Source organism: Dendrobates tinctorius, unplaced genomic scaffold (assembly GCF_039654945.1).
Source record: "Dendrobates tinctorius isolate UK_male_01 unplaced genomic scaffold, ASM3965494v1 ptg000375l, whole genome shotgun sequence".
In the NCBI taxonomy this organism is placed as follows: Eukaryota; Metazoa; Chordata; class Amphibia; order Anura; family Dendrobatidae; genus Dendrobates; species Dendrobates tinctorius.
Window position 1 is genome coordinate 618,030 of NW_027362041.1, and position 288,358 is coordinate 906,387.

The window sequence follows — 288,358 nt, forward strand, 5'->3', positions numbered from 1 at the left end:
TGCAACCAGGGAAAACCCAGAACAATAGTATCAAGCAAATTATGCAACACCAAAAATGTGCAATTTTCTTGGTGGTCTGGGGCGACCCGCATTATCACCTGGGTCCAAAACTGAGGTTTATTCTTCGCCAAAGGAGTAGAATCATAGAATCATAGAATCATAGAATCATAGAATCGTAGAGTTGGAAGGGACCTCCTGGGCCATCTGGTCCAACCCCCTGCTCAAAGCAGGATTCGCTAAATCATCCCAGTCAGATGTCTGTCCAGCCTCTGTTTGAAGACTTCCATTGAAGGAGAACTCACCACTTCTCGTGGCAGCCTGTTCCACTCATTGATCACTCTAACTGTCAAAAAGTTTTTTCTAATATCTAATCTGTGTCTCCTCCCATTCAGTTTCATCACATTGCTTCTAGTCTTTCCTTGTGCAAATGAGAATAAAGTTGATCCTTCTACAATGTGACAGCCCTTTAGATATTTGTAGACAGCTATTAAGTCTCCTCTCAGTCTTCTCTTTTGCAAACTAAACATTCCCAAATCCTGCAACCTTTCCTCATAAGACAGGGTTTGCAGACCCTTCACCATTCTGGTCGCTCTTTTCTGAACTTGCTCCAGTTTGTTGATGTCTTTTTTAAAATGTGGTGCCCAAAACTGGACACAATATTCCAGATGAGGTCTGACCAAAGAGGAGTAGAGGGAAATAATGACTTCACGTGATCTAGACTGTATGCTTCTGTTAATACATCCTAGAATTGCATTTGCCTTTTTTGCTGCTGCATCACACTGTTGACTCATATTCAGTCTGTGATCTATTAGTATACCCAAGTCTTTTTCACATGTGCTGTCACTTAGCCCTATTCCTCCCATTCTATATATGCTTTTTTCATTTTTATTGCCCAGATGTAGTACTTTGCATTTCTCCCTGTTAAAAACCATTCTGTTAGTTGCTGCCCACTTCTCCAGTTTATTTAAATCTTTTTGAATCCTCTCTCTCTCTTCTCTAGTATTAGCTATCCCTCCTAGCTTTGTGTCATCAGCAAATTTAATCAGTTTACCCTCAATTCCTTCATCTAAATCGTTGATAAAGATGTTGAACAATACAGGGCCCAGGACAGAGCCCTGTGGTACCCCACTTGAGACATTCTTCCAACTGGATGTGCAGCCATTTACGACCACTCAGACTTTGTCAAATGCTTTGCTGAAGTCAAGATATACTATATCTACAGCATTTCCTTGATCCACCCAATCAGTAATACCGTCATAGAAGGAAATTAAATTAGTCTGACATGACTTATTAGTTACAAACCCATGCTGACTCTGTTTAATCACTTCATTCTTATCCAGGTATTGACATACATGTTGTTTAATAATTTGTTCAAAGATCTTTCCTGGTATAGAAGTCAGACTCACCGGCCTATAGTTGCCTGGGTCCACCTTCTTCCCCTTTTTGAAGATAGGAACAACATTTGCTCTTCTCCAGTCTTCTGGCACTTCTCCTGTTCTCCAAGAATTTTCAAAGATTATGGAGAGGGGTTCAAAAATTTCTTCTGCTATCTCCTTCAGTACTCTGGGGTGTAATTCATCTGGACCTGGAGACTTGAATTCATTTAGGTTAGCTAAGTGTTTCCTCACTATCTTTCTGTTTATAGATATCCTGGATTCTTCTATTCCCTTAATAGGACAGTGAATAACAGTTGATGTTACATTTCCTTTCTGAGAGAAAACAGATGCAAAATAGGAATTTAAAAGTTCGGCCTTCTCAACATCCTGTCTTACCATTTCATCATTTTCATCCTGTAAAAATCCTATAGCATCTTTGACTTTTCTTTTACTTTTGACATATCCCCAAAATCCTTTATTATTGCTTTTGACATCTCTTGCAAGCCTCAATTCATTTTCAGCTTTAATAATCTGATTTGTGCCCTGCAGGTTCTGCAGACAGCACTATATTCTTCTTTAGATATGCCTCCCTCTTTCCATTTTATAAACATTTTTTTCTTCCTTTTTAGCATGTACTTAAGTTCTGTGTTCATCCATCCTGGTTTCCGTAAATGCTTCCTATTCTTCCCTCTTTTCGGAATTGTTAACAACTGTGCTTTGAGAATTTCATTTTTCAAGATTTCCCATCCTTCCTGGACATTTTTGTCTTTAAGGATATCCAGCCATTGGATCCCTCCAATTCTCTTTCTGAATCCCTTAAAATCTGCCTTTCTGAAATCTAACCTTGACGTCTGAGTCTTCACAGGTCTTCCGCCTCTAGTTATCCAAAATTCTAAAATAGCATGGTCGCTACCTCCTAGGGTCCCAGCCACTTTTACCTCCTCAACCATTTCCTCCCTGTTTATAAGGATTAGATCCAAGGTAGCAGTTCCCCTAGTTTTCTCCCCTACCTTTTGGAAGATAAAGTTGTCAGCAAGAGAGGATAAGAATTTCCTTGACCTGTTAGTTTTGCCTGAGAGAGATTCCCAACAAATGTCTGGATAGTTGAAATCTCCCATGACAACTATGTCATATTTTTTGGAGAACTTGGCCATTTGATGCATAAAGAGTTCATCCATATCTTCAGCTTGCACAGGCGGCCTGTAGTAAATGCCTACAATGGTGTCCTTTCCATTGTTCTGTCCTTGTATTCTTACCCAAACAGTTTCCACAGAACTCCCAGTCTCTGAAGCTTCAATCTCTGTGCAGATATACGCGTTTCTAACATATAATGCGACACCCCCTCCTCGTTTATCAAGTCTGTTTCTTGCAAATAAGTTGTATCCTTCTAGTCTTGTATTCCAATCATGTGTATTGTCCCACCAAGTTTCAGTGATTCCAATGACATCATATTTCTTTTCCTGTGTTAGTAGTTCCAATTCTCCTTGTTTGTTGCCCATGCTTTGTGCATTAGTATAGAAACATTTTAGTTTGTGATTGGTTTCTCTTTCTCCAATATTTTTATTAATTAGATTCTTTCTTCTTTGTTCTTCCTTTCCACTTCTAATAGCAAAGTTCTCAATAGCATTTGTCAGGTGTATGGCTTTTTCTGGTCTTTTGCTTCCCTTCCCACGTTGTTCTAGTTTAAAGCTCTCCTTACAAGTGTAGCAAGGCGACTTCCAAATACCTGCTTTCCAGTCTTCCTAAGGTGCACCCCATCTCTAGCAAGTAGTCAATCGTATAAGTAGTTCACTCCGTGATCCAGAAATCCAAATCGTTGCTGATGGCACCATCAACGTAGCCAGTTGTTCACCTGCAGAATCTTATTCCACCGCCTTGTTCCATGGCCATCCACTGGGAGGATGGAAGAGAAGACCACCTGCACTCCCAGTTCTTTCACTTTCTTGCCTAAGTATTCAAAGTCTCTGCAGATGGTTTCCAGGTCGTTTCTTGCGGTGTCATTTGTCCCCACATGTAGTAGCAGGAATGGGTAGTCATCTGTAGGTCTGAAGAGTCCTGATATCCTGTCAGACACATCTTTAATTTTTGCACCTGGAAGACAGCACATTTCTCTTGAAGTTATATCCGGTCTGCAGATAGCGGCCTCTGTTCCTCTCAACAGGGAATCCCCCATGACCACCACTCTCCGTTTCTTCTTCACAACATTTTTCTTTCTCCATCCAGGAGGACTCTGAAGGCGTACAAGGTTTCTGTTTGTTGGCAAAGTCTTATCCTGATGTATTTCTTCATCGTTTTCCTGCGTGAGAGCCTGGTACTGGTTTCTGAGCAGTATGGGTGCTGACTGCCTCCTGATCCTCCTGCTTCTCTGGGTCACATGTCTCCATTCCTCTGTTTCTTCAGGTGCACTTCGAATTTCTTCTCTTTCTGTAACACGAAGAGATAATTCTGCTCTGTCCAAGAACTCTTCACCTTCCTTAATGATCTTCAATGTAGCTAACCTCTCTTCGAGATTTTGCAACTTTTCCTCCAACAGGGTCACAAGCTTGCATTTGTGGCATGTGAAGTTTGGCTTTTCCACTGGTAAAAGTAGCATCAATACCCCTCAAAGGAATAGGCGTCTGCAGAGGTGTCATAGGAAAACCACAACGATTAGCAAAATCCAAGTCCATTAGATTCAAGGCCGTTCCTGAATTCACAAAAGCCTTCGTGGAAAATGTGGATAAGGAGCAGATCAGAGTAATTGCCAAAGGATCTTAGGTTGTATACTGCCCACAGCAAATGTGTGTGCAAAACGTTTCTCTCGTTTAGGGCAGACAGAAATAACATGAGAGACATCTCCACAGAAAAAACACAGCTTATTATGCCTTCTAAACTCCTGACGTTGCGCCCTAGACAAAACTCCATCACATTGCATAGGTTCAGACATTTGTTCAAAATGTGGCAGCGCCTCCTGTGTAGTCTTGGGTTCACGTAAACGTCGATCAACTTGAATGGCTAATGACATAGAATCGTCAAGACCAGAGGGAGCAGGAAATCCCACCATAGTATCTTTTAAAGTCTCAGACAAACCCTTCCGAAAGAGAGCTGCCAATGTAGTAAGGACCGCCCACTTTTGGAATTTCTGACAGTATAACTCTGCAGGGTCCTGACCCTGGTTCAATGCTAGTAGCGCTCTCTCAGCTTGATCAATAGCATTAGGTTCATCATATAACAACCCCAAGGCTTGAAAAAATGCATCCACATTACTCAAAACAGGATCTTCAGGTGTCAAAGAAAACGCCCAATCCTGGGGATCGCCGCGCAGCAAGGAGATGACAATTTTAACCTGCTGCGCAGAGTTCCCCGATGAGTTAGGCTTCAAGGCAAGAAATAATTTACAATTATTCTTAAAATTCAAAAATTTAGACCGATCCCCAGAAAACACATCAGGAGCAGGGATCCTTGGTTCAACAGCATGTGAATGAGTGAGATAGGCGGAAATTCCCCGCACTTCAGCAGCGAGCTGCTCCACAGGATCAGACAATTGCTTAAAGAAAAAGAAAATAAAAAAAGAATCCTCCTACGGCCCCAGAAAAAAAAAGAGGAGAAAATATACATACAAAAAAAAAAAATTCTGACACTTTTTTTTTTTTTACAATTCTTTCCTGCTTTAGAGTACCCTAGAATCTGCGGTATGGCTGGTGATTCTGTTTGATTCTGTTATGAATGCGTCACCGAGGAGGCAGAGGCGTAGCTAGAGCTTTTGCCGCCCGGAGCTGTTCCCGAATTTGGCGCCCCCACCGGGCGGTGAATGGCTCAGCTCCGCCTCCTCTGCCCCTGGCCGCAGTATAAGTTACACTTACACAGGCTGCCTGCTGTGTGTGTGACACTGACGAAGGAAGCCGCCCGCAGGGAGAGCTCAGCAGCTGACTGAGCATGGAGGGAGGCTGGGGAGAGGCAGAGCGTCCTCCTCCCAAATGGTGAGTGACCCACCTGCGCCTCGGCCGCCTCCACGCTTCTCTCCCACAGCACAGAGAGGAGGAATTTCTGCTCCTGCAGTGCTGCGCCGCCCCCACACACGTGCCGCCTGGGGCGGCCCGCCCCCCCCGCACCTCCCTTCCTACGCCACTGCGAGGAGGAAAAAACAAAAAGCAAGCTAAGCCCAGAAAACCCGGAGAGGTTGGTAACTAGCGGATTGCAGACCCCTGATCCTATCCACAACAACTAGCAGTAGCCGTGGAGCGTGCCTACGGTGGTCCTAGACGCCTCGTCACGGTCGGAGAACTAAATAAGCCTAAAGAAAGAAAGGGAAAATGTAAACTGCCCCAGAGCAGACCCCAAAGCAATAGACATCCCCCAACATGTATTGTCGGTGAAACAAGATGAAAACACAGACACAGATAGAAAGATAGGTTGAGCAAACGATGGAGCCCTCACTAACTAGAAAGGACAGGAAAGAAAAGCTGCTGTCTGCAATCACGCAAAAAACCCTGCCAAAAAAAAGTCCAACATGTCTGATAGAAAAAGGCCCTGAAGTCGCTAGACTTCAAATCACTATATCAGCACTCAGGTATATTCTGAAGACAGAGCAAAAGAGATCAACTGATCAGAGACAAAATGGGGATTCAGCCCAGTCCCAGCCAGGGCTGGCTGAACACAAAAACTAAGTAAACCAGACAAAAACTCATATGAACAATAGAAGAGAAAACTTAGCTTTAGGAAGGCAGGAACCAAACTGGAAACCAGAAGCCACAATCAGGAAAATCACCAGCAAGAAACTAGGGAGTCAGCTGCCTTAAATCCAATCAGAAACTCCTGATGTCCAATCGCAGTCCTCTTCCTCAGGTGGCTGGTCTGTGCCATTTAGATCAGCTTCATTACCTCCCTTCATCAACAGAGGGAGTCCAGATAGAGAACTCACTACTCCTCTGTCAGCACAGCCAGCTCCATAACCCTCACTAGAAGCCAGAGGCAAACCCGAAAATGAGCTCACAACAGACCTCAAACTTGTCCGAAGACAAGTCTGATGTTCTGGTAGATTCAAGGAAGGAATTTTTCCCTGAGGAAGAAGTTTTTAACTTTGAAACGCGTAGGGAAATAAATGTATTAACTATACAACTTGTGAGGAGTGATGGTCTGGTAGTGCACGTTTAATCCATAAAAATTCCTTCCTTGAATCTGAAGATTTATGGCCACGGCGTGGTCATTTGGATGTGCAGCAAGCTGACCTTGTTCCTTTATGCCTGTTACTCTCCTGCAGAGGGTGAGTATAAACCATTGACTTATATCTGTGTTTTCTCGGGTAAGACCCTATTGCGCTCTTTTTCTTTCAGTTTCTAATGTTCTGGTAGATGACACGGAGAACCAGGACAAGTGAACAGGCTTAAGGAGAGATAGCCAAGTGTGGTGGAATGGCCAGACGGTAGGCCACAGAGCTGATCTGCTCGAGGACCTTGAAGGGGCCAATGTAGCGCGGTGCGAACTTAGCGGGCTCTACCCGCAGCCTGATGTTTCAGGTGGAGAGCCACACCAAGTCGCCAGGGGCAAAAGTCGGAGCAGGGTGCCGGTGTGCGTCAGCGGAGGTCCTCATTCTCTCCTTGGAAGCCTGGATAGCATCCTGGGTGCGATCCCAAATGTCGCATGCCTCCACCGCCCAGTCTGCCACCATGGAGTCGGTGGATGACACGGGCATGTGCACAGGGACGCGCGGATGCTGACCGTAATTTAGGAGGAATGGGGTCTGACCGGTGGAGTCGGCCACAGCATTGTTCAAAGCGAACTCTGCCCACGGCAGCAAGGATGCCCAGTCGTCCTGCCTGGCCGAGACAAAATGTCGAAGATATGTGATCAGGGTCTGGTTGGCTCTCTCTACCAACCCGTTCATCTCGGGATGATAGGCCGAGGAGAGATTCAGCTCAATGCTGAGCAGGGAACAAAGCTCTCTCCAAACCCGGGACGCAAACTGAGGACCCCGGTCACTGACAATCTTGTCCGGCATGCCATGCAGGCGGAAAATGTGCTTAATGAACAACGCTGCCAGGCCCCGCGCAGAAGGTAACCGGGAGAGAGGTACCAAGTGCACCATCTTAGAGAAATGGTCGGTGACAACCCAAATGACCGTGCTGCCACTGGACTTGGGTAGCCCCACCACAAAGTCCATACCGACCATCTCCCAGGGCCTGTCCGCTACCGGCAGAGGAAAAAGAAGCCCAGCGGGCCGCTGCCGAGAGGACCTATTCTGGGCGCAAGAGACACACTCCTGAATATAATCCCTGATGTCATGGGCCATATGCGGCCACCAGTACGTCCTCGCCAAAAGCTCAGAGGTCCGTTTTGTCCCTAAATGTCCACCCACCCCGGACGAATGAGCCCAAGAGAGGACCTCCGGTCGCAGATGGGCAGAGACAAATGTCTTGCCCGGAGGTACTGACTCAAGGGCAACCGGAGCCACAGTCCTCAGGCTCTCGGATGGGACGATCAGCCGAGGCTCCTCCTCCTCTTCCTCCGATGACACCACGGAGCGGGAGAGAGTATCGGCCCGGACGTTCTTCTCCCCGGAGAGAAAATGGAGGGTGAAGTGGAACCGGGAAAAGAACAAAGACCATCTGGCCTGGCGAGAGTTTAGCCGCTGGGCTGTTTGCAAATAGACCAAGTTTTTGTGGTCGGTGAACACCTGGAAAGGGTGGCAAGCACCCTCCAGGAGGTGTCTCCGCTCCGAGAAAGCCAACTTCATCGCTAGCAACTCCCTGTCTCGGATGGCATAATTCCTCTCCGCCGGTGTGAAGGTCTTGGAGAAAAAGAAGCATGGGTGCTTCCGACCTTGCGTGTCCTTCTGAAACAGGACCGCTCCAGCACCGACGGAAGAGGCATCCACTTCCAGAATGAAGGGCTTATCTACATCGGGGCGATATAGAATGGGAGCGCTAGCGAAATGGGACTTATTTGAGAAGGCCTTGGAGACCGGTTCCGACCACAACTTGGGATTTGTACCCTTCTTGGTGAGGGCTACCAAGGGTGCTAGCAAAGTCGAGAAGTGGGGGATGAATTGGCGATAATTTATGAACCCCATAAAGCGATGCACCACTTTGAGAGAATGAGGTTCCTGCCAATCCATCACCGCCTGTAGCTTGGCAGGATCCATGGCCAATCCCCGGGCGGAGATGATATAGCCCAGGAAAGGCAAGGACACCTGCTCAAACACACACTTCTCCAACTTGGCATAGAGGGAGTTTGCCCGCAGGCGATTGAAAACTCTGCAAACATCTCTCCCGTGGGAGTCAATATCTGGAGAGTAGATGAGAATATCATCCAGATAGACTACAACCGAGGTGGTAAGCATATCCTGGAAGATATTGTTCACAAAGTCTTGGAAGAAGGCCGGGGCATTACAGAGGCCGAAGGGCATCACCAGGTATTCATAGTGCCCATCCCTGGTGTTAAATGCCATCTTCCATTCGTCCCCATCACGGATGCGAATCAGGTTGTAAGCCCCCCGCAGATCAAGTTTGGAAAACACCCTCACTCCCCGTAGCCTATCAAACAGCTCTGATATCAGGTGCAGAGGATACTTATTCTTAACGGTGATGGCGTTAAGACCCCTGTAATCAATGCAAGGACGTAGTTCCCCACTCTTCTTCTGGACAAAGAAGAATCCCGCCCCCGCTGGTGACACTGACTTGCCAGAATCTGACTTGCCAGATTCTCCCAGATTCTCCTCTTGCCAGATTCTCCCTGATGTATTGAGACATGGCCTCTGTCTCCGGGAGAGATAAGGGATAGACTCGACCCCGGGGAGGCTCAGCACCAGGCAAGAGGTCAATAAGACAGTCATAGGGGCGATGCGGTGGAAGGGTCTCCGCCACCTTTTTGGAGAACACGTCCGCATACTGTCGATAGTGTTTGGGGAGCGAGGAGAGATCAGCGGGAACCTCGGTGGAGGCAACCTGAACACACTCCCTCAGACATCTACCCTCACATGATTTACTCCACCCAATAATCCTCCCTGAGGACCACTCTATATGGGGGGAGTGGTACCGCAGCCAGGGGACCCCTAGAAGTACCTGGTCAATACCCTCGGGCATGACGAGGAGGGATATCGTCTCCTGATGAGATGGAGCCACTGAGAGTAACAAGGGGACGATCTGGTGGGTTATCTGTGAGGGTAGAGTGGCGCCGTTCACCTCTCTGACGGTGACTGGTGTAGACATCATAACCAGGGGTATAGCGTGCCGTTGAGCGAAGGCTGACGACATAAAATTGCCCTCTGCCCCGGAATCCACGCAAACCTCCACTGCCAGAGAGGAAGAATCAAACTCAAGTGTCCCCTTAAAGGACAGCTTGGAGGAAAACGTCACTGATTCTAGTGCGCCGCCTCCTACGGCCACTAGGCGTGAGCGTTCTCCCAGCTGCTGTGGGCACCGGTTGGCAAGGTGACCAGACTGCCGGCAAACATGACAGCTCACAGGAGCTCGAGCGTACCGGGGCCTGGATCCCTCACGGGAAGCCCCCTGACGCTCGGACGCCCGATCGGAAGATTCCAGAGGTTTAGTAAAACTAGGTGCCAACCTAAACCTCTGCCTACACTGGTCCCGCTCCAACCTTCGCTCGGCGAAGCGAAGGTCAATACGGGTGGAGACAGTGATAAGCTCCTGCAGTGTAGCGGGAATCTCCCTGGCGGCCAGAGCGTCCTTCACATGGCCAGCCAAATCTCTCCAGAATGCCGGAATGAGGACCTTATCTGGCCACTCTAACTCTGAGGCCAGCGTCCGGAACTGGATGGCAAAGTGGCTGACCATGGACGAGCCCTGTGACAATGCCAGCAGCCGGAGCGCGGTGTCATGGGTGACTCGTGGTCCCAGGAAGACCTGCTTCAGAGTGTCCAAGAAGAGCGAGACACTCTGCACCACATGATCACCACGCTCCCACAGCGATGTGGCCCACTCCAAAGCCCTGCCCGACAAGAGGGAAATAATAAATCCCACGTTAGCCCGCTCAGAGGGGAATTGAGCGGCCAGCAGCTCCAGCTGTATAGAGCACTGGCTTATGAAACCCCTACAAGAAGCACTATCACCCGAGAACTTCTCGGGCAGCGGGAGGCGGGACAAAGTCGGGGCAGGGATGGCTGTGGTCACACAGGAGACAGCCTCTGTGGCTGCCTGGACAGCGAACGCAGTAACATCCACAGCTGAGGCTGAACGCTCGAGAGCCGCCAACCTGCCCTGCAGCTGCCGGATGTACTGCAGCAGTCGCTGTTCATCCGCCATTACTAGCAGACCCTGGCGCTAGGATAATGTTAGGGCTGGCGAAACGCACCAAATTATAAAATAGTAGGTGCGTTCGCAGCCCAGAGTCCACCGTGCAGAGGTGGTACACTGCTGCTAAGTAATGGCGGAAGAATTAAGCGGTGTGAAACCAGTCACACGTGGGTTACATCACCCAATGTGAACAGGGGCGAACTCTGTTAATGCACAGAGCCGCACAACCGCTGAACGTAAATGCCAGAGCCTGTTAAGCTCACAGAGCCCGGCCAAAAGAGCACACAGTGTCCGGCCACAGAACTCTACCCCAAGGACACGGGGTTAGAGTCCTTCTAGGCCCACTGAACGCGCGGCGTCGCTGCCGTGAACGCCGCTATAGACGCTGGCTATGGACACGTGCACTGAGGCGTGCCGAGTCCCTGGTGAGGACTGATGCCTGACTCAACCTCTGTCCTACCTACGCCTAAGCCTGGGCGCTAGCAGGCTAGGCTGCACAACACATGCGTACCAAGGGTAGGGGTTTCTTAATGAGTCATTCACCAGAGACATTCATGCGTGCATACATCACTCACTCCACATAGTCTGTAAATACAGTCTAATCCTAGCGCATAGCCGAGCGGCCATGCAAACCTTTTATAGCCAAGAGCGTCTGGGACCTTCCTGGCTTCTCGGATGGGCCAATCTGAACAGGAGCAGGACCTGAGCACGTGACCTTTGATCTCCAATGGGAGATCACTCCACGGGCATGCTCAGTGGCCCGACATGGGGACTTAGTCCCTGGAGAATCTCGCTGCTGAGCAGCATGTATTGTCATAGCTGCACCAGAGGTGGCGGCAGCAAGCAAAACCCACGGAGCTGGTCTGGGCAGAGCGCCTGGACCGACGAGTTTGCTGAGCAACCTCCTCTGCGGCTGGAGAGGAATGGGAGACCGCTGGAAGTAAGGCTCAGGATTCTCGCTGTGCAGCTGTGGGGAGGAGTACTCCCAGGCAGTGACCGGGCAGGTACCCAGGGGACCGACATCAGGGTTCCTGAGGGAACAATACTGGGAGGACAGTAAAGGGAGAGACTTGACTGAAGTTGTCAGGGGGCGGGGCAAGGATAAAAGGAGCAGGGGCGCGCTGAAGTGGCAGTTGGGAGAGAGTGTGACAGGAGGCAGGAAGCCGGGTGTGTTATGAATAGGTCACCGAGGAGAAAAAAGCAAAACAAGTTAAGTCACAGAAAACCAGAGAGGTTGGTATCTATGCAGATTGCAGATCCCTGATCCTACCACACAACTAGCAGCAGCTGTGGAGCGTACCTACGATGATCCTAGACGCCTCGTCATGGCCGGAGAACTAAATAAGCCTAAAGCAAGAAAAGGGGAAAACTAACTGCCCCAGAGCAGACCCCAAAGGAAAGACAGCCCCCCACATGTATTGACGGTGAAACAAGATGAAAGCACAAACACAGGCAGGAAAATAGGCTGAGCAAACGATGGGGCCCAAACTAACTAGAAAGGGAAAGACACTGTCTGCAACCTGCAAAAAACCCTACAAAAATAATGTCCAACACTTCTGATAGCAAAATTAACCCTGAAGTCACTAGACTTCTCCCACTATATCAGCACTCTGAAATATTCTGAGACAGAGCAAAAAGAGGCCAAACTAGTAAGGGACAAAAAGCAAATTGGCAAATACAGATAAATAAGAGTGGAAATTCAGCACAGCCCCCAGCCGGGGCTGGCTGACCACACAAAAAACTGAATAGACCAACAAAATCAAGTGTGAACATTAGCAGAAAAACTTAGCTTTAGATGACTGGAACAGAGGTGAAAACCAAGAGCTGACAAGCCAGAAGGAATCACCAGCAACTGAATAGGGCGTCGGCTGTCTTAAATCCAATCTGAGATTCCTGAGGTCCAATCGTCATCCTCATTCTCAGGTGGCAGATCTCCACCGATCAAATCAGCCTCTCTACCTCCTGTTACCACCAGAGGGAGTCTGGAAGGAGAACTGGTGAACCAGAGAATGAACTCACAACACGGGTGACTTGGAGGGACACTGACAGGAGCCTGTGAGAATACTGCGCACTCACCAACAAGGGAGACGTGAGAGACTTTTACCGGAGGCCACTTCCCGCCCCCGTTCGCAGAGACACGCCCACCGCCCCCGCCTTTGTGAGACTGATCCCTTACCTCAGGTCGCGGCTGTGACTAGAAGTAAAACGGCCACAGAGGCCTGGACTCTGCCCCCCGGCCTTCTCCCACCGCGGCGACCCTGTCATCACCGGCCTCAGGGGACACCGCTTCGTCCTAGGCGACATTATAGGCCCATTTCCCGGCTGTGGAGGGACCCTTATCAGAGGACAGCTACTGGTCATTTGGGGAACTGCGTCATTACTGCGCCCCACCTACATCGTTTCTTCAGGGCCTGTTGCGCCCCACCGACATCGTTTCTTCAGGGCCTGCTGAGCCCCCCGGCATCGTTCCTTCAGGGCCTGTTGCGCCCCACCGTCATCGCTTTTTCAGGGCCTGTTGCGCCCCACCGACATCGTTTCTTCAGGGCCTGCTGCGCCCCACCGGCATCGTTCCTTCAGGGCCTGTTGCGCCCCACCATCATCGTTTCTTCAGGGTCTGTTGTGCCCCACAGGCATCGTTTCTTCAGGGCCTGTTGCGCCCCACCGCCATCGTTTCTTCAGGGCCTGTCGAGCCCAAATCTTCCCGGGATATCGAGGCGTCAAGAGAGCCGCATCAACGATCTCTAAGCGGCCGCATCTGCGATCCCGAGTGACGCAAGGAAGGATAAGTGCACTATAGCCATAAGTACTATAGTTTGGCCACGTTTCGGCTTTCTACACCCGGACTAGCCGGGGTACTCCCAGTTTCCTTAGCAAAGTATTGTTTATTTTATTGAGTCCCTGCGAGTACAGATTTGTGTTTACCCCTTTCTGCCTGTTCAGCATAGCCCTAGGGGCTCCAATTTATAAAAGTTGATTATACAAGTTATACCATCTCGTGTCTCGTCACTGCATCCTGAGAATCTGCTGGTCACTACACAGCGACAGAAATTCGATGCCTATCACTTCTCTTCTCTCTCTACACAGCCCCAATTGGACAAACCATCAGCAGATTTGGCTTTCAGTACCATCTTTATGCTGATGACAGACAACTATATACATCTTCCCCTGACCTTACCCCCGCTGTACTACAGAACGCCAGTGACTGTCTGTCCGCAGTCTCCAACATCATGTCCGCTCTCTATCTGAAACTCAACCTCTGAAAAACTGAACTTCTTCTGCTCCCACTGTCTACTAACTTCCCTAAATCTGACATTTCCCTCTCCGTGGGCGGCACCATAATAACACCCCGGCAGCAGGCGCACTGTCTGGGTGTTATGTTTGACACCAATCTCTACTTCACATCCCATATACAATCTCTTGCCACTGACACCTAAAGAACTTCTCTAGAATCCACCGCTTTCTCACCATGGAAACAATAAAAACCCTCATTGTAGCATTGATCCACTCCCGCCTGGACTACTGCAATGCTCTATTAATTGGCCTCCCCGTTACTCGACTATCCCCTCTCCAGTCCATCCTTAATGCAGCGGCCAGGGTCATCCATCTGGCTAATCGGTACTCGGACGCGTCCGCTCTTCGCCATTCCTTACATTGGCTGCCCATTCATTATTGGATCCAATTCAAAGTACTTGTTCTCACCCACAAAGCTCTCCACAGTGCAGCACCCCCCTACATCTCCTCCATCATTCCTGACTATCGGCCTAACCAACTGCTGTTCTCTGCAAACGACTTTCGACTAACCTCTGTACTAATCCGCACCTCCCCCTCCCGACTCCAAGACTTTTCCCACGCTGCGACAATCCTTTGGAATGCTCTACCCCAAGAAAATAGGAGTATCCACAATTTGCATAGTTTCAGGCGCTCCCTCAAAACACATTTGTTTAGAGCGGCCTATCACGTTCACTAATCAAGGTCATTCTATATGTAAGTGTGTGTGTGTAGCCCATTCACTATCTCCATCCATCCCTCAAGATGGCTGGACCATCATTGTAAATACACCATTGTAAATACACACCTGTACTCTGTATCTCCCCTACCTCATTGTAGATTGTAAGCTCTCACAAGCAGGGTAGTCTTATTTTGCTTTCATTATTGTATTGTTAATGTTGTTACTTATGACTTGTGTTTTGAAACTGTTAAGCTGTAAAGCGCTGCGGAATATGTTGGCACTATATAAAGATTATTATTAAACATCCCAAGGAGCACTGTGCAAGCGATCATATTGAAATGGAAGGAGTATTGTTATGAATGAGTCACCGTAGGAGGCAAAAACAGAAATACTAGCTAAGTCCAGAAAACCAGAGAAGTTGGCAGCTATCGGATTGCAGACCCCTGAACCTAACAACAACTAGCAGTAGCCGTGGGGGGTTCCTACGGTGCCCTAGACCCCTCGATCACAGCCGGAGAACTACATAGCCTAAAGACAGAAAGGGAAATCTAAACTGCCCCAGAGCAGACCCCAAAGCAATAGGCAGCCCCCAACATATGACGGTGAAGCAAGATGAAAAAACACACACAGATAGAAAGAAAAGGCTGAGCAAATGATGGGGCCCAAGCTAACTAAATAGGACAGGATAGAAAAGCTGCTGTCTGCAATCCGCCAAAACCCTCTCAAAACAAGAGCCAACAGACTGATAGGGAGAAAAGCCCTGAAGATGCTAGGCTTCATAAAGACTATATGAGTACTCAGGTATTTTCTGAAGACAGAGCAAAAAGGAGTTCAGCTCACCCAGCAGGGAAAGGCAGAAATCCAGAAAAACAAGGCAAAACAAAACCAAAACACAAATGCAAAAAGCAGAGCAGAAAACTTAGCTTTTGAGGAGCAGGAATCAGACTGGTCTCCAAGAATCCCTCAGAGAAATCACCCACAAGGCACAAGGGCGTCGGCTGCCTTATATCCAGTCAGCAATTCCAGTCACCCAGTCATCATCATTCTGCTCAGGTGCTTTGTAATCAGCCTCACTACCTTCCTTCACCAGAAGAGGGAGTTCATCAGACCTCAATGGTGAAGGGGAAAATGAACTCACAACAGAGTATCATACCACTGCAAATCTACCAAGACCCGGCCGCCCCTCTAAACTTTCGTCTCAAACAAGGAGAAGACTGATCAGAGATGCAGCCAAGAGGCCCATGATCACTCTGGATGAACTGCAGAGATCTACAGCTGAGGTGGGACAGTCTATGTAAGAAAAAGTCCTACTGAGAGCTGGAAGAGTTGGGAAAAAGGTCGTAGACGATCTCTTATCAAGCTGAGGTTGAAGAAAAATTCAGAGATACATGGCAAAACAGATACAGAATAACAGAGGAGTTGGAATATGCGGGCAAAAACAGGAATGCAGACAGGCAGAGATTCGCTAGGAAGTCTGGCGATGATAAGGCCCCGTGTGAGACTATGGGTACCTTTTTATACCTGATACAAAGACTTCTGCATTTTGCCGCAGAAGGGCATCCATAGTATAATTTTAAGGCGTTCATATGGTAATCCACAGAAATAGGTATTTTAGAATATAATGATATATAATATGACATTTTTAATTAACTTTTCGTTACACAACATTAAAAACCCATAGAAGTCATTATTATGTATGGCTATTGCCTTCCATCTCATCATTGTCTCCAATCTATGTCCATATATTCTTACATCCTGACATTCTAATTACTTTACTTTTCGCTACCACACTATCACGTATAAGCATATTGACCATATATTTGGTGACCTATGGCCCTATTGATTGATCCAATCTTCCTCTATGCACGTCTGCTGAGGTTGCTAGGAGACATGATCTCATCTTGCCATCCTCCATTTATTAGTTCTTTTGTAAAAGTAGATTCTTTTGTAACTTTTGTAATTCTGACAAAATGGCTGCCTCGCTCAATCATGGCCGTTCAGTATATCATGGCTAACCATTCTCTTACAGTCTGTCCATAGGACAGCAATCAGTTATACACTGCACAAATCTGGCCTTTATGGAAGAGTGGCAAGAAGAAAGCCATTTCTCAAAGATATCCATAAAAAGTGTTAACGTTTGCAACAAGCCACCTGGGAGACACACCAAACATGTGGAGGAAGGTGCTCTGGTCAGATGAAACCAAAATCTAACTTTTTGGCAACAATGCCAAATGATATGTTTGACATAAAGGCAACACAGCTCATCACCCTGAACACACCATCTCTATTATCAAACATGGTGGTGGCAGCATCATGGTTTGCGCATGCTTTTCTTCAGCAGGGACAGGGAAGATGGTTAAAATTGATGGGATGATGGATGGAGCCAAATACAGGACCATTCTTGAAGAAAATCTGTTGGAGTCTGCAAAAGACCTGAGACTGGGACGGAGATTTGTCATCCAACAAGACAATGATCCCAAACATAAAGCAAAATCTGCAATGGAATGGTTCACAAATAAACGTATCCAGGTGTTAGAATGGCCAAGTCAAAATCCAGACATGAATCCAATCAAGAATCTGTGGAAGGAGCTGAAAACTGCTGTTCACAAACGATCTCCATCCAACCTCACTGAGCTCGAGCTGTTTGCCAAGGAAGAATGGGCGAGAATTTCAGTCTCTCGATGTACAAAACTGATAGAGACATACCCCAAGCGACTGCAGCTGTAATCGCAGCAAAAGTGGCGCAACAAAGTATTAAGTTACAGGGGCCAAATAATATTGCACGCCCCACTTTTCAGTTTTTGAATTTCCACAAAAATTTAAAATAACCAATAAATTTCGTTCAACTTCACAACTGTGTCCCACTTGTTGGTTCTTCACCAAAAATTTACATTTGGTATCTTTATGTTTGAAGCATGATATGTGGGAAAAGGTTGAAAAGTTCCAGGGGGCCGAAAACTTTCGCAAGGCACTGTAGATAATGTGTATATCTGTGTATATGTGCAGCATATTCATTCACTGCTAAAAAATAATATCGGGAACACTAAAATACCACATTCTAGATATCTCTGAATGAAATATTCCAGTTGCAAATTTTTATTCATTGCATAGTGGAATGTGTTCAGAACAATAAAACATAACAATTATCAATGTAAATCAAAATGAATATCCCATGGAGGTCTGGATTTGGAATGATACTCAAAATCAAAGTGGAATATCAAATTACAGGCTGATCCAACTTCAGTGGAAATACCTCATGACAAGGAAAAGATGCTCAGTATTGTGTGTGGCCTCCATGTGCCTGTATGACCTCCCTACTGTACAACGCCTGGGCATGCTCTTAATGAGATGGCGGATGGTCTCCTGGGGGTTCTCCTCCCAGACCTGGACTAAAGGATCCACCAACTCCTGGACAGTCTGTGGTGCAACGTGACGTTAGTGGATGGAGTGAGACATGTCCCAGATGTTCTCAATCGCATTCAGGTCTAGGGAATGGGCGGGCCAGTCCATAGCTTCAATGCTTTCATCTTGCAGGAACTGCTGACACAACCAAGCCACATGAGGTCTGGCAGTGTCCTGCATTAGGAGGAACCCAGGGCCAACTGTACCAGCATAAGTCTCACAAGAGGTCTGAGGATCTCATCTCTGTACCTAATGGCAGTCAGGCTACCTCTGGCAAGCACATGGAGGGCTGTGCGGCCCTCCTAACAAATGCCACCCCACACCATTACAGTCCCAGTGCCAAACCAGTCATGCTGAAGGAAGTTGCAGGCAGATCGGTCTCCATGGCGTCTCCAGACTGTCACATGTGCTCAGTGTGAACCTGCTTTCATCTGTGAAGAGCACAGGGCGCCAGTGGCGAATGTGTCAATCCTGGTGTTCTGTGGCAAATGCCAAGCGTCCTGCATGGTGTTGGGCTGTGAGCACATCCCCCATCTGTGGATGTTGGGCCCTCAGACCATCCTCATGGAGTCGGATTCTAACCATTTGTGCAGATACATGCACATTTGTAGCCTGCTGGAGGTCATTTTGCAAGGCTCTGGCAATGCTCCTCCTTGCACAAAGGCGGAGGTAGCGGTCCTGCTGCTGGGTTGTTGCCCTCCTACGGCCCTCTCGTCTCCTGATGTAATGGCCTGTCTCCTGGTAGCGCCTCCAGCCTCTGGACGCTACGCTGACAGACACAGCAAACCTTCTTTTCTCTCAGAATGGAAATGTAACATCAACTGTTATTCACTGTCCTATTAAGGGAATAGAAGAATCCAGGATATCTATAAACAGAAAGATAGTGAGGAAACACTTAGCTAACCTAAATGTATTCAAGTCTCCAGGTCCAGATGAATTACACCCCAGAGTACTGAAGGAGATAGCAGAAGAAATTTTTGAACCCCTCTCCATAATCTTTGAAAATTCTTGGAGAACAGGAGAAGTGCCAGAAGACTGGAGAAGAGCAAATGTTGTTCCTATCTTCAAAAAGGGGAAGAAGGTGGACCCAGGCAACTATAGGCCGGTGAGTCTGACTTCTATACCAGGAAAGATCTTTGAACAAATTATTAAACAACATGTATGTCAATACCTGGATAAGAATGAAGTGATTAAACAGAGTCAGCATGGGTTTGTAACTAATAAGTCATGTCAGACTAATTTAATTTCCTTCTATGATGGTATTACTGATTGGGTGGATCAAGGAAATGCTGTAGATATAGTATATCTTGACTTCAGCAAAGCATTTGACAAAGTCTCTCATACAATCCTTATTGAAAAAATGACTAAGTATGGAATGGACAAGGCAACTGTTAGGTGGATTCATAACTGGCTTAGTGATCGGACCCAAAGAGTGGTCGTAAATGGCTGCACATCCAGTTGGAAGAATGTCTCAAGTGGGGTACCACAGGGCTCTGTCCTGGGCCCTGTATTGTTCAACATCTTTATCAACGATTTAGATGAAGGAATTGAGGGTAAACTGATTAAATTTGCTGATGACACAAAGCTAGGAGGGATAGCTAATACTAGAGAAGAGAGAGAGAGGATTCAAAAAAATTTAAATAAACTGGAGAAGTGGGCAGCAACTAACAGAATGGTTTTTAACAGGGAGAAATGCAAAGTACTACATCTGGGCAATAAAAATGAAAAAAGCATATATAGAATGGGAGGAATAGGGCTAAGTGACAGCACATGTGAAAAAGACTTGGGTATACTAATAGATCACAGACTGAATATGAGTCAACAGTGTGATGCAGCAGCAAAAAAGGCAAATGCAATTCTAGGATGTATTAACAGAAGCATACAGTCTAGATCACGTGAAGTAATTATTTCCCTCTACTCCTCTTTGGTCAGACCTCATCTGGAATATTGTGTCCAATTTTGGGCACCACATTTTAAAAAAGACATCAACAAACTGGAGCAAGTTCAGAAAAGAGCGACCAGAATGGTGACCGGTCTGCAAACCCTGTCTTATGAGGAAAGGTTGCAGGATTTGGGAATGTTTAGTTTGCAAAAGAGAAGACTGAGAGGAGACTTAATAGCTGTCTACAAATATCTAAAGGGCTGTCACATTGTAGAAGGATCAACTTTATTCTCATTTGCACAAGGAAAGACAAGAAGCAATGGGATGAAGCTGAATGGGAGGAGACACAGATTAGATATTAGAAAAAACTTTTTGACAGTTAGAGTGATCAATGAGTGGAACAGGCTGCCACGAGAAGTGGTGAGTTCTCCTTCAATGGAAGTCTTCAAACAGAGGCTGGACAGACATCTAACTGGGATGATTTAGCGAATCCTGCTTTGAGCAGGGGGTTGGACCAGATGGCCCAGGAGGTCCCTTCCAACTCTACGATTCTATGATTCTTGCCACAGCTCGCATTGCCTGGATGAGCTGCACTACCTGAGCCACTTATGTGGGTTGTAGAGTCTGTCTCAAGCTACCACGAGTGTGAAAGCACAACCAACATTCAAAAGTGACCAAAACATCAGCCAGAAAGTATTGGTACAGAGATGTGGTCTGTGGTCCCCACTTGCAGAACCACTCCTTTATTGAGGTTGTCTTGATAAGTGCCAATAATTTCCATCTGTTGTCTATTCCATTTGCATAACAGCATGTGAAATTGATTGTCAATCAGTGTTGCTTCCTAAGTGGACAGTTTGATTTCACAGAAGTTTGATTTACTTGGAGTTTTATTCTGTTGTTTAAGTGTTCCCTTTAATTTATTGAGCAGTGTATAATTCTGTAAATGTACCAAACCATAAGGCCTCATACTCACTTGGGAGAGACTCGCACGATTCTCTCGCATGAAAAGCTGGCACTGCCGCTGGCACTCGGACCAGAGAGTGTGGCTACATGTATTTCTATGCATCTGCAGGCTCCGGTCCGAGTGCCGGCGGCACTGCCAGGTTTTCACGAGAACGGGAGTATGAGCCCTAATAAGGATCAGCAGTTTGTCTAATGCCTGTGTTTTACATTAGGGCCTGTTCACACTTTCTTTCCTGAGCCCGTTGAGTACTGTCTGAATCCTGTATATGGAGTTCAAATGAATTCCACGTTTTGTTTTTTTTTCAGAACGTGTCAGTCTGTTCCAACAGCCACAGAAAAATGGACACTTTTATACCAAAAACAAACCGACCCTAAGGGTCTCGGTGGATGCTACGCACTTGAGCAGCGTCCAACCCGCAGCATCCAGATGTTACAGCATAGTGGGTGGGATTTCAAGAAATTCTATGTCCACTACACATGCACCGATGCCCGCGGATCACCTGCGGAGATGGACATGTGGCGACCGCAACATGTCCATTTATCTTGCGGAGATGTGAGCCTATACAATGTATTGGATGCGGTGAATCTGCACGGTTCAGTGATTAGAGGATTCACCTGTGTCCAATAGACAGCAGCGGACATGTGTTGCATCCAAAGCGCTGCCAATTCCTGATCGTGTGCACCTGCCCTTAGAAAACAAATCAGTCAATTTCACAAAAAAAAAAACAAAACAAAAAAAAAGGAATTCATTTGAACTCTGCTGGTGCCAGTGCAGTCTGTGGCCCCATCGGGGATTTATGAGAATCCTATTCTTGGGTTATTCAGGCAGAAGCGCAGTGTGAACAGGGCTTAATATATTGCTGTGAGGAATAGTGCAGTATACTATACTATTCCGCGCTGTCCCAGTGCCGCGGTCAGACACAGAAGACACTTTTTTATCTTTTTAATAAATCTGTTGATGTCGTTTTTCAGCGTTTTTTTTTCTCTATTCAAATGAATGGGACACAAAAATGCAAGTGAAAACATTTGTAGATCAATCCGCAGCAAAAAATGGTGCGGTGTGAACAGACACTACAGGTGTTTTCTGAGAATGTAAAAATTAGTATGAAATTATAAATTTCCCCCACGGCTCCAGCACTGAGGCTCCAGGGGTCTCCGCCAGTCTTAGCACTGGGTTGCAGCCATCTTGTGGCTCCGGGGGTCTCCGCCAGTCTTAGCACTGGGCTGCACCCATCTTGGGGGTCTCCGCCAGTCTTAGCACTGGGCTGCAGCCATCTTGGGGGTCTCCGCCAGTCTTAGCACTGGGCTGCAGCCATGTGGTGGCTCCAGGGGTCTCCGCCAGTTTTAGCACTGGGTTGCAGCCATCTTGTGGCTCCGGGGGTCTCCGCCAGTCTTAGCACTGGGCTGCAGCCATCTTGTGGCATCGGGGGTCTCCGCCAGTCTTAGCACTGGGCTGCAGCCATCTTGTGGCACCGGGGGGAACCGCCAGTCTTAGCACTGGGCTGCAGTCATCTTGTGGCTCCGGGGGGAACCGCCAGTCTTAGCACTGGGCTGCAGCTATCTTGGGGGTCTCCGCCAGTCTTAGCACTGGGCTGCAGCCATCTTGGGGGTCTCCACCAGTCTTAGCACTGGGCTGCACCCATCTTAGGGGTCTCCACCAGTCTTAGCACTGGGCTGCAGCCATCTTGGGGGTCTCCGCCAGTCTAAGCACTGGGCTGCAGCCATCTTGGGGGTCTCCGCCAGTCTTAGCACTGGGCTGCAGCCATCTTGGGGGTCTCCGCCAGTCTTAGCACTGGGCTGCAGCCATCTTGGGGGTCTCCGCCAGTCTTAGCACTGGGCTGCAGCCATCTTGGGGGTCTCCGCCAGTCTTAGCACTGGGCTGCAGCCATCTTGGGGGTCTCCGCCAGTCTTAGCACTGGGCTGCAGCCATCTTGGGGGTCTCCGCCAGTCTTAGCACTGGGCTGCAGCCATCTTGGGGGTCTCCGCCAGTCTTAGCACTGCGCTGCAGCCATCTTGGGGGTCTCCGCCAGTCTTAGCACTGGGCTGCAGCCATCTTGGGGGTCTCCGCCAGTCTTAGCACTGGGCTGCAGCCATCTTGGGGGTCTCCGCAAGTCTTAGCACTCGGCTGCAGCTACCTTGGGGGTCTCCGCCAGTCTTAGCACTGGGCTGCAGCCATCTTGTGGCTCCGGAGGTCTCCACCAGTCTTAGCACTGGGCTGCAGCCATACTGTGGCTCCGGGGGTCTCCGCCATTCTTAGCACTGGGCTGCAGCCATCTTGTGGCTCCGGAGGGTCTCCGCCAGTCTTAGCACTGGGCTGTAGCCATCTTGTGGCTCCGGGGGTCTCCGCCAGTCTTAGCACTGGGCTGCAGCCATCTTGTGGCTCCGGGGGTCTCCGCCAGTCTTAGCACTGGGCTGCAGTCATCTTGGGGGTCTCCGCCAGTCTTAGCACTGGGCTGCAGCCATCCTGTGGCTCGGGGGTCTCCGCAAGTCTTAGCACTGGGCTGCAGCCATCTTATGGCTCCGGGGGTCTCCGCCATTCTTAGCACTGGGCTGCAGCCATCTTGTGGCTCCAGGTGTCTCCGCCATTCTTAGCACTGGGCTGCAGCCATCTTGGGGGTCTCCGCCAGTCTTAGCACTGGGCTGCAGCCATCTTGGGGGTTTCGGCCAGTCTTAGCACTGGGCTGCAGCCATCTTGGGGGTCTCCGCCAGTCTTACCACAGGGCTGCAGTCATCTTGGGGGTCTCCGCCAGTCTTACCACAGGGCTACAGCCATCCTGTGGCTCCGGGGGTCTACGCCAGTCTTAGCACAGGGCTGCAGCCATCTTGGGGGTCTCCGCCAGTCTTAGCACTGGGCTGCAGCCATCTTGTGGGTCTCCGCCAGTCTTAGCACTGGGCTGCAGCCATCCTGTGGCTCCGGGGGACTCCGCCAGTCTTAGCACTGGGCTGCAGCCATCTTGGGGTCTCCGCCAGTCTTAGCACTGGCCTGCAGCCATCCTGTGGCTCCGGGGGTCTCCGCCATTCTTAGCACTGGGCTGCAGCCATCTTGGGGGTCTCCGCCAGTCTTAGCACTGGGCTGCAGCCATCTTGTGGGTCTCCGCAAGTCTTAGCATTGGGCTGCAGCCATCTTGGGGTCTCCGCCAGTCTTAGCACTGGGCTGCAGCCATCCTGTGGCTCCGGGGTTCTCCGCCAGTCTTAGCACTGGGCTGCAGCCACCTTTGGGGTCTCCGTCAGTCTTAGCACTGGGCTGCAGTCATCCTGTGGCTCCGGGGGTCTCCGCCAGTCTTAGCACTGGGCTGCAGCCATCTTGTAGCTCCGGGGTTCTCCGCCAGTCTTAGCACAGGGCTGCAGCCACCTTGGGGGTCTCCGCAAGTCTTAGCACTCGGCTGCAGCTACCTTGGGGGTCTCCGCCAGTCTTAGCACTGGGCTGCAGCCATCTTGTGGCTCCGGGGGTCTCCACCAGTCTTAGCACTGGGCTGCAGCCATACTGTGGCTCCGGGGGTCTCCGCCATTCTTAGCACTGGGCTGCAGCCATCTTGTGGCTCCGGAGGGTCTCCGCCAGTCTTAGCACTGGGCTGTAGCCATCTTGTGGCTCCGGGTTGTCTCCGCCAGTCTTAGCACTGGGCTGCAGCCGTCTTGTGGCTCCGGGGGGTCTCCGCCAAGTCTTATCACTGGGCTGCAGTCATCTTGTGGCTCCGGGGGTCTCCGCCAGTCTTAGCACTGGGCTGCAGCCATCTTGTGGCTCCGGGGGTCTCCGCCAGTCTTAGCACTGGGCTGCAGTCATCTTGGGGGTCTCCGCCAGTCTTAGCACTGGGCTGCAGCCATCCTGTGGTTCGGGGGTCTCCGCAAGTCTTAGCACTGGGCTGCAGCCATCTTGTGGCTCCAGGTGTCTCCGCCATTCTTAGCACTGGGCTGCAGCCATCTTGGGGGTCTCCGCCAGTCTTAGCACTGGGCTGCAGCCATCTTGGGGGTTTCGGCCAGTCTTAGCACTGGGCTGCAGCCATCTTGGGGGTCTCCGCCAGTCTTACCACAGGGCTGCAGTCATCTTGGGGGTCTCCGCCAGTCTTACCACAGGGCTACAGCCATCCTGTGGCTACGGGGGTCTACGCCAGTCTTAGCACTGGGCTGCAGCCATCTTGGGGGTCTCCGCCAGTCTTAACACTGGGCTGCAGCCATCTTGTGGGTCTCCGCAAGTCTTAGCACTGGGCTGCAGCCATCTTGGGGTCTCCGCCAGTCTTAGCACTGGGCTGCAGCCATCCTGTGGCTCCGGGGTTCTCCGCCAGTCTTAGCACTGGGCTGCAGCCACCTTGGGGGTCTCCGCCAGTCTTAGCACTGGGCTGCAGCCATCTTGTGGGTCTCCGCAAGTCTTAGCACTGGGCTGCAGCCATCTTGGGGTCTCCGCCAGTCTTAGCACTGGGCTGCAGCCATCTTGGGGTCTCCGCCAGTCTTAGCACTAGGCTGCAGCCATCCTGTGGCTCCGGGGGTCTCCGCCAGTCTTAGCACTGGGCTGCAGCCATCCTGTGGCTCCGGGGTTCTCTGCCAGTCTTAGCACTGGGCTGCAGCCACCTTGGGGGTCTCCGCCAGTCTTAGCACTGGGCTGCAGCCACCTTGGGGGTCTCCGCCAGTCTTAGCACTGGGCTGCAGCCATCTTGTGGGTCTCCGCAAGTCTTAGCACTGGGCTGCAGCCATCTTGGGGTCTCCGCCAGTCTTAGCACTGGGCTGCAGCCATCTTGGGGTCTCCGCCAGTCTTAGCACTGGGCTGCAGCCATCCTGTGGCTCCGGGGGTCTCCGCCAGTCTTAGCACTGGGCTGCAGCCATCTTGGGCGTCTCCTCCAGTCTTAGCACTGGGCTGCAGCCATCTTGGGGTCTCCGCCAGTCTTAGCACTGGGCTGCAGCCATCTTGGGGTCTCCGCCAGTCTTAGCACTGGGCTGCAGCCATCTTGGGCGTCTCCGCCAGTCTTAGCACTGGGCTGCAGCCATCTTGGGCGTCTCCGCCAGTCTTAGCACTGGGCTGCAGCCATCTTGGGCGTCTCCGCCAGTCTTAGCACTGGGCTGCAGCCATTTTGGGCGTCTCCGCCAGTCTTAGCACTGGGCTGCAGCCATCTTGGGCGTCTCCGCCAGTCTTAGCACTGGGCTGCAGCCACCTTGGGGGTCTCCGCCAGTCTTAGCACTGGGCTGCAGCCATCTTGTGGGTCTCCGCCAGTCTTAGCACTGGGCTGCAGCCATCTTGGGCGTCTCCGCCAGTCTTAGCACTGGGCTGCAGCCACCTTGGGGGTCTCCGCCAGTCTTAGCACTGGGCTGCAGCCATCTTGGGCGTCTCCGACAGTCTTAGCACTGGGCTGCAGCCATCTTGGGCGTCTCCGCCAGTCTTAGCACTGGGCTGCAGCCATTTTGGGCGTCTCCGCCAGTCTTAGCACTGGGCTGCAGCCATCTTGGGCGTCTCCGCCAGTCTTAGCACTGGGCTGCAGCCACCTTGGGGGTCTCCGCCAGTCTTAGCACTGGGCTGCAGCCATCTTGTGGGTCTCCGCCAGTCTTAGCACTGGGCTGCAGCCATCTTGGGCGTCTCCGCCAGTCTTAGCACTGGGCTGCAGCCACCTTGGGGGTCTCCGCCAGTCTTAGCACTGGGCTGCAGCCATCTTGGGCGTCTCCGACAGTCTTAGCACTGGGCTGCAGCCATCTTGTGGCTCCAGGGGTCTCTCCACCAATCTAATCTAATCTCCCATTACGCCACTCTAATTTTCTTAGTGACGGCCCAGATTTACCATTCACGGAAAGACACACCCATCACGTGCCTCACGCATTAACTACTTGGGCACCGGAACTGCTCATGTACCCTGAGCGCTTTATGTCCAGACACCAAAAAGTTAGATGTGCGCAGAAGTGACGAGCGTCCCGCTTCCGGCGGAAGTCACGTGACCGTGTGCCCATCTTCTGGCGGAAGTCATACGATCGTGTGTCTTTCCTGGCGGAGGTGACGTCCTCATGTTTCACTCCTGGCGGAAGTGTCCGAGTGCAGTTGACGTAGCTGAGTATGGAGGAGGAGAGTCTGGAAGCCCGGATCAGTAAGTGCGGGTCTGGGGGCTGCGGTCACAGGACAGAGGCTGCAGATTGTGCGCGGCGCCCCCTCAGCGCTCACAACAACTTCATCAACTCGATTATGACATCACTGAGCCATGTATTGAGAAATCCAGTACAGAGCCAGGGAAGAGGACGAGTCTGGGTCACGATAGGACAGAGCCAGGGAAGAGGACGAGTCTGTGTCACGATAGGACAGAGCCAGGGGAGAGGACGTGTCTGGGTCACGATAGGACAGTAATAGGGAAGATGACGGGTCTGAGTCACGATAGGACAGTGATAGGGAAGATGACGGGTCTGGGTCACGATAGGACAGTGACAGGGAAGATGACGGGTCTGGGTCACGATAGGACAGTAATAGGGAAGATGACGGGTCTGAGTCACGATAGGACAGTGATAGGGAAGATGACGGGTCTGAGTCACGATAGGACAGTGATAGGGAAGATGACGGGTCTGTGTCACGATAGGACAGAGCCAGGGAAGAGGACGAGTCTGGGTCACGATAGGACAGTAATAGGGAAGATGACGGGTCTGAGTCACGATAGGACAGTGATAGGGAAGATGACGGGTCTGGGTCACGATAGGACAGTAATAGGGAAGATGACGGGTCTGGGTCACGATAGGACAGTAATAGGGAAGATGACAGGTCTGAGTCACGATAGGACAGTGATAGGGAAGATGACGGGTCTGAGTCACGATAGGACAGTGATAGGGAAGACGACGGGTCTGGGTCACGATAGGACAGTGACAGGGAAGATGACGAGTCTGGGTCACGATAGGACAGTGACAGGGAAGATGACGGGTCTGGGTCACGATAGGACAGTGACAGGGAAGATGACGAGTCTGTGTCACGATAGGACAGTGACAGGGAAGATGACGGACCTGGGTCACGATAGGACAGTGACAGGGAAGATGACGGGTCTGAGTCACGATAGGACAGTGATAGGGAAGATGACGGGTCTGGGTCACGATAGGACAGTGACAGGGAAGATGATGGGTCTGAGTCACGATAGGACAGTGATAGGGAAGATGACGGGTCTGGGTCACGATAGGACAGTGACAGGGAAGATGACGAGTCTGGGTCACGATAGGACAGTGATAGGGAAGATGACGAGTCTGGGTCACGATAGGACAGTGATAGGGAAGATGACGGGTCTGGGTCTCGATAGGACAGTGACAGGGAAGATGATGGGTCTGGGTCACGATAGGACAGTGACAGGGAAGATGACGGGTCTGGGTCACGATAGGAAAGTGACAGGGAAGATGACGGGTCTTGGTCACGATAGGACAGTGACAGGGAAGATGAGGGGTCTGTGTCACGATAGGACAGTGACAGGGAAGATGAGGGGTCTGGGTCACGATAGGACAGTGACAGGGAAGATGACGGGTCTGGGTGACGATTGGACAGTGATAGGGAAGATGATGGGTCTGGGTCATGATAGGACAGTGACAGGGAAGATGACGGGTCTGGGTCACGATAGGACAGGGAAGATGACGGGTCTGGGTCACGATAGGACCGTGACAGGGAAGATGACGAGCCTGGGTCACGATAGGAAAGTGACAGGGAAGATGACGAGTCTGGGTCACGATAGGAAAGTGACAGGGAAGATGACGAGTCTTGGTCACGATAGGACCGTGACAGGGAAGATGACGAGTCTGGGTCACGATAGGAAAGTGACAGGGAAGATGACGAGTCTTGGTCACGATAGGACAGAGCCAGGGAAGATGACGAGTCTGGGTCACGATAGTATAGTGACAGGGAAGATGACGAGTCTGGGTCACGATAATACAGTGACAGGGAAGATGACGAGTCTGGGTCACGATAGGACAGTGACGGAAGATGACGAGTCTGGGTCACGATAGCACAGTACAATGGTAGGGAAGATGACGGGTCTGCGTCACTATAGGACAGTGACGGGAAAGATGACGGGTCTGCGTCACAATAGGACAGTGACGGAGAAGGTGACAAGGCTGCGTCACGATAGGACAGTGACGGAGAAGGTGACGAGGCTACGTCACGATAGGACAGTGACGGGGAAGGTGACGAGGCTGCATCACGATAGGACAGTGACTGGGAAGGTGGCGAGGCTGCGTCACGATAGGACAGTGACGGGGAAGGTGGCGAGGCTGCGTCACGATAGGACAGTGACGGGGAAGGTGACGAGGCTGCGTCACGATAGGACAGTGACGGGGAAGGTGACGAGGCTGCGTCACGATTGGACAGTGACGGGCAAGGTGACGAGGCTGTGTCAAGATAGGACGGTGTTGGGGAAGATGATGGGACTGGGTCACGATAGGACAGTGATGGGGAAGATGATGGGACTGGGTCACGATAGGACAGTGATGGGGAAGATGATGGGACTGGGTCACGATAGGACAGTGATGGGGAAGATGACGGGACTGGGTCACAATAGGATGGTGACGAGGCTGCGTCACGATAGAATCATAGAATCGTAGAGTTGGAAGGGACCTCCTGGGCCATCTGGGCCAACCCCCTGCTCAAAGCAGGATTCGCTAAATCATCCCAGTCAGATGTCTGTCCAGCCTCTGTCTAGACTTCTATTGGAGGAGAACTCACCACTTCTCGTGGCAGCCTGTTTCACTCTAACTGTCAAAAAGTTTTTTCTAATATCTAATCTGTGTCTCCTCCCATTCAGTTTCATCCCATTGCTTCTAGTCTTTCCTTGTACAATCTAATATATAAAGCTCAAGTGTGTGTATGTATGTATGTGTGTATGTCCGGGATTGGCATCCGCACCGTCGCAGCTACAGCCACAAAATTTGGCAGTCACACGTCTGCACCCCGATAGCGTCCTAGGCTATGTTGTGAGGTGAAATTTTAACCCCGCGCGTTCCAATTCACCAAACAATTTTGCCTCTATCTACATAATGGGGAAAAAGTGTGTGTATCAAGCCCCGCCCCTCATTATGATGTCATAATGGTTGCCATGGCGACACTGATGTCATCATAGGTTGCAAGCCCCGCCGCTCATTATGATGTCATAATGGTTGACTATGGGATGGAGGATGTGTGATGGGTATATGGGCACTGGACTATGGGATGGAGGATATGTATGACGGGTATATGGGCACGGGACTATGGGATGGTGGATATGTATGATGGGTATATGGGCATGGGACTATGGGATGGAGGATATGTATGATGGGTATATGGGCATGGGACTATGAGATGAAGGATGTGTATGATGGGTATATGGGCATGGGACTATGGGATGGAGGATGTGTGATGGGTATATGGGCACGGGACTATGGGATGGCGGATATGTATGATGCTTATATGGGCATGGGCCTATGGGATTGTGGATATGTATATGGGCACGGGACTAAGGGATGGAGGATAATTCACAAAAGAAACATAAGCCAGCTCACCAGGTATCCACCGCAGACCTCGGAACTCCGTCTGGACTGACGTGAAACCAATTAGAGAAAGCGATTAGTTCCAGCTGCGTGTAAAATTCTTCTTTATTCCATCATTTAAAATATAACATCTTCATAGGTATATGCCACAACCTCGGACACGGCAACGCGTTTCGATCTATAAGATCTTTGTCAGAGCCATAAAGACACACTGCTCTCACCTGCATTATATATTACATTTTATCCAATGGCATTCATAGAATACTGTCACGTGACAATTTAACCCTTAAAATAAAATTCCCAATTTATATATACAAATAAATAAAAACATGTTGTGAAAAAAGAAAAAAGCTTACTTATATTATTAACAATAATGAAGCATTAGGTCATTACGTTTGTTCAGACCATTCGGAGATCGGGTGTTGAGATGATAAATCCAAAAAGCCTCTCTGGTTAGCAGGCATCGCTTGGAATCTCCACCACGAAAAGGAATTTTAACCTGTTCTATTCCTTGCACTTGGAAACTAGAGGTATTTCGAGCATGGCATGTGATGAAATGCTGGGACACAGCTGATAAATTACGATTCATATTATTCATATTGTAAATGTCATATAGATGTTCTCTGATGCGTACCTTCATTTTTCTAGAGGTGCAACCTATATATGACAATTTACATATTGTACAATCTATTTTATAAATCACATTAGTTGAATTACAGTTTATATATTGTTTTATATTGTATTGTATTGTGTCCCCAGCATTAGAGAAATTTTTAGTGATATTTGCATATCTACATGTTTTACATATATTGATTCCACATCTAAAAAAACCATTGCAGGTTAGCCAAGTTTTATCCAATTTTTTATTATTAAGAAAGAATAAATTGGGTGATAATTTGTCCCCCAGTGTGGGAGCTCTTCTCGATACTATATTTATACCTGGCGCTAAAATTTCTGCTAGTTTGGTGTCCTCATATAGAATAGGTAAATATTTATTAATAATTCTTTTAATGTGTGGAAATTGACGACTAAACTGGAAACAAATATATGGTTTTTTACCAATCATTGACTCATTTGCATTTGTATTAGTAGAGATCATTTCACTGCGATTTTTCTTTTCTGTTATTCGTTGCGCTCGGTTTAAAGACCAGTCTGGGTACATACGATTTTTTAATTTTTTCCTAACATGTTCCAATTCGCTATCTAGATTTTTTTCTTCACTGCAGTTACGTTTAACCCTAGTAAATTCCCCCACTGGTATCGCTTTGAGGGTATGTTTGTTATGGCCACTAGTGGCATGTAGGATAGTATTCCCACTATAGGGTTTATGGTGCGTTTTAGTAGCGATAATTTCACCTTTGACACCTACTAAATCCAAATCCAGAAAGGATATATGGTCCCTATCATGTTTGTATGTAAATTTAATATTATATTGATTGGAATTTAAATATTGTATAAAGTGTGGTATGGTAGATACATCTCCAACCCAAATAATTAGGGTATCATCGATACCCTAGTCATGCAAACCTAGTCATGTCTTGCTGGGAATATGAATATATTTTTTCTGGTTCAAATCCTTTTTTATAGTCAATTGATGTGGTATGGTAGATATATCGATGATACCCTAATTATTTGGGGTGGAGATGTATCTACCATACCACACTTTATACAATATTTAAATTCCAATCAATATAATATTAAATTTACATACAAACATGATAGGGACCATATATCCTTTCTGGATTTGGATTTAGTAGGTGTCAAAGGTGAAATTATCGCTACTAAAACGCACCATAAACCCTATAGTGGGAATACTATCCTACATGCCACTAGTGGCCATAACAAACATACCCTCAAAGCGATACCAGTGAGGGAATTTACTAGGGTTAAACGTAACTGCAGTGAAGAAAAAAATCTAGATAGCGAATTGGAACATGTTAGGAAAAAATTAAAAAATCGTATGTACCCAGACTGGTCTTTAAACCGAGCGCAACGAATAACAGAAAAGAAAAATCGCAGTGAAATGATCTCTACTAATACAAATGCAAATGAGTCAATGATTGGTAAAAAACCATATATTTGTTTCCAGTTTAGTCGTCAATTTCCACACATTAAAAGAATTATTAATAAATATTTACCTATTCTATATGAGGACACCAAACTAGCAGAAATTTTAGCGCCAGGTATAAATATAGTATCGAGAAGAGCTCCCACACTAGGGGACAAATTATCACCCAATTTATTCTTTCTTAATAATAAAAAATTGGATAAAACTTGGCTAACCTGCAATGGTTTTTTTAGATGTGGATTCAATAAATGTAAAACATGTAGATATGCAAATATCACTAAAAATTTCTCTAATGCTGGGGACACAATACAATACAATATAAAACAATATATAAACTGTAATTCAACTAATGTGATTTATAAAATAGATTGTACAATATGTAAATTGTCATACAGTGCCTACAAGTAGTATTCAACCCCCTGCAGATTTAGCAGGTTTGATAAGATGCAAATAAGTTAGAGCCTTCAAACTTCACACAAGAGCAGGATTTATTAACAGATGCATAAATCTTACAAACCAAAAAGTTATGTTGCTCATTTAAATTTTAATACATTTTAAACATACAAGTGTGGGTCAATTATTATTCAACCCCTAGGTTTAATATTTTGTGGAATAACCCTTGTTTGCAATTACAGCTAATAATCGTCTTTTATAAAACCTGATCAGGCCGGCACAGGTCTCTGGAGTTATCTTGGCCCACTCCTCCATGCAGATCTTCTCCAAGTTATCTAGGTTCTTTGGGTGTCTCATGTGGACTTTAATCTTGAGCTCCTTCCACAAGTTTTCAATTGGGTTAAGGTCAGGAGACTGACTAGGCCACTCCAGCACCTTGATTTTTTGCCTCTTGAACCAGGCCTTGGTTTTCTTGGCTGTGTGCTTTGGGTCGTTGTCTTGTTGAAAGATGAAATGACGACCCATCTTAAGATCCTTGATGGAGGAGCGGAGGTTCTTGGCCAAAATCTCCAGGTAGGCCGTGCTATCCATCTTCCCATGGATGCGGACCAGATGGCCAGGCCCCTTGGCTGAGAAACAGCCCCACAGCATGATGCTGCCACCACCATGCTTGACTGTAGGGATGGTATTCTTGGGGTCGTATGCAGTGCCATCCAGTCTCCAAACGTCACGTGTGTGGTTGGCACCAAAGATCTCGATCTTGGTCTCATCAGACCAGAGAACCTTGAACCAGTCTGTCTCAGAGTCCTCCAAGTGATCATGAGCAAACTGTAGACGAGCCTTGACATGACGCTTTGAAAGTAAAGGTACCTTACGGGCTCGTCTGGAACGGAGACCATTGCGGTGGAGTACGTTACTTATGGTATTGACTGAAACCAATATCCCCACTGCCATGAGATCTTCCCGGAGCTCCTTCCTTGTTGTCCTTGGGTTAGCCTTGACTCTTCGGACAAGCCTGGCCTCGGCACGGGAGGAAACTTTCAAAGGCTGTCCAGGCCGTGGAAGGCTAACAGTAGTTCCATAAGCCTTCCACTTCCGGATGATGCTCCCAACAGTGGAGACAGGTAGGCCCAACTCCTTGGAAAGGGTTTTGTACCCCTTGCCAGCCTTGTGACCCTCCACGATCTTGTCTCTGATGGCCTTGGAATGCTCCTTTGTCTTTCCCATGTTGACCATGTATGAGTGCTGTTCACAAGTTTGGGGAGGGTCTTAAATAGTCAGAAAAGGCTGGAAAAAGAGATAATTAATCCAAACATGTGAAGCTCATTGTTCTTTGTGCCTGAAATACTTCTTAATACTTTAGGGGAACCAAACAGAATTCTGGTGGTTTGAGGGGTTGAATAATAAATGACCCTCTGAATAAACTTTTCACAATTTAAAAAAAAATTAAACAAAGAAATAACATTCTTTTTTGCTGCAGTGCATTTCACACTTCCAGATCTACAGTCCAAATGTCACAATGCCAAGTTAATTCCGAATGTGTAAACCTGCTAAATCTGCAGGGGGTTGAATACTACTTGTAGGCACTGTATATAGGTTGCACCTCTAGAAAAATGAAGGTGCGCATCAGAGAACATCTATATGACATTTACAATATGAATAATATGAATCGTAATTTATCAGCTGTGTCCCAGCATTTCATCACATGCCATGCTCGAAATACCTCTAGTTTCCAAGTGCAAGGAATAGAACAGGTTAAAATTCCTTTTCGTGGTGGAGATTCCAAGCGATGCCTGCTAACCAGAGAGGCTTTTTGGATTTATCATCTCAACACCCGATCTCCGAATGGTCTGAACAAACGTAATGACCTAATGCTTCATTATTGTTAATAATATAAGTAAGCTTTTTTCTTTTTTCACAACATGTTTTTATTTATTTGTATATATAAATTGGGAATTTTATTTTAAGGGTTAAATTGTCACGTGACAGTATTCTATGAATGCCATTGGATAAAATGTAATATATAATGCAGGTGAGAGCAGTGTGTCTTTATGGCTCTGACAAAGATCTTATAGATCGAAACGCGTTGCCGTGTCCGTGGTTGTGGCATATACCTATGAAGATGTTATATTTTAAATGATGGAATAAAGAAGAATTTTACACGCAGCTGGAACTAATCGCTTTCTCTAAATGGAGGATAATTATAATTTGCTATAACTAACCAAAGTTAGTTACTATGCCCGGGCAGCGCCGGGCTCTTCAGCTAGTTGAGAATAAAGATAATCCTTCTTCAATGTGACAGCCCTTGAGATATTTGTAGACAGCTATTAAGTCTCCTCTCAGTCTTCTCTTCTGCAAGCTAAACATTCTCAAATCCTGCAACCTTTCCTCATAAGACAGGGTTTGCAGACCGGTCACCATTCTGGTCGCTCTTTTCTGAACTTGCTCCAGTTTGTTGATGTTTTTTTTTAAATGTGGCGCCCAAAACTGGACACAGTATCCAGGTGAGGTCTGACCAAAGAGGAGTAGAGGGCAATAATGACTTCATGTGATCTAGACTGTATGCTTCTGTTAATACATCCTAGAATTGCATTTGCCTTTTTTGCTGCTGCATCACACTGTTGACTCATATTCATTCTGTGATCTATTAGTATTCCCAAGTCTTTTTCACATGTGCTGTTGCTTATCCCTATTCCTCCCATTCTGTATATGCTTTTTTCATTTTTATTGCCCAGATGTAGTACTTTGCATTTCTCCCTGTTAAAAACCATTCTGTTAGTTGCTGCCCACTAATCCAGTTTATTTATATCTTTTTGAATCCTCTCACTCTCTTCTCTAGTATTAGCTATCCCTCCTAGCTTTGTGTCATCAGCAAATTTAATCAGTTTACCCTCAATTCCTTCATCTAAATCGTTGATAAAGATGTTGAACAATACAGGGCCCAGGACAGAGCCCTGTGGTACCCCACTTGAGACATTCTTCCATCTGGATGTGCATCCATTTACGACCAGTCTTTGGGTCCGATCACTAAGCCAGTTATGAATCCACCTTACAGTTGCCTTGTCTATTCCATACTTAGACATTTTTTCAATAAGGATTGTTGACGGGGAAGGTGACGAGGCTGCGTCACGATAGGACAGTACAGTGATGGGGAACACAATATTCTCAACAATATCCTCAATCCTGTGGACTAGTGCTGGTTCTCAATAGAAGACATTGCCCCATACACGTCAGTGGTGTTCAGTAATGATATACAGAAAATACAGTACCTTGAAAGTCTTAATTACCCTTGAACTTTTCCACATTTTTTTTTTTTACTTTACACCCACAAACTTAACAGTATGTTATTGGGATTTTCTGTGACACCAACAAGTATTTGTAACGTATAAAGGAAATGATACATGATTTTCTAATTATTTTAAAAGTATGAATACTGTGAGTTGCATTTTTATATTTAACCCACTTGAGGCACTACTTTGTAGGACCACCTTTCTCTGCAATTCCTGTTGCAGTCTTTGGTGTCTGTCTCGCCAAGCTTTGCACTTTTAGAGGTGACATTTTGCCCCTTCTCCTTTGCACACTCGCTCTCTCTCAGTGAGATTGGATGGAGACGTCTGTGATCAGCAATTTTCACTTTTTGTCGCAGATTCTCTGGGATTTGGGTCTGGACTGTGACTGGGCTATTAACACACATGACTATGCTCTGATCTAAGCCTTCCATTGTAGTTCTGAAAGGATGTTGTCACAACTCTGTTGCTGGGTTTTCCGGGACAAGGGGATCTTTCCCTGTACCTAACGCTAGGGACGCCCCTGCTCGCCCTGTTCCCCGGATTACTTCTGATTGTGTAGATATTGGGGGCTCGTACCTTGCCACACTAGCGTTCTCGGGCGCAGCGCAGGGCTGCTAAGCCCCGCCCCTGGCCGCGCCCCCTCCGGTCAGTACCTCCTCTGATCGCATGACGCTGCATGCGATCAGTGTACACAGTGTACTGTGTTGCATTTTTGTGCGCTGGACACAGCGCCAGCAAAATCATACCAGCGCACGGTCAGTGCACGACCAGCGTACCTAACGCTAAATAAAGGGTACCCTGATCGCATACAGCGTCATGCGATCAGAGGAGGAACTGACCAGAGGGGGCGCAGCCGGGGGCGGGGCTTAGTGGTTGCCCTGTGCTGCACCCGAGAACGCTAGCGTGAAACTAGCCTTAGCTCCTGACTCCATCCTCAGTCTGTACCACTCCCCCACCCAGTGCACCGTAATACACCAACCAGATTAATCAAGTGATACGAATAGAGGTAACAAAAATACCAAGCATACAAATATACTCACACAGGCAACAAAGTAATATACCAGGGAGTGGTGGATGGGGTTAAACCAAAGTAGGAGAAGAAAGGGAATTATCTCACGCTCAAAACCTAGCAAGAGTCAGATAAACCCATCAAAAGCTGCCTTCTATAATAACCAGCAACCTCCAGACATGCAGCATAAGCCAACTTTGACAATGTGTGCTTGCCAGGACTTACCATATTTTTCAGACTATAAGACGCAATTTTTGCACCCCAAAAATTGTGAGGAAAATGGGAGGGGGGTGTCTTATTGTGCGAACTTAGTCTTACCGGGGGGTTGCAGCAGTGGTGTGGTGGTCCGGTGTCCACGGAGAGCAGAGCCGGGTGATTCACGGGTTTCTCGGTGGCGGCGGCCATCTTCCTGAGGCCGCGCGTGTGCAGATTGAGTTTTCTGTTTCCCAGGGCTTCTGAATGGCCACGGGAAGCTGCACGTGCGCAGATTGAGATCGCGGCGGCCATTTTCCTAAAGCCGAGTTCACAGATTGAGATCTCGGCTTTAGGAAAATGTTAGCCGCCATCTCCATCTGCGCACGCGCTACCTCCTGCAGCCATTTTCCTGAAGCCCCGGGAAGCAGAGTACTCAATCTGCGCACGTGCGGTCTCGGGAAGATGGCCGCGGCCACCGAGAAACCCGTGATTAACCTGGATCTGCTTGCCTTGGACATCGGGCCATGGCATTACCACACCTGAGGAAGGGACCTTGCTCAGGTGCACGTCGTACCGCCCACCGTGCCTCAGCATCACCGCACCCCTGCCGCCGCCACACCACTGCCGTAATCCCCTCGTGGACACCAGGCCGCGGCGTCACCCACCTTAGTAGGAAGTGACCCTGCTAAGGTGCACTCCCTACCGCCGACACCGGACCGGACCACCCTGAGGAAGGGACCATGCCTTCTGTGATTCTGCTGTACCACCGCCAGCCCTCAGGTAAGATATCTTAACCCTTTAATGACCGTCAATACGTCTTTTAACTGACTTGAGATATAAGAGACTACCATCCCCATACAAGAAACAATCCAGCAGCTGTCGGCTGTACACTATAGCTCACAACTTGCTGCATCAGCCACGATCAGTGATGTCACCGTCCATATCTGTTTAACCACTTAGATGCTGCTGCCAATACTGACTACTTCATATTAATATGTAAAAGAGTGTGGCTTCTCCCTCTCTATCCCTATTGGCACCCTGAGATCATGATTGTGTGGTCCTGATGTTTGCCATGGCAATTCACTAGCAAATAGCGGCCTTAGAGTCTGCCGACTATAGCAACATGTTCAAATGTCAGTGACAATTAGGTGGTGATTATCAACTTTTTCATTCCTATCATGCCACTTTGTATTCATTCCTGAAAAACACCTGAAGGGTTAATAATCTGTCTGATAGCAGTTTTCAGTATGTCACGAGTTGTTGTTTTTAAAATGGTTTAACTTTGGGGGGTTTCCAAATATATAGGACCCCTAAAGTCACTTCAAACCTGGATAGGTCCCTAAAAGAAATAATTTTGTAAATTTCCTTGAAAAAATGAAAAATTGCTGCTACATTTTTAAGCCTCCTAAAATGCTAACAAAATAAAGTACAATTTTACAAATGGTGCTTATGTAGAGCCAACATGTGGGAATTATTATTTATTAATTTTTGCTATGGTATGACTATCTGAATTAAAGGGATAATCATTCAAATTTTGAAAATTGATATTTTTTTACATTTGTCACATGTCTGATATTTTTTTTATAATTAAACACAAAACATATCAACCTAAATTTACCATTATCATAAAGTATAATGTGTCACGAAAAAACAATCTCAAAATCACTGGAATTTGTTGAATCGTCCCAGAGTTATGACCACATAAAGTGACACTGGTCAGATTTTTAAAATTTCTCTGTCACTAACGGGTTAAATTCGGACAATAAGACGGACACCCATCTTATAAAAATCTTTTTTTTTTTTTCTATTTTCACCCCAAAATTTGGTGTGCGTCTTATGGTCCGGTACGTCTTATAGTCTGAAAAATACAGTTTATATTGTAGAAGGGAGTGGCTAACAGTGCACAACTGAGAGCCTTCATGCTCCAGGACCTCTCAACAGAGCAGATTAACTTCTGCAATTCCAAAAGAAACTTGCACCATTTCATAAGAATGTGAAGTGTTTCTAATCAGTGCAGAAGTAGGAGAAGTCAGACACTGTGGCCTAAAAATCGACAACTATATTGTCATCCATACAGTTGAATGTTTAATTTTTCGTGGTATGTAAACCTCCCAAAAAATTCAGCATTTTTTTCTGGATTCAGTTAGGTAGCCATACAGTTTAACATGCTCTCTGTAACGTTACGGTGGTTTTAAAAAAAAAAAAAAGTAACGCTTGTCCTGCTGTAGTTGACAAAATTTTTTTGATTCACTAAAAAAAAGGTTTCAATTAATAAAGGGAACTTGGTTTCCAAAGCCCTAGTAATTAGAAATTGCGCACTGAAAGGGATGGAGGAAGTGGAAGTGCTGATGGTGTACAAATACGTGGAGAACTTGGGGCTCGTGTGACTACGCCTGTGCTGGAACGGAAGAATCACAACCTTGCACGACACATCTTCCTGTCCCACTTTATACGGAGGCACTGGACACCGCTTTTGAAGATATACCAGTTTGAACATGTGGTCAATTGGATAGCAGATAATGTTTCCAGCATGCTTGGCTGCACCACCCAGTAATTCCACACAGTAAACAGTCTGATCAATTGATCCTCATCCTGATTCTTCCTCCCACCAGGAGCTGAGTCCCAGGATACCAATGATCCCACACTAAGACACTCCAATGAACTCTTTACAACATCATTTCTTGATTGTGACCTCCCACTCTGCATGTTCTAAGAGGGACAGGAGGAGATTTTGTGTAGTGATGCACAAAATTTAGAGCAGCCATGGTCACAAGAAGATGAAGTGGGGAACAGCAAATTTTATCTTAGGAAGAAGATGATGATGAGACACAGTTGACGATAAGTCTTGTTAAGTGACCAAGTCAGGAGGATGAGGAGCTGCGTGGAAGACGAGGGGAAGGGATCGGCAGCACTGAAACGGGCAAGAAAAGGTGGTGAGGTGACCAGAGGGAGAAGGCGGGCAGCTGTTCTGCAGAGTCCTACACTCTTGAGTTTCTCCATCAAAGAATTGGGTATTCCCCAGACTGGGCCTTTTTTAAAGAGAGTTCTGAGACAAAAAAATGTTAATTTGCAATCTATGCCATGCCAAGATTAACGTGCCTGACCACAAATGATCATGCACATGTCATCTACGCACCTGACTCAGTTGGCAGAATGCCTGGGTCCATGATTGGTGCCAGTGGGTGATACCATTGCCTCTTCCCCTGTGCTAGGGGCTTCCCAATCCTCTATCCGTGACATTGGAACAGATGCCTCTCGCTCTTCACCTGCCCTTGCACATTCTGAGGCACCATCATCAGGCACTTCCAAAAACTTGTCCCAGCACAGCATTTAGATGTCCCTAAATCATGCCTTGGAACGAAAAATAAATCTCCCAGCCACCTACCCGCAGGCCCAAACACTAAACGGGCATATTTCCAGGCTGCTTGCCGTGGAAATATTGCTGTTTAGACTTGTAGACACAAAGGATTTCCACTGACACATGTTGTTACTCCCTCAGTACTCGCTCCTCAGCCAACCCCAATTTCTCTCGGTGTGACGTCCCCACCTTGTACTAGCACATGTCCAGGAACATCTAACGTGCCCTTTCTAAGAAAGTCCTTTCTGCGAGCTGAACGAGCCGAGAAGACATTGTAGACAATCTTCCTTTGAACCAGAGGCTGAAATTCATTCAAAGTAACCCAATGGGGCAGTTCTCAGAAGGTAGACAGGCAGAGCACTCAAACACCTGCAGGGGAAGAGTCCTGAGGAGAGAATGTGTATATTCCCAGTGCCTTCTGGGATAAGTGAAGAGTCTCCGCGAGCTCAAAGAACACTGGATTTTGGCTGTTGCAACTGAAAGGAGGACATCGGTAAACCGCGTGCCTACCAGGGCGCAAATTTTGGCACATTTTATCACCACTTTGATATCTCTTTAACAATAAGGATATAGAAGAGGCCAGGAGCCATTTGGTGAGCTGCATTTCTTGCTACATGTTCACAGACTTACCAGTGGAAAGCCAAACTTCACATGCCAGAAATGCAAGCTTGTGTTGGAGGAAAAGTAGCAAAAGACAGAGCAGAATTATCTCTTTATGTTAGACCTGTTTCACACATCCGTTTGCGTCCATCAGTCAAAATCCGCCATTTTGCAAAAAAAAAAACGGATCCGCCATTTTTCTTGACGGATCCGTTTTTTCCCCCATTGAGTTGCATTACCGGCGGATCTTGACGGATGGCCATCCGTTGGATCCGTTTTTTTCGCTGATCCGCCAAAATTTTGACATCCGCTGACATGCCCGAACGGACCATGCAACGTTTTTTCGGGCGGCCGGATCCGCATTTGTCACTGCGCCTGCCCGAAAGACTTCACTCAGCCGCAAATTTAACCCTAAACTCTGTTCTGGCGGCTGAAAAATTCTCTCTCTCTATCTCAGCGGTTCCTTTAAAATTCTTCCTTTGACGGATCCGTTAAAATAATGGTCCGGTGCCAAACTTTGTGGTCAAGTACAGGAACGGATCCGTTATCCGCCATTTTAGCGGATTTTGACGGACCAAAAAAACTGATGTGTGAAACAGGCCTTACAGAAAGAGAAGAAATTCGAAGTGCACCTGAAGAAACAGAGGAATGGAAACGTGACCCAGAGAAGCATGAGGATCAGCAGTCAGCACCCATACTGCTCAGGAACCAGTATCAGGCAGGAGAACGATGAAGAAATACATCAGGATAAGACATTACCCCCAAACAGCAACCTTGTACGCCTTCAGAATACCTGGAAACAATCTGCAGTGACTTTGAAAGCTTAGGTAAGAAAGTGAAAGAACTGGGAGCGCAGGTGTCACGATCTGGTTCAGGTTGGAGCCAGTGTTATTGCAACCACTAGAGGGAGCAGGGCAGGAAGAGTAGTCAGGTGAAGCCGAAAGTCAGTACACCGGTTAAGCAATACTTGAGTAATGGAGCAGGCAGATAACGAAGTCAGAGGAAAAGCCAGAAGTCGGTACACGGGATCAGCGAAGCTTAGCAGATGGAGCAGGCGGGTAGCGAAGTCAGAGGAAAAGCCAGAAGTCGGTACACGGGATCAGCGATGTTCATATATAGAGGAGCAGCAGCAGGAGAAGGAGCTTGACTACAGGCTGGAAGCACAATAATCACGCAATGAGGAAGTGTACTGGCTGAGGTTATATAGGGTGGGCAATTAGCAATCAATGGGCCAATTAGGAGAGCACCGGGTGGAGCTGATCAAGAACAAGAATCACTGGTATCTGGTTTCGCATGGAATCTTCCAAGCAGCCGCATAGCTCAGATGGCTGAGCTGCTGACCAGCAGACAAGAGGTTCCAGGTTCGATTCCTGACAGTACTCCCCTCCTTCCAGGATGGCCTCTGGACATCTCAGAGGCTGGTTTATCTGGATACCTCTGATGGAAGATTCTTGTTAGCCTAGAAGCATGAACATTTTCCTCCGGTTCCCATGAGTTTTCTTCTGGTCCATAACCCTTCCATTGCACAAGATACTGCAGGTTACCTCTGATTCTCCTAGAGTCCAGAATCTTTTCCACAATAAATTCTTCCTCGCCATGGACCCTTTCAGGTGGAGGAGGAGGCTGAGTTCTTCCTGGAAATGGATTTTCACAGAATGGTTTGAGCAAAGATACATGAAACACTGGGTGAATCTTAAGACTGCTGGGAAGTTCCAACCGGAAAGCAACTTTGTTAATTTGTGCAGCAATTTGGAAGGGTCCTATGAATTTTTGTCCCAATTTAGAAGATGGCACGTGTGTTTTTAGTGGATAACCAAACCTTGTCACCCACGTGCAGATTAGGAGGTTCTCTGCGGTGTTTATTTGCTGCTTTTTTATAGTCTTCTTGGGCCTTTTGCAAAATCTCAATTAATTTTTCCTGAGATTCCTTTAATCTGTTGAGTCGGCTAGCAACAGCAAGGGTTGAAGTTTCAAAAGGAAGATTAGGAATACATACTGGATGCAAGCCATAGTTAGCATAAAAAGGACTTAGGGCTGTAGAGCTGTGTTTAGCGTTGTTATAGGCAAATTCCGCTGTTGGTAAATAGTCCACCCAGTCATCTTGAAGATATGAAATGAAGCAGCGGAGGTATTGCTCGAGAGTCTGGTTCGTCCTCTCCGTCTGGCCATTTGATTGCGGATGGAAAGACGTAGAAAGATTCACAGTGACTCCCAGGGCTGTACAGAAGCATTTCCAGAATTTCGATGTGAATTGCACCCCTCTGTCGGAGACTACATTATCAGGAGTCCCATGCAGCTTAAAAACCTCTTTGATCATTAACTCAGCAGTTTGTTCCGCAGTAGGAATTTTCATTGTTGGGATGAAATGGGCCATCTTTGTGAGTCGGTCTACCACAACGAGAATCACAGTCATCTTTTTCGATGGAGGTAGATCCACGATGAAATCCATTGAGATTGATCCCCAAGGTCTGGATGGAACTGGAAGAAGTTGTAGAAGTCCTAAAGGAGAGGAACGTGGTGTCTTGTTACGTGCACATGTTACACAGGAGGACACATATTTTTTTCACATCCCTTCTACAATTAGGCCACCAAAAGGAACGAAGTAGTAGTTCTTGGGTTTTCATGACTCCGGGGTGTCCTGCAAGTTTAGAATCATGGACTAATTTGAGGACTGCGAGTCTCACCGATTCTGGGATATAAACCCTGTGGTTCAGCATCCAAAATCCCTTCTTGAAAAAAAGATTGACATCTTTAGGAGGATGGTTAAGAAAGGGGTCGTTGTGGTAGCCATTTTTAATCTGAGCAAAAAAAACTTTAGAGCCCAATATTCCCAAAAAATTTTTGGGGCCCAGAATAGTACTGTCAGTATTAGAACTCTCCTGAGGTTCAGAACCAATCCTGGACAGGGCGTCAGCTTTGCCATTTCTCGAACCAGGTCGATAGGAAATTACAAAATTAAATCTTGAGAAAAACAAGGCCCACCGTGCCTGTCTTGCAGACAGTCTTCTTGCTGTGCGTAAAAACTCTAGATTTTTGTGGTCAGTGAGGACGGTCACCGGATGATTGGCACCTTCCAGAAGATGTCTCCACTCGGAGAAGGCGACTTTTATGGCTAAAAGTTCTTTATTTCCAATGTCGTAGTTCTTTTCCGCCGGTGACATGGTATGAGAAAGAAATGCGCATGGATGAAGCTGCATCTTATCTCCAACTCGCTGAGACAAAATGGCTCCCACTGCAGAATCCGAGGCATCCACTTCAACAACAAATGGCAGTTCCGGATTAGGATGGACTAGTAGTGGTGCGGAAGTAAAAAGAGTTTTTAATTTGTCAAAAGCCTCCTGTGCCTCTGTAGACCAAAAAAAAGCTTGGGTTTTCTTGGTTAGCAAGGTGATTGGCAGAATAATTTTCGAAAAGTTTTTAATGAATCTTCTGTAGAAGTTGGCGAAGCCAATGAAGCGCTGAACGTCTTTCAAATTCTTTGGGGGTGGCCAATCCACCACTGCACTGATTTTACCAGGATCCATACTCAGACCTTCTGGGGAAATGATATATCCTAAAAATTGGATCGTGGGTTGTTCGAATTCGCATTTCTCAAATTTTATGTAGAGATGATTCTCCTGTAGACGTTCCAAGACTAATTGGACTTGCCTGCGATGCTCCTCCAAGGTATCTGAAAATATAAGAATGTCATCGAGGTAAACAACGACAAATTGATCCAAAAAATCTCGAAACACATCATTAATGAAGTGCTGGAAGGTGGCTGGGGCGTTGCTAAGGCCGAACGGCATCACTAGGTACTCAAAATGTCCGTATCTTGTTCTGAAGGCGGTTTTCCACTCATCTCCATGGCGAATCCATATGAGGTTGTAGGCCCCCCTCAGGTCCAGTTTAGTAAAAATTTTAGCGGAGCGGAGTCTTTCTAATAACTCTGGAATTAACAGAAGTGGGTAGCGATTTTTTACGGTAATTTTATTAATTTCCCTGTAATCAATACATGGCCGCAGAGTTGAGTCTTTCTTTTCTACAAAGAATAAGGGTGCCCCAGCTGGAGATGTAGAAGGTCGGATGAAGCCTTTCTCTAAGTTTTCATTCAGATACTCTCTCAGTACCTTCAGTTCCGGTTCAGAGAGATTATAAATTCGCCCGAATGGAATAGTTGTTCCAGGAATCAGTTCGATGGGGCAGTCATACGGACGATGAGGAGGCAATTGATCAGCTTTTTTCTTGCTGCAGACATCAGAAAATTGTTGGTATTGTGGTGGTAGTTTGTCTTCCTTCGCATGAGAAATCTCAGATACTTGGATTTGTTTGGGAACAGGTGGACCACTATGGCAATTGTTCTTACAGTATTCTGAAGGGAAGGCAATGGTCCTTGAAGCCCAGTTGATAGAGGGGTTATGAGTTGAGAACCAGGGACCTCCTAGGATAACAGGAAATTTTGGAGAAGAAATCAGATGGAAACTGACAGTTTCGTGATGCTCAGGTTCCATACAAATCTCAAGTTCAATCGTCTCATGAGTAACAGGTCCAGAAGATAAGGGTGATCCGTCCACCGTTTCCATTTCAATTGGTATGGATTTAGTTCTGCTTGAAATATTATTATCCAATGTGAATTTTAAGTCCATAAAATTCCCTCCTGCTCCAGAATCTAACAAAGCCGAACATCGTATTGTTTGGTTGCCCATTATGACCCGAATGGGAATGACAAAATGAGACGATGATGCACACCTCTTGTTTTCCTCCTGCGTTACAGACGAAATCTTCTGCATACTAGGATACGGCTGTTGGGAGAGGTCTGTATCGCTTGCAGTCATGTCGCTTATGAAGGCTATAGTACTTTTATTAGGACAATTAATGGCGAAATGACCTGAGCCCCCACAATAGAGACATAAATTTTCAGCCCGTCGCCTCTGCTTTTCTTGTGCTGAGAGCGGTTATCGAATAACATCGATTTGCATCGGTTCAGACACACTTTGCGTCTTTTGTTCATGGTTAGACGAAGAAAAAGAGAAGGCAGGGTTATTTTCCAGTACTCGAAGTCTCTCCTTTCTCCGCTCGGTGAGTCTCTGGTCTATTCGAACACATAGGTGAATAAAGTCTTCCAACTGATCAGGGGTTTCGCCCCTGGCAAGCTCATCCTTTACTGACTCTGATAATCCTCGTCGAAACTGACTTCTCTGGGCCGCTGAGTTCCATGTGGTGTCGGCCACCCAGCGACGGAACTCTGATGTATATTCAGCGACCGAGCGTCGTCCTTGGCGTAAATTATGTAATTTGGTTTCTGCTGTGGCACAACGGTTTGGGTCATCAAAAACTTGATTCATAGCTGTGATGAAGGAATCTAAGTTATTAAGGATGTCATAGTTCTTTTCCACATATGGTGAGGCCCATGCAAGAGCTTCATCAGTCAGGAGATTAATCAGAAAAAATACTTTCTTCCTATCGTTGATAAATGGAGCAGGTTGCATTTGGAAGTATATCCGGCATTGGTTGAGGAATCCTCGGTACTGCTGACGATCCCCACTAAATTTTGCAGGCAGCGGCATTCGTGCGTTTGATTCTGGGCTTGAATTGCGCATGTCAAGAAGTTGCCTTTGTAGTTCAATTATTTCCTTTTGTTGGCCTGATACTACTGTTTGTAGTTTAGAATATTTTTCTTGGTAAGTGGTGCAAAAACTTTGAAGTTCAGAAACTTGTTTTGTCAGGGTGGCTACAACGGACTCCATTTTGGCGCGTGATTATTCTGTCACGATCTGGTTCAGGTTGGAGCCAGTGTTATTGCAACCACTAGAGGGAGCAGGGCAGGAAGAGTAGTCAGGTGAAGCCGAAAGTCAGTACACCGGTTAAGCAATACTTGAGTAATGGAGCAGGCAGATAACGAAGTCAGAGGAAAAGCCAGAAGTCGGTACACGGGATCAGCGATGCTTAGCAGATGGAGCAGGCGGGTAGCGAAGTCAGAGGAAAAGCCAGAAGTCGGTACACGGGATCAGCGATGTTCATATATAGAGGAGCAGCAGCAGGAGAAGGTGCTTGACTACAGGCTGGAAGCACAATAATCACGCAATGAGGAAGTGTACTGACTGAGGTTATATAGGGTGGGCAATTAGCAATCAATGGGCCAATTAGGAGAGCACCGGGTGGAGCTGATCAAGAACAAGAATCACTGGTATCTGGTTTCGCATGGGATCTTCCAAGCATCCGCATAGCTCAGATGGCTGAGCTGCTGACCAGCAGACAAGAGGTTCCAGGTTCGATTCCTGACAGCAGGTGGTCTTCTCTTCCATCCTCCCGGTGGATGGCCATGGAACAAGGAGGTGGAATAAGATTCTGCAGGTGAACAACTGGCAACGTCGATGGTGCCGTAAGCAAGAATTTCTGGATCACGGAGTGAATTACCTATACGATAGACTGCTTGCTAGAGATGGGGTGCACCTTACGAAGACTGGAAAACATGTATTTGGAAGTCACCTTGCTACACTCATCAGGAGAGCTTTATACTAGAACAATGTGGGAAGGGAAGCAAAAGGCCAGAAAAAGCCATACACCTGACAAATGCTATTGAGAACTCTATTAGAAGTGGAAAGAACAAAGACAAAAGAATCTAAATAATAAAAATATTGAAGAAAGAGAAACCAATCACAAACTAAAATGTTTCTATACTAATGCACAAAGCATGGGCAACAAACAAGGAGAATTGGAACTACTAACGCAGGAAAAGAAATGTCACTTGAATCACTGAAACTTGGTGGGACAATACACATGATTGGAATACAAGACTAGAAGGATACAACTTATTTGCAAGAAACAGACTTAATAAACGAGGAGGAGGTGTCGCATTGTATGTTAGAAACGCGTATATCTGCACAGAGATCCAAGCTTCAGAGACTGGGAGTTCTGTGGAAACTGTTTGGGTAAGAAAACAAGGACAGAACAATGGAAAGGACACCATTGTATGCATTTACCACAGGCCGCCTGTGCAAGCTGAAGATATAGATGAATTCTTTATGCATCAAATGGCCAAGTTCTCCAAAAAATATGATAGTTGGATTTCAATTATCTAGACATTTGTTGGGAATCTCTCTCAGGCAGAACTAACAGGTCAAGGAAATTCTTATCCTCTCTTGCTGACAACTTTAAGGTAGGGGAGAAAACAAGGGGATCTGCTACCTTGGCTCTAATCCTTATAAACAACGAGGAAATGGTTGAGGAGGTAAGAGTGGCTGGGACCCTAGGAGGTAGCGACCATGCTATTTTAGAATTTTGGATAATTAGAGGAAGAAGACCGGTGAAGACTCAGATGTCAAGGTTAGATTTCAGAAAGACAGATTTGAAGGGACTCAGAAAGAGAATTAAAAAAGAAAAACTGAAATCACATGGTCATAAGTATTCAGACCTTTGCTCAGACACTCATATTTAGGTCACATGCTGTCCTTTCCTTGTGATCCTACTTGAGATGGTTCTACGCCTTCATTGGAGTCTAGCTGTGTTTAATTAAACTGATAGGACTTGATTTGGAAAGGCACACATCTGCCTATATAAGACCTCACAGCTCACAGTGCATGTCAGACCAAATGAGAATCATGAGGTCAAAGGAACTGGCCAAGGAGCTCAGAGACAGAATTGTGGCAATGCACAGATCTGGCAATGGTTACAAAAGAATTTCTGCAGTACTCAATGTTCATAAGAGCACAGTGGCCTCCATAATCCTTAAATGAAAGAAGTTTGGGACGACCAGAAGTTTTCCTAGACCTGGCCGTCCAGCCAATCTGAGCAATTGTTGGCGAAGAGCCTTGGTGATAGAGGTAAAGAAGAACCCCAAAATCACTGTAGCTGAGCTCCTCAGATGCAGTAGGGAGATGGGAGAAAGTTCCGCAAAGTCAACTATCTGTCACGCGGGGCTTAGTTCAACTCAGGCTGAAACACCCGGGGCCCCTGTGATGTCCCTTTAACTAGGGGAAACCCTGTCTGTCCCTCAACCCAGGGTTTTTGCTGAAGGTGCAAATGCCTGAGCCTCCACCCTTTCCTTATCTCCTGCTCAGCCCTAAGCTTAACCCTCCATCCTCCACCCAGTGAGGAGACAAACCACCAAAGCCCCAAACAATAAAGACAGACAGGGAGAACTTAAACTGCACCGCGCCGCAAACACACAGGACTATACAGTAATGTGAACAGGGCACAACAAAACACAAATATGGGAAGGCGAGAAGGTAACAATGGATCATACGACACCAGATATGAATCTCTCTCTCTCTCTATCTCTCCAACACCTCCACTCCAGACCGGAACCACTTGGTATGAAACACAAGCTATAATCGGCGACGCCCATAGGCCAGCACGACTATTTAAAGACCGTGGGCGTGACCAAACATCCAACCTGATCTTCAGCTAGATTAACCCCCGATAGCCTGAGAAACTCAAGCCGGCGCCACTGAGGCTATAGTGGACGGATGTGGAACTACCTCTGCCTGCCGGACGCTGTGGTGTGAATAGTGTCCGACATGACCCTATCACTGCAGCCCTCCATCTGTCGGGCCTTTATTGCAGTGGCCGAAGGAAGCATCTACTCAGTGCCAGACATATCAAAGCCTGCATAGAGTTTGCTTAAAAATAACACATGAAGGACTCAGACTGAGAAATAAGATTCTCTGGTCTGATGAGACGAAGATAGACCTTTTTGGTGCTAATTCTAAGTGGTATGTATGGAGAAAGCCAGGTACTGCTCATCAGCTGCCCAATACAATCCTTAGGCTATGTGCACACGTTGAGGATTCTGCTGCAGATCCTCAGTGTGTCTGGCCCTGCGGGTCCGCAGCAGTTCCTGCTGCGTTGTACAGTACCTTTGTTTTCAATGGTCACACCAAAAACGCTGTGCACATGCTGCGGATTTTTCTGGGCAGTTTGCTGCGGGTTACAATCTGCAGCATGTCAATTCTTTGTGCAGAATCCACTGCGGTTTCACACCTTATCCATTGTGAGGTGTAAAACTGCAGGGCTAAACCGCAGGTTAATCCGCAGGTAAACTGCAGGACTTATGACCTGCAGATTTTTACAAATCCGCGGGGAAAAATCTGCAGCTCTCCAAACTGTGTGCACATAGCCTCACAGGATCTGTTTATACCAAGGAAGGTGACGGTCACAAGGGGGCATTCAAAATATAAGAAGATTCTTTACTGTTAGGGCAGTGAGAATTTGGAATTCCTTGCCTGAGGAGGTGGTAATAGCGAACTCAGTCGAGGAATTCAAGAGAGGCCTGGATGTCTTCCTGGAGCGTAACAATATTGTATCTTTCAGTTATTAGGTTCTTTAGAAGGACGTAGATCTGGGGATTTATTCTGACGGAATATAGTCTGAACTAGATGGACAAATGTCTTTTTTCAGCCTTGCTAACTATGTTACTTTGTAACAGTGAAACATGGTGGTGGCAGCATCATGCTATGGGGGTGTTTTTCAGCTGCAGGTACAGGACGACTGGTTGCAATTGATGGAAACATGAATGCGGCTTAGTACAGAGAGATCCTGGATGAAAACCTCTTCCAGAGTGCTCTGGACTTCAGATATTTGGCTGAAGGTTCACCTTAAAAACAAGACAATGACCCTAAGCACACAGCTAAAATAACAAAGGAGTGACTTCAGAACAACTCTGTGACCATTCTTGACTGGCCCAGTCAGAGCCCTGACCTAAACTGAATTGAGCATCTCTTGAGAGACCTGAAAATGGCTGTCCACCAACATTCATCATCCAACCGGACGGAACTGGAGAGGATCTGCAAGGAAGAATGGCAGAGGATCCCCAAATCCAGGTGTGAAAACCTTGATGCATCATTCCTTTTGCTGCCGCACTTCATGTCCTCAGAACTCCAAACCCCTATCCTTGGAGACTTCAACATCCACATTAACAGCCCCACTTCCACATTTGCATCCCAGCTTCTATCACTTACCACTTCTCTCGGCCTCACGACTCTCAACCTCTGAAACACACTAAGACTGTAACACCCTTGACCGGGTCTGTGTCTGGCTCTGTTTAATCTTCTACCTAGATAACTCACCACTTTTCCACTCTGACCACAACATTGTCTCGACTTCACGCTAACAAATCCTCGCCAACCCCAGCACACTCCTACCTACCACACATTCAGAAATCTACAAGCCATTAACCCTCATACGCTTTCAGACTCTCCATTCATCACTGTCAACAATCTCTCTTTCCTGTCCTTATCTGGCAGTACATCACTACAATGACACTCTTAGAAGCACCCTTGATCAAGTAGCTCCCCTCACCCTCAGAACCTCCAAACACAGAGTGAAACAGCCCTGGCTCACATCACAAACTCTTATTTCTCCAGCGATGCTCTATGAGTGCTGAAAGCTTATGGAGGAAAACTCGCACACCAGAAGACTTCATCCACTTCAAATTTATGTTAAGAACCTATAACGCTGCCCTTCACCTCGCCAAGCAGACCTACCTTCCTACTTTGAGCAGGGGGTTCCTACTTTGAGCAGGGGGTTGGTCCAGATGGCCCAGGATGTCCCTTCCAACCCTACGATTCTATGATTCTACCTCACCACCCTGATCTCACCATCCAACAACCGCAATAAACATTTTGACACCTTTCACTCCCTCCTCAGGCCGAAAGCACAAGCCGATATCACAGACATTTGTGCTGATGACCTGGCCTCCCACTTTATAGAGAAAATAGATAATATCTGTCAGGAAATCTACTCCCAACCACAAAGTGCTGTGACTCCCACCCCTTCCTGCATCTCCCCTGGCTCACTCTCCACATTTCATCCCATCACAGAAGTCGTCTCCAGGCACCTCTCTTCTGACTACATGCACTACTGACCCCATTCCCTCACATCTCCAGTCGTCACAGCTCGCCTAACTACAATCTTGTATCTCTTCCTCTCCTCTGGCATTTTCCCATCCTCCTTCAAACACACTATCTGTCATGTCGGACGCTGTTCACACCACAGCGTCCGGCAGGCAGAGGTAGTTCCACCTCCAGCCACTATAGCCTCAGTGGCGCCGGCTTGATCTTCAGGCTCTCGGGGGTTAATCCTGCTGGAGACCAGGTTGGAAGGTTAGTCACGCCCACGGTCTTTAAATAGTCATACTGGCATATGGGCGTCGCCGATTATAGCTTGTGTTTTCATACCAAGTGGTTCCGGTCTGGAGTGGAGGTGTTGCAGAGAGAGAGATTCGTATCTGGTGTCGTATGATCCGTCGTTATCCTTTCTCCTTCCCATATTTGTGTTTAGTTGTGCCCTGTTCACATTACTGTATATTCCTGTGTGTGTGCGGCGCAGTGCAGTTTAAGTTCTCCCTGTCTGTCTTATTTGTGTGGGAGCTTTGGTGGTGTGTCTCCTCACTGGGTGGAGGGTGGAGGGTTAAGTGCAGGGCTGAGCAGGAGATAAGGAAAGGGTGGTGGCTCAGGCATTTGCACCTTCAGCAAAAACCCTGGGTTGAGGGTCAGACAGGGTTTCCCCTAGTGAAAGGGACACCACAGGGGCCCCGGGTATTTCTGCCTTAGGTGTCCTAAGCCCCGCGTGACATAATCGGCCCACATTTTTTCAGGAGTCCATGGATCCCATGGATTCCATAACCCGCCAGTTGGCGGCGCTGTCCTTACAGGTCTCCGAGTTGAAAGGGGCAGTTCAGCAGCAGGGCCTGGTAGTAGCAAAGGTGCAAACGGCATCTGCAGGTATCGGTGCAGAGCCGAAGTTTCCGCTGCCAGAACGATTTTCAGGCAATCGCAGCAAATTTGTCGTATTTCGGGAGGCCTGCAAATTATACTTCCGCATGCGGCCAATCTCCTCAGGTAATGAGGCCCAGCGAGTAGGGCTGGTGTTGTCATTACTGAGTGGTGACCCCCAAGCATGGGCATTTTCCTTACCAGCTGACTCTGCTACATTTCATTCGGTCGATAATGTTTTTTCTGCCCTCGGGCTCATTTACGATGACCCTGACCGACTGGCTCTAGCGGAATCTAAAATCTGCGCCCTCCGCCAGGGGGAGCGCTTGGCAGAGGACTATTGTTCGGAATTTCGCCGCTGGGCTGTAGACACACAGTGGAATGACCCAGCACTGCGGAGCCAGTTTATTCATGGGGTATCAGGGAGGGTGAAACAAGCCCTCCTGATGTATGAGACTCCGGCATTGTTGGAGTCTGCCATGAGTTTGGTGGTACGTATTGATCGCCGTTTTCGCCAGGGGGCACAGGAGACGCTACCTCTGGGGGAAAGCAGAGGTGCAAGTGTGGTTGAAGTAGATGAGTCCACTGAACCTATGCAGATTGCTGGCGTGGCACAGGTTAAGCGTCGCGTTCCGGGATTCCGGAAGCCCGGAGCATGTTTCTACTGTGGTAAAAGAGGTCATTATGTTAACGTTTGCCCGGTACTACCTAAGAGGGTCACATCGGCGGAAAACTGTTAAGCTCAGAGGGTATGGAGGAGACCCAACTGAGCATATGCATATCCTCCATGATGGTATCTCAATGTATGCTCCCTGCCAAGGTTATTATCGCCGGCAGAGAGCTACCTATATCAGTGTTTGTGGATAGCGGTTCCGCTACCAATCTCATAGATGAGGAGTTTGCACACACCGCCGGGTTTAAGATCGAAAAACTTCCTCACCCCATACAGGTGGTGACCATTAATGCTGTTCCCCTCCCTCAAGGGGAGATTACTGAGTTTGTGGCAGAGGTAAAACTCCACATTGGGGTCCTACATTCTGAGTCGGTTACATGTAGGGTCCTCCGTAATCTCCCAGCTCAAATGGTCCTGGGTTTTCCATGGCTGTCCAGGCACAACCCGGTAATTGATTGGAAAACTCAGGACATAGTGCAATGGAGTGGTTTCTGCCAAGACAATTGCTTGGCCACATGTGTGTCCGCCGTGACGCCCAGCCTGCCGGAGGCTTTGCAGGATTTCGCGGATGTTTTCTCTGAGAAGGGTTGCTCAGAACTGCCTCCACATAGAGCCTATGACTGCGATTAGGTTAAAACCCGGGGCCAAATTACCTAAGGCCAGGATGTTTAATATTTCTGGTCCTGAGAGGCAAGCTCTGAAAGACTACATCGCGGAGAGTCTGAGCAAAGGACACATCCGGCCTTCGTCCTCGCCTGTAGTCGCGGGGTTTTTCTTCATTAAGAAGAAAGATGGGGGGTTACGCCCGTGTCTGGATTTCCGAGAGTTAAACCAGATTACTATCCGTGATCCCTACCCAATGCCGTTGATCCCGGATTTGTTCAACCAGGTAGCGGGGGCGAAATGTTTTTCCAAGCTGGACCTCAGGGGGGCGTATAACCTCATAAGGGTCCGTCAGGGGGATGAGTGGAAGACGGCGTTTAACACTCCTGAGGGTCATTTTGAGAGTCTGGTTATGCCGTTTGGGTTGACCACCGCGCCTGCCGTTTTCCAACATTTTATTAATGATGTATTTGCTCATGTCCTGGGGAGATTTGTGATTGTATACCTGGATGATATCCTCATTTATTCTAGCGATCGGGACACTCATTTGGAGCATGTTAGGCAGGTGTTACAGTTGCTCCGGGAGAACCAGCTCTATGCTAAGCTGGAAAAATGTTTATTTTTTGTCCAGGAGTTGCCCTTTTTGGGATATATTGTGTCCGCAGCCGGTTTTAAAATGGACACCGCTAAGGTGCAAGCGGTGCTGCAATGGGAGAGGCCGGAGAGTCTGAAAGCACTCCAGCGGTTCCTTGGGTTTGCGAATTATTATAGGAAATTTATAAAACACTTTTCGACTGTCGCCAAACCGCTCACGGACATGACAAAAAAGGGTGCCGATCTGGCCTGAGGTGGCTATACGTGCATTTGAGCGTCTGAAGAATAGTTTTGCTTCAGCCCCCATTCTGGTGCAACCAGACGTGTCTAAACCTTTTGTGGTAGAGGTTGATGCGTCGGAGGTGGGAGTGGGGGCAGTACTGTCTCAAGGCTCGTCCTTGAGCGAGATGCATCCATGCGCCTACTTCTCCAAGAAGCTGTCGCCGGCCGAACGGAATTATGATATCAGCAACAGGGAGTTGTTGGCCATCAAACTGGCTTTTGAGGAATGGCGACACTTCTTGGAGGGGGCGGCTCACCAGGTCACAGTTATCACCGACCATAAGAATCTGCTCTATCTGGAGTTGGCCAAGCGTCTGTCTCCTAGGCAGGCTCGCTGGGCATTGTTTTTTACTCGTTTCAATTTTCTTGTGACGTACCGTCCCGGGGCTAAAAACACCAAGGCGGATGCTTTGTCTAGGTGTTTTCCGGGGGGAGAACCTCGGGAAGAGCCGGTACCCATCCTCCAGAAAGGGGTAGTGGTCTCGGCTCTCATGACGGAGGTAGAGGCGGAGATTGCCGAGGCCCAAGAGGAGGTACCACCAGGACTTCCCACCAACAAATCATTTGTACCCCTGCATCTTCGGCTTAAGGTGTTGAAGGAACACCACGATTCGGTACTGGCTGGTCATCCAGGGTTGAAGGGCACCTTAGAGCTGGTATCGCGTCGTTTCTGGTGGCCCAAAATCCGGCAGGACGTGGTCTCGTACGTGGCAGCTTGCATCACGTGCGCTAGGGCTAAGTCACCCCGAACCCGTCCTGCTGGCACGCTACAGCCTCTGGGGGTACCCAATAGGCCATGGACAGAAATCTCCATGGATTTTATCACTGACTTGCCAGCCTCGGCAGGGAACACGGTCATCCTGGTGGTGGTTGACCGTTTTTCAAAGATGGCGCATTTTGTGGCGTTGTCTTCTTTGCCCAATGCTAAGACGTTGGCTCAGGTATTTGTGAAGGAGGTGGTCAGACTCCACGGAGTACCATCTGACATAGTATCTGATAGGGGTACGCAATTTGTGGCGAGGTTTTGGAAAGCTTTTTGCTCAAGGTTGGGGATCAAGTTGTCACATTCATCGGCGTTTCATCCACAGTCTAATGGACAAACTGAGCGCATGAACCAAAATCTAGAACAGTATTTACGATGTTTTGTGTCCGACAACCAGGAGGAGTGGTCTACTTTCCTTCCTCTGGCCGAATTCGCGTTAAATAATCACCGCCAAGAGTCATCAGGAGAGTCTCCATTCTTTTGTGTGTACGGTCAACATCCTCAGTTTTGTACCTTACGTCAGGGTGACTCCGGGGGTGTCCCGGAGGAGGATCAGCTAGGAGCCCAATTGTCATCAGTCTGGAGGCGGGTGAAACAGCGTTTGTTGAGCATGAGTGCCAGGTACAAACGGGTGGCTGACAGTAGACGCGTGCCAGGTCCGGACCTGTGTGTGGGTGAATGGGTGTGGTTAGCTACGAAGAACATAAAACTCAAAATTCCATCTTTAAAACTGGGTCCAAGGTTTATTGGTCCCTTTAGGATTTCTGCCATCATTAACCCAGTGGCTTATCGGTTGGAACTTCCTGCGGTGTACAAAATACATAACGTTTTTCACAGGGCTTTATTGAAAAAGGTGGTAGGCTTGGTGGACACGACGCCGATGCCACCTCCAGTCATGGTGGATGGCGATTTAGAGTTCGAGGTCGCCAAGGTAGTGGACTCTCGAGTAGTACGCCGTACTCTTCAGTATTTGGTGCACTGGCGGGGGTATGGTCCGGAGGAGAGGTCTTGGGTTCCAGCCTCAGACATACATGCGGATCGGCTGGTCAGTTCTTTTCACCGTCGTCATCCGGACAAGCCGGGTCCTATGAGTCTTGAGGGCCCTGGGGTCCCTCGTAGAAGACGGGGTACTGTCATGTCGGACGCTGTTCACACCACAGCGTCCGGCAGGCAGAGGTAGTTCCACCTCCGTCCACTATAGCCTCAGTGGCGCCGGCTTGATCTTCAGGCTCTCGGGGGTTAATCCTGCTGGAGACCAGGTTGGAAGGTTAGTCACGCCCACGGTCTTTAAATAGTCATACTGGCATATGGGCGTCGCCGATTATAGCTTGTGTTTTCATACCAAGTGGTTCCGGTCTGGAGTGGAGGTGTTGCAGAGAGAGAGATTCGTATCTGGTGTCGTATGATCCGTCGTTATCCTTTCTCCTTCCCATATTTGTGTTTAGTTGTGCCCTGTTCACATTACTGTATATTCCTGTGTGTGTGCGGCGCAGTGCAGTTTAAGTTCTCCCTGTCTGTTTTATTTGTGTGGGAGCTTTGGTGGTGTGTCTCCTCACTGGGTGGAGGGTGGAGGGTTAAGTGCAGGGCTGAGCAGGAGATAAGGAAAGGGTGGTGGCTCAGGCATTTGCACCTTCAGCAAAAACCCTGGGTTGAGGGTCAGACAGGGTTTCCCCTAGTGAAAGGGACACCACAGGGGCCCCGGGTATTTCTGCCTTAGTTGTCCTAAGCCCCGCGTGACACTATCATTACTCTATTATTAAAGAAACCCTCTCTCGACCCATCCTGCACAAACAACTACAGACCAGTCTCAAATCTCCCCTTCATCTCTAAATTCTTGGAGCGCCTGGTCTACTCCCGCCTTACCCGTTACCTCTCCACTCCCTCCCTCCTAGACTCTTCACAGTCTTACATTTGACAGAAACTGCACTCATCAAAGTAACCAATGACCTTCTGACAACAAAATGTAACGGTGACCACTCTCTGCTCTTTCTTCTTGACCTTTTTACAGCTTTCGACACTGTTGACCACCATCTTCTACTCCCATAGATATGGATATATAGATGTATACAGCTCTGGCAAAAATTAAGAGACCACTGCACAATGTTCAGTTTGTCTGATTTTTCTCTTTATATTTTTGATCAAAATGTAAATTTCTCTTTTATTCTATAAACTACTGACAACATGTCTTCGAATTTCCAAGAAATAAATTTTGTATTTATTTTCAGAAAATGAGAAATGGTCAAAAGAATAAAAAAATGCAGAGTGCTTGTAGACCTCAAATAATGCTAAGAAAACAAGTTCATAATCATTTAGAAACAACAATACTAATGTTTTAACTCTGGAAGAGATCAGAAATCAATATTTGGTGGAATACCCATGATTTTTAAACACATCTTCCATGCGTGTTAGCATGCTTTCCACCAGCATGCCAAGACGCATGGAAGACGAGGGATATCTCTCTCTCTCTAGATCTCTCTCTCTCTCTCTAGATCTCTCTAGATTTCTCTCTCTAGATCTCTCTCTCGAGATCGTTTCTCTTCGGCCAGAGACCGGGGCAGGAGTGCGGCCCGAATCGTGCATGCGCATAGCGCGATCCAGCGCCATTTTACTGAAGACACATTTGCAGTGTGTCTTCAGCAATATGGCGCCGGACAGCGCTATGGGCATGCGCGTACTCCGGTGCCAGACTCCTCCCCCGGTCACCAGCAGAACGTGACAGCGCTGGAGCACAAGAAAGAAGGGTGAGTATGAATGTTTTTTTTTTTTTATGTATGTGTGCAGTTTAATAGGGGTGAGGGGAACCATACATATTAGGATAAGGGGGGTGAGGGGACCATGCATACCAGGAAAGGGGGGAGAGGGGACCATGCATACCAGGATAAGGGGGGTGAGAGGACCATGCATATCAGGATTGGGGGGTGAGAGGACCATGCATACCAGGATAAGGGGGGTGAGAGGACCATGCATACCAGGATAAGGGGGGAGAGAGGACCATGCATACCAGGATAAGGGGGGGTGAGAGGACCATGCATATCAGGATTGGGGGGTGAGAGGACCATGCATACCAGGATAAGGGGGGGTGAGAGGACCATGCATATCAGGATTGGGGGGTGAGAGGACCATGCATACCAGGATAAGGGGGGGTGAGAGGACTATGCATATCAGGATTGGGGGGGTGAGAGGACCATGCATACCAGGATAAGGGGGGTGAGAGGACCATGCATATCAGGATTGGGGGGTGAGAGGACCATGCATACCAGGATAAAAGGGGTGAGAGGACCATGCATATCAGGATTGGGGGGTGAGGACCATGCATACCAGGATAAGGGGGGGTGAGGGGACCATGCATAACAAGAAAGGGGGGAGAGGGGACCATGCATACCAGGATAAGGGGGGTGAGAGGACCATGCATATCAGGATTGGGGGGTGAGAGGACCATGCATACCATGAAAGGGGGGTGAAGGAACCATGCATACCACGAAAGGGGGGTGAGGGGACCATGCATACCACGAAAGGGGGTGAGAGGACCATGCATACCAGGATAAAAGGGGTGAGAGGACCATGCATATCAGGATTGGGGGGTGAGGACCATGCATACCAGGATAAGGGGGGTGAGGGGACCATGCATAACAAGAAAGGGGGGAGAGGGGACCATGCATACCAGGATAAGGGGGGTGAGAGGACCATGCATATCAGGATTGGGGGGTGAGAGGACCATGCATACCAGGATAAGGGGGGTGAGAGGACCATGCATATCAGGATTGGGGGGTGAGAGGACCATGCATACCAGGATAAGGGGGGTGAGAGGACCATGCATATCAGGATTGGGGGGTGAGAGGACCATGCATACCAGAATAGGGGAGTGAGGGGACCATGCATACCATGAAAGGGGGGTGAAGGAACCATGCATACCACGAAAGGGGGGTGAGGGGACCATGCATACCACGAAAGGGGGGTGAGGGGACCATGCATACCACGAAAGGGGGGTGAGGGGACCATGCATACCACGAAAGGGGGGTGAGGGGACCATGCATACCACGAAAGGAGGGTGAGGGGACCATGCATACCACGAAAGGAGGGTGAGGGGACCATGCATACCACGAAAAGGGGGTTGAGAACACCATGCATACCAGGAAATGGGGGTGAGGGGACCATGCATTCCAGGAAAGGGGGGTGAGGGGACCATGCATACCAGGAAAGGGGGGCCATGTATACCAGGATTGTGGGGTGAGGGGTAGCATGTATACTAGGATGGTGAGGTGAGAGCACCATACATACCAGGGGACCATGCATACCAGGATTGGGGGGTGAGAAGACCATGCATACCAGGATGGGGGGGTGAGAGGACCATGCATACCAGGATGGGGGGGTGAGAGGACCATGCATACCAGGATAGGTGGGGTGAGGGGACCATGCATACCAGGAAAAGGGGGGTGAGGGGACCATGCATACCAGGAAAAGGGGGGTGAGGGGACCATGCATACCAGGAAAAGGGGGGTGAGGGGACCATGCATACCAGGAAAGGGGGGTGAGGGGGCCATGCATACCACGAAAGGGGGGTGAGGGGGCCATGCATTCCAGGAAAGGGGGGTGAGGGGGCCATGCATACCACGAAAGGGGGGTGAGGGGGCCATGCATACCACAAAAGGGGGGTGAGGGGCCATGCATACCAGGAAAGGGGGTGAGGGGGCCATGCATACCACGAAAGGGGGGTGAGGGGGCCATGCATTCCAGGAAAGGGGGGTGAGGGGACCATGCATTACAGGAAAGGGGGGTGAGGGGACCATGCATTACAGGAAAGGGGGGTGAGGGGACCATGCATTACAGGAAAGGGGGGTGAGGGGACCATGCATACCAGGAAAGGGGGGTGAGGGGGACCATGTATACCAGGAAAGGGGGGTGAGGGGGACCATGTATACTAGGATAGGGGGGTGAGAGCACCATGCATACCAGGAAAGGGGGGTGAGGGGGACCATGTATACTAGGATAGGGGGGGTGAGAGCACCATGCATACCAGGATAAGGGGGGGTGAGAGGACTATGCATATCAGGATTGGGGGGGTGAGAGGACCATGCATACCAGGATAAGGGGGGTGAGAGGACCATGCATATCAGGATTGGGGGGTGAGAGGACCATGCATACCAGGATAAAAGGGGTGAGAGGACCATGCATATCAGGATAAGGGGGGTGAGGGGACCATGCATAACAAGAAAGGGGGGAGAGGGGACCATGCATACCAGGATAAGGGGGGTGAGAGGACCATGCATATCAGGATTGGGGGGTGAGAGGACCATGCATACCATGAAAGGGGGGTGAAGGAACCATGCATACCACGAAAGGGGGGTGAGGGGACCATGCATACCACGAAAGGGGGTGAGAGGACCATGCATACCAGGATAAAAGGGGTGAGAGGACCATGCATATCAGGATTGGGGGGTGAGGACCATGCATACCAGGATAAGGGGGGTGAGGGGACCATGCATAACAAGAAAGGGGGGAGAGGGGACCATGCATACCAGGATAAGGGGGGTGAGAGGACCATGCATATCAGGATTGGGGGGTGAGAGGACCATGCATACCAGGATAAGGGGGGTGAGAGGACCATGCATATCAGGATTGGGGGGTGAGAGGACCATGCATACCAGGATAAGGGGGGTGAGAGGACCATGCATATCAGGATTGGGGGGTGAGAGGACCATGCATACCAGAATAGGGGAGTGAGGGGACCATGCATACCATGAAAGGGGGGTGAAGGAACCATGCATACCACGAAAGGGGGGTGAGGGGACCATGCATACCACGAAAGGGGGGTGAGGGGACCATGCATACCAGGAAAGGGGGGTGAGGGGACCATGCATACCACGAAAGGAGGGTGAGGGGACCATGCATACCACGAAAGGAGGGTGAGGGGACCATGCATACCACGAAAAGGGGGTTGAGAACACCATGCATACCAGGAAATGGGGGTGAGGGGACCATGCATTCCAGGAAAGGGGGGTGAGGGGACCATGCATACCAGGAAAGGGGGGCCATGTATACCAGGATTGTGGGGTGAGGGGTAGCATGTATACTAGGATGGTGAGGTGAGAGCACCATACATACCAGGGGACCATGCATACCAGGATTGGGGGGTGAGAAGACCATGCATACCAGGATGGGGGGGTGAGAGGACCATGCATACCAGGATGGGGGGGGTGAGAGGACCATGCATACCAGGATAGGTGGGGTGAGGGGACCATGCATACCAGGAAAAGGGGGGTGAGGGGACCATGCATACCAGGAAAAGGGGGGTGAGGGGACCATGCATACCAGGAAAAGGGGGGTGAGGGGACCATGCATGCCACGAAAGGGGGGTGAGGGGGCCATGCATGCCACGAAAGGGGGGTGAGGGGGCCATGCATGCCACGAAAGGGGGGTGAGGGGGCCATGCATGCCACGAAAGGGGGGTGAGGGGGCCATGCATGCCACGAAAGGGGGGTGAGGGGGCCATGCATGCCACGAAAGGGGGGTGAGGGGGCCATGCATGCCACGAAAGGGGGGTGAGGGGGCCATGCATACCACGAAAGGGGGGTGAGGGGGCCATGCATTCCAGGAAAGGGGGGTGAGGGGGCCATGCATACCACGAAAGGGGGGTGAGGGGGCCATGCATACCACGAAAGGGGGGTGAGGGGGCCATGCATACCACGAAAGGGGGGTGAGGGGGCCATGCATACCACAAAAGGGGGGTGAGGGGCCATGCATACCAGGAAAGGGGGTGAGGGGGCCATGCATACCACGAAAGGGGGGTGAGGGGGCCATGCATTCCAGGAAAGGGGGGTGAGGGGACCATGCATTACAGGAAAGGGGGGTGAGGGGACCATGCATTACAGGAAAGGGGGGTGAGGGGACCATGCATTACAGGAAAGGGGGGTGAGGGGACCATGCATACCAGGAAAGGGGGGTGAGGGGGACCATGTATACCAGGAAAGGGGGGTGAGGGGGACCATGTATACTAGGATAGGGGGGTGAGAGCACCATGCATACCAGGAAAGGGGGGTGAGGGGGACCATGTATACTAGGATAGGGGGGGTGAGAGCACCATGCATACCAGGATAGGGGGGTGAGGGGACCATGCAAACCATGATTGAGGGGTAGCATGCATACCAGAATTGGGTGAGGGGACCATGCATGCTAGGATTGGGGGGGTGAGAAGACCATGCATACCTGGATGGGGGGGTGAGAGGACCATGCACACCAGGATAGGGGGTGAGGGGACCATGCATACCAGGAAAAGGGGAGTGAGGGGACCATGCATACCGGGATAGGGGGGTGAGGGGTACCATGCATACCAGGATAGGGATGAAGGATGCCATGCGTACCAGGATAGGAGAGGGGCAGCACATACCAGGATGGGAGACCATATACCAATAAAAAATGCTCACCACCCGGACGTAGAACGGGTTCATAGCGCTTTTTTCGTGCTGAAAACGCTTCCTCGGCTTACACATGAGTCAATGTCCCAGATAGCTAGCGGGGATGGGGGAAGCTGCAGAAGCCAGCGGCTATCAAATCATACTAACCCCACTCCTGACGCGGTCACTGCTCGTTCTCCCTGCATCTTTTGTCCCGGTGAGGCAGCATCTTTCTGTGTTCAGCGGTCACGTGGTACCGCTCATTAAAGTAATGAATATGCCCTCCCATAGGCGTGGAGCGCATATTCATTACTTTAATGAGTGATACCACGTGACCGCTGAACATAGAAAAAGCTGCCTCGCCGCATGGGACAGTGGGGCTGGAGCATGTGCGTGGCAGGGGACAGTGGGGCTGGAGCATGTGCGTGGCAGGGGACAGTGGGGCTGGAGCATGTGCGTGGCAGGGGACAGTGGGGCTGGAGCATGTGCGTGGCGGGGGACAGTGGGGCTGGAGCATGTGCGTGGCGGGGGACAGTGGGGCTGGAGCATGTGCGTGGCGGGGGACAGTGGGGCTGGAGCATGTGCGTGGCAGGGGACAGTGGGGCTGGAGCATGTGCGTTGCAGGGGACAGTGGGGCTGGAGCATGTGCGTGGCAGGGGACAGGGGCTGGAGCATGTGTGTGGCAGGGGACAGTGTGGCTGGAGCATGTGCGTGGCAGGGGACAGTGCAGCAGGAGCATGTATGTGGCAGGAGACTGGCTGGAGCATGTATGTGGCAGGGGACAGTGTGGCTGGAACATGTATGTGGCAGGGGACAGTGGGGCTGGAGCATGTGCGTGGCAGGGGACAATGCGGCAGGAGCATGTGTGTGGCTGGAGCATGTATGTGGCAGGAGACAGTGGAGCTGGAGCATGTGCGGGGCAGGGGACAGTGGGGCTGGAGCATGTGCGTGGCAGGGGACAGTGGGGCTGGAGCATGTGCGTGGCGGGGGACAGTGGGGCTGGAGCATGTGCGTGGCGGGGGACAGTGGGGCTGGAGCATGTGCGTTGCAGGGGACAGTGGGGCTGGAGCATGTGCGTGGCAGGGGACAGTGGGGCTGGAGCATGTGCGTGGCAGGGGACAGTGTGGCTGGAGCATGTGCGTGGCAGGGGACAGTGCAGCAGGAGCATGTATGTGGCAGGAGACTGGCTGGAGCATGTATGTGGCAGGGGACAGTGTGGCTGGAGCATGTATGTGGCAGGGGACAGTGTGGCTGGAGCATGTATGTGGCAGGGGACAGTGGGGCTGGAGCATGTATGTGGCAGGGGACAGTGGGGCTGGAGCATGTGCGTGGCAGGGGACATTGGAGCTGGAGCATGTGCGGGGCAGGGGACATTGGAGCTGGAGCATGTGCGGGGCAGGGGACAGTGGGGCTGGAGCATGTATGTGGCAGGAGACAGTGGAGCTGGAGCATGTATGTGGCAGGAGACAGTGGGGCTGGAGCATGTATGTGGCAGGAGACAGTGGAGCTGGAGCATGTATGTGGCAGGAGACAGTGGGGCTGGAGCATGTATGTGGCAGGAGACAGTGGAGCTGGAGCATGTATGTGGCAGGAGACAGTGGAGCTGGAGCATGTATGTGGCAGGAGACAGTGGAGCTGGAGCATGTATGTGGCAGGAGACAGTGGAGCTGGAGCATGTATGTGGCAGGAGACAGTGGAGCTGGAGCATGTATGTGGCAGGAGACAGTGGAGCTGGAGCATGTATGTCGCAGGAGACAGTGGAGCTGGAGCCTGTGCGGGGCAGGGGACAGTGGAGCTGGAGCATGTATGTCGCAGGAGACCGTGGAGCTGGAGCATGTGTGGGGCAGGAGATAGTGGGGCTTGGATGGAGCATGTGTGTGGCAGGAGACCTTGTTGCTGCTGTCTTCACCTGTGGAATGGGAGTGCGTGGTGCGCTAATTCCGTCCAGAATGCATGTCCAGAAGCAGACACTGGCCATTGTCTGGATGTAATTCTTCAATGCAAGTGCCGCAGAATTCAGTAGTGAACGCTGCTTGTACATTTTTGCAGTGTAAGAAGGAATTTAATTTTCTGGTCAGACTTTTATGTTGCACTCCTAACGTGGTAGTTGGTGCTTCAGAGGAAAAAAGTCCAGTAGTTAACCTCAAGAACTCAATGATAGCCATCCATGGTAAAAGTAAAGTATATACAGTGGGGAAAAAAAGTATTTAGTCAATCAGCAATAGTACAAGTTCCACCACTTAAAAAGATGAGAGGCGTCTGTCATTTACATCATAGGTAGACCTCAACTATGGGAGACAAACTGAGAAAAAAAAATCCAGAAAATCACATTGTCTGTTTTTTTTTAATTTTATTTGCATATTATGGTGGAAAATAAGTATTTGGTCAGAAACAAGCAATCAAGATTTCTGGCTCTCACAGACCTGTAACTTCTTCTTTAAGAGTCTCCTCTTTCCTCCACTCATTACCTGTAGTAATGGCAACTGTTTAAACTTGTTATCAGTATAAAAAGACACCTGTGCACACCCTCAAACAGTCTGACTCCAAACTCCACTATGGTGAAGACCAAAGAGCTGTCAAAGGACACCAGAAACAAAATTGTAGCCCTGCACCAGGCTGGGAAGACTGAATCTGCAATAGCCAACCAGCTTGGAGTGAAGAAATCAACTGTGGGAGCAATAATTAGAAAATGGAAGACATACAAGACCACTGATAATCTCCCTCGATCTGGTGCTCCACGCAAAATCCCACCCCGTGGGGTCAGAATGATCACAAGAACGGTGAGCAAAAATCCCAGAACCACGCGGGGGGACCTAGTGAATGAACTGCAGAGAGCTGGGACCAATGTAACAAGGCCTACCATAAGTAACACACTACGCCACCATGGACTCAGATCCTGCAGTGCCAGACGTGTCCCACTGCTTAAGCCTGTACATGTCCGGGCCCGTCTGAAGTTTGCTAGAGAGCATTTGGATGATCCAGAGGAGTTTTGGGAGAATGTCCTATGGTCTGATGAAACCAAACTGGAACTGTTTGGTAGAAACACAACTTGTCGTGTTTGGAGGAAAAAGAATACTGAGTTGCATCCATCAAACACCATACCTACTGTAAAGCATGGTGGTGGAAACATCATGCTTTGGGGCTGTTTCTCTGCAAAGGGGCCAGGACGACTGATCCGGGTACATGAAAGAATGAATGGGGCCATGTATCGTGAGATTTTGAGTGCAAACCTCCTTCCATCAGCAAGGGCATTGATGATGAAACGTGGCTGGGTCTTTCAACATGACAATGATCCAAAGCACACCGCCAGGGCAACGAAGGAGTGGCTTCGTAAGAAGCATTTCAAGGTCCTGGAGTGGCCTAGCCAGTCTCCAGATCTCAACCCTATAGAAAACCTTTGGAGGGAGTTGAAAATCCATGTTGCCAAGCGAAAAGCCAAAAACATCACTGCTCTAGAGGAGATCTGCATGGAGGAATGGGCCAACATACCAACAACAGTGTGTGGCAACCTTGTGAAGACTTACAGAAAACGTTTGACCTCTGTCATTGCCAACAAAGGATATATCACAAAGTATTGAGATTAAATTTTGTTTCTGACCAAATACTTATTTTCCACCATAATATGCAAATAAAATGAAAAAAAAACAGACAATGTGATTTTCTGGATTTTTTTTTCTCTGTTTGTCTCCCATAGTTGAGGTCTACCTATGATGTAAATTACAGACGCCTCTCATCTTTTTAAGTGGTGGAACTTGCACTATTGCTGACTGACTAAATACTTTTTTTCCCCACTGTATACCGTATTTTTCGGATTATAAAACGCTCTGGATCATAAACCGCACCCATAAACTTTGAGGAGAAAAATAGGGTATTTTTTTTTTTAATAAAATGGTGTTGCTTCTTATAATTCATGCGTCTTAGTGCTTACCAGGGGTTGTGGCTGTGGTGAAGCGGGGTCTCTGCAGGCCGCAGGCTGTTATGAGGGGGTGTCCGATGTGCAGTGCGCCGCTGCAGGTGTCCAGTGCCTGGGGGGGGGTGTCCGCACTGAAATCTCATCTCACGAGATCTTGATGCCGAGATCTCCATCTGCGCATGTGCGGCCACCCTCAGCGGCCATTTTCCTGGAGTCCACTGCACAGGAAACCACGGAACTGTGGGGGCTCTGGCTTTACAAAATGTCGCCGGAGACGCCCACAGCAGCACCTCGCACCCCAGCAGCACCTCCGAGCACCCCCTCATGCCAGCCTGCAGCAACGGTACCGGTAAGGTATATACGCATTATAAGACACACCCCCATTTCCCCCCCCAAATTTGGAGGAATAAGTGCGTCTTATAATCCGTAAAATACGGTATTTAGGGAATCCACAACCAACTATGAAAAACAGAAAAGAGTTATCCCATCGTTTCTGTCTTTTTCAAGAGTTTTCTTTATGACAAAGATATAAACAAAAACAAAATATAAATAAAAACATAATTACACTACGGTTGCTTATACTCACACAAATTTTAAAAATTAAACTATTCATAACTATAACTGCCCATACTTGGCGTTAGAAAAATAAAATAAAAAATTAACAAGTCTTTATTGTTACAAATAACAAGGACAATGGGTGTGAATTCACCTGAAACAAAAAGGGAGGGGGAGGGGAATGAACACAGGTAAATACCGTGAATAATTGCAAGGTAGTCATGTGTTCAATGAGAAAATATATGTATCTCTAGCAATTGCTCAGAGAAAGGAAAAAAATATTTGTAATTTATGAATTATTATTGTTTATTTATATAGGACCATTGTTTCCATGGTGCTGTACATGAGAAGGGGTTACATACAAATAACAGATATTCCTTACAGTAAACAAATTAACAATCACAGACTGATACAGAGGAGAGAGGACCCTGCCCTTTCGGGCTTACATGCTACAGGATGGTGGGGAAGGAGAAAGTAGGTTGGTGGGTTGCAGCAGTTCCGGTGTTGGTTGAGGTGATATCACCGGTAGTGGTGAGAGAGAAGGAGGTAGCGGGGTCATTGCAGGCTGTAGGCTTTCTTGAATAGGTGGGTTTTCAGGTTCCCTCTGAAGGATCCAAATGTGGTTGATAGTCGGATATGTTGGGGCAAAGAATTCCAGAGAATAGGGGCTATTCGGGAGAAGTCTTGGAAGCGGTTGGGTGAGGAGCGAATAAGTGTGGTGGAGAGAAGGAGGTCTTGGGAGGAGCGGAGATTACGTGAGGGAAGTTATCGGGAGTTTAGTTCAGAGACATATGGGGGAGACAGGTTATAGATGGCCTTGTAGGTCAGTATTAGTAATTTGAACTGGATACGCTGAGGGAATTGGAGCCAGTGAAGAGATTTGCAGAGGGGAGAAGCGGAGGAGTAGCGAGGAGAGAGATGAATTAGTCGGGCGGCAGAGTTAAGGATGGACTGGAGAGGTGCGAGGGTGTTAGCAGGGAGACCACAGAAAAGGATGTTGCAGTAGTCGAGGCGGGAGATGAGGGCATGCACAAGCATTTTAGTAGATTGAGGGTTGAGGAAAGGACGGATTCTGGAAATATTTTTGAGCTGGAGGCGACAGGAGATAGAAAGAGCTTGGATGTGCGGTTTGAAGGACAGGGCAGAGTCAAAGGTTACTCCGAGGCAGCGGACTTCTGGTACGGGGGAAAGTGTGATGTCATTAATTGTTATAGCTAGGTCGGGTTAGGAAGATCTGTGAGATGGAGGAAAGGTGATGAGTTCATATTTGTCTACATTGAGTTTCAGGAAGCGAGAGGAGAAGGAGGATATGGCTGATAGACACTCTGGGATTCTGGACAGCAGAGAGGTGACATCTGGGCCAGAGAGGTAGATCTGAGTATCATCGGCATAAAGGTGGTAGTGGAATCCGTGGGACTTTATGAGTTGCCCCAGACCAAGTGTATAGATTGAGAAGAGTAGGGGTCCTGTGGTGGTGAGGTTGGAGAGGAGATGGGATGGGGTCTAGTGCACAGGTTGTGAGGTGCGATTTGGATAAGAGACGATTAAACTCCCCTTCAGTGATGTTGGAAAGTGAGGTTATGGGGTTTGGGCATTGGTCTGGTATACAAAGGGGTTGTGGTGGTTGAGTGATGAAGACTTGCCTTGTTTGGTCAATCTTGTTTTTGAAGTGTGTGGCAAAGTCCTCGGCAGAGATGAGGGAGGTTGGAGGAGGCAGTGGTGGGCGGAGGAGGGAGTTAAAAGTTTTGAATATCTGTTTTGGGTTGTAAGGTAGGGAAGATACGATGGTTGTGAAGTAGGCCTGTTTAGCAGAGGTGAGGGCAGATTTGAAATCGAGTGTTGCCTGTTTGAATGTGGTGAAGTCATCTTGCGAATTTGTTTTCTTCCAGCACCGCTCTGCAATCCTGGACACTTGCTGGAGCTTTTTAGTGGTGTTATTGTGCCAGGGTTGTCTGTTGATACGTCGCATTCTGCCATGAACGAGAGGGGCAACCGCGTCAATAGCTGATGCGAGAGTGGCATTGTAGAAAGCAGTGGCACCGTCTGTGTCATGGAGTGAGGATATGGGTGCCAGTGGTAGAATAGAGTCAGAGAACGCGTGGGTGTCTAGGTGTGCAAGGTTTCTGCGGAGGTGTGCGTGTTGCTGTACATGGGTGCCAGGTGAGGACAGGGATGAGAAAGTGAGTAGATGATGGTCAGATAGAGGGGAGGTGGTGAAGTTAGAAAGAGAGCAGAGACGGGTGAAGACCAGGTCTAATGTGTGTCCATCTGTGTGGGTGGCTGAGGTGGACCACTGAGAAAGTCCAAAGGATGAGGTAAGGGACAGGAGTTTGGAGGCTGCTGACTGAAGGGTATCAGTGGGGATGTTGAAGTCACCCATGATGATAGTGGGAGTGTTAGTTGAAAGAAAATGAAGAAGCCAGGTAGAGAATTGGTCAATGAAGGCAGTGGTCGGGCCTGGAGGTCGGTATATGACGGCCACTTGGAGGTTGAAGGGAGAGTAGATGCGGACAGAGTGGACTTCAAAAGAGGGGAGGATTAAGGAGGGAAGAGGTGGGATTGGGTTGAAGGTGCAGTTGGAAGAAACGAGAAGACCCACTCCTCCACCGTGTCTGTTGACAGGGCGTAGAGTGTGGGTAAAGTGGAGGCCGCCGTAACACAGCGCAGCAGGGGAGGCAGTGTCAGAGGGTGTCAGCCATGTTTCTGTGAGGCCGAGGAAGGCAAGATTGTGAGAGAGAAAGAGGTCATGAATCACATGGAGCTTATTGCATATGGAGCGGGCATTCCAAAGTGCTCCCGAGAGAGGGAGCAGGGGGTTGGGTGTCAATGGCTCAGGTTTTAAGTTGGAAAGATTGCGGTAGTTCTTATTAGATAGGGAGCGGTATGTCAAATATACGAGAAAATCCATAATTCACAGTGAGGGAAGAGGTCTGTTTTTCATTGTCAGCTGTGTATTCCCTAAATAAATTATATATACTTTACTACTTTTACCATGGATGGCTATCATTGAGTGCTTGAGGTTACCTATAACTAAGAAGGAATTTAAACAGCAGGCAAAATGCTGCTGCGATCCCAAGCACTCGTTCCCTGGGAATCTGTCCTGGGGCCGAAGACATTATCGTCCCTCGCCTTCCGTTTTAGAGTTACAAGCACCACCGTTAAGGTTGTCTATCCTAGGAAATTCATTATATACATGACTCTGATGCTCTCCCAGTACACCCTAGCGATTCCTGGTGCCGGCTTGTTTCCTCTTATTTTTTTCATTGTATATTACAGTATCACAATACTTCAGCCGTTTTTTCTGGAATTCAATTTAATGTTCATTTCCTTTCTTCAGACCGGGCGACAAACCCGCTGAACAAGGAGCAGGAGTGGGAAGATGTTCAAGCCTTTTGTGATCAACTTAACCGAGACCTGGAAGGGTTAATATCAACATATCATTATATATCAACTTTGTCATTTCTAGATTCATATAATTTTTTCCATTCTGCTTGATATTAAAATGATCCCAACTTGAGAATGTGAGGGTGGTGACGATATACAGCAGAGGGGGCTCATCAGGGTGGTGATGATATACAGCAGACAGGACTCGGCAGGTGGTGGTGTTATGCAGCAGTCAGGACTCAGCGGGTGGTGATATACAGCAGTCGGGACTCGGCGGGTGGTGGTGTTATGCAGCAGTCAGGACTCGGCGGGTGGTGGTGATATACAGCAGACAGGACTCGGCGGGTGTTGGTGTTATGCAGCAGTCAGGACTTGGCGGGTGGTGGTGTTATACAGCAGACAGGACTCGGCGGGTGGTGGTGTTATACAGCAGACAGGACTCGGCGGGTGGTGGTGTTATACAGCAGACAGGACTCGGCGGGTGGTGGTGTTATGCAGCAGTCAGGACTCAGCGGGTGATGGTGATATACAGCAGTCAGGACTCGGCAGGTGGTGGTGCTATGCAGCAGTCAGGACTCGGCAGGTGGTGGTGCTATGCAGCAGACAGGACTTGGCGGGTGGTGGTGATATGCAGCAGACAGGACTCGGCGGGTGGTGTTATACAGCAGACACAGGACTCGGCAGGTGGTGGTGATATACAGCAGTCAGGACTCGGCGGGTGGTGGTGTTATGCAGCAGTCAGGACTCTGTGGGTGGTGGCGTTATGCAGCAGTCAGGACTCAGCGGGTGATGTTATGCAGCAGTCAGGACTCGACGGGTGGTGGTGATATACAGCAATCAGGACTTGGCGGGTGGTGGTGTTATGCAGCAGACAGGACTCGGCAGGTGGTGGTGATATACAGCAGTCATGACTCGGCGGGTGGTGGTGTTATGCAGCAGTCAGGACTCGGCGGGTGGTGGTGATATACAGCAATCAGGACTTGGCGGGTGGTGGTGTTATGCAGCAGACAGGACTCGGCGGGTGGTGGTGGTATGCAGCAGACAGGACTCTGCAGGTGGTGGTGATATACAGCAGTCAGGACTCGGCGGGTGGTGTTATGCAGCAGACAGGACTCGGCGGGTGGTGGTGTTATGCAGCAGACAGGACTCGGCGGGTGGTGGTGATATACAGCAGTCAGGACTCGGCGGGTGGTGGTGATATACAGTAGTCAGGACTCGGCGGGTGGTGGTGATATACAGCAGTCAGGACTCGGCGGGTGGTGGTGTTATACAGCAGTCAGGACTCGGCGGGTGGTGGTGTTATACAGCAGTCAGGACTCGGCGGGTGGTGGTGTTATACAGCAGTCAGGACTCGGCGGGTGGTGGTGATATACAGCAGTCAGGACTCGGCGGGTGGTGGTGTTATACAGCAGTCAGGACTCGGAGGGTGGTGGTGTTATACAGCAGTCAGGACTCGGCGGGTGGTGGTGTCATACAGCAGTCAGGACTCAGCGGGTGGTGTTATGCAGGAGACAGGAGTTGGCGGGTGGTGGTGATATACAGCAGTCAGGACTCGGCGAGTGGTGGTGATATACAGCAGTCAGGACTCGGCGGGTGGTGGTGTTATACAGCAGTCAGGACTCAGCGGGTGGTGTTATGCAGCAGACAGGACTCGGTGGGTGGTGGTGATATACAGCAGTCAGGACTCAGCGGGTGATGTTATGCAGGAGACAGGACTCGGCGGGTGGTGGTGATATACAGCAGTCAGGACTCGGCGAGTGGTGGTGATATACAGCAGTCAGGACTCGGCGGGTGGTGGTGTTATACAGCAGTCAGGACTCAGCGGGTGGTGTTATGCAGCAGACAGGACTCGGTGGGTGGTGGTGATATACAGCAGTCAGGACTCAGCGAGTGGTGGTGTTATACAGCAGTCAGGACTCGGCGGGTGGTAGTGATATACAGCAGACATGACTCGGCGGGTGGTGGTGATATACAGCAGTCAGGACTCGGCGGGTGGTGGTGTTATACAGCAGTCAGGACTCGGCGGGTGTTGGTGATATACAGCAGTCAGGACTCGGCGGGTGTTGGTGATATACAGCAGTCAGGACTCGGCGGGTGTTGGTGATATACAGCAGTCAGGACTCGGCGGGTGTTGGTGATATACAGCAGTCAGGACTCGGCGGGTGGTGGTGATATACAGCAGTCAGGACTCGGCAGGTGGTGGTGTTATACAGCAGTCAGGACTCGGCGGGTGGTGTTATGCAGCAGACAGGACTCGACGGGTGGTGGTGATATACAGCAGTCAGGACTCAGCGGGTGGTGTTATGCAGCAGACAGGACTCGGCGGGTGGTGGTGATATACAGCAGTCAGGACTCGGCGAGTGGTGGTGTTATACAGCAGCCAGGACTCGGCAGGTGGTGTTATGGAGCAGACAGGACTCGGCGGGTGGTGATGATATACAGCAGTCAAGACTCGGCGGGTGGTGATGATATACAGCAGTAAGGACTCAGTGGGTGGTGTTATGCAGCAGTCAGGACTCGGCAGGTGGTGGTGCTATGCAGCAGTCAGGACTCGGCAGGTGGTGGTGCTATGCAGCAGACAGGACTTGGCGGGTGGTAGTGATATGCAGCAGACAGGACTCGGCGGGTGGTGTTATACAGCAGACACAGGACTCGGCAGGTGGTGGTGATATACAGCAGTCAGGACTCGGCGGGTGGTGATGTTATGCAGCAGTCAGAACTCTGTGGGTGGTGGCGTTATGCAGCAGTCAGGACTCAGCGGGTGATGTTATGCAGCAGTCAGGACTCGACGGGTGGTGGTGATATACAGCAATCAGGACTTGGCGGGTGGTGGTGTTATGCAGCAGACAGGACTCGGCAGGTAGTGGTGATATACAGCAGTCATGACTCGGCGGGTGGTGGTGTTATGCAGCAGTCAGGACTCGGCGGGTGGTGGTGATATACAGCAATCAGGACTTGGCGGGTGGTGGTGTTATGCAGCAGACAGGACTCGGCGGGTGGTGGTGGTATGCAGCAGACAGGACTCTGCAGGTGGTGGTGATATACAGCAGTCAGGACTCGGCGGGTGGTGGTGATATACAGCAGTCAGGACTCGGCGGGTGGTGGTGTTATACAGCAGTCAGGACTCGGCGGGTGGTGGTGTTATACAGCAGTCAGGACTCGGCGGGTGGTGGTGTTATACAGAAGTCAGGACTCGGCGGGTGGTGGTGATATACAGCAGTCAGGACTCGGCGGGTGGTGGTGTTATACAGCAGTCAGGACTCGGAGGGTGGTGGTGTTATACAGCAGTCAGGACTCGGCGGGTGGTGGTGTTATACAGCAGTCAGGACTCGGCGGGTGGTGGTGATATACAGCAGTCAGGACTCGGCGGGTGGTGGTGTCATACAGCAGTCAGGACTCAGCGGGTGGTGTTATGCAGGAGACAGGACTCGGCGGGTGGTGGTGATATACAGCAGTCAGGACTCGACGAGTGGTGGTGATATACAGCAGTCAGGACTCGGCGGGTGGTGGTGTTATACAGCAGTCAGGACTCGGCGGGTGGTGGTGTTATACAGCAGTCAGGACTCGGCGGGTGGTGGTGATATACAGCAGTCAGGACTCGGCAGGTGGTGGTGTTATGCAGCAGACAGGACCCCCTGGAGCAGTAGCGGCGATGCTGTGACATAAATGGTGGCAGTCTTGGTTAGGTCTTGCGGTGTCTTTCTTACATTTTGTCCCCTAGGGCTGTATAGTAATTAGCATCTTTTCTTTGTTGATAGGCCGCAGCTGGCAACGCGACTTTTGGCTCACAAAATACAGTCACCTCAAGAATGGGAAGCGATGCAGGCGCTGACGGTGAGGAGCGACGAATAACACTTCTGATTATTGAAGACTTCTGTCTGTCAGCGAGTGCCGACCTGACGAGTTAATGTGTCCATGTGTTACAGGGTCATTACTATCCATATTGTCTGCGTCTTTTCTAATCAACATATCCTGTTAGGCTATGTTCACATGTTGCGTTTTTTTATGCAAATTATAAGCTGCATTTGGAAAACTGCTGTGTTTTTGAAAACTGCAGCATGTCACTTCTTTCAGCGTTTTTTCAACCATAGAAAGTAGTGGGTATATGCAAAAAAAAAACGATCTTGGTGCAGAAAACTCAGCTACAACAGGCACTAATTTGTATCAGCATGCACAAGAGGCTAGTGTACTCGAAACGCAGAAAAATCTGCTTTTTTTAAGCAGTGTGAACATAGCCTTAGGAGACCTGTAAGTAAAAGCCATTCTAGTAATGGAGAATTGACCGATCTCACAGCGTTGGATCCCAATCCAGCTGTCCATGGAGAAGAGAGCTCGGAGCCACAGATTCAGAGGGTGGCAGCGCACTCCTGGTATATGATTGTGCCCCCAGACCATCTCCAGTCTGTAGCGGAGTGTTTCCCAAACTCCAGTCCTCTCAACCTCCCCCAGACGTCACGTTTTCAGGATTTCCTTGGTATTTTGCAGATGATGGAATTATTGTCAAGGCATCAGAAATTGCCCCAGGTTCTCACACCTGCGCAACGATAAGGAATTACCGAAACACATGACGTTTGTGGGGCTGCTAGGACTGGAGGCAGTAACACATGCCCGGTAGGTAGTTGTGCCCCCGGGCCGTCATCAGTCTGTGCTGCATCTGGAAGGGTGCATGCTTTGAATATTTTTACTATATTTCGTTTTTACTATATTTCGGTGCAGTAGTAGAATTCCTGTATTGTCTGATGTCATGTAGGAGAGCGAAGACTTCTTGGCTGTATATGATCCCATCCACACCCCTATCTGGCAGCTTCCTGTGTATGACCCTGCCCACACCCCTTACTTGCAGCTTCCTGTGTATGACCCCTCCCACACCCCTGACTGGCAGCTTCCTGTGTATGACACTGCCCACACCCCTGACTGGCAGCTTCCTGTGTATGACTTTGACCACACCTCTGACTGGCAGTTTCCTGTGTATGACTTTGCCCACACCCCTGACTGGCAGCTTCCTGTGTATGACTCCGCCCACACCCCTGACTGGCAGCTTCCTGTGTATGACTCCGCCCACACCCCTGACTGGCAGCTTCCTGTGTATGACTCCGCCCACACCCCTGACTGGCAGCTTCCTGTGTATGACTCCGCCCATACCCCTGACTGGCAGCTTCCTGTGTATGAGTCTGCCCACATCCCCAACTAGCAGCTTTCTGTGTATGACTATGTCCATATACCTGACTGGCAGCTTCCTGCGTATGACTCCGCCCACATCCCTGACTGGCAGTTTCCTCTGTATGACCCTGCCCACACCGCTTACTGGCAGCTTCCTGTCTATGACCCCTCCCACACCCCTGACTGGCAGCTTCCTGTGTATGACTGCCCACACCATGACTGGCAGCTTCCTGTGTATGTCTGCACACACCCCTGACTGGCAGCTTCCTGTGTATGACTCTGCCCACACCCTTGACTGGCAGCTTCCTGTGTATGACTGCCCACACCCTTGACTGGCAGCTTCCTGTGTATGACCCTGACCACACCCCTGACTGGCAGCTTCCTGTGTATGACCCTGACCACACCCCTGACTGGCAGCTTCCTGTGTATGATCCTGACCACACCCCTGACTGGCAGTTTCCTGTGTATGATTTTGACCACACCCCTGACTGTCAGCTTCCTGTGTATGACTCCGCCCACACCCCTGACTGGCAGCTTCCTGTGTATGACTCCGCCCACTCCCCTGACTGGCAGCTTCCTGTGTATGACTCCGCCCATACCCCTGACTGGCAGCTTCCTGTGTATGACTCCGCCCACTCCCCTGACTGGCAGCTTCCTGTGTATGACTCTGCCCACACCCCTGACTGGCAGCTTCCTGTGTATGACCCCGCCCACACCCCTGACTGGCAGCTTCCTGTGTACACTATACATTACCAGCAAGCTGCCAATCAATGGTTAGGACGGGGTTAGCCTGACTGGCCTTCACATGAGACCTTGTCCTCTTGTGATAATCTCCTGTTGATAAATGTATGTACACAAAATTCCAATAATAGAAAATAATCCCTCGCACTGTCCCATCAGCAGAATAAAAAGTTACTAGTTACTAGAATTTTGCAATATTCTGAGGTTATTTTTTAATCACTTTATTTTAGAAAAAAATATTAATAGTGATGTCAAACACGCAATCAGAGCGACATGAGCAAGCATGTTTCTCAGTAATTTTACTGCACATTGAACACTGTAAAAACAAATCCCCCAAAAACAAGTAAAATGAATGGGGATATTCAAAACTACAATTTGTACTATAAAAAAAACAAGCTCTTAGACTTAATTAACCAACAGGCCAGACTGCATATCAAATATAAGGGTTGGGGGTCACTTGGGTAATAGTGATCACAAATTAATAAGTTTTCATGTATCCTTAAATAAGATGTGTAGTACAGGGGTTACAAGGACACTAAACTTCAGGAAGGCAAATTTCCAACAGATGAGAGATGATCTTGGTGCAATTAACTGGGACGATATCCTGAGACATAAAAATACACAAAGAAAATGGGAGACGTTTATTATCATCCTGAATAGCCGCAGTGCACAATATATACCGTATGGGAATAAACCTGTGAGAAATAGGAGGAGACCACTAGAAAGCAGAGAATTACAGCAAGTAGGTAGTGATGAGGCATTAACTAAATACAGAAGATTACATAAATTCTGTAAAAAGCAAATCAAGTCAGCAAAGATTGAGACAGAGAGACTCATTGCCAGAGAAAGTAAAAATAATCCCAAAATATTCTATACTACATAAATAGAAGCTAAAAAAAAGATAGTGTTGGCCCCCTTAATAATAGTCTGGGTGAAATGGTGGATAAGGAAAAAGCCAATATGCTAAATGACTTTATTTCAACAGTATTTACACAAAAAAATCCCATGACGGATAACATGATCAGTGATAATAATTCTCCATTAAATGTCACCTGCTTAACCCAGCAGGAAGTACGGCGGCGTCTAAAAATCACTAAAGGTGATAAATCCCCGTGCCCGGATGTGATACACCCCCGAGTACTGCAGGAATTAAGCACAGTCATAGACCATTATTCTTAATCTTTATCGATTCCATAATAACAGGGTCTGCACCACAGGACTGGCGTACAGCAAATGTGGGGCCAATATTCAAAAAGGGGACAAAAACTGAACTTGGAAATTATAGGCCAGTAAGTTTAACCTCAACTGTGGGTAAAATCCTGGAGGGTTTTCTAAGAGATACTATACTGGAGTATCTGAAGAAGAATAACCTCATGACCCAATATCAACATGGGTTTACGAGGGACCGTTCCTGTCAGACTAATCTGATAAGCTTTTATGAAGAGGTAAGTTCAGGACTGGACCAAGGGAATGCAGTGGACGTGGTGTACATGGACTTTTCAAAAGCTTTTGCAACGGTGCCACACAAAAGGTTGATACACAAAATGAGAACAATGGGGATAGGGGAAAATATGTGTAAGTGGGTTAAGAGCTGGCTCAGGGATAGGAAACAAAGGGTGGTTATTAATGGAGCACACTCGGACTGGGTCACGGTTAGCAGTGGGGTACCACAGGGGTCAGTTTTGGGCCCGCTTTTTAGCATATTTATTAATGACCTTGTAGGGGGAATAGAGAGTAGAATTTCAATATTTGCAGATAACACTAAACTCTGCAGGGTAATCAATACAGAGGAGGACAATTTTATATTACAGGAGGATTTATGTAAACTATAAGCTTGGGCTGATAAATGGCAAATGAGCTGTAATGGAGATAAATGTAAGGTCATGCACTTGGGTTGAACAAATAAGATGTATAATTAAGTGCTTAATTGTAAAACACAGGGCAAAACTGTCACTGAAAAAGACCTGGGTGTATGGGTGGACGAAAAGCTCACATTTAGTGGCCAGTGTCAGGCAGCTGCTGCAAAGGCAAATAAAATAATGGGATGCATTAAAAGAGGCATAGATGCTCATGAGGAGAAAATAATTTTACCTCTATATGTCATTAGTGCGACCACATAGGGCGTTGATCCAGGGAGCTAGTCTGATTGCCGTATGTGGAGTCGGGAAGGCTAGACTAGAAAAGGGATCTAATATTGAGCCAACATCGGTCTAGAAAAGGGATCTAATATCGAACCATATATCGATCTCGAAAAGGGATCTAATATCAAGCCAAGTATCGGTATAGAAAAGGGATCGAATATCATGCGTAACGTTATATTCATTAATTATGTGAGAATGACAAACTGATCGAGAATTAGATTGTGAACCTCAAAGGGGACAGCGATGCTACTGTCTTCATTGTGCTGTAGAATTAATGCTGTATATAAGTGAGGAAAATCAATAGGGTTAGGGTAAACCCTTACCACTGAGCCACCCCTGCCCTATATATAGTTCAGTGATAATCACTGAGCCACACTGTCGCATATGTTAGATAACTGTTATGCTCTCCAGCTTCCTAAATGTACAAACGTCATTTTACATACATTGTTCCAAATGACGACTTATCAATCAACTAATCAAATAGCTTACTGCAGCAGATCCGTCCCCGTGTATCGGAATTGATAAAATATTGAGGTGAGGAGGCCGAGCCCAACCACCACTGAGGAAAACACACAAGTACAAGATGTTCAGTGCTCAGTGACACAGTTGGGGTGAGGAGGCAGAGCCCGACCAATACTGAGGAAGATTCAGAAGTACAAGGTGTTCAGAGACGGCCAAGGTGAGGAGGCCGAGCCCAACCACAACTGATAATAACACAGAAATACGAGGTGTTTGTTGCTCAGACACAGCCAAGGTGAGGAGGCCGAGCCCAACCACAACTGAGGAACACATAGAAATACAAGGTGTTCGGTGCTCAGACACAGCCGAGGTGAGGAGGCCGAGCCTGTGCAACACACAGAAGCACAAGGTGTTCAGTTTTCAGACACAGCCGAGGTGAGGAAGCCGAGCCCAACCACAACTGAGGAACACACAGAAATACAAGGTGTTCGGTGCTCAGACACAGCCAAGGTGAGGAGGCCGGGCCCGACCACAACCGAGGAACACACAAAAATACAAGGTGTTCTGGGCTCAGACACAGCCGAGGTGAGGAGGCCGAGCCTGTGCAACACACAGAAGCACAAGGTGTTCAGTTTTCAGACAGCTGAGGTGAGGAAGCCGAGCCCAACCACAACTGAGGAACACACAGGAAAAAAAAGGTGTTCGGTGCTCAGACACAGCCGAGGTGAGGAGGCCAAGCCCATCCACAACTGAGGAACACACAGAAAAAAAGGTGTTCGGTGCTCAGACACAGCCGAGGTGAGGAGGCCAAGCCCAACCACAACTGAGGAACACACAGGAAAAAAAAGGTGTTCGGTGCTCAGACACAGCCGAGGTGAGGAGGCCAAGCCCAACCACAACTGAGGAACACACAAATACAAGGTGTTCGGGGCTCAGACACAGCCGAGGTGAGGAGGCCAAGCCCAACCACAACTGAGGAACACACAAATACAAGGTGTTCGGGGCTCAGACACAGCCGAGGTGAGGAGGCTGAGCCTGTGCAACACACAGAAGCACAAGGTGTTCAGTTTTCAGACACAGCCGAGGTGAGGAAGCCGAGCCCAACCACAACTGAGGAATACACAGAAATACAAGGTGTTCGGTGCTCAGACACAGCCGAGGTGAGGAGACTGAACCCGACCACCACTGAGGAATACAAAGAAATAAAAGGTGTTCGGTACTCAGACACAGCTGAGGTGAGGAGGATGAGCCCAACCACAGAGTAACATAGTTTTGAAGGCTGAAGGAAGACCTTATGTCCATCTAGTTCAGCCTATTTTTAGTGCAGCTGTTCTGCATTGTTGATCCTGGGGAAGGCAAAAAACCCACAGAGTAGAAGCCAATTTTCTCCATAGGGAAAAAAAATTCCTTCCCCTGAGCTGGGTCAACCATCTACCTATAATATTCTGTTATTCGTAACCTTCTATACTGTTACTCACAAGAAAAGCATCCATTCCTTTCTTAAATTCATTAAGTGAGTTGGCCATCACCACTTCCTCAGGAAGAGAATTCCAGAGCCTCACTGCTCTTACCGTGAAGAACCCTCTTCTATGCTGGTGCAAAAATTGTCTTTCCTCCAAACGAAGAGTATGCCTCCTTATTCTTGTCACAGTCCTTGGTACAAACAGTTCATTGGAGAGATCTCTGTATTGCCCTCTGATATACTTGTACATATATATTAAGTCTCCCCTAAGTCTTCTCTTTTCTAGAGTAAATAGACCTAATTTTGATAACCTTTCTGGGTATTGTAGTAAACCAGCTCCATTTATCATTTTAGTAGCCCGCCTTTAAACCCTTTCAAGTTCGGTAATGTCTTTCTTGAGCACCGGCGTCCAAAATTGCACACAATCCTCCAAGTGTGGTCTGACGAGTGATTTGTACAGAAGGATAATTATGTTTTCATCTCGTGTCCCCTGACCTCTTCTAATGCATCCCATGACCCTATTTGCTTTGGTGGCAGCTGCCTGACACTGGGCACTTCAATTTAGCTTCTTATTGACTAAGATGCCTAAGTCTTTTTCCATGTCTGATTTCCCCAGCAGTTTCCCATTTAGTAAGTAATTGTAGCATCCGTTTCTCCTTCCCATGTGCATAACCTTACACTTATCTGTGTTGAACCTCATTTGCCATTTTTCAGCCCAATTTTCCAATTTACTCAAATCTGTCTGTAGTTGCAAACTGTCCTCCTTTGTGTTAACTACCTTACATAGTTTTGTATCATCTGCAAATACTGATATTTTACTGTGTAAGCCATCCACTAGATCATTAATAAATATATTACATAGTAGGGGGCCCAATACAGACCCCTGTGGTCCCCCACTAGTAACCCTGGCCCAATCCGAGGATGCCCCATTAATAACCACTCTTTGTTTTCTATCACTAAGCCAGCTACCTACCCATCTACACACATTTTCCCCTAGCCCAAGGTTTCTCCTCTTACTTACCAATCTTTTATGTGGGACAGTGTCACATGCTGTAGAGAAGTTGAGATAAATGACATCCAATGATTCTCCTGGGTCCATTTGAGAGCTTACATCCTCATAGAAGCTGATCAGGTTAGTCTGACAGGAGCGATCCTTCATAAATCCATGTTGATATGGAGTTAAGCATTTATTGACATTGAGATATTCCATAATGGTATCCCTTAGAAACCCTTCAAAAATTTTACCCACAAAAGATGTTAAGCTTACCGGCCTATAGTTTCCAGGTTCATTTTAACCCCTTTTTGAATATTAGTACCACATTTGCTTGCCGCCAATCAAAAGGAACAGACCCTGTTTCTATAGAGTCTTTAAATATAAGGAATAGAGGCCTGTCTATCACATTACTTAACTCCCTTATTACCCGAGGGTGAATGCCATCAGGGCTTGGTGATTTGTCCATTTTAATCTTACTAAGGCGGTTCTGCACTTCTTCCTGGGTTAGGCAGGTAATACTTAATGGGGAGTTTACATTATCACTCTGCATTTCCCCTGGCAAATCCTTTTCCTGTGTGAACACTGTTGAGAAAAAAGTATTTAAAACATTTGCTTTTCCCACATCGCTCTCTATGATTTCACCCTCATTGTTCTTTAAAGGGCCGACACCATCAATTTTAATCTTTTTACTATTTATATAATTAAAGAATAGTTTGGGGTTTGTTTCACTTTCCTTAGCAATGAGTCTCTCAGTTTCCACTTTTGCTAAATGTATTTGCTTTTTACACATTTTATTTTTTTCTCTATAACTTTTTAATGCTTCTTCATTGCCTTCTTGTTTTAGCTTCCTAAATGCCTTATTCTTGTTATTTATTGCCCTTTTTACATCCTTATTTAGCCACCACTGAGAAATACACAGAAATACAAGGTGTTCGGTGCTCAGACACAGCCAAGGTGAGGAGGTTGAGCCCAACCACCAGTGAGGGATAAAAAGAAATACAAAGTGTTCAGTGCTCAGACAAAGCCGAGGTGAGGAGGATGAGCCCAACTACAACTGATGAATACACAGAAATGCAAGGTGTTCGGTGCTCAGACACAGCCGAGGTGAGGAAGCCGAGCTCGACCAAAACTGAGGAATACACAGAAATACAAGGTGTTCGGTGCTCAGACACAGCCGAGGTGAGGAGGATGAGCCCAACTACAACTGATGAATACACAGAAATGCAAGGTGTTCGGTGCTCAGACACAGCCGAGGTGAGGAGGATGAGCCCAACTACAACTGATGAATACACAGGAATACAAGGTGTTCGGTGCTCAGACACAGCCGAGGTGAGGAGGATGATCCAAATTACAGCTGATGAATACACAGGAATACAAGGTGTTCGGTGCTCAGACACAGCCGAGGTGAGGAGGATGATCCAAATTACAGCTGATGAATACACAGCAGTACAAGGTGTTCGGTGCTCAGACACAGCCAAGGTGAGGAGGCCGAGCCCGACCACCACTGAGGAATACAAAGAAATACAAGGTGTTCGGTGCTCAGACACAGCCGAGGTGAGGAGGCCGAGCCCGACCACAACTGAGGAATACACAGAAATACAAGGTGTTCGGTGCTCAGACACAGCCGAGGTGAGGAAGCCGAGCCCAACCACCACTGAGGAATACACAGAAATACAAGGTGTTTGGTGCTCAGACACAGCCGAGGTGAGGAGGCAGAGCCCGACCACCACTGAGGAATACAAAGAAATACAAGGTGTTCGGTGCACAGACACAGTCGAGGTGAGGAAGCCGAGCCCGACCACAACTGAGGAATACACAGAAATACAAGGTGTTCGGTGCTCAGACACAGCCGAGGTGAGGAAGCCGAGCCCGACCACCACTGAGGAATACACAGAAATACAAGCTGTTCGGTGCTCAGACACAGCCGAGGTGAGGAAGCCGAGCCCGACCACAACTGAGGAATACACAGAAATACAAGGTGTTCGTTGCTCAGACACAGTCGAGGTGAGGAAGCCGAGCCCGACCACAACTGAGGAATGCACAGAAATACAAGGTGTTCGGTGCTCAGACACAGTCGAGGTGAGGAAGCCGAGCCCGACCACAACTGAGGAATACACAGAAATACAAGGTGTTCGGTGCTCAGACACAGCCGAGGTGAGGAAGCCGAGCCCGACCACAACTGAAGAATACACAGAAATACAAGGTGTTCGGTGCTCAGACACAGCCGAGGTGAGGAAGCCGAGCCCGACCACAACTGAGGAATACACAGAAATACAAGGTGTTCGTTGCTCAGACACAGCCGAGGTGAGGAAGCCGAGCCCGACCACAATTGAGGAATACACAGAAATACAAGGTGTTCGGTGCTCAGACACAGCCGAGGTGAGGAAGCCGAGCCCGACCACAACTGAGGAATACACAGAAATACAAGGTGTTCGGTGCTCAGACACAGCCGAGGTGAGGAAGCCGAGCCCAACCACAACTGAGGAATACACAGAAATACAAAGTGTTCGGTGCTCAGACACAGTCGAGGTGAGGAAGCCGAGCCCGACCACAACTGAGGAATACACAGAAATACAAGGTCTTCGTTGCTCAGACACAGCCGAGGTGAGGAAGCCGAGCCCGACCACAACTGAGGAATACACAGAAATACAAGGTGTTCGGTGCTCAGACACAGCCGAGGTGAGGAAGCCGAGCCCGACCACAACTGAGGAATACACAGAAATACAAGGTGTTCGGTGCTCAGACACAGCTGAGGTGAGGAGGCCGAGCCCAACCACCACTGAGGAATACACAGAAAAACAAGGTGTTCGGTGCTCAGACACAGCCGAGGTGAGGAAGCCGAGCCCGACCACAACTGAGGAATACACAGAAATACAAGGTGTTCGGTGCTCAGACACAGCCGAGGTGAGGAGGCCGAGCCCGACCACAACTGAGGAATACACAGAAATACAAGGTGTTCGGTGCTCAGACACAGCCGAGGTGAGGAAGCCGAGCCCGACCACAACTGAGGAATACACAGAAATACAAGGTGTTCGGTGCTCAGACACAGCCGAGGTGAGGAAGTCGAGCCCAACCACAACTGAGGAATACACAGAAATACAAGGTGTTCGGTGCTCAGACACAGCCAAGGTGAGGAAGCCGAGCCCGACCACAACTGAGGAATACACAGAAATACAAGGTGTTCGGTGCTCAGACACAGCTGAGGTGAGGAGGCCGAGCCCAACCACCACTGAGGAATACACAGAAATACAAGGTGTTTGGTGCTCAGGCACAGCCGAGGTGAGGAGGCAGAGCCCGACCACCACTGAGGAATACAAAGAAATACAAGGTGTTCAGTGCTCAGACACAGCCGAGGTGAGGAAGCCGAGCCCGACCACAACTGAGGAATACACAGAAATACAAGGTGTTCGGTGCTCAGACACAGTCGAGGTGAGGAAGCCGAGCCCGACCACAACTGAGGAATACACAGAAATACAAGGTGTTCGTTGCTCAGACACAGCCGAGGTGAGGAAGCCGAGCCCGACCACAACTGAGGAATACACAGAAATACAAGGTGTTCGGTGCTCAGACACAGCCGAGGTGAGGAAGCCGAGCCCAACCACAACTGAGGAATACACAGAAATACAAGGTGTTCGGTGCTCAGACACAGCTGAGGTGAGGAGGCCGAGCCCAACCACCACTGAGGAATACACAGAAAAACAAGGTGTTCGGTGCTCAGACACAGCCGAGGTGAGGAAGCCGAGCCCGACCACAACTGAGGAATACACAGAAATACAAGGTGTTCGGTGCTCAGACACAGCCGAGGTGAGGAAGCCGAGCCCGACCACAACTGAGGAATACACAGAAATACAAGGTGTTCGTTGCTCAGACACAGCCGAGGTGAGGAAGCCGAGCCCGACCACAACTGAGGAATACACAGAAATACAAGGTGTTCGGTGCTCAGACACAGCCGAGGTGAGGAAGCCGAGCCCGACCACAACTGAGGAATACACAGAAATACAAGGTGTTCGGTGCTCAGACACAGCCGAGGTGAGGAAGCCGAGCCCAACCACAACTGAGGAATACACAGAAATACAAGGTGTTTGGTGCTCAGACACAGTCGAGGTGAGGAAGCCGAGCCCGACCACAACTGAGGAATACACAGAAATACAAGGTGTTCGTTGCTCAGACACAGCCGAGGTGAGGAAGCCGAGCCCGACCACAACTGAGGAATACACAGAAATACAAGGTGTTCGGTGCTCAGACACAGCCGAGGTGAGGAAGCCGAGCCCAACCACAACTGAGGAATACACAGAAATACAAGGTGTTCGGTGCTCAGACACAGCTGAGGTGAGGAGGCCGAGCCCAACCACCACTGAGGAATACACAGAAAAACAAGGTGTTCGGTGCTCAGACACAGCCGAGGTGAGGAAGCCGAGCCCAACCACAACTGAGGAATACACAGAAATACAAGGTGTTCGGTGCTCAGACACAGCCGAGGTGAGGAGGCCGAGCCCGACCACAACTGAGGAATACACAGAAATACAAGGTGTTCGGTGCTCAGACACAGCCGAGGTGAGGAGGCCGAGCCCGACCACAACTGAGGAATACACAGAAATACAAGGTGTTCGGTGCTCAGACACAGCCGAGGTGAGGAAGCCGAGCCCGACCACAACTGAGGAATACATAGAAATACAAGTTGTTCGGTGCTCAGACACAGCCGAGGTGAGGAAGTCGAGCCCAACCACAACTGAGGAATACACAGAAATACAAGGTGTTCGGTGCTCAGACACAGCCGAGGTGAGGAAGCCGAGCCCGACCACAACTGAGGAATACACAGAAATACAAGGTGTTCGGTGCTCAGACACAGCTGAGGTGAGGAGGCCGAGCCCAACCACCACTGAGGAATACACAGAAATACAAGGTGTTTGGTGCTCAGGCACAGCCGAGGTGAGGAGGCAGAGCCCGACCACCACTGAGGAATACAAAGAAATACAAGGTGTTCAGTGCTCAGACACAGCCGAGGTGAGTACTTCAGTAGCTTAATAATAAAAGGAATCGTCAAAAATACAAATTGCCTAAAAATTGTTCACTGTGTATATAAAGCTGTGGGGTTTATACTGCGTGAGGACAACTGTGGATGCCGTCATACGCGGCTTTGATTTGGAGAGCGGCCCATCATATTGGTTATAGTGGGCTTTGAGGGCTATTATATGGAGCTGTGGGGTCCATTATTGTGTTTAGGGGAGTTGCACAGTGGTCATCTGGTTAGAGGCTGCTCTGATGTTTTGCTACTTCACACCCAACCCCCTTGCTGAACCCTCTGCCTTGGGCCGTGTCCTGTGACCATATACCGTGTGTGCATGCCAGCTGAGACCTGTGAAGCTAACAGGCTTGGCGTTTATGCTTTATTTGTACTAAAGCACCTCTGTGAGTTTAACAGAGTCAGCTCTGCGCACCTTGGGGGACGTTTAACCTGAGCGCAGTATACCGCCATATAGCGAGTCTGCCATTACTCAGCAGCGGTTGTTACACCTACTGCACGGTGGACCCCGGGCGGCGAACTCACTTCCTATTATTTATATTTAGTGCGTTCCGCCGTCCCTAACATTATACTAGCTCCAGGGTCTGGCTAGTAATGGCGGGCCTGCAGCAGCTGCAGTGGTACATTCGGCAGCTGGAGAGCAGGTTGGCGGCTATCGAGAGCTCCACCTCAGCTGCGAATGCTACAGTAGCCGCTGCTCAGGCAGTCGCAGAGGCTGTCTCACGCGTGCCCACACTCATGCCTATTCCGACAATATCTCGCCTCCCGCTCCCCAAGTTTTCGGGTGACAGCGCCACCTGTAGGGGATTCGTGAGTCAGTGCTCTATCCAGCTTGAGTTACTGGCTGCACGGTTCCCTACAGAGCGGGCTAAGGTGTGGTTTATTGTTTTTCTTTTATCTGGCAGGGCATTAGAGTGGGCTACGCCATTGTGGGAGCGTGATGATCCCGTGGTTCAGGGCGTTGCTCAGTTCCTCGCAGCTCTGAAGCAGGTATTTTTGGGACCACAGATCACGCACGACACCTCTCTCCAATTATTGGCCCTAACACAGGGGTGTCTCTCAGTCAGCCATTATGCCGTCCGATTCCGGACATTGGCTTCCGAACTAGAGTGGCCCGATAAAGCACTCATCCATGTGTTTTGGAGAGGGTTAGCAGAGCACGTCAAAGATGCTCTAGCAACCAGAGAGGTCCCCATAAGTCTGGAGGAAGTGATTTGCCATCTTCACCTGCATTGATCTCCGATTTACGGAGCGCGGGCTGGAATGTGCGCAATCCAGACGAAGGGTTAACTTGGCTCCCACCTTCACCGAGCCACTAAGATCTCCCGCTCAGGAGCTTACACCCTCCGAACCTATGGAGGTGTCTCGCGCCGGCCCCAAGCCACGTCCGGTGCGAAGCTCCGCACGTTGTTACCAGTGCCGGCAGTTTGGTCACTCGACTACCACATGTCCTCTGCGGTTAGAAAAATGATCACGTCCAGTGGTCGTAGGTGGTGGTCAGGCAAATATGAAACCCTTTTCTCCCAAACCGGTATTCCAAGGGACATTAGATAGCGGGGCCTCCGCCTGGGAGGTAGAGGTTACCATGGATTTCGGGGCTGAGATGAACTTTATGTCCTCGACCTTCGCCAGAAACACGCTATTCCATTGGTGTTACTGCCCCAACCTCTGACCATCAGGGTGGTTAATGGTGCACCTTTACCATCTCAGGTGACCCACCAGACGGCCCCACTCGGGCTCTCAATCTCACCCTCTCATCGTGAGATTCTGTCCTTGTTCATTTTGCCAGATGGCATCGACCAGGTGCTTCTCGGAGTTCCCTGGCTCCGTTGTCACTCCCCCCATATTGATTGGGCTTCGGGGAATATACTGGGTTGGAGCAAGGACTGTGAGGGAAGGTGCCTGAGGGGCAGTGTTCAGGTAGCTTCCACTGAAGTGCCCGCGGATCTCTCCGCGCTTCCTAAACCTTACCACCAGTACACGGACGTCTTCTCTAAAAAAAAAAATCTGCGGAGACGCTCCCGCCGCACCATCCTTACGATTGCCCGATAGATTTTCTGCCAGGCACGGAACCTCCTAGAGGCTGTGTGTATCCGCTGTCACTCCCTGAGACAGAGGCTATGTCTCATATCCGGGAGAACCTGGCTAGAGGTTTTATCAGAAAGTCGGTGTCGTCGGTTGGTGCAGGGTTCTTCTTCGTGAAGAAGAAGAGCGGAGAGTTACGTCCCTGCATTGACTACAGAGGTCTCAACGCCATAACAGTTAAAAACAAATACCCTCTCCCGTTGATCTCTGAGCTATTTGACAGGTTGCGAGGGGCCCGGATCTTTACGAAATTAGATCTACGGGGGGCGTACAACCTGATTCGCCCTAAGGAGACGAGTGGAAGACAGCCTTTAATACCAGGGATGGCCACTACGAATATCTGGTCATGCCCTTCGGCCTTTGTAATGCGCCTGCTGTCTTCCAGGATTTCGTCAATGACGTCTTCCGCGATATGCTCTCCACCTCGATGGTGGTCTATCTGGATGACAGCTTCATCTTCTCGCCAGATTTGACCTCCCACCGGAGAGACGTCTGCAGGGTCTTCGACCGTCTTCGGGCGAACTCTCTTTTCACCAAGCTGGAGAAGTGCCAGTTTGAGCAGGAGTCCTTGCCGTTCCTGGGCTACATCATCTCGGCCCAGGGGTTGGCTATGGATCCGGCCAAACTGCAAGCGGTAATGGACTGGCAGGAACCACACTCACTCAAAGCGGTGCAGCGCTTCCTGGGGTTCGTCAACTATTACCGCCAGTTCATACCTCATTTCTTCACACTGGTAGCTCCTTTGGTTGCTCTCACAAAGAAAGGAGCTAATCCTAACACTTGGTCTGAACAGGTCTCCAAGGCCTTCTCGTCTCTAAAATCCCATTTTGCTGGCGCTCCCATCTTTCACTGTCCCGATGTGGATAAACCGGTTATCATGGAGGTGGATGCCTCTTCCGTCAGTGCAGGAGCAGTCCTTTTCCAGAAGGATGCTCAAGGTCGGAAGCATCCCTGCTTCTTCTCTAAGACCTTCTCACCGGCGGAGAAGAATTACTCCATCGGGGAAAGGGAGCTGCTAGCAATGAAGTTGGCCTTTTCCGAGTGGAGACATCTCCTGGAGGGAGCCCGGTTTCCCTTCCAGGTGTATATGGACAATAAAAATCTGGTCTATTTACAAACAGCCCAGCGCTTGAACTCTCATCAAGCTAGGTGGTCGCTCTTCTTCTCCCGCTTCCGCTTCACCTTGCACTATCTGTCTGGAGAGAAGAACGTCTGTGCGGATGCTCTCTCGCGCTCGGTGGTCTCAGCGGAGGAAGGGGAGGCTGAGCCACGGCTAATTCTCCCTTCGGAGAGCTTTACGACTGTGGCTCCAGTTGCTCTCGAGTCAGTGCCACCGGGCAAGACCTTTGTGCCTCCTCAGCTACAGCTGGAGGTTCTCGCCTGGGAACACGCGTCCCGGGTGGATGGTCACTTTGGCAATAAGCGGACCGCAGAACTACTGGCAAGGTCGTATTGGTGGCCGCACATGGCTCGAGACACTAAGGAATACATACAAGCTTGCGTCTCGTGTGCACGGAACAGGTCCTGTAGACAGAGGCCGGCTGGGTTATTGTACCCTCTGCCGGTGGCGGATAGACCTTGGGAGATGGTTGGCATGGATTTTGTGGTTGGCCTGCCCAAGTCTGGTGGCAGTACGGTCATCTGGGTGGTCACCGACCATTTTTCTAAAATGGTGCATCTGGTGCCACTCGCACGGTTGCCTTCCGCTCGTGGTCTTGCCATACTGTTCACAAAACATGTATTCCGTCTGCTTGGCATGCCGGACAAAATTGTTAGTGATCGAGGTCCCCAGTTCGCGTTCTGGTTTTGGAGGGAGTTCTGCAGCCTACTCAGCATTGAGCTAAACCTGTCCTCCGCTTACCATCCTGAGACGAATGGCTTGGTTGAGAGAGCCAACCAAACCTTGGTCACGTACCTGCGGCATTTTGTCTCTGCCAGGCAGGATGACTGGGCATCCTTGCTACCATGGGTTGAATTTGCCCTGAATAATGCAGTGGCTGATTCCACTGGTCAGATGCCGTTCCTTCTAAATTACGGCCAACATCCGCGCGGTCCTGTCCTGATGCCAGTGTCCTCTGCTGACTCCAGGGTGGCAGACTGGGCAGTGGAGGCTCGTGACATTTGGGATTGCATTCAGGATGCTATTTGTGCCTCTAAAGAAAGAATGAGGGCATCCACCAACACACATCGGCGACCCGCTCCAACCTTTTCCCCCGGCGACTTGGTGTGGCTCTCTGCTCGAAACATCAAGGTGCGGGCCGAGTCCACCAAGTTCGCGCCGCGATACATCGGACCTTTTAAGGTTCTCGAGCGAATCAGCTCGGTGGTCTACCGCCTGGCTCCACATCTAGCCATTTCTGACGTTTTCCATGTGTCCCTTCTCAAACCTGTTCACATGGCCCGGTTCTCTGAGTCATCTGCTGGGTCATCAGATTGTCTTCGGACGAGTTTGAGGTTAACGCCATTGTGGGACGCAGGATTGTGCGTGGCAAAAAGTTTTATTTAGTGGACTGGAGGGGTCATGGTCCAGAGACCCGGACCTGGGAGCCAGTGGAGAACATTCACGCTCCGCTCCTGATCGCAGCCTTTGAGCGTAGCGAGGCTCAGAGGGGGGGGGGGGGGGGCGGCCCTAGGAGGGGGGGTAATGTTATGCGTCGGATTCTTGCAGCTGCACAGCGGGAATCCAGAGCCATACATCCAGCGGTCTCCCATTCCTTTCCGACCGCTCAGGGACCTGCACAGCAATCTCGGCGATCCAGGCACCCTGCTCAGACCAGTTCTCTGGGTCTGGATGTTGCTGCCACCTCTGGACCAGCAATGGTAGCGCAACCTGCTTTGCAGGAAACCACTCCAGAGGCTAAGTCCTCTCGCCGCGCTACTGGGCATGCCCACGAGACGATCTCCCAGTGGAGATCGGGGGTCACGTGCTCAGGTCCTTGTCCTGATCTGATTGGCCCATCTCACAGGTCTGGAAGGTCCCGGAAGCGCATGGCTATAAAAGGCCCGAATGGCCACTCGCCCATGCGCTGGTATAGACTATACTTGCTATGTGTGAATGGTGATGGATGTATGATTCTGGTGACTGACTCATTATGAAACCCCTTCCCTCTGATATTACGCATGTGGATAGGGAATTAGAGTTATAGTCAGCGCCAGTCAGTGGCAAGCCATACGCCACAGTGCATACCGCACCACTACACTAGCATCCGATAGTGTGATGCCTCACGGCACTGTCGTACAGCGGCAGTAGTTACCGCCGCGCTGCAGTTAGCACTTACTGGCGTCCGCGGTAGCGACGCCGCACGCATGGTAGGTCAAGACGGACACCGACCTCTGCCTTGGGCCGTGTCCTGTGACCATATACCGTGTGTGCATGCCAGCTGAGACCTGTGAAGCTAACAGGCTTGGCGTTTATGCTTTATTTGTACTAAAGCTCCTCTGTGAGTTTAACAGAGTCCGCTCTGCGCACCTCGGGGGACGTTTAACCCGAGCGCAGTATACCGCCATATAGCGAGTCTGCCATTACTCAGCAGCGGTTGTTAAACCTACTGCACGGTGGACCCCGGGCGGCGAACGCACTTCCTATTATTAATATTTAGTGCGTTCCGCCGTCCCTAACATGTACATTTTCCATTATGTACGGTATGTACTTATATTGCAGACAAATTTCTGAAATTATAGCTATTGGAAGTAGTTGTGGAATGGGCTTACACGTTCGTCCTATTGCTCTATCGCAGGAGTGACCAATTAATTTCCTGAAGGGCCACATGAGAAACCGTGACTTTTAAGGAGAACCGAACCATTATGATCAAATTTATTCTACGCAATATTAACATATTCATTATAATTATTTTAGGTCAATATTAATTGTATCGCTTAGGCTGGTTTCACATTAGCGTATCGGGGCTCTGCGGAGGGCTGCGTACGTCCTCCCTGAAGCTCCGCCCACTTACATACTACTTCCTTTTAGGTCCGCCTACTTCTGCATGCGTCCTGCGCACCTATCTTTAACATTGGGAACGCAAGACACGCCGATGTACTGTATGTGGATGCGTTGTTTTAACGCACAGGAATGCAACAAGTTGCGTTTTGCGCAGATGGCGGGCGCGTCAAAACGACACATCCGCATACATCCGCATGCCCTGCATACCCAATGTTAAAGATAGGTGCGCAGGACACATGCAGAAGTAGGCGGACCTAAATGAAAGAAGTGCGGAAGTGGGCTGAGCTTCGGGAAGGAAGTACGCAGCTCTCCGCAGAACCCCGGTACGCTAATGTGAACCTAGCCTTAATATTGAGAAGAATTAATCATGCTGACTTTTCCCTATATTTCGTATTAGCCCCCACACAACCCCATATATACCGTTAAAGCGCCCACATAGCTTCCCCATATATAGCATGAGCCCCACACAGCCTCCACATATATAACTGAACCCCACACAGCCTCCCCCATATACAGCAGGAATCATAGAATCATAGAATCGTAGAGTTGGAAGGGACCTCCTGGGCCATCTGGTCCAACCCCCTGCTCAAAGCAGGATTCGCTAACTCATCCCAGTCAGATGTCTGTCCAGCCTCTGTTTGAAGACTTCCATTGAAGGAGAACTCACCACTTCTCGTGGCAGCCTGTTCCACTCATTGATCACTCTAACTGTGAAAAAGTTTTTTCTAATATCTAATCTGTGTCTCCTCCCATACAGTTTCATCCCATTGCTTCTAGTCTTTCCTTGTGCAAATGAGAATAAAGTTGATCCTTCTACAATGTGACAGCCCTTTAGATATTTGTAGACAGCTATTAAGTCTCCTCTCAGTCTTCTCTTTTGCAAACTAAACATTCCCAAATCCTGCAACCTTTCCTCATAAGACAGGGTTTGCAGACCGGTCACCATTCTGGTCGCTCTTTTCTGAACTTGCTCCAGTTTGTTGATGTCTTTTTTAAAATGTGGTGCCCAAAACTGGACACAATATTCCAGATGAGGTCTACAGCTACACCTACACAGCCTCCCCATATGTGGCATGAGCCCCACACAGCCTACCCCATATACAGCAGGGGCCCTACACAGCCTCCCCATATATAGATTATGCACAAAAGAGAAAAAAGTGATGGCACTCACCGTTCTGTCGTGAAAATTCTTTATTGATTAAAAGGCAGTGGCACGGGAGGAACTTACAGAGTGTGGACGACGGCCGTTTCACGCACTTGCGCTTCAACGGGTCCTGAGGCTGGAATGCAGGCAGGTGGGAATTTAGAAGTACACACATGTGGACACACCTCCTGATTTTCAACTCATACTCCCCCCAATGGAGTGAAACATGTGAACAAATTAATCAAACACAGAATTAAAAAACACAAGTTAAAAAAACCTCTGTCATAATAAATTATGGAAATACAAACACTAAGCACTGGCTTCAGAAAGGCTCAGTTGAGCCGAAACGTTGCCTTGATAGAGATATATATATATACTTTATATACAGTGCCTTGCGAAAGTATTTGGCTCCCTGGAACTTTTCAACCTTTTCCTACATGTCATGCTTCAAACATAAAGATACAAAATTTTATTTTTTTGTGAAGAATCAACAAGTGGGACGCAATTGTGAAGTTAAACGAAATTTATTGGTTATTTTAAATTTTTGTGGAAATTCAAAAACTGAAAAGTGGGGCGTGCAATATTATTCAGCCCCTTTAACTTAATGCTTTGTTGTGCCACCTTTTGCTGCGATTACAGCTGCAAGTCACTTGGGGTATGTCTCTATCAGTTTTGTACATCTAGAGACTGAAATTCTCGCCCATTCTTCCTTGGCAAACAGCTCAAGCTCAGTGAGGTTGGATGGAGATTGTTTGTGAACAGCAGTTTTCAGCTCCTTCCACAGATTCTCGATTGGATTCAGGTCTGGACTGTGACTTGGCCATTCTAACTCCTGGATATGTTTATTTGTGAACCATTCCATTGTAGATTTTGCTTTGTTTGGGATCATTGTCTTGTTGGAAGACAAATCTCCGTCCCAGTCTCAAGTCTTTTGCAGATTCCAACAGGTTTTCTTCAAGAATGGTCCTGTATTTGGCTCCATCATCTTCCTATCAATTTTAACCATCTTCCCTGTCCCTGCTCAAGAAAAGCAGGCCAAAATCATGAAGCTGCCACCACCATGTTTGACAGTGGGGCTGGTGTGTTCAGGGTGATGAGCTGTGTTGCCTTTACGCCAAACTTATCGTTTGGCATTGTTGCCAAAAAGTTCGATTTTGGTTTCATCTGACGAGAGCACCTTCTTCCACGTGTTTGGTGTGTCTCCCAGGTGGCTTGTTGCAAACTTTAAACAACACTTTTTATGGTTATGGATATCTTTGAGAAATGGCTTTCTTCTTGCCACTCTTCTATAAAGGCCAGATTTGTGCAGTATATGACTGATTGTTGTCCTATGGACAGACTGTCCCACCTCAGCTGTAGATCTCTGCAGTTCATCCAGAGTGATCATGGGCCTCTTGGCTGCATCTCTGATCAGTCTTCTCCTTGTTTGAGATTAAAGTTTAGAGGGACGGCCGGGTCTTGGTAAATTTGCAGTGGTATGATACTCCTTCCATTTCAATATGATCGCTTGCACAGTGCTCCTTGGGATGTTTAAAGTTTTGGAAATCATTTTGTATCCAAATCCGGCTTTAAACTTCTCCACAACAGTATGACGGACCTGCCTGTTGTTTTCCTTGGTCTTCATGATGCTCTCTGTGCTTCAAATAGAACCCTGAGACTGTCACAGAGCAGGTGCATTTATACAGAGACTTGATTACACACAGGTGGATTATATTTATCATTATAAATAATTTAAATACAGATCAAATAAACAGGATTTTAAGAGTATTGGAGATCTCAAAATGCTGAAACAGTTAGAGCAAATTGGGTTGAAACATTTGGTACTCAAGCCCCAAAGAGACAAACCATTTACCACATTTGTGACAAATTCGATGCCACTGGCTCAATCCTTAATGCTCCAAAAACTGGTCGACCCAAAACAGCCTGTACAGAAAATAATAAACAACTTGTTGCTGAAGCATTTGTTCAGAGTCCAAAAAAGTCCACCAGAAGAGTCTCTTTAGAATTGGGAATTTCACGAGCTTCCATCATGCGAATCCTGGAATCTGTTGGGTGGAAAGCTTATCGTCCAGGTCTGATTCATGGTTTATTGGAGGATGATCCAGACAGGCGGCTGCAATTTAGTGAGATTATGCTTAACGAAATTGAAGAAAATCCAATCCAAAACAAGAGTGCTGTTTTTTTCCGGGAGAGGACCACAGTCTACAGGGGGAAACCTGGAAGATACTGTGTGTGGATGCATATTTGTATGTATGTGTGTGTGTGTGTGTGTGTGTGTGTGTGTGTGTGTATATATATTTATTATGTGTGTGTTCTTTGACCTTCTATATCCCCAGCCAGCCTGCATTCCAGAGGATTAGAATGTTTTTTTCAGCAGTATTTATTCTGGAATTATACCTGCCCTGCGCATGCCCGAAGGGTTGATTCGTGGAGATCCATAGGCCATCTCACCACGCCAGTCTTAGACTCCATCAACACTGGGCCCGACTTATGAACCCCCCTTCCCCCCCTGGACGGGCTTCTCCTCTGGCACAGTTTATCCTCAATCCCTCTGTGCATCAGAGCTTTCTCAGGATCACAGTAGCTGTTGATTAGCAGACGCAGGCATTCTACAAATGCGCAGACATCTAGAGAAAGGGGTCACAGTACGCTATTCGACCAACTACGGCTTAAATGTCTGTATGCTCTGTGTCTCGCTTCCCCTTCACCACAGGTTTACAGAGTACAGGACTCTGTGTATCAGCTTAATGTTTTGCCTGGATTTTCGATTCTCTAGAGATGAAATAGAAAAAAAAACTGGAAGATTTGTCTTTTTAATTGCACTCACACAGTTTTCTGAGGGTTAATGTCTGGTCTTTTCCGAATCGTAACGTTCTTCCGGTGAACTATACCCCATAATACAACGTTTACCACACTCCGGGTGGCCTGCGGCATAGTTGACCGGCTAAGGGAGCGATGGGATAACCAAATCAGAAGCCTCTGGAAGGGACGAATCCCCCTTGCTTTCAGCTGGTTAGCGGAAACATTGGGTTGAATCCCTGGGCCATCCAGGCCAGGTGGATAGTCAATTAAACGTCCCACAGACTGACAGACGAGAGCCTGATTCGTTCTGTTCTGTGAGCCTCGAAACCAGCTCTCTTCTCTTTTTAGCTGGACGCCCTTTTCACAAGCGGCCGGCTGCACCACAGCGGCAAATGCCATCATGCTCAATAAGGCAGCATGGCTCACGGAATGGAGGGAGGGCGTCACCCACAGATGGAACTCAAGGCCATAGAAGGAAGGACAAATGTCTTCCCAGCAGGGCTTAGAACATCTTCCCCATTGCCTTGTGCAGCAAATGAGATATTGGTCCTCTCGCATATATCTGGTGCTCCCATCGGCAAGGGATCCCAGTCTTCCCATGGGTCAAGCCAGCAATGTAAGGGTCCTCCCCAAAGTGTCTGGACCTGAGAGAGATATGTCCCTGACGGTTTTCCACCCAGTGATTTCCATCATAAGCCTTCGACACACAGCATTATGGACGGCCGCCTATTTCTGGTTCGTGAGGTCTTCTTTTTTTGTATGCTGTTCGTATCGAATGAACACAAAGCCTGGGTCTTTTAGATACAAAGATTCCTTTTTTCTTATCGTCCCTCTACAAAATGTTTTTTTCCTTCACATCTTCCAAAGAACTTAGAACCAAACGCCTAGCATTAGCCTGGGCAGGACGCTGGGACTGACGTCTCTGGGAAGCAGGAATCTCTGAGGCCGCAGAAGAATGGAAGACCACAGAGGACGTGGCTTGAGATTCCCCCTGTGCAGTGGGGGAAACTCGAAGCCTAACAAGTTGGAAGCGCCGACTCATGCGCAGACACGCCCCATTCGTGCGCTACGCTCCCCGTGGCGTCGCGGGCATAGACGCTTTGTCATAGCGGTGGAACAAGGGCTTCTTTTTCCAAGCCATAGATATGCGGCATCAGGACGGAACCATTATTCGATACTACAGAATGTAGCGATCGCCTACTCCTATTCAATCTGTCCATGCTTCCCAGAAGGGACAGATCTGTAGGACCCTCGCTGGATCTTGGCCGAGGTACACCATCCACGAATGGAATCCCTCTATTCGGTTTTTACCTTGATCGTCAACAGCATCTTCAGTTCACACTCTTTGGCAGTCATCTCCTTTGTCCTTCCGGATTGCCGTGAGGTACGGGGTGGGGAGAGATTGCAGTAACAATTGAAGTGAGCCTCTTCAATTAATTGTATTCTCTTCTGGCGGTCCGCGCCAGAAGACTGCTCTCCTCGGCGGCGGTGCTGCTCCCCCTGAACGTCAGCCTCCCAGGCGGTGGACATTGAGGTTCTCCCTCTATACCAAGGAGAAAGATTTCTCTTCTGTTCTAATCACCAGTAGTGGCTCTCGATACCAGCCTCCTTGGTTGGAGAGCAGTCTTTTTGTATGTCCGTGTATTCCATGTGATCCAAGTTCCCGGCACCCGCTCCAGTGTCTACTCGTGTATCACTCCATTTGAATCAATAACATATCTCCACGATTGTTGGCATGCACCACAGGGGACGTTTTTAACAGGACTACCTTCGTTAGAAGAATCCGAATTGGGATCTGATGGCTTCAAGACTGAAGTCTAAGGTTCTCAGCAATCTGAGGCCGGTCTCGATATCCAAAACGCCATGGTGGGGCATGACTGGTTACTCCGTGGCACCAGTTTTGTCTTCCTTTCCTGGCAACGGTCATCACGTAAACCAAGGTAGTGGCCATTTCCAGTCTCCCTAGGCATCCAGGATTGGTCTCACCGGACGTGGTATTCAGAGTTACTACAGATCATACACACCGTCCACACGTGACTGTTGCATCATCCAGACATGCTCTCCTAACGTACAATGGATCATCAGATCGCACGATCTGATGTTTAACGAGCTGGCTTTCAAAGCCGGGGCTCTAATCTACTCTCCCTCGGGTCTCTACTATGGTTGGTGCTCAGAGGCCGACGTCAGGGTGCATCTTTCACTTCTCCTGAACGCCCTCTGTCGCATGGTGTTAGGACCACAGTCGTTCTCGTGTCTTCACCGCTCCAGTTCTTTTGAGAGTTTTCTCCAGACTGACTTGGAATCAGGTTTGTGATGCTCACCTCCCTCAAGGGCCAGATCTTGGTTCTACCTGTCTGTTTAAGCGCAGGATTGCTTCCAAGACGTAATTCATGACTTTCATTCTCAGGATTTCTCAGGGGTACCCCCATACAAAAGTCCGTTATAAGCCTTGAACGTTAATTCGGTCCTGGATACGCTTAACGAGACATCTTTCAAACCGATCCATGATGTCTCACGGGCAGTTCTGTCTTGGGAAGTCGCCCTTCTTGTCGCAGTGTCACTTATTATGCGACGCTTGGAGCTGACAGCCATGTCCTGTTTAGCTCATTTGGATTTTCTCTCTCTGCTTTCCAACCTGGATACGATTGTCCTCAGATCGTTTCCGCCCCTTTTTTCCAGCGTTCGCTGACCCTTCTATTTTAACAATGATTTTGTCTTGCCCTCTTTGGGCCCGACACTGGTACTTCGGATGGAGGTAGTTACGCATGCCCTGCATGCAATGACGGCTCTCAGGACGTATGTCCTGTGGACGGCACTCTATTTTAAGCCACTTCAGGGTCACAATAGCCAGAGAAATTAATTTGGCTATTCAGGAGTTGTCCTACTTAAGACGCGGCACATCCCAGTAGGGATTAAGGGCGTATTCTACGTTGTCGATGTACGCCCTCTGGGCCATTCGGTCTCACATGCCGACCAAACAAGTCTGGAGGTCTGCAAGGCTGCGTTTTGGCTCAGCATTTTCACTTTCTTGAAGCACTACTCATACTCAGACTTCCATAGCACGGTCCTTAGCAGATTATTCTGCAACAGGCGGTAGGGCACCTTTACTCAGCCACTACATGGGCTTTATCTGTTTTATTGTTGCCCACCCATGGACTGCTTTGGGACATCCCATGGTCTGTGTCCCCCAATGAGGCGAAGGAGAAACAGGGATTTTTGTGATAACTCACCGTAAAATCCTTTTCTCTGAGACGCTCATTGGTGGACACAGCACCCACCCTGTTAGCCTGACGGCTTCTGCTTCTTGTCTCCCATTCAGTGGGTTATACTCTGATATGAGGTTGGCGATTATACTCTAATATGATATTAATGATCTCCTACTGCTTTTGCACCGAACTGGTTCACTTGGGGCCAGCAGGAAGATGTATGCTGCGGAGGAGCAGCTAACTTTTTTTGTCTCAACTTAGTGTCAGCCTCCTATTGGCCACAGCATAACACCCATGGTCTGTGTCCCCCAATGAGCGTATCGGAGAAAAGGATTTTGCGGTGAGTTATCGTAAAAATCCCTGTATTTTCTGTCCACCCACTTTTGTATGTATTATATAATGTATGTGTAGTGTCTTGCGTCACATTCGGTTAGCTCGGAAATGCTTTGGGTGGATCTTTGGTGTTCTTCGTATTCCTTGCAGCTTGTAAAGTTTTTTATAATCTGTTTATTACATGGATTCTTTATTCTGATTATGAAGCCGCATTTGTGCAATGAGTGAATTTGTTTGTGTATTTGGGCAATAAGTTAGAGTGTGAGCTGGTGAATGCGTGTGGGCAGATATGATGGATGGACACACGCCTTGTGCCCCTGGACAATCGTCAGTCTGTAGAGCGTCTTATCAGACTAAGGTTTCTCCATACTTTGTCATAAAACACATTTTGTTTCTTTCAGGTACTAGAATCCTGTATGAAGAACTGTGGCAAGAGGTTTCACAATGAAGTTGGCAAGTTTCGATTCCTTAATGAGCTGATAAAAGTAGTTTCCCCTAAGGTGAGTGCAGTCTTTACAGACCTATTTTTATGGCAGTGTATTTTTGGATTCTTTTGTACTTTCTGTTGTAATTTTTCATCTCCATGTTGAAATTACAACACCAAGGAGAAGTCATGGAATTATGGAAATCACAGAATGGAGGCATGTCGCTGATATGCAAATGATTAAAAAAGGAAACCAAAGTTTGCTCAAATGTCTATTTAGGTAGTTCTGTGCATGGCGCATGTACACACACACTTCCACGCCTTGCCATGCTATTAATGTTGGTATTCATGGTAGTCTGGGGAATGTTCTGCCACGCTGAATGCACTCGAGCTCACAAATCATCAAGAACCACTGCTTGCATCTCTTTATGCAGTTTACACCAATGACGTCACAGATGGGCTCAATGGGAGACAAGTCTGGAGACGCTGCAGGCAGCTCACAGTAGCACAAGCAACATGGCATTGTCGTCCTGAAAACTGGCCCCTGGTACACTGGAGAAATGGCTGCACCACTGATTTTACAATATAATCAATGTAATGTCGCGCTGTTGGTGCACCTGTAATGAAGACTGCCGTAGAGAAGACCTGTATGCAGTGTTCCAATCCCTCGTGATATTGGGGCACGTGCGCAGCCGTGATCTGTCGTCGCCCCTGGTGCAGTCACACGTCATCCAGCCCTCGCCCAGCTGGGTGGCAGCACTACTATAACAAATTATAAGTCAGTGGTTATTGGTGTACATGGCTGGCCTCACATACACACACATGGGAACAATATCGGGAAGGTAAACCGTCTTATTGCCCGTCATGCAGTGGGTCCACTGAATAACTGCAATGTTAGTGTGATTGTATATACAGGAGCTGAGGAGCAAGAAAGCTCAGTGTTAGTGGGAATGCCAGAACCACATTTTTTTTGGGAGACTAGCTGAATTTTCAGGTCAGTCAGATTTCTGTGCACCACCCGTGAGATCGGTCACCTTAGTACATAATTTTGCAGTGGAGGGGCATTCTTAATGGTCATGGGGTGGAGAATATATGGTTTATACTGCAAAAAACATATCTTTGTACTGTTAGTCAGTACAAAAGAAAAAGAAAAATTGAGTCCTGAATGCTTAAAGGTCTTGTCCAGGTTTGACACGAAAATCTGTGGTCACTCTGTACACTTGCGAATCTTCATAGTGCCCACTTTCAGGATTCTCTGGTACGGGTGGCGAGACCAAGCAGTCGTGTGACCGCAACATATTGACATGCGTACTTCCGTCCACATTCTGCGACATACGTACTTCCGTCCACATTCTGTATTGAGCGAGGCCGTGTGTGTCTAGTTGGATTGTTTCCAGGAGTGTGCATATCACATAGTTCCAGTCACACGAACCCCCGGGAGCGGAGAATTCTTAAAGCGCACTATGCACGATGTGAGGATTCACAAGTCTGTAGTCACATAGTGACATAAAGTGACCGCAGGCTTTCGTGCCATACCTGGACAACTACTTTAATTCTTTTTAATGACTGTTAGCAATTCCGATGAGGAAACTCTCAAGTTTGGAGAGTTGCTGTTTGTCAGCACACAATAAAAGATATATCCGCTCAACACCACAATAAGAAATGCAAAACCTCTCTTTGAATAATGCACAGAAATCTCCAGGCCAGTGTCCTGGAGTAGAGGTATTATAGTAGAAAAAATTGTAATCCAGAACTGCAAGGAAATATTAAAGCGCTGTCTGTTTATGAAATTACCATCTTCATAAAATAGTGATAAAAATCATGCATGGAATAAAGAACGTATGTGGCAGCCTTCTTTTCTTCTTTTTTCCTTTAATGATTTCTATAATTTTATGTAGCTGATAAATTAAAACTTCATCTTTATTGCTGGATTGCAGCTTTTTTCTGTTTGTTTTATGTTTTATCTTGGTGTTATTGGTGCTGTTCTTAGCACCACTTTACTCATCCAGACCTTATTTTTTAGTACCTTGGCACCCGCTCTCCTGAAAAAGTGAAGTTAAAGATTTTGGAGCTTTTGTACAGCTGGACTCTTGGACTTCCCAGTGAAGTGAAAATAGCTGAGGCCTACCAGATGTTAAAGAAACAAGGTGCGTTTCCTGACACTGAGTGGAAGGTAAATGTAACGGATGACAACCAGGGGGAGGGTTCACGCAGATCCCACCGCTGACGCCAATTTTTCAGGGGCCGCAACTACTCTGCTTCCAATTGTCAGGACAATCATAGAATCATAGAATCGTAGAGTTGGAAGGGACCTCCTGGGCCATCTGGTCCAACCCCCTGCTCAAAGCAGGATTCGCTAAATCATCCCAGTCAGATGTCTGTCCAGCCTCTGTTTGAAGACTTCCATTGAAGGAGAACTCACCACTTCTCGTGGCAGCCTGTTCCACTCATTGATCACTCTAACTGTCAAAAAGTTTTTTCTAATATCTAATCTGTGTCTCCTCCCATTCAGTTTCATCCCATTGCTTCTAGTCTTTCCTTGTGCAAATGAGAATAAAGTTGATCCTTCTACAATGTGACAGCCCTTGAGATATTTGTAGACAGCTATTAAGTCTCCTCTCAGTCTTCTCTTTTGCAAACTAAACATTCCCAAATCCTGCAACCTTTCCTCATAAGACAGGGTTTGCAGACCGGTCACCATTCTGGTCGCTCTTTTCTGAACTTGCTCCAGTTTGTTGATGTCTTTTTTAAAATGTGGTGCCCAAAACTGGACACAATATTCCAGATGAGGTCTGACCAAAGAGGAGTAGAGGGAAATAATGACTTCACGTGATCTAGACTGTATGCTTCTGTTAATACATCCTAGAATTGCATTTGCCTTTTTTGCTGCTGCATCACACTGTTGACTCATATTCAGTCTGTGATCTATTAGTATACCCAAGTCTTTTTCACATGTGCTGTCACTTAGCCCTATTCCTCCCATTCTATATGTGCTTTTTTCATTTTTATTGCCCAGATGTAGTACTTTGCATTTCTCCCTGTTAAAAACCATTCTGTTAGTTGCTGCCCACTTCTCCAGTTTATTTAAATCTTTTTGAATCCTCTCTCTCTCTTCTCTAGTATTAGCTATCCCTCCTAGCTTTGTGTCATCAGCAAATTTAATCAGTTTACCCTCAATTCCTTCATCTAAATCGTTGATAAAGATGTTGAACAATACAGGGCCCAGGACAGAGCCCTGTGGTACCCCACCTGACTGACAAGTGACCGATTCCGCAGCTGCTTCCACTACCAGGCCGGTTATTGGGGAACACACTGTGAGCCTATGGTATCTACACCTCCAATTCAAACACATCTAGAGCAAGACAAGCCGAGCTATTACATTTATGTATTTAATCAAGAAAGATAGGCAGCCTTTGTAAAAAATATACAAGATGATACAAAATGGGAAAAAACAATACAATTACATAAAATTAAAAGCAATAACTAAAAAGAATTACTAAACCTGATGTTGCAGGAGTGGCTCTTACCTTTATGGAGGGAAACGCTCCAATTAAGTAAATGGATCACTTTCACAGTGAACTATGTCTTCCAGAATGACCAAACCCAATTTCTGCTTTTTATAAGCTCACGGTTACACCCACACATCTTCTATTGGTGAGCTCTTGTAGGAGCTAGTGGTGGGATGGGCGACACCCTCCAGAGATTTATGACGTCCCAAACTTTTAGAATATCTCCGCCCCTGCAGGTCCTTGGCAGTACATATTGTCGTCACGTTTCTTATCGAGATTTTACTTTTCTGTTGAGAAGAAGAATGACCTGGATAGCATCATCCATTGGAGCGTTATTAAGTTGGAGTGGTTAGAATGGCCTTACAGTGATGTGAGTGAATGTATTATGTTCATCCCTTTGCTATGATGCCAAAAATATATTTCCCATAAATATTGGATCAATGCAAACTCCAATATTCATTGCTGACAACTGGCTTTCAAATGTCTAGGATTTGAGTCTTTGATCAGAGAAAGCTCTTTGGTTTTGAAGCGTATTCCCATAAATCTCAGCCTTAGTGTCTTCTTCCAAGCAAATCTCCCTGCTGTGATTACTTAGTCATTCCATGGGGTCTCTACTTCAATGGGGATGGAAGAGTCACCTCTCTCTCACTTCCCTTGTTATAATTAGTTTCTCTCTCACTCAGCAACAATTAATCTCATATGTTCCATGTGATGGTAATATGTCCCCTTTCTTGAGATGCCTATGTGGATTTTAATTTTTGTCCATGACAATAAATTATCAAACATTTGGAAGTAATATTCTATCACTCCTTTCATTTGTGTCAATTACTTTTATAGGGATTGTAAAGGAAGATCCACAACTGCAAGTAGAAGCCATGATGACTCCTCCACCACCGCGACCAAAAAATGCTATATTTGATGATGATGAGAAATCCAAGGTAATTTACTTATTGCTTTTTGTAACGTTTTCACTCGTAACCTGTCTTCACATTTTACACTTTGAAATAAATATAATCCCATGGTGGGATCATACTTCTGTTTATGGAAAAACAGCGGGCTGGGGGTATTCCCGGTGTCAAGTGCAGCCTGCCCGCTGGGTGTCTGTATGATGCCAGACGTCGTGCAGGGTTAGCCTCCAGCTGGAGAAGCTTTACTCCCAACTCCATGCCTACTGCTTTTTGTAAGGAGCTGCAGAGTTCTGAGAGCTGTAGCACATTTTCTTTACCACTAAAAGGGTCTGTGAACGTCTTCCTTGGACAGCAATCCAATAAAACTGGGCGCACAAACCGAGGAAGAAGCTTAGTGACATAAATAGAGAAATCTTAGGGTAAAGCCATGTAACTCCCAAACTGCTGATGTCTTTGCTTGCTGTTTGGGTTTTTCTATGTAATGCAGGTCCCAAGGTCTCTACTGAGTTGTGGACAAGTTGCCTTACTGATGGTCTTAGTGTTGTGCACAAGATTCATATCTGTGCTGATCTCTTGTATGATTCCAGCATGATTTACTGTGCACATAGGAGTTAACCCCGATACTGGCCACTGTATCCTGAAAATTAAGCTTCTGTCTGCAATGAGAGAGATATTCCATGGTTGCTTATTCTAGGTGTGTCCCCAGTGACAAGAAAAAGTAAAAGGGAACCTTCCTAGCTTCCATCAGATCCCAGGGCACAGATTCCCCCCTAAATTTCATTCTTTTGTGTGGTCTTCCTTGCTGACTTGAGGAGCTTAGAAGAGAAGCCTCCATTCTCCACCTGCCCTTGTTCTCTTGTAATACTTTGCAGTGTTCCTTTTTTAAGGCAGCTGTTTTTTAGATACTTTAATCTTTTATCTCAAGATGTTGGCCCGTCTACTAAAGAGCACACATCCAGAAGACTTGCGAGCGGCAAATAAACTTATTAAAGAAATGGTGCAGGAGGTGAGACAATTCTCTCCATGTTTCTCCATTAGCGCACGTACAGTATTCAACTTCCCATCTATTTGTTCTCATGTTTTCTCATTAGGACCAGAAACGCATGGAGAAAATCTCCAAAAGAGTACATGCTATAGAAGAGGTTAATGACAATGTGAAGCTCCTGAGTGACATGTTAGGGGCATTTAGAACGGGACAATGCTCTGAAGGCAGTGACGACTTAATGAAGGTCGGTGCATCATTACAGACACAGGTGAAGCCACGAGAGACGACTTTTTGTATCTGTGATTTGTATCTCTCACATGACAGGAGTTGTATCACCGCTGTGAAAAGATGAGGCCGACCCTTTTCCGCTTGGCTAGTGACACAGAAGACAATGATGAAGCTCTAGGTAAGGAAAAAAGCAACTTTTAGATTAGGAAATGGATAGTTTTGAAATATATGTATATATTGCTCAAAAAGTAAAAGGAACAATAAAATCCCACATCCTAGATATCACTGAATTAAATATTGCACTTGCAAATCTTTATTCATTACATAGTGGAATGTGTTAAAAACATAGTAACATAGCAAGGCCAAAAAAAGCCATGTGTCCATCCAGTCCAGCCAATATTCCGTCAGAATAAATCCCCAGATCTACGTCCTTCTAAAGAACCTAATCACTGTAAGATAGAATATTGTTGCGCTCCAGAGGACATTCAGGCCTCTCTTGACCGCTCGACTGAGTTCGCCACCACCACCTCCTCAGGCAAAGATGTTGGTGGAAAATCCTTCTCTCCTCCAGACACAGAGAGTGCCCCTTGCGACCGTCACCTTCCTTAGTATAAACAGATCCTCGGAGAGATATTTGTGTTGTCCCCTTATATACTTATACATGGTTATTAGATCGCCCCTCAGTCATCTTTTTCTAGACTAAATAATCCTAATTTTGCTAATCTCTCTGGGTATTGTAGTTCCCCCATCCCCTTTATTAACTTTGTTGCCCTCCTTTGTACTCGCTCTAGTTCCGTTGTATCCTTCCTGAGCACTGGTGCCCAAAACTGTACACAGTACTCCATGTGCGGTCTAACCAGGGATTTGTACAGAGGCAGTATAATGCTCTCAGCATGTGGATCCAGACCTCTTTTAGTGCACCCCATGATCCTGTTTGCCTTGGCAACTGCTGCCTGACACTGGCTGCTCCAGGCAAGTTTATCATTAACTAAGATCCCCACGTGCTTCTCCATGTCAGATTTACCCAGTGGTTTCCCGTTCAGTGTGTAATGTTGATATTGATTCCTTCTTCCCATGTGTATAACCTTACATTTATCATTGTTATACCCCATCTGCCACCTTTCGGCCCAAGTTTCCAACTTATCCAGATCCATCTGTAGCAGAATACTATCTTCTCTTGTATTGACTGCTTTATATAGTTGTGTATCATCTGCAAATATTGATATTTTACCATGTAAACCTTATACCAGATCGTTAATAAATATGTTGAAGAGAATAGGTCCCAACACCGACCCCTGCGGTCCCCACTGGTCACAGCGACCCAGTTAGAGAATATACCATTTATAACCCCCCTCTGCTTTCTATCACTCAGCCAGTTACTTACCCATTACACACATTTTCCCCCAGACCCAGCATTCTCATTTTGTGTACCAACCTCTTGTGTGGCACGGGATCAAACGCTTTGGAAAAATAAAGATATACCACATCCAGTGACTCACTTGGTGCAAAACCACTGTGTTTTCTCTTTTTAAATCATAATGACATTCCAAAACATCCAAATGACCCTGATCAAAAGGTCACATACCCTGGTGATTTTGGCCTGATAGTATGCAAAGAAGTTGACACAAATGGGTTTGACTGGCTACGAAATGTAACATCCTCACCTGTGACCTGTTTGCTTGTAATCAGTGTGTGTACATAAAAGCTGAGTGAGTTTCTGGAATCCAGACAGACTCGTGCTCCTTTCATCCAGCCACTGACGTTTCTGGATTGTGAGTCATGGGGAAAGCAAAAGAATTGTCAATGGATCTATGGGAAAAGGTAGTTGAACTGTCTAAAACAGGAAAGAGATGCAAAAAGATATCCAAGGAATTGATAATGCCAGTCAGCTGCATTCAAACTGTGATTAACAAATGGAAAATCAGGGGCTCAGTAAAAACGAAACCACTGTCAGGTAGACCAACAAAAATTTTGTCCACAACTGCCAGGAAAATTGTTCGGGATGCAAAGGAAAACCCACAAATAACAGCTGAAATACTGGCCTCTCTGAAAACTAGCGGTGTGGCTGTATCAAGATGCACAATAAGGAGGCACTTGAAAAATGGGCCGCATGGTCGAGTCGCCTGAAGAAAGCCGTTACTGAGCAAATACCACAAAATATCTTGCCTACAATACTCAAAACAGCACAGAGACAAGCCTCAAAACTTCTGGAAAAGGTAATTTGGAGTGATGAGACCAAAATTGAACTTTTTGGCCACAAGCATAAACATTACATTTGGAGAGAGGTCAACAAGGTCTATTATGAAAGGAACACCATTCCTTCTGTGAAGCATTGAGGTGGATCGCTGATGTTTTGGGGATGTGGGAGCTCCAAAGGCACAGGAAACTTGGTCAAAGCTGAAAGAAAGATGAATGCAGCAAGTTATCAGCAAATACTGGAGGCAAATTTGCAATCACCAGCTTGAAAGCTGCGCATGGGACGTACTTGGACGTTCCAACATGACAAGGATCTAAAACACAAGGCCAAGTCGACCTGTCATTGGCTATAGCAGAGCAAACTGAAGGTTGAGGAGTGGCCATCTCAGTCTCCTTACCTCAATATCATTGAGCCAAGCTGCAGCTCATGCTAGACAGCCCAGAAAATTACAGGAACTGGTGGCTATTTTCTAAGAGTGGGCAGCTTTACCATCTGAGAAAATAAAGAGCCTCACCCACAAAATACTTCAAGCTGTCATTGATGTTAGAGGGGGGCAATGCACGGAATTAAGAGAATGGGGTATGTGAACTTTTGATCAGGGTCATTTGGATGTTTTGGGTTGTCATTAGGATTTAAAAAGAGAAAGCACAGTAGTCTAACAATAAATGGCTTCACCCAACCACTAACCATGAGTGGAGAAAAAGGTTTGGTGTTATCATTCATATTCTCTGGAAAAAGGCCAAGAAAGCAAAAGTTCTGCCGGGGTATATAAACTTGTGCACAACTGTAACTGCTTGTACACCTCTTTCACGGCTTGAGAAAGGCTCATATGAGCTGAAACGTCGCCACGCCTATGGGCTAAATAAAGTCCACTTTATTTTTGGGTAAATAATGGAATGCTGCCTGCTTTTTTTACAAGAATATATATTTAGTTCTATAAATAATTATTGTAAGGCCGCATAAACCAACTAGAAGTGGACTGTAAACACAGGAAGGCAAAGAAACAGAATGCTGTAACAGAGTCCATGAGTTGCGGGTAACATCCTGCTCTGGAGCAACACAGGTTCAGTCTTTTTCCACAAGACACAAACCACTGGAGAATCCTCTCTCAAGTCTTGCTAACCAAAAACTGCCTCCAGAACCCAATTATTTAAACCCCAGACCATGTGACTCTATCATTTGTCTGACCACATGATTGTGACCTCACACAGGTCCTGTCAGTACACAGCTGTGCAGGTGGAGATAAGGTGGACATCTCCCAGCCCACTCTATCGATGCCCACAAAAACACAGCCCATGTTTGGAACTTAACCCTCACAACACGTAGTGTGCTAGAGGAAAACACTCTGTTTTGATATCACTGACGCCATCAAGCGCAGTGACACATATGTCCCCTCCATTACATTACCAGTAACTTTGTCACAATATATATATAGACATGTATATAAATGTGTGTCTGTGTATAACTATACAGTGGCGAAAATAATTATTTGATACACTGCTGATTTTCCAAGTTTACCAACCTAGAAAGAATGGAAAGGTCTGTAATTTTTGTCATAGGTACACTTCAACTGTGAGGGACAGAATCTAAAAAAATCTCCAGAATATCATTGTATGATTGCTACATAATTGATGAAAATTTTATTGTATGTATTTGATACAAAAACACAGCCTCCTCTAACCTTGTGCCAAAAAACTGCAGCCATTGGTTTTTCTAAGCAGCTGTCTAGCACTCTGAAAATGATGGCGGCCCACAAAGCAGGATAAGGCTATAAAAAGATAGCAAAGGATTTTAAACTTGCTCTTTCCTCAGTTTAAAATGTAAATTAATGGCAGTTACCAGGCACAATAGAGGTCAAGTTAAGGTCTGGAAAACCAAAAAGTATCAAAGTTTCAGTGAGAGCTTGTCATAAGATTGCTAGAGAAGGCAAATCAATACCCCCGCTTAATGCAAAAGACCTTCAGAAAGATTTAGCAGATTCTGGCGTTGTGGTACATTGTTCTACTGTTCAGAGACCCCTGCACAAATATGGTCTTTATGAAAGAGTCATCAGAAGAAAACCTCTCTTGCGTCCTCATCATAAAATTCAGAGCCAGAAGTATGCAAAAGAACATCTAAACACGCCTGATGCATTTTGGAAACAAATCCTGTTGACCGATGAGGTTAAAATAGAACCACAATGATAAAAGGTATGTGTGGAGAAAAAAGGGCACAGAGTTTCAGGAAAATAATAACCCCCCATGCTAAATGGATGGCGAGATATCAATCATGCTTTGGGGTTTTGTTGCAGCCAATGGCACAGGGAACATTTCATGGGTATAGGGAAGAATGGATTCAATGAAACTTCAATAAATTATTGATTCAAACATAACACCATCTTTAACAGACAGTTCTCTTCTCCTTTTTTTGTTCTCCATGCTTAGTGTGGCTAAAACAGACACAAAGTGCAAATATTGAGTTAACGTCTCCCTTTTTATCTGGTTTCAGGTATGATTTTCATATTGCCCACATCTGTTTACTTGCCACAGGTGAATCTGAACGAGCATCACATGCTTGAAACAAAATTGTTTACCCACAATTTTGGGAAGGTGCCAAAATTTTGTGCCACCCATTTTTGGGGTTTTGTGTAAAACTATGTCCAATTTGCCTTTTTATCCTTTTTTTTTTTGTGTTGTTCCAATCTACATAAAGGAAAAAAACGTGTATAACAAAGCGTGTAATTGTAATAATTTTGGGGGAGAAATACTTCATTCTCTGGAACAATTTTCAGGGTGCTAACATTTTCAGACATGACTGCATGTGTGTGTGTGTCTGTATAAATATATGTACAGTATGTGTGTAAAAAAAAAAAAAATAAAAAATATATATAATGTATGTGTGTATAAATGTATATACTGTACGTGTACATATATTTTTGGGCTATGCATATTTTTTTTACACTTTTGTTAATCCTTTTTTTTCATATCATGTTTTTCATTACAACAACAAATTTAGAAATCTGGCAATCTTTCAACTGGACTTTGATGCAGTTTTAGGCTCCACATTTTAGCAAAAGATTTCAGGAGGCTCCTAAGAAGAGGCAGGATTGTAATGACTGATAGCACCTGTTTTCACAGCTGATAACTGGATCCAACATTTATTATAGGTGATGTCACAAATCACATCGTCCAGCTCCTGTACAATGACTAATAACACCTCGATATACAGTAGATAACACAAGGTCCACTATTCACAATAGGAGAGGTATGTGAAAATCAAAAGAAAACTCAAAGATGCTATAGGATTTTTACAGAACGAAAAGGATAAAGTGGTAAAAAATGATGAGAAGCCGAAATTTTACATTCCTAGTTTGCATCTGTGTTCTCTAAGAAAACAAATGTAACATCAATTGATCTTGTCAGTGCCATCGAAGGAATAAAAGGATCTACACTATCCATAAACAGAAAGACGGGGACGGATCACTTAGCTAATTTACATGAATTTAATTCTCCTGGTCCAGACAAATTTCATCCTAGGGTACTGAACGAGTTAGTAGAGGAAATTGCAGAACCACTAGCCAGAATCTTTGAAAAATCCCGCAGATCATGAGACGTCCCAGAAGATTGGAGAAGGGCACATGTTGTCCGTATCTTCAAAAAAGGATCTGTAAACAAATTATTAAACAACATGTATATATGATAGTGCTTAGATAAGAAGACATTAACCAGAGCCAGCATGGGTTTGTAGCAAACAAGTCAAGCCAGACTAATCTAATTTCCTTCTATGATGGAACCTCTGACTGGGTGGATCAGGGAAATGCAGTAAATATAGTATATCTCGACTTGAGCAAAGCATTTGATAAAGTATCTCATACTATCGTTATTGAGAAAATGACTATGTATTGGATTGACAAGACTGCGGTTGCGTGGATTCATAATTAACCCAGTGATAGTACTCAAAGAGTGGTAATAAATGGTTGCACATCCAATTGGAAAAGTATTTCAAGTGGGGTACTGCAGGGCTCTGTCCTGGCCCCAGTGGTGTACATTTTTATAAATGATCTAGATAAGTTAACTAAAGGTAAACCAATCAAATTTGCAGGCGATGCAAAGCTAGGAGGAATAGCTAACACTAGAGAAGACATAGAAAGGATTCAGAAGGATCTAGATAAGCTTGAACAAAGGACAGCAACCTCTAGAATGGTATTTATCAGGGAGAAATGCAAGATTCTAGATCTGGGCAGAAAAACGAAAATTACATCTGCAGAATGGGAGGAATAGAACTGAGCAACAGCACCTGTGAAAAAGACTTGGGTATACTAATAGATCACAGACTGCACATGAGTCAACAGTGTGATGCAGCAGAGAAAAGGCAAACACAGTTCTGGGATGTATTAACAGAAGCATATAGTCTAGATCACATGAAGTAATTATCCCCCTCTTCTCCTTGGTCAGACCTCATCTGGAATACTTTGTCCAGCTCTGGGCGCCACATTTTAAAAAAGACATTGAGTAATGTGAGCACATTCAAAGGAGACCTACCAGGATAGTGAGTGGACTGCAAAGTATGTCCTATGAGGAACGGTTAAAGGATGTGGGAATATTTAGCTTGCAAAAAAGAAGACTGAGAGGAGACTTAATAGCTGTCTACAAATATCTGAAGGGCTGACACATTGTAGAAGGATCATCATTATCATTTGCGCAAAGAGAGACTAGGAGCAATGGAATAAAACTGAAAGGGAGATGATACAGATTAGACATTAGAAAAACCTTTTTGACAGGGTGATCAATGAGTGGAACAGGCTGCCACGAGTGGTGGGGAGTTCTTCTTCAATGGAAGTCTTCAAACAGAGGCCGGACAGACACCTGTCTGGGATGATTTAGTAAATGATTCGCTGCATTGGACACGATGACCATGGAGGTCCTGTCCAACTCTAAGATTCTAGGATTCTATGTCACATCTCACCTCCTCCTGTACATTGAATGATAATGTGTATATTCAGTAGATAACACAGGGTCCACTACTCACACTAGGCGATGTCACAGCTCACTTCCTCCCCCTTTGCACACCCTCATTAGATGGTGTTCATTGGGAAATATATTTGTGGAAATTGCCTAAAAAACAGGAAGTCAGAGTCTAAAAAAGCTGCAGTGTCCAGTTTGAAAGTTAAGATTTCTATTTTTTATTTTTAATACTAATAATGACTTGGAAAAAGGTGCCAATTGTTAATACATGTGACATAAAAACCTGCTTTAAGCAATATAATATTTTCTGATGACCCGTTACCTTCAATTTTCTTCCAGCTGAAATCCTGCAGGCAAATGATAGTCTAACACAAGTCATTAACACATATCGACAGCTGGTGAAAGGAGAAGAGGTGAACGGAGAGTCTGCTTCTGGCAGCGTGTCAGGTGAGCGTCAGCACTGGGACCTTAGATATTTCCTCTAGAAAGACATGTTTTAATGACTTCTTCTTGTTTTTTCTCAGCTAGCAGTTCTGCCCTGCTGGATCTGTCAGGACTAGACATGACTCCATCGTACCCTCCCGTTCCAGCTCAGCCTTGTGATCTGACTCAGGTGTCCTCATCCTCGTCTCTTCTTGATGATGAGCTCATGTCACTAGGTAAGAATCGCTAGAAATGTGATTTTTAAGCCCTTAAGGACCATGGGTATTTCCGTTTGTGCGTCTCCTTTTTTTGCTCCCCTTCTTCCCAGAGCCATAACTTTATTTTTCCGTCAATATGGCCATGTGAGGGCTTGTTTGCAGGATGAATTGTACTTTTGATTGACACCACTGGCTTTGTCATATAGTGTACTTGAAAACGGGGAAAAAATTCAAAGTGCAGTGAAATTGCAAAAAAAAGTGCTATTCTACAATTATTATTATTTTTTTTTTTTTTACCATATTCACTAAATGCTAAAACTGCCCTGCCATTATGATTCTCCAGGTCATTACGAGTTTGTACACACCAAACATGTCTAGGTTCTTTTTTATTTAAATGGTGAAAAAAAAAAAATCATTTTCCAAGACCTGTAGCATCTCCATTTTTTGTATTCTGGTTCTGGATGAGGGCTTATTTTTTTGCGCTCAGAACTGACTTTTTTTGTTGATAACATTTCGGTGTAGATATGACCTTTTGATCACCCGTTATTGAATTTTAATGCAATGTTGCAGTGACCAAAAAAAAGTAAATCTGGCGTTCTGATGTTTTTTGCGTTACACCGTTTACCGATCGGATTATTTTTTAATTGTTTTATGTATTGATCGGGCGATTCTGAACTCGGCGTTACCAAATATGTGTAATTTTTTATTTTGAATGTGGCGAAAGGGGGGTGATTTGAACTTTTTACAGTGGGGTACAGAAAGTATTCAGACCCCTTTAAATTTTTCATTCTCTGTTTCATTGCGGCCATTTGGTAAATTCACTAAAGTTCATTTTTTTTCTCTAATGTACACTCTGTGCTCCATCTTGACTGGAAAAAACGGAAAAGTAGAAATTTTTTGCAAATGTATTAAAAAAGAAAAACTGTAATCTCACATGGTCATAAGTATTCAGACCCTTTTCACCTTTTGAGCTAGTACAGCCATGAATCTTCTTGGGAGTGATGCAACAAGGTTTTCACACCTGGATTTGGGGATCCTCTGCCATTTTTCCTTGCAGATCATCTCCAGTTCCGTCAGGTTGGATGATGAACGTTGGTGGACAGCCATTTTGAGGTCTCTCCAGAGATGCTCAATTGAGTTTAGGTCAGGGCTCCATCTGGGCTAGTCAAGAATGGTCACGGAGTTGTTCTGAAGCCACTCCTCTTATTTTAGCTGTGTGCTTAGGGTCATTGTCTTTGTCACGGGGTCCTTCTCTGATACCACACAATCAACAGAGCGAGGGAAGGGTGAACAATCCCAAGACCTTTATTACAGGCAAAATTAGAAGGTCCATAAACAATCCACCACACTGAGGATACAATAGTCCAGAACAAGAATGTAGTCCAGTAACAGAATAAAATGTCCAGGGAGACGAGATTCCAAAACTCTAGCACCAGAGGATAAAATGGGTCCTTCTCTCTGACGTGCAGTCTTTACACGATCCTCGCCACACAGGAACTGACTTGACAAGCTCCTGTCCTCCCCACCCCCTTCCTTGTGTCCAGGGGTAGTAAAACAGGTTGGGGTGGTTTCCAGGTCTCCCAGAGGAGAACAAAGGAGCCTTGGGGATTAAAGAACTACAGGGGGTCATTAAGAGACAGATACAGTCAGGCTATAGACATACAAGAAAAACACTATGAAAATAAGTGAAATAGAAATATACACAAAATGATATCCACGTAGCCTATCACACCATCACAACCTCTCCCCCTCCATAATAAGTGAGCACGCTATGAGGTCTACACAGACCTCTGGCCTGCTCACTTTAGTCTACATTGCTCAACCATTTATAGTTCCTTGTACAGTGGCAGGGGTAGGTCGGCCTGGGGAGCCTATGGTTCTTCTTGTCGAGACAGACCATCGGCGTTCTGGTGTTGGCTTCCCCGCTTGTACTGGATGGAGAAGCTGTAGGGTTGTAACGACAAGCTCCACCGCACCAATCTTCCATTGTCCCCTGATACGCGGTTCAGCCAAGTGAGGGGGTTGTGGTCTGTAACAATTATAAAGTCTCTGCCATACAATTTTTTTAGCGCCCATATGATGGCAAGGCACTCCTTTTCAATAGTGGCATAGGCAACTTCCCGATCCAGTAGTTTCCGACTGGCAAAAGCAACAGGATGTTCTTCTCCAGCGGCGTTCACTTGGCTAAGTACTGCCCCAATCCCAAAGGTGGATGCATCTGTCTGCACGAGGAACCTGCGCTTATAATCCGGGGCAGCCAAGACAGGAGCAGTGACGAGGGCGGTCTTTAACGCTGAAAAGGCATCCTCGCATGCAGTCGTCCACGTCACATTCCTAGGCATGTTCTTGCGGGTCAGGTCGGTTAGGGGCTTGGCCAAGGTGCTGAAGTTAGAAACGAATTTGCGATAGAAACCAGCAGTTCCTAAAAATGTAAGTACTTGCTTTTTAGTCTGGGGTCTACACCAGTTGCTAATGGCTTCCACCTTGGCAGGCTCAGGCCTTAGGGTCCCACCCCCTACTCTATGCCCGAGGTACTGCACCTCAGCCATCCCTATTTGGCACTTATCGGGGCGAATGGTCAGTCTTGCAGTAAGGATACAGTCTAGCACTATGCCCAAGTGTTTAAGATGTTCCTCCCAGGATGTGCTAAAAATGGCAATGTCGTCTAAGTAAGCACAGGCAAAGTCCTGACATTGTTGTAACAGTCGATCTACCAGTCTCTGGAAAGTAGCGGGGGCAGTTTTCATCCCAAAGGGCATTCCCAGGAACTCAAAAAGCCCAAATGGAGTAATGAAGGCCGAGCGCTCCCGAGCGTCCTCCGTTAGGGGTATTTGCCAGTACCCCTTGCTCAAGTCTAACGTGGTCACAAATTGGGCACTGGCCAGACGATCCAATAGATCATCAATCCTGGTCATGGGATAAGCATCACTCTAAGTGGCATCATTTAATCGTCTGTAATCAACGCAGAATCGTGTTGTACCATCCTTCTTGGGGACCAGGACGACAGGAGAGGCCCAAGAACTGTGAGGTGGCTGAATAACTCCCAGTCGTTTCATCTCCTCCAGTTCGTTCTTTATCATGCCTTGAACAGCCTCTGGAACCCGGTAGGTAGCCTGCTGGATGGGGCGTTGTCCGGGGGTTTCCACATGGTGGCTGGTGAGAGTAGTCTTCCCCGGCTTTGAGGAGAAAGCAGCAGCCCTCGGCCTTAGTACGGCGACAATATCGTCCTTTTGTATATCCGATAAATGGGAGCCCAGGGGCACTTGTTCCAGTGATCCTCCCGCTTGGGCAACCTGGAGGAGATCGGGGAGATACTCGTCGGCGGCGGTATCACTAGGGGGGTGGCAGACAGCTAGAACAGGCAGAGATCGGTCGTGGTAGTCTTTCAGCATGTTAATGTGGACGGTTTTCTGTCGTCGACCGCTAGAGTCCGGGGCAATAACATAGTTAGTGTCATTATTTTCTTGACAACCTTATAAGGACCTTCCCACACTGCTTGAAGCTTGTTGGCAGGGGAAGCAGTAATCATGAGCACTTGCTGTCCTTCCATAAATTCCCGGTTCCTGGCATTACGGTCATACCAGGATTTTTGTCTGGACTGGGCCATTCGCTGATGTTCTTTAGCGAAGGTAGCTAGCTGGGCGAGACAGTCTCTGAGCTCTAGAACATAGCGAATGATGGGCATTCCGGTATCTGAGATGTCTCCCTCCAAATGTTTTTTCAGAAGAGTGAGAGGCCCACGGACCTTCCGGCTAAACAGTAGTTCGAAGGGAGAGAACCCTGTGGATTCTTGGGGAACTTCCCGATAGGCGAAGAGGAGATGTGGCAGGTACTTTTCCCAGTCTTTTTCAACGTCAACAAAAGCCCTCAGCATATTTTTTTAGGGTTCCATTAAAGCGTTCACATAGTCCGTTGGTCTGCGGGTGGTATGGGGTGGTGCGAATGGCTTGAACACCACAGGTATGCCATAGGGACTGGACCAGATCTGACATGAACTGAGTGCCTGTCACGTGGGGCTTAGTTCAACTAAGGCTGAAATACCCGGGGCCCCTGTGATGTCCCTTTAACTAGGGGAAACCCTGTCTGACCCTCAACCCAGGGTTTTTGCTGATGGTGCAAATGCCTGAGCCTCCAACCTTTCCTTATCTCCTGCTCAGCCCTGCACTTAACCCTCCACCCAGTGAGGAGACACACCACCAAAGCCCCCACACAAATTATGACAGACAGGGAGAACTTAAACTGCACTGCGCCGCACGCACACAGGAATATACAGTAATGTGAACAGGGCATAACTAAACACAAATATGGGAAGGAGAAAGGATAACAACGGATCATACGCCACCAGATACGAATCTCTCTCTCTTCAACACTTCCACTCCAGACCGGAACCACTTGGTATGAAACACAAGCTATAATCAGCGACGCCCATAGGCCAGCATGACTATTTAAAGACCGTGGGCGTGACTAAACATCCAACCTGGTCAGCAAGATTAACCCCCGAGAGCCTGAAGATCAAGCCGGCGCCACTGAGGCTATAGTGGACGGAGGTGGAACTACCTCTGCCTGCTGGATGCTGTGGTGTGAATAGCGTCCGACATGACATTACCCCGTCTTCTACGAGGGACCCCCGGACCCTCAAGACTCATAGGACCCGGCTTGTCCGGATGACGATGGTGAAAGGAACTGACCAGCCGATTCGCATGTATGTCTGAGGCTGGAACCCAAGACCTCTCCTCCGGACCATACCCCCGCCAGTGCACCAAATACTGAAGAGTACGGCGTACTACTCGAGAGTCCACTACCTTGGCGACCTCAAACTCTAAATCGCCATCCACCATGACTGGAGGTGGCATCGGCGTCGTGTCCACCGAGCCTACCACCTTTTTCAATAAAACCCTGTGAAACACGTTGTGTATCTTGTACACCGCAGGAAGTTCCAACCGATAAGCCACTGGGTTAATGATGGCAGAAATCCTAAAAGGCCCAATAAACCTTGGACCCAGTTTTAAAGATGGAATTTTGAGTTTTATGTTCTTCGTAGCTAACCACACCCATTCACCCACACACAGGTCCGGACCTGGCACGCGTCTGTCAGCCACCCGTTTGTACCTAGCACTCATGCTCAACAAACGCTGTTTCACACTCCTCCAGACCGATGACAATTGGGCTCCTAGCTGATCCTCCTCCGGGACACCCCCCGAGTCACCCTGACGTAAGGTACAAAACTGAGTATGTTTACCGTAAACACAAAAGAACGGAGACTCTCCCGATGACTCTTGGCGGTGATTATTTAACGCGAATTCGGCCAGAGGAAGGAAAGTAGACCACTCCTCCTGGTTGTCGGACACAAAGCATCGTAAATACTGTTCTAGATTTTGGTTCATGCTCTCAGTTTGTCCATTAGACTGTGGATGAAACGCCGATGAATGTGACAACTTGATCCCCAAACTGGAGCAAAAAGCTTTCCAAAACCTCGCCACAAATTGCGTACCCCTATCAGATACTATGTCCGACGGAACTCCGTGAGTCTGACCACCTCCTGCACAAATACCTGAGCCAACGTCTTTGCATTGGGCAATGAAGACAACGCCACAAAATGCGCCATCTTTGAAAAACGGTCAACCACCACCAGGATGACCGTGTTCCCCGCCGAGGCTGGCAAGTCAGTGATGAAATCCATGGAGATTTCTGTCCATGGCCTATTGGGTACCCCCAGAGGCTGTAGCGTGCCAGCAGGACGGGTTCGGGGTGACTTAGCCCTAGCGCACGTGATGCAAGCTGCCACGTATGAGACCACGTCCTGCCGGATTTTGGGCCACCAGAAACGACGCGATACCAGCTCTAAGGTGCCCTTCACCCCTGGATGACCAGCCAGTACCGAGTCATGGTGTTCCTTCAACACCTTAAGCCGGAGATGCAGGGGTACAAATTATTTGTTGGCGGGAAGTCCTGGCGGTACCTCCTCTTGGGCCTCGGCAATCTCCGCCTCTACCTCAGTCGTGAGAGCCGAGACCACTACCCCTTCCTGGAGGATGGGTACCGGCTCTTCCCGAGGTTCTCCCCCCGGAAAACACCTAGACAAAGCATCCGCCTTGGTGTTTTTAGCCCCGGGACGGTAAGTCACAAGAAAATTGAAACGAGTAAAAAACAATGCCCAGCGGGCCTGCCTAGGAGACAGATGCTTGGCCAACTCCAGATAGAGCAGATTCTTATGGTCGGTGATGACTGTGACCTGGTGAGCCGCCCCCTCCAAGAAGTGTCGCCATTCCTCAAAAGCCAGTTTGATGGCCAACAACTCCCTGTTGCCGATATCATAATTCTGTTTGGCCGGCGACAGCTTCTTGGAGAAGTAGGCGCATGGATGCATCTTGCTCAAGGACGAGCCTTGAGACAGTACTGCCCCCACTCCCACCTCCGACGCATCAACCTCCACCACAAAAGGTTTAGACACGTCTGGTTGCACCAGAATGGGGGCTGAAGCAAAACTATTCTTCAGACGCTCAAATGCACGTATAGCCACCTCAGGCCAGCTCGCCAGATCGGCACCTTTTTTTTGTCATGTCCGTGAGCGGTTTGGCGATAGTCGAAAAGTGTTTTATAAATTTCCTATAATAATTCGCAAACCCAAGGAACCGCTGGAGTGCTTTCAGACTCTCCGGCCTCTCCCAATGCAGCACCGCTTGCCCCTTAGCGGTGTCCATTTTAAACCCGGCTGCGGACACAATATATCCCAAAAAGGGCAACTCCTGGACAAAAAATAAACATTTTTCCAGCTTAGCATAGAGCTGGTTCTCCCGGAGCAACTGTAACACCTGCCTGACATGCTCCAAATGAGTGTCCCGATCGCTAGAATAAATGAGGATATCATCCAGGTATCCAATCACAAATCTCCCCAGGACATGAGCAAATACATCATTAATAAAATGTTGGAAAACGGCAGGCGCGGTTGTCAACCCAAACGGCATAACCAGACTCTCAAAATGACCCTCAGGAGTGTTAAACGCCGTCTTCCACTCATCCCCCTGACGGACCCTTATGAGGTTATACGCCCCCCTGAGGTCCAGCTTGGAAAACCATTTCGCCCCCGCTACCTGGTTGAACAAATCCGGGATCAACGGCATTGGGTAGGGATCACGGATAGTAATCTGGTTTAACTCTCGGAAATCCAGACACGGGCGTAACCCCCCCATCTTTCTTCTTAATGAAGAAAAACCCCGCGGCTACAGGCGAGGACGAAGGCCGGATGTGTCCTTTGCTCAGACTCTCCGCGATGTAGTCTTTGAGGGCTTGTCTCTCAGGACCAGAAATATTAAACATCCTGGCCTTAGGTAATTTGGCCCCGGGTTTTAACCTAATCACACAGTCATAGGCTCGATGTGGAGGCAGTTCTGAGCAACCCCTCTCAGAGAAAACATCTGCGAAATCCTGCAAAGCCTCCGGCAGGCTGGGCGTCACGGCGGACACACATGTGGCCAAGCAATTGTCTTGGCAGAAACCACTCCATTGTACTATGTCCTGAGTTTTCCAATCAATTACCGGGTTGTGCCTGGACAACCATGGAAAACCCAGGACCATTTGTGCTGGGAGATTACGGAGGACCCTACATGTAACCGACTCAGAATGTAGGACCCCAATGTGGAGTTTCACCTCTGCCACAAACTCCGTAATCTCCCCTTGAGGGAGGGGAACAGCATTAATGGTAACCACCTGTATGGGGTGAGGAAGTCTTTCGATCTTAAACCCGGCGGTGTGTGCAAACTCCTCATCTATGAGATTGGTGGCGGAACCGCTATCCACAAACACTGATATTGGTAGCTCTCTGCCCGCGATAATAACCTTGGCAGGGAGCATACAGTGAGATACCATCATGGAGGATATGCATACGCTCAGTTGGGCCTCCTCCATACCCTCTGAGCTTAACAGTTTTCCGCCGGTGTGACCCTCTTAGGTAGTACAGGGCAAACGTTAACATAATGACCTCTTTTACCACAGTAGAAACATGCTCCGGGCTTCCGGAATCCCGGAACGCGACGCTTAACCTGTGCCACGCCAGCAATCTGCATAGGTTCAGTGGACTCATCTACTTCAACCACACTTGCACCTCTGCTTTCCCCCAGAGGTAGCGTCTCCTGTGCCCCCTGGCGAAAACGGCGATCAATACGTACCACCAAACTCATGGCAGACTCCAACAATGCCGGAGTCTCATACATCAGGAGGGCTTGTTTAACCTTCCCTGATACCCCATGAATAAACTGGCTCCGCAGTGCTGGGTCATTCCACTGTGTATCTACGGCCCAACGGCGAAATTCAGTACAATAGTCCTCTGCCAAGCGCTCCCCCTGGCGGAGGGTGCGGATTTTAGATTCCGCTAGAGCCAGTCGGTCAGGATCATCGCAAATGAGCCCGAGGGCAGAAAAAACATTATCGACAGAATGAAATGTAGCAGAGTCAGCTGGTAAGGAAAATGCCCATGCTTGGGGGTCACCACTCAGTAATGACAACACCAGCCCTACCCGCTGAGCCTCATTATCTGAGGAGATAGGGCGCATGCGGAAGTATAACTTGCAGGCCTCCCGAAATTCGACAAATTTGCTGCGATCCCCTGAAAATCGTTCTGGCAGCAGAATCTTCGGCTCTGCACCGATACCTGCAGATGCTGTTTGCACCTTCGCTACTACCAGGCCCTGCTGCTGAACTGCCCCTTTCAACTCGGAGACCTGTAAGGACAGCGCCGCCAACTGGCGGGTTATGGAATCTAATGGATCCATGGACTCCTGAAAAATGTGGGCCGATTATAATGTCACACGGGGCTTAGTTCAACTAAGGCTGAAATACCCGGGGCCCCTGTGATGTCCCTTTAACTAGGGGAACCCTGTCTGACCCTCAACCCAGAGTTTTTGCTGATGGTGCAAATGCCTGAGCCTCCAACCTTTCCTTATCTCCTGCTCAGCCCTGCACTTAACCCTCCACCCAGTGAGGAGACACACCACCAAAGCCCCCACACAAATTATGACAGACAAGGAGAAATTAAACTGCACTGCGCCGCACGCACACAGGAATATACAGTAATGTGAACAGGGCACAACTAAACACAAATATGTGAAGGAGAAAGGATAACAATGGATCATACGCCACCAGATACGAATCTCTCTCTCTTCAACACCTCCACTCCAGACCGGAACCACTTGGTATGAAACACAAGCTATAATCGGCGACGCCCATAGGCCAGCATGACTATTTAAAGACCGTGGGCGTGACTAAACATCCAACCTGGTCTCCAGCAAGATTAACCCCCGAGAGCCTGAAGATCAAGCCGGCGCCACTGAGGCTATAGTGGACGGAGGTGGAACTACCTCTGCCTGCCGGACGCTGTGGTGTGAATAGCGTCCGACATGACAGTGCCTTGATCCGATAATATTTCACTAGGAAACCCTACCCGGGTAAAGATGGTAACAAGGGCCTCGGCTACATTTACTGCTGTAATACTAGACAGTTCTACAGCTTCAGGATACCTAGTGGCATAGTCCACCACGGTCAGGATATATTTTTTCCCCGACTGGCTGGGGTGGGCCAGAGGACCTATGATGTCGACAGCTACACGTTGAAATGGTTCCTCAATTATGGGCAGGGATTGCAGGGGTACCTTATGTCGAGCTCCTGGATGCCGCATTCGCTGGCACACATCGCAGGTGCAGCAATAATGGGCTACCGACTGCGAGACGCCAGGCCAGAAAAAACTTTGGGTGAGTCTCTTTTCAGTCCTTTTTCTCCCTTGATGCCCAGCCAAGGGGATGTCATGGGCCAGTTGGAGTAGCTGTGCCCTGTACTTCTGAGGGACAATGAGTTGCCTGGTCGTTGCATCAGAGTTGCCTGGTCACTGCCCTTTGTTACAGGATAATACAGTCCGTTTTCTCGAGTGAAGCCATCCCCATTATCTCCCATGTGCCCAGTTTCTGCCTTTCGCCTAAGGGCTGCTAAGGTAGTGTCACCCTCTATTTCTCTCCTAAACTCCTCTCTGTCCCAAGACTCTCCCAATGTAGTAGCAGCGAACGTATTGCTTACCGACTCTGATGCGGTTCATGGTGGTTGCTCCCTGGTGAGGTCCGGATGATGTAATGCTTGAAGGGCCTGTAGTCGGGTGACTGCTCCCACAAATTGGCACTGTAACTTCCCAATGTCGTTACCAAGGAGGATATCTGCAGGAAGTCCTCCCATAACTCCAATCCAACACAGTTTTTCTCCACAACCATAATCCAAACGCACAGAAGCTCGCTGTATATATTTGCGGGCACCCCCCGCCAGGACAATGGGAATTCCCGGACCCTGGTAAGGTAAATTGCCTCGTGTCGAACCACACGGGGGTCAGCGATAGTCAAGAATGCCCCTGTGTCTCTAAATCCTGATACTTTGTATCCATTAATTAAGACATCCTGCAGGTGGCGTTGCCGTTGCTCTGGGTAGCTAAAGGACTGAGGCCGGAGTCCGTACACTCCAGGAGTAGTATCTATGGTGCCGTGGTCGGTGGTCCACTCTGGTGGGGGTGGTGGTAGCTCTTCCTCAGGCGGGGTGGAGTGCACAAGATGCAATGGACGAGGTGGGGCTGCGTGGGGCTCCCTCTGAATCCTGGAGGAATAGCCAGACTGCAAATGTCCAGGTTGCCCACACCCATAACACCTCCTCTCTGTGAATACCCCGGGTCGTGGTTGGAACTGTTGGGACCTAGGATTGTGAGGCGTGATTGTCATCGGCTTGCGACTAGGTGGAAGGGCAGATATAATTGGAGAGGGACGGGGCGTGGGAGCAGGCCGTGGTTCGTTGTCCAGAAGCCTCCTCCATTGCGGCTGGATAGTAAGGGCTTCAACGGCCAGGGCTGCAGCTCTATCCACGATACACGGCGTGCGCTCCCGGACCCATTCCCGTACCTCTGCCGGGCACTTGGCAAGAAATAGTTCTATAAGGAACGCCTGTATAACATCTTCCACAGTAAAGGCGTTTTCTGCTTCCAGCCATCTCCGACATGCCTGGGACATCTTATGTGCATATATCCTAAACGATCCCCCCGTGGTGCATTGGAGGACTCGGAACTTGGCCCTATATGAGTCTGGGGTGATAGCATGGTAATCCAGGATAGTCCGCTTTACAATGTTATAATCCCGATTCCGAGGTGCGTCAATGGTTCGGTAAGCCTCTGCCATGCTTCCGTTCAGGAGCCCCACTAACAAATGCATCCATCTAGAGTGGGGCACCTCCATCACAGCACACTGCTGCTCAAAGTCTTTGAAGAACCCCTCCACATCTCCGGAAGCCTCATCAAATGGCTTAAACTCTGTCCAGGTGATCCGTACAGGCTCCCGGATCGTTGGGGTTACACTCCACATTGCGTTACTCCCTCTTTCAAGCTCCATTTCTTCCTGTCTCCGCTGTGCTCCGGGGGCTGCCTCCTCCTTGTACTCCTGAGAGACACCGGGGCCCAGAACCGCCATCTCTTCTTCGTACCACACCAACCACTGGCTTTTCTGTATGGGGATCCCTGTCTCCAGTGCTCGTCCTTCAGACATCTGGGAGGAGGTGGCCGGGCTAGCGCCCACCAGTAGATCGATTAAGGCCTCTTTAGTAAGTCCCTGGTAGTTCAGGCCCAGGTCTCTGGCTCTCTCCTGTAAACTGGATACAGTCCAATTTCTGTACTCACTCTGTGGGTGGTTCTCCATTTGGTTACGCTCTGTTGATCCCACTGCTGCCACCAGTTTTCACGGGGTCCTTCTCCGATACCACACAATCAACAGAGCGAGGGAAGGGTGAACAATCCCAAGACCTTTATTACAGGCAAAATTAGAAGGTCCATAAACTATCCACCACACTGAGGATACAATAGTCCAGAACAAGAATGTAGTCCAGTAACAGGATAAAATGTCCAGGGAGACGAGATTCCAAAACTCTAGCACCAGAGGATAAAATGGGTCCTTCTCTCTGAAGTGCAGTCTTAATACGATCCTCGCCACACAGGAACTGACTTGACCAGCTCCTGTCCTCCCCACCCCCTTCCTTGTGTCCAGGGGTAGTAAAACAGGTTGGGGCGGTTTCCAGGCCTCCCAGAGGAGAACAAAAGAGCCTTGGGGATTAAAGAACTACAGGGGGTCATCAAGAGACAGATACAGTCAGGCTATAGACATACAAGAAAAACACTATGAAAATACGTGAAATAGAAATATACACAAAATGATATCCACATAGCCTATCACACCATCACAGTCTTGTTTTAACGTGAACCTTCGGCCAAGTGTCTGAGGTCCAGAGCACTCTGTAAAAGGTTTTCATCCAGGATATCTCTGTACTTGGCCGCATTCATGTTTCCTTCAATTGCAGCCAGTCGTCCTGTACCAGCAGCTGAAAAACACCCACATAGCATGATGCTGCCACCACCATGTTTCACTGTTGGGATTGTATTGGACAGGTGATGAGCAGTGCCTAGTTTTCGCCACACATACCACTAAGAATTATCACCAAAAAGTTCTATCTTCCTCTCATCAGACCAGAGAATCTTATTTTTCATAGTCTAGGAGTCCTTCATGTGTTTTTTTTTTTTTTTTTTTAAGCAAACCCTAAGAGGGCTTTCATATGTCTTGCACTGAGGGAGAGGCTTCAGTTGGACCACTCTACCATAAAGGCCTGACTGGTGGAGGGCTGCAGTGATAGTTGACTTTGTGGAACTTTCTCCCATCTCCCTACTGCATCTGTGGAGCTCAGCCACAGTGATCTTGGAGTTCTTCTTTACCTCTCTCACCAAGGCTCTTCTCCCCCTGTTGCTCAGTTTGGATGGACGGCCAGGTCTCGGAAGACTTCTGGTGGTCCCAAACTTCTTCCATTTAAGGATTATGGAGGCCACTGTGCTCTAAGGAACCTTCAGTACTACAGAAATTATTTTGTAACCTTGGCCAGATCTGTGCCTTGCCACAATTCTGTCTCTGAGCTCCTTGGCCAGTTTCTTTGACCTCATGATTCTCATTTGGTCTGACATGCACTGTGAGGTCTTACATAGACAGGTGTGCACCTTTACAAATCAAGTCCTATCAGTATAATTAAACACAGCTGGACTCCAATGAAGGAGTAGAACCATCTCAAGGAGGATCACAAGGAAATGGACAGCATGTGACTTACATATGAGTGTCTGAGCAAAGGGGCTGAATACTTATGACCATGTCATATTTCAGTTTTTCTTTTTTAATAAATTTGCAAAAATTTCTACATTTTGTTTTTTTCAGTCAAGATGGGGTGCAGAGTGCACATTATTGAGAAAAAAATGAACTTTTTTTTGCATTTACCAAATGCCTGCAATGAAACAGTGAAAAATTTAAAGGGGTCTGAATACTTTACGTACCCACTGTATATGTAATTTTTTTTATATTTGTAAAAACTTTTTTCCACTTTACACTAGCATAAATAGTCTCCATGGGAGCCTAGAAGCTGCGATCATCTGATTGCTTGTGCTGCAAAGAGTTAGGGCTTCAGCCCTGCTCTGTGTAGCAGAAATGCTCACTTGCTATGAGGGCCGACCGCTGGGCGGTGCTCATGGTTATCCGGCTATGACAACCACAGGGGTCTCTTGCTGACCCCGGGTTGTTATGCCAACCCATTGGCAACCGGCGGTCATGTGACATGGGCTCGGATAAGCTGAAAACTGCTGGTTCATGCACATGCGTCGTGCACTTATGTTTAACATGGGGGGCGCATGGTCTTGCATTTGCACGCGTTGTTATGCGTTTTTGTGTGCATGCGTTTTTTCGAGGTGTGCGCCTAGGCGCGCCAGACGCAACTTGTTGCACTTTTGGGTCCACCGAAAGGCGTCAAAAAACCGCATTCGCACGGAATGTGACAAAATAGCGCATTGCAGTCTATGGGAACGCAGGCGTGCGCATGGACATGCGTTCGTGTGCGTTTTTGTGCGCATGAGTTTTTGGCGTAAAAATGTGTAGACACTGGTTTTAACTCCTAGAGAACGAATGTGCATAAAAAAGTAAACGCATGCAAAAACGCATAATGCGTTTTTTTGCATGCGTTTCTATTGCGCACGAAACGCTGCGCAAATGGCGCAAATGTGAAAGTAGCCTTACTTAATACTTTGTTGTGCTACCTTTTGCTGCGATTACAGCTGCAGTCGCTTGGGGTATGTCTCTATCAGTTTTGTACATCGAGAGACTGAAATTCTCGCCCATTCTTCCTTGGCAAACAGCTCGAGCTCTATGAGGTTGGATGGAGATCGTTTGTGAACAGCAGTTTTCAGCTCTTTCCACAGATTCTCGATTGGATTCAGGTCTGGACTGTGACTTGGCCATTCTAACACCTGGATACGTTTATTTGTGAACCATTCCATTGTAGATTTTGCTTTATGTTTGGGATCATTGTCTTGTTGGAAGACAAATCTCCGTCCCAGTCTCAGGTTTTTTGCAGACTCCAACAGGTTTTCTTCAAGAATGGTCCTGTATATTTGGCTCCACCCATCTTCCCATCAATTTTAACCATCTTCCCTGTCCCTGCTGAAGAAAAGCATGCGCAAACCATGATGCTGCCACCACCATGTTTGACAGTGGGGCTGGTGTGTTCAGGGTGAATGAGCTGTGTTGCCTTTACGCCAAACATATTGTTTGGCATTGTTGCCAAAAAGTTCGATTTTGGCTTCATCTGACCAGAGCAACTTCTTCCACATGTTTGATGTGTCTCCCAGGTGGCTTGTTGCAAACCTTAAACAACATTTTTATGGATATCTTTGAGAAATGGCTTTCTTCTTGCCACTCTTCCATAAAGGCCAGATTTGTGCAGTGTGTGACTGATTGTTGTCCTATGGACAGACTGTCCCACCTCAGCTGTAGATCTCTGCAGTTCATCCAAAGTGATCATGGGCTTCTTGGCTGCATCTCTGATCAGTCTTCTCCTTGTTTGAGATGAAAGTTTACAGGGACGGCCGGGTCTTGGTAGATTTGCAGTGGTATGATACGCCTTCCATTTCAATATGATCGCTTGCACAGTGCTCCTTGGGATGTTTAATAATTATTTATATAGCGTTTAAATGCTATATTTGTAGATGCTTAAAGTTTTGGAAATCATTTTGTATCCAAATCCGGCTTTAAACTTCTCCACAACAGTAACACGGACCTGCCTGTTGTGTTCCCTTGTCTTCATGATGCTCTCTGTGCTTCATACAGAACCCTGAGACTATCACAGAGCAGGTGCATTTATACGGAGACTTGATTGCACACAGGTGGATTATATTTATCATTATTAGTCATTTAGGATAACACTGGATCATTCAGAGATCCACAATGATCTTCTGGAGTGAGTTTGCTGCACTGAAAGTAAAGGGGCCGAATAATATTGCACACCCCACTTTTCAGTTTTTGACTTTCCACAAAAATTTAAAATAACCAGTAAATTTCGTTCAACTTCACAATTGTGTCCCACGTGTTGATTCTTCACCAAAAATTTACATTTGGTATCTTTTTAGGTTTGAAGCATGATACATGGGAAAAGGTTGAAAAGTTCCATGTATAAGCCGACCCGTGTATAAGCCGACACTCCTTATTTTGCCACAAAAAACTGAGAAAACTTTTTGACTCGTGTATAAGCCGAGGGTGGAATCCATAGTTTATGCCCCCATAAGCTGCTCCATAGTTTATGCGCCCATATGCTGCCCCATAGTTTATGCGCCCATATGCTGCCCCATAGAATATGCCCCCATATGCTGCTCCATAGATTATGCCCCCATATGCTTCTCCATAGTTAATGCCCCCATATGCTGCTCCATAAAATATGCCCCCATATGCTGCTCCATAGATTATGCCCCCATATGCTTCTCCATAGTTTATGCCCCCCATATGCTGCCCCATAGACTATGCCCCCCATATGCTGCCCCATAGACTATGCCCCCATATGCTGCTCTATAGATTATGCCCCCATATGCTGCCCCATAGACTATGCCCCCATATGCTGCTCCATAGAATATGCCCCCCCAAAAAATGCCATACTCACCTCTCCTGGGTCGATCGCCGCTGTCTGCCGCTTATTGTGTCAGTGACTGTTCAGCCAGCAGAGGGGCGGCGCGCACTAACCACGTCACCGCGCCCCCTGCTGCCTAAATGTCACTGACACAGGATGCAGCAGAGACAGCAGTGAGCAGCGATGGACCGGGGGACAGTTGAATATTGCTATACTCACCCATCCTGTCGCGGTGTCTGCAGCCTCGCTTCTCCACTGTCTCCCTTCCTGTCTTCAGCGGTCACGTGGTACCGCTCATTACACTCATGAATATGCACATATTCATGAGTGTAATGAGCGGTACCACGTGACCGCTGAAGACAGGAAGGGAGATGGTGGAGAAGCGAGGTTGCAGAGACCGCGGCATGACAGGTAAGTATGATCTGTGACAACCCTGCTCCCCCTCCCCCACCGATCCCCCCAGGTATATGACCCGTGTATAAGCCGAGAGGGGGACTTTCAGCCCAAAAAAATGGGCTGAAAATCTCTGCTTATACACGAGTATATGTGTGTGTGTGTGTGTGTGTGTGTGTGTGTGTGTGTGTGTGTGTGTATATATATATATATATATATATATATATATATATAAAAATAATGTGTGTGTGTGTGTGTATATATATATATAATGTGTGTGTGTGTATATGTATATATATATATATATATATATATATATATATATATATATATATATATATATATCCAATATATAAAGCTCAAAGTGTGTGTGTGTGTGTGTATGTTTGTATGTCCGGGATAGGCATCCGCACCGTCGCAGCTACAGCCACAAAATTTGGCACAGTCACACGTCTGGACCCCGATAGCGTCCTAGGCTATGTTGTGAGGTGAAATTTTAACCCCGCGCGTTCCAATTCACCAAACAATTTTGCCCCTATCTACATACTGGGGGAAAAAGTGTGTGCGCGTCAAGCCCCGCCCCTCATTGTGATGTCACAATGCCCCTATTTGCATACTGTGGAAGCAGTGTGTGCGCGCCAAGCCCCGCCCCTCATTATGATGTCACAACGGTTGCCGTGGCGACGCTGATGTCTTCATAGGTCGCAAGCCCCGCTGCCGCTCATTATGATGTCATAATGGTTGACTATGGGATGGAGGATGTGTGATGGGTATATGGGCACGGGACTATGGGATGGCGGATATGTATGATGGGTATATGGGCACTGGACTATGGGATGGAGGCTATGTATGATGGGTATATGGGCATGGGACTATGAGATGAAGGATGTGTGATGGGTATATGGGCACTGGACTATGGGATGGAGGATATGTATGACTGGTATATGGGCACGGGACTGGGATGGCAGATATGTATATGGGCACGGGACTAGGGGATGGAGGATGTGTGATGGGTATATGGGCACTTGACTATGGGATGGAGGATATGTTTGATGGGTATATGGGCACGGGACTATGGGATGGCGGATATGTATATGGGCATTGGACTATAGGATGGAGGATATGTATGATGGGTATATGGGCACGGGACTATGGGATGGCGGATATGTATGATGGGTATATGGGCACTGGACTATGGGATGGAGGCTATGTATGATGGGTATATGGGCATGGGACTATGAGATGAAGGATGTGTGATGGGTATATGGGCACTCGACTATGGGATGGCGAATATGTATGATGGGTATATGGGCATGGGACTATGGGATGGCGAATATGTATGATGGGTATATGGGCACGGGCCTATGGGATGTAGGATATGTATGATGGGTATATGGGCACGGGACTATGGGATGGAGGATATGTATGATGGGTATATGGGCATGGGACTATGATATGAAGGATGTGTGATGGGTATATGGGCACTCGACTATGGGATGGCGAATATGTATGATGGGTATATGGGCATGGGACTATGGGATGGAGAATATGTATGATGGGTATATGGGCATGGGACTATGGGATGGAGGATGTGTGATGGGTATATGGGCACTCGACTATGGGATGGCGAATATGTATGATGGGTATATGGGCATGGGACTATGGGATGGAGAATATGTATGATGGGTATATGGGCATGGGACTATGGGATGGAGGATGTGTGATGGGTATATGGGCACTCGACTATGGGATGGAGGATATGTATGATGGGTATATGGGCACGGGCCTATGGGATGGAGGATGTGTGATGGGTATATGGGCACGGGCCTATGGGATGGAGGATATGTATGATGGGTATATGGGCACGGGCCTATGGGATGGCGGATTTGTATGATGGGTATATGGGCACTCGACTATGGGATGGCGAATATGTATGATGGGTGTATGGGCATGGGACTATGGGATGGAGGATATGAATGATGGGTATATGGGCACGGGCCTATGGGATGGAGGATATGTATGATGGGTATATGGGCACGGGACTATGGGATGGAGGATAATTATAATTTGCTACAACTAACCACAGTTAGTTACTATGCCCGGGAAGCGCCGGGCTCTTCAGCTAGTGTGTGTATATATATATATATGTGTATATACATGTACAGTATGTATACACTGCTCAAAAAATAAAGTGAACACTTAAACAACAGAACGTAACTCCAAGTAAATCAAACTTCTGTGAAATCAAACTGTCCACTTAGGAAGCAACACTGATTGACAATCAATTTCACATGCTGTTGTGCAAATGGAATAGACAACACATGGAAATTATTGGCAATTATCAAGACACTCTCAATAAAAGAGTGGTTCTGCAGGTGGGGACCTGGGTTGTTGCCCTCCTACGGTCCCCTCCACGTCTCTTGGTGTACTGGCCTGTCTCCTGGTAGTGTCTCCAGCCTCTGGACATTAATGTGCCATCCTGGATGAGCTGCACTACCTGAGCCACTTGTGTGGGTTGTAGAGTCCGTCTCATGCTACCACGAGTGGGAAAGTTCAACCAGCATTCAAAAGTGAACAAAACATCAGCCAGAAAGCATTGGTACCGAGATGTGGTCTGTGGTCCCCACCTGCAGAACCACTCTTTTATTGATGGTGTCCTGATAATTGCCAATAATTTCCATCTGTTGCCTATTCCATTTGCACAACAGCATGTGAAAATGATTGTCAATCAGTGTTGCTTTCTAAGTGGACAGTTTGATTTCACAGAAGTTTGATTTACTTTGAGTTATGTTCTGTTGTTTAAGTGTTCCCTTTATTTTTTTTTGAGCAGTGTATGTATGTGTGTATGCATGTGAGTATATATATAAAAATTAACATACTTTTAAAAACATTTTTTTTTCACTTTTGAAAAAGTGCTGCAATAACCTGATCGTCTCTGCTACATACAGGCAATGATCACATCAACCGGAGCAGATTTCCTGACTTGCTATGAGCACCGACCACCAGGTGGCACTCATAGCAGTCCGGCACTGACAACCATAGATGTCTTCAGGACACATCTGGTTGTCATGCCAACCCATCGGTGACCCGTGATCATGTGTCGGAGGTCACCAATGGGCGGATTTCCGGCACGATTACCGGAAGTGCATGTTAAATGCTGCTATCAGAGTTTGACAGCGGCATTTAACCATTTAATAGCCGTGGGTGGATTGCTATTCCATCCGCGGCTGTTGCGTTCAGCTTTTCAACACAGCTGACAGGTGCTGGGAAAGATGTGGGCTCACCGCTGGAGCCCTCATCAAAGGTAGGGATACCGACATCAGTGTAAATTTACGCCCGATGTCGGAAAGGGGTTAATGCAGGTAGCGAAGTGATTAGGAGTGTCTGACAGGTCTGTAGGATCCAGAACTATTAATGGTTGGTGGTGGATCAAATACTTATTTCTCACTGCAAAATGCAAATACATTTATATAATTTATACATCGTGATTTTCTGGATTTTATTTTTGATATTCTATCTCAATGTTAATATTAATCTACCCTTAAAATTATAGACTGTTTATGTCTTTGTCAGTATGCAAACTTACAAAGTCAACAAGGGATCAAATAATTATTTGCTTCATTATAGGACCTAAACAAGCTCCAGTATTCATAATTTTCGTTAGGAGACAGACGTCTACTGTAAATGTGATTAAAAACACGCACAAATGTGAACAAGTCGGTCGGACAGTGTTCACACCACCCACTGAGATAGGGACTGCTCCATTAAGGGTTACCTTGACGAGGTGGAGTAGCTTGGTATACATTTTTTTGCAAAAAAACGAATCGACTAAATACCCTGTATTTGTTGCCATCTTTTTACCAGCACTTGCTGACTACTGTCATATTTGTTACTGCAGGGTATTTCTGCACATTTGTCATTCTGTGTTTTCTTTATGTGTTTCAGTCTACTGTAAATGTATAGCATTTACTCTGAGTGAACTCAGAGGTCATTTAAATGCACGGTGTTTAAAAAAAAAAGCTCTTCCACTTCTCTCTATGTGTAAACAAAGGTACCTTTGCTCCAACCCTCTGAAGAGACCCCTCCCTGTCTTAAACATTTGTCCAATCTATATACCTCTGTCTCATGCACAAAAGACATCCTCCTTGACACTGCAGGAGTCCTTTCCTTTCCAAAACAACTTCCTGGATGTTAATTAGGATGGTTCACTATCAAACTGTTCCTAATTTCCTCTGTTATTGTACAAATTTATTTAAGAGGTAGCTCTTGTTACCTTACTCAAGAAATCTGTGTGGGAGGAGGGAGGGGATTAATGCTCCCATTGCTGGTCGATTCAAAATTTTTAATATTTTCTGAGACATTACAACTCCTATCTTTCTAGCCGTAGAACGGATGACACCATACTTATATACTATACTTATATACTTCTATCTTAGTATACTCCTCAACATTGAAAATTTGGGCACTTGTGTAAATCACAGGATTGATATACCCAGAAATCCTCACTCTTACACATTGGTTGCTCTCATTGAGGTTATTAATGGTCGTCTGAGGAAAGTTCTGCAATTGAGTGCACTTGGGCAGATCATTAGTATCTGGTGCTGATAGCACCCTTTGTAGTTGCCAACTAATGACGTCCCATATGTGCTCATTGGGAGACCCGTGTGGAGGCCACGGAAGTATGTTTAACCCGTAGAAATCAGGGCTGCGGAGTCGGAGTTAGTTTTGGTTGGAGTCGGTAGAAATGTACCGACTCCGACTCCAGCTTTAAAAAAAAAGTATTAATATTTCATAATTGAACTTTCATATGAATATTATAAATGTTACTCAAATATATATGTTCTATCAAACTATGAACAACAGTGATAAGCAGTTCTGCTGGAGATAGAGACATTTCTTACTTCTTGTGTGTCACTGTTCTCCACTGCCCTTATCTAATCTTATACTTGGTTAACCTCATGCTGCCCCAACCCCCTACTTACAATGTATGAAACTGAAAGTGAAAATGTATTGCAAATTCTTAGTAGTAAAGCTCCTCCTCTAGACTAGATCATACTAGGTGTGCGTCTTCCAAGCATCTCACAGCTGCCTGCTACTCAGAAGAGGAAGACTGTAAGAAGTATTATCCTTTCAACAAACTTTGCATCAGTTAACTGTGAGTACATGAGGAATAATATCAGTATTACTGACCACTATATCAGTTGTACGACCTGGCAATAATTTTGTACAATTGTTTTTAGGAAAAACAATTGTCATTTGGATTGTGAATGCAGAATTAAAAACCTGAGAATGTCAAAGAAGCATCACATTAAATCAGCTGTATCTGAACATTTTACCATCACTCAAGATAGAAAACATTATGTCTGTCAGTGTATGACAAATGATCCAGACGAAAACAAATGCTGTGAAGCCAAGATGAGTGCATATTCAGGCAAAGATAAAAATGCTCCTACCAGAGCTTCTAATCTAAAGAGACATTTACAGCACTTTCATCCAGAAGTACTGAAAGCAGTGGATGAGAAAGACTGCATCCAAACCAATGAACCAGTGCCCAGCTCTTCCAGCCAAACAAAGGAGCAGAGAACTTTGCAGCCATCAGTTGCAAGATATTTTGTCAGTGACAAAGTTACTGTGACAATGACAGTAGATACATTTAAAAAACAGATCATAGAGCTTGTTGTAAAGGATAGTGTGCCTATTTCATTATTTTCACGACCAGCTTTTATGTGTCTGAATGGGGAAATGGCCCGCAAGCTTGGTGTTTCTCTGGAGAGAGAGAGTATTAGAAAATTAGTAATCGAAGAAGCTTTTAAACAAAAGGAAGAACTTAAAAAAAAACTCTCAAGGGACGCTTTCTGTTTCTTAAAATGGATGCCTGCACACGTCACAGAGTGAACTATTTTGCCATCAATGTCCAATTTGTTTGTGACAAAAATGAAATAGTTACCAAGACATTGGCAGTAAAAGACACCAAAGCTCATCACACCAGTGAGTTTCTCCAGGTCTTGGTGGAAAAGGTTCTGCAAGACTATGAACTTAAAAAAGAGCAAGTTCTTTCTGTCGTAACGGACAATGCTTCAAATATGATAAGTAGTATTAAGCTAATGAATGAGAGTAATGATGGTGACCAGCAGCTAGAAGAACATTCTGGGTCCACAGACACAGAAATGTTTGAAATAGAGGAACACAGTATTGTAACTGAGGAGCAAACTGAAGTTGCTTCAGATGAACAGCAACATGATAGTTTAGATGATCTTGTTGAAACTGTGTCAATATGTTCTTTCATTCATCACATGCGCTGTGTTGTGCATACGCTACAGCTGGCTATAAGAGACAGTCTGCAAGAAGGACATACTGCTGCACTGATTGGCAAGGTGAGAAAATTAGCTACTGTTGCCAGAAACCCTAAAGTTGACTCAATTTTGAAGAGACGTGCTGGAAAAGGGGCAATTATTGATCAAGCCACACGATGGGGCAGTACTTACTTAATGATTCAGCGCTTGGTTGAACTGAAAACCTATCTTGTAGACATGGCTAACCCTCAACTGACGCGAAATGAAAGTCAGTGGAATCAGGTGACTGAGCTGGAAAAATTGCTAGAGCACCCATTTACAGTGACTAAAAAATTACAAGCAGAGGACTTAACTCCAGTTATTTTCTTAAAGAAGTGGAAGAACCTGATGTTTCGCCTGTCCCAAAGAGGAGGGTTAATTGCAAGTGGCATTGCTACATCAATGAAACGGAGAGAGGAGCTACTATTACAAAATAACATTCTTTTGGCAGCTGTTTATGTAGACCCAATGCATCGGATTCTTCTAGATGATCAACAGCTAAGTAAAGGAAAAGAAGCTCTGTTTGAAATAGCAGTAAGGATGAAAGGGTTGCAGAACAGTCAGGAGGAACAAGAAGAATTTGGTCGTCCTGCCACATCTTCACCCTCATCATCAACTGATGAAGAATTTAATTTCTAAAAATATTTGGATCACAAGGACCGTGCAAAGCGTTCCCACATAGAAGAAGAGTCATCCCCATCAAGGAACACAGCCAGTACATTTCAGCAGAATTTTTCATGTGCACTAAAAGAAATTGAGAAATTTGACCGTTCATCAAAAATAACAGTGCAACAAGCGATTCCTCTGTATCCTGACATTGTCAGAGATGTTGCCCGAGTGGTTACTGCTTTGCCACCAACACAAGTTAGTGTAGAGAGGTTGTTCTCCGCTCTCAAAATAATTAGATCAGATTTGAGGGCATCCATGAAGGAGGATCTGACAGAGGCAATACTTTTTCTGAGGACAAATTTATAGATTTCTTATTAACTGCATAAAAGTGTTTATTGCATATTTACTTACAGTTTAGAAAAGTTTATAAAAGTTATTTGCTATATTCTAATTGTATTCTAATAAATGTAGTTTTTGCTCTAAGTGGTCTGATTACTTATATGATGGTGAGAAACTGAATAAGCACGATGTTTAATATTTTACAACAGTAAATTTGTTGTTATGAATTGGCCATTTATGAAGGAGTCGGAGCCGGAGTCGGAGTCGGAGCCTGATAAAATCCAGGAGTCGCAGTCGAAGTCGCAACTGTGGCTTACCGACTCCACAGCCCTGGTAGAAATGGTCATACCACTGGTTTAACCACCAAATCAATGTAACACCGAGCTGTAAGTGCTTCTGTAGTTAAGACTAGAGTCCGGCTATCGTACAGTATGTCACACCATAATCCTAAATAAATGTAGATGTGGGGATCAAAGCGCACACTAGGGTGTGATACCCAATGGAAGGAGATGGGTAAGTGCTCGTGACACTCACCTGGTGGATGGAGATGGGTAAGTGCTGGTGACACTCACCTGGTGGATGGAGATGGGTAAGTGCTGGTGACGCTCACCTGGTGGATGGAGATGGGTAAGTGCTGGTGACACTCACCTGGTGGATGGAGATGGGTAAGTGCTGGTGATGCTCACCTGGTGGATGGAGATGGGTAAGTGCTGGTGACGCTCACCTGGTGGATGGAGATGGGTAAGTGGGTTTGTAACTAATAAGTCATGTCAGACTAACTTAATTTCCTTCTGTGACGGTATCACTGATTGGGTGGATCAAGGAAATGCTGTAGATATAGTATATCTTGACTTCAGCAAAGCATTTGACAAAGTCTCTCATACAATCCTTATTGAAAAAATGACTAAGTATGGAATGGACAAGGCAACTGTTAGGTGGATTCATAACTGGCTTAGTGATCGGACCCAAAGAGTGGTCGTAAATGGCTGCACATCCAGTTGGAAGAATGTCTCAAGTGGGGTACCACAGGGCTCTGTCCTGGGCCCTGTATTGTTCACCATCTTTATCAACGATTTAGATGAAGGAATTGAGGGTAAACTGATTAAATTTGCTGATGACACAAAGCTAGGAGGGATAGCTAATACTAGAGAAGAGAGAGAGAGAATTCAAAAAGATTTAAATAAACTGGAGAAGTGGGCAGCAACTAACAGAATGGTTTTTAACAGGGAGAAATGCAAAGTACTACATCTGGGCAATAAAAATGAAAAAAGCATATATAGAATGGGAGGAATAGGGCTAAGTGACAGCACATGTGAAAAAGACTTGGGTATACTAATAGATCACAGACTGAATATGAGTCAACAGTGTGATGCAGCAGCAAAAAAGGCAAATGCAATTCTAGGATGTATTACCAGAAGCATACAGTGTAGATCACGTGAAGTCATTATTTCCCTCTACTCCTCTTTGGTCAGACCTCATCTGGAATATTGAGTCCAGTTTTGGGCACCACATTTTAAAAAAGACATCAACAAACTGGAGCAAGTTCAGAAAAGAGCGACCAGAATGGTGACCGGTCTGCAAACCCTGTCTAATGAGGAAAGGTTGCAGGATTTAGGAATGTTTAGTTTGCAAAAGAGAAGACTGAGAGGAGACTTAATAGCTGTCTACAAATATCTAAAGGGCTGTCACATTGTAGAAGGATCAACTTTATTCTCATTTGCACAAGGAAAGACTAGAAGCAATGGGATGAAACTGAATGGGAGGAGACACAGATTAGATATTAGAAAAAACTTTTTGACAGAGTGATCAATGAGTGAAACAGGCTGCCACGAGAAGTGGTGAGTTCTCCTTCAATGGAAGTCTTCAAACAGAGGCTGGACAAACATCTGACTGGTATGATTTAGCGAATCCTGCTTTGAGCAGGGGGTTGGACCAGATGGCCCAGGAGGTCCCTTCCAACTCTACGATTCTATGATTCTATGATTCTAAGTGCTGGTGATGCTCACCTGGTGGATGGAGATGGGTAAGTGCTGGTGACGCTCACCTGGTGGATGGAGATGGGTAAGTGCTGGTGACGCTCACATGGTGGATGGAGATGGGTAAGTGCTGGTGACGCTCACTTGGTGGATGGAGATGGGTAAGTGCTGGTGATGCTCACCTGGTGAAGTTGTGACAGGCACCACTCCTGTATAGCAGGAAGAAACACAGCTGCTGCTGCCCTGTGGCCCATGGATCAATCCTCCAGGATATATTGGATCCAGTTTGGATGAAACACGTTAGGTGGCTGTTCTTCTGGAGTAAATTGATTCTTCAACAGTGAAGACGATAAAAAGATTTTTCATTCACAGCACATTTCATTGCCTTACCAGCATCTTTATTAAGTGGAAAAAAAACATTATCATCATTGTTGAAGAATTTATTTCCTCCAGCAGCGCAGCCACCTAATGTGTTTCATGCAAACTGGATCTGACTCTGTAATCCTGGGAGTAGGATCGGTGAGATATTCCCTTGTGTAGGACCTCTTCCTGGCGTTGCCCTTGTTATCTCTAGATGGATGGAATGGAGGTCTATCTTCTTCAGAGACGAGTCCCATTGTTATTGAGTCCACTACAATAGCTGGTGATTGGTCTGTAAACCACGTGGGCAACATCATGGAGATCTTCATGAGAGTACGTCGCCTGAGAGTATGCTATGTGGAGGCATAGTCCCTGCAGCCGTATCTCACTAGTCTACGGTCCAGATGCTCTAGCAGCTCTCTATGTTGATTTGTTGGTGGAACCAATGGTACGACCATTTCTCCAAAGTGTCCTAAGAACTGTTTTTCCTCATGGATAAATATTTTTTCCGACTCACTGTGCGCTGAAACTATGTCAAGCAGCGCACAGTGAGTCCGAAAAAATATTTATCCATGTGGAACTACATTGGCGGTCACGGAGTGGACCTTCGGGCGTGCAGCAGCTGACACTTCGTTATATGCTTTTATCCCCCCTGGAAAAGGTGAGTGAATCATAGAATCGTAGAGTTGGAAGGGACCTCCTGGGCCATCTGGTCCAACCCCCTGCTCAAAGCAGGATTCGCTAAATCATACCAGTCAGATGTCTGTCCAGCCTCTGTTTGAAGACTTCCATTGAAGGAGAACTCACCACTTCTCGTGGCAGCCTGTTCCACTCATTGATCACTCTAACTGTCAAAAAGTTTTTTCTAATATCTAATCTGTGTCTCCTCCCATTCAGTTTCATCCCATTGCTTCTAGTCTTTCCTTGTGCAAATGAGAATAAAGTTGATCCTTCTACAATGTGACAGCCCTTTAGATATTTGTAGACAGCTATTAAGTCTCCTCTCAGTCTTCTCTTTTGCAAACTAAACATTCCCAAATCCTGCAACCTTTCCTCATAAGACAGGGTTTGCAGACCGGTCACCATTCTGGTTGCTCTTTTCTGAACTTGCTCCAGTTTGTTGATGTCTTTTTTAAAATGTGGTGCCCAAAACTGGACACAATATTCCAGATGAGGTCTGACCAAAGAGGAGTAGAGGGAAATAATGACTTCACGTGATCTAGACTGTATGCTTCTGTTAATACATCCTAGAATTGCATTTGCCTTTTTTGCTGCTGCATCACACTGTTGACTCATATTCAGTCTGTGATCTATTAGTATACCCAAGTCTTTTTCACATGTGCTGTCACTTAGCCCTATTCCTCCCATTCTATATATGTTTTTTCCATTTTTATTGCCCAGATGTAGTACTTTGCATTTCTCCCTGTTAAAAACCATTCTGTTAGTTGCTGCCCACTTCTCCAGTTTATTTAAATCTTTTTGAATCCTCTCTCTCTCTTCTCTAGTATTAGCTATCCCTCCTAGCTTTGTGTCATCAGCAAATTTAATCAGTTTACCCTCAATTCCTTCATCTAAATCGTTGATAAAGATGTTGAACAATACAGGGCCCAGGACAGAGCCCTGTGGTACCCCACTTGAGACATTCTTCCAACTGGATGTGCAGCCATTTACGACCACTCTTTGGGTCCGATCACTAAGCCAGTTATGAATCCACCTAACAGTTGCCTTGTCCATTCCATACTTAATCATTTTTTCAATAAGGATTGTATGAGAGACTTTGTCAAATGCTTTGCTGAAGTCAAGATATACTATATCTACAGCATTTCCTTGATCCACCCAATCAGTGATACCGTCATAGAAGGAAATTAAGTTAGTCTGACATGACTTATTAGTTACAAACCCATGCTGACTCTGTTTAATCACTTCATTCTTATCCAGGTATTGACATACATGTTGTTTAATAATTTGTTCAAAGATCTTTCCTGGTATAGAAGTCAGACTCACCGGCCTATAGTTACCTGGGTCCACCTTCTTCCCCTTTTTGAAGATAGGAACAACATTTGCTCTTCTCCAGTCTTCTGGCACTTCTCCTGTTCTCCAAGAATTTTCAAAGATTATAGAGAGGGGTTCAAAAATTTCTTCTGCTATCTCCTTCAGTACTCTGGGGTGTAATTCATCTGGATCTGGAGACTTGAATTCATTTAGGCTAGCTAAGTGTTTCCTCACTATCTTTCTGTTTATAGATATCCTGGATTCTTCTATTCCCTTAATAGGACAGTGAATAACAGTTGATGTTACATTTCCTTGCTGAGAGAAAACAGATGCAAAATAGGAATTTAAAAGTTCAGCCTTCTCAAGTGGATTTCTTATCACTTATTCTCAATACCACCCGGATAAGACACTATTGCGCTTTTCTATTTCCTTTAGCCTTTTTTATAAAGAACTGTTTTTCGACATGACAACGCTATGTTGTTTGTGCTACTTTGAGCATCTTTTGTGGCCGGAACATGCAACCATGGGCTGCAGCGTTTCCCATCCTGTCTCCTATCGAGCACATCTGGTACAGCATTGATCAGCAGTTACACTGGGCGATGCCAAGAACAGATACTTGAGGATTTGCATGCCCAAGTTCAGTCACCATTGAAGAGGATTTCCAGGATTTTTTTTTTTAACATAAGGCTAAGCAGTTACGCACTGATCTCTCTCCGACTAAGAGCAGTCACAGGCCCGCTCTGGTGGTTATTCTATATTGTCCTGTGACATCACGTAGACAGAGCAGTTTCTTTTTCTCAGTCTCTGTTCTGTCATTGAGGCATCACTCCCGACGTTTTGTTGATTGACAGGCGTTTCTGCTGCCTTACTCGGCACAGGTGTACTGTATGGCAGTTTACATTACATGACCAGTGTAGTGAGAATTCTGCTAGTGCCTGGGATTCCCAGCGCAGGCACTAAAATTAGTCATTGCAGAGTTCCTTGCACTGCTGATGCTCCCACTCATGCAATATAAAACTCAGTGCGCTTGCTCTTAAGCTTTGTGTACAGGCCCCAACCACGGAGCTTCGAGCTGACGATCTGGCCAATTACTTCAAAGAAAAAATTGACCAGATCCGACTGGAAATTCTCTCCCAATCACCTCATACCATGCACTGTCCCCCACTGCATCTAGCTCACTCTCTGATTTTGAACCAGTCACAGAAGAAGAAGTAAGCAGGCTCCTTGCATCTTCTCGCCCAACCACTTGCACCAGTGACCCATTTCCATCACATCTACTCCAGCCCCTTTCCCCTGCTGTCACCCCTCACCTAACTAAAATATTTAACCTCTATCTCTCTTCTGGTATCTTTCCCTCCTCATTTAAGCATGCCATCATACATCCACTACTTAAAAAACCATCCCTCGACCAAAACTGTGCCGCTAACTATAGACCTGTCTCTAATCTTCCCTTCATCTCTAAACTCCTGGAACGCCTGGTCCACTCCCGTCTGATCCGCTATCTCTCTGATAACTCTCTTCTCGACCCTCTCCAATCCGGTTTCCGCTCTTTACACTCTACTGAAACTGCCCTCACTAAAATCTCAAATGATCTACTAACAGCTAAATCAAATGGTCATTACTCCATGCTAATTCTCTTGGATCTCTCTGCAGCATTCAACACTGTGGATCATCAGCTCCTCCTCACTATGCTCCGCTCCATCGGCATCAAGGACACCGTTCTCTCCTGGTTCTCCTCCTATCTCTCTGACCGCTCCTTTACTGTATCTTTTGCTGGTTCCTCCTCCTCTCACCTTCCCCTTACTGTTGGGGTTCCTCAAGGATCGGTTCTAGGCCCCCTCCTCTTCTCCTTGTACACGGCCCCTATTAGTCAAACAATCAGTAGATTTGGTTTCCAGTACCATCTCTATGCTGACGACACCCAATTATACACTTCTTCTCCTGACATCACGCCAGCCTTTCTAGAAAACACCGGCGATTGTCTAAACGCTGTGTCTAACATCATGTCCTCACTATATCTGAAACTGAACCTGTCAAAGACTGAACTCCTTGTGTTTCCTCCCTCTACTAATGTACCTATACCCGACATTGCCATTTCCGTGTGTGGTTCCACTATTACTCCCCAGCAACATGCCCGCTGTCTTGGGGTCATACTTGACTCCGAGCTTTCCTTTGTCCCCCACATTCGATCACTGGCTCGCTCTTGTTATTTGCACCTCAAAAACATTTCTAGAATTCAACCTTTTCTTACTTTTGACTCTGCAAAACTCTTATTGTTTCTCTTATTCATTCTCGTCTGGACTATTGTAACTCTCTTCTAATCGGTCTCCCTCTTACCAAACTCTCCTCCCTCCAATCTGTCTTGAATGCTGCAGCCAGGATCATATTCCTCGCCAATCGTTACACCGATGCCTCTACCTTCTGCCAGTCATTACACTGGCTACCCATCCACTCCAGAATCCAGTACAAACTTATTACCCTCACCCACAAAGCACTCCATGGCTCAGCACCACCCTACATCTCCTCCCTTGTTTCAGTCTACCATCCTACCCGCGCCCTCCGTTATGCTCATGACCTGAGGTTAGCATCCTCAGTAATCAGAACCTCCCACTCCCGTCTCCAAGACTATACACGTGCTGTGCCAATTCTTTGGAATGCACTCCCCAGGTCAATATGATTAGTCCTCAATCCCTACAATTTTAAGCATGCCCTAAAAACGCATTTATTCAGACTGGCCTACCGCCTCAACACATTAACCTAATCTATCCCTGTGTGGCACAGCCAAAAGTTTTACCATAACCAGGTTCCCCGCATCATGTTCCCTCATGCTTTATGCATCTATTAGCCCTCTGCGTCTGTACTGTTACACACTTAACATTATGGCTGATCCATACAATCAGGGCAACTGTTACCACCCACCTTTCGTGTGTCCCCTTTTTCCTCATAGACTGTAAGCTTGCGAGCAGGGCCCTCATTCCTCTTGGTATCTGTTATGATCTATGTGATTATTGTTATGCTGTAATGTCTATTGTCTGGACAAGTCCCCTCTGAAATGTAAAGTGATGCAGAATATGTAGGCGCTATAGAAATAAAATGTATTATTTATTATTATTATAATTATTATGTGCACACGCTGCGGTTTTGGCCGTTGCGGATCTGCAGCAGTTCGGCAGACAGTGTACAGTACCATGTAAGTCTATGGGATTTACAATCCGCAGTGCACATGCTGCAGAATTTTAACTGCGGAAAAGCTGCGGTTTTGAATCCGCAGAAAGAATTGACGTCAATTCTTCGGATTCTGCTGCGGTTTACCACCTATTCCATTGTCCAGGTGTCAAACCACAGGGGAAAACCGCAGGCCAATCTGCAGGTAATACCGCAGGTCATTTTACCTGCGGTTCCACAGATACAAATCCACAGACCAATCCGCAGCGTGTGCACATAGCCTTAGACAGCTGGGGAACAATCTGGTGTCGACAGACACCATCCTACAGAGCGAGCAGAAGAGAAGAAACTGCTCTGCCTAAGTGGTATCACAGGATATAGGATAATCGCTACCAGGAGCTTGGAGAAATTGGCAAATGGAAGATCAGGCAGTTAGTTAGCAGCTACCTATTAAGTGCTCAGCCTATTGTAGAAGCGTAGTCCAGGATAAGGTGATCCCTTTAAAGGCAATCTGTCACCCTTTTTTCGAATATGAGCTGCCGGCACCGAAGTCAGGGGCTTATCTACATTCTGGGCGGCACGGTGGCTCAGTGGTTCGAATCTCACCAAGGACAACATCTGCAAGGAGTTTGTATGTTCTCCCCGTGTTTGCGTGGGTTTCCTCTGGGTACTCTGGTTTCCTCCCACATTCTAAAAGACATACTCCTAGGGAATTTAGATTGTGAGCCCCATCGGGGATAGTGATGATAATATGTGCAAACTGTAAAGCGCTACGGAATATGTTAGCGCTATATAAAAATAAAGATTAAATAAAGAGATAAGCCCCAGATGTAACCTGAAAGAGAAGAATAATGAGTTATATTATACTCACCGGGGGGCGGTCCGGTCTTGGTCTGATAGGTGTTGCGGTCTGGCGCCTCCCATCTTCATACGATGCCATCCTCTTCCTTCCTGTCGTGACTCCTGCGCAGGTGCACTGCTCTGCCCTGTTGAGGACTGAGCAGAATACTGCAGTGCGCAGGCGCCGGACCTCTCTCAGCGCCTGTGCACTGAAGGAGCCACTGCTCAACAGGGCAGAGCAGTGCACCTGCGCAGGAGCCACGACAGAAAGGAAAGAAGAGGATGACATCGTATGAAGATGGGAGGCGCCGGACGGGACAGCGACACCCATCGGACTGGACCGGACGGCGGGGTGAGTGTAATCTAACTATTTTTTTCTTATCTCTCAGGTCACATCGGGGGCTTATCTACAGCATTACAGAATGCATTACAGAATGCTGTAGATAAGCCCCTGATGGCGGTGCCGGCAGCTCATATTCGAAAAAAGGGTGACAGATTCCCTTTAATAAGCTCACTGCAGTTATGCACAAGCTGCTCATACTCAGTGCTGACAAAATTCAGATGTTTTGACAATGTTGTTTGTTTTTTCTTCATTTGCACATGGTTAGCCTGGATCCTGTGATTCCATAATTCCACGACTACTCTGAGGAGTTTCTAGGGTTGGTTCTGTCCGCACTATGTGCCATAGTGTGTGACCTTTCATACTGCCATCAGCCATTGGAGCTACAGGAGGAACACTGGTTATAGACCGTGGCATTAGGGTTTGAGAAGTGATGCTGGTTATAGTCCATGGCATTGGGGTTAGAGTGCTGATGCTGGTTATAGACTGTGGCATTAAGGTTAGAGGAGTGATGCTGGTTATAGACTGTGGCATTAGGGTTAGAGGAGTGATGCTGGTTAGAGTGCTGATGCTGGTTATAGACCGTGGCATTAAGGTTAGAGGAGTGATGCTGGTTATAGACTGTGACATTAGGGTTAGAGGAGTGACGCTGGTTATAGACCGTGGCATTAGGGTTAGCGGAGTGATGCTGGTTATAGTCCGTGGCATTGGGGTTAGAGGAGTGACTCTGGATATAGACCGTGGCATTAGGGTTAATGGAGTGACGCAGGTTATAGACCTTGGCATTAAGGTTAGGATAGTGATGCTGGTTATAGACCGTGGCTTTAGAGTTAGAGGAGTGACGCTGGTTATCGACCATGGCATTGGGGTTAGCAAGTAACATAGTAACCTAGTTAGCAAGGCCAAAAATAGACCTTTGTCCATCCAGTTCAGCCTATATTCCATCAGAATTAATCCCCAGATCTGTGTCCTTCTAAAGAACCTAATCACTGTAAGATACAATATTGTTACGCTCCAGGAAGACATCCAGGCCTCTCTTGAACCCCTCGACTGAGTTCACCATCACCACCTCCTCAGGCAGGGAATTCCAGATTCTCACTGCCCTAACAGTAAGGCTAAGTGCACACGTACCGGAACTCTCGCGGAAATTACCGCGAGAATTCCGGAATTCCATTCCGCGGGAAAATCGCATTTTAAATTCCCGCGATTTTCCCACGGAAAAACTAGCATTTTGCAAGCGTATTTAGCTTGCAAAATGCTAGCATTTTCCAAGCGATCTGTAGCATCGCTTGGAGAACTGATTGACAGGTTGGTCACACTCGTCAAACATAGTGTTTGACGAGTGTGACCAACTTTTTACTATTGAGGCTGCCTATGCGGCATCAGTAGTAAAAGATAAAATGCAAAAAAAAATAAAAAATGGTGTTATTCTTACCCTCCAACGTCCCGCGCATCCGTTCCCAGTAATCCTTTGCGAAAATGCCCGCGATGACGTCCGTTCTCGCGGGATCGCGATCTCTCGCGGTCATTCGCGATGACGTCGCGCGAATGACCGTGAGACTTCGCGATCCCGCGAGAACGGACGCCATCGCGGGCATTTTCGCAAAGGATTACTGGGACCGGGAGCGTGGAGAGAAGCGGGAAGGCTGCGCGGGACGTCGGAAGGTGAGAATAACAATATTTTTTATTTTTAAATTCTTTTTTTTACAGGGATATGGTACCCAAAGCCCGGAGGACAGTCTCCTCTCCTCCGGACCGTGGGTACCATCCGCAATTGTTCTGCTTACTTTCCGCATGGTGTGCACAGCCACATGCGGGAAGTAAGCAGAACAATGCATTCCTATGGGTGCGGGATCGCCGCGATTCCGCAAATTAATGAGCATGCTGCGGTTTTTACCGCGAAGCGATTCCGCCGCGGTTAAAACCGCAGCATTAGCACAGCATTGCGGAATCCCATAGGAATGCATGGGATGCTTATTTTTCGCGTTTTCGCGGCAAAATCGCGCGATTAAAACCGCCGCGGAAACGCGAAAAAAACGCCACGTGTGAACTCAGCCTAAAGAATCCTCTTCTATGTTGGTGAAAAAAACCTTTTCTCCTCCAGACGCAGAGATTGCCCCTTGTGACTGTCACCTTCCTTGGTATAAACAGATCCTCGGAAAGATATTTGTATTGTCCCGTATACATATACATGGTTATTAGATCGCCCCTTAGTCGTCTTTTTTTCTGATAATTTCTCTGGTTAGCCAATAAAGGTATCATTGCTTGAATACTTTTCTCAATTTTTTGGGGGGACATAAGTATTTACATCTATTTCTAGACTAAATAATCCTAATATTGCTAATCTATCTCGGTATTGTAGTTCCCACATCCCCTTTATTAATTTTGTTGCCCTCCTTTGTACTTGCTTTAGTTCCATTATATCCTTCCTGAGCACCAGTGCCCAAAACTGTACACAGTACTCCATGTGCGGTCTAACCAGGGATTTGTACAGAGGCAGTATAATGCTGTCATGTGGATCCAGTCCTCTTTTAATGCACCCCATGATCCTGTTTGCCTTGGCAGCCGCTGCCTGGCACTGGCTGCTCCGGGTAAGTTTATAATTAACCAGGATCCCCAAGTCCTTCTCCATGTAAGATTTACCCAGTGGTTTCCCGTTCAGTGTGTAATGGTGATATTGATTCCTTCTTCCCATGTGTATAATCTTACATTTATCATTGTTATACCCCATCTGCTACCTTTTGGCCCAAGTTTCCAACTTATCCAGATCCATCTGTAGCCGAATACTATCTTCTCTTGTATTGACTGCTTTACATAGTTTTGTATCATCTGCAAATATCAATATTTTATTGTGTAAACCTTCTACCAGATCGTTAATAAATATGATGAAGAGAAGAGGTCCCAACACCGACCCCTGCGGTCCCCACTGGTCACAGCAACCCAGTTAGAGAATATACCATTTATAACCCCCCTCTGCTTTCTATCACTAGGCCAGTTACTTACCAATTTACACACATTTTCCCCCAGACCCAGCATTCTCATTTTGTGTACCTTAGGGTTAGAGGAATGATGCTGGTTATAGACCATAGCATTAGGGTTAGAGGAGTGATGCTGATTTGAGGAGTGGCGATTGTTAGGGTTAGTGACAGGCTGTGGAATTGGGGTTAGAAGACTGATGCAGGTTATAGACAGTAGCATTAGGGTTAGATGAGTGACGCTGATCATAGACCGTGGCATTAGGGTTAGAGGAGTGATTCTGGTCATAGACTGTGGCATTAGGGTTAGAGGAGTGACGCTGGTTATAGACTGTAGCGTTAGGGTTAGAGGAGTGACGCTGGTCATAGACCGTGGCATTAGGGTTAGAGGAGTGACGCTGGTCATAGACTGTGGCATTAGGGTTAGAGGAGTGACGCTGGTCATAGACCATGGCATTGAGGTTAGAGGAGTGACACTGGTTGTAGACTGTGGCATTAGGGTTACAGGAGTGATGCTGGTTAGGATTAGTGACAGCCCGTGGCATTGGGGTTACAGGAATGGAACACATTATAGACCATGGCATTGGGGTTAGAGGAGTGACGCTGATTATAGACCGTGGAATTAGGGTTAGAGGAGTGATGCTGTTATAAATTGTTGCATTAGGTTAGTGGAGTGACGCTGTTATAAATCGTGGAATTAGGGTTAGTGGAGTGACGCTGTTATAAAAAGTGACATTAGGGTTAGTGGAGTGAGGCTGGTTATAGAGCTTGGCATTGGGGTTAAAGGAGTGACGCTGGTTATAGACTGTGGCGTTGGAAAAGTGACGCTGGTTGTAGACCATGGCTTTGAGGTTGGAAGAGTGATGCTGGATATAGAACGTGGCATTAGGGTTACAGGAGTGATGCTAGTTAGGATTAGTGACAGGCTGTGGCATTGGGGTTAGAGGACTGAAGCTGGTTATAGACCGTGGCATTTGGGTTAAAGGAGTGACGCTGGTTATAGACCGTGGCATTGGGATTAGAGGAGTGACGCTGGTTATAGACTGTGGCATTAGGGTTAGAGGAGTGACGTTGGTTATAAATTGTGGCATTAGAGATAGTGGAGTGACACTGGTTATAGAGTGTGGCATTGGAGGTAAACGACTGACACGGGTTATAGACCTTGGCGTTGGAGAAGTGATGCTGGTTGTAGATCGTGGCATTTGGGTTAAAGGAGTGACGCTGGTTATAGACCGTGGCATTAGGGTTAGAGGAGTGATGTTGGTTATAGACAATGGCATTTGGGTTAGAGGAGTGACACTGGTTATAGACTGTGGCATTAGAGTTAGTGGAGTGACACTGGTTATAAAGCGTGGCATTGGAGTTAAAGGAATGACACTGGTTATAGACTGTGGCGTTGGAGAAGTGATGCTGGTTATAGAACGTGACAGGGTTACAGGAGTGATGCTCGGTAGAGGAGTTATGCTAGTTAGGATTAGTGACAGGCTGTGGCATTGGGGTTAGAGGAGTGACGCTGGTTATAGACTGTGGAATTGGGGTTAGAGGAGTGACGGTTATAGACTGTGGCATCAAAGTTAGTGGAGTGACACTGGTTATAGAGCGTGGCATTGGAGTTAAAGGACTGACGCTGGTTATAGACCGTGGCGTTGGAGAAGCGATGCTGGTTATAGATCGTGGCATTTGGATTAAAGGAGTGACGCTGGTTATAGACCGTGGCATTAGAGTTAGTGGAGTGACACTGGTTATAGATCGTGGCATTGGAGTTAAAGGAATGACTCTGGTTATAGACTGTGGCGTTGGAGAAGTGATGCTGGTTACAGAGCGTGGCATTAGGGTTACAGGAGTGATGCTCGGTAGAGGAGTGATGCTAGTTAGGATTAGTGACAGGCTGTGGCATTGGGATTAGAGGAGTGATGTTGGTTATAGACCGTGGCATTGGGATTAGAGGAGTGACGTTGGTTATAGACCGTGGCATTGGGATTAGAGGAGTGACGGTTATAGACCATGGCATTGGGGTTAGAGGAGTGACGCTGGTTATAGACTGTGGCATCAGAGTTAGTGGAGTGACACTGGTTATAGAGCGTGGCATTGGAGTTAAAGGACTGACGCTGGTTATAGACCGTGGTGTTGGAGAAGTGATGCTGGTTATAGATCGTGGCATTTGGATTAAAGGAGTGACGCTGCTGGTTATAGACCGTGGCACTGGGGTTACAGGAGTGATGCTCGGTAGAGGAGTGATGCTAGTTAGGATTAGTGACAGGCTGTGGCATTGGGATTAGAGGAGTGACGTTGGTTATAGACCGTGGCATTGGGATTAGAGGAGTGACGTTGGTTATAGACCGTGGCATTGGGATTAGAGGAGTGACGTTGGTTATAGACCTTGGCATTGGGATTAGAGGAGTGACGTTGGTTATAGACCGTGGCATTGGGATTAGAGGAGTGACGGTTATAGACCATGGCATTGGGGTTAGAGGAGTGACGCTGGTTATAGACTGTGGCATCAGAGTTAGTGGAGTGACACTGGTTATAGACCGTGGCATTGGGATTAGAGGAGTGACGCTGGTTATAGACTGTGGCATTAAGGTTAGAGGAGTGACGCTGGTCATAGACTGTGGCATAAGGGTTACTGGGGTGATGCTGGCTAGAGGAGTGATGCTGGTTAGGATTAGTGACAAGCTGTGGCATTGGAGTTACAGGAATGGGACAGGTTCTAGACCATGGCATTGGGGTTAGAGGAGTGACGCTGGTTATAGACCGTGGAATTAGGGTTAGAGGAGTGATGCTGTTATAAATTGTTGCATTAGGGTTAGTAGAGTGATGCTGTTATAAATCGTGGAATTAGGGTTAGTGGAGTGACGCTGTTATAAATCATGGCATTAGGGTTAGTGGAGTGAGGCTGGTTATAGAGCTTGGCATTGGGGTTAAAGGAGTGACGCTGATTATAGACTGTGGCGTTGGAAAAGTGACGCTGGTTGTAGACCATGGCTTTGAGGTTGGAAGAGTGATGCTGGTTATAGAACGTGGCATTAGGGTTACAGGAGTGATGCTAGTTAGGATTAGTGACAGGCTGTGGCATTGGGGTTAGAGGACTGAAGCTGGTTATAGACCGTGGCATTAGGGTTAGAGGAGTGACGTTGGTTATAGACCGTGGCATTAGTTAGTGGAGTGACACTGGTTATAGAGCGTGGCATTGGAGTTAAAGGACTGACGGTTATAGACCGTGGCGTTGGAGAATTGATGCTGGTTATAGATCGTGGCATTTGGGTTAAAGGAGTGACGCTGGTTATAGACCGTGGCATTAGAGTTAGTGGAGTGGCATTGGGATTAGAGGAGTGACGCTGGTTATAGACTGTGGCATTAGGGTTAGAGGAGTGACGTTGGTTATAGATCGTGGCATTAGAGTTAGTGGAGTGACACTGGTTATAGAGCGTGGCATTGGAGGTAAACGACTGACGCTGGTTATAGACCTTGGCGTTGGAGAAGTGATGCTGGTTATAGATCGTGGCATTTGGGTTAAAGGAGTGACGCTGGTTATAGACCGTGGCATTAGGGTTAGAGGAGTGATGTTGGTTATAGACAATGGCATTGGGGTTAGAGGAGTGACGCTGGTTATAGACTGTGGCATTAGAGTTAGTGGAGTGACACTGGTTATAGAGCGTGGCATTGGAGTTAAAGGAATGACGCTGGTTATAGACTGTGGTGTTGGAGAAGTGATGCTGGTTATAGAGCGTGACATTAGGGTTACAGGAGTGATGCTCGGTAGAGGAGTGATGCTAGTTAGGATTAGTGACAGGCTGTGGCATTGGGGTTAGAGGAGTGACGCTGGTTATAGACTGTGGCATTAGGGTTAGAGGAGTGACGGTTATAGACTGTGGCATCAGAGTTAGTGGAGTGACACTGGTTATAGAGCGTGGCATTTGAGTTAAAGGAGTGACGCTGCTGGTTATAGACCGTGGCATTGGGGTTAGAGGAGTGACGCTGGTTATAGACTGTGGCATTAGGGTTAGAGGAGTGATGTTGGTTAGAGACTATGGCATTGGGGTTAGAGGAGTGATGCTGGTTATAGACTGTGGCATTAGAGTTAGTGGAGTGACACTGGTTATAGGGCGTGGCATTGGAGTTAAAGGAATGACGCTGGTTATAGACTGTGGCGTTGGAGAAGTGATGCTGGTTATAGAGCGTGACATTAGGGTTACAGGAGTGATGCTCGGTAGAGGAGTGATGCTAGTTAGGATTAGTGACAGGCTGTGGCATTGGGATTAGAGGAGTGACGGTTATAGACCATGGCATTGGGGTTAGAGGAGTGATGCTGGTTATAGACTGTGGCATCAGGGTTAGTGGAGTGACACTGGTTATAGAGCGTTGCATTGGAGTTAAAGTGGGTGTCGCAGGTCCGGGTCCGGTGCCTCCCATCTTGCGACGCTGCCCTCCTGCTTGATTCCTACCTCCCGGGCATCGCGCTCCTGCTGAGGGCAGAGCAAAATACTGCATTGCGCAGGCACCGGGAAAGGTCAGAGAGGCCCAGCGCCTGCGCACTGCAGGACTTGGCTCTGACCTCAACAGGGCAGAGAAGTGCGCCTGCGCAGGAACACGATGATGGGGAGCCATGGAGCAAGCAGAAGGTCAGTATCGCAAGAAGATGGGAGGCGTCGGACTGGACCGCTCCCGGGGTGAGTATAATAAAACTTATTGTTCATAGCTTGCAGGTCGGATCGGGGGCTTATCTACAACAATATAGAATGCTGTATATAAGCCCTGAAAGGGAGTGGCCGCATTATATTTATATTGTGAGGTAGTGCTCTCATTTACTTGGGGAATTCTCGCTTGGCAGCGAACAAAACACTTCCGGCACGGGTTTTCCATCAAACATAGCAGTCCATGTGGTTTATTATGCAGCATAAACCGATAGAAGCAATCAACAAAACTTCACATAAACAGCAGAGCGTCCATTATAGCTTCCCTCAGTAAACCCAGTGTTCACCCAGGTTTCTCAATGTCCAGCATACAGGCTCTCTTAGCCTCATTTATCTCACCCATGTTAGGGTTTCCTCATGGCTGTTGCTCCACACTGCAGACATCCACATCCCTCCAGGGAACTTTCAGGCTCTGGCAGCCATTACACTCAGCCACACATCGGCTGTTGTTGTGAGTTCATTCTCTGGTTCACCAGTTGAGAGTTCCCCTTCTGGACTCCCTCTGGTGGTGACGGGAAGTGGTGCGGCTGGTTTGATCGGTGGAGATCTGCCACCTGAGAATGAGGATGACGATTGGATCTCAGGATTCTCAGATTGGATTTAAGACAGCCGACGCCCTATTCAGTTGCTGGTGATTCCTTCTGGCTTGTCAGCTCTTGGTTTTCAGCTCTGTTCCAGTCATCTAAAGCTAAGTTTTTCTGCTAATGTTCACACTTGATTTTGTTGGTCTATTCAGTTTTTTGTGTGGTCTGCCAGCCCCGGCTGGGGGCTGAGCTGAATTTCCACTCTTATTTATCAGTATTTTGCCAATTGGCTTTTTGTCCCTTACTAGTTTGGTCTCTTTTTGCTCTGTCCCAGAATTGTTGTGAGTTCATATTCCCCTTCACTACTGAGGCCCGAGGAACTCCCCCTTCTGGTGAAGAAAGGTAGTGAGCCTGATTGTCAAACACCTGGGGCTGATGATGATGACTGGCTGAGTGGAGATAATGACTGGATATAAGGCTGCCGACGCCCTTCTGGCCTGCGGGTGATTTCTCTGTGGACTTCTAGGAAACCAGTCTGATTCCTGCTCATCTAAAGCTAAGATTTCTGCTTTGCCTTTTTGCATTAGTGTTTTGTTTTCCTTGATTTTCTGGATCCTGCCATTCCCTGCTGGGGTGAGCTGAATCTCCTTTTGCCTGTTGCTCTGTCTTCAGAATATTCCTGAGTACTGACATAGCCTTTTTTTAAGCCTAGCGTCTTCAGGGCCTTTTTACTGTCAGTTTGTTGGCTCTTATTTTCATAGGGTTTTTCACGGATTGCAGACAGCAGCCTTCCTGTCCTTTCCTATCTAAGCTAGCTTGGGCCCCATCTTTGCTCAGTCTATCTTTCTGTCTGTGTTTTGTTCTTTCTTTTTGCTTCACCGTCATTATATGTGGGGGCTGCCTTTTGCTTTGGGGTCTGCTCTGGGGCAGTTTAGATTTCCCTTTCTGTCTTTAGGCTATGTAGTCCTCCGGCTGTGATCGAGGGGCCTAGGGCATCGTAGGAGCCCCCCATGGCTACTGCTAGTTGTGTTGATAGGTTCAGGGGTCTGCAATCCGATAGCTGCCAACTTCTCTGGTTTTCTGGACTTAGCTAGCATTTCTATTTTTGCCTCCTACGGTGACTCAATCATAACACAGAATATTTCAGAGTGCTGATATAGTGGGAGAAGTCTAGTGACTTCAGGGTTAATTTTGCTATCAGAAGTGTTGAACATTATTTTTGTAGGGTTTTTTGCAGGTTGCAGACAGTGTCTTCCATTTCCTTTCTGGTCTAGTTAGTTTGGGCCCCATCATTTGCTCAGCCTATTTTCCTGCCTGTGTTTGTGCCTTCATCTTGTTTCACCGTCACTACATGTGTGGGGGCTATCTATTCCTTTGGGGTCTGCTCTGGGGCAGTTAGTTTTCCCTTTTCTTGCTTTAGGCTTATGTAGTCCTCCGGCCATGACGAGGCGTCTAGGTTCATCGTAGGCACGCTCCACGGCTACTGCTAGTTGTGTGGTAAGATCAGGGATCTACAATCTGCATAGTTACCAACCACTCTGGTTTTCTGTGGCTTAGCTTGTTTTGCTTTTTTTCTCCTCGGTGACCCATTCATAACAGGCTGTTAGCCAGGAGACAATCCTGCGCATGGGACCTTCCGCTCTGGACCAACCAGGTCCCTGCGTTCACCTTATGTGACCTACCCTGGCCACATTATATGGCTTATAGCCACGCCCACTGGGTCACATGACTATGACCATCACAGGTCCTTCACACACTCACATAGCCTTTTACTACAGGCGTTTTCAGACACACCCCTGGGTGGGTTTGTAGGTAACCAGAACCCGCCCATCTCTCTAGTTACCTGGAGACTTCTCCCTTACACTTTGAAACAACACCTCAGCAGTGATATTGCTAATCATACATACACAAGTCTCCATCTGAAAGCCACCCACTTTGAGATACACAACGGCCACTCAGTACTCTGCCATTCATCCTTTCCCTTGGGACCTCCACACAGCGCCCCCTAGCGGACACAGTGGTTACTACACCACATACCTCGCCCCTCTGTTCAAACTTGTGGGGTTCAACACACAACATTACATCAGGCTCTCGAGACCGGGCACTCATTACACCTTGCCCCACAGGTCGAGAGAACCTTTCCCATCTGTCATACGGCCTCCTCTCTACGTTAGGCCTCCCCCGCCCCCAGCGGTCAGAATATCGGTCCTGATCTTTGACCTTCAGTTACAGTCTGGCTGCGTCATCAGACACTGTCTAGTCACCATCTTCATCTCTCTGTTTGGTCCGTTCCCCGACCAGCTCCCCCGGTTGGTACGGTCATCAGTCTTAGTTGGGCCTACTGTCTGGCCCGAGTCTGAACCATTCGGCTTCTCACAGGAACTCATATCCCTCAGCATCATACGGCCCGTCGAACTGCCACTTGCTGACACTTTTCGGCCATCTGCCCTGTCGCTTCTTGGTGGAACCCTTCTGGTCCTTACATCTTGGGTTGGAGGCGGCCGCCACCTGGTATTCCGTACTTTATTAATTTGCCGGCGGTCCTGCCTCAACTGCTCAATCTCTTGCAGGTACCCCACTCGATACTCCAAGAGCATCCGAAAGTCTCTCAGGCTCTCCCCGGAGCCAAACCAACAGGATGGGAATCCTACCCACTTCACTGGATACTTGGTTTTCCTCATCAGGAGGGATCCTCACTTTCACCACGCCGGAGATATTCACAAGGTCTTGCATTACCTTCCCGGATCTTCCAATGATTCTCCCAATCAGAGCTTTGGGTACCGGCACCACATCTTTCCGCAAACCCAGCTGATCCATAGCCTCCCTTGCTATCTCTAGGCGTCGAGCAGCATTTACATTACTCTGCCTGACCCGCTGTTTGGTGTGGAGACGTTGTAGATGCATTTCTTTCAGGACAGCTACTCGGTTTGATGTATCTTCTCTGTCCGATACTATCACCAACTGCCGAGTCTCAGGTGCCCAGCGCACCTTACACGCTTTGACCGCTTCTTTGAAAGCCTCATGCACACCTTCCTCTGCACACGCTTCCTGCATGTCCTCTGGTACATCAATCACAAACTGGAAGGTTGTGGTCTTGCTCTCTTCCTGGACCGAAGGCTCTAGCTTTACCACGGACACTTCCCTCACTACAGTTGACCCGACCGGGTGACTGTCTTCCTCAGTTCTTAACTCACCAACTTCACACGATTTGACCACTTCATGACCCTTTGCCATGAGGGCTACTGGCATCACTTGCGCACACCCGCAGTAAGTCTTGGTCCAATTTCTCCCGCAGAAGACTTTTAACTACTCCTCTGAGATCTTCCATTTCTTCCCTAAGGGTGTTGCTCACGCTGTGCTACGTTGATAGGTGACCTCTGAGCTTCAAGACTTCTTTCTCAAGCTCCTCCACTCTGTGCTCGGCCGTTTGTCTCATCACACTTTCTCGTTCGAGATGTTCCTTCACTGTCTCTTTTATTAACTGTATCTCCTGCTCTAGTTCTCTTTTGGCCAGCATGTGTTGCACCACTATTTCTTTAATTATATCTTCAAAGGGTACCCCTGGGTTAGTCCCGTCAGTCGAGCCCCCGTTACCCTCTGACCGTGTTTCTACTCCCGTTATCTTCTCGATCAGGTTACTGTCAGTCCTGTCACGAGTTTCAGTCACCACAGCACTAGATTCTGTCCTAGTGGTGGCTACTAGCAACAACACGTCACAGTCACACCACACCGTATGGTGAACTCCCAAGGTACTCTCTATCCGTGGGTCAGCTCTGCTCTTTTTATTTACCACACCCTTCTCATTCATACTGTGGTACCCTTCAGGTGACGTCAGGTCAGTAAATTCGTCCGATGCCATTCTTTCTCCGGTCGCCCCTACGTCTGGCCTGTATACGTTAGGAGACGTCAGCGTCTCAGTATCTGCTAGGCCCACAGTAGAAACGTCTCTACCCTCCTGCCCCACATCATCAAATATGACATAGTCCCAGGACCTCTCAAAGGTATGCACTAAGTTTGGTGGCATTCTACCGCCTTGGCACTCCCCCCTTGTCATCTCAATCAGGACTCTGTCCACCTTATAATTCACAATGACCCCGTGGACGCAGCGAACTCTGACGTTTTTCTCGGTCAGAGATAAAACGAGTGGAGTTGCTGTCAGTCACCTGACTCTTTGAGTCCAGCCTACCAGGGACTCCTTCCTGGTACAGCATCACGGTACACACCTGCGGCCCATCGTTACTATCCGGAAAGGATATCCCACATTCTGACCAAGACATATACACACACTGCGGTACTCCAGACATACCCACTGAGTCAACCAGTGCTGCCATTTCCTGAACCACCCCAATTTGGGTTACCGCCCCCTCCCGGGACTCCACCCCTTTTTGGGTTACCACTCCAATTTGGGCCACCGCCCCCTTCTGGGACTCCACCCCCTTTCGGGATCTCCCCATGTCCGTTATACCGGTCTATTCAGACCACAGTTCACACAACACAGTTTATGTTTTAACGATACCACACAAGTCCTTGTTGCACCCCCACAGCTCCTGCTGTCACTGATCACCGACACCATCGGCTGCTGTTCACACACACACACAGCGGCTGGTGTCCCTGCAGCACCTGCTGCACCGTCTTCGTGGACCCGCCGATCTACCGGAAGCCGCTTGTCACCTTCGTAACCCCGCTGAGCCACATCAAGCCGCTTGCCACCTTCTTGACTCCCACTGAGCCACCGCAGGCTGAGTTGAGAAAAGAAGAAAAGAAAAACACTACACAAAAAAACTCACGTTTCCTTTCTGTGTGCTATTCAGGACGTACCGTCTCCACCTGAGAACGTCCAACACACAGGGCGCACCGGGTGCTATTCAGGGAGCGACCCTCCTCCCAGGGTTTCCCAACACAGCGGCCTCACCAGGTCCAGGGGCTTTGCGGGTGCTATTCAGGACATCCGTCTCGGCCTGAGACTGCCCAACACTTATGCCTCACCAGGTCCAAGGTCATACCACGTGCTCCAGGGATCTTCCCAACACTGACCCTCCAGGACCTTGCTCACTGAACCCTCCAGGAACACAGTCTTTCCCACTGACCCAGGTCAGTACAACACGAACACCTGTCCGTTACCTGTGTCGGCCACACAGGTCCTCGGATACCTCTTCTCCTCAGAGGCACCCTATAGCAATCACCAGTCTTTCTCACTGATCCTGGTCAGTAAAACACGTTTTTCACGACCGTCACCTGCTGGCCACGCAGGTTCTTGGACCCCTCTACAGCAGAGGTATCCTAGTAAACACCAGTCTCTTTCTCCTGAGGAAATGGCCGCACTGGGCTCACCGATTCGGACAGTGCCTTACTCACTAGGCCGCCCCACGGTTCCAGAACCACAGCCGGGCAGTGGCTTCCCCAACCGTCAGCCTTCCTGGCTCAGCGTTGCCCTTAGCAACCGACTTTGCAGTCCTCTTCCGTTGCTCCCAGCAACAAGGCTACAACAATGCCCATAGCTTTCTCCACCAAATGTGAGGTAGCGCTGTCATTTACTTTGAGAATTCTCGCTTGGCAGCGAACAAAACACATCCGGTACGGGTTTTCCATCAAACATAGCAGTCCATGCGGTTTATTATGCAGCATAAACCGATAGAAGCAATCAACAAAACTTCACATAAACAGCAGAGTGTCCATTATAGCTTCCCTCAGTAAACCCAGTGTTCACACAGGTTGCTCAATGTCCAGCATACAGGCTCTCTTAGCCTCATTTATCTCACCCATGTCAGGGTCTCCACATGTTCCGTCACTCATGCTGCAGACGTCCATATCCCTCCAGGGAACTTTCAGGCTCTGGCAGCCATTACACACAGCCACACACCGGCTGTTGGCCAGGAGACAATCCTGCGCACGGGACCTTCCGCTCTGGACCAACCAGGTCCCTGCATTCACCTCATGTGACCGACCCTGGCCACATTATATGGCCTATAGCCACGCCCACCGGGTCACGTGACTATGACCTCATCACAGGTCCTTCACACACATAGCCTTTTACTACAGGCGTTTTCAGACACATCCCGGGTGGGTTTGTAGGTAACCAGAACATGCCCATCTCTCTAGTTACCTGGAGACTTCTCCCTTACACTTTCAAACAACACCTCAGCAATGATATTGCTGATCACACATACACAAGTCTCCATCTCAAAGCCACCCACTTTGAGATACACAACGGCCACTCAATACTCTGCCATTCATCCTTTTCCTTGGGACCTCCACACAGTGCCCCCTAGCGGACACAGTGGTTATTGCACCACAATATATATATCACACTGAGGAGAATGATAGCCATATTACTATATATATTACTATATCCCTACTGAGAAAAAGGGAGGCTATAATGCTATATTTTTTAATATATTATCACTAAGGAGAAGGGTGGCCATATTAGTATATATATTACTACCGTATTTTTCGGACTATAAGAAACACCGGACCATAAGACGCACCCCAAATTTTGTGTGGAAAATAGCAACAAAAAAAAGATTTTTATAAGATAGGGGTACAGCTTATTGTCCGAATTTAAGATATCTTACCTGAGGGCCGGCGGTGGTAGAGCGGGGTTACAGGAGGCATGGTCCCTTCCTCAGGTAGCCGGCGGTGGCAGAAGTGGGGCAGTGCTGTAGTCCCGGGGTATATCAGCGGTACGATGCTGCGGGATCGGTTTTGGCGGTGAGGCAGAGCAAAGTGCGTTGCATGGAGCAGAGTCTCTTCCTCAGACTTTTTGACAGTTAGAGTGATCAATGAGTGGAACAGGCTGCCACGAGAAGTGGTGAGTTCTCCTTCAATGGAAGTCTTCAAACAGAGGCTGGACAGACATCTGACTGGGATGATTTAGCGAATCCTGCTTTGAGCAGGGGGTTGGACCAGATGGCCCAGGAGGTCCCTTCCAACTCTATGATTCTATGATTCTATGATTCAGGATACCAATGGCAGAAATGTGGCGATATCCACGGTGAGCAGAACAGAGTGCCTCTTTGGTTTCTCAGCGGCCATTTTCCTGAGGCTGCGCGTGTGCAGATTGAGATCTCGGCTTCAGGAAATGGCCATTTTCCTGAAGCCGAGGGTTGCCAAGATCTCACTCTGTCCACACTTGGCCTCCGGCGGCCATTTTCCTGAAGCCCACAGCCTCAGGAACATCGAGCCTGAGAGGTCAGCCAAGATCTCAATCCGCGCACCCTTCAACTTCGGCGGCCCATGGCTTCTGGAAGATGGCCGCAGGGAAACCAAAAAAAACACTCCACACTGCTCACCGCCAACACCGAGCTTCAGCATCGCCACACTTATGCCGCCGCTGGTTTCCTGAGGAAGGGATGATGCTACATTACTGCCGCAACCCCCTGGTAAGCCTGCATTAGGACTATAAGACGCACCCCCCATTTTCCTCAAATTTTTTTGGGGGAAAAAGTGTTTTATAGTCCAAAACATACGGTATATTATCACTAAGGAGAAGGGCAGCGATATTATATTACTTTATCAAACTGAGGAGAAGAGCGGCCATATTACTATTTATATTTCACTATATCCTCACTGAGGAGAAGGGTGGTTATATTATTGTATATATTACTATCAGATCCAGGTTCTCAGATAAGCAGGTGTTGGCTAACCAACTAGACATCGTCATAGTAGACAAGGGTCAGAAGACAGCAATGATATAGATGTGGCAGTGCCAAGTGACCGCAACATCAGGAAGAAGGAATATGAGAAGCTGGAGAAATACCAGGGCCTCAAAGGAGAACTGGAGAAGATGTGGAAGGTGAAGGCCACAGTGATTCCAGTGGTGATAGGAGGAGCACTTGGAGCAGTGACCCCTAAGTTGGAAGAATGGCTGCAACAGATCCCAGGAGCAACATCTGAGCTCTCTGTCCAGAAAAGCGCAATGCTGGGATCAACTAAGATCCTGCGCACAACCCTCAAACTCCCAGGCATCTGATATACATACACACACATAAATACAGCTCTGGCAAAAATTTAGAGACCACTACAAAATTTTCAGTTTGTCTGATTTTTCTCTTTATAGGTATATTTCTACTTCGCCTCATTGGGGGACACCGGTACTGTGGGTATATGCTACTGCCGCCTGAATGCTGACACTAAGTGAAAAAAAAAAAAGGTTAGCTCCTCCGCCGTATACACCCTCGCCCTGATTGCGGGCGGAAACCCGTTCATGCTTAGTGTCCGTTGGAGGCACATGTCTGTTTTTTCTCCAGACTTTTTTTTTTTTATTATTACCTTTTTCTATGAAGATGAGACAGGGGCGACGGACCCTAATGAATGGGTCCGATCTCCCCAAACCAACAACGGGCGAGAATGTGTGAGTATCACCTCCACATATCCTCTCCTGCAACAAGGGACATGTCTGGTCTTTTTTTCTCAGACTTTTTTTATTTTTACCTTCCATGAAGATGAGACCGGGGCAACGGATCCTATTGAAAGGGTCCGATTTCCCCAGACCAACAACGGGCGAGTATCGCCTCCACGTATCCTCTCCCGCAATGTGGGACATGATGCCGGACTTAGCCCTGACCACCCCTAGGTATTCAAACCATGGGCTGTACAGAGGCACAAGCATAGTCCGTGCGGCCCCCACTGCTCCACCAATGCTAGACTGCGGTGCTGCAAGGCGGCGGACGGTCCCTCTCCTCACCCCTTGAAGGGGTTAGATGGAGCTAGGGTGCCTGCTCCGTCCTATATGTGGCCCCCCTCCCCTCTACCTGAGCTGGGAAGCTGAAGCATTGTCACGGAGGGGATGGCCTGGGAGGGCTCCTGCAGCAGCGTCCACAGGGCTGGAGCCCTTAGCCTTTTCTTGTCGGGCGAAGGCAGTCACCCCCGTCGCTCAAGGCGGCGTGTCCTGGCGTCTGGCCACGTATCTTCGGCTGGCGGTCGGTGGCGTCCACCCCCTCTCGCGGGCAGACACTGAAAATCCAGCCCGCGGCTTCGGCCACTTCTGGCGGGCGCCGAAGAAATTGAGCTCGCGGCTTCGGACCAGCGCTAGGCCTCAACCGGAAGTACCACCCAGGATGCCTCTTCTTCCGACAGCCCACCCGCAGCTGAGGCTCGCATTTCTTTGAGTGGAGCAACGCCCGGCACTTCCAGGACACGTGGTGGGCACAGGACTGGGGTAAGTGCTGCACCCCAACCCGAGAGGCCGCGTTACGGGTAGACGAGGAGTGTTCCTCTCCCCCTCCAGCAGGCTGCAGTACTGATGCCTGGCAGATGCAGCATCTCCGGAAAAGCGAAGATGCACACGTTCCTATACGCTGCATGCATCTCATGTCGGGTCGCTTTCCCGCGTGCGCAGAGCAAGCGATTATGCGAAGCCTGCGATTCCAAACGCGCCCAGGAGCCCTCCCCTGCGACCGAGCCCGGTGTTCCAGAATGGGCCTTATCACTGTCGCAGTCTATGGCGTCACGAGAGCAATCGGGTCCCTTCGCACCCCAGATAGGGGCAGGAGCCGCTCTCACTCCAGGCAGACACGGGGGGAAACGAACCCACACGGCGTCTCCCGGCTCGTCCGGTACCTCGGCATCCGTGAGTTCTGCTTCTCGCTCTACCTCACCAGCAGTCAAGAGCGAGCAAAGTTAAGATTATGACTCAGACGAACCCCTGGATCTAGGTACCCCGGGGTGTCGAGAAACAGTGGACAGCCTCATCGAAGCCGACAATCAGACTCTGGGGATTGAGGATGATTCCACCCTGGCTTCAGGCCATAAGGTGTCATTTAAGTGAGCTAAGCGGCCGCATAGAGTTTTTTGCACTCACCCAGACTTTGAGGACATAGTGCAATGACACAGGGAATGGCCAGACAGGCGTTTCTCAGGCCAGAAGGCGCTGGAAGCAAGGTATCTGTTTGCCCTGGATCTCGGTAAAAATGGACGGAATCCCCAACGGTGGATCCACCCATGTCACGCTTGGCCTCTAAAACCCTGTTATCCGTACCTAGTGGTTCTCCTATTAAGGACCCCACTGATTGTCTCATAGAGAGCTTGGCTCGCTCAGTTTTTGAAGCGTCAGGATCAGCACTCTCTCCCACGTTCGCGGCAACGTGGGTAGCCAAGGCCATAATTTCTTGGTCTGAATCATTGAACAGAGCCTTGCAGGATAGGGAACTACCTGCAGAGGTATCAGAGATCGCGAGTCAGATCACTATGGCTGGGGACTACTTAAGCAATGCTTCTTTGGATGCGGCCAGTTGCGCGGCACTGGCTGCCGCAAACGCAATTTCCATTAGGAGAGCCTTATGGTTAAGGACATGGCGGGCCAATTCAACCTCCATGAAGTCCTTGATTTCCCTACCTTATCAGTGCGGCCGCCTATTCAGAGAGAAGTTAGGCCAGCTCATCTCCGACACCACAGGAGGGAAGAGCGGGTTTCTCCCCCAACAAAGGGTCAAACCGCCATTTCGCCACCAGTTTCAGGCACGGTTTCGGGCCTTTCGCAACCCAGGGTGGACTACAGCGGCCAATTCCGCCGCTTCAAGTTGCCCCAACCAGGATAGGGATCGACAAGTCTCAGAGCCAACCCGTTGGGGAGATTGTGTGCTCGCCAGCCCAGGTCGAGGGGAACCAGGTCCCAGAGAGCCTCAGCCAAATGACTCGAGGCATTCTTTAGGCGACATCAGCAAAGTAGGTGGCCACCTACTCTGGTTCGCCACGTCTGGGTCACCGTCGCACACCACTCATGGGTGAGAGAGCTGTGTCATGAACTCATTTTCTGCTCCAAAAGGTGAGAGTTCCCCTTCCGTTCTCCCTCTGGTGGTGACAGGAGGTAGTGCGGTTGGTTTAAGTGGTAGTGATCTGCCACCTGATGAGGAAGATAATGATTGGATCTCTGGAGTATCAGACTGGATATAAGACAGCCAACGCCCTATCCGGGTGCTGGTGATTCAGTCTGCTTCTCAGGTCCTGGACTTCAGCTCTCTTCCAGTCTTCTCAAGTTAAGTTTGTTTTTTGCTAATGTTCACACTTGCGCTTCTTGGTCAATTCAGTTTGTTGTGTAATCAGCCTGCCCCTGCTGGGGCTATGCTGAAATTCCACTCCTATTAATCAGTATTTTCCAATCTGCTTTTTGTCCCTTATTAGATTGGCCTCTTTTTTGCTCTGTCTCAGAATATTTCAGAGTGCTGATATAGGTTTAGAAGTCTAGTGACTTCAGGGTTAATTTTGCTATCAGAAGTGTTGGACAATATTTTTGTAGGTTGTTTTTGGCAGATTGCAGACAGTGTCTTTCCTTTTCTGTCCTTTTTAGTTAACCGGGCCCCATCGTTTGCTCAGCCTATTTTCCTGCCTTTGTTTGTATTTTCATGTTTTCACCGTCAATACATGTGGGGGGCTGTCTTTCCTTTGGGATCTGCTCTGGGGCAGTTAGTTTTCCTCTTTTCCTGCTTTAGGCTTATGTAGTCCTCCGGTTGTGACGAGGCGTCTAGGACCAACGTAGGAACGCTCCACGACTGCTGCTAGTTGTGCGGTTAAGATCAGGGATCTGCAATCTGCAAAGTTACCAACTTCTCTGGTTTTCTGAGACTTAGCTTGTTGTCTTGTTTTTCCTCCTTGGTTTCCCATTCATAACAGAGCTGGTATCCTCAGGGTACAAGATAGTTTGTCAGGTACCCCCCAAAGCGGTTCTTTCTCTCCCTTCTTCCCAAAGGAGAGACCCGGGCAAGGATGTTGCTAGGAGCCATCGAATTACTCCAGCACAACGGAGTCATTATTCCCGTACCAGAGCATGAGAAGGCTCAGGGCTTCTATTCCAACCTGTTCGCGGTCCCCAAGAAAGACGGGACGGTCAGGTCTGTTTTGGACCTAAAGCTCCTGAACAGATTTATCAGGATCAGACATTTCCGGATGGAGTCTCTCCGTTCAGTTATATCGGCCATGGGGCAGGGAGAATACTTGGCCTCTATCGACATCCAGGACACTTACCTGCACATCCCCATTTTCCTCTCCGTATCAAAGATTTCTACGCTTCGCCATCAGCGGTTTACATTTCCAGTTCGCAGCACTGCCCTTCGGGCTAGCCACCACCCCCAGAGTGTTCACAAAGGTCATGGCAGTCGTCATGGCCATCCTGCACTCTCGGGGCATAGTCGTTTTGCCTTACTTAGACGACCTCTTGGTCAAGGGCCCTTCAATTTGGGCATGCGAGGAAAGTGTCTCTTTCCCTATTAGGATGGTTAGTCAACATGAAGAAATCATCCCTGGTCCCAGCTCAGAGGATTGCCTTTTTAGGGATGATCTTCGACACCTGCCAAGAGTTGGTAATTCTTCCTCGAGACAAAGCCCTAGCGCTCCGGCAGGGAGTCTGGACGCTTCGCCGACTGGTCCCTCACACCATCCTTTTTTGGGATGAGGATACTAGGAAAGATGGTGGCAGCGATGGAAGCGATTCCGTTCGCCCAGTTTCATCTTCGCCCCCTGCAGCACGCCCTCTTGTCATCCTGGGACAAGAACCCATTCACGCTTGATCACCTGTGCCGGTTGTCCTCTCAGGTCAGTCAGTCACTCGAGTGGTGGATAGTCAGTTCCTCACTGCTTCAGGGGAAACCTTTTCTCCCAGACCATTGGTTGGTAGTCACAACCGATGCCAGCCTTCTCGGCTGGGGGGAGCGTTTTTTTCGCCACCTCACGACCCAGGGATGGTGGTCGCCGCAGGAGGCACGCCTCATGATCAACTTGTTGTAAATAAGAGCGATCTGGCTGGCTCTGCAACAGTTTCAGCACCTTCTAGCAGGCCGCCCCATCCGGATTCAGTCGGACAACGCCACGGCGGTGGCTTACATAAATCATCAAGGGGTCACCCGCAGCAGAGTAACCATGCGCGAGGTAGGGCATGTTCTTCACTGGGCCGAAAGGAACCACTCGGTGATATCGGCGGTCCACATCCCGAGCGTGGAGAATTGGGCGGCAGACTTCCTCAGCCGGCAGGGTCTTGCGTCCGGGGAATGGTCACTGCACCCCGAGGTCTTCCAGCAGAGTTGCCAATGGTGGGGAACACCGGATGAGGACCTGAAGGCCTCCAGGGTGAACGCCAAGGTGCCCATGTTTGTCGCTCGGTCCCGAGATTCACAGGCGATCGCCGTGGATGCATTGGTTCTGCCATGGAACCAGTTTCGCCTCCCATACTTATTCCCCCCGCTGCCACTACTTCCGAGGGTCATCAAGAAGATCAAAGCAGAGGGGATTTCAGCGATTCTGCTGGCCCCAGACTGGCCCCGTCGAGCGTGGTACGCAGATCTAGTGCAGCTGCTCGCCGACGTTCCTTGTCGACTGCCAGAGCGCCCAGATCTACTTTCCCAGGGCCTGATCTTGCACCCGAGCTCAGGGGCCCTGTGTTTGACGGCATGGCCTTTGAGTCTTGGATTCTGACCCAGGCGGGGTTTGGGCGTGAGGTGGTGGCTACAATGGTTAGCGCCCGGAAGCCTACCTCGGCGCGAATTTACCATCACACCTGGAAGGTGTCCTTTTCTTTGTGTCGAGATCATGGTTATCCTCCACTGAGATTCTCTATCCCCAACATCATGGCCTTTCTATGGTCTGGCATAGACTCAGGATTGGCCCCGAGCTCTTTCAGAAGGCAGATATCGGCTTTATCCGTCCTGTTCCAGCTCAGAATTTCTGCCAATTTACAGGTAAAGACTTTCATCCAGGGAGTCTCCCACTTGGTATCTCCCTATAGGGCGCCGCTGGAGGCCTGGGACCTTAACCTGGTCCTAGATGTTCTGCAGGAAGCGCAATTTGAGCCGCTACAGGATGTCTCCTCGTACCTTTCCTGGAAGGTACTGTTTCGTGTGGCGATAACATCAATCAGGCGGGTCTCGGAGCTAGCAGCTCTATCCTGCCAAGCCCCGTTTCTCACTTTCCACAAGGTTAAGGTGGTTCTCAGACCAGCTCCCCCCTTTTCTGCCAAAGGTCGTTTCCTCGTTTCACATTAATGAGGATATTATCTTGCCTTCATTCTGTCCAGCACCAGTACACCGCGTGGAAAAGGCTCTTCACACGTTGGACCTGGTAAGAGCCCTCAGGAGGTACGTGTCATGGACGGCTCCCTTTCGGCAGACACACACTATTTGTGCTCCCTGAGGGGCGCAGGAAGGGACTCACCTCGAAATCTACCATAGCCAGATGGATTCATTTGACTATTCAGGAGTCCTACCGCATCAGAGGTGCGCCGGTTCCAGCAGGGATCAAAGCACACTCTACTCGGGCAGTGGGCGCCCCTTGGGCGCTTCGGCACCAGGCTTTGACAGAAACAGGTTTGCAAGGCAGCAACCTGGTCCAGCCTGCACACGTTTGCCAAACATTACAATATCCATACTCAGGCTTCAGCGGATGCGAGCCTAGGTAGAAGGATTCTCCAAGCAGCGGTGGCGCACCTTTAGACAGGAGGTGCATGTAGCTTGGATCGGTGAGTCAACTTCCCACCCAGGGACTGCTTTAGGACGTCCCACAGTACCTGTGTCCTCCAATGAGGCGAAGGAGGAACTGGGATTTTTGTGATAAACTCACCGTAAAATCCTTTTCTTCGAGACGCTCATTGGGGGACACAGCACCCACCCTGATAGCCAGTTGCCTCTTGTTTATTTAATGTGCATTTTCGTTGACATTGAGGTGGTTATTTTCTAGACATATTGTTACTTGCATTAAGGCTGATTTTGTTGTTCTCCTAATGCTTTTGCACTAAACTGGTTTCCACCCGCAATCAGGCCGAGGATGTATACGGCGGAGGAGGAGCTAACCTCTTTTTTTTTTCACTAAGTGTCAGCCTCCAGGTGGCAGTAGCATACACCCACAGTACCTGTGTCCCCCAATGAGCGTCTCGGAGAAAAGGATTTTTCAGTGAGTTTATCACAAAAATCCCTGTTTTTGAATAAAATGTAAATTCCTCTTTTATTCTATAAACTACTGACTTGTCTTCGAATTTCCAAGCACTAAATTTTGTCTTTATTTTCAGAAAATGAGAAATGGTAAAAATAACAAAAAATGCAGTGCTTGCAGACCTCAAATAATGCTAAAAAAAGGTCACTATCATTTAGAAACAACAATACTAATGTTTTATCTCAGGAAGAGATCAGAAATCAATATTTTGTTGAATAACCATGATTTTTAATCCCAGCTTTCATGCGTCTTGGCTGCTTTCCACCAGTATTTCACACTGCTTTTGGGTGACCTTATGCCACTCCTGGTACAAAAATGTAAGCAGTTCTAATTTGTCTGATGGATTGTGACTATCCATCTTCCTCTTGATTACATTCCGGATGTCATGATCCAGGTCGGGTTTTGTGTCCTGTCTCTCTTTCCTGGTCTGATCATGTCAAGGGTTAACGTTTATCTGCCTCGTTCTGGCTTCAGGCCGGCTATTTTTTTCCACTGCATCCTGCAGGCAGTGTCAGTTATAGTCTCTGTCTACGGTGTGTGTAGCTGACTCTGCTTGCCCTGATTTGTCGTCCTGCTTGTGTTGACTGTGCCCATGTCTGTTTATCCCCCTCTTCCGGTCCTGACTGTGTTCCCATTCTCATGTTTTGACTTTCTGGTATTTGACTTGGCTTGGAAACTGACCTGCTGTTTGTCTCTTGTCTTTGGCATGTCTGCTCCTGACCGATATTGACCCATTTGGCTTGTTTCTGACTTTGCGCTTGTTTATTGTTTTGTCTGCGCTACAGACTAATACCGACCTGGCTTGTTTTGCTACTCTGCTGCACCTGGTGGTAGCCTCGCTGATGCGTTGCAGGTCTGCTCTTGCTGTGTGCAGCCCTCTCTCCACTTTATTGCCATCTAGTGGAGCTTGCATCTACCTGCATAGCAGCAGCGTGACACCAGAGGTTTTCAATGGGGTTCAGGTCTGGAGATTGGGCTGGCCATGACAGGGATTGATATGGTGGTCCTTCATCCACACATTGATTGACCTAGCTGTGTGGCATGGCGCTTAGTCCTGCTGGAAAAAACAGTCCTCAGAGTTGGGCAACATTCCCTGAGCAGAATGAATCAACTGTTTTTCCAGGATAACCTTGTATGCGGCTTGATTCATATGTCCTTCGCAAAGATTAACCTACTCAATTCCAGCTTTGCTGAAGCATCCCCAGATCATCACCAATCCGCCACCAAATTTCACAGTGGGTGCAAGACACTGTGGCTTGTACACCTCTCCAGGTCTCCGTCTAACCATTAGATGACCAGGTGTTGGGCAAAACTGAAAATTAGACTCATCAGAGAAGATTACCTTACTCCAGTTCTCTGTGGTCCAATCCTTATGGTCTTTGGCGAACTTCAGCCTGCCTCTCCTTTGTTTCTCATTGATGAAATGCTTTTTTCTAGCTTTACATGACTTGAGCCCTGCCTCTAGGAGCCTGTTATAAACTGTTCTTGCTGTGCACTTCATCCCAGCTGCCATTCCTTTTGTAGGTCACTTGATGTCATCCTGCGGTTGCTGAGTGACATTCAAATAAGATGACGGTCATTCCGGTCAGTGGAGAGTCGTTTTCTCTCTAAGCCGGTCTGTAGCTTTGTTGTCCCCAATGTCTGCTGCTTGACCTTGTTGTAATGGACTGCCGTCTTAGAAATTTTAAGGATGGAGGCAACATGATGTTCACTGTATCCCTCTGCTAATAAAGCCAGAATTGAGCCCTTCTTTTCCTCACTCTAGACATGGCATGGTTAAAAGTTAATTACTTTTGGGATAATACTAGCACTTGTTTTGCCATCTAGCTTGTCCTATTGCAAGAGGATTTTGAATACCACAGCAGGGTTTTTTTTTTTTTTTTATACTTTCCGTCGTTAAATAAAATTTGGTTCAGGTGACCAACTAATCAGAAGCATATTAAGTAGAATGAGGTGTAAGTTGTTCCCAGCAATGTGCTTTTCTGGACAGAAAGTTCAGATGTTGCTCCTGGGGACTGTTGTAGCCATTTTCCAAACTTAGGGGTCTCTGCTCCAAGTGACCCTATCACCACTGGAATCCCTGTTACCTTCACCTTCCACATATTCTCCAGTTCTCCTTTGAGGCCCTGTTTTTTTCCATCTTCTCATATTCCTTCTTTCTGATGTTGCTGTCACTTGGCACTGCCACATCTATTATCATTGCTGTCTTCTGATTCTTGTCTACTATCACAATGTCTGGTTGGTTAGCCAACACCTGCATATTCGTCTGGATCTAGAAGTCCCACAGGAAGTTAACCATTTCATTCTCCACCACTTTCTCTGTGGTCTCCCACCTGGACTTACGGGGGCTTAGCACATATGCTTTGGAGATGTTCCTGTATACAATTCCCACTACTTGGTTGTGGCGTTCAGTATACGCTGTTCCTGCTTGAATTTTGCATCCTGACACTGTGTTGGACGGTTTCTGAGGTCTCTTTGCATAGTCTTCACCTTGGGTCTTGTCTTGTGTGGTAGATTCCTGCTTCTATGGATCTGGTGCTTTGTGCTTTCTCTTGTGGTGCTATGATTAATGTCTCTGTGCCATCTCAGAGTCCAGCTTTCTCCAGCCATTGGTAGGATTTCTCCATGTCAGCCACCTCCATTATCTGTCGATGGTACAATACATCCCATGCAGCAGATTATCTTGCCATGGCGCTTCATGTTCCTGTTCTTCCTTCCAGATCTGTTGTTTTTTCTGCCCGTAGGCTTTCTCTCAGCATCTCATCTTTTGGTGCGATGTTAAAGATGTACTCATTGTTTCATCTGTGATGGCGGCCAGGATGCTTATCAAGCCTTGACCACCGTCCTTTCTGTTGGTATACAATCTTTGTGTGCTAGACTTAGGGTGGAGACCTCCATGCATTGTGAGGAGCTTTCATGTCTTCACATCTGCAGCTTCCATTTCTTCTTTTGGCCAGAACCCTATGCCAGCAGGGTATCTGATAACTGTCAGGGCATATGTATTGATGGTGCGGATTTTATTCTTCCCATTGAGCTGGGTCTTCAGGACCTGTCTTACTCTTTGATGGTATTTGGATGTTGCTGCTTTCCTTGCCTCCTCATCATGGTTGCCGTATCTGTTGTGAATGAGTCACCGTAGGAGACAAAAACAGAAATACTAGCTAAGTCCAGCAAACCAGAGAAGTTGGCAGCTATCAGATTGCACACCCCTGATCTTATCAACAACAACTAGCAGTAGCCGTGGGGGGTTCCTACGGTGCCCTAGACCCCTCGGTCACAGCCGGAGAACTAAATAGCCTAAAGACAGAAAGGGAAATCTAAACTGCCCCAGAGCAGACCCCAAAGCAATAGGCAGCCCCCAACATATAATGACGGTGAAGCAAGATGAAAAAACACTAACACAGAAAGATAGGCTGAGCAAATGATGGGGCCCAAGCTAACTAAATAGGACAGGATAGAAAAGCTGCTGTCTGCAATTCGCAAAAACCCTATCAAAACAAGAGCCAACAGTCTGATCGGAAAAAAGCCCTGAAGACGCTAGGCTTCAAAAAGACTAAATCAGTACTCAGGTATTTTATGAAGACAGAGCAAAAATGAATTCAGCTCACCCAGCAGGGAATGGCAGAAATCCAGAAAAACAAGGCAAAATAAAACCAAAACACAAATGCAAAAAGCAGAGCAGAAAACTTAGCTTTTGAGGAGCAGGAATAAGACTGGTCTCCTAGAATCCCTCAGAGAAATCACCAGCGAGGCAGAAGGGCGTCGGCTGCCTTATATCCAGTCGTCAATTCCCGTCACCCAGTCATCATCATCCTGCTCAGGTGCTTGGTAATCAGCCTCCCTACCTTCCTTCACCAGAAGAGGGAGTTCATCAGACCTCAATGGTGAAGGGGAAAATGAACTCACAACACGTATCCCTGTCGGATGCCGAGGTACTTGTAGCATGTCTGTACATCTGCTATGTGCCCTGCTGGTAATTCCACTCCATCAGTCTTGACTACCTACCTCTCTTTATTACCAACTGGCTGCACTTCTCCAGTCCGAAGGACATCCCGATGTCTTTGCTGTAGATCCTTGTCAGGTGAATCAGTGAATTGATGCCTCTTTCGTTTTTTGTATTCAGCTTGATGTCATCCATGTAGAGGAGGTAGCTGATGGGTGCTTCCACTCTTCAACTTGTATCCATAGCCTTGAACTTTTTCTCACGCCTCCCAATGATGTACTTCCTCCTAGCACTCAATGACATGCAAGCTAAAGCGTCGTCTGAAGTGATGTAGGCAGGGACAAGCACGCATGCGCACCTACCGGAAAGCTCCCAGGCTTACAGGGACAAGGCAAGAAAATAAGAGAATAGTTTGAACACTCAGTGACCGGAGATATAATTGAACTCTAGCGGAAGAATAGTGATAAAATGTAATGATCAAGAACCAGTATGCAAACCTATACCATGAATAAGACCGAACAGACATGTATCAGTGACAGCATCAAGACAATATAAGAAGAGCGTGAAACCAAATAGTGTGTATGGACAAATTAAACACTGAGGCTTGAGAGAGGCTCAGTGTGAGCCGAAACGTTGCCACAGCATGTGGGTTTGAAGTAAACTACATTTTATTCACTTAAATCTATGGAGTGCGGTCTTCATTTTTTTCCTTTGTCTGGATTGGGGCAAGTATAGGGTACATTGTTAAGGAGGTGTGCACCCACCTACTGGTATTGTGCTGTTCCATGTTTTGTGTACAAATTATACATTATAAATAAAAAAGTGAAAAAAGACGGACTGAAAAGTGCATAACATAAATTTAGTAAATATAGAACAATGCGATGCGCTAATGATGCCAGCCAGCCCCCCTTTCCTCTATCTAAGCACCGATAGGATGGCGCTCATTTAAATACTCGGCCACCCCTCACCCTGACACGCCCCTGGAAGAAGATGGCGGCGAAACGAGCGTCGGGGTGAGAGGACGCCACAAGCACACTTTTCTCCAAAGGTATTTAATTTATCCTTGTCACCTGTCTTTGCTTATATATGGTTGGACAGATTACCCTTCAGATGCTTAAGAGTCTGGGTTAGATATTTATAGCACTTATGGTCAGCTCTTGCTTTACCATATTCCAGGTGAGCTGCGTGTTTACTCTGTGCTAAATGTGTATTATGTAGCCATTTACTATCTCTTTACCTTGTGGTGTTACAATTTGTCTCATGTGAGGTTTTTTTTACCAGCAGTCTCTAGTATAATAATCAATATTGATATGCACTGTGGTGGTATACCTATAGTAGGTTATCACTGGATTTGTACGTACCCTGTGCAGTTATCCACTTTGTACTGTGGTCTATATTTTTCTTCTGCCCCTGTTTAATATAGTGCTTGGCGTCCCCTAAACGTCATCTCTGTTTTTTTATATGTTCCTTTTTAACATTGATTAATAAAATTATTGGTTTTATATTTATAAGTTGTGGGATCTCTTCCTTAGTCCTATATGTACCTTATATGGGATTGGTTGTATTATATTACGACTATATCATCACTGAGGAGAAGGGCGGCCATATTACTATGCATATTTCACTATATCATCACTGAGGAGAAGGATGGCTTTATTACTGTATATATTACTATATTCACTGAGGAGAAGGTCAGCCATATTACTATATGTGGGAGCTCATGAATATGAAAGACTACTTAGTGGGTGCTCATGATATCAAAAACTACTGTGGAGACACAGGGTTGGGGGGGTCGGCCGGCAATCTCCTTTCACCGTGGGCATAACGCTACGAAGACAACACAGTGAGGTAAAACATTGCGACAATACTTTTGTGAACCATAAAACAGACAGAGACCACATAGAACAGTCCCAGCAAAATACCCCACGATGGTGCATATTACAGAGTATTACCCTTCTGCTGACTCGCCGGGATAATAGCAGCTGTTACTTCAGATCGTCATGGGTTGACTACCCCACCTGTGGCATGCACACAGAGAGGAGCTAAGGGTAGGAAGATGACCGTCCATTCAGGTACAAGGCCAGTTGACCAGAGGGTCACAACCTTGCTTCATCTTCCAGTGCCAACTACCCCACTTGTGGCACGCACAGAGAGAGGGTAACAACAAGCTTAGGAAGACGACATTCCATTCAGATTCAAGGCCAGTTGACTGGACGATCACAACCTGGCTACTCAGAACAACTTCAGGGAGCCAGGTGACCGGCGGCGGGTCCCATTCCTGGCTTTCACAAACATCCATGGTTCAGCAATAGTCAGTGGAGCAGATCTGTATTCTTCCATCCAGGGCCATCGTTTTCTAAGCTTGGTTTTTCCTCCTCTGGTTTTTTAAGTCAACAAGCTAGCTGGCTTGGACAATGTGTAATTAGCATATCAGCAATCATCATTGTTCCATGACCCTGTATGACTAGTCATCCAGGATAAGAGCACAGTATGTTACATCAAATGTCAACTTACAATACAATATTACAGGCACAAGCAAAAGTCTGTTTTCTTGACCAACCAGAAAGAAACTCATAAATTGAAAATTCAGAATATAGATAAGTCTATTCTTCATGGCTTGCTAAAAATAGATGTCTGGTTAACTCGCAACTATGTCGCGAGAGCTCATGAATATCAAGGACCACTTAGTGGGAGATCATGAATAAGAATGGTGTTTTTTTTCTTCTGGTGTGTCATGCTTTAAATAAAACGGGTTTGTGTTGATACTTCCTGTTTTTTTTGCTTTAGCAAAACCTTTTTGACATACTTAGGTGAGGATTTGCGTTTTTGATGCATCTCCGCTGCAGAAACTCACTGACAACAATGCATGTACTTTTTTTTGGTTGCGAATCTTCATCTATTATAAGTCTATGGGGAAAATCTGCACAGAAAACTCGGCTTACCTGCAATAGAAAATGACATGTTGCGGATTTGAAAAACGCACCACAGGTCAGTTTACACAGAGTTAACAAGAAACAGAGTAGGCAAGAGACTTCTGTAAATCACATCCACTTTGCTGAAACTGTAAGACGCTGCATTTTTGATTGAGCAAAGATATGCAAAAACGCACCAAAAGCTCATAGTGGCAACGTAGCTTTAGAGGAGTGGCACAACACCAAGTTCTATAAAAAGATGCTCCGGGATTAGTGCTGCCTCTATTAACTAAAGCGGACTTGTCTGGAAAGCTGCCAGCTCCCACTAAAGTAATAGCTTGGAATAAAAGGAATATTGTGGTTATTACACGTGCTGCTGAATAGAATTCCAATCCAGACGAGATGAGTGAAATATGGTGGTCTAATCTACGCGTTTCCAAGTATTCAAATTTACCACTTGTATAGAAATAGTAAAGTAGCAATGGAAAAATAGATCACTAGCAATCCAATGCTCTCCCTTCCTGAGGATCACGGCTGATGTAGTGGAGGGCTAAGAAGTCTCTGCTCTAAATCCATAGAATGAGCTGTGAGGTTGGTAAGTGGAGCTGTACATGATGTCCAGGTTTTTGGCCAGATGGATGATTGGCAGTGATCTGTAAAGAGATGTTACTGACTCATTCACTTTTCTGCATTATCTAATGTAGGATTAAATGACCCAGTTCCCCCTGCACAGACTCAGGAATCTTCGTCGTGGAATAGCTTTCAGGTAATAATTTTTATTTCTATAGCGCCAACATATTCTGCAACACTTTACAATTCAGAGGGGACTTGTACAAAAATTTAAGACATTACAGAGTAACACATAGTTCATCACATACCAAGAGGAGTGAGGACCATACTGCCCTCTGCTTACAGTCTATGAAGAACAAGAGGAGATAAAAAAGGTAAACAATTGCTTGTCATGTATGGTCCAGCCATCATTATAATGAACAGTTGCATTCTTATAATGCTGCATGAACCGGTGACCAGTGTACACACACAGTGCTTACAGAGTGCATGGAGTCTGTGGAAACCTGATGAGAGGGACCAGATTCTGAGTACAAGTTGGAAGGGAGAACAGAGAATAATTATATTAGTGAGGTGAGATTATAGGCCAGTCTAAAATATTTTTTTTTAGAGCATGGTACTGGGAATTAACTGGATTGTTTGGGGCAGTACATTCCAGAGAACTGGTGCAGCATAAGAGAAGTTCTGGAGATTGATGTTGGATTTTTGGCTTTTAGATGATGTCAGTCTTAAACCCTTAGCAAAACAAAGGAAGAATACAATGTTAAACACAGCTGAGGGAGGGGATGTAGGGCGTTGCAGAACTGTGCACAGCTTTGTGGTGAATTTATGTAGTACTTAGTAGTGGATGGGTGAGCAGTGCAATGAATGGCACAGAGTGGAGGCATTGGTGTAGGAGTTGGACAGAAATATGACCCTGGCTGTTGCATTCAGGTTACATAGTAGAGGAGGGAATTTAGTAAGAGGGAGACAGATTAGGAGAGGGTTGCCATACTCCAGATGAGAATGTATAAGTGACACAGTGAGTGATCGTAAATAGGGGTGAAGGAAAGGTCTGAGTTACATATAACCTTATGGTAGAACCATTCACAGAAATGGCAATATCGGGTATAGGAAGGTTAGTAGATTGGTGAAACACGAGGAGTTCGGTTTTGGAAAGAATCAATTTTGGGTAGAGGGGGCGACATGATGTTTTAGACCGCAGACAGATAATCACTGGTATTTCATAGTAATGCAGGGAATTAATTTTTGGACTTCCGTGCGCTGCTTGACAAAATACACGATTCCAGTTATGATTAAAGATTAATCATTTATTCCCAACACGTTTCAAAGTGAGAACCACTTCTTCCTCAGGGGATGAAGAAGTGGTTCTTACTTTGAAACGCGTTGGAAATAAATGATTAATCTTTAATCATAACTGGAATCATGTATTTTGTCAAGCAGCGCACGGAAGTCCAAAAATTAATTCCGTAAGAAGTTATATAACAGCGGTCACTTGTCTGACCATTGGACGTGCAGCAGCTGACTACTGATCGTATATGCCTGATCTCTCCTATAATAGGTGAGTGTTATTTCTTTTACAATTCTAATATTAACCCGGATAAGACCCTATTGCTCTTTTCTGTTCCTATAGTGTACTATAGTAATGCAGGGGGGATATCAGTGGAAGACCTGTGTAGAATTGGGTGTCATCAGCATAGAGATAGCACTGCAGATTTTCGTGCTTTCCGTGCTTTTCGTTTGTCGAATATGAATAGTGTATAGACAAAAATGGAGGGGACATAGAACAGAATCCTTATGGACCCCGACAATAAGAGAAGGGGATCTAGGACTTGAACCCTGAGGAACCCCAACCCTAAGAGGAGGGTAGCCTGGACTGAACCCTGAGGACCCCCGGCAATAAGAGAAGGGGTCTAGGACTGAACTCTGAGGACACCTGACAGTAAGAGGAGGGGATGTTGGACTGAATCCTGAGGAATTCCGACATTAAAACGAGGGGACCTAGGAGGGAACCGTGATAAACCCCAACAATAAGAGGAGGCACCTAGAACGGAACCCTGACACTAAGAGGAGGCGCCTTTGGACTGAACCCTAAGGAACCCTGAAACTAAGGGAAAGAGAAGGAGAAGAAGAATAGCTGGCAAATGAGACAGCAGGAGTGGTCATAAAAGTAGGAGAAGAACCAAGAGAGTGTGGAGCCATAGGGAGGAGGAGCTGGTGATCTGTGATGTCAGATGCTGCACAGAGATCTCTGAGAATCAGGAGCAGTGACCAATAGAAGTAGCTGTTATTAGATCGTTAGAGACTATAAGTGCAATTTCTGTAGTGTAAGGAGCAAAAACCAAATTGTGAAGGGTCAAGAAGAGTGAGCTTTAAGATATCAGACAAGAGTGGACCAAGCTTTTCAGGAGTTGAGATGAATGGGACATTAGGGACCGGTCTCTATTTAGCAATGCATATCTGGTTGAGTGATGTTTTTTTAGTAAAGGGTATTTGACTGCATTTTTTGAAGGAAGAGGGAAAGATACTTGACCAAAGTGAGAGCTTAGATATTTTAGTTAGGTGAGTAGTGACAGTCGGGGAGAAGAGGAGCAGGTGGGGGAATAGGGTGACCGGAAGTAGGGTGAGAAGAAATGAGGAGCCTATGAATGTCTTATTCTGTGACCAGTTCAAAGATATAAAGTGGACTTGAAGTGAGGGAGGGAGGACGATACATGACATTAGGTGATTTGGGAGAAATGTTCATGTCTGATTTAATGACAAGAAAATGAGCGCACAGGGAGCAGTTCACAGAGACGTAAAATTGTTCTTGGTCCAATCACATTTTCATTGGCCTGTCAGTATTTTCTGGGAGATGGTGATTTATTGTGGAAGTATCGGTGTCTTGAACTTTCCAGTGTATTTCTTCTATTAGAAGGTATATAGCGATAGTTCTGTGTCGTGTGGAGCTGTCATTCTGTAGTCATGTCTTGTTTTGGTTTTTTGCTATGATCACTGTTTGCAGGACACAGTCATTATACCATAATTTCAATATTTATTTTTCAGTCTTCAGAATCAGAACCAAAAAATGAAGCTGCTGAGAAGTTCACAACCACTGTGCAGAATGCAGCACCGTCTAACAAAGCTTTAGAGGAGCTAGACCTACTGGGAAAGACCCTGCTGCAGCAATCGCTGCCCCCCAATGCCCTGCACATGCCCTGGTGAGATTAGCCCTGCCCTAATGGCTGCTCCTAACCTGATTGTCTCCTCCTGCTCGCGACTATGTGCATGCATGTGTGTGTACGTACTTACGTGCATGTGTGTGCATGGAAAAATATGGGGGGTGGGTATTTAGTTTACTACAGTGTATCAGGAACATGTAGCAATTGGGAATCAGGAGTGAACCACGATGTAATGACCGGCCTTGCTACAGCCCTCAGCAGCTTTCTGCCTCAAGTTTAGGATCTGCATGCTGTAGGTGAGGGCTTTGCCTCGTGAATTGCCCAGACCTCGATGTGTACGTCAGCTTGTCCTTTATGCTTGTTTGTGGGCTCTCTGCTTGTATCCTTGGACCATTTAGAACAGTGGTTCCCAAACTCCGGTCCTCGCGGACCCCAACAGGTCGTGTTTTCAGGTTTTCCATAGTGTCACACGTGAGAGAATTCCTGATGCCTTGATGATACTTCCATCACCTGTGAAATACTAAGAAAATCCTGAAAACATGACGACCTGTTGGGGTCCGCGAGGACTGGAGTTTGGGAACCACTGATTTATTGTTATTATTATTTATTATTATAGCGCCATTTATTCCATGGCGCTTTCCATGTGAGGAGGGTTGTACATAATACATACAAATACAGTAATCTTAAACAATACAAGTCACGACTGGATTTAGAACTATAATCACCGTCCTGGATCCATATCATCACAGTCTCTTTGGGCCGGTCCCTTTGGAGATCTAATATGCTTGATCTTGATGAATTTGTCTTTTTATAACCTTAAATCTACAATGAAACTATCAGCAAATGAATAGAAATATATGATCCTAGGTCAACCTCCATCTGTAGTTTACTGGCAGATATTAGGAAGGCCCCGCTGTGCTTCATTAGGACTATACTATCCTGTTACACCTGTGATTTGTCTCATATCAGGGAAAAGATCCAGAACAAGCCTACTCTGCGAGATCTACAGAGCAAAGCTCCTCCATCTGCACCTCTGATGCCACAGCCCTCTGTACTGGGAGATCTGACGTTCGCTGCTCCAGAGCAGCTGTCCCCCACAAAATCAGAAGCCTCCCTTAATGCTGTTACTGTGCCTCTGGAGTCTATCAAACCAAGTACGTATCAGTAAGCAGTAGACAGGGATGTTATCTCTTATTTTTCCAATTTATGCTTTACATAGGGTATATAGACTCTCTAGCGGGGGCTGTCTTGCTCAGGACCTCCCATCCACTAGAAGCCCAGCTTTGTCTCTGCCATTTAGTACAAACATTTTCCTGCAGTAGTTGTAGTTTCCCCAAATAAAATCAGTTATTTGATGCAGGTGTCAGTTGTCATCCCCCATAGATCATGGTGGCTGCCCAATGAAGGGCTTTCTGTGGAAAGACCCTTTAATTTTGTGAGTTATCAGTCTGCATTTTTCTGGTTTTGGTCTGCTTTCCTTGCTCACTTGGCTGTTTTCCTTGTTTACAGGTAATATCCTCCCCGTCACAGTGTATGACCAACGTAGTTTCCGTGTGCTCTTCCACTTTGCTCAGAGTGCACCAGCAGGGAGACCGGATGTCCTGGTGGTTGTGATCTCCATGTTAAGTACAGCCCCACTCCCTGTCACTGGCATCAGTTTTCAGGCTGCTGTCCCTAAGGTTGGATGGAATGTTCCATAAAGTATTATTGCTGCACACAAACCTAGTTTTCTTGCTAAGAATTCTCTCTTCTTGTAGACCATGAGGGTAAAGTTGCAGCCGGCATCTGGCTCTGAACTTCCGGCATTCAACCCAATTCTGCCTCCATCTGCTGTCACTCAGGTGCTGCTGCTGGCCAATCCCACACAGGTATAATGCTGTCACTGACAGTCAGTAAGTGGCGCCAGCAACAAACAGACCAGTCAGTAAGTGGAGCCAGCAACAAACAGACGGGTCAGTAAGTGGCGCCACTGAGATACAGACCAGTCAGGAAATAACACCACCGACATACAGACCAGTCAGTAAATGGCACCACTGAGATACAGACCAGTCAGTAAGTGGCGCCACTAAGATGCAGACCAGTCAGTAAGTGGCGCCACTAAGATACAGACCAGTCAGTAAGTGGCACCACTGAGATACAGACCAGTCAGGAAATGGCACAACCGACATACAGACCAGTCAGTAAATGACGCCACTGAGATACAGACCAGTCAGTAAGTGGTGCTACCAACATACAGACCAGTCAGTAAATGCAGCAAATGGCGCCACTGAGATACAGACCAGTCAGTAAGTGGTGCCACTGAGATACAGACCAGTCAGTAAGTGGCGCCAATGAGATACAGACCAGTCAGTAAATGGCGTCGCTGAGATACAGACCAGTCAGTAAGTGGCGTCACTGAGATACAGACCAGTCAGTAAGTGGCACCAATTAGATATAGACCAGTCAGTAAGTGGCGCCAATGAGATACAGACCAGTCAGTGAATGGCGCCACTGAGATACCAGTCAGTAAGTGGCACCGCTGAGATACAGACCAGTCAGTAAGTGGCACCAATGAGATACAGACCAGTCAGTAAGTGGCGCCAATGAGATACAGACTAGTCAGTAAGTGGCGTCGCTGAGATACAGACCAGTCAGTAAGTGGCGTCTCTGAGATACAGACCAGTCAGTAAGTGGCGTCGCTGAGATACAGACCAGTCAGTAAGTGGCGCCGCTGAGATACAGACCAGTCAGTAAGTGGTGCTGCTGAGATACAGACCAGTCAGTAAGTGGCGCCAATGAGATACAGACCAGTCAGTAAGTGGCGTCGCTGAGATACAGACCAGTCAGTAAGTGGCGTCGCTGAGATACAGACCAGTCAGTAAGTGGCGTCGCTGAGATACAGACCAGTCAGTAAGTGGCGTCGCTGAGATACAGACCAGTCAGTAAGTGGCGTCGCTGAGATACAGACCAGTCAGTAAGTAGCGTCACTGAGATACAGACCAGTCAGTAAGTGGCGCCGTTGAGATACAGACCAGTCAGTAAGTGGCGCCAATGAGATACAGACTAGTCAGTAAGTGGCGTCGCTGAGATACAGACCAGTCAGTAAGTGGCGTCGCTGAGATACAGACCAGTCAGTAAGTGGCGCCGCTGAGATACAGACCAGTCAGTAAGTGGTGCCGCTGAGATACAGACCAGTCAGTAAGTGGCGCCAATGAGATACAGACCAGTCAGTAAGTGGCGTCGCTGAGATACAGACCAGTCAGTAAGTGGCGTCGCTGAGATACAGACCAGTCAGTAAGTGGCGTCGCTGAGATACAGACCAGTCAGTAAGTGGCGTCGCTGAGATACAGACCAGTCAGTAAGTAGCGTCACTGAGATACAGACCAGTCAGTAAGTGGCGCCGTTGAGATACAGACCAGTCAGTAAGTGGCGCCAATGACATACAGACTAGTCAGTAAGTGGCGTCGCTGAGATACAGACCAGTCAGTAAGTGGCGTCGCTGAGATACAGACCAGTCAGTAAGTGGCGTCGCTGAGATACAGACCAGTCAGTAAGTGGCGCCGCTGAGATACAGACCAGTCAGTAAGTGGCGTCGCTGAGAGAGAGACAAGCCACTTGTGCTCATGTGTCCTCTGTTTCTTTTGTATGTAACCAGCTGTTAATCATGACCTTTCCATTTTGCTTTGTTCTCACACAGGAAAAGGTTCGCTTACGATACAAACTGACCTACAGCCAAGGAGAGAAGAGCTTTGATGAATTGGGAGATGTGGAAGACTTTCCTCCTGTTGAGAAGTGGGGAAATCTGTAGAATAAGTCTGGTAGAAAAGGGCGGGGAAATGATGAATGTCAGAGTCCCCCCCAACATGAACTAGGCTGCTAGCAAGCTTCTCTGACTTGTTTGGCTGCTCTTTATTGTCCCCTTCCTGCTGTTTCACCTCCCCAGGGACATTGTCAGCTTTCCGACTTTATCTCTCTTATTCTTTTGCCTCTGTCTTTTCTGGAGCAGGCCTTCATGTTATGGGGTAAATCTCAACTGTTCCTGCCGTGGCAGTAACTGAGCTCGGCCATTGCCATCTTATTCTCCTGCAATATGTTAATTGTTTTTGTATAATATACTTCTTATTTCTATGATTTTGTGAAATCTGCAGATGATCTTGTTGAATGTTGGTCTCCTTGTTTTATTCTCACTTATCGCATGCCGCAGGATTCATGTAGCTAAACAAGTCTTGACATAAATTTCATGTGTGATGTGGTGGCTATCGGCTCCTAAATCCCGGCCTTCTTGGAGCTTTTACATTTCATTTCCATTGCCGTGTGGAATCTCTTGCCATATTTTCATTACAAACCCTTCACCAGAAGGCAGTGAGAACTTCTGATTGTGCTGAGATCTGTGGATACCAGACACTTCACAAAGTTTACCACCAGAAGTAAATTAATACCATGGTGAACAAAGGTATTTCATTATTAAAAGTTATATTATAATGACATAAAATTAAAACAATAATGCATAAAGAAAGGCGCTAGATCGATAAAAGGAGGGGTATAGTACCATAAGCTACCACGTGACACAAGCTATGTTAATTAGCATGGCCCAACATGATATAATGCATTACAACACCACAAAAGGGGATATCCTAAGAAAATCCTAAAGTGCCAGGAGCAAACAAGTAAACTATTCTAATGGATACATACGAGGTGGTGAAAAAATAATCTGAAGGTTGGAAAGGTAAAGCGGCAATCTGTAATGGAAGGTAGAGCCAAATAGTAGTCAAAGGTGGCCGAATCTGGGCTAACAGGAGCTGCAAGGAAAATACGTGCCACGTTGAGACAAGGAGTTAACCACCAGCGTAGTACAAGCTCAATTCATCCTTCGTAGAAAATTAAAGTAAGCCGCACCGATGCCAAAACACATATAAATAGTGGAAGCAATATTGGGGCATGTGTTACCAGTGGTGTGCATGTGGTTATCCCGGGCGTCCCTCTGCCCCGACGTGCTTTTCGCACTGCTTCTTCGTATTTATACATTTCCTTGTTTGCTCCTGGCACTTTAGAATTTTCTTATGATATCCCCTTTTATGGTGGTTTTAATGCATTGAATCAAGTTGGGCTATGCTAATTAACATAGCTTGTGTCACGTGGTAGCCTGTGGCACTAAGCCCCTCCTTTTAATGATCTAGCACTTTATGCATTATTGTTTAAATTTTATGTCAATAAAATATTACCTTTAATAATGTTCATCATGATATTTACTTCTGGTGATAAACTTTGTGAATTGTTATTAATTATGGGGGTACAGGAACCCTAATATTTTATGGGTCAAACACTTTTGGACCTTTATGTGTTATAATCTAGTACATGAGATCTGTAAGGTAGCAAGCTGCAGCAAAAAGTGATGTGCAGTTGTGTGAAAAAGTATTTGTCATCTTCCTGATTTCCTCTTCTTTTGCATGTTTGTCACACGTAAATGTTTCAAATCACCAAACAAATGTAAATATCGGACAAAGATAACACAAGTAATCACAAAATGCAGGTTATAAATGAAGGGCTTTATTATTAAGGGAAAAACAAATCCAAACCTCCAGGGCCCTGCGTGAACAGTGATTGTCCCCTAAACCTAATAACTGGTTGGGCTGCCCTTAGCAGCAACAACTGCAATCAAGCATTTGTGATAATTGGCAATGAATCTTTTACAACAGTCTGCAGGATTTTGGCCGCTCATCTTTGCAGAATTGTTGTAATTCAGCCACATTGGAGGGTTTGTGAGCATGAGCCACCCTTTTTAAGGTCATTACAGCATCTCAAACGGATTAAGGTTAGGACTTTGACTAGGTGACTCCAAAGTGTTAATTTTGTTCTTCTTAAGCCATTCAGAGGTGGACTTGCTGGTGTGATTTGGATTATTGTGCTGCTACATAACCCAAGTCGGCTTCAGCTTGAGGTCACGAACAGATGGCCGGACATTCGCCTTCAGGACTTTTTTGGTAGACAGCAGAATTCAACTTTCCGTTTACACAAAGCAAGTCTTCCAGATACTGACGCAGCAAAAGAGCCGCAGATCATCGCAATAAAACAACATTTCACTGTTGGTATGATGTTCCTTTTCTGAAATTCTGTGTTACTTCTAACCCTGATGTAATGGGACATACACCCTCCAAAAAGTTCAACTTTTGACTCGTCAGTCCACAGACTATTCTCCCTAATTCTTGGGGATCATCAAGGTGTTTTATGGTAAAACTGAGATGAGCCTTTGTTCTTTTTGCTCAGCCTTGGTTTTTGTCTTGGAACTCGACCATAAAGGCCATTTTTGCCCAGTCTCTCTCTTATGGTGGTCATGAACACTGATCTTAACTGAGGCAAGTGAGGCCTGCAGTTACTTGGATTTTGTTGTGAGGTCTTTTGTGACCTCTTCGATGAGTTGTTGCTGCGCTCATGGGGTAATTTTAGTCAGCTGACTGCTCCTGGGAAGGTTCACCACTGTTCCATTTGTGGATAATGTCTTTCACTGTGATCCGTAGCATGATGTCTAGGTTTTGAGGATCTTTTGGTCTACTTTGCAGGTCCTGTTTAAGTAATTTATTGATTGAGAGCAGGTGTGGAAGTTATCAGGCCTGTGTGTGGCTAGGGAATTTGAAGTTGGCTACCCAAAAATGTGATATACCAGAGTTAATTTATGTTTTAAAGGGGGAGGGGGAATCACTTTTTCACACAGGGCCCTGTAGGTTTGGATTTCTTTTTCCCTTAATAATAAAGACCTTCATTTAAAAACTGCATTTCGTGGTTGCTTGTGTTATCTTTGTCTAATATTTACATTTGTTTGGCGATCTGAAACATTTAAGTGTGGCAAGCATGCAAAAGAGTCGCAAATCGAGAAGGGGTAAACACATTCATACAGCTGTGTCAGAGGGCAGATCCTCATGAGCCCATGCTGATGGTCACTGTAACATGCGCAAGCCACTCCAAGGATCTACCCTGAATGATGAAGCTCTGCTGGTACTGGCTTGTGGCAATACACGAGGCCCAATCATTGAACATCACTTATTTTACTGTATAAACGTAAGTGAAATTTCCCTAAAATTCAGTTTCACCTACACATCTCCTCCCTTTTGTGACAGTCTGCAGCATCCTGTGTTCAGCCCCAGCCGACGCCATGTTATCTTATGAAATGACTCTTGTGGCCACTGTCTGCTGTTGCATTGTGCTGACCACTTCCCTCATCGACTGAGTCACAAGCTGCTTACTTCCCTTCTGTGACTTCCATCCACTTGCACGTAAATGATGATAAATGTGGTGCAAGCCCCATACTCACTATATATTCCCTGCAGCTCATCCTCCTGCGGTTCTGTAATGGGAGTTATGTCTGTGCCCAACCATGATCATATCCTCACCCTCTGCACGTAATTCTGGCCCAGCCTGGTGAGGCTATGTAATGGGAATTACGTCTGTACCCAACTGCAGTCATATCCTCACCTGTCACTAGTGCCGGCCTGACCCCTCAGGACCAGGCAGATGCTCAGGCCTTACTATCACATACTGCATTCACATAGAAGGCGTTATTGCTGTAACTCGGCGTATTCGCTTCCTCCTGTTTCAAAGCAGCAAGAGAATAGGGAAGTTACTGGGATCTCCAGCTGCGGCTTAATAATCTTAAGGATTGAAATTTCTTCACAATAAAAGTCATCATTTTGATTATGACAGCAGAAGATTTTCTAATATCCAATGCAGTAGATATTCTGGAGTTTACTGAGGTCATGCACTTCTGCAATTTACTTGCCATGTCCTGTATTCAACACCCACTTATCACTAGCACTCAAGTTATGCCTGTGGAGTAATTATGGTTTTAGAGGGTAACACCGCAGTGAGCTCGGCTTCACGTGCAAAATCGGCAATCTGGAACAGTGTCTTTACTACTGAATGTAATAAAAGAAGCCAATACTGTAAATGTGGCCACAAGTGCAGTGAGGATGCGGCCTTTTGTTCTTGTGCTAGTCACACAATTTCTCACTCATAGGCAGTGGAGTGGTGGCTGAACAGGAGGACACTTGTATATTAACATGGGGCAAATTGCAGTTTCAGACTTGGGGGATCACAAATCTGTGGCCGGAGAGTTGTTTTCGGGTTCGGTAATAATATTCTAGCATCGTTACCTGCAAGATGCAAGTCTGTGGGTTTTATATACGTAATGAATGCTAGGTAGAAATCTGAGCTTACAGAGTGGTAGACTGCTACAGACAGCAAGTGGGCACTTCACGGAACAGATTCCAGTCTACGACAAACAGCTCCATACACAAGGTCTAATGGAAACCAGGCTATACAGTGGATACAGAAAGTATTCAGACCACTTTAAATTTATCACTCTTTGTTTCATTGCAGCTACTTGATAAATTCGAAAAAGTTAATTTGCCCAGTAGTGAGTACCAACACCCTTTTGAGCTAGTACAGCCATGTGTCTTTTTGGGAATGATTCAACAAGTTTTTCACACCTGGATTTGGGGATCCTCTGCCATTCTTCCTTGCAGATCCTCTCCAGTTCCGTCAGGTTGGATGGTGAACGTTGGTGGACAGCCATTTTCAGGTCTCTCCAGAGATGCTCCATTGGGTTAAGGTCAGGGCTCTGGCTGGGCCAGTCAAGAATGGTCACAGAGTTGTTCTGAAGCCACTCCTTTGTAATTTTAGCTGTGTGCTTAGGGTTGTTGTCTTGTTGGAAGGTGAACCTTCGGCCAAGTCTGAGGTCCAGAGCACCCTGGAAGAGGTTTTCATCCAAGATATCTCTGTACTTGGCCGTATTCATGTTTCCTTCAATTGCAACCAGTTGTCCTGTCCCTGCAGCTGAAAAACACCCCTATAGCATGATGCTGCCACCACCTTATTTCTCTGTTCGGATTGTATTGGGCAGGTGATGAGCAGTGCCTGTTTTTCTTCACACATACCACTTAGAGTTATCACCAAAAAGTTAATCACTGCTTTTGGTATAAATTATATCACCCTATGGAACACAATTTACCAGTTGTTGCAGTAGATTCTAAGTAAACCATCAGACTCCACATTCATGTCTGCATGTTTTTGAGTCTGTGTAAGACTTATTAAATGAAACAGGGTGTTCAAAATAATAGCAGTGTGGGGTTCAATGAGTGAGGTCAGTCATTCTGTGAAGAAACAGGTGTGAATCAGGTGGCCCTTTTTTATTGGTGAAGTCAGGATATGTTGTACATGCAGTTCTCCTACAAAGCCTGTGAAATATGTGTTGTTCGAGACATTGTTCAGATGAACAGTGTACTTTCATTAAAAAGTTGATTGGAGACTGTTAAACTTATAAAAAACCCCAGACAATGATCGGTGTTCAGCTAAAATGATCTCCAATGCTTTAAAATGGAAAGCCAAACCAGAGAGATGTGGAAGAAAATGGAAAACTACCATTCGAATGGATGGAAGAACAGCCAGAATGGCAAACACTCAGCCAGTGATCAGCTCCAGGATAATCAAAGACTGTCTCAAGCTACCAGTGAGGACTGAGAGTTTGAAGACGCCTGTGTGACGCTAATCTTTTAGCAAGAAGTCCCCGCAAAGTCCCACTGTTAAAAATAAAAAATAAAAAAAAAGTACTGAAGCAGATACAATTTGCCAAAGAACTCATCTACTGGCCTAAAGAAAAATGGAGAAATGATTTGTGGACTGATGAAAGTAAAATTGTTTTTTTTGAGTCTAAGGACCGCATACACTGTGTCAGATGACCCCAAACTCTGCATTCAAGGCACAGTACACTCTGAAGACAGTGAAACATGGTGGTACAAGCATCATGATATGGGCATGTTTCTCTTGCTATGGTGCCGGACCAATTTACAGCATGCAAGGGATCATGGACCAGTTTGCATATATTAAAATACCTGAAGAGGTCATGTTGCCTTACGCTGAAGAGGATATGCCCTTGAAATGGGGTTTTCAACAAGACAACTACCCTAAACACACCAGTCAACAAGCAAATTCTTGGTTCAATCAAACAAAATAGAGGATATGGAGCTGCCAGACCAATTTCCGGACCTTAATCCGATAGAACAAAAAGTCCGATTCTGAGGCAAAGGCAACAAATGCCAAAAAATTGTGGGATGTAGTCTGAGCATCCTGGACTGGAATAGTTCCCGCAGACAGCAGTATAAGTGTGGAAATAAGTATTTAGTCAGCCACCAATTGTGCAAGTTCTCCCACTTAAAAAGATGAGAGACGCCTGTAATTGATATCATAGGTAGACCACAACTATGAGAGTCAAAATGAGAAAATCAGCTTGTCTCATTTGGCAAGATTTATTTTGCAAGTTATGGTGGAAAATAAGTATTTGGTCATTAACAAACATTCATCTCAACATTCTGTTATATATCCTTTTGTTGGAAATGACGGGTCCAATGTTTTCTGTAAGTCTCCAGAAGGTTGGCACACACTGGTGATGGTATGTTAGCCCATTTCTCAATGCAGATCTCTAGAGCAGTGTTTTGGGCCTGTCGCTGGGCAATATACACCTTGTACACACGTGGCTCTGCTCCGCACACCTCATACTCAGCTCCGCTCCGCACACCTTGTGCACACAAGGCTCCGCTCCACACACCTCGTACACACAAGGCTCCGCTCCGTACACCTCATACACACACGACTCTGCTTCACACACCCTGTACATGCAGCTCCAAGCTGTACACCTCGTAGACACGCAGTTCCGCTCTGTACACACGGCTCCGCTCCTAACCCATTAGGGATCCATTGTTGTTAGGCTGACAGAACGCACCAAATAATAAAAATGATAATGACGTGCGTTTGCCTGGAGTCCACTGTGCAGAGGTGGTAAACTGCTGCTCGGTAATGGCGGAGTGCAAACTAAACACCGGCAGGTAACCACTGACCCGGTGTATACAGGAGCGAACTCTGTTACTTCACAGAGTTTGCTGCCACAAATGCCGGAGCCTGTTAACTCCACAGGACTCGGCAAATGGAGCTCTAGTGTAGAGTCTCAGGACTCTGCCCTTAGGAAACCGGACAGGAGTCCCTCTAGACCTCTTGCGCTCGGTGCTCCAAACTGCCGAGCCAGCAGAAGATACTAATACAAATATATTGCGCAAGTGTGCACAGTGCCACTCTGGCAGACACCAGTAATCGCCCAGGGTTGGGCTAAGAAAGGGCACAACTTGCGCAAGGCACTGCACTGACGGTTGCTAACACGAGGCGGTACGATAGTGTCCTGGACAGATAGGCACCAATGGATGCTAGCACGTGCTGATAACTGGGAGCACGGTGGCGAATGCAATGCCACAGGTGGGCGCTCACTCCTATTCCCTAAACCCAAGCACAACCAGAGGGAGGGGATCATAATGAGTCAGTCGCAGTATCAAACATCCGTCATACACATCATAAGCCACAAGAGTCTATACTAGCGCATGGCTGAGCGGCCGTGCAACTCTTATAGCGGCGTCCTTCCGGGACCTTCCCAGTGGACCAATCCGAACAGGAACAGGACCTGCGCATGTGACCTCTGACCTCCAATGAAAGGTCGTCCCAAGGGCATGCTCAGTAAGCAAAAGACAGGACTTAGTCCCAGAAGCGTCTGCTTGCTGCTGACTCAAGCATGATGTTATAGCAGAGTCAGAAGGAGCAACCAGATGCCTAGCATCAGCCTGGGCAAGACGCCGGGACCGATGTTTCTGCTGAGCAGGAATCTGCGGCTGCAGAAGAATGGGAGACCGTAAAGGACATGGCTTGAGATTCCCCCTGTGCAGTGGGGGAAACTCGACACCTAACATTACCCCTGTTACGTTTCTGCAGCACAGGACTAGGGTTAGGGGGAAAACTGACCCTGCACTGCGACGGCTGATGCCCTACGATGGAGTGGGCGACTCATTCCTTGTGAATAGACCCACCGACGATCCTAGGCTAATCTCAAGCGAAGACCTATAGATGGGGGAAAGGGGGTCCCTGAAAGATATAAGGACTGGGTACAAAAACGGGTCACCTCCTACAGAAAACACAAAGAAGGCTGCAGAAACAAACTGAAAACAGAAACTAAGACCAGCAGAACCAGAGGTCCCAGAACTGCACTAATTAAACACACAGAAAGCAAAGCAAGGCTTCAAGCGGATTAACACTGTTGTCCAGCAAGGAATGGGAGATAGGTGCAGGCTAATAAAGGTTGATACAATCACCTGACCAAAGGTAAACCCAGCACCAGGGGGAAAAGACCAGCAGCCAGAACATTACAAGAAAATGGCGGACAGTCACAAACTGAGCAGATTCTAACAGTACCTCCCCTTTAACGAGGATCCCCCGGATCCTCTAGGCTGAGCCTTATTCGGAAATCTGTGAAAAATCTTAATTAATCTTGAGGCTGAGACATCCACAGCTTTCACCCAGGAATTGTCCTCGGGACCAAAACCCTTCCAGGACACGAGATACTGTAAACTTCCTCTGAGCCATCTGGAATCAAGAATGCGTGAAATCTCAAACTCACAGTCCTCATCAATTGGATGAGCAGACGGCGTAGCCACCTTATGAGGCGTGTCAACTTTCTTCAGCAAAGGTACATGAAAAACTGAATTAATTTTCCAGGACGAATGAATGTCCAATCTGACCACTGCCTGTCATGGTTTATTTAGAATTCAGTGCAGGTGGTGTAGGAGTTAATGGGGAGAGCCTCTCTTTGGAGCTGGGGAGGGTTTTTATAGCTTCAAGAGAGTGCTGTCCCCTGTCGTTTATACTCCTAGTTTGAGTGTGCCCGACCCTGCTCTGTTTGTGCTTCTCGCCTGTCCCTGTACGCTTGCTTGGTGTGTGATCTGGTTTGGCCACGGTTAACGTCTCTTGGATTCCGATTCTGTACCTGTATGCCCATCCTGTGTATGACCCCCTGGCTTTGTCTTGACCTCCCTGTTATCGCCCCTCTTGTACCTTTGCTGCCATCCTGTGTATGACCTTCTGCTACGTCTGACCCTTCTCTGATACTCGTTCCTGTACTTTATTGCCTGCCCCGTGTATGACTCCCGGTTCGTCTGACTGCTGCGATTTCCTTAAACGCTGCTCTGTCTCCAACTCTGTGACCGGCGCTGCTGCAGCTCGGTGGTGAGCTCCGCCCACCCCCCTGACGCGCGGTCAAGTGGTTTCAGGTCCCGCGGACATCGAGCGCTTCTCTGTCACTCCTCTCCCGCAGGTCCTAGAGCAGGATTCCCTGTACCAACACTGCGCTCCTGCTGGGCAACACTGTGAGTAAGGAACCACTTAATTCTTACTGTCAAGGTCAGGGGACACTGGGTACCTGTCAGTCAAGCTGTCCCTGACTATTGTCACCCTGAGTGTGACACTGCCGAGTTGACAATCTGAACCACTTTGAAGGGTCCTACAAACTTAGGCCCCAATTTTTTAGAAGGGATCTTTAAACGCAGATTCTTGGAGGACAACCAAACCATGTCCCCAACAACAAACCTCGCCTCCCTTTTCTTGTCAAAATATTTTTTAGACCTCTTATTAGCCTGATTCAGATTATGGGTCACACTGGTCCAAACCCTTTCCAAATCTCCAGAAAAACTCTCCTCAGGCACCGCTGCCCCAATCCTAGAAAAAGGACCGAAAGATGGATGCTTCCCTGTACAAAAAAAAAAAGAACACCCAGCCGAAGAAGACGTATGATTATTGAGAGCAAACAGCTAATGGTAGATATTCCGACCAAATCTCCTGATTGCTACAAAACATCTCAAAAACTGCTCAATGTCCTGGTTCTTCCTTTCAGTCTGTCCATTGGACTCCGGATGATAACCCGATGAAAATGACAAATGAACCTTAAGTCTCTCACAAAAGGCACACCAAAATCGAGCCACAAACTGTGGTCCCCTATCGGAGACAATGTCCGTAGGGACACCATGGAGTCTGACAATCTCTTTCACAAATGCCCTGGCAAGTGTCTTAGCGCAAGGTAATTTATTGAACGGGACAAGATGACACATCTTACTAAACCGGTCTCCCACGACCCAGATGACAGAAAAACCCTCAGAGACTGGCAGGTCGGTGATAAAATCCATTGCAAGATGCGTCCATGGGGAACTAGGAACCTCTAATGGGCGCAGCAACCCTGCCGCTGGGGCATGAGAAGCCTTAGACCTCGCGCACACGGTACACTGACGCACCCACTTGACGATTTCTCTGAGCCACCCCGGCCACCAGAAATTCCGACAGATTGACTTTCTAGTCTCAGCAATCCCTGGGTGACCCGCCAAACAAGACTCATGACATTCCGCAAACAAAGCTCTCCTCAGGGCTTTAGGCACAAATAATTTACCATAAGGAGTGTTGATTGGTACTGCATCCTGGGCTTTAAGAATGCTATTTTCTAACTCAGAACCTAAAGCTGCCACCACCACCCCTTTCTGCAGAATAGATTCCTCCTTTTCAGTATTAACCTCTGGGGAGAAACTTTGAGACAAAGCATCAGCTTTAACATTCTTTGTCCCAGGGATATATGTCACAGAGAAATGGAACCGGGCAAAAAACAATGGCCACCTAGCTTGACCAGCATTCAAACGTTTAGCAGCATCCAAATAGATCAGATTCTTATGATCAGTGAAGACTAGCGCCCTCCAAAAAATGTTGCCAATGCTCAAACGCAAGCTTAATAGTCAGCAATTCTGGGTTCCCAACATCGTAGTTGAGCTCCGCCTCCGAAAATTTCTTAGAGAAGAATGCACAGGGATGTACCCCATCCTCTCCCTCCTGTGACAGAACAGCCCCACTCTTACTGATGAGGCATCCACCTCTACCAGAAAGGGCTTAGTCTCGTCTGTCTGGATCAACACCGGAGCAGAGCTAAACTTCTTGAGATGCTCAAAGGCCTTAACAGCCTCAGGGGACCATTGGACAGTAGTGGCACCCTTCTTAATCAGATCAGTAAGGGGTTTGGCGATAACAGAAACATTATTTATGAATTTTCTGTAATAATTAGCAAACCTCAAGAATCTCTGAATTGACTTCAAGCATTCAGGTCTAGGCCACTCCAATACCGCCTGAACCTTCACCGGGTCCATCTCAAACCCATCACTAGAAACAATGTACCCCAAAAAGCAAATTTTCTGTACCGCAAATTCGCATTTCTCTAGTTTAGCAAAGAGTGAGTTTTCTCTTAGAATCTGCAGAACCTCGCGGACTCACACCCAATGCGACTCCAGATCGGGCGAGTAGATCAAAATATCCTCCAAATAAACGATAACACTCCTACCGATCAACATCCTCAGAATGTCATTGATGAAATTTTGAAAGAACGCCGGAGCATTTGTAAGGCCGAGAGGCATAACAAAATGACCTTTTGGCGTATTAAAGGCTGCTGTTGTGAGTTCATTTTCCCCTCCGTCACTGAGGCCTGGTGAACTCCCTATTCTAGTGAAGGAAGGTAGTGAGCCTGATTATCAGGCACCTGGGACTAATGAAGACGATTGGCTGAGTGGAGTCACTGACTGGATTTAAGGCAGCCTACGCCCTTTCTGCCCTGCGGGTGATTTCTCTGTGGACTCTTGGACACCAGTCTGATTCCTGCTCTCCTAAAGCTAAGTTTTCTGTTTTGCCTTTTGCATCTAAGATTTGTTTTTGTTTTTCTTGCTTTTTGGATTCTGCCACTCCCTGCTGGAGTGTGCAGTGTTCCGTGAGCTCTGTCTTCTGAAAGTACCTGAGTGCTGATTTAGTTTTGAAGCTTAGTTGCTTCATGGCCATTTTTATATCAGCTTGTTGGCTTTTGTCTCTGATAGGGTTTTGGCAGATTGCAGACATCAGCCTTCCTATCCGTTCCTATCTAGGTAGTTTTTGGGCCCCGTCTTTGCTCAGCCTGTCTTTCTGTCTGTGTAAGTGTTTTCATCTTTCTTCACCGTCATTATATGTGGGGGGCTGCCTATTGCTTTGGGGTCTGCTCTGGGGCAGTTAGATTTCCCCTTTCCTTCTTTAGGCCTATGTATCTCTCAGGCTGTGATCGAGGGGTCTAGGTCATCGTAGGAACCCCCCACGGCTACTGCTAGTTGTGTTGATAGGTTCAGGGGTCTGCAATCTGATAGTTGCCAACTTCTCTGGTTTTCAGGACTTAGCTAGCATTTCTGTTTTTGCCTCCTACGGTGACTCATTCATAACAGGCTGCCTTCCATTCATTGCCATCTTTGATCCGCAGCAAATGATATGCCCCACGGAGATCAATCTTGGAGAACCACTTGGCTCCAACCAATTGGTTAAACAAATTCGGAATTAGAGGCAAGGGGTAAGGATTGCGCACAGTGATCTTGTTAATCTCCCTGAAATCCAAACACGGCCTAAGACCCCCATCTTTCTTTTTGACAAAAAAGAATCCCACAGCCACTGGGGACTTGGAGGGTCTTATATAACCTGCAGCAAGACTAGTCTACAGGTATTCCTTTAAGGCCTCCCTCTCGGGGATCGTCAGATTAAATAAACAACTCTTAGGGAGAGTAGCACCTGGGAGGAACTCAATAGCGCAATCGTAATCTCTGTGCGGTGGTAGAGCTTGTGACTCAACTTCAGAAAAGACTTTCCAGAATTCCTGAATGGGTTCAGGTAGCTCATTTTTCACCACAGCAGCGATATGTATATCACAACATTTCCCATAACACCCCTGACCCCAGGATCTTATAGTATTTGATGACCAGTCCAGTACAGGATTGTGCACTTTTAACCAGGGTAACCCCAGGATGACTGGAAAAGGCAATTTATCAAGTACAAACAAATCTAAAGATTCCTGGTGTTCCATATTCATAGTGAGTGGAAACCCGGTTACTTTTCGGGAAACGCACCCATGCTCAAGCGGAGTGTTATCAATCGCCACTACAGGAAAAGGGGATGACAAAGGTACAGACTCAATCTTATACTTGTCAAGAAATTGTTGATCGATCAAATTCAGTGCAGACCCACAGACCACCATCACTTGAAAATCCGTAGTATGACCATGACAAATAGAACTACCAGAAAAAGAATCTCCAGCAGACCGTAGAAATGCAAACGAGAGGGTTACTCTGAGCCCTTTTTTTTTCTTTTCCCAATTTTTGCGACCTTCACATTGCTTAATAAAATGGCCAGTCTTACCACAATAAAGGCAGAGCCCCTCAGAGAACTTTCTCCCTTTCCTGGGAACGAGAGGACAATTGCGCCTACCGTAGATGCATCGGTTCCCCGTAGTCCATGGGGGTCTGTTGAGAGACAGGATCCAGCAGAATTTAAGCCTCCTCATTCTGCCTGTCTCTCAATCTTCTATCCACCCTGATGGCTAACTGCATTGCAGCCTCAAGTGTAGCAGGTGCAGGGTATGCAATGAGCAAGTCTTTAACCCTTCAATTCAGACCTGCTAAAAACTGACTTTTGAGTGCTGGGTTGTTCCAGCTGATTTCTGCAGAACATCGTTTGAACTGGGTGCAATATCCCTCAGCATCACCAGAAACCTGTTTCAGCCATCTGAATTTTGCCTCAGCTGTAGTGACCCGATCCGGATCGTCATAAATTAACCCCATAGCAGAAAAAAAAAGCTTCTGACATCAAACAAGGGTCATCTGGACGCAATAAAAATGCTCAAACTTGTGGCTCCCCTCGCAATAAGGACATAATAATCCCCACACGCTGTAATTCAGCTCCTGAAGACCTGGGTCTAAGCCAAAAATAAAGTAAACATGCATTTTTGAACAAAAAAAATTCCTGCCGTTTACCAGAAAAACATTCAGGCAAGCTCACCTTAGGCTCCTCGGGGCGGACCCCTGGGCAGTTACTCACGTCCTGTTGTAAGCCGGAAGCTTTCAATGTTAACTGTTGCAGGCATTGAGCGAGATCTTGAACGCTGTTCATATTGGAGAAATCCGGGAGGGTTTTTTTTAATATATTTATTTTTTATGCTTTCTCGGGCTGAATAAACTTACGGTTCTGCAGCACAGGACTAGGGTAGGAGGGGGAAAACTGACCCTGCACTGGGACTAGGCTGATGCCTTACGATGGAGTGAGCGACCTATTCCTTGTGAATAGACCCACCGACGATCCTAGGCTAATCTCAAGCGAAGATCTATAGATAGGGGAAAGGGAATCTCTGAAAGATATAAGGACTGGGTACAAAAACGCGTCACCTCCTAACAGAAAACACAAAGAAGGCTGCAGAAACAAACTGAAAACAGAAACTAAGACTAGCAGAACCAGAGGTCCCAGAACTGACCTAATTAAGCACACAGAAAGCAAAGCAAGGCGCCAAGCCAGACTTCAAGCGGATTAACACTGTTGTCCAGCAAAGAATGGGAGACAGGTGCAGGCTAATAAAGGGTGATGCAATCACCTGACCAAAGGCAAACCCAGCACCAGGGGAAAAAGACCAGCAGCCAGAACACTACAAGAAAATGGCCGATAGTCACAAACTGAGCAGATTCTAACAACCCGCCCCTCGGGCCCCCTCCCCCCGAGCCTCGCTATGCTCAAAGGCCGCAACAAGTAGCGGAGAGCGGATGTTCTCCACAGGCTCCAAGGTCCGATCTTCTGTGCCATGACCCTTCCAATCCACCAGATAATATTTTTTTCCATGTATCATCCTGCACCCCATGATGGCATTCACCTCGAACTCGTCCGAGCACAAGCCCGATGTCCCGGCAGATGACTCGGAGAACAGGGACATGTGGACAGGCTTAAGGAGGGACACATGGAAGGTATCGGTGATACCCAGGAGTGGAGGAAGGGCTAGCCGGTAGACCACAGGGCTAACCTGTTCGAGGACCTTGAAAGGACCTATGTAGCAAGGCGCGAACTTGGTGGATTCGACCCGCAGCCTGATGTTACGAGCGGAGAGCCACACTAAGTTGCCAGGGGCGAAGGTTGGAGCACGGCGCCGGTGTGCGTCCGCGGAGACCCTCATTCTCTCCTTGGAGGCCCGGATGGCATCCTGAGTGCAGTCCCAAATATCACGTGCCTCTACCGCCCAGTCTGTCACCCTAGAGTCGGTGGACGACACGGGCATGTACAGAGAGACACACGGATACTGGCCGCAATTAAGGAGGAATGGAGTCTGTCCGGTGGAATTGGCCACAGCGTTGTTCAAGGCAAATTCCGCCCACGGTAACAAGGATGCCCAGTCATCCTGCCTGGCCGAGACAAAATGTTGTAGGTATGTGACCAGGATCTGGTTGGCCCTCTCTACCAACCCGTTGGTCTCGGGATGATAAGCCGAAGAGAGATTTAGCTCAATGCTGAACAAGCAACAGAGCTCTCTCCAGAACCAAGATGCAAACTGGGGACCCCGGTCACTGACAATCTTGCCCGGCATGCTGTGTAGGCGAAAGACATGTTTGATGAACAACACTGCCAGGCCCTGGGTGGAAGGTCGGTGACAACCCAAGTCACCATGCTGCCACTGGACTTGGGCAGGCCCACCACGAAGTCCATGCCAACCATTTCCCAGGGCCTGTCCACCACCGGCAGGAGATAAAGTAGCCCAGCGGGCCATTGTCAGGGAGACCTATACTTGGCGCAGGAGACGCATGCCCGAATGTAGTCTCCAACATCACGGGCCATATGCGGCCACCATTAGGTCCTCGCTAGTAGCTCAGAGGTCCGATTCGTCCCAAAGTGTCCACCCACACTGGACGCGTGAGCCCAAGAGAGGACCTCTGGTCGCAAACGGGCAGGGACAAATGTCTCGCCCGGAGGCACCGACTCAAGGGCGAACGGAGCCACAGTCCTCAGACTCTCAAAAGGGACAATTAACCTAGGCTCCTCATCCTCCTCCGCTGACACCACGGAGCGAGAGAGAGCATCGGCCCTAACGTTCTCACCGGAAAGGAAATGAAGGATGAAGTGGAACTGGGAGAAGAAAAGGGACCATCTGGCCTGGCAAGAATTCAGCCGCTGGGCTGTCTGTAGGTATACCACATTCTTATGGTTGATGAACACCTGGAAAGGGAACCAAGCCCCTTCCAGGAGGTGTCTCCACTCCGAGAAGGCCAATTTCATTGCTAGAAACTCCCTGTCCCAAATGGAATAGTTCCTCTCCGCCAGTGAAAAGGTCTTGGAATAGAAGAAGCAAGGGTGCTTCCGACCCTGAGCATCCTTCTGGAAAAGGACCACTCCACCGACGGAAGAGGCATCCACCTCCAAGATGAATGGCTTATCTACATCGGGGCGATGTAGAATGGGAGTGCTAGCAAAGTGGGACTTGATGGAGGAAAAGGCCTTGGAGACCTGTTCCGACCATAACTTGGGGTTTGCTCCCTTGGTGAGGGCAACCAAGAGAGCTACCAAGGTGGAGAAGTGGGGGATGAACTGGCGGTAGTAGTTCACGAACCCCAGAAAGCGCTGCACCGCTTTGGGGGAGTGGGGTTCCTGCAAGTCCATTATCACCTGCAGTTTGGCAGGATCCATAGCCAAACCCTGTGCAGAGATAATATAGCCTAGGAAAGGCAAGGACTCCTGCTCAAACAGGCACTTCTCCAACTTGGCATAGAGGGAGTTAGCTCGCAAGCGGGCAAAGACTTTGCCAACCTCTCTCCAGTGGGAGTCCATATCTGGAGAGAAGATGAGGATGTCATCCAGATAGACAACCACCGAAGTAGAGAGCATATCCCGAAAGATATCATTGACAAAGTCCTGGAAGACAGCCGGCGCATTGCAAAGACCAAAGGGCATGACCAGATACTCATAATGGCCATCCCTGGTGTTAAATGTCGTCTTCCATTCGTCCCCCTCACGGATGCGTATCAGGTTATAGGCCCCCCGCAGATCTAATTTGGTGAAAACTCCTGCTCCCCTTAATCTATCAAACAGTTCCGATATCAGGGGCAGAGGATACTTGTTCTTAATGGTGATAGAGTTAAGACCCCTGTAATCGATGCAGGGACGCAGTTTGTAATACTATTGTAGGAACTCGAGGATTCTGATAGCGTGGGGCAATGAACAGACAGAGACAGGTTTCTTTTTGTGCAACCAGTGTATTATTATACAGTGATACTACCCCAAACGATATACTAATAACCTGTAATGAGACCAGTCCTCAGACTATATAGCAAGTCGGAAGAGTTACCAAAAACAAAAAATGTGATCAGAAGGTGAGTGTGACACTGGTGACATAGCGCAGTTCACACTAGTGGTGCAGGGAGAGTCAAATCCAGATATGTAGAAGGCACAGGGAAGTCCAGAACCAGTTCACCAGTTGATCCCAGACGCAGCAAAAAACACAAGAGAGTCCAGAAGCTGATCCACAAGTTGGTCCCAGAAACGACGTAAACATAAGTGAGTCCAGCAACAAGTTCACATCAAAGTATAAAGTCGGTGATAGTTCCCACAGCACTCACCGGGGAGAGTGGAGGATTGAGGCGACACACAGTTCAGAGACACAGTTCTTACCGAGGGTTAAGTTCCAAAGTCCACAGACTAATGATAGCACGATGAGTGCAGCTTTCCTAAGCAGAGAACAGAGAATGTCCCCAGCCACAGTAGAAGCACCCTGAGGAAGCAAACAGCACAGCTGACAGGAAGCAGAAGCAAAATACTCCAGCAAGGAAGGCAGCACCTGGACTGGGTTTTATGCAAATGAACAGGATGTAGGGCACAGAGAAACAACAACCTCCATCTTGACAAAGGGCAAAGTCATTCACAAGGTGATTTAGAAGAAACCCAGAATACTGACACAGTTCTCCATTCTTCTTCTGGACGAAGAAGAATCCCACCCCCACTGGTGACACTGACTTCCTAATGAATTCTCTTGCCAGATTCTCCCTGATGTATTGAGACATGGCCTCTGTCTCTGGGAGAGATAAGGGGTAGACTCGACCCCGGGAGGCTCAACACCCGGCAAGAGGTCAATAGGACAGTCATAGGGGCGATGCGGTGGAAGGGTTTCCGCCGCCTTTTTTGGAGAACACATCTGCATACTGTCGATAGAGTTTGGGGAGGAAAGATCTGCGGGGACCTTGGTGAAGGCAACCTGGACGCACTCCCTCAGACATCTACCCTCACATGATTTGTCCGGCACCTCCCTCCCCTAGCATTCCTCTAACGTCCTCAATGTCCACATACCTGTTGATAGAATTCATGTGAAATAAAGGCGCACAGTTTTTCAGCTCTATTGGTGAGTGCTGCATTTTTCTTCTTTTTTCATTAAACATTGAAATATTCATGTTTTTTCATGCAAGCACCTCCATTTTTTGTCTGAATTACACACCGCAATACTTCAGATAAATTGCTCCATCTGTTAATGTGGTGATTTGTATGCCCTAGTTTGCCGTTAATCTGTGTGCTTTTTTGCTGGGATTCCTCACATGATTTACTCCAACCAAGAATTTTCCCAAGGACCACTCTATATGGGGAGAATGATACCGCAACCAAGGGACCCCTAGAAAGACCTGGTCAATACCCTTGGGCATGATGAGGAGGGACATAGTCTTCTGATGAGATGGAGACACTGAGAGTAACAATGGGGCAGTCTGGTGGGTAATCTGTGAGGGCAGAGTTGCGCCATTCACCACTCTGACGGTGACTGGTTTAGATATTATAACTAGGGGTATTGCATGCCGTTGAGCAAAGGCAGATGACATAAAATTGCCCTCCGCTCCAGAATCCACGCAAACCTCCACTGCCAGAGTGGAAGAACAAAGCTCGTGTCCCCTTAAAGGACAGCTTGGAGGTAAACGCCACTGATTCTAGTGAGTGGCCTCCTATGGCCGCTAGATGCGAGCGTTTTCCCGGCCGCTGTGGACACCGGTTGGCAAGGTGACCAGACTGCCAGCAAACATGACAGATCACAGGAGCTCGAGTGGACCGGGGCCGGGATCCCACGCGGGAAGCCTCCAGATGCTCGGACCCCCGATCGGGAGATTCCAGAGGTTTAGCAAAACTGGGTGCCAACCTAAACCTCTGCCTACACTGGGACCGCTCCAACCTACACTCAGCAAAGCGAAGGTCTATACGGGTGGAGACGGTCATAAGCTCCTCCAGTGTGGCGGGAATCTCCCTGGTGGCCAGGGCGTCTTTCACATGGTCAGCTAGACCTCTCCAGAATGCTGGAATGAGGACCCTATCGGGCCACTCCAACTCAGAGGCCAGCATCCGGAACTGGATGGCGTAGTGGCTGACCATGGACGAGCCCTGTGACAATGCCAGCAGCCAGAGTGCGGTGTTATGGGTGACTCACGGTCCCAGGAAGACCTGCTTCAGAGTGCCCAAGAACTGCAAGGCACTCTGCACCACATGATCACCACGCTCCCACACCAGTGTGGCCCACTCAAAAGCCCTGCCCGACAAGAGGGAAATAATAAATCCCACCTTAGCCCGCACGGAGGGAAATTGTGCAGCCAGCAGCTCCAGCTGTATAGCGCACTGGCTCACGAAACCTCTACAAGAAGCACTATCACCCGAGAACTTCTCGGGCAGCGGGAGTCGTGACAAAGTCGGGGCAGGGATGGCAGTGGACACACAGGAGACATGAACAGCGACCGCTGTAAGATCCACAGCTGAGGTTGAGCGCTTGAAAGCCGCCAACCTGCCCTCCAGCTGCTGGATGCACCTGTGGAGTCGCTTCTTGTCCGCCATTACTAGCCAGACCCTGGAGCTAGTATAATGTTAGGCTGGCGGAATGCACCAAATAATAAAAATGATAACGAGGTGCGTTCACAGCCTGGGGACCACCGTGCAGAGATGGTAAACTGCTGCTCAGTAATGGCAGATGTGACGAAAGCGCACCCTGTGCCACCAATACGTCACGATCCCACCACTGACACGGGTATGTCAGTGGACGGAGGGATGCGACGCACTGCTGGCACACGGCTATCACAGGCACAGTGGGGGCTTATCTTAGTTATCCCGCCACTGGTACCATGTCACAAAAATATACAGCAAGCTAATCTTGCTCAAACAATTTATCACAGGGGGTTATTTTGGATGCCCCACCACTGCTAACAACCTTGCAAGAACTGCGGGGATTTATGGATATCCCACTTTCTCAGTTCCACTTTGGAACTCGCAGCTCTCTGGTGCCCCCCTTATCCTCAGGTCAGTCAGGGAACTGCACTTAGGATAATTAGTCACCGGATGGGCTGCTTGTTGTGCACGGGCAATTAGACTACTGCAGTAAGGGAATTATCAGTACTTTGGCCTCAGCCCCTCATTCAGCATGTAAGACTCTTCCGTACTGCCAACTAGCCCAACCAACCAAACACACCACGCTGCCACCAGCCACGATTCACGTAATCAATGATTTAATTAAGAGGGTCCGTGGCAAACCCCCAAATAAGTAGCGATTATCTAAAAAAGCGCATAGTTCGTTTCTTAGAGCATGGAGACAAACTGATAGATTTATCATTTATTCCCAAAAGGTGTGCAGTGATTACATAGATAAAAGTTGTTACAAAGTTGAGACATTAAATATTGTGAGAATCATATGGGAATAGTGGATGCAGGCAGGTATATCTCGGCCAGATACCTTTCCTATATGGCCTAGTCTGGTCAGTATCGCACCTTGTTACTAATGAATAATGGGAGGCAGATATAAAAGGATGCCAGGTGGCTGTGTGAGTCAGCCTGGGAACACAGAGAGCCTGTCTGTGTGAGAGACACACGTGAGTGAAAGCAGTGCCCACTGCAACTGTGGTTTGGCTGGACGGGAGAAGCCCGCCAGTTGGTAGTTAGGTTGTACCTTGTTTAGTTAGTGCCGGACAGGCAAGGATTTGTTTTATGTTTTATTTCCTTTATGCATTGCTTTCACCGTTAATAAACCTGACTCAGTGTCAGTTATACCCGAATTCCAGCTCTGCGCCTGAGTTTCTTGCTGAATGCACGTGACCTTTGACCCCAGCAAAGGCGATCCCGGAGTGTTTTATCACAATATGTACAAGGCGAGTATAAAACAACAAGGATTAAAAAACAGAGTAACACTTACATGTGCTTAGTTGGTATTAGGCAGACCATGTGCTAGGGGGAGGGGCAGCCAGCCACACATCCCCGGACATCTGCAGGTTTTTTCAGCATCAAAACTCCAGCTTAATTGAAGCATTGTAAGGGAGGGGTATCTTATAGCCTAGGATCGGTTACATCACGAAAGGGGCAGTCTGGAGAAGTTCATCCCCCCTTTCTCCAAGTTGCAATTTCACTGTAAAACTTATAATAACTATATCTAAACGAGGGAAGCTCGTATAAACACACTGATGGTCTCATTTTTCTCAATTTATCGAATCCAATAAGACAACTCCAAGCATGCCATATTTAAGACACTCCATTTGGGAGCAATCCATATCTCAGTTTCAGGAGGGGTTAGAGCCGTGAAACTTAGGGGTTAGAAAGCTGGTTTTGTTGCCTATGCAGAGATGTGATTATTATATCTAAGCGGTGTATGGTTTTTGCGATATGACTTGTTTTAATACTTCCCATAGCTGACTTCAAGCTCCTGGCTTTAGACAAAGACATGCTCTCCACTCAGCTTAATTAACATTCCTAGCTTCAAAGGAAATGGACGGTGTCCTGTTACAGATGCAGGCACAGAGCTGTTAAGGAGGGGGGATGCTGCAGCTATGTGACAAGGAGATTTTCTCATAGAATGGAGGATTCTGGAAGGTTCCAGCAAGATCAAGATCAAATGTTACTTAACATACATATCTTACAGTACATTACAGCGGAGTGCAAACTAAACACTGTTGACTAACCACGTGTATACAGGAGAGAACTCTGTTACTTCACAGAGTTCGCTGGCACAAATGCCGGAGCCTGTTAACTCCACAGGACTCGACAAATGGAGCACTAGTGTAGTCTCAGGACTGCTCTTAGAACACCGGACAGGAGTCCATCTAGACCTCTAGTGCTCAGCGCCGCAAACTGCGGAGCCAGCATAAGATACTAATACAAATATAGCGCGCAAGTGTGCACAGTGCCACTCTGGCTGACGCCAGTAATCGCCCAGGGTTGGGCTCAGAAAGCGCACAACTTGCGCACGGCGCTGCACTGGCGGTTGCTAACACATGAGGCGGTACGATAGTGCCCTGGACAGATAGGCACCATCAGATGCTAGCACGTGCTGATGACTGGGAGCACGTTGGCAAATGCAATGCCACAGGTGGGCGCTGACTCTAACTCCTATTCCCTGAACCCAAGCACAACCAGAGGGAGGGGATCATAATGAGTCAGTCACAGTATCAAGCATCCGTCATCATACACACCATAATCCACAAGAGTCTATACTAGAGCATGGCTGAGCGGCTGTGCGACTCTTATAGCGGCGTCTCTCCGGGACCTTTCCAGTGGACCAATCCGAGCAGGAACGGGACCTGCGCATGTGACCACCAACCTCCAATGAGAGGTCATCCCAAGGGCATGCTCAGTAAGCAAAAGACAGGACTTAATGGTGTTATAGCAGAGCCAGAAGGAGCAACCAGACACCTAGCATCAGCCTGGGCAAGACGCCGGGACCGATGTTTCTGCTGAGCAGGGATCTCTGTGGCTACAGAGGAATGGGAGACTGCAGAGGACATGGCTTAAGATGCCCCCTGTGCAGTGGGGGAATCTCGACGCCTAGCAATTGTAATCCTTTGGGATCTCTTTTGATAAAAAAGGGTCCCTTCAGCATCCCAGAAAGGAACCCAATAGGGTTCTATCCCCTCCCATTTCCCAGCCCTAAACCTAACCCTTGGGGTTTGGGTTGGATACCAAAAAGGATCCTGAGTTAGGGTTACGGTTAGGGATCATGCGAGGGATCACGAAGGAATCCCTAGGTAGGGTTTCGGGTAAGGGTTAGGGTTAAGGATCTATTGTGATCCTTTCAATCCACTAGGGATCCTTTGGAATCCATTATGATCCTTTGGGATCCCTTTTTGCCAAAAAGAATCCCAGAAAGGAGCCCAATACGTTTCTATCCCCTCCCATTTCCCAGCCCTAAACCTAACTCTTGGGGTTTGGGTTGGATCCCATAGGGATCCTGAGTTAGGGTTACAGTTAGGGATCATGCGAGGGATCCCGAAGGGATCCCAAATTAGGGTTACGGTTAAGGGTTAGGGTAAGGGTTAGGGTTAAGGATCCATTGTGATCCTTTTAATCAATTAGGGATCCATTGTGATCCTTTGGGATCCATTAGGGATCCATTGGGATCCCTTTTTTGCCAAAAAGCATCCCAGAAAGGAAACCAATACGTTTCTATCCCCTCCCATTTCCCAGCCCTAAACCTAACCCTTGGGGTTTGGGTTGGATCCCGAAAGGGATCTCGAGTTAGGGTCATAGATAGGGATCATGCGAGGGATCCCAAAGGGATCCTGAGTTAGGGTTAGGGTTAAGGGTTAGGGTACCTTAGGGATCGTTACACAAGCGCTATGGATGATCATCATCCGTGTAGGTGCCACCCATGTGGGTGAGTCAACCCCGTGATGCCGTATAGATGATCATGACAGATGGCTCAAAGCTTGGATCTTTACGGAAGCACTATGGATGCCCGGCATCCATGCAGGCGTCACCCCTGTGGCTGGTTCGACCCCTGGGATGATGTGTGCGGAATTCTGGCAAATTACATCCGGTATTTTTCGATCACCTCCTCCGGCGTCATTCACGTATGGATGACTCACGCGCCGGGGTGCACGCCTCATCGCAGAGGAAAAGCCGTGTGCTGCAGGTCCAGATAGAGAGGAACGCCACGTTTAAATCAGCTGTGGCCAGACTGTTATGCTTCCATGTGAATGAGAGAAACACTTCAAAATGGACCGGTGAGTAGAAGACATTCATCTGCCACATATAGACATATGATTACCTGCATACCTGCAGACAAGGTGACCGGTTTTATTGCTTGTATCCTCGCAGTCACCCCCGGACACCACTTACATGACTCGTATGCCACAGGGTAACCAATATCTGTCCACACATCTGAGAAGGGTATGTCTGAGGTCCAAGAGTGATTCCGAGATAAAAACTGCCCTTGCATCAGCCAAGTTTCAGCTCAAATGCATTGCCAAAAAAGGTACAACTATCTGATTCAATGACCTCAAGCCTCTCCAGTCCTTGGAGGATACTGTATCCATAGAATCACAGAATCGTAGAGTTGGAAGGGACCTCCTGGGCCATCTGGTCCAACCCCCTGCTCAAAGCAGGATTCGCTAAATCATCCCAGTCAGATGTCTGTCCAGCCTCTGTTTGAAGACTTCCATTGAAGGAGAACTCACAACTTCTCGTGGCAGCCTGTTCCACTCATTGATCACTCTAACTGTCAAAAAGTTTTTTCTAATATCTAATCTGTCTCCTCCCATTCAGTTTCATCCCATTGCTTCTAGTCTTTCCTTGTGCAAATGAGAATAAAGTTGATCCTTCTACAATGTGACAGCCCTTTAGATATTTGTAGACAGCTATTAAGTCTCCTCTCAGTCTTCTCTTTTGCAAACTAAACATTCCCAAATCCTGCAACCTTTCCTCATAAGACAGGGTTTGCAGACCGGTCACCATTCTGGTCGCTCTTTTCTGAATTTGCTCCAGTTTGTTGATGTCTTTTTTAAAATATGGTGCCCAAAACTGGACACAATATTCCAGATGAGGTCTGACCAAAGAGGAGTAGAGGGAAATAATGACTTCACGTGATCTAGACCGTATGCTTCTGTTAATACATCCTAGAATTGCATTTGCCTTTTTTGCTGCTGCATCACACTGTTGACTTTCTTAGAAAGTCACAGATTGTTAATAGCCAACCAGCCTAGGCTTGAATTTCAAATCCCGCCACTGTGCTCTGAAGGGCCCGCTCAGTTACCACCAGACAATTTGGAGCTGTGCACAGGCTCCATGCCCCTGGCGGAGCTAGATTCGGATGATATGGATATTCCTTTGCTTTTACGGCCTGTAGACAGTCCCCCATACCCCCTGCCCTGGCAGAGCCAGATCCGTATGCGACGGATGAGCCTTCGCTTTTACAGCTCCTAGACAGTTTTGAAGGTGACCCATGCTCAGAGTCTGAGCACACAGGAACTGCTTCTGACCCCATAGAAGATGAGGAGGTCGCTGATGGTAGCGATTTAAGAATTCAGAAAAGGCAATGGAAGGACAAAAATCACACCGCCACAAAGGCTGCCGGCTTGTATAAGGGCCACTCAATGAACCACCCTGTGCTCAAGGGTTTCCGCTCATATCTAACAGTTACCCATGGGGTTGCAAACTGTCAACAAGAGGTGTCAAACGTATCCCAATTTCTCTTCTTTGTTCTTTCTCTGTCTCTCTCTGTTCTTTCTTTCTTTCCCCTCTTTCTTTCTCTCTATCTCTCTGTTCTTTCTTTCCCCTCTTTCTTTCTTTCGCTCTGTTCTTTCTTTTTTTTCCTCCTTCTCTTTCTGTTCTTTCTTTCCCCTCTTTCTCTCTATCGCTTTGTTCTTTCTTTCCCCTCTTTCTTTCTCTCTCTGTACTTTCTTTTTTTCTCTTTATCTCTCTCTATTCTTTCCCCTCTTTCTTTCTCTCTCTGTTCTTTCTTTCTTTCCCCTCTTTCTTTTGCTCTCCCTCTGTTCTTTTTTTCTGTCCCCTCTTTCTTTCTCTCTCTGTTCTTTCTTTCCCCTCTTTCTCTCTCTCTGTTCTTTCTCTCTCTCTGTTCTTTCTTTTTTTCTTTCCCCTCTTTCTTTCTTTCTCTCTGTTCTTTCTTTTTTTCTTTCCCCTCTTCCTTTATTTCTTTCTCTCTGTTCTTTCTTCCCCTTTCTTTCTCTCTCTCTGTTTTTTTGCTCTCTGTTCTTTCTTCCCCCTCTTTCTTTCTCTCTCTGTTCTTCCTTTCTCTTTCTCTCTCTGTTCGTTCTTTCTTTCTATCTGTTCTCTCGATGTTCTTTCTTTCCACTCTTTCTTTCTTTCCCCTCTTTCTTTCTCTCTGTTCTTTCTCTCTTTCTGTTCTTTTTTCTGTCCCCTTCTTTCTTTCTCTCTCTGTTCTTTCTTTCTCTCTCTCTTTCTCTCTCTAATCTTTCTTTTTTCTTTCTCTGTTCTTTCTCTGTCTCTGTTCTTTCTTTCACCTCTATCTTTCTATTTCTTTCTTTCTCTCTGCTATTTCTCTTTCTTTCATTCTTTGCTTCTTTCTTTCTCTTTCTCTCTGTTCTTGCTTTCTTTCCCCTCTTTCTTTCTCTCTCTGTTCTTTCTTTCTTTCCCCTCTATCTTTCGCTCTCCCTCTGTTCTTTTTTTCTGTCCCCTCTTTCTTTCTCTCTCTGTTCTTTCTCTTTTTCTTTCCCCTCTTTCTCTTTCTCTCTGTTCTTTCTTTCCCCTCTTTCTGTCTCTCTGTTCTTTCTTTCTCTCTGTGTTCTTTCTATCTGTTCTCTCTCTGTTCTTTCTTTCCCCTCTTTCTTTATCTCTCTGTTCTTTCTTACTCTCTCTGTTCTTTTTTCTGTCCCCTCTTTTTTTCTCTCTGTGTTTCTTTCTCTTTCTTTCTTTTTCTCTGTTCTTTCTTTCTTTCCCCTATTTATTTTTCTCTGTTCTTTATTTCCCCTTTCTTTCTCTGTTCTTTCTTTCCCTCTCTGTTGTTTCTTTCTTTCCCCTCTTTCTTTCTCTCTCTCTGTTCTTTCTTTTGCTCTCTGTTCTTTCTTGCCCCTCTTTCTTTCTTTTTCTCTCTGTTCTTTCTTCTCTCTCTGTTCTTTCTCTCTCTGTTCTTTCTTTCTCTCTCACTCGCCTTTCTTTCTTTCTCTCTCTGTTTTCTTTCTTTTCCTCAGTACCAGTCAGTATGCCCACAGTACCAGCCACTGTACCCATAATGCCAGCCACTGTGCCCTCAGTACCAGTCACTGTGATCAGCAGTGCTAAATGGGTGTGGTTGGGTGTGGACATGGGTGTGACTAGCTGTTAAATGGGTGTGGTCAGGGGCATGGCCTAAGATTTGCAGTGGCGCACGCAGCCTTTGTCCCTCTTTCCCTTCTTCAAAAGTTGGGAGGTATGCAAAAAGTCAGAAGGATCGAGAGGCCCCGCTTTCACAATCTGTATTCATACTGAAAAGCAAGATCAAATGAGCTTTTGCCCTTCTGCTACACGGGAGGTTTCTGGCCTCCGTGAGATTGTCTTAGGAGACCTGCATTATGGTTTGACCAGTGTACCGCCCCAGTCAAACTCCCCACCTGCCACTGTCCCCGGAGCGAGTCGCGCCCCTGCCCAGCTCGCAGCATAGGTAGCCGGGGAAGGGGGAAATTGCGCTTGGAGCCAGAAGCGAGAGCCCCTCGGGACCCAGCCCCCCACCTCGCTGGGTAAGTGAAAAAAATGATGAGTAGTGATATTTCACTGGCGGCATCCCCTTTTTCGACCCCCGGGTGGAGGACGGGATGGGGGCCTCCCATTTATTCTACACCTCTTATGTCTCTTCACAGTGTCAGACTAGAGTCACGCTCAACAGTATCACTCTGGCCCATCAACTTTCTGGGCGCCGTTAGCACCGCGCGATCCCGTCGACGAAAAAAGAAGACGAACGTCGGCGGAATTTTGATTTACGCTTTTGCGTTCGCACTACGGTTATAGCTGTACGCTCAGCGTGCAGCTGGTTGCTACAGCATCCGGCAGGTGTCAGTGAAGCAGCGTGCAGGAGTTCACTCACTCTCCCTCCTGCTCTCCGAGGGTCGCCAACCATTCTAGGCTGAATGTGACTGCTCTCGTCAGGTGGCAGCAGCTTGAGGCCAGTCAAGTGCCAGAATGAAATACCAGCTGGAAATCCCTGGTACGCAGCAGCATGCTGGTAGTAGTCCTCAGGGCACACGTGCAGTCTTATGTGCTGAGGTGTCCTTTTACAAGTTATGCAGCTAGGCCTTGGGCCTCTAGGCTTTAGTAAGGCCATATGTCCAGGCTACATCTTTTGATTTGACTTCAGTTAACCCCTTCCCGACCTTTGACGCCACGTAGGCATCATGAAAGTCGGTGCCAATACGACCCCTGACGCCTATATGGCATCATGAATTCATAGCCCCCTGCGGGTCGGGTGACCGGGTTCACTGTAAGGTCACCCGACCCGCACACAGGACCCTTTCTACTTCACCCCGGGGGGTGGATTAGCCCCCACGTGGCTACGATTGCTCTGATTGGCTGTTTCACTTTTAACAGCTAATCCGAGCGATTGTAATATTTCACCAATGAAACTTGGTGAAATATCACAATCCAGCCATGGCCGATGCTGCAATAGCATCTTCCATGGCTGGAGACACCGATCAACCCCCCCCACCGACTGATGGCGCCGATCGACCGCCTCCACCGACTGATTGTGCCGATAAGCCACCACAGTCATCATCTGCTCCCCCTCCCCTTCCCTCCACTCCCCCCACTTTCTGATCTCCCCGTCACCCCTGGTACCTCCTATGTCCCGCTGGCCATCCCAGTGTCCCACCTTCCCGGATCATGGGTTCCGCCATCTTGGAAAATGGCAGAAGCATGCGCAGTGTGACCGCCGGAATCTGCCGGCTGCAGATTCATTCATTTATTGTGATCACTGTGATAAACTCTCACAGTGATCACAATAAAAAAAGGTAAATAAACATCCCCTTTGTCACCCCCATAGGTAGGGATAAGTAATAAAATAAAGAAAATATTTTTATTTTTTCATTAGGGTTAGAATTAGGGTTAGGGTTGGAATTAGGGTTGGGATTAGGGTTAGGGTTGTAATTAGAGTTAGGGTTAGAATTAGGGTTAAGATTAGGGTTAGGGGTAGGTTGGGTTTGGAATTAGGGTTAGCCTTGTGGTTAGGGTTAGGGTTAGAGTTGGGATTATGGTTAGGGGTGTGTTAGGGTTAGGGTTGTGGTTAGGGTTATGATTAGTGTTGGGATTAGGGGTGTGTTGGGGTTAGGGTTGGAGATAGAATTAAGGGGTTTCACTGTTTAGGCACATCACGGGGTCTCCAAACATGACATGGCACCACCATTTATTCCAGCCAATTTTGTGTTCAAAAAGTCAAACAGTGCTCCCTCCATTCCGAGCCCCAACGTGTGCCCAAACAGTGGTTTACCCCCACAGATGGGGTATCAGCGTACTCAGTAAAAATTGCACAACAGCTCTGGAGGTCTAATTTCTCCTTTTACCCTTTGGAAAATAAAAAATTGGGGGCTAAAAAAAATGATTTTTGTGGAAAAAAAATGATTTTTTATTTCCATGGCTCTGCATTATAAACTTCTGTGAAGCACTTGGGGGTTCAAAGGGCTCACCACACATCTAGATAAGTTCCTTGGGCGGTCTAGTTTCTAAAATGGGGTCACTTGTGGGGCTTTCCACTGTTTTGGCACATCAGGGGCTCTGCAAATGTAACATGACGCCCGCAGACCATTCCATCAAGTCTGCATTTCAACACGTCACTACTTCCATTCCGAGCCCTGATGTGTGCCCAAACAGTGGTTCCCCCCCACATATGGGGTACCATTGTACTCAGGACAAACTGGACAAGAACTTTTGGGGTCGAATTTCTCCTGTTACCCTTGTTATAATAAAAAATTGTGGGCTAAAAAATATGATTTTTTGAGGAAAAAAATGATTTTATATTTTCACGGCTCTGCGTTATAAACTTCTGTGAAGCACTTGGGGGTTCAAAGTGCTCACCTCACATCTAGGTTAGTTCCTTGGGTGGTCTAGTTTCCAAAATGGGATCACTTGTGAGGGGTTTCCACTGTTTAGGCACATCAAGGGCTCTGCAAACGTAACATGACGCCCGCAGACCATTCCATCAAGTCGGCATTTCAAAACGTCACTACTTTCCTTGCAAGCCCCGACGTGTGCCAAAACAGTGGTCCCCCCACATATGGGGTACCAGCGTACTCAGGACAAACTGGACAACAACTTTTGGGGTCCAATTTCTCCTGTTACCCTTGTTAAAATAAAAAAAATTGTGGGCTAAAAAAATCTTTTTTTGAGGAAAAAAATGATTTTTTATTTTCACGACTCTGCGTTATAAACTTCTGTGAAGCACTTGGGGGTTCAAAGTGCTCACCAGACATCTAGATAAGTTCCTTGGGTGGTCTAGTATCCAAAATGGTGTCATTTGTGGGGGAGCTCCAATGTTTAGGCACACAGGGACTCTCCAAACGCGACATGGCAACCGCTAAGGCCATGTGCACACGATGCGGATTCTGCTGCGGATCCGCAGCGTTTTTGACCCAGATTTTTCTGCGGTGTACAGTACCATTCTATTCAATGGAAATAAAAAAAAGCAGTGCACATGCTGCTGATTTTTCCGCACAGATTTGCTGCGGTTTTAAATCCGCAACATGTCAATTCTTTGTGTGAAATCCGCAGCGGTTTCACACCTGCTCCATTGTACAGGTGTCAAACCGCAGGGGAAAACAGCAGGCTAATCCGCAGATAAACTGCAGGTTTTTTGACCTGCGGACTTACCTGCAGATTTTTCCAAATCCGCGTGGAAAAATCCACAGCACCATCCACAACGTGTGCACATGGCCTAAATATTCCAGCATATTTTCCATTCAAAAAATCAAATGACGCTCCTTCCCTTCTGAGCCCTGCCGTACGCCCACACAGTAGTTTATGACCACATATGAGGTATCGGTGTACTCAGGAGAAATTGCTCAACAAATGTTAGGATCCATTTTATCCTGTAAACCCATGTGAAAATGAAAAACTTGCTGCTCAAAGAAAATTTTTGTTGGAAAAATTAAAATGTCCATTTTTCCTTCCATGTTGCTTTAGTTCCTGTGAAGCACCTGAAGGCTTAATAATCTTCTTTAATGTAGTTTTGAGTCGCTTGAGGGGTGCAGTTTTTAGAATGGTGTCACTTTTGGGTATTTTCTGCCATATTGACCCCTCAAAGTGACTTCAAATGTGAACTGGTCCTAAAAAAAATGGTTTTGCAAATTTTGTTGTAAAGATGAGAAATCGCTGGTCAACTTTTAACCCTTATAACTTCCTAACAAAAAATTCAAAATTTGATAATTATGAAATTTTCAACATTTTCGCCAAAATTTCCATTTTTCACAAATAAACGCAAAAATTATCGACCTAAATTTACCACTAACATGAAGCTCAATATGTTACGAAAAAACAATCTCAGAATCGCTAGCATTCGTTCCTGAGTTATTACCTCATAAACGGACACTGGTCAGAATTGCAAAAAATGGCCATGTCATTAAGGTCAAAATAGGCTTGGGTCTTGAAGGGCTTAGGCTGGTTTCACATTTGCGCTTTTGTGCGCAGCGCATCGTGTGCACCCGTGCGCATTCGCACTGTGCACCTATATTTAACATGACGTGCGCATGGTCTTGCGCATACTTGCGTTTTCGTGCGCATGCGTTTTTTTGTCTTTCGCGCCAGACGCGCCAGACGCAACATGTTGCATTTTTTGGTGCGCCCTGTCTTGGCAAAAAAACGCATGCGCACGCTTGCGCACGGAATGCGCAAAAACAACACATTGAAGTCTATGGGAACGCATGCGTGCGCATGGTCGCTTTTTTTGCGCATGCGTTTTTGAGTTAAACAAGTCTAGAATGTTCTCTAGACAATGGAAAAAATGACACACCTAAAAACGCATGTGCATAAAAAAACGCAAACGCATGTAAAACGCAAGCAACGCTGCGTTTTTTGATGCATCAGCGTGCGCATGACGTTAAAAAAACGCGCGTTTGTTTTGCGTTTTTCTTTGCGTTTTTTATGCGCCCGATGCGCTGTACAAAAAAACGCTAATGTGAAACTAGCCTTAATTGCATGTTTTGTCTGCACAGAGCCTTATGGGGGGCTTCAGAGTGACTTTGTGAAGCATATGTTTCAATTTTATGGTTCAGTAAACAGATGTTTACCTCTTTGCATTAGGCTATGGCACACGGTGCGGATTCTGCTGCAGATACACAGCGGATTTGGCCCTGTGTATACGCAGCAGAACTGCATGTGATGTACAGTACCATTGTAGCCTATGTAAAACAAAATCCGCAGTGCACATGCTGCTTTTTTCTCTGTGCAGATTTGGTGCGGAATGAAAAAAGCAGCATGTCACTTCTTTTGTGCGGTTTTGCTGCAATTTTCCACCTGCTCCATTCTAGAAATCAGCAGGTGGAAAACCGAACAAAACATGCAGTAAAACCGCACAAAAAAATGTACTAAATCTGCAGGAAAAATGCAGGTCATTTGACCTGCGGATTTAGTAAATTCTGCGCGGAAAATTACAAAGCAGAATATGCACCGTGTGCACATTGCCTTAAAAAAGCAGCATGTCACTTCTTTTGTGCAGTTCTGCAGCAGTTTTCCACCTGCTCCATTATAGAAATCTGCAGGGGAAATCCGCACAAAATCTGCACTAAATCCGCAGGTCATTTTACCTGCGGATTAAGCAAAATCTGCGTGGAAAATTCCACAGCAGAATCTGCAACGTGTGCACATACCCTAACTACTCCACCCATAGAGGACAAAGGGGGTTAATCCAGCACATTGTCTCCATGAAGATTGCCAGCTGCGGCTCAATTAATTGGCTCCTTCAGGTGAGATCACTGTGACAATTGAGATGTACTATTCAGAGTGGAGTATACTACCTACAAATGTACTGAAACATACGCCAAGTAAAAATTCAAGGGTTTTTTATTTAACAGATATTGACACACAATTTTTAAAAAGGATTCAGTGGATAAATACACACATATATGGACCTGAAAACACAGGAATTAATATACCCACGCCATAAGCATATTAAAAAAAATGAATAAATATCCACAGCATATGGAAAAAAAAAATTAATTTTAAATAGGGTTCCTCAGAAAAGGCTACCTTATGTATGGCGCAAAGCTTTCTTGAATGTTAATTAATGTTATACATGTATACAATGTATACATGACCTGGTTAGCAGGGAGTGGACAGACTGCAAGGGATGCTGAATGAGGGTGACATCACCTCCAGGTGAGTCTGTGGAAGCGCCATCAGCTGCTGTCATTAGGGTGCACATGGTATAAAAAGCCGGGCACATCGCTATATGTCACCATTACACCCCCATCAGAAGAAGCTAATGTGAAATGTATGGCGGGGTGCTTGCTGCTAACCAGGTCATGTATACCCCTTGTTTATGTGTTTCTGCCTTCATGTCTAGTTAACTATTGTAAACCTCTAGTAGCATGCTTGCACTTTAACCACTGCACCTTTTCATCCCTATCTGATTACTGCTATACCTGGTAGCTTATTTTGCACCTTATTATATGGTTTTGTCTCTGCAAGTAATGTAAGTATATTTTTGCACAAGTATTGAACATTATCTAGTACTATGCACTTTAATGTTATCTATTTATTGCTTTTGGATGTAGTGATAGCAAGCAATTTGCGAGAGAATCTATATGTAGACAATCTGTTGTGAGGTGCTATAAAGGTTTCTATATAGAGTCCTAGTTATATGGGCATCTAAATAGAGCTGCGAATGACTCTTTCCCCCCCCCCCCCCCCCCCCCCCATTAACATTGAAGAAAGCTTTGCTCCATACATAAGGTAGCCTTTTCTGAGGAACCCTATTTAAATATAAAAAAAAAAAATATTTTTTTATGTGCTCTGGATATATATATATATATATATATATATATATATATATATATATATATATATATAGTGTGTGTGTGTATATATATATATTTTTTTTTTTTTTTTTTTTTTTTTTTTTTTTAAATATGCTTATGGTGTGGGTATATTCCTGTGTTTTCAGGTCCATATATGTGTGTATTTATCCACTGAATCCTTTTTAAACATTGTGTCAATATCTGTTAAATAAAAAAAAAAAAAAAAAAAAAAAAAAAAAAAAAAAAAACCTTGAGTTTTTGCTTGGCATATCCTTCAGTTCATTTGAAGGTAGTACCGTGTTTCCCCGAAAGTAAGACCCTGTCTTACATTAATTTTACCCCAAAAAGTCCCACCCTGTCTTACTTTCGGGGGAGGTCTTACACTAGCCGAAAAAAAATGACAATTTCTTTTTAACCAATAAATTAACATTTATTAACATGCTGTTACACCCCATAACAGTGCCGTATCCCACTGCACACAGCCCCACACCCCATAACAGTGCCGTATCCCACTGCACACAGCCCCATACCCTATACAGTACATGTTTCCCTACTTGGTTTTTAAATGCTGGATGTTTTCCTCTGCGGTGCGGCTGTGGGTGCGGAAGGCCTGTGCTGCAGGGAACGCTGTGCCAATCAGCAGGGAAACAGCGGTGACGTGGGGCTGGGGCGGCCAATTACAGCCCAAGCTGCTGGACCAATCAGTGCTCGAGCCGGGGGCCGGCGGTGACGTGGGGAACAGGGGCGGCCAATGAGCTGTTGAGCTGGGCGGATTGCGGGGTTAGCACGGCGAGTTAACCCCATGAGCGCTGGACCCGCCCAGCTGCACCTGAGGACACCTCTGGAGCCTGGGGACCCAATGGGGGACAGCGGCGGCCCAAAGGTAAGGGCCTTACATTTCACAGCGGCCCCCAACCCTGCCTTACATTCGGGGGAGGCCTTACATTGAAGGACCCCCCCGTAACCCCCACCCTGTCTTACTTTCGGGGGGGTCCTACTTTCGGGGAAACAGGGTATGTTATTTTGGAAGCGCCTTTTGTAACTAGGTCATTTCTTTTTTTGTTATATTCAGAGTGGAGGTTTATCTGGAACTCTGAGAGGTTGCTCTCTTGAATGTAACTGTAGGCCTGGTCTCTTGTTTGGCACCTTCAAGCATGGTCATATGTCTATCTGTGCCTCATGGGGCCTATGTACATCATATGGTATCATAGTGCCTCTATGCGTCATATTGCAATATAGTGCTTCATAGTGCCTGTATGCACCATATTGCATTATAGCACTTCATAGTGCCTCTGTCATACAGTGTAGCACTTCATAGTGCCTCTATGCGTCATATTGCATTACAGCGCTTCATGGTGCCTCTATGTGTCATATTGCTTCATAGTGCCTCTAAGCGTCATATTGCGTTATAGCGCTTCATAGTGCCTCTATGCGTCATATTGCTTCATAGTGCCTCTATGCGTCATATTGCTTCAAAGCGCCTCTATGCGTGATATTGCATTATAGTGTGTCATATTGCTTCATGGTGCCTCTATGCGTCATATTGAATTATAGCGTGTCATATTGCTTCATGGTGCCTCTATGCGTCATATTGAATTATAGCATGTCATATTGCTTCATAGTGCCTCTATGCGTCATATTGCATTAAAGCGCATCATATTGCTTCATAGTGCCTCTATGCGTCATATTGAATTATTATGCGTCATAGCGTCTCTATGCGTCATATTGCCTCTATGCGTCATAATGCATTATAGCGCGTCATATTGCTTCATAGTTCCTCTGTCATATTGCATTATAGCGCATAATATTGCTTCATAGTTCATCTATTCATCATATTGAATTATAGCGCGTCATATTGCTTCATAGCTCCTCTATGCATCATATTGCATTATAGCGCCTCTATGCGTCATATTGCTTCATAGCGCCTCTATGCGTCATATTGAATTATAGTGCGTCATATTGCTTCATAGCGCCTCTATGCTTCATATTGCATTATAGCGCGTCATATTGCTTCATAGCACCTCTATGCGTCATATTGAATTAGTGTCATATTGCTTCATAGTGCCTCTATGCATCATATTGCTTCATAGTGCCTCTATGCGTCATATTGCATTATAGCGCATCATATTGGTTCATAGCATCTCTATGCGTAATATTGCTTCTATGCGTCATATTGCATTATAGCACGTCATATTGCCATATAGCACCTCTATGCGTCATATTGCTTCATAGTTCCTCTATGCATTATAGCGTGTCTTATTGCTTCATAGTGCCTCTATGCGTCATATTGAATTATAGTGCGTCATATTGCTTCATAGCGCCTCTATGCTTCATATTGCATTATAGCGCGTCATATTGCTTCATAGCGCCTCTATGCGTCATATTGCTTCATAGTTCCTCTATGCATCATATTGCATTATAGCGTCATATTGCTTCATAGCGCCTCTATGCGTCATATTGAATTATAGTGCGTCATATTGCTTCCTAGCGCCTCTATGCGTCATATTGCATTGTAGCGCGTCATATTGCTTCATAGCGCCTCTATGCGTCATATTGAATTATAGTGCGTCATATTGCTTCATAGCGCCTCTATGCGTCGTATTGCCATATAGCGCCTCTATGCGTCATATTGCTTCATAGTTCCTCTATGCATTATAGCGCGTCATATTGCTTCATAGTGCTTCTATGCGTCATATTGAATTATAGTGCGTCATATTGCTTCATAGCGCCTCTATGCTTCATATTGCATTATAGCGCGTCATAGCGCCTCTATGCGTCATATTGCATTATAGCATGTCATATTGAATTATAGTGCATCATATTGCTTCATAGCGCCTCTATGCTTCATATTGCATTATAGCGCGTCATATTGCTTCATAGCACCTCTATGCATCATATTGAATTAGTGTCATATTGCTTCATAGTGCCTCTATGCATCATATTGCTTCATAGTGCCTCTATGCGTCATATTGCATTATAGCGCATCATATTGGTTCATAGCATCTCTATGCGTAATATTGCTTCTAGTGCTTCTATGCGTCATATTGCATTATAGCACGTCATATTGCCATATAGCACCTCTGTGCGTCATATTGCTTCATAGTTCCTCTATGCATTATAGCGTGTCATATTGCTTCATAGTGCCTCTATGCGTCATATTGAATTATAGTGCGTCATATTGCTTCATAGCGCCTCTATGCTTCATATTGCATTATAGCGCGTCATATTGCTTCATAGTGCTTCTATGCGTCATATTGAATTATAGTGCGTCATATTGCTTCATAGCGCCTCTATGCGTCATATTGTCATATAGCGCCTCTATGCGTCATATTGCTTCATAGTGCCTCTATGCGTCATATTGCATCATAGTGTTTCATAGAGCTTCTATGTGAAATATTGCATCAGTGCCTCTATGCGTCATAGTGCCTCTATGCACCATAGTGTTTCATAGAGCTTTTATGTGAAAGTGCCTCATAGTGCCTTTGTGTTGCATTGCTTTATAGTGCCTCTATGCATTATATTGCTTCATAGTGCCTCTATGCGTCATATTGCATCATGGTGCTTCTATGCATCATATTGCTTTAGTGTTTTATAGTGCCTCTTTGCTTCATAGTGCCTCTATGCTTTATAGTGCCTGTATGTGTCATATTGTGTCATAGTGCCTCTATGCATCAGTGTTTCATAGAGCTTCTATGTGAAATATTGCTTCATAGTGCCTCTATGCATCATATTGCATCACAGTGCCTCTATGCGTCATATTGCATCAGTGCCTCTATGCGTCATATTGTTTCATAGAGCTTTTATGTGAAAGTGCTTCATAGTGCCTCTGTGTTATATTGCGTCATGGTGCCTCTGTGTCATATTGCATTATAGCGCTTCATAGTGCCTCTAGGCATCATATTGTATGATTGACACCCGGTAGACAGATTCTGTCCCATAAATCCATTGTATTATGTTTACCAGGGACGACATCACTTCCTTTTGCACCTCGTGGCGAATCAGCAGCACTGTGTCATGTGGCAGAGGATCCCATACCCACTGCTCTTCCAGCAGTCAGGGCAACTAAGGTGAAAGAAGCTGCATCCAGGACTCTTATAGTTGAGAACCCCATAGTCCTTCTGCCTCGCAATAAACAGTCCCCTCTGTGATGGGAGGAAACCTACTTCCCTCTAGTTATAGTGTGGTTACTCCCACCATGGCAGTCGGGGGTATAAATATCTCTAAGAAGATTGCCTTTTAGGATATAACATCAGTAAAACAGGAGTGATGAGCCGCAGTTCTCTTTCAACACTTCTAATAAGTCCGATGTTGGTAGTGAGAGGAGATATTACCTGCTAGGTGGAGTATTTCCTTTAGTTTCAATAATATCCAACCCCTTCTTGGGGTTTAGACATTTTAAGTATAAGAAATAGACATGATCTCCTGGATTAGTAAGGTACATACGTCCCAATGCACTGCCATTATCCATGTACTAACTGTTATGGCATTGATGTTCCAGCAGTGCAGGGTCTCTGTCCTGCAGGTCTCCTTGTAGTATGGTAGGCTGGTCTCGAATGAAGGTTTGGGGGGTGGGGTGGGGTGGGTGGGGGGGGGGGGGGGGGGGGGGGGGGGGTTTCTTTTTTCTTTTTTCTTTTTTTTTTTTTTTTTTTTTTTTTCCAGCTAGGTGTGGCTCCTTGGGGCAAAGACTACTAAGTTTCCTTAATGGGTGCCTTCACTAAGGAGGGATGAAGCTGCTCTCCGGTTACCATTGTAATGTGGACCAGCCTCTTCATCCTTGGTTTGGGTAAATAAAAATCCATGTATGTATAGTCTAAGTGTAGGGAAGGTGACCGGACGGACAGACGTGTCAGAACAGAGAAAGGAAGGTTTAGACAGGTGTCAGTTACTACAGTGGGGAAACAGCTGACAAAGTGTAGTGGACGTGCAGTACCTTGGGTTGACCATTAGAGGGCAGGGAGGAGTGTGAGCAAAGGACTTGACATTAGCTTATGGCTTAGGAGACTGTTGGTCATGGGGGCGGAGTTACAGGGAATCGTGAATTATAAATTTGACAGGAGGGTTCCAGTCCCCAGGGGGAGCTCCAGTGACAGGAGGACTACAACAGTTTGTGCACTGTGAGGAAAACCAAACCAGGGGGACTGAGGTGAAAGGAAGTCAGGGGGGTGGTCCTGACAGGAAGAACCGCAGTATAGACGAGGCTCTGGGTGTAGGACACCGTATTTGGAACGACGAAACTGACCAGTAAAGTGCTGATGGTGTACGGGCCTAAGGCGGCCACAGTGACTGAGCTGACAGGATCATCAGAGTGAAAAAGGGGCGGTACGTATAAATACGTCCCTGGTGTAAAGTACGGTGTGTGACGTGGCCCTGGACGCGAGGGTCGTGAGAAAGATATTGTGGTGTGGTGTGCTGTGAGGGCCGTCAGTCGGACGGTGGAAAATAAACTTGGACCTGTTGTACCCGAAACTTGCCTCTGTCTTGTGTCTGTACGTCGCTGCGTGGTATATCGAGGGACCCCCCCCAGCCCGGCCCACTGACCCTACATAAGTATCTGTCATGACACATGTACATACAGTACATGTATGTGTATATACAGTCAGTTGTCATGACACTTGGTGGAAGTCACACCAGGGGGCTGTGTGGCTCTGTAGTCCTCTCCAGCACCACACAGTGCACCACAGCCCCCAACACAGCACCGCACACTCCACCACGGCCCCCACACAGCATAGCATAGTCTCCTCCACCCTCTGATGGCCTGCCACCACTCCATGATAATGTGGTAAGGCTGGCCCTTTCATTCTTAGCTTCGGTAATTAAAAATGGCGCTTTTTGTTGCGGAAATAGCCCGCATTTATCGTGGGCTCCCCCCCACTTGTGTTTTTAAGTTGACAGCCATTCTATTCAGCTAGAATATGCAGCACTGAAAAAAACAAAATGCACAAAATGTGCATTTTTGAAACGTGTGGGGTGTGTTTTTTTTTTTTTTTTTTTTTTTTTTTTTTTTGTTTTTTTTTTTTGTGGCTGAAAAAATATATGCACAGTGGGCACATAGTACAGATGGGAGAGAGTAAGGCTGTCACCTGGAGACTGTTCTGCAGTCTTTGTGAATTGCTATAGTTAATATGCAAAATTAATTCCATTTAAGGGTTGGCTTCTGTGGCTCCTCAGTCAGATGAGCTGCTGCTGGGTGTGTCATGTGACCAGGCACCCAGCCTTTAAATATTACCATAACCCCTCATCTGTTGATGGTGAAAGTTAATGCTCTGCAATGACTGTGCTATGTAGATGCCATGTGCTGGCATACATTTTTATATCCCTGATCACAGCACCATAGGCATGAAATTAACTGTATTAAAACATACCTTCAACTCTTAGGGTGTGTGCACACGCTGTGGATTCTACTGCGGATCCGTGGCGGTTTTGGCCCTGTGGATCTGCAGCAGTTTTTGCTGCGGTGTACAGTACCATTATGACCTATGGAAACGAAAATAGCAGTGCACACGCTGCTGAATTTTCCATGCGGATTTGTTGCGGTTTCCAATCCGCAGCATGTCACTTTCTGTGGAATCCGCAGCGGATTCACACCACCTCCATTGTAGAGGTGTGAAACCACAGGGCTAAACCGCAGATCTTTTGACCTGCAGATTTATTCGGACTCCCATGACAGCACCACGAGAGAGGGGATCCGCCCTTTAGGAACAGGAAACCTACAGATACAAAAGGGCGGCACCTCTCCCATGCATCAGTTGGTTTCCTGTTCCTAAGTTGTAAACAGCGACAAGCATCACTACCGCCCTTGATTGTGGCACTGGTAAGTGATCTTCGTGAAAGTTCACTCAGTGACGAGTGACGGGACCCCCTTCTGTGTTTTATTCTAGGGGAAGAAGGCTACAAGTAAAACTAAACACAGGGAATGCGCACTCTGTGCATCCCCATTACCAGGCTCATGCCCCAAAAAGTTGTGCCCCCCCCCTGTATTCAGCAGACAGTGGCGGAAGAGTCGCCCGCGGTAGCGGCGAGTTTAAGGGACATAGTCAGGGCAGAGATGAAGGAAACCCTAAGGTCTTTGTCCCAGCCGGAAAGTCTAAGGGGCGGGGTCCCGGTGGAGTCTGATTCCTCGGCAGAATGGAGGAGAAGTAGAGACTCCCAGGCTTCATCTCCCTCGTCCTCCTCAGGAGAAGAGGACTCTGGGCGGTTTTGTTTGCCACTTGACCGAGTAGACAAGCTGGTCAAAGTAGTCAGAGGGACAATGGAAGTAGAGGAGCCTAAGCCCCAGTTATCCATGCAGGATGTCATGTTCGGGGGGCTGGAGCAGAGGAAGCGTAGAGTCTTCCCATTAAATCAGAAAATCCAGGATCTGATCAGAGAGTGGGGGAAAAAACTGATAAAAGAGGGTCGCTACCACCAGCCCTCAAACGCAGATATCCCTTCGACAATCCGGCAGTGAATACTTGGGACAAGGCCCCCAAATTAGATGCAGCCATTGCGAAGGCATCGAAAAGATCCTCGCTACCCTTTGAGGACATGGGATCCCTTAAAGATCCCCTAGACAGGAAGGCAGATACCTTCCTTAAGAATACCTGGGAAATGGCTGCCGGGTCCTTAAGACCAGCAGTGGCATCAACATGCACGGCCAGGTCCATGATGGTCTGGTTGGACCAGTTGGAGTCGCAATTAAAACAGGGTACGTCGAGGCAAACAATTCTTGGGGGCCCTACCAACAATCCAAGAGGGAGCAGCCTTCCTAGCAGATGCCTCGGCAGATGCAGTAAGAATGGCCGCCAGGGCAGCAGGTCTCTCTAATGCGGCTCGTAGAGCCCTGTGGCTAAAGTGCTGGCAGGGAGACATTCAGTCCAGGGCGAAGCTCTGTACTATTCCATGTGAGGGTGAATATTTGTTCGGCGCAGTCTTGGACATACTGCTTGAGAAGGCTGGGGACGACAAGAAAAAATTCCCAAATCTCTGGTCTGCGTCCTACCGACGTCCATTTGGTAGAAGGAGATTCGGTCAGGGGAGAAGGCGCAATTCTTCGCCTATTAGTGACCGTCCCAGATGGGAAGATAGAAGGAGAAGAGGTACGGGCTACATGTTCAGACGCTCGTCGAGAGATCGAAAGAGACAGAATCAATGACTAGTAATTCCCGTGGGGGGCAGACTGTCATCCTTCCTCCCGGCATGGTTACAGATTACAAATAGTGACTGGGTGCGCAAGGTAATATCCACCGGGCTTAGATTGGAGTTTACCCAGGTCCCGCGGGATACCTTTAAACCAACTCCTATAAGATCTTCACCCCTCGAACAAGCAGCTTTAGAAGCGGAGGTCTTGAGCCTATGCCAGAAAAACGTCCTGATAGAGGTTCCAGAATCTGAGAGAGGAAGAGGGTTCTACTCTCCCTTATTCCTAATCCAAAAACCTGATAAAACATAAAGAACGATTATTAATTTACGTTTCCTTAATGAGTTTTTGGTTAATCGTACTTTTAAGATGGAGTCCATCAATACAACAATAAAAATATTGTTTAAAGGGTGTTTTATGGCAGTCATAGATTTGAAAGATGCATACTATCATGTACCTATCCATGCAGATTTCCAGCAGTACCTGAGAGTGGCGGTTTCAGTAGACGGCACAGTCCGGCATTATCAGTATAGAGCCCTTCCCTTTGGGCTCTCAGCAGCGCCCCGGGTATTTACAAAAATAGTGCCCGAAGTTATGGCTCATTTACGGGAAGTTGACATCTTAATTGTTCCATATTTAGATGATTTTTTGATTGTGGGAAAATCGGTGGGCCATTGTATATCCCAGATAGAGCTAAGTCCAGGTTAGAAAACCTCGGATGGATATTAAACTACGAGAAATCCCGACTCCAGCCCTTAAAGATACAGAAGTTTCTAGGCTTACTATTAAATTCAGAAACTCAGCAGTGTCTGTTGCCATTGGATAAATTGCAAAAGATACAGCAGCAGGTTCTTCGGGTGATTGATAATCCTTCTATGACCCTCAGACAGGCCATGTCCCTGTTAGGCTCTCTAACCTCATGCATCCCAGCAGTCAGGTGGGCTTAATTCTATACTAGAGCCCTTCAGAAGGACGTCCTGGTTAATAGCAGGGCCTTGGAAGGCTCCTTACAGGGTCGAGTGTTGCTAAGCCACTCAGCTGTTACATCGCTTAGATGGTGGCTCGATGACGAGAACCTAGCCTCAGGGGTGCCCTGGATAACGCAGATAACCCAAATCATAACCACAGACGCTAGTCCCTTCGGTTGGGGGGCCCATATGGGGGACATAGTGGTACAGGGACATTGGGATTCTGATGCTGAGATCTCATCCAACCAGAGAGAGCTATTGGCGATGGAGCGGGCAGTCAAAAAACTCATTATGTACCTACAGGGCCATCACGTGAGGATACTCTCGGACAACCAGGTAGCGGTAGCATATGTCAACCACCAAGGTGGAACCCGCTCCGACGCCCTGATGCGGATAACAGAACGTCTCCTCCAGATAGCAGAGGAAAGTTTTTTTTTTTTTTTCTATCTTTAATGGCGCTCCACATCAGAGGAAAGGACAACGTGAAGGCAGACTTTCTAAGCCGCAAGGCTCTAAAGCAAGGAGAATGGGCTTTGAACAGGGATATTTACCACCAAACTGTCCACAGATGGGGGCAGCCAGAGGTAGACCTCTTTGCCACCAGAGAAAACAGGAAAGAAAAATCGTTCTGCTCTCTGAATCCCAGGGAAAATCCACTGGCAGTGGATGCCCTCCTGATAAGATGGAACTTTTCTCTGGCATACGCCTTCCCGCCATTAAATCTTCTACCTCTGGTAGTAAGGAAGATCAGGGAAGATCGGGCAAGAGTCATATTAATTGCCCCCTTTTTGGTCCAGGAGGACATGGTTCGCATGGTTGAGGACCATGTCGGTAGGCGATCCCTGGGTACTGCCCAACCTTCCGGATCTCCTCTACCAGGGGCCAGTCAGCCTCCCACAAGTAGCGTGACTCCATTTGACGGCGTGGTGTTTGAGAGGACACTATTAAAGGATAGAGGGTTCTCCAAGAATTTAATTGATACCCTCCTAAAAAGCAGGAAACTAACTACCACTAACATCTATGCTAGGACCTGGAAGCGATTCCCATCCACCTTTCAGTTTGATGTCAGAGATGGAATTCCCACGAAACATATTCTGGAATTTCTCCAGAAGGGTCTCGAATTGGGTCTCTCCACAAGTACATTAAAAGTACAGGTTTCAGCCTTAGGAGCCTTGTTTGCATGTGATATTGCCAATAACTATTGGGCAGCAAGGTTCATCAAAGCGGCGGCTAGATCGAGACCCATACACAAGGACAGATGTGTGCCTTGGGACTTAAACTTAGTCCTTACAGCCATGACAGAGAGTCCGTTTGAACCTTTGGATTCTGCCTCATTAAAGATTATATCTCTTAAGGCAGCATTTCTGGTAGCGATAACATCCGCACGTAGAGTGAGCGACATACAGGCACTTTCCAGATTGCCCCCCTTACACAGAGTTCTAACAGGATAGAGTAATCCTAAGGCCAGATCCAGCATACCTTCCCAAGGTAGCATCACAATTTCACAGGACACAAGAGATAGTTCTGCCTTCCTTCCTCCCTAATCCGACCAACCCTAAGGAGCAAAAACTTCAGGCATTAGATATTAGGAGATGCTTACTTAAATATTTAGCAGCCACGGATCCTTGGAAGAAGGAGAATGCATTATTCCTATCCTTCCAAGGTCCCAGGAAAGGTTGTAGGGTATGGAAATGCACATTAGCAAGGTGGATTAGGGAGGCTCTCTCTCTTGCCTACACAGCAGGTGGAGGTCCGGCTCCGCAGAACTTGAGGGCGCATTCCACTCGTGCCATGGCATCATCTTGGGCAGAAAGATCTGGAGTGTCAATTGATCAGATATGTAAGGCGGCCACCTGGTCATCTCCTTCCACCTTTTTAAACCACTACCGGTTAGACATGGGTGCCTCCTCAGATCTCACCTTTGGGCTAAGGGTGCTGCAGGCTGTAGTCCCTCCCTAAGTTAGTTTACATCTCTGTAATTCTCTCGTGGTGCTGTCATGGGAGTCCGAATAAGGTATTAAGTTACGTACCGGTAACGGTATTTTTCGGAAGCCCATGACAGCACCCTTAGTTCCCTCCCTTGTTCACATATAGGGGTGCACGCCTTTAGAAGATTGTCCACAATTTACTTTATGTGGGAGATGGTATAAAAATATTTCTGGTAAATGGGGTAGATAGGTTGTATATATTATATGTTGTGTACTAACCATGGTAGCCTCTCAAGCTCTGTAATCCAACTGATTCATGGGAGAGGTGCCGCCCTTTTGTATCTGTAGGTTTCCTGTTCCTAAAGGGCGGATCCCCTCTCTCGTGGTGCGGTCATGGGCTTCCGAAAAATACCGTTACGTAACTTAATACTTTCCGCAGGTGAATCTGCAGCGTGTGCACACAGCCTTAGAGGACGGAGTTTGGGATTGTGAACTTGTGACAACTTTTGAAACAGTGCAGGAATGAATGTGTCGCATGGATTTGTCTTTTTATATCAATTAAGGAATTTGCTCCTCAGACTTTGTGGGGGACATCAGACCAATAAATCTGTAATACTCCTTATCTATGATCTGTCGGAATGTTTATGGCCATAACCGTGTATCCCTGTCCCACAGTGATAGTTCAGCTTAATGCAATATTTAGATTTGAGAGTCCTCAGTGGTTGATACCATATTTTCAGTTAGCCATTAAAAGGTAACACATTGCAAGCTTTCGAGACTACTCGGGTCTCGTCATCAGGCTAGACTAATACAACATCTGAAGAATCACATATTTATGCACAGAAATAACACAATAGATGAGACAAGTGACATGCAGCAGAATTGTCATTATGGGAGAGGGATAAACCTAAATATTGGAACTGTTCATAGATGAGGAGTGTGAAAGTTTTATTGTTCTGTGTTGTGTGATGACCCCAGAAGGCCTTTTTCAACTAGGTAACAAGGCATCCTGAAGACTAAACTGGCTCCTTAGGGAAACTTGTAGTCCTTGCCCCAATAGGTGACTCAGCTCTCCAGCCTCTATTTGTAATGTGGGCCAGCCTTTTCATCCTTGGTTTGATAAGTAAAAATCCATGTATGTAAAGTCTAAGTAGCTGTCATGACACATGTACGTGTATATACAGTCAGTTGTCATGACGCTTGAAGTCACATCAGGAGGCCGTGTGGCTCTGTAGTCGTCTCCACCTCCCCACAGCCCCAACACAGCATTCCACACAGTGCACCGCAGCCCTCACACAGCCTCCTCCATCCTCTGAAAGCTTCACACATCATCCTCCATCTTCTGAAGGCTTCCCACTGCCCCCTCCATCCTCTGACGGGCTCCCACTGCCCCCTCCATCCTCTTCCATGACAGTTCAATCCCTACCAGACGGTGCGTGACTTAAGGATTCAACTGACAGGCAGATCGAATCACTGGCTAAATCTGTTTGAGTCAACCGGCGCTTCTGTCCCAGCTTTGCCTCCACATGGGTGGCGAAGGCCATCTCAGCCTGGGCCAAGATACTTCATAAGGGGATCTTGACGTCAGCAACTCAAGATGAGCTGGCGGAGTTAGCGCACCAAATTGATCATGCTGGCAGATACCTTCTAGCTGCCTCCTTGGATTCAGCCACTTGTTCAGCAAGAGTGAACAGCAACATCGTGGCCATACGCCACATTCTTTGGTTGAAAACATGGAATGCAGACACCACCTTAATGTCGCTCATTAATCTAGCCTTTCAAGGTGCAAGGCTAGACCAGATAATTTTCTGATGCAACTGGGGTTAAAAGCACCTTCCTCAATCTAGACACAATCGCTACCTGACTATGCCTACCTACATGAATTCCTGACTGACTACCTGACTATGTGACTACTGTCACGATCCATTTTTGGATCTGTGGCAGATCTGGGCTCATAGTAAAACTTTTTTTCCTTTCAGGCCATCGGGGATTAATAGTTTTTGCCCCGGTGGCTGCTGGTGTTACTGCATTATTAGTTTGTCTTCTGGTGAGCCCCCCCGGTGGCCGCTGGTGTTACTGCATTGTGATTACCTATGAAGGTGGAAGCCACTCCCACCTTCCTACATAAGCTCACCAGGTGCACCAACTAACTGTTGGTGATATTGTTTCTCTTTTGGAGACCAACCAAGCTGGAATTCAGGAGCTGACAGATTTCTGTGGATCTTCAGTTGTCTGCTGCTCTCAAGTGCCTTTCTCTGCTACTTGGAGCTTTGGCAGCAGACAAAGCTAAGTTCATGTTTTAAGTTGCTTTAATACCGAGGTGTCTGTATTAACCTTTCCCTGGTTTTTGGTGCAGTTTACTTTATTCCCTGCCTCACCCCCTGGGGAGGGGGTTGGGGGTTTAGTTCAGGGCTGAACAGGAGAGGGGACAGGTCAGAGACTTGGGCCTCACTAACTTTAGTATACACCCAAGTTAAGGAAAGTCAGGGACCCCCTTAGTCTTAGGGGCAGTTCAGGGGCCCTAGTTCCACATCCCCTGTTTTCCCTTACTGCCCTGTGAAGACTACCTGACTATGTGACTCCCTGACTGACCAATTATGTGACTGTTTTGTTGTTCATTTCCGCTACATTATTCTGCAGTTACTATATTGCCATGTTTACAATTTACAAAATGGTGGAACAGTAAGCACCAAAGGCGTACAACACTGAAATGTCAGTCATGATGGCATAAACATTTTATTTTCATTTCTAACAGATAAAAAAAAAAAAAAAAAAAAAAAAATCTAGTCAAATAAGACATTGTAATGTCAATCAAGTTAGTAGTAGATCAATGGTGAGAAAACAATATAATACATCACAAAGTGGTAATATGTAAGAGCAAACAACATGTAAGGATAATTAGTAAATATCCCCTATACCATAGTACAGAGATATGGTGTGCATAGTAGCCAAAAAGCTTGATCTCAATGAATAAAAATGGACAGTAAAGGGTATAGCCCCAAGATGGTGCCAAGGTACAGAAACAGTCTTCTCACGCCTGAAGGATAGATCACTTTGCTGATGAATACAAATATGCTTCTGCTGCATGAGTTATCTGTGAATATTGCCCTTTCTATATTTTAACTGTTCTGTTGTTTGTTTCCACTACATTATCCTGTGGTTACGATGCTGCCATGTTTACAATTTCCAAAATGGTGGAACAATGAGCCCCAAAAACAGAGGATCGGACGTCTCATTCATCCAGATGATGTGTGTTCATTGATGCTCGCCTGCAGGACACAGAAAAGGTAAAGGTCAGTGATCTTCATTACACACTGGTTACTTGTACTATACATCAATCGCAAAGCATGTCTGTTGTTCTGACCTACAGAGAGGAGCAGTTGCTGGCAATGTCGCATTTACAGAATACTTACAGAGCACATGCAGAATTATCAGATAATGTGCCCTTTACCACGGGAATGCATTCTCATGATACTGATGATTTGGTCATGGTGATTTGCCACAAACATTGGGACAATTGTTGCAATTCACATTCCCTGTGCAGTGTTGGAGATCAGACAACCCTGATCTCTGTTCCATAACCCTTTATAAAAGCTGGATATCTGAGAAAAGGCCAGAGAGCAGCAGGACTCCGGAGCTCAGAGTCCAGCCTTTCTATGCACCTGTGAACAGCCCAAGTAGACAACTCAGGTATTCAGCCTGGTTTAGCAGACTCCCAGGGGCCACTGAGATCTTAGGCTTCTCACAGGGCTGCATTGGTCTCTGTGTAACTTTTTTATAGTACTGTGCATTAGGGGTATCTACAGAAAGGAGCTGTAGAGAACTGTGATCAAGGTTCATTATAGTGTTTAAACATTGATTAGGCATCAATCATGGAGCTGCAGAGGACATTTTATACATATATAATGTTTTTTGTTTTTTTTTAAGGAATGCTGTGTAGTTCTTTAATGCCCCCTGTAAACAGCTCTGTCAAAGTGAATGTACTATAATGGATTTGCTACCTGAAATCCTAGGCGCCACCAATTTAACACTTAAGAAGCATTCTTTAGGGTAAGTTCACACAGGGTGTTTTTGATGCTGCTTTTTCTGCAGCAAAACCTGATTTCTTTGCAGGAAAGAAGCTGCGACAAACGCTGGTTTTGGTGCTTTTATTTTTTTTTTTTGGTGCATGTTGTGTGGTTTGTTGTTGGGGGTTTTTTTTTTTTTTTTTTTTTTTTTTTGTGCAAACTAATAAAATTGGTCCCAGAGGGAAAAAAAACTTCCTGTAGAACTGTACCTCCTTTTGAAAAGTTGGCAATTTAAGTGCAAAAAACACTGACAGGGAGGGGGATGGTAAAATCGGACGGATGATGGACTACCTGACAGATGGGCCAATTATGTGACTGTATTGTTCATTTCTGCTACATTATTCTGCAGTTACTATATTGCCATGTTTATAATTTACAAGATGGTGGAACAGTAAGCGCCAAACTCATGTCACTCTGCTGCATGAGTTATCTGTGAATATTGCCCTTTCTATATTTTAACTGTTCTGTTGTTTGTTTCCACTACATTATCCTGTGGTTACGATGCTGCCATGTTTACAATTTCCAAAATGGTGGAACAATGAGCCCCAAAAACAGAGGATCGGACGTCTCATTCATCCAGATGATGTGTGTTCATTGATGCTCGCCTGCAGGACACAGAAAAGGTAAAGGTCAGTGATCTTCATTACACACTGGTTACTTGTACTATACATCAATCGCAAAGCATGTTTGTTGTTCTGACCTACAGAGAGGAGCAGTTGCCGGCAATGTCGCATTTACAGAATACTTACAGAGCACATGCAGAATTATCAGATAATGTGTCCTTTACCACGGGAATGCATTCTCATGATACTGATGACTTGGTGATGGTGATTTGCCACAAACATTGGGACAATTGTTGCAATTCACATTCCCTGTGCAGTGGTGGAGATCATACAACCCTGATCTCTGTTCCATTACCCTTTTGTATGTACCAATAAAAGCTAGATATCTTGGATAAGTCCATTGAGAGGCTAAACTCCGTAGCTCAGAGTCCAGCCTTTCTATGCATCTGTGAACAGCCCAAGTAGACAACTCAGGTATTCAGCCTGGTTTAGCAGGCTCCCAGGGGCCACTGAGATCTTGGGCTTCTCACAGGGCTGCAATGGTCTTTGTATCTTTTTATAGTCCTCTGCATTAGGGGTATCTAGAGAATTGTGTTCAAGGTTCATTATAGTGTTAAACATTGATTAGGCCTCAATTATGGAGCTGCAAAGGACATTTTATACATATTTTTAGGAATGCTGTGTAGTTCTCTAATGCCCCTGTAAATAGCTGTCAAAATGTAATATAATGGCTTTGCTACCTGAAACCCTAGGAGCCACCAATTTAATACTTCTTAACAGCATTCTTGAGGGTAAGTTCACACAGGGTGTCTTTGATGCTTTTTCTGCTGCAAATTTCTTTGCAGGAAAGAAGCTGTGACAAAAACACAGGTTTTGGTGAATTTTGTTTCTTTTTTTTTTTTGTAGTACTTGTGCAAACTAATCAAACTGAATGACCCCAGAGAAATTTAAAACTTCCTGTTGAACTGTACCTCCTTTGAAAAGCCGGGAAATCACACTGACAGGGATGGGGATAGTGTGATTTTTACCAACAGGGATAGAAATGGTAACATCAAATCGGACTGACGACTATGGTGACTATGCTACTGACTGACTACCGGACTATGGTGACTATGCTACTGACTGACCTGGTGACTATTCTACCGACTGACTGACTACCCGACTATGGTGACTATGCGACTGACTGACCGACTACCGGACTATGGTGACTATGCTACTGACTGACCTGGTGACTATGCTACTGACCTAGTGACTGACTACCCGACTATGGTGACTATGCAACTGACTGACTGACCGACCTACTGACTGACTGACTACTGGACTATGGTGACTATGCGACTGACTGACCTACTGACTACCGGACTATGGTATTTCTCTGTTTTTTATGTAGTTATTTTTTATTTTTTCCTAGTTTTTATGTATATTTTTACTTTACTTTTTTTCTTTTTTCCCTTATTTACATTATGCAACATATAAATTGCTGCCATATAACGCGCATTTGTTTCTTTTTATCTAGTGATACTGCATTGAGGGATCAGCCACATTGAAGGAATGAATCACCACTGAATATATCGCTTCATCTATACTGCGTTCCACTACTTCCGGTTGCGGGCAGTCTCTATGACGCACTTCCGGTTTGCGCTCCATGGAGCGTTTCACCCCTCACTTTCGGTCTCTCCCCAGGTGTTAGTTCACACCAGTGCGCAGGTGCGCGCACTTCCATCGGGTATATATACCGGCGGTATACAACCGCTAGTAGCGCTTATTTTTTCTAATGGCAGCATACAACTGACAGCGCATGTTTTTCTGCACATGACGATTCTCACAGCCCCACATGGTAAGCACTATTGCATTACTTTTTTTACACTTTTTCTGCTTTTGTGAATGTCAGTACGACTGCTCAGTCTCTGTTTTAGGAAGCAGTATAGTCTATTTAGATTAACCGATGTATTGGGTGAATCTTAATAATATTATTCAAGCTGTTAGACATATATTAGGTCATTGAGTATTTCTGCTCTACTAGCTATTTATCCTTTTTCTTCCCCCCCCCCCCCCCCTTTTTTTTTTTTTTTTTTTTCTCTGATATCAGTCTTTTGGGCATTTTTTCCACTTACTTTTGTGAATGATATTAGCTAAATGATGTTTTTGGAAGATCTTCTCAGTAACCCGTACATTGGGAGTTCCATTTGTAATTGTATTTCTCTATATTATGCTGTAGGATATTTTTGGTGTTGTCACATTTGGGATATTTTACCTCTCTGAAATTAGCATATGGTTACTATGTGTTCTTATTTTTGTGACCACTAGATAAATATGATGCGTATATGATTCACTTTAGTATAATCTGGTTTCCTGTGTAGATCTAGTCTTCATTGATAGTATTTTGATAGGCGTTTTGAGAACCAGCTTTGTTTTATTTATTGTATTTATGTATTTTTTGTTTTCTTTTTTCTTTCATTGTGTCATTTTCAGTCTGAAGAAGGTCCATTGTAGAGACCGAAACGTTATTGAATGTACATCATGTGGATTATTAAGCTGTGAAAAATAAAAAGGACTTCTTTTTGCATTTGGGAGTGCCGGATTTTTTTCTTATATGGTGACTATGCTACTGACCTAGTGACTGACTACCCGACTATGGTGACTATGCAACTGACTGACTGACCGACCTACTGACTGACTGACTACTGGACTATGGTGACTATGCGACTGACTGACCTACTGACTACCGGACTATGGTGACTATGCTACTGACTGACTTACTACCCGACTATGCGACTGACCTACTGACTGACTACCTGATTATGCGACTGACTGACTACCGGACTATGTGACTGACCTACTGACTGACTACCGGACTATGGTGACTATGGGACTGACTGACCTAATGACTACCGGACTATGGTGACTATGGGACTGACTGACCTAATGACTACCGGACTATGGTGACTATGCGACTGACTGACCTACTGACTACCGGACTATGGTGACTATGCTACTGACTGACCTGGTGACTGACTACCGGACTATGGTGACTATGCTACTGAGTGACCTGGTGACTATTCTACTGACTGACTACCCGACTATGGTGACTATGCGACTGACTGACCGACTACCGGACTATGGTGACTATGCGACTGACCTACTGACTGACTACCGGACTATGGTGACTACGCTACTGACTGACTGACCTGGTGACTATGCTAATGACTGAACTACTGACTACCGGACTATGGTGACTATGCGACTGACTACCTGACTATGCGACTGACTACTGGACTATGGTGACTATGCGACTGACTGACCTACTGACTACCGGACTATGGTGACTACCGGACTATGGTGACTATGCTACTGACTGACCTACTGACTTACTACCCGACTATGCGACTGACCTACTGACTGACTACCGGACTATGGTGACTATGCGACTATGGTGACTATGTGACTGACTGACCTACTGACTGACTACCGGACTATGGTGACTACCGGACTATGGTGACTATGGGACGGACTGACTGACCTACTGACTACCGGACTATGGTGACTATGCGACTGACTGACCTACTGACTACCGGACTATGGTGACTATGCTACTGACTGACCTGGTGACTATGCGACTGACTGACTGACCGACCTACTGACTGACTACCGGACTATGGTGACTGTTATGATTGAGTCACCGTAGGAGGCAGACACAAAAATAGAAGCTACGTCCAGAAAACCAGAGAAGTTTGCAACTATCAACACAACTAGCAGTAGCCGTGGGGGGTTCCTACGGTGCCCTAGACCCCTTGATCACAGCCGGAGAGCTAAATAGCCTAAAGACAGAAAAGGAAATCTAAACTGCCCCAGAGCAGACCCCAAAGTAAAAGGCAGCCCCCAACATATAATGACGGTGAAGCAAGATTAAAAAACACTCACACAGATAGAAAGATAGCTTGGGCCCCATCGTTTGCTCAGCCTAACTAAACAGAACAGGAAAGGATGGTTGCTGTCTGCAATCTGCCAAAACCCTATCAAAGACATAAGCCAACAAGCTGATATGGAAAAAGACCCTGAAGCAGCTAGGCTTCAAAAACTAAATCAGCACTCAGGTATTTTCAGAAGACAGAGCTAAAGGAAATCAGCTCACCCCAGCAGGGAATGGCAGAAATCCAGAAAAACAAAGCAAAACAAGGTCAAAGCACAAATGCAAAAAGCTGAGCAGAAAACTTAGCTTTAGAAGAGCAGGAATTCAGACTGGTCTCCAAGGATCCCACAGAGAAATCACCCGCAGGGCAGAAGGGCATTGGCAGCCTTATATCGAGTCAGTAACTCCACTCAGCCAGTCATCATCATTAGGCTCAGGTGTTTGATAATCAGGCTCACTACCTTTCTTTACCAGAAGAGGGAGTTCCTCGGGCCTCAGTAGTGAAGGGGAAAATGAACTCACAACAGTACCTCCCCCTTGAGGAGGGGTCACCGAACCCTCAACCACGCCACCAGGGCGATCAGGGTGAGCCCGATGAAAGGCACGCACCAATCTTTTGGCATGAATATCAGAGGCAGAGATCCAGGAATTATCCTCCTGATCATAAGCCTTCCACTTACCCAAATACTGCCAGACGGGAATCCAGTACTTTCTCTACCTCATATTCCATGTTACCTTCAACCAATACAAGGTCTGGAGGTGCCACCCCTGGAACAACAGGTTCAACAAACCTCTTAAACAAAGATTTACGGATCACATTATGGATTTTAAATGTGACAGGAAGAGCCAAACGAAAAGAGACTGGATTAATAATCTCCAAAATCTAGTAAGGTCCAATAAATCTAGGCTTAAACTTAGGAGAAGCCACCTTCATAGCAATATTTTTTGATGATAACCACACCATATCACCAACCTTAAACTTGGGACCAATGGTCCTATGTCGGTTGGAAAACCGCTGGGCCTTTTACTGGGAGAGAGAGAACTTATCCACCACTTGGTCCCAGATCTGGTGCATTCTCTCCACCACAGTGTCAACACCTGGGCAGGCAGAGGGCTCCACCTGCCCTGAAGAAAATTGAGGATGAAACCCAAAGTTACAAAAAAAAGGTGACTTCAAAGTGGCAGAACTAGCTCTATTATTTAAAGCAAATTCGGCCAAGGGCAAAAATGAAACCCAATCATCCTGATCAGCGGAAATAAAACATCTCAAATACGACTCCAAGGTCTGGTTTGTTCTGTCTGCCCATTGGTCTGAGGGTGAAAAGCAGAGGAGAAGGACAACTGAATTCCCAGCTTGGAACAGAAAGTTCTCCAAAATCTAGACACAAACTGAACTCCTCTGTCAGATACAATGTTCTCAGGAATCCCGTGCAAGCGAACCACCTGTTGCAAAAAACAGGGGCACCAACTCAGAGGAAGACGGCAACTTAGGGAGTGGTACAAGATGAACCATCTTAGAGAACCTATCACAAATCACCCAAATAACAGTCATCCTTTGAGAGACAGGCATATCAGAGATGAAATCCATTGAAATATGGGTCCATGGCCTCTTGGGGACAGGCAAAGGCATCAACAACCCACTAGAGCGAGAACACTATTTAGACCGGGAGCACGACCCACAGGACTGCACAAAATTCCTGACATCACGAGACAAGGAGGGCCACCAAAAAGACCGACTCACCAGATCTCTAGTACCAAAAATACCTGGATGACCAGCCAAAGCAGAGCAATGAACTTCAGACATCACTCTCTTCATCCACTGGTCAGGAACATACAACTTTCCACTGGGACAACGCTCAGGTGTGTCCTCCTGGAACTCTTCCAGAGCACGTCTCAAATCGGGCGAGATGGCAGAAAGAACTACCCCCTCGCCTAAGATGGTAGCAGGCTTAGTCACAACAGGAGAATCAGCAAAGAAGCTCCTAGAGACAGCGTCTGCCTTGACATTCTTAGTTCCAGGAGGAAAAGAAACCACAAAATCAAAACGTGTAAAAAAAAAAAAGCCCACCTAGCCTGTCTAGGGAGGGTCTAGCCGACTCTAGGTAAATCAAATTCTTGTGGTCAGTGAGGACCACGACTTGATGCTTGGCTCCCTCCAACCAATGTCTCCACTCCTCAAATGCCCATTTCATGGCCAACAGTTCCCGATTCCCCACATCATAGTTACGTTCAGATGGAGAGAATTTTCGGGAAAAGAAAGCACAGGGATTCATTTTAGATGTTACAGGATCCTTTTGGGACAAAACAGCTCCTGCACCAATCTCAGAAGCATCCACCTCTACCTGGAACGGAAGTGAGACATCAGGTTGCCGCAAAACCGGGGCGGAGGTGAATCTTCGCTTCAGCTCCTGAAAGGAAGAAACAGCCTCTGGAGACCAATTTAACACATCAGCACCCTTCTTAGTCAAATCAGTCAATGGCTTGGCAAAACTAGAAAATTTTGCTATAAATTTCCGATAAAAATTAGCAAAACCCAAAAACTTCTGGAGGGCCTTCAAAGAAGTGGGCTGAACCCAATCGTAAATGGCCTGTACCTTGGCCGGGTCCATGTCAATAGTTGACGGGGACAAAATAAATCCCAAAAAAGAAATCCTCTGTACTCCAAAAAGGCATTTAGATCCTTTGACATACAGGGAATTCTCCCTCAAGATCCGGAACACAGTCCAAATATGTTCCACATGAGAATCCCAATCCTTGGAGAAGATCAAAATATCATCCAGATAGATAATCAAAAATTTATCGACAAAATCTCGGAAAATAGCGTTCATGAAGCACTGGAAGACAGAATGGGCATTAGTGAGCCCAAAAGGCATCACCAGGTACTCAAAATGTCCCTCCGGAGTATTAAACGCCGTCTTCCATTCATCCCCATGCTTAATGTGAATAAGATTATACGCCCCCTGAGGTCAAGCTTGGTAAACCAGCAAGCGCCTTTAACTCTGGAGAATAGATCAGAAATGAGGGGTAACGGATACTGATATTTAACAGTAATTTTGTTGAGGGCACGATAATCAATACAAGGTCTTAATGATCCATCCTTTTTGGCTACAAAAAAAAAACCGGCACCTAAGGGTGACGAGGATGGTCTAATATGACCCTTCTCCAACGCCTCCTTAATATAGGATCGCATAGCCTCGTGCTCGGGTACAGATAAATTGAAGAGCCGACCCTTGGGAAATTTACACCCCGGGCTCAGTTCAATTGCACAGTCATAACTCCTATGAGGAGGCAGAGACGCAGACTCATTCTCACTAAATACCTCATAAAAGTCCACCAAATAATCAGGAACATCATGCGACTGAGGAGAGGTGGAAAACACCGGAGCCTCACTAAAGGCACACCGACAACCCCAACTCACCACAGACACAGATTTCCAATCCAAAACTGGATTATGAATTTGTAACCGGGGAAACCCCAGAACAATAGTATCATGCAGATTATGCAACACCAAAAATCTGCAATTTTCTTGATGGTCTGGGGTGACCCGCATTACCACCTGGGTCCTAAACTGAGGTTTATTTTTAGCCAAAGGAGTAGCATCAATCCCCCACAAAGGGATAGGCGTCTGCAGAGGTGTCATCGGAAATCCACAACGTTTAGCAAAATCCAAGTCCATTAGGTTTAGAGCTGCTCCCGAATCCACAAAAGCCTTGGCGGAAAATGTGGACAGGGAGCAGATCAGCGTAATAGCCAGAAGAAACTTAGGTTGAACACCAACAGAAAACGTGTGTGCAAAGCGTTTCTCTCGTTTAGGACAGACAGAAATAATATGCGAGGCATCTCCACAGAAAAAACACAACTTATTACGCCTTCTGAACTCCTGATGCTGCTCTCTGGACAAAACTCTATCACATTGCATAGGTTCAGACATTTGTTCAACAGGTGGCAACACCTCTCGTGCAGCTTTGCGTTCGCGCAAACGCCGATCAACCTGAATGGCTAATGACATAGAATCGTCAAGACCAGAGGGAACAGGAAATCCCACCATAGTATATTTTACGGCTTCTGACAACCCCTTCCAAAAGAGCAGCCAAGGCATTATCATTCCAGGTAGTAAGTACTGCCCACTCTCGGAATTTTTGACAGTACAATTCTGCAGAATCGCGACCCTGGTTCAATGCCAGCAGGGTCTTTTCAGCCTGATCAATGGCATTAGGTTCATCATACAACAACCCCCAAGGCCTGAAAAAATGCATTCACATTAGTCAGAATAGGATCATCTGGTTTCAAAGAAAACGCCCAGTCCTGGGGATCGCCACGCAGCAAAGAGATGACAATTTTAACCTGCTGCGCGGAGCTCCCTGACGAGTTAGGCTTCAAGGCAAAAAATAATTTACAATTATTTTTGAAATTCAAAAATTTAGACCGATCCCCAAAAAATACATCAGGTGTAGGAATCTTTGGTTCAGCAGCATGTGAATGAGCAAGGTAGGTGGAAATTCCCCGCACTTCCGCAGCGAGCTGCTCCACATGATCAGACAATTGCTTTATCTCCATTGCGAGAAAAAAAAAAAAAAATTCCCCCTACGGCCTCAGATATAGAGGAAAAAATATACACCCTTCTTTTTTTTTTTTTTTTACAATTCTTTCCTGCTATTGAGTACCCTAGGATCTGCGGTATGGCGGGTGATTCTGTTATGATTGAGTCACCGTAGGAGGCAGACACAAAAATAGAAGCTACGTCCAGAAAACCAGAGAAGTTGGCAACTATCAGATTGCAGACCCTGTTGTGAGTTCATTTTCCCCTTCACTACTGAGACCCGAGGAACTCCCTCTTCTGGTGAAGAAAGGTAGTGAGCCTGATTGTCAAACACCTGTGGCTGATGATGATGACTGGCTGAGTGGAATTAATGACTGGTTATAAGGCTGCCGACACCCTTCTGGCCTGCGGTTGATTTTCTCTGTGGACTTCTAGGAAACCAGTCTGATTCCTGCTCATCTAAAGCTAAGATTTCTGCTTTGCCTTTTTGCATTAGTGTTTAGTTTTCTTGGCTTTTCTGGATTCTGCCATTCCCTGCTGGGGTGAGCTGAATCTCCTTTTGCCTGTTGCTCTGTCTTCAGAATATTCCTGAGTACTGACATAGCCTTTTTTGAAGCCTAGTGTCTTCAGGGCCTTTTTTACTGTCTGTTTGTTGGCTCTTATTTTCATAGGGTTTTTCACGGATTGCAGACAGCAGCCTTCCTGTCCTTTCCTATCTAAGCTAGCGTGGGCCCCATCTTTGCTCAGTCTATCTTTCTGTCTGGGTTTTGTTCTTTCTTCTTGCTTCACCGTCATTATTTGTTGGGGGCTGCCTTTTGCTTTTGGGTCTGCTCTGGGGCAGTTTAGATTTCCCTTTCTGTCTTTAGGCTATGTAGTCCTCTGGCTGTGATCGAGGGGCCTAGGGCATCGTAGGAGCCCCCCACGGCTACTGCTAGTTGTGTTGATAGGTTCAGGGGTCTGCAATCCGATAGCTGCCAACTTCTCTGGTTTTCTGGACTTAGCTAGCATTTCTATTTTGCCTCCTATGGTGACTCAATCATAACAAGACCCCTGAACCTATCAACACAACTAGCAGTAGCCGTGGGGGGTTCCTACGGTGCCCTAGACCCCTCGATCACAGCCGGAGAGCTAAATAGCCTAAAGACAGAAAAGGAAATCTAAACTGCCCCAGGGCAGACCCCAAAGTAAAAGGCAGCCCCCAACATATAATGACGGTGAACCAGGATGAAAAAACACTCACACAGAAAGATAGGCTGAGCAAACGATGGGGCCCAAGCTAACTAAACAGAACAGGAAAGGAAGGTTGCTGTCTGCAATCTGCCAAAACCCTATCAAAGACATAAGCCAACAAACTGATATGGAAAAAGACCCTGAAGCAGCTAGGCTTCAAAAACTAAATCAGCACTGAGGTATTTTCATAAGACAGAGCTAAAGGAAATCAGCTCACCCCAGCAGGGAATGGCAGAAATCCAGAAAAACAAGGTCAAAGCACAAATGCAAAAAGCCGAGCAGAAAACTTAGCTTTAGAAGAGCAGGAATTCAGACTGGTCTCCAAGGATCCCACAGAGAAATCACCTGCAGGGCAGAAGGGCGTTGGCAGCCTTTTATCCAGTCAGTAACTCCACTCAGCCAGTCATCATCATTAGGCTCAGGTGTTTGATAATCAGGCTCACTACCTTTCTTTACCAGAAGAGGGAGTTCCTCGGGCCTCAGTAGTGAAGGGGAAAATGAACTCACAACAGGTGACTATGCGACTGACTACCGGACTATGGTGACTACGCTACTGACTGACCTGGTGACTATGCGACTGACTGACTGACTGACTGACTGACCGACCTACTGACTGACTACCTGACTATGTGACTGACTGACTACCGGACTATGGTGACTATGTGACTGACTGACCTACTGACTGACTACTGGACTATGGTGACTATGCGACTGACTGACTGAGCGACCTACTGACTGACTACCTGACTATGTGACTGACTGACTACCGGACTATGGTGACTATGCGACTGACCTACTGACTGACTACCCGACTATGCGACTGACTGAATACCCGACTATGGTAACTATGCGACTGACTACCCGACTATGGTGACTATGTGTCTGACTGACCTACTGACTACGCTACTGACTGACTACCGACTAACCCTAACAACTAGTTACTCAAATGAGACATTGACATTACAATCATGTTAGTAGATCAATGGTGAGAAAACAATATAATACATCACAAAGTGGTAATATGTAAGAGCAAACAACATGTAAGGATAATTAGTAAATATCCCCTATACCATAGTACAGAGATATGGTGTGCATAGTAGCCAAAAAGCTTGATCTCAATGAATAAAAATGGACAGTAAAGGGTATAGCCCCAAGATGGTGCCAAGGTACAGAAACAGTCTTCTCACGCCTGAAGGATAGATCACTTTGCTGATGAATACAAATATGCTTCTGCTGCATGAGTTATCTGTGAATATTGCCCTTTCTATATTTTAACTGTTCTGTTGTTTGTTTTCACTACATTATCCTGTGGTTACGATGCTGCCATGTTTACAATTTCCAAAATGGTGGAACAATGAGCCCCAAAAACAGAGGATCGGACGTCTCATTCATCCAGATGATGTGTGTTCATTGATGCTCGCCTGCAGGACACCGAAAAGGTAAAGGTCAGTGATCTTCATTACACACTGGTTACTTGTACTATACATCAATCACAAAGCATGTTTCTTGCTCTGACATAGAGACGCCATTGCAGCTAGGCGTGGGAGCGCCGCTGTATAGCACCATAACAGCCATCTTTCTTGGGCTATTCTCTTGGGAGTTCTATTCCTCTTTATTCAAAGATCTGAATTTCAATTCAGCGATAAAAGTGATAAAGGCTGGGACTGAGGCGAAACGTCATATTAATTATATCGCTTCTACTTCGTGCTATATATTCTTGTTTGGCTCCCACATGTTTTGTATATAATAAAATGAGCACTTGTTTGCATAAAACCCCTCTGAGTGTGCGGTGAATTAGATTATTGGTAATAGGACCTACTGGTCCGTTACACCTGCACCTCGCTACTAGACTTGAGTGCACGCTAACCTCCTGGTTACTGACACAGAGAGGAGCGGTTGCCGGCAATGTCACATTTACAGAATACTTACAGAGCACATGCAGAATTATCAGATAATGTGTCCTTTACCACGGGAATGCATTCTCATGATACTGATGATTTGGTGATGGTGATTTGCCACAAACATTGGGACAATTGTTGCAATTCACATTCACAGTCCCTATACAGTGTTGGAGATCAGACAACCCTGATTTCTGTTCCATAACCCTTTATAAAAGCTGGATATCTGAGAAAAGGCCAGAGAGCAGCAGGACTCCGGAGCTCAGAGTCCAAACTTTCTATGCACCTGTGAACAGCCCAAGTAGACAACTCAGGTATTCAGCCTGGTTTAGCAGGCTCCCAGGGGCCACTGAGATCTTAGGCTTCTCACAGGGCTGCATTGGTCTGTTTGTATCTTTTTTTTTTTTTATTTTTTTTTTTTGTACTGTGCATTAGGGGTATCTACAGAAAAGAGCTGTAGAGAACTGTGATGAACGTTCATTATAGTGTTAAACATTGATGAGGCCTCAATCATGGAGCTGCAGAGGACATTTGTACATCTTATTATGAATTATGTTTAGTTCTCTAATGCCCCTGTAAACAGCTGTAAAAATAAATGTACTATAATGGATTTGCTACCATAAATCCTACGCGCCACCCATTTAACACTTCTTAACAGCATTCTTGAGGGTAAGTTCACACAGGGCGTTTTTGATACTTTTCTTTCTGCAGGAAAGAAGCTGCGACAAAAATGCTGGTTTAGGTGCGTTTTTTGGCATGTCTTTTCATGCATTTTTTTTCTTTGTGCAAACTAATAAAGTTGAATGCCCCCAGAGGGAAAAAAAAACTTCCTGTTGAACCGTACCTCCTTTGAAAAGCCAGCAAATCACACTGACTGAGAGGGATGGTAAAATCAGACGAACTGACTACCTGACTGACTCACTACCCGACTATCGTGACTATGGGACTGACGCACTACCTGACTATGGGACTGACTCACTACCTGACTTACTCAATACCTGACTATGGCACTGACTCACTACCTGACTATGGTGACTCGCTACCCAACTGACTACCTGACTATGTGACTGACTCACTACCCGATCACCTGACTATGGTTACTACCTGACTATGGGACTGACTCACTACTTGACTTACTCACTACCTGACTATGGGACTGACTCACTACCTGACTTACTCACTACCCGACTATCGTGACTATGGGACTGACGCACTACGTGACTATGGGACTGACTCACTACTTGACTTACTCACTACCTGACTATGGGACTGACTCACTACCTGACTTACTCACTACCTGACTATGGCACTGACTACCTGACTGGTGACTCACTACCCAACTGACTACCTGACTATGGTGACTATGACACTGACTCACTACCTGACTATGGTGACTGACTTGCTCCCCGACTGACTACCAGACTTACTCACTACCCAACTATGGTGACTGACTCACTACCCAACTATGGTGACTGACTCACTACCTGACTATGGTGACTGACACACTACCAGACTATGGTTACTACCTGACTGACTCACTACCCGACTATCGTGACTATGGGACTGATGCACTACCTGACTATGGGACTGACTACCTGACTTACTCACTACCTGACTATGGGACTAACTCGCTACCCGATCACCTGACTTAGTCACCACCTGACTATGGCACTGACTAACTACCTGACTATGGTGACTGACTCACTACCCGACTGACTACCTGACTTACTCACTACCCGACTATGGTTACTACCTGACTGACTCGCTACCTGACTATGGGACTGACTCACTACCCGATCACCTGACTTACTCACTACCTGACTATGGCACTGACTGACTACCCGACTATGGCACTGACTGACTACCCGACTATGGCACTGACTGACTACCCGACTATGGCACTGACTGACTAGCCGACTATGGCACTGACTGACTACCCGACTATGGCACTGACTGACTACCTTGTGAAATTGATTTTCCTGGCTCCATACTGTATGTGGTTTCAACGGTGTAATGGGGTGCATATGACTATGCAGAGGGCAGACATTGCTGTCACTGTGTAAAGAAGAGTATGGGAGTAGACAATGTGAAGTGGATTTTCCTGGGTCCATACTGTATGTGGTTTCCAAAAGGTAATGGAGTGCACATGACTATGCAGCAGGGCAGACATTGCTGTAATGGTAAACAAAAGAATACAGGAGTAAAAAATACTTATTGTGAATTTGATTTTTCTGGGTCCATACTGTATGTTAGGGGGATAGGATACCTTGGGTATCGTTACGCAAGCGCTATGGATGATCATCAGCTGCGTAGGTGCCATCCCAGTGTGTGTGTGTCAATGCCCGTGATGCCGTATACGTGATCATGACAGATGGCTCGAAGCTGGGATCTTTACGCAAGCGCTATGGATGCTTGGCATCCATGAGGCGCCACCGCTGTGGCTGGTTCGACCCATGGGATTACTTATGCAGAATTCCGGGAAATTGCATCCGGTTATTTTCGATCACCTCCGCTGTCATCTTTCACGTACCGGGGTGCGTGCCTCATTGCAGAGAAAAAGCCGTGTGCTGCAGATCCAGATGGAGGGGAACACCGTGTGTTATGCTCCATGTGAATGCGGGAAACACTTCCAAATGGACCGGTGAGTAGAAGACATTTGTCCGCCACATATGATTACCTGCAGCCAAGGTGACCTGTTTTTATCGCTTTTGTGCCCGCAGTCACCCACGGACACCACTTACATGCCCCAGGATAACCAAATATCTGCGAAGGGTATGTCTGAGATCCCAGAGTGATTCCGAGATAAGAACTGCCATAGCCTCGGTCAAGCACCAGCTTAAATGTATTGCCAAAAAAGGAACAACGATCCAATTCAAAGAAATCCAGACTCTCCAGTCCTTGGAGACCACAGCTGGCTTAGAAAGTCGTGGATTTTTAATAGCCAACAAGGCCAGGCTTGAGTATGAAATCCTGCCACTGAGCTCTGAAGGGCCTGCTGAGGTACCACCAGAAAATTTGGAGCTCTGCCCAAGCTCCATGCCCCTGGCGGAGCGAGAATCTTTTGAGATGGATATTCCTATGCTTTTACGACCTGTAGACAGTCCTCCATGCCCCCTGTCCCTGGCAGAGCCAGATCTGGATGCGACAGATGAACCTTCACCTCTAGACAGTTTTGAAAGAGATCCTTGCTCAGAGACTGAACACACAGGGACCTCTTCTGACCCCATAGAAGATGAGGAGGTAGCTGACGATAGCAATTTAAGAATTCAGAAAAAGCAATGGAAGGACAAGCACTGCTACAAAGGCTGCTGGCTTGTATAAGTGACTCAATGAACCACCCTGTGCTCAAGGGTTTCTGCTTGTACCTAAAGGTTTTACACATGGGGTCTCAATCTGTCAACAGGAAGTGTCAAACGTTTCCCGGTTCTTCTTTTTTTTGTGAACCTGAGACGATTAACTCTGGAGTGTCTACTGAGGCCAAGCAAAGTCCATTAAATTTTTGAAAAACTTTGAAATCTCTGGCTATCGAACCAGACCTCCCTCAGAATGGTAAAGCATATATGGAGATTCACCGTCTATCAAATGAGGGCCACAGGACTGAGAATAGAAAAGCCAGAACTCTACAAGGCCTGCGAGGTATTCATGAACCTTACAGAGGACCTACAGAAAATGTTGTCCAAGGGCGCCTGCAGAGAGTGTGTTAGCAAGCGGTACACACCCTTCAAAAGATCTCATATGTGGCTTGATTTTTGCCTTGGATGTTCCATAATTGATTTTCTTTTTGCCCACAGGTACGATATACTGATGAAGCCGATTAAAATCGCCTGTGGACTGCCAGATCATACTGGAGGAGGCAAGGCCAATGTTTCTAGCCAGCATAGAGGATGATCAAGAGGGCGGATCAGATGAAAAACTTCGGGAAATTGTACTCTACCTCCAGTCCCTGCTGTTTGTTAAAAAAAAAAAAAAACCCTCCAGAGACCAGGTGTTGTTCTTGACATGACGGTAAGTTGTCAGACCCTGTGGTTTAGTGGTCTTCAATGTACCAGTTCAATAATTTTCAACCTTAAGTTTCAGAGTGGACTGAGAGGATCCATCACATGTACCGCGGCAGACGGATGACAGTTGTCGGTGTGAAGACTCACAAGTGCTCCACCACTCAGGTCGCAGCTTCTGTACTTTCAGCAGAAGAATCGGTAAGGGAATCTCGAATTCGGCGAACCCCCCCCCCCCCCCCCCCCAGGCAAACCCACTCCACATGGGGAGCAAACCTCTATCTTGTCCCCATGTCAAACCTGTCGGAGGGGTGTCATCTGGCTCGGACTGTGTTGTGTGTGTTGTGTGGTTTTTTTTTTTTTTTTTTTTTTTCTTCTCCTTTTTATAGTGGTTCAAAGTGTATGCAGACCATGTCCAACCTGTCTCTACAACTGGTGAAATGGAGATCACAAATTTTTTTTTTTTGTGATGTGTACCGTGAAGGTCATAGTAAATCCATCCGTGGGCCTCAGGTGATGCCATTTGAGATAAGACTGCCACGTGATCCACAGCCATATGTAGTAACAGGTAATAACCATATGCTTTCCTCCATAGCTACAACCTCCCAAACATCACAAGCCACCTGGTACGACGGGTACGTGAGACATGGACTACTTAACACATCGACTGTGAAAAGTGACTGTTTGCACAGTACTTGGAACATACAAACGATGTGGCTGAGAGAGTTTACCGGGTAAAGACCCTGACTGATGTGTCATGCCCACGAGTTGGTGGTAAACACAGGAAAGGGGGATGAAGCCGAGAATCGGTCACCAGTAATGCCTTCAACCAATGCATCGGAGAACGAGCAGGGAGGCCATATGGAAGTCGTTCCAGAGTTATCGAATCCTACTACCTCAACCAGTGAAGCGGAGAACGAGCAGAGATACGGCACGGAAGTAGTTATCGAGTTTCCCAAGACTTTGGTGGTAGAAAGCTTCAAACATGTACGACTCATCCCAATCAGGAGAACCAAGCCCCTGTGAAACTGTCAAATATTAAGCCCCCCCACCGACCGCCACAGGGCGAATATTTAGCCCTCCACCGACCATTAAGCCCCCTTCTGTATCCCCTCAGTCAGGGTCTGAGCTGGGGGGGATTTTGCAGCCCAGCTGTGGCCATTGTGCTCCGCCTCGGTCATCACTGTCCCCTTGAAAGAGACGCCCTATTAGTTCTCACACAGGGCCCATGTGTTGCAGGTATGGAACCCAGCAGCCGTTCAGTGGAGGCTTTGATCAGGCCCCTGTGCATCTGGCTGTTGGTCCCATGCCCCGAAGGGGTTCCTGTCCCCCCCCCCCCCCCCCCCCGCATCAGGAGGGGGGATAATAGAGACGTGGCCCTACGGTCGAGCAGTTGTTCAGACCCCTGTGCATCCAGCCAAAGGTCCCATGCCCCATTGGGGATCCTGCTTCCCTCCTGCACCGGGAGGGAGGATACGAGGTGGAGGCAAACCCCTTTTGGGATGGGGGGAAAAAAAAGCTTGTCTCGAGGGATGACTTTCAATAGATTGCAGTGAGGGGAGCTGCTCTGGTACGTACGAAACCCCGAGACAGAGGCAGGTCGTCTATGAATGATTTAACACTGTATTCCCAGCAAAAACTTGCGGTGTGCTCCAGGAGAGAGGCATCAGGGCTTCCGGTCGCACTCCGGTCCATGGGGCGTGTGGCTTTTCTCGCCGGGGGCTCGGGGACCCCCGGATATCCCTGGCCGGGATGGGCTCCTCGGCACTGCAGTATCATCACGTTTAGTGGGGGAATCTGACTTGGAGGCATTCAGTCATAATCCCACAGATGGTAGCTTCGCCCCATTGGCTCCTCAGCCAAGCACAGGCACCAAATGTCAGAACCTGTGGTTCATCTCGTATTGAGCAGGACTGCTATTGTGACAACACATCATCAGTAGGATAAAAATAACCTGTCTCACGATGGTCTAAACCCAGCTCACGTTCCCTATTGGTGGTTGAATAATCCAACGCTTGGTGAATTCTGCTTCACCATGAGAGGAAGAGCCAACTTCGAAGGATCAAAAAGCAACGTCGCTATGAACGCTTGGCCGCCACAAGCCAGTTATCCCTGTTGTAACTTTTCTGACACTTCCTAACCCAAAAAGTCAGAAGGATTGTGAGGCCCCGCTTTCACGGTCTGTATTCATACTGAAGATCAAGTGAGCGTTTGCCCTTCTGCTCCACGGGATGTTTCTGGCCTCCCTGAGCTTGCCTTAGGACACCTGCGATACGGTTTGACCGGTGTACCACCCCAGTCAAACACCCCACCTGTCACTGTCCCTGGAGTGGGTTGTGCCCCCACTCAGCCCGCAGCGTGGGTAGCTGGGGAAGGGGGGAAGTGCGCTTGAGGCAAGAAGCAATAGCCTCTATGGACTCTCCTCCCTGCTTCACTGAGTAAGTGGGGCAAAAAAAACAATGAGTAGTGGTATTTTTTGTGCCACAAACACACTCCCAGGAGCCCGCCAGACGGAGCAAAAAATTTGGCGCAGATCGGATAACGCCAAAAAATTCATTCGTTACCCGGCTCTCAACACCTCGCCCCTTTCTGCACTTTACCAGGTACCAAATTTGGACATTTTTCCTGCAGTACAGCAATGAACACCAGGTGTCATTCTATTTAATTATTGATGGACCACTGGGTGGCAGCATTGCCTTGTTAATGGAACTCTAATGTCTGTGTTATGGGAATAAAAGTTTGCAGGACTGAGATATAGATATAGATAGATAGAGATTATATATATATATATATATATATATATATATATATATATATATATATATATATATATAATAAATATTATAAAATTTATTTTTTTTTTTTGTCCCATGAAAAGATTTTAGAACGAGGTAGCATGCGGTCTTCTGCTACTTTGAAGACCCTCGGCACCCCACTATGACTTTTTAATTTATTTGTTTCTCCCCTGGGGGACGCAAGCAAGTGCACCTCCGTGGCACACTGCCACGTGTTTTTGATTCTGTAATTTGCCTACTGAGCGAAAAAAAGGCACTGTGGCGAATTAACATGAGGTTGTCAGACTGGAAGAGCCTGTGGGCAGGTTGTCATAGGCGATCTATGAAGAAAGTCACTCTGACCCAGGTTTTCAGGGTATTTTTTTCATTGCAGTGGAATGTTAGCTGATGCTACTGCACACATTAAGGATTCCTCAGATTTTACCGCAAAAGACGAATGCTGTTTTTACAAACCGCATATGCTTTTTTTTTTTTTTTTTTTGGAAAATCTAAGTAATCCTTAGCTGATGCTACTGCACATATTAACATTCCACTGCGATGAAGAAAGACCCTGAAAAACTGGGTCAGAGTGACTTTTTTGTCACAGGTGTAATTTTAACTGTGCCTTAGGATCAAGGCACCCTCCAAAGGCTGACCGTTTAAAAAAACAAACACAAAATTACTTAGCCCCAAATCACTAGAATGGGGATGTGTAAGGCGGGGTGAGCATGTTTTGTAGCTGGGCAGTTTATCCATTCACCCCCTGTTTTCTGCTGTCTGACCTGGGGGGGTGCTGTGCGCTAGAGACACGATCTGACCAGCTCACATGGAGGGGGGAGGTGTGGGGAGCTGTGGACACGGCCAGGAATCAGCTGGTGGCTGCTCAGGCTCAGAGACCACTGTTACCTGTGGTCAGTGACCCTTGGTCCCAGCCAGCCTGAAAGCTCTGCTCACTGGCTGTAGTGGATGGGTGGGTAAGGGGGCGGGGCAAGTGTGCTATGGGGTTGGGGACAGAGTTCATGTCCCTGGCCTGTATACCTTGGTAGAAGGGAGGAGGGGTGGGCAGGGAGCTATGTGATGTGGTCAGGAGGATTGTCACTCATATCCCTGTGCTGTATTGCTGGGGGTGGAGACAGTGTGCTATGAGGCTGGGAAACAGTTAACCTCCCTAGTTGTAGCTAGAATGGAGGGGGGGGGAGAGTGGCTGTGTGTGTAACTATTTACAGGGCCGCCCCCTGACTTTCCCTGGCCTTCAAGAAGCAGTAAGTCACCGGGCTGCCCAAAGTGGGAAACTTGAAATTTTGACCATTGCAAGCTGCTGGCTGGTAAGTATGCATAGCGCAGCCTCCCACAGCCCCACACAGCATAGCACAGCATGCTACAGTCTCCTCCACACTCTGACAGCCTGCCTTGGCCTCCTCCAATTCAATAACTTCCCTTTTTTTCAACTAGGTAACAAAGCATCATGGAGACTAAACGGTCTCCTTGGGGCAAGGACTACAAGTTTCCCTAATAGCTGACATCACTATGGAGGGACTCTGCTCTCCGGCCTCCATCATTAACTGGAACATCTAGCCTCTTCATACTTGGTTTGAGTAAGTAAAAATAAATGTATGTATAGTCTATGTAGCTGTCATGACACATGTACGTACGTGTATACATGTATATGCAGTCATCTGTCATGACACTTGGGGAAGTCACACCAGGGGGCTGTGTGGCTCTGTAGTCCTCTACAGCACCATACAGCCTCCTGCAGCCCCATGTCCAGGTGCACAAAGTCCTGCAACCACCTGGCCAACCCCTCACAGGCTCTGCCATCACAGCCTCTACCAGGCCCCTCACAGGTTCTGCCATCAAAGGCTCTGCCATGGCAGGCTCTGCCAGGCCCCTCGCAGGCTCTGACTTTATAATACAATAAATTACTTTTTTCACATGGTTAACAAAGTATTGTGGAGACTAAACTGTATCCTTGGGGCAAGGACTACAAGTTTCTTTAATAGCTGACATCACTATGGAGGGACCCTGCTCTCTGGCCTCCATCATTAACTGGAACAGAGAGCCTCTTTGTCCTTGGTTTGGGTAAGTAAAAATCCATGTATGTATAGTCTTAGTAGCTGTCATGATACTTGAAGTCACACCAGGGACTGTGTGGCTCTGTAGTCCTCTACAGCTCCCTGCAGCCCCCTGCCCAGGTCCACAGACTCCTGCATCCCTCTTCACAATCCCACAGACTCCTACAGCCACCTAGCCAGCCCCTCACAGGCATCCCTGGCCAATTAGGATTTGAGCTTTTTAAGGCGTTTTAGTCAACTACATTCAACCTGACAGCACATCCAACTTGCCATTTGCTCAACAGAAAGCTCTGAATGGGTCTTTTGTAAATATTATTTTAAACTTGTCAACACAGAAGATGTTAAATTGTGTTTCTTTTACAACCTGGCCTTTGACACATTTGTTCGCAGGTGTCAAAAATTATATATATATATATATATATATATATATATATATATATATATATATATATATATATATATATATATATATATATATATATTTTTTAATTTTTTTTTTTTTTTCTCTTTAATCCCTGCCCACCATCTTCAAGCTACGCCACTGATCAAGATTTATCTGACTACACTAACCATATGCAGATACATCCATGCTGCATCACTGCAGACAAGGTGAACACTTCCCACCGAAGGCATCCATCTTGTTTGTCCAGATCACCCTTTTGTCCAGACCACCCAATTATGTAAATCAGGTCATTTGCATCTCTGTATTGAGGGGTGTGGTCTAATGACATCATCACCCTATTATAAGGTGTGCTTAATTATTAGGCAACTTCCTTTGCTTTGGCAAAATGGGTCAGAAGAGAGATTTGATGGACTCTGAAGAAAGTCAAAAATTGTGAGATGTCTTGCAGAGGGATGCAGCAGTCTTGAAATTGCCAAACTTTTGAAGCGTGATCACCGAACAATCAAGCGTTTCATGGCAAATATCCAACAGGGTTGCAAGAAGTGTGTTGATAAAAAAGGCGCAAAATAACTGCCCATGAATTGAGGAAAATCAAGTGTCAAGATGCCATTTGCCACCAGTTTTGCCGTTTTTCAGAGCTGCAATGTTACTGGAGTATCAAAAAAACAAGGTGTGCCATACTCAGGGACATGGCCAAGGTAAGGTAGGCTGAAAAACGACCACCTTTGAACAAGAAACATAAGAGAAAACATCAATACTGGGCCAAGAAATATCTTAAGACTTTTTTTTCTAAGGTTTTATGGACTGATGAAATGAGTTACTCTTGATGGGCCAGATGGATGGGCCCGAGGCTGGATCGGTTAAAGGGCAGAGAGCTCCACTCCGACTCAGACGCCAGAAAGGTGGAGGTGGGGTACTGGTATGGGCTGGTATCATCAAAGATGAACTTGTGGGACCTTCTCGGGTTGAGGTTGGAGTGAATCTCTACTCCAGACCTACTGCCAGTTTCTGGAAGACTCCTTCTAGCAGTGGTACAGGAAGAAGTCAGTATCGTTGTAGATAAATATGATTTTCATGCAGGACAATGCTCCATTACATGCATCCAAATACTCCAGTGTGGCTGCCCAGTAAAGGTCTAAAAGAAGAAAAAATAATGACATGGGCCCCCTTGTTCACCTGATCTGAACCCCCATATAGAACCTCTGGGCCCTCATAAAATGTGAGATCTACAAGGAGGGAAAACGGTACATCTCTCCGAACAGTGTCTGGGATGCTGTGGTGGCTGCTGCACGCAATGTTTATCATAAACAGATCAAGCAACTGACAGAAGGCTTTTGAGCGTCGTCATAAAGAAAGGTGAAGGCTATATTGGCCAGTGTTTGTTTGTTGTTTTTTTTTTTTTTTTTTTTTTTTTTTTTCCTTTTGAATGTCAAATGTTTATTTCCACATTTTTATGTTATATTGGTTTACCTGATGAAAATAAACAAATTGAGATGCGGATATATTTGTTTTTTATTAAGTTGCTTCATAAAGCTGCACAGTAATAGTTACCTGCACCAACAGATATCCTCCTAAGATAGCCAGTTCTAAAAACAAACCCCCACTCCAACTTCCAACATTATTAAGCTTTGATATTTGAGTCTTTTGGGTTGATTGAGAACATAGTTGTTCAATAATAAGAATCCTCTCAAATACAACTTGTCTAATAATTCTGCACACAGTGTATTGGACTCCTTAGTGAAAAAGATTGGGCTCTCCTCAAACCAGCTCCTAAAGTGAGTCCTATTGAACACTGCAATTAAGCTATGCAACGACGCTACCAGGTAACATATTGATTGCAAGACAAGAAGCGCTAAATAGTGCAGGAAGACCCAAGGTCTGGGACAAACACCAACTCCATATTAATTGTGAATAGAGCAGACCAGAGCTGCTCCATATAGTGGCAATACCTAATAAAGTTATTCAGAAAAACACAAAGGGCCAAGAGGCAGATGTACACAAAACCAACCAGAAAAATACAGAGATGGTAAGTATAAAAATATATACACACAAAAAATGATATATATTGAAGGAAAAGTCCTTACTAAGAGCTGGGAATAAGATGTAGACAATCCTCTTATCAAGCTGAGGTTGAAGTTTATTGAGAGATACATGGCAGAACAGGTACAGAGGGTCAGAGCTGAAGCATGCGGGCACAAAACAGGGATCCAGATGGCCGAAGAGTCACTGAGAAGTCTGATGATTGAAAGGCCATGGTCTGGCACAGTGGCATAATGGCGGTGGAACGGCCCCGAATAACAGGGGCTTTTTATACATAATGCGAACAAAGAAAACTGCACCTTGCAGCAAAAGGCGTATACGGTTACATCATATTGCAGAGAAACATGTGGTTTTTAGAAAGAATACAATGACATAATACGGCAACATTAACGTTCCCCAAACTACACTAAAACCCATAAAAGTAATTATCTATAGCTACTGTCCGTCAATCATATCACTGCTTCCAGCCTAAACTCGTGCATTTGACATTTTAATGAGTCTGCTCTCTACCAACACTATCACATATACACATATTGACTATATATTTGTTAACCCTATTCCCCTATTGATCCAATTTTCCTTCATGCATGTCTGCTAGGTTTGCTAGCAGACATGATCTCATTTTACATCCTCCATCCACTTTTACAAAGTACATCTTATTAGTTCTATTGCAAAAGTAGGAATCAACAGATTCCAACTTTCACATGATGGCTGCCTGGTTCATCATGGCAGTTCAGTATATTATAGCTGAATATATATACAGCTATAATGTACTGAGCTGCCATGATGAACCAGGCAGCCATCTTGTGAAAGTTAGGAAACCACAGATTCCACTTTTGCAATAGAACTAATAAGATGTACTTTGGAAAAGTGGATGGAGGATGTAAAATGAGATCGTCTGTGTGTATATGATTATGAAAATATATATTTATTTTTCTCATCTTTCAGGTTACATCGGGGGGGCTTATCTACAGCAATACAGAATGCTGTAGATAAGCCCCTAATGGTTGTGGCCGCAGCTTGTGGTGGAAAATGAAGGTGACAGGTTCCCTTTAAAATGATTAAATCTTTTTATTGATTCACAAATTTGAGAACAAATAGTGCAAATGGCACACAATTGGTGCCTGCAATCACACAAGACAAAAAGACCATATTAGGAAAAAAGTTAACAAATGGGCAATACACTGAGCACAAAAAAGTTACAACACTAAAGAAAAAATATTCCAAAACATCAATCAAAAAAATCGATATAAATGTGTGGTGCTCACAAATAAAACAAATGGTACATAAAATGCAAGGGTATAATATACTAATGTAGTGCCAATATAGATTAAATTTCATGTATGGGAAACACACAGGAACGCCCATAAGGGTTAATATGCCTAAGGCAAATAAAGTGCAAATAGTGTGAAAAAACTATACAGATGTGAAAATAAAGTGTTCTATCTAGTGCTTTAATTGCCCAAGGTAGCCAAGGATGTAAAGTGATCATCCATATCTAGATCATAAATCAAACATGGCCAAATATCCTACCTCACACAGGTAACTTGTAAGTGATTGCAGGGACACGCTTTTTCTATGACCCTAATGTTCAGTGTTTTCCTGATTAATTCCCAGTACCTAATAAGTGATATCACCACATAACCCTTTAACAAGTCTTGCAATATGGCTTAATTGTGACTTGTAGGATTGCTACTACTAACAGGTGGCGCTATAGAGTTCAAGTCCTTCTCTCTGAAGAGGCAATTTGAACATAAAAAGATAACCTGTAAAGTGCACTGGTTACCAATGTGTGAAAAAGCCACTGTGTAAGGATCCAAGAATATTGAATGTCCTATGAATTTGCATTTCACCCCACTGCTCTTCCCTCCCAAATAAAATGGTTAATTTTCACTTTTATGGCTGTGTGATAAACGATTTCTTGTAGCCATTAGTGGGACTTGCAGCAGAGTTGAGTCTCTTGTTCCTCTTGAGAATTGCAGTGCAAGGGAGATGGTCATTCACCCTGATGCCCCATAGACATGACATACGTCTAGCACTCGGCCCCATAGACAAGTCACCGGAAAATGGTGTTCGGCAAATGTAAATGCACAACTGCAGGAAGTTGAAACTGTGATTAGTGCCACAATTCGACAGATTATTGGGATGGACTTCTTCCACTGGCATATCACAAACCCTTAAATTGATAATTCACTCAAAGGTAATGGAAAACTTTTAGGCTTATTTTGCTTTTCACGAAAAAACAAACAAATAGTAAATGGAACTTATGGAGATATATATATATATATATATATATATATATATATATATATATATATATATATATATATCTCCATATTATATTCACCCAGCTTTTCAGTATCCCAGCATTAGTCAGTGGCTTTTAGCAGCAGCTGGAGCCTGGGGGTCACGTGACCCGGACTTGACCACCGGCATAGTGCCGCTCACAGGCAGTACAGGCAGCATAAGTGTCATGCCACCACCGGATACTCACCCTGCCTCGGCTCCTGCGTTTCAGCCCCTCGCCGCCCGGCAGCTGCGGTGGCCTCTCCTGGCAGGTCCACAGCTGCCGGTGTCTCTGCATGCACCATAGGCTGTGGCTGCACCTCCTCCCTGTCTCTTGTGCTTTTGGTGGTGCCCTGACCCGGAAGCAACGCCGGACCAATGGGAGACCAGGCAGGGGCATATCGGGCCGCCCTTCTGTAATGGAGGCACCTGATCTTCGTGTTTCATAGCACATTAGGCCCCTGTTGCTACCATTGCTTCTCACCTTTGCCACACTTGTCTCCCGCAGTCCTACTCTGGTACTGTCTTCCATGTCCCTGCTCCATCCTGCTGTCCATGGTCCAGTCCTGTAGTCCTTCTCCGGTCTTGTCTTCTGTGTCCCTGCTCCGTCCCGCTGTCTGTGGTCCAGTCCCTCAGTCCTACTCTGGTCCTGTCTTCTGTGTCCCTGCTACGTTCTGCTGTCCGTGGTCCAGTCCTGCAGTCCTACTCCAGACCTGTCTTCCATATCCCTTCTCTGTCTTACTGTCCATGGCTTAGTCCTGCAGGCCTACTCTGGTTCTGTCTCCTGTAGTCCCGTGGTCTTACTCCAGTGTGTTTTGAGCTGCCCCTCTTGGTACCGGCTATTGTGGTACCCGAATCCCTGGGCCTGCTCCTAACGATCCCTGGATAGAGGTCAGCTCCACCTGGCGGCTCGCCCAGGGCCTCTCTGTGCCACGATCCAGAGGGGCCACTACTGGAGGCTTTCCTCACCTGACCACCTTGCTAACAGTAAGATCAGGCCATGGATCCCGCCAGTAATCCTGCTGCCACCCAAAGAGTTGCTCTTCTTTTTTTTTTTTTTTTTTTTCTTGCAGGAGAACCAGGAATGCATAATGTCTGTCACGAAGTCCATGGACTCCCAATTGTTGGCCCTGCAGGTGGCCAATCCTGGAACTGTGACTCCGCTGGCCAGTCTTCAACAGGAGCTGGGTCAGCAATGGGATACTTAAGCCCATATTATAAGTTATAAGACCTCTGTCGATAGCCATTTGGTGGCCCTCCAGTCGGCCACTGCGGTCCAGACTCCGCCCCCTGTTTCTGCAGCTCTCCCATTGCCCTGCCTCGCTAAGCTCCATCGGTTTAGTGGTGACCCCAAACTCTGTAGGGTCTTCTTAAACCAGTGTAGCCTCCATTTTGATGGTTGCCTCAGCAATATCCCTATGATCAGGTCAAAGTAGTCTTCATTATGTCCCATCTGGAAGGAGAGGCCCTGTCCTGGCTGAACCCTCTCTGGGAGGAGACCGTCACCTTGGTCACTGAGGAAGTAGAGTTGCAAGTCGGAGCCTTACATCGTGAGAAGATGTCCTTTTACGTTTTGTTAAAGCTGTCCCATGCGATTCTACTTGGTCTCCTCTGGTTAAGGACACACCAGCCAGTCCTTGACTGGTCTTCGGGGGAGGTACTCTGTTGGGGGCACTTGTGCCAGGATTGCTGCCTGACTCCTGTCCATCTTGCTGCCATTCCCCGGCCACCCCCTGACCTTGTGGGCCTTCCTTCAGCCTACAATTCCTATGCTGATGTCTTTGATAAGAGGGAGATGGAGGTTCCACACACACACACACACACACACACACACACACACACACACACACACACACACACACACACACACACCGGCCTTTTGACTGCCCATGATGTAGCGAATCCTGTTTTTGAGCAGGGGGTTGACCCAGATGACCCATGAGGTCCCTTCCAACTGTACGATTCAATGATTCAATTGAATTGATCCCCTGTTCAACTCCCCCAAGGGGCAGAATCTACCCACTGTCTCCCACAGAGACCTTAGCCATGCCTGAATACGTCCGGGAGAACCTCGCCAAAGTGTTTATTTGAAAATCCTCTTTGCCCACGGGAGCTGGCTTTTTCTTTTGTAAAGAAGGATGGATCTCTGCGGCCGTGCGTTGACAATAGGGGCTTGACTGAGATTACCATCAAGAACAGGTATCCTCTTCCACTCATTCCGGAGTTGTTTGATCATCTCAGAGGGGCCTGGGTTTTCTCCAAGTTGGACCTTAGGGGAGCCTATAATCTGATCTGTATCCGAGCAGGTGATGAGTGGAAGTCAGTTTTCGACACTTGAGACGGCCATTATGAGTACCTGGTCATGCCCTTTGGTCTCTGCAATGCACCTGCTGTGTTTCAAGAGTTCGTCACCGAGATCTTCTGGGACCACTTGCACTCCGGTGTGGTAGTTTACTTGGACGACATCCTTGTTTTCTCACCAGATCTTTTGTCCCACAGAGTATTCGCCTGGTGCTACAGCGTCTTTGGGAGAATTGCTTGTACGCCAAGTTATAGAAATGTCTCTTTGAGCAAACCTCTCTGCCGTTTCTGGGCTACATTATCTCGGACGCTGGATTAAGGCTGGATCCCGAGAAACTGACTGCCATCCTCAAATGGCCTCGTCCCGTCGGGGTAAAAGCTATACAATGGCTTCTCGGATTTGCCAATTACTACAGGCAATTTTATTCCTCATTTTTCCACAATAAGCCTATTTCCGCTCTCACCCTAACCCTGAGGAACTTTTGCACATTATTGAGCCCACTAGAATCATCACTGTGGCTCCGGTGATTTTGCTTTCTCCACCTCCAGGCAAGACCCTTGTGCCTGAGATTCTCAAGAGAAAGGTCCTACTATGGGGTCATTTCTCCAAACTGGCTGGTCATGCTGGAACAAAGAAGACACTCATCCTCATCACGCTTTACTACTGGTGGCCTACGCTTCGCCAAGATGTGGCTGATATCGTGGCCTTTTGTTCCTCCTTTGCTAAGAACAAAGTGCCACGATGACTTACATCCGGCTTATTGATTACTTTGCCATTCCCTGTGGTTTCCTGGGAACACCTCGCCATGGATTTCATCATGGATTTGCCTTGTTCTTCTGGTTGTACAGTAATCCTGGTGGTGGTGGACAGTTTCTCCAAATGGCCCAATTCATCCCTCTGTCCGGTCTCCCATCGGCTCCTGATTTAGCCAAAGTTTTTATCCATCAGATCTTCAGACTCCATGGACTACCTCAATGTATCGTGTCTGACTGGGGAGTTCACTTCACCTCCAAGTTCTGGGGGGCACTTTGTAAGCTCATGAACATTTTCACTTGACTTCTCTGCTTACCATCCGCAGTGCAATGGGCAGGTGGAGTGAACCAACCAGATGTTGACTGGGTACCTATGCCATTTTTCCAACGCTTACAAAAACGACTGGGTTGACCTGCTTCCCTGGGCAGAGTTCGCCTACAACAACCATACTGGCCAATCCTCATTCAAGCCTCCATTTTTCATTGTATTTGGCAGACATCCCAGTGTTCCCCCTCCTGTAACCCCAGCCTCTGAGGTACCCGTGGCCAACTCCTTGTCAGTTTTCCAAAATCTGGGCTGAGACCAACACATCATTCAAGAAGGCCGGTGATCGGATGAAAAATTATGCTGACAAGAGATTCGATCCTCCACCGTATCATACAGGGGACAAAGTCTGGCTCTTAGCCAAATATATTTGGCTGATATTGCCCTGTTTCAAGTTGGGGCTGCGGTACATTGGTCCTTTTGAAATTCTTGGAAGTGTCAATGAATTTGCCTACAAGTTGAGGTTGTCTGCGTCGCTCAGAGTCCAGAACACCTTCCATGTCTCTCTTCTGAAACCTGTGGTGCTGAACCGCTTCCACTCCATACCTGACCCTGTTTCTCAGCCAGTTGGTAAAGATAATATCTTTGAGGTGGAGGATATCCTCGCCATGAAAAAGGTTAAAAGTAGGACCCTTTTTCTTATTTTTTTGGAGGGGCTTTGGTCCTTCAGGAGAGGTCCTGGGAATCCGGGAGAATATCAATGCTCCCTGCATTCTCAGAAGATTTTTTCCAAATCTCAAGGGAGGGAAGCTTAAGGGAGGGGGTACTGTCATGCCACCACTGGTTACCCTGCCTCCGCTTCCGCATCACAGCCCCATGCCGCCTGGCAGCTGCGGCATCTTCTCTTGTCTCTGCATGCGCCATAGGCCGTGGCTGTGCCTCCTGCCTGTCTCTTGTGCTCCGGCGGTACCCTGACCCGGAAGCACCGCTGGACCAATGGGGGACCAGGCAGGGGCATATCAGGCCACCCTCCTGTAATGGAGGTTTCTGATCTTCATGTTTCATAGCACATTAGTCCCCTGTTGCTACCATTGCTTCTCACCTTTGCCACACTTGTCTCCGGCAGTCCTACTCCAGTCCCGTCACCCGTGTCTGTGGTCCAGTCCTGCAGTCCTACTCCGGTCCTGTCTTCCGTGTCCCTGCTCTGTCTTGCTGTCTATGATCTAGTCCCGCAGTCCTACTCCAATCCTGTCTTCCGTGTCCCTGCTCTGTCCTGCTGTCCGTGGTCCAGTCCTGCAGTCCTACTCCGGTCCTTCTGTGTCCTGGCTGTTTGTAGTCCAGTCCCGCAGTCCTACTCTGGACCTGTCCTCCAAATCCCTGCTCTGTCCTACTGTCTGTGGTTTAGTCCTGTGGGCCTACTCCGGTTCCTTCTCCTGTAGTCCCATGGTCTTGCTCCAGTCTGGTCTGAGCTGCCCCTTTCAGTACCAGCTATCGTTGTACTCTAATCCCTGGGCCTGCATCTAATGATCCCTGTATAGGGGTTGGCTCCACCTGGCGGCTCGCCCAAGGCCCCTTGGTGCCACGATCCAGAGGGTCCACTCCTGGAGACATTCCTCACCTGACCACCATGCTAACAATAAGGTATTTACAAAAATCTTTAGGGGCCCCGGTGTATACATTGGGGAGTTAATGTAAAGTAGTGGACAACCCCTTTAATTTTTAATATAGATTTATTTATAAAAATCAGTATGGTAAGCCTACATCTGTCTCCAACATAATTAATGGTCAATATATATAATCATTTTTTATTTAATAAATTTGCTGTGAATATCCATGGTATTGAGTTTCAGCCATAGAGCCAAAAACAAATAAACTTTAAATCTATTTATCCACACAGTGTGACCCCCCCCCCCCCACTGTACCCCCTTAACTACATTGGCATTGCATGGTGACCCCAGTACACCTGGGACACACAGCTATTAATGCAGGCTAATGCCCCCCACACCACTTTGCACTGTGTGAACGCCCTCAACAGAGTCCTCCATAAAGGAGTTCTCAAAGCCTTCCAAACATTATCATGCCTTCTACATAGCCTTCCATGTTGTAGAAATGGCTCCCCATAGTCCTACATATAATGTGATGCACTCCTCGGTCTTCCTTTAGTAATTCATACAATATATTGCACACTCGGTTGTGATATGATATGTGGATATCATTTTGTTTAGATTTCTATTTCACTGATTTTCATATTGTTTTTGTTGTTGCCTTGTATGTGTACAGCCTGACTGTATCTGTCTCTTGATGACCCCCTGTAGTTCCTTAACCCCTTCATGACCAGCCTATTTTGACCTTAATGACCTGGCCATTTTTTTGCATTTCTGACCAGTGTCCCTTTATGAGGTAGTGACTCAGGATCCTAGCGATTCGGAGAATGTTTGTTTTTTTCGTGACATATTGAGCTTCATGATAGTGGTAAATTTAGGTCAATTTTTGCCTTTGTGTCCAAAAACGGAAATTTGGCAAATTTTAGCAAATTTTGAATTTTTATTCTGTTAAACCAGAGTTAGGTGTCACAAAATAGTTAGTAACTAACATTTTTCCATATGTCTACTTCACATCAGCACAATTTTGGAATCAAAATTTTTTTTGGTTAGGATGTTATAAGGGTTAAAAGTTGACCAGCAATTTCTCATTTTTACAGCAAAATTTACAAAATTTTTTTTTTTTTTTGGGGGACCACGTCACATTTGAAGTCACTTTGAGGGGTCTATATGGCAGAAAATCCCTAAAAGTGACACCATTCTAAAAAAACTGCACCCCTCAAGCGACTCAAAACTACATTCATGAAGATTAACCCTTCAGGTGCTTCACAGGGACTAAAGCAACATGGAAGGAAAAAATGGACAGTTTAATTTTTCCAACAAAAAATTTCCGTTAGCATCAATGTTTTCATTTTCACATAGGTAGCAGGATAAAATGGACCCAAAAAGTTGTTGTCCAGTTTGTCCTGAGTATGCTGGTACCCCATATGAGGGGGGAACCACTGTTTGGGCACACGTTGGGGCATGGAAGGGAAGTAGTGACGTTTTTGAAATGCCGACTTGATAGAATGGTCTGCGGGCATCATGTTACGTTTGCAAAGCCCCTGATGCGCCTAAACAGAGGAACACCCCCCCCCCCCCACAAGTGACCCCATTTAGAAAACTAGACCAACCAAGGAACTAATCTAGATGTGTGGTGAGCACTTTGAACCTCCAAGTTCTTCAGCACTTTATAGTTTCACGGCTCTGCGTTACAATCATTTTTTGCGGTTACAAAATTTTTTCGCCCACTATTTTATTTTAACAAGGGTAACAGGAAAAACTAGACCCCAAAAGTTGTTGTCCAGTTCGTCTCGAGTACGATGGTACCCCATATGTGGTGGTAAACCACTGTTTTGGCACACGTCGGGGCTCGGAAGGGAAGTAGTGACATTTTGAAATGCCGACTTGATGGAATGGTCAGTGGGTGTCATGTTACGTTTGCAGAGCCCCTGATGTGCGTAAGCAGTGGAAACCCTCCCCCCCACAAGTAACCCCATTTTGGAAACTAGACCGCCCAAGGAACTTATCTAGGTGTGTGGTGAGCACTTTGAACCCCCAAGTGCTTCACAGAATTTTATATTGCCCAGGTGTGAAAATAATCACTTTTTTTTGTCCAAAATTTTTTTCATTTTTTTTTTTTTTTTTATGCCACCTATCTTTTATTTTTCCAAGGGTAACAGGAGAAATTAGACCCCCAAAGTTGTTGTGCAAATTTTCCGGAGTATACTGATACCCCATATGTGGGGGTAAACCACTGTTTGGGCACATGTCGGGGCTCGGAATGGAGGGAGCACTGTTTTGACTGTGTGACCGCAAAATTGGCTGGATTAAATGGTGGCGCCATGTCGCATCTGGAGACCCCCTGATGTGCCTAAACAGTGGAAACCCCTCAATTCTATCTACAATCCTAACCACAACACACCCCTAACCCCAATACACCCCTAACCACAAGCCTTTCCCTAATCCCAATTCCAACCCACCCCTAAACCTATTCCTAACCCTATTTCCAACCCTAACCCTATTTCCAACCCTAACCCTATTTCCAACCCTAACCCTAGCCCTAATTGCAAAATACAAATTTTATTACATGTGCCTTCCTATGGTGGTGATAAGGGGGCGGTGGTTTCCTTATTTTTATTTTGATCACTGAGAGTTTATCACAGTGATCAAAATTAAAAAAAAAAATGAATCTGCAGCTGGGAAATGCTGGCAGGCGCATGCGCCCGCCTTTTTCCAAGATGGCGGCACCCATGCAGGAGGGATGGTGGGACACTGGGAGGCAAAGCGTGACATAGGAGGTACCGGGGAGGGTGAGGGGGGGATCGGACAGTGGGGAGGTACCGGGGAGGGTGAGGGGGGGATCGGACAGTGGGGAGGTACCGGGGAGGGTGAGGGGGGGATCGGACAGTGGGGAGGTACCGGGGAGGGTGAGGGGGGGATCGGACAGTGTGGGGGACAGGAGGGAAGGGGAGGGGAAGTAGATTGTGACTGCGTGACCCATCGCTGCAGTCAGTCCGTGGCAGGGGCCGATCGCCCCCACCAGCCGTGTGTGTGGGGGGTCATGTTAGTGTCTCCAGCCATGTCTGATGCTAGCGCAGCATCGGCCATGGCTGGATTGTAATATTTCATCAATTTTCATTGATGAAATATTACTATCGCTCTGACTGTTAAGTGAAACAGCCAATCAGAGTGATCCTAACCACATGGGTGCAAAGCCACCCCCCCCCCTGGGCTTAACTGCATGTTGTCCTGTATCTGCGGGTCGGGTGATATTTTAGTGACCCCAGTCACCCGACCCGCAGGAACGCTAGTTATAGCATGATGCCTATGGGGCACGTCAGAAAAGGGGAAGCATATGACCCTATTTTATCCTCTGTCTGCTAGATTATTGGACTCTCATCTACTTGGACACTCATCCTGTTACTGAACTGCATATCTGTTCTGGACTATTGTATCCTCAGTGTTGTGGATTGTTGATGGTCCTTTAGGTTTTGGCCTATAATAAAGGTCTTGGGATTGTTCACACTTCCCTTGCTCTGTTGATTGTGTGGTATTGGAGAAGGGCCCCATGACAACTGGTGGCAGTGGTGGGATAAACAGAGTGTAGCCCAATGGAGAACCACCCACAGAATGAGTACAGAAATTGGACTGTATCCAGCTTACATGAGAGCCAGAGACCTGGCCCTGAATTACCAGGGACTGACTAAAGAATCCTTAATTGACCTACTGGTGGGCGCTAGCCCAGCCACCTCCTCCCAGATGTCTGAATGATGAGCACTGGAGACAGGGATCTTCATCCAAAAAACCCAGTGGTTCATGTGGTGCGAAGAAGAGATGGTGGTTCTGGGCCCAGGCGTCTCTCAGGAGTACAAGGAGGAGGCTGCCTGACGGGCACAGCAGAGATGTGAAGCAATGGAGCTTGAAACGGGGAGTAACGCAATGTGGAGTGTAACCCCAACGTTCCTGGAACCTGTACGCATCACTTGGACAGTGTTTAAGCTATTTGTTGAGGCTTTAAGAGATGTTGAGGGGTTCTTCAAGGTTTTTGAGTAGCAGTGTGCTGTGATGGAGGTTCCCCACTCTTACTGGATGCATTTGTTAGTGGGACTCCAGAATGGTAGCATGGCGGTGGCTTACCAAACCATTGACGCATAGTGGAATTGGCATTATAACATTGTAAAGTGGACCATCCTGAATTACCATGCTATCACCCCAGACTCATAGAGGGCCAAGTTCCGAGACTTCCCATGCACCACAGGGGGATCATTTAGGATTTATGCACGTAAGATGTCCCAGGCATGTCGGAGATGGTTGGAAGCAGAAAACACCTTTACTGTGGAATATGTTATACAGGTGTTCCTTATAGAACGCTTTCTTGCCAAGTGCCCCGCAGAGGTACGGGAATGGGTCTGGGAGCGCACGCCGTGTACCGTGGATAGAGCTGCCGCCCTGGCTGATGAAGCTCTTACTATCCGACCGCAATGGAGGAGGCTTCTGGACAATGAACCACGGCCTGCTCCCGTGCCCCCCTCCCCCTCCAATTATATCTGCCCTTTGTCATCGGCTTGCAACTAGGTATAATCATGCCTCACAATCCTAGGCCCCAACAGTTTTGACCACTACCTGGGGGTATCACAGATAGATGTTATGGGTGTGGGCAACCTGGACATTTGCAGTCTGGCTGTCTTTCAAGGATTCAGAGGGAGCCCCAAGCAGACCCACCTCATCCAGTGCATCCTGTACACTCCATCCTGCCTGAGGAAGAGCTACCACGACCCTCACCAGAGTGGACCACCGACCACTGCACCATAGATGCCCATCCTGGAGTGTACGGACTCCAGCCTTTGGCCTTTAGCTACCCAGAGCAACGGCAACACCACCTGCAGGATGTCTTTATTGATGGATACAAAGTGTCAGGATTTAGAGAAACGGGGGCATTCTTGACTATCGCTGACCCTTGTGTGGTTTGAGCCGAGGCAATTCACCAGGGTCTGAGAATTCCCATTGTCCTGGTGGGGGGTGCCTGCAAATGTATACAGCGAGCTTCTGTGCATTTGGATTATGGTTGTGAAGAAAAACTGTGTTGGATTGGAGTCAGGGCCGGATTATAGGCGGGGCTCCAGCCCCGGGGCCCCCACCACAAGAGCTTGTAAGGGGTGCCCCACCACATTCCTGCTGGCTGCTGCAATGGCACTCCATCTTCTCCCCACCTAAAAGTCAGTGACCGTGGGGGCGGCATTATGTTTTATTGCTACCAGCAGCATCTACAAGTAGCGTGAACGCTGATGCTGCTGGTAGCGTGCAAAGGCTTGTGATGAGATCACAGGAGGTAAGGTGTCAGGGCCCCCGATCATGTGACCCCTGTCTCCTCCCCTCCTGTGACCTCATCACAGGTCCTGTGTGCAGAGCACTGAGAGCAGCCATGTATGTGGAGTGTGGCTCTGCGGGTGGAGGTCGGTGCTGGAGGCTCCATTATTCTCTATGTGGAGTGCGGCTCTGCGGGTGGAGGTCGGTGCTGGAGGCTCCATTATTCTCTATGTGGATTGCGGGTGGAGGTCGGTGCTGGAGGCTCCATTATTCTCTATGTGGAGTGCGGCTCTGCGGGTGGAGGTTGGTGCTGGAGGCTCCATTATTCTCTATGTGGCGTGCGGCTCTGCGGGTGGAGGTCGGTGCTGGAGGCTCCATTATTCTCTATGTGGAGTGCGGGTGGAGGTCGGTGCTGGAGGCTCCATTATTCTCTATGTGGAGTGCGGCTCTGCGGGTGGAGGTTGGTGCTGGAGGCTCCATTATTCTCTATGTGGCGTGCGGCTCTGCGGGTGGAGGTCGGTGCTGGAGGCTCCATTATTCTCTATGTGGAGTGCGGGTGGAGGTCGGTGCTGGAGGCCCCATTATTCTCTATGTGGAGTGCGGCTCTGCGGGTGGAGGTCGGTGCTGGAGGCCCCATTATTCTCTATGTGGAGTGCGGGTGGAGGTAGGTGCTGGAGGCTCCATTATTCTCTATGTGGAGTGCGGGTGGAGGTCGGTGCTGGAGGCTCCATTATTCTCTATGTGGAGTGCGTCTCTGCGGGTGGAGGTCGGTGCTGGAGGCTCCATTATTGTCTATGTGGAGTGCGGGTGGAGGTAGGTGCTGGAGGCTCCATTATTCTCTATGTGGAGTGCGGATGGAGGTCGGTGCTGGAGGCTCCATTATTCTCTATGTGGAGTGCGGGTGGAGGTCGGTGCTGGAGGCTCCATTATTCTCTATGTGGAGTGCGGCTATGTGGGTGGAGGTCGGTGCTGGAGGCCCCATTATTCTCTATGTGGAGTGCGGATCTGCGGGTGGAGGTCGGTGCTGGAGGCCCCATTATTCTCTATGTGGAGTGCGGGTGGAGGTAGGTGCTGGAGGCTCCATTATTCTCTATGTGGAGTGCGGCTCTGCGGATGGAGGTCGGTGCTGGAGGCTCCATTATTCTCTATGTGGAGTGCGGGTGGAGGTCGGTGCTGGAGGCTCCATTATTCTCTATGTGGAGTGCGGCTATGCGGGTGGAGGTCGGTGCTGGAGGCCCCATTATTCTCTATGTGGAGTGCGGATCTGCGGGTGGAGGTCGGTGCTGGAGGCCCCATTATTCTCTATGTGGAGTGCGGCTCTGCGGGTGGAGGTCGGTGCTAGAGGCCCCATTATTCTCTATGTGGAGTGCGGCTCTGCGGGTGGAGGTCGGTGCTGGAGGCCCCATTATTCTCTATGTGGAGTGCGGGTGGAGGTAGGTGCTGGAGGCTCCATTATTCTCTATGTGGAGTGCGGCTCTGCGGATGGAGGTCGGTGCTGGAGGCTCCATTATTCTCTATGTGGAGTGCGGGTGGAGGTCGGTGCTGGAGGCTCCATTATTCTCTATGTGGAGTGCGGCTATGCGGGTGGAGGTCGGTGCTGGAGGCCCCATTATTCTCTATGTGGAGTGCGGCTCTGCGGGTGGAGGTCGGTGCTGGAGGCCCCATTATTCTCTGTGGAGTGCGGGTGGAGGTAGGTGCTGGAGGCTCCATTATTCTCTATGTGGAGTGCGGCTCTGCGGATGGAGGTCGGTGCTGGAGGCTCCATTATTCTCTATGTGGAGTGCGGGTGGAGGTCGGTGCTGGAGGCTCCATTATTCTCTATGTTGAGTGCGGCTATGCGGGTGGAGGTCGGTGCTGGAGGCCCCATTATTCTCTATGTGGAGTGCGGATCTGCGGGTGGAGGTCGGTGCTGGAGGCTCCATTATTCTCTATGTGGAGTGCGGCTCTGCGGGTGGAGGTCGGTGCTGGAGGCTCCATTATTCTCTATGTGGAGTGCGGGTGGAGGTCGGTGCTGGAGGCTCCATTATTCTCTATGTGGAGTGTGGCTCTGCGGGTGGAGGTCGGTGCTGGAGGCTCCATTATTCTCTATGTGGAGTGTGGCTCTGCGGGTGGAGGTCGGTGCTGGAGGCCCCATTATTCTCTGTGGAGTGCGGATCTGCGGGTGGAGGTCGGTGCTGGAGGCCCCATTATTCTCTATGTGGAGTGCGGATCTGCAGGTGGAGGTCGGTGCTGGAGGCCTCATTATTCTCTATGTGGAGTGCGGATCTGCAGGTGGAGGTCGGTGCTGGAGGCCCCATTATTCTCTATGTGGAGTGTGGCTCTGCGGGTGGAGGTCAGTGCTGGAGGCCCCATTATTCTCTATGTGGAGTGCGGCTCTGCGGGTGGAGGTCGGTGCTGGAGGCCCCATTATTCTCTATGTGGAGTGCGGATCTGCAGGTGGAGGTCGGTGCTGGAGATTCCCCATTACTGGGCAGAGGGGGCAGTAACCTTTTCAGAGCTGAGACTATCTTGGTGCTTTTTTGTTGTCACTTTCTAAGAATCATAGCATTTTGTTCCTTGTACATGTGACCCAAGTATGGAAAACAGGAAGTAACAAAACACATATTGCAATGTCCCTTTCCTGTCCCCACATACAGTATAATTTTCCCACAGTATCACGTCCCCACATACAGTTTAATGTTCCCACAGTATCACCATCCCCCACATACAGTATAATGTTCCCCACTACCGTCACCCCCACACAGTATAATATTCACACAGTATAATATTCCCACAGTACTGCCATCCCCCACACAGTATAATGTTCCCCCAGTACCGCCATCCCCCCCATACACAGTATAATGTTCCCCCAGTACCCAGTATCAGCCCTTGGTTTATGCAGGACTCTGCTGTCTGTGCTGGTTCTCATCGTCCTGGATTAGGTGAAGTTTGTGTAGGGTCAGGGAGGGTTTACAGGGTGGATATAGCAGAGACGTGTGTGTGTGTGTGTGTGTGTGTACAAGGTGTACGGAGTGGAGCCGTGTGTGTGTATGAGGTGTACGGAGCAGAGCCGCGAGTGTGTGAGGTGTACTGAGCGGATCGCACGTGTACGGAGCTGAGCCCCACGTGTGTGTATGGAGCGGAGCTGCGTGTGTGCAAGGTGTGTGGAGCGGAACCGCATGTGTACGAGGTTTGCGGAGTGGAGCCATGTGTGTACTGAGTTGAGCAGTGTGTGTGTGCAAGGTGTACAGAACGGAGCTGTGTGTATGAGGCATAAAAAGCGGAACTGTGTGTGTATGATGTATGCGGTGCCATATGTGTACAAGGTGTATGGTGGGGAGCATTCATACCTCCCAGCGAGACAGTCCCGATTTTGAGAGAGATACTGCCCCGGCTGGGATCTTACTTTTCGTGCGGACACAGGAGTACACGGCGGAGCCCCTAGGAGCACTTTAAAATTCGCATGTGACGTTCCACCGGAAGTGACGTGCTAGAAGCTGACCGGAAATTAGGTAATTTCGGGAGGAGATTGTGACGGAACCATGGAGGCACTTTAGGGAATGCTTCAGATCCATCACCATGTCCTCCTCCAACAGCGCGGACAGCAGGATCGCCTTGAATTTGGGGATGTTGGCCATGTGAGCGGATCATTATATTTCCTGCATCTGGAGGCTCAGGTGGGCACTACAGTGGGAGCCGGGCTGCTATAGTATCTTTATACAATCTTTCTATCTCTGTTTCTTTATCTCTCTAATCTTTCTTTTTTTTTTTTTTTTTTTTTTTTTCTCTCTCTCTCTCTCTCTCTCTCTCTCTCTCTCTCTCTCTCTCTCTCTCTCTCTCTCTCTCTCTGTGTCTGTGTGTGTGTGTTCTTTCTTTCCATTCTTTCTTTCTCTCTCTCTGTTCTTTCTTTCTCTGTTTTTCTTTTTTCTCTGTTCTTTCTTTCTGTCACGCCTCCTCTCCTGTCACGCCTCCTGTCCTGTGGATCTCCTCTGCCTGCTCGCCGCGTTCACGAGCATCGTGCGCCCGCCGCCTGCTGTGTACCCGCCAATCAACTCTGCAGCGCCACGGTTATTAACCCCCTTGCCTCCAGGCTCCAGCTAGCTATATATTGATCGGGGGAGCTGTATGCGCGAGAGGGGAGCTGTACATTTGGGCCTGTATACCTGGAGGAGGGAACTGTATAAAGACGAAACATTGGAGAACTGTATTACCTGGGGGGGGGGCAGCTGCCTGTATACCCTTGTAGGGGTCAAGAGCTGTATACCCGTTGGGGGGGGGGGGGGGGAGTTGTATTCCCATGGGGGGGAAAGCTGCCTGTATACCCTTGTAGGGGGCAAGAGCTGTATACCCTTGCGTGGGGGGGGGGATCTGTACTCCGGAGATAATACAATAGAGAGCATATTGTTATACAGTAGTTAGCAACAATTGCTGGCGGTGAAAACTTTCCTTTTCTGCATTTTTATTATTCCTTGGCTGTCTTAACATTGGGTTCAATAAAAAAATGTGAGTAACTCTTTCTGTCTATAATTGGACTGCTTTGAGTTATCCTGGACTGTATCTCTATTGTAGTACTGTAAACCTGAATGTGGCAGAACAAGAGGATAAGATTCGATTGTACATCTGAGTGCTACAGTTCGCGCTCTACTGTTATGGCTAAAATGTTAATGATATGGGTGCCCCACCAGATTTTCTGCCCAGGGGCCCCCACCAACCTTAATCCGGCCCTGATTGGAGTTATGGGAGGACTTTCTTTAGATATCCTCCTTGGGAACGACATTGGGGAGTTACAGTGCCAATTTGTGGGAGCAGCCACCCAACTACAGGAGGTTTAAGCACTACATCATCTGGATCTCACCAGGGAGCAATCCCCATGAATCGCATCAGTCGGTAAGCGATATGTTTGCTGCTACTACATTGGGAGAGTCTTGGGACAGAGCGGAGTCTTTGAGAGAAATAGAGGGTGACACTACCTTAGCAGCCCTTAGGTGAAAGGCAGAAAATGGGCACATGGGAGATAATGGGGATGGCTTCACTGAAGAAAACTGACTGCACTGTTGTGTAACAAAGGTCATTGACCAGGACAACCCTGATGCAACGACCAGGCAACTCCTTGTCCCTCAGAAGTACAGGGCACAGCTACTCTAACTGGCCCATGACATCCCCTTGGGTGGGCATCAAGGGAGGAAAAGGACTGAAAATTGACTTGCCTAAAGTTTGTACTGGCCTGGCATCTTGCACTCAGTAGCCAATTATTGCCGCACCTGCGATGTGTGTCAGCCAATGTGTCATCTGGGAGCTCGACATAAGGTACCCCTGCAATCCCTGCCCATAATTGAAGTATTTCAACGTGTAGCTGTCGACATCACAGGTCTTCTGGTCCACCCCAGGTGGTCTTGGAAAAAATATATCCTGACCGTGGTGGACTATGCCACTAGGTATCCTGAAGCTTTGGCCCTGTCCAGTTTTACAGCAGTAAAGGTAGCCGAGGCCCTTGCTACCATCTTTACCCGTGTAGGGTTTCCTAGTGAAATATTATGGGCTTAAGGCCCTCAGTTCATGTCATATCTGGTCCAGTCCCTATGGCATACCTGTGGTGTTAGAGCCATTCACACCACCTGCAGACCAATGTACTATGTGAACACTTTAATGGAACCTTGAAAAATGTGGTAAGGGTTCTTGCTGATGTTGAGAGACTGGGAAAAGTACCTGCCACATCTCCTTTTCGCCTATTGGGAGGTTCCCCAAGAGTCCACAGGGTTCTCTCCCTTCAAACTACTGCTTAGCCAGAAGGTCTGTGGACCTCACTCTTCTGAAAGAACATTTAATTTAGAGGGAGAGATTTCCGATACCAGAATGCCCATCGTTCCCTATGTTTTAGAGTTAGAGACTCTCTCCCAGCTAGCTACTTTGGACTGGCCATTTGCTGATGTTCTTTAGACAAACCAAAAAATCTTGGCATGACCATAATGTGAGGAACTGGGAATTAATGGAAGGACAACAAGTGCTCATGATAACTTCTTCCCCAGCCAATAAGCTTCAAGCAGTGTGGGAAGGCCCTTATCAGGTTGTCAAGAAAATTAATGAGCCTAACTATGTTTTGGCTCTGGACTCTAGTAGTCGACAACAGAAAACCATCCACGTTAACATGCTGAAAGACTACCATGACTGATGTCTGCCTGGTCTAGCCGTCTGTCAACCCCCTAGTGATAGCGCCGGCAAGGAGTGTCGCTATGATCTTTTCTAGGCTGCCCAAGTGGGAGGATCACAGGACTAAGTCCCTCTGGGCTCCCATTTATCGGATATACAAAAGGACGATATTTTTGCAGTACTGAGGGCTGCTGCTTTCCTGTCAATGCTGGGGACGACTACTCTCATCAGCCACCATGTGGAAACCCCCAGACAATGCTCCATCCAGCAGGCTGCCTACTGGATTCCAGAGGCTGTTCAAGGTATGATAAAAATGAACTGGAGGAGATGAAAAGACTGGGAGTTATTCATCCATCTCAGTTCTTGGGCCTCTCCTGTCATCCTAGTCCCCAAGAAGGATTGTACGACACGATTCTGTGTTGATTACAGATGATTAAATGATGCCACCAAGAGTGTTGCTTACCTCATGGCCAGGATTGGTGATCTATTAAATTGTCTGGCCAGTGCCCAAATAGTGACCACGTTAAACTTGAGCAAGGGGAACTGGCAGATATCCCTAACGGAGGGCGCTTGGCCTTCCTTACTCCATTTGTGTTTTTTTTGAGTTCCTGGGAATGCCCTTTGGGATGTAAACTGCTCCTGCTACTTTCCAGAGACTGGTTGGTTGTTCTAACAGTCAATCTATGTCAGGACTTTGCCTGTGCTTACTTGGATGACATTGCCATTTTTAGCACCGCCTGGGAGGAACATCTTAAACACTTGGGCATAGTGCTAGACTGTATCCTTACTGCAGGACTGACCATTCACCCAGATAAGTGCCAAATAGGGTCCCACCCCCTACTCTATGCCCAAGGTATTGCACCTCAGCCATCCCTAAGGCCTGAGCCTCCCAAGGTGGAAGCCATAAGCAACTGGTGTAGAACCCAGAATAAAAAGCAGGTACTTGCATTTTTAGGAACTGCTGGTTACTATCGCAAATTAGTTTCTAACTTCTGCACCTTGGCCAAGCCCTTAACCGACCTGACCCGCAAGAACATGTATCAGATTGCGACATGGACGAATGCATGTAAGGATGCCTTTTCAGCATTAAAGACCGCCCTCATCACTGCTCCTGTCTTGGCTGCCTCTGATTATAAGCACAGGTTCCTTGTGCAGAACGATGCAGCCACCTTTGGAATTGGGACAGTACTTGGCCAAGTGAATGCCACCCGAGAAGAACATCCTGTTGCTTTTGCCAGTTGGAAACAACTGGATTGGGAATTTCACTATGCCACTATTGAAAAGGAGTGCCTTGCCATCGTATGGGTGCTAAAAAATATTGCAGCCATACTTGTATGGCAGAGACTTTACAAATGGTACAGACAACCCCCTCACATGGCTGAAGCGCGTATCTGGGGAGAATGGAAGATTGCTGTGGTGGAACTTATCCTTACAATCCTACAGCTTGTCCATCCAATATAAGCAGGGAAGCCAACACCAGAATGCTGTTTGACTGTCTCGACAAGAAGAACCATAGGATCCCCAGGCTGACCTACCCCTGCCACTGTACAAGTAATTATAAGTGATTTGATCAATGTGGAGTAAAATTAGCAGGCCAGAGGCCTGTCTAGACCTCATGGCATGGTCTCTTATTATGGGGTGAGAGGTTGTGATGGGCTATGTGGATATCATTTTGTATATATTTCGATTTCGCTGATTTTGGTGTTTTTCTTGTTGCTTTGTATGTCTACAGCCTGACTGTATGTATGTCTCTTGATGACCCCCTGTAGTTTCTGAATCCACAAGGCTCCTTTGTCATATCTGGGAGTCCAGAAAATCACCCCAACTTGTCTGACTACCCCTGGACATAAGGAGGGGGCTGTGGAGGACAGGGGCTGGACAAGTCAGTTTGTGTGTGTGTGGTGATGATCATGTGAAGACAACACATCAGAGAGAGAAAGTGAAGCATATGGACCTATTTTATCCAGTCTACTATATTATTGGATTCTCATCTCCTTTGACATTCATCCTGTTAGTGAACTGCATATTTGTTCTGGACTATTGTATTCTCAGTGTGGTAGATTGTTTATGGACCTTTTGGTTTTGCCTATAATAAAGGTTTTGGGATTGTTCACACTTCCCTCGCTCTGATAGTGTGGTTTTGTAGAAGGACCCCGTGACACCCATATTTTCCTTTAGATTAAGCCCAAAGACTCTTGAGTGTACACTGAATTAAGAAAAGAAATGATTTGTGTTACTACAAACTTTATTCACTTGTACAGCGCCATTAATTCCATAGTGCTTTACATATATCAGCAACACTGTCCTCATTGGGGCTTACCCATCGGTATGTCTTTGTATACTATAAACACAATATATAGACTACATATGCACCATTACAGTGGTGTTCACACCTTTTGTATTTACAATATCTATACATAATACATATGAGAAATAGATGCTATTACACCGATGCAGTCACCTTTCTGTACTATATAGCCAAACACACACTATTTACCTTTTATAGTTTATTGTATTGTGCAATATTTGTTATAATTGTTTTATCTTTCTTCACAGGTAGAATGCTTTAAAATGTAACCAGGGCTGATATCTGCTGTTTTTTTTCCTTGTATCTTGTTTGTGTATTAAATTTCTTTTGCTTAACTGTAATCACTCTTTCCACAAATAAAATGTAGTGAAAGTTTTACGTGCTTGTTTGCCTCTAGTATAGTGATGGGGGTGTAGTGTTTCTCGAATATATTCAGATGCTAAATATGGCCAAATTTATCTGCTATCAATGATAATAAATGCATGTTGCAGCAGTAGCCGCATCCAAGATGCCTTGTAAAGGAAGATGCACTATTCTGTACACAGATGCTGCAATTTCACCCAGATATCCCGGCAGTATCCTGGATGCTAGAGTCATCCACACACCTGCCGCAGCGATGCTTGTATGACTGTCTCTGCCCTGCTAATGGTAGCTTCAAGTGTCCCATATGCTGCCTCATTTGCTTCAGCTGGACAACTATGGTGCTTACTGGTAGTACTATCCCATTGTGCAGTAATGACAATTGGTGTCAAAAGTGACACCAACAAATGCTACACCCCCACTGCTGATCTATAAGTGTGCATGCAAGCTTACTCAGTCTGCTGCCATCTTTGTATGCCATAGAGGTATGAGAGATGGCCCACAAGGGTATGGGAGGGAGAGAGAAATTGCCCTTGGGGTTGGTAGAGGTGACCAGCACAACAGAACCTGTCTGATGTGATGGAATTGGTCCCTCATCACTGTGTTAATGAGTTGGGGTAGGGGTTAGCGGTTAAGGTAGTTTCACATTTGCGTGTTTTTGCGCAGCCTCTTGTGAGCACTTGAAATGCAAACAGCAAATGCATGTAAGCGCAGCAATTTTTAGATGCATCAGTGTGTGTGTGCATGGTGCCAAAAAACAGTGTTTGTATGCTTTTCCATGCAATTTTGCATGTGTTTGTATTTTAGGTGTATGTGTTGTCTGTGTCACATTTCACAGGATGAAAATCCTAGCAAAAGTCTTGAAACAGACTCCACAAATGGGACACCAGTGGGCATGTTATGGGAATTCTTTATAATAGACCCTGTTAACAGCTGAAGTATTCCGATTTTTTTGCTTCTTCCTTAGTCAACATGGATCTGTGCTGGAAGAGTTTCCCTACAACTTGAATCTGGACATTATTGCTGGCAAGCAAATGTAAAAGCCAGACACAGCACAAAGGGGGGGTGGAGAGATGGCAAAGATGGCGGCAGTGACGTTTTTGGAGACATCTGATTATTGAAGTCCATGAGAGCTGTGAAGCGTACCACTTTCCACAGTGAGCTTCAGGGAAACCTAGTGAAATTGAGTGACTATACTTGGATGTCCCAAGAAACCTTCATGGATTTGCTTGCTTGTGTTCAAGGAGCCATCTGGAGACAGGACACAAGCTCTGTTGTGTGATTCCTCCTGAGGAATGGCTCCTGGTCACATTAAGGTGTGTAATATTTAGCAAGCAATGTCTGCATAATTGTTTTGCCATGTACGATTTTTAAGCATGCATAATTATTGTAATGTGATGTTGTAATATTTTGTTGGTTATTTTCCATGCTTTGCCAAACTATTACTAATTTTTGTTCTTTCTCTGGCAGTTTCTGGCTACTGGAGAAACCCTTTCTTCACTTCACTTCCAGTACTGGCTTGGAATGTCCACCTTGTCAGGAATATTTGTGGATATCTGCTGGGGATTATGGGACCTTCTCTGGTTAGAATTTATGACCCTGGCCACTATGGAAAAGTCGATTTGATATTGTTGAAGAATTGTGGACAGTCTGCAATTTCACCTACTTTTTGGGTGTGTTGGATGGGAATCCCATATGGATAGTTAAACTGAAAAGAACTGGATCTGAGTACTATAACTACAAAAAGGATTTTTTTTTTTTTTTTTACTGTAGTCATGACCATTGGAGATGCGGACTGTCTGTTACAGTGGACATTGGGGCATTTGGCCAGGGGAATGACTTGCAGGCTTTAAAAACTTTGCCATACAACCTACAGCCCATGTCCATGATTTTAATTTCCCCTTTCCATGGCCTCGTCTCCACACTGAAGGTCTGCCACAGCTATTTGTGATGGTTTGGGATGAGGCCTTTAAAATGTGCCAAAAGCTGCTGAAACCCTACTCCAGCTGGGATTTGGACCACACAAGAAAAATATTTAATTACAGACTGACCAGGGCACGAAGAACTGTAGTGTGCTCTTGGGATTTTTGTCTCCATATTGTGCATTCTTGGCACAGCCATTAATCTAAAATTGGAGGCAGTGCATGATGTGGTGAAGGAGTGTGTTATTCTACACAATTTTGTGATGGCTAAAGAGCACTCTAACTTTGAACTCGAGGAACCAGCTGCAAAACCATTGCCTGAATTCACTCCGCACACTCTGGTCCCTCATTTGGCCAACTTCAACTAATGACCTATTTGTGGCCTACTTTAGATCTCATGTAGGATGTGTAGAATGGCAAGATAAAATTGTGTAAAAATGTTGTCTTTTGTTAATAAACCAGTTTTGAAACCTCTACTGAGTGCACTCTGGTTTTTATACATTCCATTGCTTTAGTCATGTCCCCAGGTGTACAAGTGATTTTAGGATGCTGTGTTTTGTGCATCATGAATGTACTAGTACTGTGGACAGGGTTAGGGTTATAGTGAGATATGAAGATTTTGGTGCTTGAAGGGTGACTCACAGAGGGTATGGGTTAGGGTACGTTAGGGTTATAGGGAGATACGAAGATTTTGGTGTTTGAAGGAGGACTCACAGATGGCTGTCGCAAAAACATGCCATAGGGTTATAGGGAGATACGAGGGTTAGGATTATAGGGGGATCCGAAGATTTTGGTGCTTGAAGGAGGACTCACAGATGGCTGTCACCAAAACATGCCTTAGGGTTATAGGGAGATACAAAGATTTTTGTGCTTGAAGGAGGACTCACAGATGGCTGTCACAAAAGTATGCGTTAGGGTACCTTAGGGTTAGGGTACGTTGGGGTACCTTAGGGTTATAGGGAGATACGACAATTTTGGTGCTTGAAGGAGGACTCACAGATGGCTGTCACAAAAGCATGCCATAGTCTCTTCAATGTAAGAACATAGGGTTATAGGGAGATACGAAGATTTTGGTGCTTGGGGCTTGAAAGAGGACTCGCAGATGGCTGTCACTAGGGTACGGGTTAGGGTAGGGGTTAGGGTTTACTCAAGCGAGGGATCCTGAAGGGTTAGGGTTTACTCAAGCGAGGGATCCCGAAGGGATCCCGAGTTGTGGGTTAGGGTTGGGGTTTACTCAAGCGAGGGATCCCGAAGGGATCCCGAGTCGTGGGTTAGGGTTGGGGTTTACTCAAGCGAGGGATCCCGAAGGGATCCTGAGTCGTGGGTTAGGGTTTACTCAAGCGAGGGATCCCGAAGGGATCCTGAGTTGTGGGTTAGGGTTTACTCAAGCGAGGGATCCTGAAGGGATCCCGAGTCGTGGGTTAGGGTTGGGGTTTACTCAAGCGAGGGATCCCGAAGGGATCCCGAGTCGTGGGTTAGGGTTGGGGTTTACTCAAGCGAGGGATCCTGAAGGGATCCTGAGTCGTGGGTTAGGGTTTACTCAAGTTAGGGTTAGGGGGTTAGGGTTTCTATACTTCCCCATTTCCCTGCCCTAACCCTTGGGGATTGGGCTGGATCGGTTAGGGGGTTAGGGTTAGGGTTTACTCAAGCGAGGGATCCTGAAGGGATCCCGAGTTGTGGGTTAGGGTTTACCCGAGCGAGGGATCCCGAAGGGATCCCGAGCGAGGGATCCCGAGTTAGGGTTTCTATACTTCCCCATTTCCCTGCCCTAAACCTAACCCTTGGGGATTGGGCTGGATCCCCAAGGGTTAGGGTTAGAGTAGGGATTAGGGTTTCTAGACTCCCCCATTTCCCTGCCCTAAACCTAACCTTAGGGTTAGGGTTGGATCCCCAAGGGTTAGGGTTAGGGTTTACTCAAGCGAGGGATCCCGAAGGGATCCCGAGTCGTGGGTTAGGGTTTACCCGAGCGAGGGATCCCGAGTTAGGGTTTCTATACTTCCCCATTTCCCTGCCCTAAACCTAACCCTTGGGGATTGGGCTGGATCCCCAAGGGTTAGGGTTAGAGTAGGGATTATGGTTTCTATACTCCCCCATTTCCCTGCCCTAAACCTAACCTTAGGGTTAGGGTTGGATCCCCAAGGGTTAGGGTTAGGGTACCTTAGGGTTAGGGTACCTTAGGGTTAGGGTACCTTAGGGTTAGGGTACCTTAGGGTTAGGGTACCTTAGGGTTAGGGTTAGGGTACGGGTTAGGGTACCTTAGGGTTAGGGTACCTTAGGGTTAGGGTACCTTAGGGTTAGGGTACCTTAGGGTTAGGGTACCTTAGGGTTAGGGTACGGGTACGGGTTAGGGTGGGTTAGGGTTAGGGTACCTTAGGGTTAGGGTACCTTAGGGTTAGGGTACCTTAGGGTTAGGGTACCTTAGGGTACGTTAGGGTACGGGTTAGGGTACGTTAGGGTTAGGGTTAGGGTACCTTAGGGTTAGGGTACCTTAGGGTTAGGGTACCTTAGGGTTAGGGTACCTTAGGGTTAGGGTACCTTAGGGTTAGGGTACCTTAGGGTTAGGGTACCTTAGGGTTAGGGTACCTTAGGGTTAGGGTACCTTAGGGTTAGGGTACCTTAGGGTTAGGGTACGGGTTAGGGTACGGGTTAGGGTACGGGTTAGGGTTAGGGTACGGGTTAGGGTACGGGTTAGGGTACGGGTTAGGGTACGGGTTAGGGTACGGGTTAGGGTACGGGTTAGGGTACGGGTTAGGGTACGGGTTAGGGTACGGGTTAGGGTTAGGGTACGGGTTAGGGTACGGGTTAGGGTTAGGGTACGGGTTAGGGTACGGGTTAGGGTTAGGGTACGGGTTAGGGTACGGGTTAGGGTACGGGTTAGGGTACGGGTTAGGGTACGGGTTAGGGTACCTTAGGGTTAGGGTACGGGTTAGGGTACGGGTTAGGGTACGGGTTAGGGTTAGGGTACGGGTTAGGGTACGGGTTAGGGTACGGGTTAGGGTTAGGGTACCTTAGGGTTAGGGTACCTTAGGGTTAGGGTACCTTAGGGTTAGGGTACCTTAGGGTTAGGGTTAGGGTTAGGGTACGGGTTAGGGTTAGGGTACGGGTTAGGGTACGGGTTAGGGTTAGGGATAGGGTTAGGGTTAGGGTACCTTAGGGTTAGGGTACGGGTTAGGGTACGGGTTAGGGTACGGGTTAGGGTACCTTAGGGTTAGGGTTAGGGTTAGGGTACCTTAGGGTTAGGGTACCTTAGGGTTAGGGTTAGGGTACCTTAGGGTTAGGGTTAGGGTTAGGGTTAGGGTTAGGGTTAGGGTTAGGGTACCTTAGGGTTAGGGTTAGGGTACCTTAGGGTTAGGGTTAGGGTTAGGGTTAGGGTTAGGGTACCTTAGGGTTAGGGTACGTTAGGGTTAGGGTTAGGGTTAGGGTTAGGGTTAGGGTTAGGGTTAGGGTACGTTAGGGTTAGGGTTCCTTAGGGTTAGGGTTAGGGTTAGGGTTAGGGTTAGGGTTAGGGTACCTTAGGGTTAGGGTACCTTAGGGTTAGGGTACCTTAGGGTTAGGGTTAGGGTTAGGGTTAGGGTTAGGGTTAGGGTTAGGGTTAGGGTACCTTAGGGTTAGGGTTAGGGTACGGGTTAGGGTTAGGGTTAGGGTACGGGTTAGGGTTAGGGTACGGGTTAGGGTTAGGGTTAGGGTTAGGGTTAGGGTACGGGTTAGGGTACGGGTTAGGGTTAGGGTTAGGGTTAGGGTTAGGGTTAGGGTTAGGGTTAGGGTTAGGGTTAGGGTTAGGGTTAGGGTTAGGGTTAGGGTTAGGGTTAGGGTTAGGGTTAGGGTACCTTAGGGTTAGGGTTAGGGTTAGGGTTAGGGTTAGGGTTAGGGTTAGGGTTAGGGTTAGGGTTAGGGTTAGGGTTAGGGTTAGGGTTAGGGTTAGGGTTAGGGTTAGGGTTAGGGTTAGGGTTAGGGTTAGGGTTAGGGTTAGGGTTAGGGTTAGGGTTAGGGTTAGGGTTAGGGTTAGGGTTAGGGTTAGGGTTAGGGTTAGGGTTAGGGTTAGGGTTAGGGTTAGGGTTAGGGTTAGGGTTAGGGTTAGGGTTAGGGTTAGGGTTAGGGTTAGGGTTAGGGTTAGGGTTAGGGTTAGGGTTAGGGTTAGGGTTAGGGTTAGGGTTAGGGTTAGGGTTAGGGTTAGGGTTAGGGTTAGGGTTAGGGTTAGGGTTAGGGTTAGGGTTAGGGTTAGGGTTAGGGTTAGGGTTAGGGTTAGGGTTAGGGTTAGGGTTAGGGTTAGGGTTAGGGTTAGGGTTAGGGTTAGGGTTAGGGTTAGGGTTAGGGTTAGGGTTAGGGTTAGGGTTAGGGTTAGGGTTAGGGTTAGGGTTAGGGTTAGGGTTAGGGTTAGGGTTAGGGTTAGGGTTAGGGTTAGGGTTAGGGTTAGGGTTAGGGTTAGGGTTAGGGTTAGGGTTAGGGTTAGGGTTAGGGTTAGGGTTAGGGTTAGGGTTAGGGTTAGGGTTAGGGTTAGGGTTAGGGTTAGGGTTAGGGTTAGGGTTAGGGTTAGGGTTAGGGTTAGGGTTAGGGTTAGGGTTAGGGTTAGGGTTAGGGTTAGGGTTAGGGTTAGGGTTAGGGTTAGGGTTAGGGTTAGGGTTAGGGTTAGGGTTAGGGTTAGGGTTAGGGTTAGGGTTAGGGTTAGGGTTAGGGTTAGGGTTAGGGTTAGGGTTAGGGTTAGGGTTAGGGTTAGGGTTAGGGTTAGGGTTAGGGTTAGGGTTAGGGTTAGGGTTAGGGTTAGGGTTAGGGTTAGGGTTAGGGTTAGGGTTAGGGTTAGGGTTAGGGTTAGGGTTAGGGTTAGGGTTAGGGTTAGGGTTAGGGTTAGGGTTAGGGTTAGGGTTAGGGTTAGGGTTAGGGTTAGGGTTAGGGTTAGGGTTAGGGTTAGGGTTAGGGTTAGGGTTAGGGTTAGGGTTAGGGTTAGGGTTAGGGTTAGGGTTAGGGTTAGGGTTAGGGTTAGGGTTAGGGTTAGGGTTAGGGTTAGGGTTAGGGTTAGGGTTAGGGTTAGGGTTAGGGTTAGGGTTAGGGTTAGGGTTAGGGTTAGGGTTAGGGTTAGGGTTAGGGTTAGGGTTAGGGTTAGGGTTAGGGTTAGGGTTAGGGTTAGGGTTAGGGTTAGGGTTAGGGTTAGGGTTAGGGTTAGGGTTAGGGTTAGGGTTAGGGTTAGGGTTAGGGTTAGGGTTAGGGTTAGGGTTAGGGTTAGGGTTAGGGTTAGGGTTAGGGTTAGGGTTAGGGTTAGGGTTAGGGTTAGGGTTAGGGTTAGGGTTAGGGTTAGGGTTAGGGTTAGGGTTAGGGTTAGGGTTAGGGTTAGGGTTAGGGTTAGGGTTAGGGTTAGGGTTAGGGTTAGGGTTAGGGTTAGGGTTAGGGTTAGGGTTAGGGTTAGGGTTAGGGTTAGGGTTAGGGTTAGGGTTAGGGTTAGGGTTAGGGTTAGGGTTAGGGTTAGGGTTAGGGTTAGGGTTAGGGTTAGGGTTAGGGTTAGGGTTAGGGTTAGGGTTAGGGTTAGGGTTAGGGTTAGGGTTAGGGTTAGGGTTAGGGTTAGGGTTAGGGTTAGGGTTAGGGTTAGGGTTAGGGTTAGGGTTAGGGTTAGGGTTAGGGTTAGGGTTAGGGTTAGGGTTAGGGTTAGGGTTAGGGTTAGGGTTAGGGTTAGGGTTAGGGTTAGGGTTAGGGTTAGGGTTAGGGTTAGGGTTAGGGTTAGGGTTAGGGTTAGGGTTAGGGTTAGGGTTAGGGTTAGGGTTAGGGTTAGGGTTAGGGTTAGGGTTAGGGTTAGGGTTAGGGTTAGGGTTAGGGTTAGGGTTAGGGTTAGGGTTAGGGTTAGGGTTAGGGTTAGGGTTAGGGTTAGGGTTAGGGTTAGGGTTAGGGTTAGGGTTAGGGTTAGGGTTAGGGTTAGGGTTAGGGTTAGGGTTAGGGTTAGGGTTAGGGTTAGGGTTAGGGTTAGGGTTAGGGTTAGGGTTAGGGTTAGGGTTAGGGTTAGGGTTAGGGTTAGGGTTAGGGTTAGGGTTAGGGTTAGGGTTAGGGTTAGGGTTAGGGTTAGGGTTAGGGTTAGGGTTAGGGTTAGGGTTAGGGTTAGGGTTAGGGTTAGGGTTAGGGTTAGGGTTAGGGTTAGGGTTAGGGTTAGGGTTAGGGTTAGGGTTAGGGTTAGGGTTAGGGTTAGGGTTAGGGTTAGGGTTAGGGTTAGGGTTAGGGTTAGGGTTAGGGTTAGGGTTAGGGTTAGGGTTAGGGTTAGGGTTAGGGTTAGGGTTAGGGTTAGGGTTAGGGTTAGGGTTAGGGTTAGGGTTAGGGTTAGGGTTAGGGTTAGGGTTAGGGTTAGGGTTAGGGTTAGGGTTAGGGTTAGGGTTAGGGTTAGGGTTAGGGTTAGGGTTAGGGTTAGGGTTAGGGTTAGGGTTAGGGTTAGGGTTAGGGTTAGGGTTAGGGTTAGGGTTAGGGTTAGGGTTAGGGTTAGGGTTAGGGTTAGGGTTAGGGTTAGGGTTAGGGTTAGGGTTAGGGTTAGGGTTAGGGTTAGGGTTAGGGTTAGGGTTAGGGTTAGGGTTAGGGTTAGGGTTAGGGTTAGGGTTAGGGTTAGGGTTAGGGTTAGGGTTAGGGTTAGGGTTAGGGTTAGGGTTAGGGTTAGGGTTAGGGTTAGGGTTAGGGTTAGGGTTAGGGTTAGGGTTAGGGTTAGGGTTAGGGTTAGGGTTAGGGTTAGGGTTAGGGTTAGGGTTAGGGTTAGGGTTAGGGTTAGGGTTAGGGTTAGGGTTAGGGTTAGGGTTAGGGTTAGGGTTAGGGTTAGGGTTAGGGTTAGGGTTAGGGTTAGGGTTAGGGTTAGGGTTAGGGTTAGGGTTAGGGTTAGGGTTAGGGTTAGGGTTAGGGTTAGGGTTAGGGTTAGGGTTAGGGTTAGGGTTAGGGTTAGGGTTAGGGTTAGGGTTAGGGTTAGGGTTAGGGTTAGGGTTAGGGTTAGGGTTAGGGTTAGGGTTAGGGTTAGGGTTAGGGTTAGGGTTAGGGTTAGGGTTAGGGTTAGGGTTAGGGTTAGGGTTAGGGTTAGGGTTAGGGTTAGGGTTAGGGTTAGGGTTAGGGTTAGGGTTAGGGTTAGGGTTAGGGTTAGGGTTAGGGTTAGGGTTAGGGTTAGGGTTAGGGTTAGGGTTAGGGTTAGGGTTAGGGTTAGGGTTAGGGTTAGGGTTAGGGTTAGGGTTAGGGTTAGGGTTAGGGTTAGGGTTAGGGTTAGGGTTAGGGTTAGGGTTAGGGTTAGGGTTAGGGTTAGGGTTAGGGTTAGGGTTAGGGTTAGGGTTAGGGTTAGGGTTAGGGTTAGGGTTAGGGTTAGGGTTAGGGTTAGGGTTAGGGTTAGGGTTAGGGTTAGGGTTAGGGTTAGGGTTAGGGTTAGGGTTAGGGTTAGGGTTAGGGTTAGGGTTAGGGTTAGGGTTAGGGTTAGGGTTAGGGTTAGGGTTAGGGTTAGGGTTAGGGTTAGGGTTAGGGTTAGGGTTAGGGTTAGGGTTAGGGTTAGGGTTAGGGTTAGGGTTAGGGTTAGGGTTAGGGTTAGGGTTAGGGTTAGGGTTAGGGTTAGGGTTAGGGTTAGGGTTAGGGTTAGGGTTAGGGTTAGGGTTAGGGTTAGGGTTAGGGTTAGGGTTAGGGTTAGGGTTAGGGTTAGGGTTAGGGTTAGGGTTAGGGTTAGGGTTAGGGTTAGGGTTAGGGTTAGGGTTAGGGTTAGGGTTAGGGTTAGGGTTAGGGTTAGGGTTAGGGTTAGGGTTAGGGTTAGGGTTAGGGTTAGGGTTAGGGTTAGGGTTAGGGTTAGGGTTAGGGTTAGGGTTAGGGTTAGGGTTAGGGTTAGGGTTAGGGTTAGGGTTAGGGTTAGGGTTAGGGTTAGGGTTAGGGTTAGGGTTAGGGTTAGGGTTAGGGTTAGGGTTAGGGTTAGGGTTAGGGTTAGGGTTAGGGTTAGGGTTAGGGTTAGGGTTAGGGTTAGGGTTAGGGTTAGGGTTAGGGTTAGGGTTAGGGTTAGGGTTAGGGTTAGGGTTAGGGTTAGGGTTAGGGTTAGGGTTAGGGTTAGGGTTAGGGTTAGGGTTAGGGTTAGGGTTAGGGTTAGGGTTAGGGTTAGGGTTAGGGTTAGGGTTAGGGTTAGGGTTAGGGTTAGGGTTAGGGTTAGGGTTAGGGTTAGGGTTAGGGTTAGGGTTAGGGTTAGGGTTAGGGTTAGGGTTAGGGTTAGGGTTAGGGTTAGGGTTAGGGTTAGGGTTAGGGTTAGGGTTAGGGTTAGGGTTAGGGTTAGGGTTAGGGTTAGGGTTAGGGTTAGGGTTAGGGTTAGGGTTAGGGTTAGGGTTAGGGTTAGGGTTAGGGTTAGGGTTAGGGTTAGGGTTAGGGTTAGGGTTAGGGTTAGGGTTAGGGTTAGGGTTAGGGTTAGGGTTAGGGTTAGGGTTAGGGTTAGGGTTAGGGTTAGGGTTAGGGTTAGGGTTAGGGTTAGGGTTAGGGTTAGGGTTAGGGTTAGGGTTAGGGTTAGGGTTAGGGTTAGGGTTAGGGTTAGGGTTAGGGTTAGGGTTAGGGTTAGGGTTAGGGTTAGGGTTAGGGTTAGGGTTAGGGTTAGGGTTAGGGTTAGGGTTAGGGTTAGGGTTAGGGTTAGGGTTAGGGTTAGGGTTAGGGTTAGGGTTAGGGTTAGGGTTAGGGTTAGGGTTAGGGTTAGGGTTAGGGTTAGGGTTAGGGTTAGGGTTAGGGTTAGGGTTAGGGTTAGGGTTAGGGTTAGGGTTAGGGTTAGGGTTAGGGTTAGGGTTAGGGTTAGGGTTAGGGTTAGGGTTAGGGTTAGGGTTAGGGTTAGGGTTAGGGTTAGGGTTAGGGTTAGGGTTAGGGTTAGGGTTAGGGTTAGGGTTAGGGTTAGGGTTAGGGTTAGGGTTAGGGTTAGGGTTAGGGTTA

General features: G+C 47.1%; 2 protein-coding genes and 1 long non-coding RNA gene across 7 annotated transcripts; all 3 read left to right on the plus strand.

Annotated features, from left to right (window-relative positions):
• The first annotated feature begins 26,656 nt into the window (after positions 1–26,656).
• Positions 26,657–184,593, plus strand: GGA1 (golgi associated, gamma adaptin ear containing, ARF binding protein 1). 4 transcript variants are annotated; one of them, XM_073562983.1, is made up of 17 exons: positions 26,701–26,864; positions 70,973–71,057; positions 74,778–74,853; positions 100,914–101,012; positions 102,960–103,083; positions 105,283–105,383; positions 106,279–106,359; positions 106,445–106,582; positions 106,663–106,744; positions 114,046–114,153; positions 114,231–114,365; positions 177,343–177,404; positions 180,251–180,405; positions 181,336–181,520; positions 181,876–182,045; positions 182,124–182,234; positions 184,043–184,593. In XM_073562983.1, exons 1-17 carry the CDS (start codon positions 26,834–26,836, stop codon positions 184,151–184,153), a joined length of 1,854 nt encoding a protein of 617 aa, XP_073419084.1. In that variant the 5' UTR covers positions 26,701–26,833; the 3' UTR covers positions 184,154–184,593. The 4 variants fall into 4 exon arrangements, with proteins under 4 accessions (XP_073419085.1, XP_073419084.1, XP_073419087.1 ...); XM_073562984.1 differs by lacking the exon at positions 70,973–71,057 and having other exon boundaries at positions 26,657–26,864; XM_073562986.1 differs by lacking the exons at positions 70,973–71,057; positions 74,778–74,853 and having other exon boundaries at positions 26,748–26,864.
• A 39,864-nt stretch (positions 184,594–224,457) lies between these two features.
• LOC141075837 (uncharacterized) lies at positions 224,458–232,987 on the plus strand. Of its 2 annotated transcripts, none has more exons than XM_073562981.1 (2): positions 224,458–232,071; positions 232,706–232,987. In XM_073562981.1, exon 1 carries the CDS (start codon positions 227,303–227,305, stop codon positions 228,299–228,301), a length of 999 nt encoding a protein of 332 aa, XP_073419082.1. In that variant the 5' UTR covers positions 224,458–227,302; the 3' UTR covers positions 228,302–232,071; positions 232,706–232,987. The 2 variants fall into 2 exon arrangements, with proteins under 2 accessions (XP_073419082.1, XP_073419083.1); XM_073562982.1 differs by having other exon boundaries at positions 224,458–232,065.
• Positions 232,988–246,414: 13,427 nt separating this feature from the next.
• LOC141075833 (uncharacterized) lies at positions 246,415–279,955 on the plus strand. The gene is made up of 4 exons (XR_012227344.1): positions 246,415–249,182; positions 253,208–253,350; positions 278,527–278,875; positions 279,030–279,955. It is a non-coding gene; the product is annotated as an uncharacterized lncRNA (long non-coding RNA).
• The last annotated feature ends 8,403 nt before the right edge of the window (positions 279,956–288,358 follow it).

Excerpts from the sequence above, each read along its gene's own strand:
- GGA1 (XM_073562983.1), top strand. The coding sequence starts at position 26,834 with ATGGAGGAGGAGAGTCTGGAAGCCCGGATCA. Across the intron at positions 26,865-70,972 it reads GAGTCTGGAAGCCCGGATCA|ACCGGGCGACAAACCCGCTG; the intron begins GTAAGTGCGGGT and ends TCCTTTCTTCAG. Across the intron at positions 106,360-106,444 it reads TTAAAGAAATGGTGCAGGAG|GACCAGAAACGCATGGAGAA; the intron begins GTGAGACAATTC and ends TTTTCTCATTAG.
- LOC141075837 (XM_073562981.1), top strand. The coding sequence starts at position 227,303 with ATGGCGCTCCACATCAGAGGAAAGGACAACGTGAAGGCAGACTTTCTA.